At 40.8% G+C, this 287741-nt stretch overlaps 2 protein-coding genes, 2 long non-coding RNA genes and 2 pseudogenes across 5 annotated transcripts; 2 read left to right on the top strand and 4 right to left on the bottom strand.

Moving 5' to 3' along the window:
• Positions 1 to 10470: 10470 nt before the first annotated feature.
• Positions 10471 to 24688, bottom strand: LOC112621784. Its single transcript, XR_003118768.1, has 3 exons — positions 24532 to 24688; positions 11464 to 11574; positions 10471 to 10903 (listed from the first exon to the last, which is right to left on the bottom strand). It is a non-coding gene; the product is annotated as an uncharacterized LOC112621784 (long non-coding RNA).
• A 17606-nt stretch (positions 24689 to 42294) lies between these two features.
• On the bottom strand, positions 42295 to 135581 carry ZNRF2 (zinc and ring finger 2). The gene is made up of 5 exons (XM_025380190.1): positions 134068 to 135581; positions 91119 to 91214; positions 58874 to 58979; positions 52629 to 52708; positions 42295 to 49042 (listed from the first exon to the last, which is right to left on the bottom strand). Exons 1-4 carry the CDS (start codon positions 134528 to 134530, stop codon positions 52651 to 52653), a joined length of 723 nt encoding a protein of 240 aa, XP_025235975.1. The 5' UTR covers positions 134531 to 135581; the 3' UTR covers positions 42295 to 49042; positions 52629 to 52650.
• On the bottom strand, positions 42343 to 43587 carry LOC112621034 (annotated as a pseudogene).
• LOC112621036 lies at positions 133838 to 172328 on the top strand. The gene is made up of 4 exons (XR_003118643.1): positions 133838 to 133863; positions 156203 to 156272; positions 165644 to 165812; positions 171359 to 172328. It is a non-coding gene; the product is annotated as an uncharacterized LOC112621036 (long non-coding RNA).
• On the top strand, positions 136899 to 137036 carry LOC112622020 (annotated as a pseudogene).
• An 81832-nt stretch (positions 172329 to 254160) lies between the features above and the next one.
• Positions 254161 to 283469, bottom strand: MTURN (maturin, neural progenitor differentiation regulator homolog). Of its 2 annotated transcripts, XM_025379354.1 has the most exons (4): positions 282953 to 283385; positions 271678 to 271800; positions 259337 to 259494; positions 254161 to 257942 (listed from the first exon to the last, which is right to left on the bottom strand). In XM_025379354.1, the coding sequence occupies exons 1-3, from the start codon at positions 283112 to 283114 to the stop codon at positions 259384 to 259386; spliced, it is 396 nt and encodes a 131-aa protein (XP_025235139.1). In that variant the 5' UTR covers positions 283115 to 283385; the 3' UTR covers positions 254161 to 257942; positions 259337 to 259383. The 2 variants fall into 2 exon arrangements, with proteins under 2 accessions (XP_025235139.1, XP_025235138.1); XM_025379353.1 differs by having other exon boundaries at positions 254161 to 259494; positions 282953 to 283469.
• Between the last annotated feature and the right edge of the window lie 4272 nt (positions 283470 to 287741).

Consider the following 287741-nt stretch of genomic DNA (forward strand, 5'->3'; position numbering starts at 1 on the left):
TGGTTCCTGAGTGCTTGTCCCATTCCCAAGAAGAATGAGGATATGCTGACAATTGGAGAGTGAGCAAGGCGAGGAGTTTGAGTGATGAAACAGTTTTCAGTGGAGAGGGGATACAGAGGTGGTCCCCCTACCTGAAGGTGGGAAAGCCCCCCAACTGTGACTGAGTCTGGGGCTTTTATGGCTTCAGAATGGGAAAGGGGCAGGTCATAGGTAATATTGGAAAAGGCAACATTCGATTGGTTAAAAGGCATTATTCAGAAAGAATCAATCAGGAGGCTGGGCGCGGTGGCTCACACCTGTAATCCCAGCACTTTGGGAGGCCGAGGCGGGCGGATCACGAGGTCAGGAGATCGAGACCATCCTGGCTAACACGGTGAAACCCCGTCTCTACTAAAAATACAAAAAATTAGCCGGGCATGGTGGAGGGCGCCTGTAGTCCCAGCTACTGGGAGGCTGAGGCAGGAGAATGGCGTGAACCCAGGAGGCGGAGCTTGCAGTGAGCTGAGATCGTGCCACTGCACTCCAGCCTGGGAGACAAAGTGAGAACTCCTTCTCAAAAAAAAAAAAAAAAAATCAATCAGGAAAGGGTGGGCAAACAGGAACAGAAGTTCTCACTCTGGGTTGTGGGTTTCATCAGGGACCAGCAATCCAGTCTTTCACCCCTCAGGCCGTTTTTTGGCTTTAAGGTGGGGTTTCACCTGGGACCTGCTTCATTTGCCTAGGCATTTGGCTGCCTCCTGTCACTATCACTGGTTCCAGTCTGCTAGGGCAAGTTAAGCAAGATGGAGCTCTTTCCCCAAGGACACAGATGGGGAATGTTCCTTCAGGAAGCCTGATCTTTTCTCCTATATCCAGGTGCTAAAATTTGCAGGACTCTGGGGTCATGTCTCATGGCTGGAGTCACAGGCCGGGAGTACCCTGCAGAATGGCAGGTGACATCTTGGCTCTACAGAGCCAAGAGCCCAGGATCACCCTGCAGAATGGCAGGTGACATCTTGGCTCTACAGAGCCAACAGCTTCATCACTGGCTACAGATCCTCCATCCCCCAACCATGAGACTGGAACAAAGGAAGTAAGTGGGTGCATTCCAGAGAAGTAGAGAAGGTTGCAATTGAGTGACTTTCATCACAAGAGGGCAGCATGTGTCCAGTAATTAATCCATTATGTAAGTGGCCAAAGGATTCAACTGTGCATCGGGTCTGGTGACTGGCACATTTTTCTATTTACATAAGACTCAAACCAAAGTACATTGTGTTAAAAACAATTTTAAGCCCCTTCATTCATGAGTTCAAAGATATCAATAAGTGCAAGAGTCGGCTGAGGGCACATTAAAAGAACACTATTGTGGCAAGTTCTCTGGAGACTGAGGATCTGGGTTCAAATTCTGGTGCTACCAGAAGCTGTGTGACCTTGGACGAATGACTTAGCTTTTCTGTATCTGAGCTCCCCATCCATAAGAGTTTATAAAACAGTGCTCTTCTTGCAGAATTGTCTGGTTGTGAGTAAATGAATTAATAGGTGTAAAGCACTTTAAACAGTCCCCGGTAGCAACTCCTATTACCTAATGAGAACTTTTTCCTCCAGCACTGCCTTAATGAGCATCAGGGATAGGGCAAGATAAAACAGGAGACTCTGCCAGGCCACCCTTCCTAACATTAAGAGCCCCTCCACGACACTGCCATTTTCAAACTGATAGCAAAGTCCGGTCTTTTAAGCCCAGAGACCAGAAGTCATTTCCAAGGCTGAACACCTGTAGGACTGGAACTAACTATTGTCTCTACTTGAAATTGTCTTCAGTCTTATTCTGTTAAGGAGCCACGTGTCCCAGTGAACACATATCCAGAAACATAGATTAGGAAAATCATAAACCGATTTGCATTTTGATTTGATTTCATAGATGTTAGAGTGTATCATCTGGCTTTCCACACTAAAATCATATGATTGAAGCTTCTTTCTTTGATGTCAGAATGTGGTTCTCTGTCCAGCACTCCTTTCATTCACTGATGAACATTGCTCCTGATTCCCCTGCCTGTAGTAAAAATGAATGAGCAAGCTGGAGAGAAGACTAGGAAGGAGGGAGATGAGAACAGAACAGAAAGGGAGGAAGGAAGTGGGTGGGCTAATTCCTGGAATCTTAGCTTCCACCCTCTATTGCCACCATCCTACTGGTGTGTCCGGGGACTGGCCTGGTGCCTGAGGCCATCAGCTGCATCCCGAGCACACTGACATTTCCTGGAGCCAGTAAGCTCATCGCCTGCCGAACAGCTGTGGGGACAGCTCAGCTGCCCACTGCTGCCTTCAGATTCCCAACTGGATATTCATTAGGTGACGTGTAAGATCTTCTTCCTTCTGCTGAGAAAATGCACTTAGCTTGTTTCCAATTCACTTTCCCAGGAGGACTCACTGGTGGTCAAAACTCTTTCACTTGAATCCTCTAGTCCATTGCTTCTCATTATCACCCCTATAAGGAGATATTTTAGATATTTTCCCCAATCTCTCTCCCATCCTGAAATTTTAATACCACTGATACACTGTGTTTCTGTTTATGTACAACTGCAGCCCTCTGAAGGCCACAAACCATCGAATATCTAAGTTCCTTTTTGTCTCCCAAGAATCAATTTTGCCCCTGTGGGGATGATAAAGCTCTTGCTGAAAATCTCATCAAACCCTAGATAAGTCTTCTCACACTTGCTGTCTTCAAGAACCTTTCTATCACCCTCTCTTTCTGTGAACAGCGATTTGCTTTCTGCACATTATTCAACTTTAAGTACATCTTAATAGTTACAAATTTAACATTCTTATTCTCTTTTCACTCTATCCTAAAGACAGTTTTATCTGTGTGCAAGAACAGTGCTTATGTTAGGAGAAGCGGTGCTGTTTGTGAAAGGGGAACAGGCCCTCCTAGCGGGGACAGTTGTTGTCTGAAGTTTTCTGGTCCCAGCTGCTTCAGGGATCATTTCTGCAACATGTCCTGAATTACTGCCACCTGGCCTTTGGGGAGAACTTGAGGCTAACTTTGGCATTGCTGCTGTGCCAACTTCCCTTTCTCACTTTCCAGTTCCCCCTCCTGAACTCCCCCTCTAAGAGACCCAGGGATACCCAGAATTCCCTTTTAAAATAGCACCCAGGCCTCTGCCACTCCGGCTGCCTACTTCCCACATCAGCCCACCTTGCTGAGCTTTGCTAGGTGTTGGGGACATCAGACTCATTCAGGTAATTCAGAATAAAATGCAACTGTTTCACAGGACTATCCATGTCAGATAGCTTAATAGCAGAAGAGGAGCTGGCTGATCCAAAAACTTTACTTAGAAACACAAAGGATGAGAAATTTCAGGTCAAGATAATCTTCAGTTCTCCTCAATTGTCTTCCCCAGAGTTCCAGAATCATTCCAGAGTATGGTTGGCATTTCTGAAAGGGTTTGATCCCTGCAACACCTTAAGCAGAGCTCAAAGTCCATCCACTTCCTATCTATCCAACCATCCATTTGTTTCACAAATAAATACTGAACATCTGCTTTAGGCCAGGTACTGTGCTGGCTGATAGGAAATCGTTAGTGTCATGTCTGAACTTTTCACCCTACTTGCAAGTTAGCAAGTTAGACTGTTACTGTTTTGTGGATGCTGGCACAGGGCGCGAGCCTCCTGGGTCAGAAGCGCAAGACTTTATGATCCACAGAGCGGTAGACAACATGAGCACGAGCATGTCTGCATCAGCCGCTGTGCCCCGTAGCCCATGAACACCGTGTGCTGGGGCACAGGTGGATGCTACGCATACAGTAGCTTTGCATGGCAGCTGAAAAACACTGAGCTTGAGGAACCTGCCATTTTATAGCAAGCAGCAGCAAGTCTGCTCTCTGAACTGGAGGGAGCTACTACTTTATCCTCAAGGTTGTCTGCTGCAAACATAATGTCTGCTGAGAAGCAGCCTGAGTAGAGTGGTCAGGACTTCGCCTTGTGTGCATACCCAGCAAGAATGTGCTGGATGCTCAGGACTCAGGGCAGATCACCTCTCTCAACAGTGAACTAAAAACACGCAGAGACCCTACCCTCGCAGCATGTACAGTCTAGCGGGGAAGATGGATATATTTATTCAAACCACCAAGCGGATAACTGCCAAACTGCAACCATGATGAGTGCCCGAGGAGAGGTGCAAGGGCTTTCAGGGCCTATCATAGGTGTACTGATCTCCCTTGGAATCAAGGACACGATCTGCAAGGAGGACAGTGAGGTTCAGTAAATGAACAGCATGGGCCAAGGCCCCATGGCTCTGAGGAGCCTGGCCATGAAAACTGGAGCACAGAACTCAAGGAGGAGCACGGCATAGGTAGAGCTGGGAAATACAAGGTAGGGGCCCACCCCAAGAGACACCAGTGTTTTTTAAACTGTATACTGTGACCTGCTAGGAGGTTGTGAAAGCAATGTGTTATACGCCCAATCTCTGTTTTTAAAAAATGAAACAGAATAGAACATCAGAGTCCACCACAGAGTAGCACCAAGAAGCAGTGACAAGCCCGGGTCTGGACCCAGACTGCCACTCATTAACTGTACAACCTCAGACAAGCAACTGAACTTCTCTGTGCCCGAGTGGTCTTAGCTTTAAAGTGGTCATAAGAACATGTGCATCGCATGGGTTCTTATGGGGACTAGAGACGAGTTACTACTCGCAGCACACCAAGAACAGTGTCTGGCAATCAGTAACTGCCATGCAAGTATTTGTTAATCAAATAAAGGGTAAGCATTGTCTTGTGACACTTTTATAAAATATACATCAAGTGTACTGAGTTTCAATATAAACTGTATTTCTTATTGTGAGTAAAGGTCAGAAAATTTTAAGGATTTTGGTCTTTCACAGAAATGCAAAGCCCCTGAACAATTTCATCAGACAGGAGTGGCACCATCAGGTTTACATTCTGAGAAGATGGCTTTGGCTGCAGTATGAAGAATGCATTGAGGACCTCATGAGACAACCAGGTGGAAGGCTCTCGCAGAAGTTGAGGCAGAGATGATGGTGGCTTATGGGCAGGACTGAGAAACGGCCACAGGGACCCATGGGCACTGATATTGCATGCGGATCTTTGATTAGTGGACCCATGGGCACAGGGACCCATGGGCACTGATATTGCATGCTGGGTCTTCGATTAGTGGAGAAAATTTTGTGATGGCATCTGAATCCACCCGGAACATCAGTGCTTGTATTGGTCACAGCTTTTCTGGTGGCAAATAACAAAACCCTTCTCTGGGTATCTTAAACAAATGGGGGTATTTGTAGGATAAATCTACTGGGGGCTAGCACACCAGCATGGAAAGTGTGGTGGGGCAGGAACCAAGATAGTTCTGGAAGGCTAAGAAATACATGAAGCAGGATCAACACAGCCAGAACTCCACTGATACATTCATGAATGACTTCTAATGGTACCTTCTTGGTTTTACTCTCACTATGCAAAGTTCTTGGCAGACACAGCCAATCAACCAAGGTCCGGTCACAGGCAATGCTTCAGCTGCTAGGAGACAGAGAGAGGGAGGACGTTAGCCCCTTTGTCTTTCACAGTGGGAGCTGGGGCACTGTCAACCACCCAGATGACTCACAGTGGGAGATTTTCCCAGAAAAGAAAGGGGCACAACGGGAATGGGAGAAGGATGGCACAGGGGGCAGAGATGGTACAGGGAGTCAAGGATGATTCACAGGCTTTTGGATTGTGGGGTCATTCTGAAACTACTAGAAAAGAACTGGATTTTGTTTGGAGGGAAGGTTGAGTGAGGAGGAAGCACAGGGTCGGTGTGGACATAAATTGAGTTTGAGGTGCCCGTGAGATAAACAGCTGGAGATACACAGGGCTGGGGCTTCATGGAGAGGCCCAAGGTAGAGAAACAAGTTTGGGACTCAACAGGATATAGATGGTATTGAAGACATGGTCAATGATGAGGCCAACCTAGGGCAAGAGTAGAGTGAGAAAAGACCAAGCATGGAGTCTTGAGGAATTCTGTCACTTAAAGACAAGGTAAAGGAGGATAACTCTTCAAAGGAAACTAAGACAAGGCCAGAAAGGTTGAAGGAAAAGCAGAGGGATGGTGGTGTGGTATTGAGAAGAAGTCAACCACCAGTAAGAAAGTTTCATGCCCATGGATTTAGTGACAGGAAGGTCATGGGTCACCCTCATAAGAGCTGTTTTCATGAATTAATGCAAGGAAGCCAGACTGAAAAGGATTGAGAAATAACTGGAAGATGAGGATATCCTTCAAGAAATACAATGTGGGCTGGGGCGTAGTGGCTCATGTCTGTAATCCCGGCACTTTGGGGGCTGAGGCGGGTGGATCACCTGAGGTCAGGAGTTCAACCCCAGCAAGACTAACATGGTGAAATCCCGTCTCTACTAAAAATATAAAAATTGGCCGGGCGTGGTTGTGGGTGCCTGTAATCCCAGCTACTCAGGAGGCTGAGGAAGGAGAATCTCTTGAACCTGAGAGGCAGAGGTTGCAGTGACCAAGATCGTGCCATTGCACTCCAGCCTGGGTGGTGACAGAGCAAGACTCTGTCTCAAAAAAAAAAAAAAAAAAGGAAAGAAAGAAATATGATGTGAAGGGGACAGGACATGACAGTAGCTCAGAGGGGATATGGAGTCTAGGGAGGGTTAGTGCATCTGACTTAAAACAAAGGGAGCTCAATGTTAATGGCAAAGATGAAACTGGGTTCATTTCTTTAAATCCCAATTCTACTAACCTAAATGTATGATGTATTGGTAAAATATTTTATTCTCATATATAGACCTGAAAAGTAAAAAATAAATGATTATCAGATATTATTAAATAGAACTTGATTCAGGGGTTATGAAAACAGTCTCGGAGTGGGACTCTGGTATTAAATATGTGACTAAGATGTCGTATATATGTAAATGATTTGCCTAACTCTTGTACCTATGGCAGATTGCTGCAGTAAATAGTCCCCAAAAAATCATACTCCCCTCTACACAGGTGACTCACACTGGATAATGGCACGTCGGCAAACACGATGCAAGTAGGAGCTTGAGACGTACTTGCAGATTGGGGTTTGCCCTCTCTTGCTGCTGGGAACACTTCCACCAACATGTGAAAAATCTCAGGCAGGCCTGCTGGAGACACATGGTCCAGTCGGCACCTATTTCCAGACATGTGAGTGAGGCAATGCTGGAGCAACTAGCCCCCAGCTGCCCACCTGCTCACTGTAGCCACATGAACAAGCAGGGGCAAGAGCCCAAATTTCTGACCCACAGAATCATGAGTTAATTTAAGACTGTGGTTTTAAGTCGCTAAATGTTGGGGGTAGTTTGTTACCCAGTAAAAGATAATTGAAACAGTACATAAAAGTTAAGGAAGGCTAACTGCTATAATAATAAATAGAATGCTAAATACACAATGGCTTAAACACAATAGAAGTTCATCTCTTGCTCATGTGAACAGTCCAAAGAGGTTTCAGATTGGTGGCAGCGGGGCTCTGTCCCATACAGTCACTCAGAGACTCAGGATGTCAGTCTTTCCCATCACCAATGAGTGGTTCCCAAGGTCACCTTGGGCATCATCAGCCCGACAGCAAAAGCAGAGAGAGCAAAGAGGACAGCCAATGGGAAGTTTTATTGGGCCCAGCCAAGAAATATGCCATGTCTTCTACTCACACTCCATAGGCCAGAACCCAATCACGTGACCAAGCCTAAGTGCCATGAAGGAGTAGTTGCGTGCCTAGGAAGATGAGGAAACAATATGATGAACAGCAGGTACTACAGAATTGTACTGGCTTTTTTAGAAAATAAAAATCACGTTTGTTAGATGCAGCATGGCATAGTGGGAACAGGCTGAGGGCCAGAAAGATCTGGGTGAGATTTTGGTTCCACACTTGTTAACTGTTTAACCTGGGAATAATACCTAATCCAGGTAGACCTTCATTTCTTTATCTACAAGATATGGAAATACTTTTTTATTGGGTTATTGTGAAATTAGTGTAGTTTAATCTCTACACTTGGTAGAGTGCCAAGTACATGATCAGTGTTCAATAAACAGTAGTCACTGGCATTAACTAAATTGAATGGTATGATAAACAAATAAACAAATATGGAGAGAAGAGTAACACTAAGCTGTCCAGATAGCAGTAATATTAGTCATGATGCTTCCAAATTAAAATTACTGAAGTTCAACTCAGTGTAATCAAAAAAGAGGGGATTTATTAGAATGATACAAAGAGATGAGGTGACTGTCAACATCAAAGGGAGACCTGTGGACTGGAACCCCTTTCAGGACTTCAGAGACTCAGTCTTTTTTGTTTGTTTGTTTCTCCTGTTCTATGTCCACTTATATTCTTTGCTTCATTCTCCCCATTTATAGACACACCTTTTGCCTCCAAAACTGGTAATTTTAAGATGTGTGATAATGGTATTGTAGTTATGTTTTTTTTTTTTTTTTTTTTTGAGACAGAGTCTCGCTCTGTCGCCCAGGCTGGAGTGTAGTGGCCAGATCTCAGCTCACTGCAAGCTCCGCCTCCCGGGTTCACGCCATTCTCCTGCCTCAGCCTCCCAAGTAGCTGGGACTACAGGCGCCCGCCACCTCGCCCGGCTAGTTTTTTGTATTTTTTAGTAGAGACGGGGTTTCACCGTGTTAGCCAGGCTGGTCTCAAACTCCTGACCTGGTGATCCACCCGTCTCGGCCTCCCAAAGTGCTGGGATTACAGGCTTGAGCCACCGCGCCCGGCCTGTAGTTATGTTTTTAAAGAGTCCCTTTCTTGTAGAGATACACATTGAAGCAGTTATGGATGAAATAATATCAAGCTTTTGCTTTAAAGTAATACATTTTAATATATTTGGGGATGGAGAGTGCAGACGACAAGATTGGCCATGGGTTGGTAATTGCCAAAGTTAGGGGACAGGTGTGGCATTTCACTACATAGCCCTCTGTAGGGTTCTGCATCTGCGATTCAAATCAGATCAAAAGTGTAGTTAGGTCTATGATGGTTGTGTCTATATTGAGCATGTACAGATTTTTTTTTCTTGTCATTATTCCTTAAACAATACAATATGACAATTATTTACATAGCATTTACTTGGTTTTAGGTACTACAAGTAATCTAGAGATGATTTAAAGTACATGAGAGGATGTGCATGGGTTATATGCAAATACTCTGCCATTTTATAGCAGGGACTTAAGTGTCAGCAGGCTTTGGTATTCACAGGGGGTCCTCAGACCAATCCCTCACAGATATTGAGGGATGACTGAACCATCCTCTCTACTTTCGTATATATTTCAAATTACCCATTAAAAAATAAAAACAAAGGCCCAACACTCATCTCGTCTTGGCTTAGCAGTTCAAGAAAAGAAACAAATCAGGTTGGTCCATCTTATGTCAATATTTTAGCTGTGATTTTCTGCCTTGGTGAAAGTTTTATGTAGTTAAAAGGTAAAAGTGATCAGCATTTTCACCCATTTGGGTATGACCTTTCTGGATTTTAAGAGAAATAAGCAAAATGATATACAGAAATCAGGACTTGACAGAGTTGAACTCACTACAATCTTTTCATGACCACTTTGCTAGAATGCTTTTCCCATTTTTCTTACATAACCTTATGAAAGGCAGAGCTATTTTGGCAGTGTTTTCCTCAAGCACCATTGTATTTAATAGAGTCTCAGGAGAGACAAGTTCAGAGAAAAAGGCACAAGGACTGCAAAAGTTATGGATCTATTTTCTAGTGATAGAGATAATAAGCTTTCAGAATAGTCATGTGTATACTGAAGGTATCTAGTCACAATGTCCAATACATCAGAGATCTTCTGGCCAGCAGCGCAAAAGAAAAAGAGAAGGAGGTTGAGAACTAGTTACTATTGCTTTCTTATATGATATATTTTCTAAAGGGAAAAAAGCTCTCTGTTTCTCTTTATTACACTCAAGGTGTGCATAGGTTTTGTAATCATGTTGTTTGAACTGGTTAATCTCAAGTATTATGTTGATCACATAAAAAATAAGGATCAAGGGGAAGAAGGTATTGATAACCTTAGAAATAAAGCCTAGGGGCTGGGTGCGGTGGCTCACGCCTATAATCCCAACACTTTGGGAGGCCGAGGTGGGCAGATCATGAGGTCGGGAGTTCGAGACCAGTCTGGGCAACATAGTGAAACCTCATCTCTACTAAAAATACAAAAAATTAGCTGGGTGTGGTGGTGTGCACTTGTAATCCCAGCTACTCAGGAGGCTGAGACAGGAGAATCGCATGAACCCGGGAGGCGGAGGTTGCAGTGAGCCGAGATCGTGCCACTGTACTCTAGCCTAGGTGACAGAGTGAGAGTCCATCTCAAAAAAGAAAAAAAAAAGAAAAAGAAAAAGAAAAAGAAAGCTTAGGGATATAGGAAGCCAGAATTCCTTGGCTATAACCTAGTCTTTGTTCTTTGACCAAAAATACAAAAAGTATATTTGGAATTTAATTTTTATAATTAGACATCTTTGCTAATCAGTCTCAATTGTTACATCCAAATCAGACTTTTAATTTTCACAGACGTGCCAAATTGTCTGTTCCAAAGATGGGCATCACAATACATCCCATTCCATGTGTTTCTCTTGCTATGCAACACTGACACTCCTTCCATCAGGTGGTAGAGTCTAGGAAGACCTTCACGTCCTCCTTGACCAGCAGGGGATGGTGGAAGTGACTCTGTGTGACTTGTGAGACAAGATCCTAAAAGTGATGCACTTCTGCCTTGTTCTCTTGGGATAACTGCTCTTGGAACCCAGCCATTGCAGTGAGGAAGTCAAGTAGCTCCATGGACATGGCATGTGTAGGTGTTCCAGCAAACAGCCCCAGCTGAGGTTCCAACTGATGGTCAACGTCAATCACCTGACGAGAATGAGTCTTCCAGCCCTGACCTGCTGAGTCATCGCCAACTCCAGCTGATACTATAAGGAGCAAAGATGAGCTGTTCTGCCAATTAAGCCCAAATTGCAGATTTTTGAATAAAATAAATAACTGTTATCATTTTAAGCCACTAAGTTAGGAGTGCTTTGTTATGCAGCAAAAAATAATTAGAAGAACAAATATGACATTATTAAATTAGTAATGCTTTTGACTTTTAGTACACGGGGGGATAAGTAAAATGTTGAATAAATATGAAAAAAGTGGAATTTTTCTGAAGCAGAGGGATGAATTAGCCATACATGCAGCAACATAAGTCGATTTTAATATATAGTGAAGAACTAATCATCGGAATGCTATACAGGCCGTTTTTCCACTGCTATAAAAAAAAATACCTAAGACTGAGAAAACAAAAACAACCCTGAGAAGAGGTTTAATTGGCTCACAGTTCTGCAGGTTGTACAGGAAGCATGGTGCTGGCCTGTGCTTGGCTTCCGGAGAGGCGTCAGGGAACTTTTACTCACGGCAGAAGGCAAAGCAGGAGCAGGCATGTCACATGGTGAAAACAGGAGCAACAGAGGGCGAGAGGAAAGATGCCTCGCACCTTTAAACAGCCAGATCTTGCTAGAACTACCGCAAAGACAGCACCAAGGGGATAGTGCTAAACCATTCATGAGAACTCTGCTCCCATGATCCAGTCACCTCCCACCAGGCTCTACCTCCAACACTGGGAATTACAATTCAACATGAGGTTTAGAGGGTACGACATCCAAACTATATCAGACAATAACCATTTATAAACATGTATAAAATTTCTCAAAGAAATCTTAGGTATTTTTGAAAGATTCATAAAAACCTAATTCAATGTATAGAAGGTAGATCAGAAGGACATATGTTAAATACACTAGGGTATGTAGTTAAATAACTATAGGATTGGGAATGGGAATAAAGGGAGAAAATTTTTAAAAATCAAAAACAAGAGAGTGTTATGTAATTTCCGGACTTGATTGCCATTTCCTTCTAAGTCACACAGCTAAAATTTATTTCCCAGCCTTCTGTGCAGTTAGGTGCGGCCATATGATTTAGTTCTAACTTTTGGAATGTGGGCAGAGGAGATGTGTGTTATCTCTAAGCCAAGCCCCTCAGCAAGGAAAAATGGCCTTGGCAACTAATAAATACATACCAAGATGGACCACATCCCATCCTGGGTCATATAAAACAAACCTTCACAAATTTAAAAGGACTGAAATCATAAAAAATATATTATCTGTTCATAATGAATCTAACTAGAAATCAATAATAGAAAGATATCAGGAAAATCACAAAACAATTAGAAATTAACCCACTTTTAAATACTTCAATGGTCAAAAAGAAAGTCTCAAAGGAAATGTAAAAATACACTGAAGGGAATGAAAATACAACCTATAAAAATCTTTGGGATGCAGTTAACGCAGTTCACTTTTAGAGGAATTTATAAATTTAACACTAAATGCTTATATTGGAAGATGGTCTCAGATCCATAACAAAGCTTCCACCTCAAGAAACTACAAGAGGAAGAGCAAAATAAACCCAAAGCAAGGAGGAGGAAGGAACAAACATAAGAGTAAAAAGTCAATGAAATTGAAAACAGAAAAACAATGGAGAAAATAAAAACAAAAGCTTATTATTTGAAAAGATCAGTAACATTGATCAACCTTAAGCAAGGCTGACAAAACATGGGGAGAAGAAGAGAAGGGGGAAGGGAAGAGGAGAGGAGAGGAGGGGAGACAGGAGGTTAAGAAGGGGGAAAGTACAAAAAAGACATAAATGATCAATATTGGTAATGAAAGAAGGAACACTATTACAGACCCAGCAGACATTATAGGATAATAAAGGAATACGACAAACAACTCTATGCACATAAATTTGACAATTTAGATGATGTGGACCAATTCTAAACTATAAAAACACCCAGGATAACAGATAACTTGAATTGTCTCATAACTACTAAAAAAATTGAATTAATAGTTTAAAACCTTTTGATAAAGAAATCTCCAGGCCCAGATGGTATCATTGCTGAACTGTAACAAACACTAAAAGAATAACAGTAACTTTATACCATCTCTTCTGGGAAACAGGGAAGGGAACAACTAGTAAGTGAGTTAACAGGGTTGCAGGATACCAAGTTCACACACACACAAACAAATGGATCTTATTTCTATACACTAGCAACAAATGTGTTGAAATTGAAATTAGAAACACAAAACCCTTTATACAGTTGCTCCAGAAAAATGAGATAACTTCAATCTAAATCGAACAAACTATGCATAGGATTTGTATGGAGAAAATTATACAACTCTAATGAAGAAAATCTTAAAAGACCTGAGTAAATACAGAAACAAACTGTGTTTATGGATTGAAAGACGATTCAACATATTGAAGATGTCAATTCCCCCCAAATTGATCCAGAGGCTTAATACTGTTTTTATCAAAACCTCAGAAGGACTTTTTGTAGATATGAGAAATTTTTAAAATTTACATGGAAGCATAAAAAACACAAAAGAAAGAAATAAATGCTGGTGTAATCACACTATCTAGTCTTCTAATACTATACAGTGACAGCAATTAAGGCAATGAAGTCCTGGTAGAGGGACAGATATGCAGATCAAAGGAACAGAATAGTGTGTCCAGAAATAGAGCCACACAAGTGTGGCCAACTGATTTTAACAAAAGGGCAAAACCAATTCAAAGGAGAAAAGATTTTTTCAACAAATGGTGTTAGAGTAACTGTACATTCTTGGTCATAAAAACAAACCTAAACCTAAACCACACAGCTAATACAAACATTAACTCAAAATGGATCACAGATCCAAATGTGAAGAGTGAAACCATAAATCTTTTAAATATTAATAGGCTAGGATTAGGTGGAGTTCTTAGACACGATGCTAAAATCATGACCATAAAAGAAAAGCATCAATAAAGTAGACTTTAACAAAACCAAATCCTTTTGCTCCTGAGAAGGGCCATGTTAAGAGGATGAAAATACAAGGTACAGACTGGGAGAAAACATTTCCAATTTGCAGTTCTGACAAGGGGCCTATAGCCAGAATATATAAATAACTGTATAAATGCAACAGTAAGAAAACAAAAAATCCAATTAGAAAACGTACAAAACCAGACACTTTACTAAAGAGGATATTCAAATGGTATGTGGTATTCAATGTTAAACACAGAGTCGTTTAACACTGTAGCTACTAAAAAATGCAAATTAAAGTCATGATGATATAACCACTATACACCTATTAGAATAATATGTAGAAAAAACCCACAAAACTCCACAACACTGTTAGTGAGGATGGAGAACAACTAGAACTCTCATATCCTGATGGTAGGAATATAAAATGGTACTCTGAAAAAGAGTTCAGCAGTTTCTTACAACGCTAAACATGGACTTGCCATAAGCCTTCTGGGTATTTATCTTACAGAAATAAAAACACATTTCCACACGAAAATCTACACAAATGGTTATAGCAACTGTATTTATAATAGCTGAAAGCTAGAAATAACCACAATGTCCTACAATAAGTGAATGGATAAGCAGTGGTTCGTTCATACAATGGTATACTACTCAGCCATAAAAAAGAAACTACTGATGCATGCGACAAGCCGAAAGACTCTCAAGGATACTTGCTGAGTACAAAAAAAAAAACAAACAAAAACCAATTTTAAAAGGCTATGTATTGTATGATGCCATTTACCTAACACTATTGAAATGGCCAAATGATAGTGATGGAGAACACATCAGTGGTTGCTGGGGGGTCACATCTGTGAAGGTATGATTATTAAACTGCAGCATAAGAGACTTTGTGGTGATAGAATATTTTGTATGCTGATTATGACAGTAGTTACCATGCATCTGTAACATAATTAAATTTCATATAAATATACACTGGAAAAATACATGTAACAAAATTCAAATAAAGTCTGTGGTGTAGTTAACAGCATTAATCAATGCCCATTACTTAGTACTGATAATGTATCAGGGTTACCTAAGATCTTGTCATTGGGGCATCTGGGGAATCCTGGGTAAAGGCACACAGGAATTGGTGGTATTGGCTTTTACAATTCTTTATGAGTATAGTTTATTTTAAAATACAGCTTGAATATAATCCAGACTTTTACTCTTTCCTAGAAGACTGTATTTAGGCCAATAAAATAAGAAAAACTTAAAATCTGCCTCGCTTGCTGATCCACCCCAATACTGTTCCACATTTTTCTGTTTGTATCTCTCATCTTCCCTCCTTCTCCTTCTCCACCCTCTGAAATATACAGTCTAACTCAAAGTCCCTTAAAATGGCAGTCTCCATATGAAGAAGAACCCAAGTATTTCCCAATACGTCCATGTCTAATGCAGGCTGTATTTAGAACTTTGTGCCACAGCTAAGGATTCCTGAATCCTGTCCCAGCCCACCCACTCCACAACCTTCCTGACCTCTGTCAAGCAGCTCATCTTTTTGTGGGTCCGGGATACAAAAACTTCGTACTGTGAATTTAAAGTCACTGGAAAATGGTTCCATTCTAGTCAAGACGAGAAAGAACCAGAAGCCTCTGAGTGATTATAAAAGGGGTCACCAAAGGGGTACTGCAGCATCTAAATTCCAACGATCCACTTAGCCCAAGAAGATAAGTATCTTTAATAATAGGACAGAAACAAACTCTTCAAATTGACATGGGTAATACTGTGAATCCCACAATTGTATTTATAAGATTCAATTTTTCAGAACTGTAGCATTTTCAGGTGGTAGGTTAACTTTTGCCTGGTCTGACCTGCCCATAGCTGGCTATCATTTTCCCCCTTCTACTTCTCTGTCTTCTGCTCTTAGAAAAACATGTGAATTGATAAACAAATTATTATGACGTTATTTACATACTCATACAGTCCAGATAAAATTCAAATGATTTTTTAAAAATTGTCAAGTTTTACTGGCATTGGTTCTGTAAATTTTTCTTCCTAAAACTAATACAGGAGAAAAAAGTTAACTGTTAGTTTGAATAATGGTCTTGGTTACTAGGTTATAAGACACAAAAAGCAGGAAACTTAAAAACTTTTGACATGATTTAAAATTTTGGTTTATGAATACATAGTTTCATCATGTATCAAAATTGGAATGAGTTCTATTACAACAGTTCATGTAACATTTCTGATCATATCCCTTTGGACAAATTGAAATGATTTTAGTTTCAAAACAGCTCTATATTGTCTCACTGAATTTACCATCATGTAAAAACATTAGTACAAAGTGCTAGTTTGTACAAGTATTGGATTTAATGTTTTTAGGATTTAAAATCTCTAAAATTCTTGCACTGGTTTATGGGTCAAATAGATTTAATCATGTGAAATTCTTAATAATGCTGCAAACCATAAAGACTTAATATGAGTTTTAGTTTCCAGATCCATAGTTAACTTTACAAATTTAGATTAATATTAAAGAGTTAATAAACAATATTTAGATACTTTGACAATTTCTAAGTAAGAAAAATATACAAAACTGGTCATGAAACCTGGTTTTATACTTGTCCCCTATTTTTATACATTATAATTATAGGATGAATAAAGAGAAACTAAGTGCAAATGCCTTTGGATAATATTATTTTTACTGTCTTAAGATTTATAAAAGATATAAAATATATACTAATGGAGAAAAAAATTAGACAGTTTTTGGTGTATGTATTCCAGTTCTCTGTGTTTAGAGGAAATGAGTTATTTTCATTGAGGTAGTAACTGACAAAACAGTTAAGATAGTAACATTATTATTATTATAAGATAGTTATAAAATAATACACTTCATACATATGGGATAACAAATGTGGCTTATCTGTTTATTAGAGAAACTTAATTTGATTAAGATGGTAAATTCAGTAATATATATTATTTTACTTAATATGTTCATAAAGGTAATTGTATTTTAAAGTTGAATTACAACTTCAAATGTATTACATTATTTACATATTACATTAAACAAATATTTAGGAAGGTACATTAATGGAAGAAAAATCCTTCAGAGCAAATCATTATTTGGATGATAGAAAAAAAGAGTCAAATTCAAATTAGGATTCTCTTCCTGTAAAATGACCAATCTCATTCTATCCCCAGAGAGTTTCTTTTCAAAAATAAAAGTATGAAATCTCTAGCACACTCTTCAATCATTTTAACATAAAGTTCTTTTTTGAAAAAAATTAAATTTCTTATCACCATCATTCTTACTGTTGCTATGTGTTCATGATATTATAAAATTTTTTTACAGTTAGTACTTCTTACTTACGTTCATATTTTGTCTGCTTGTTAACTCTTATTCTGCCTTTTCTAACTTGAGAATAATAAAATTGCCAATGTGTGGTTTGCAACTAAATGTTCTTCAGGTATCCTAGAATGGCCACAAGGCAACCCTGAGATTTGCCTCTTGATAGCCTTGGGTGTGATGGCATGTATGAAAATGGTTCCTCAACTATTACTGCTCTATTCAGTTAACCTCAACTTTTCTAAGACTTTTTTTTTTTTGGAAAATAATCATAACACACTTCTCAGACTTTTCTGTGAAAATAAATGAACATACCAGAAGCCATTTTTTACACACAGGGCGGGGGGTGGGATGAGGAGGAAGCTAAGAAATAATTAATTTTTTTGGTATTTCCAAATTTTAACTGCCTTAAAACTTATGAAAAAGCTCTTTTTAGTTGTCTAAACATAGAATAATAAAATCTGAGAAATCACATGAGAAATTTTAAAGTCATTTAATATCAGAAAATAAAAACCCCTTTGAGTCTTGATGAAATGGACCTTTTCAGGAGATCTTAAGCTCTTGAGTCTTAATCCTCTGGGAGGAGATGAGCAGATGAAGGCTGCTATAACCCAAGACCCTCAGATTGACGAGATGGTGACACAAAGTAGACAGTGTCTACCCGACACAGAAGAACAAGAATAATTTTCTGATAGCTCTGTTTTTATTTTTCCCACCTTACTGCTAATCCTTTTTTTTATACTTTTAAACCTTTCCTTACTTTAAATAAATATATATATTTTTATTATTACTATACTTTAAGTTCTAGGGTACATGTGCACAACGTGCAGGTTACATATGTATACTTGTGCCATGTTGGTGTGCTGCACCCATCAACTCATCAGCACCCATCAATTCGTCATTTGCATCATGTATAACTCTCAATGCCATCCCTCCCCTCTTCCCCCTCCCCATAATAGGCCCCGGTGTGTGATGTTCCCCTTCCAGAGTCCAAGTGATCTCATTGTTCAAGTCCCACCTATGAGTGAGAACATGCAGTGTTTGGTTTTCTGTTCTTGTGATAAATTTGCTGAGAATGATGGTTTCCAGCTGCATCCATGTCCCTACAAAGGACACAAACTCATCCTTTTTTATGGCTGCGTAGTATTCTATGGTGTATATGTGCCACATTTTCTTAATCCAGTCTGTCACTGATGGACATTTGGGTTGATTCCAAGTCTTTGCTATTGTGAATAGTGCTGCAATAAACATACGTGTGCATGTGTCTTTATAGCAGCATGATTTATAATCCTTTGGGTATATACCCAGTAATGGGATGGCTGGGTCATATGGTATTTCTAGTTCTAGATCCTTGAGGAATCGCCATACTGTTTTCCACAATGGTTGAACCAGTTTACAATCCCACCAACAGTGTAAAAGTATTCCTATTTCTCCACATCCTCTCCAGCACCTGTTGTTTCCTAACTTTTTAATGATTGCCATTCTAACTGGTGTGAGATGGTATCTCATTGTGGTTTTGATTTGCATTTCTCTGATGGCCAGTGACGACGAGCATTTTTTCATGTGCCTGTTGGCTGTATGCATATCTTCTTTTGAGAAATGTCTGTTCATATCCCTTGCCCACTTTTTGATGGGGTTGTTTTTTTCTCGTAAATTTGTTTGAGTTCTTTGTAGGTTCTGGATATTAGCCCTTTGTCAGATGAGTAGATTGCAAAGATTTTCTCCCATTCTGTAGGTTGCCTGTTCACTCTGATGGTAGTTTCTTTTGCTGTGCAGAAACTCTTTAATTAGATCCCATTTGTCAATTATGGCTTTTGTTGCCATTGCTTTTGTTGTTTTAGACATGAAGTCCTTGCCCAGGCCTATGTCCTGAATGGTATTACCTAGGTTTTCTTCTAGGATTTTTATGGTTTTAGGTCTAACATTTAAGTCTCTAATCCATCTTGAACTAATTTTCATATAAGGAGTAAGGAAAGGATCCAGTTTCAGCTTTCTACTTAAGGCTAGCCAATTTTCCCAGCACCATTTATTAAATAGGGAATCCTTTCCCCATTTCTTGTTTTTGTCAGGTCTGTCAAAGATCAGATGGCTGTAGATGTGTGGTATTATTTCTGAGGGCTCTGTTCTGTTCCATTGGTCTATATCTCTGTTTTGGTACAAGTACCATGCTGTTTTGGTTACTGTAGCCTTGCAGTATAAAGTCAGGTAGCGTGATGCCTCCAGCTTTGTTCTTTTGACTTAGGATTGTCTTGGCAATGCGGGGTCTTTTTTAGTTCCATATGAACTTTAAAGCAGTTTTTTCCAATTCTGTGAAGAAAGTCATTGGTAGCTTAATGGGGATGGCATTGAATCTATAGATTACCTTATGTTATTGTACTGTGGTGCCCCTAGCAAGCACCCAAAGGCTTCGCAGATTATGTTTACATGTTCACACTGTTATAATTTCATTCTCCCATGATCCTTCTACGCCATGTAAAAAAGGCAAATTCCCGTTTGTTCTTCTCGGTCTGTAGCTCCTGCTCTATAAATCTAAATCAATTATGGCAGGATTTTTTTTTTTTTTTTTTTTTGAGACAGAGTCTTGCTCTGTTACCCAGGCTGGAGTGCACTAGCATGATCTCGGCTCACTGCAACCTTCGCCTCCAGGTTCAAGTGATTCTCCTGCCTCAGCCTCCCGAGTAGCTGGGATTACAGGTGCGTGCCACCACGCCCAGCTGATTTTTATATTTTTGGTAGAGATGGGGTTTCTCCATGTTGCCCAGGCTGGTCTCGAACTCTGACCTAAGGTTATCTGCCTGCCTCGGCCTCCCGAAGTGTTGGGATTACAGGCATTGGACTGCTTTTATCTACGACCTGACCTCACTGATAAAAATTAACAGCTGTTACTTTAAATAACTTAGACGGTTGATTTTCTTGTACAGGTCCCTTCTCACATTCCAAGCTTCCTCATGTTTGTTAGCCCCAACCTTCAGACTTTTAAAACTTGGAACCGAACCCAAAGTCAACAAAATACTTCCTGCTGAAAACATTTTAGCACAGCTTACTAGGAGTGGAAACAAATACTGGGGCTAGCCTTCTGGTCATGGTCAGATGGTTCTTTTCAGATTCTTCAGTCTGATTTGCAAGAACTGTTTACATTCACTCAGGAAATCTGCCCACCTCAAGGCACAAGTAGTTGGCTCATATCTATTGTGATGTATGTTACTGTATTAATCTGTTCTCACACTGCTAATAAAGACATACCCAAGACTGGGTAATTTATAAAGGAAAGAGGCTTAATGGATTCACAGTTCCAAATGGTTGGGGAGGCCTCACAATCAATGGCAGAAGGCAAGGAGAAGCAAAGTCACATTTTACATGGCAGCAGGCAAGAGGGCATGTACAGGAGAACTCCACTTTATAAAACCATCAGATCTCATGAGACTTATTCACTAACACGAGAATAGCACGGGAAAGACTCGCCCCCATGAATGAATTACCTCCCACCGGGTCCCTCTCATGACATGTGGGGATTATTACAATTCAAGGTGAGATTTGGGTGGGGTCACAGACCGAAACCATACCATTTACACTCCCAATACAGATGACCCCACATTCCTACATGTCTTCTTTTCAACTAACAAATCTAAATTTGAGAGATGCAGCTAAAGCAGTACAACAGATTATAGAGGAAACTTTATAGCATTCTACACAAACTCTTTCAGAAAATGAAAGAGGAGAGAACACTTCCCAACTTTCTTAATGAGCCCTCCATTACCCTGACACCAAAACCAAAGATACTGCAAGAAAACAACAGACCATGTCCTTCACAGACATAAATGTAAAAAATCTTCAACAAAATGTTAGCAAATTGAATCCATAAATACATAAAAAGTTGGGTCAACATTCAAAAATTAATCAAGGAAGTCATCCTATCAGCTGATTAGAAAAAGAAAAATCATATGATCATTTCATCTGATGGGGAAAAAAAAAATTAGCCAAAATTCAATATCCAGTCATAACAAATCCTCTTAGCAAAAGACTGAATGCTTTCCCTTTAAGTTCAAGAACAACCAAGGTTCTCGGCTGTTAGTAGTGAGATCTATTCATATTTGCTAATGTAATAAGGGAGAAGTGAGAAAGGGAAGGGGAGAAAAGGGACAGATGTGGAAAGTGACACATGAAGGGAAGGAGGAGCAAACAATAAAAAGAGAAAATAAGAAAATAAAAGGTAAAGAGATTAGAAAGGAATAAACAGTTTCTATCTGTGGATAACATAATTGTCTATGCAGAAAATTTCAGAGAATCTACTTTAAAAAAAGCTACTAGAACAAGTGAGTTTAGGAAGATCACAGGATACAAAAGGAAATATAGAAAAATCAATTGTTTTCATATAATAGCAGTGAACTGAATATTAAAAACTTTAAAACAGTATTATTTACAATAGCACTAAAAATTACGAATACTCAAGTATAAACCTATCGAATTATGTAAAAGATCCGTATATTGAAAACCATAAAACACTGATGAAAGAAACTTTAAAATACTGAAATAGGCTGGGCGTGGTGGCTCACACCTGTAATCTCAGCACTTTGGGAAGCTGAGGTGGGTGGATCACGAGGTCAGGAGTTCGAGACCAGCCTGACCAACATGGTGAAACCCTGTCTCGACTAAAAATACAAAAATTATCTGGGTGTGGTGGCACGTGTCTGTAATCCCAGCTACTCAGGAGGCTGAGGCAGGAGAATCACTTGAACCCAGGAGGTGGATGTTGCAGTGAGCCAAGGTCGTACCATCGCACTCCAGCCTGGGCGACAGAGCGAGACTCTGTCTCAAAACAACAACAACAGCAAACCCCCAAAAAACAACTGAAATAAATGGTGAGATATACTGTATTCACTGGCAACAGGACTCAATATTGTTAAGATGTCAAAATTGATCTATAGGTTAAATGCAATCCCAATCAAAATCCCAGTAGGAAGTCTGGTAGTAATTAACAGGCTGATTCCAAAATTTATATGGAGGGGCAAAGGAGCTATAAAAACTAAAACATTTGAGGAAAAAAAAATAAAGCTGGAGTACTCACACTACCCAATTTCGAAACTTACTACAAAGCCACAATAATCAAGACAGTATAGTCATAAAGAAGGGGCAGACACAGATGCAGAAAATTCAGAAATAAATCCACACACATGAATAACTGATTTAAAACAAGCTGTAAAGATAATACAGTGAAGAGTAGTTTTTTAAACAAGTAATTCTAGAATAAGTATATATACATACCCAAAACAAAACTCGCCACCCATTGCTTGCACCACATTAAAAAATTAACTAGAAATGGATCATACCCTAACTGTAATACCTAAATCTTCTAGAACAGGAGTTAGCAAACTAAGGCTCATGGGCCAAATCTTTATCTGTTTTTGTAAATAAAGTTTTACTGAACAACTATTCATTTATGTATTTTATGGCTGCTTTCATTCTACAACAGAGACTATGACCTGTAAAGCCTAAAATATTTTCTGTTTGGCCCTTTACAAAAAAAGTTTGCTCACCTCTCTTCCAGAAAACAGATCTTTGTAACTTTGGGTTTGCCAAAGATTTCTTAGATTTGACACCAAAGCACAATTCTAAAAATAAAAAAACCCAATAAATTGAACTTCCATCAAAATTTTAAATGTCTGCTCTTCAAAAGACATTGCTAAGAAAACAAAACAAGCCACAGACTGGGAGAAAATAGAAAATAGAAAATATTTGCAAGTCATATATATATGTATGTCATATATAGGTTTACATTTATATATATAAATATACATATATAAATAAATATATATATATATATAAAAAGACAGGGTGTCTCACTCTATCTCCCAGGCTGAAGTACAGCAGCACAATCATGGCTCACTACAGTCTCAACCTCCCAGGTAGCTGGGACTAAAAGGCGTGTGCCACCACGCCTGGCTAATTTTTTGTATTTTTTGTAGAGATGGCGTTTCGCCATGCTGGCCAGGCTTGTCTTGAACTCCTGGGCTCAAGTGATTTGCCCACCTCGGCCTCCCAAAGTGCTGGGATTACAAGCATGAGCCACCACACCTGGCCAAAACCATATTTTTGATAAAGGATTTGTATCAAGAATATATAAAGAATTCTCGAGTTTCAGTAAGAAAACAAAATCCAGTTTTTGAAAAATGTGCCAAAGGGTTGAACAGACACTTCCTAAAGAAAATATATCTATAGCAAAGGAGAATATGAAAAAATACACAACATCATTTGCACTGGGAGAATAAACATGAAAAACACAATGAAATGCACCGTATAGCCATGTCAAAACAACAAAATAGCAAAAACATCAAAACCACAGACAATACCAAATTCTGGTGAGGATATCAATCACCTGGAATTTTCATACATTGTTGGTGGGAATGCAAAATGGCACCACCACTTTGAAAACCTGTTTGGCAATTTCCTACTAAGTAAATATACATATTTATCATATAACTAGCAATCCCATTCCTAGGAACTCAAAAGAAACAAAATCTTTGATTCACATAAAAACTTCTAGGTGAGGCCGGACGTAGTGGCTCACGCCTATTGTAATCCCAGCACTTTGGGAGGCTGAGGCAGGCAGCTCACGAGGTCACGAGATTGAGACCATCCTGGCCTTCACCAACATGGTGAAACCTAGTCTCTATTAAAAATACAAAAATTAGCTGGGCGTGGTGGCACACACCTGTAATCCCAGCTACTTGGGAGGCTGAGGCAGAAGAATCACTTGAACCTGGGAGGCGGAGGTTGCAGTGAGCCGAGATCGGGCCACTGCACTCCAGCCTGGCGACAGAGCGAGACTCCGTCTCAAAAACAAAACAAAAACTACTTCTAGGTGAATGTTAACAGCAGCTTAACCACTGTCACTAAAAACTGGAACCAACACAAATCTTCCACTAGTAAATGGATGAGTAAACTATGGATTGCCACTCAGCAATTAAAAGGACCAAGCTGCTGATACACATGACAACATGGACAACTCAAATGATTATGCTAAGTGGAAGAAGCTGGGCTTCTGTGATTTTCTACTCTCATTTATATTCAAGTTGCTTGCATAACTTGTAATCTTTATTGCTTGCCACACATTATTCTTGAATAAGTATTTAACAGGAGTCTCCTGACGTTTGAGATGAGCCCTCTTCCAGAGAGATCTTGCTGTGCTTCTGCCAAATTCAGATTTTGAGAATCCTTGGCCCAATCAGCTATGTATAGTTGAGAAGCTAATCTTCAGGAAAGCAGATATGCACAGGCCTTCCAGGGAAATTGTATTTTCTATTTCTTTTCCTCCCTGCTCCAAGAGCACCAAGGTAGCCACAGTTCATTATAACTGCTGGGAAGAGGGCACTGGTTCAGCTCTGACTCCTCCTTACCTTTAGCTCCTTGTTATCCGATTCCTGTTGGTAGGGTCTCCTGCAAACACCCTGTCTTGGGTGGGCTCTGTGCTTTTACATGTTTTTTTTTTTTTGGCTCAGCAAGGCCACAGAAACAGCAGACAAGTGTTTGTGGTATCAGCAACTGCTGTCTCAGCACAGGCAGCTTTTTGTTCCAATATTCCATTTCCCTCCCTGGTTATAGACTTTTATCCAAAAACTGGCCTGGCAGTTCCTCAATGTTTTTTTAGTTCTTCACTTTAAAAAATCCATTATTTTGTTTCTGCAAGTTTTCATAACCAGCCATCACCAGAAACTGGAAGTCCAAACATGCTCTTATTATTTAAGTAATTGGTGTACATGATCTAAATTCAAATCTTACAGAAAGACACAAAATGAAAAAAAGCAGCCTCTCCATGCCCCCTCCTCCCAATTCCAGTCCCACTCACTCCAAGTAGGCAAAAAGTGCTTTACTTGTATTTCTACAAGTTCCTACCACAGATACCTATTATTTTGCAATCGGAAAAATTTTACTTTAAAACATCCCCGGAACTTCTAATCTTCTGAAACTTATAACCTCCGTATCTCCAAATAACATCCTTCTATCTCTGTCTCTTGGTTCACAAACTCCTATGTCCAATATCTCCCACCTAAAAATGATATCCTTTATACTCCCCTTGAAAAAGTGGAGTATACTTACCTCCCTGTGACAATCCCAATATATTAAGTCTCATTATTTCTTAGCTTACTGAGTGCCAACTATGTGCCAGGCAGTGTTTTAGAACCCACGGATACAACAGTGATCAAAACTAACAAAGTCCTTGACTTCACAGTGCTTACATTCTGGAAGAAGAGTGATAATAAACAAACCTAAGATTTGTCAGATAAATGTTATAGAAAAATAGAACAAGGTAAAGGAAACAGGGAATACGGGGGTGAGGGCAGATTCATGAACTTATTTTGTATTGTATAGTTAAGGAAGGGTGCTCAGATAAGGCGATATCTGAGCCAAAGCAACAAAGGAAGTGAAAGACGAAGCCTGTGGATACTTGGAGGAATTGTTATAGGCAGAAGGAAGAACAAGTACCAAGGCCCTGACACAGGGGCTTGCTTCCTGGTGTGTTCTAGGATAGCTTCAGGGGAACAAGTCAGGGGTGAGCAGGAGAAGATGAGCTAGAGAAGCAGGAGTGAGTGGCATATACATGTCTGTGTGAATGTATACATGCATACTCCAGACGGCTGAGGATATTTTAGATCATGGTAAAGACCTTAGCTTTGGCTGAGTAAGATGGGAGCCATGGGGGATTTTCAGCAGAGTAGTACCATGATCTGACACTGTATTTGTTAACTTATAACGACCCCTATATTCCTTGATCCATCAACTTTAGACCAAAATATTCATCGAAACATTTTTTATAACAGTAAAATATTGGGGGAAATTATTTGACCACAAGCATTGTCTAAAGATATTATGGTACAACTACGAAATGGAATACTATGCAAATACAAAACATGATAAATGGAATGTTAGCAATGTGGTTCTAAAATACCACATATGTTATCCTGTGAATATATATGCATTGAAGAGTATGGAAAGACATATGCCAACAAATAAGGAGAAAAAAGTCTCTGGGGAGATGGGAAAAGGAGAAATATGAAGGTATTTTTTCCTTTGTGCCTTACTTGTGTTTCCAAAAGTTCCTACAACACATATCCATTATCTTGCAGTGGGAAAAATTTTACTTTAAAACATCCAAGGCCAGGCGTGGTGGCTCACACCTATAATCCCAGCACTTTGGGAGGCCAAAGTGGATGGATCACCTGAGGTCAGGAGTTCAAAACCAGCCTGGCCAACACAGTGAAACCCTCTCTCTACTAAAAATACAAAAATTAGCTGGGTGTGGTGGCAGGAGCCTGTAATCCCAGCTACTTGGGAGGTTGAGGATGGAGAATCGCTTGAACCCGGGAGTGGAAGTTGCAGTGAGCCGAGATCGTGCCACTGCACTCCAGCCTGGGCGACAAAAGTGAAACACCATCTCAAAAAAAAAAAAAAAAAAAAAAAAAAATCCAAAAGATTAGAACCATAAACTAATCATTTTCTTTGTTTTAAGCTCAAAACAATTACATACAACTCCTATAAGAATAATCAATACTGAATATCAGCAAAGTGACATGCATGTGGCTAACAAGTCTCTTGAATGACCCACTGACATTCTGTAAAAGCTTAAAGAGCACAGGGTTAAGTGCCATGCTGCACTATTTCCCTTCTTACTTGACAAAGTAACACTTGCTGATGTAACTGTGCTTACCAAGTTTTTGATAGTAATTCCATCATGTCTCATAACTTCGAAGAGTCTCAAAAGTGTCAAGATCCTAACACAGGAAAACTTCTGGTAGCTAAGAACCTCTGGTTAATAGGGGGTTTGGAGAAAGCACATGCAATGGGCACAGCAGAGAAGCAAACAGCAAACATGGAGATGTCCAGGACTATCCTGGCACATGTTCTTCAGTGTTTCTAGGAAAGGTCTCTGGTCTAGTTATCAACTGCTATGTAACAAACCATCCCAAACTTAGTGAGATAAAATAACAATCATATATTATCTTCTCTCACAATTCTGGGGGTTGACTGGACTCAGCTAGGCAGCTCTCCCTCAGGTCTCTCATCCAGTTCTAGCCAGATGGTGGTTAGGCTGGAATCATCTAGAAGGCTTCCTCACTCACATGTTTGGTGGTTGCCATGGCCAGGGCTTTCTCACACAGCACAGAAGCTTGGTTCCACAGAGAACCTACCTGAGAGAAAGCCAGTTAGAAGCTGTATTACCTATTCTAACTAAGTCCTAGAAGTCATATAGCATCACTTCTGTTGCATTCTATTAGTTGGAAACAAGTTACTAGGGCCAGTTCATACTCAAGATGAGTGAAATTCAGATTTTGCTTCTTCTTTTTTTTTTTTTCAGATGGAGTCTTGCTCTGTCCCAGGCTGCAGTACAGTGGCATGATCTCTGCTCACTGCAACCTCTGCCTCCCAGATTCAAGCGATTCTGCTGCCTCAGTCTCCAGAGTAGCTGGGATTACAGGTGTGCACCACCACACACAGCTAATTTTTGTATTTTTAGTAGAGACAGGGTTTTGCCATGCTGGCCAGGCTGGTCTTGAACTCCTGACCTCAGGTGAGTGCTCCAAAGTGAGAGCCATCACTATTATCAGCATAATCTCATTTACACAAATGAGATTGCATTGATAAAAGCATAGTATCAAAAGGCTGATGTTGACTGCTTCATTAATAATCTTATTTTTATCATCATTAGGTGTGGTCCACCTATGTCCCTGGCATTAGATGACTCCACAAAGTTTTATTTTATATTGAATTATATTCTCCTACTGCCTTTTTTTTTTGAGACAAGATCTTGCTCTGCTGCCCACGCTGGAGTGCAGTGGCACAATCATGGCTCACTGCAGCCTCAACCTCCTGTGTTCAAGTGGTCCTCCCATCTCAGCCTCCTGAATAGCTGGGACTACAGGCATGCCCCACCCATGCCTGGCTAGTTTTTAAAACTTTTATAGGGATAGGGTCTCACTATGTTGCTCAGGCTGGTTTTGGACTCAAGTGATCTTCCTACGTCCCAAAATACCGGTATTACAGGCATGAGCCACTGCGCCCAGCCTATTGCTTTCTTTTTAATTCATAATTTCAGAGCTACTAATGGATGTAAGTCTTTCACACAACACTTTAACAGAAGTTAACACTCTGAAAAAATGCCACAATAATTTTCTAAATATTCAGCCATTGACTTAAATATTTATAGATGACTATTATGTGTCAGAATCTGTTCTGGGTTCTGGGATACTGCAATGAGCAAGAAAGAAGAATCCCGCTTTCATCGACTCTGCATTCTAGTGGGAGAAGGGAGATAAGATAAACAAGAAAACAAACATGATGAGGTAGGCAGTGCTAAGTTTAACAGGGAAGAGGATGCAGAACAATGGGGTTGGCCGCCTTCTTCAGACAGAATGATCAGAGAGAGGCTATTTTATAAAGATGGGGTGGCCACAGGTGGCCTTTCTGAGGTGTGACACTTATGCAGAGGTCTGAACAAAGAAAAAGCCAGCCAAATGAAAATTTGGAGGAAGAGCATAAATATCATAATATAAAAAACTGTATCTCACATAGACGGATTAAATGTTTTTAAATATGAACCACATATAAAAGTTCCAGGTGAAAATACAAGTGAAAGTTTATGTAAACCTCAGATAGGTAAAATCCTTCTAAGCATGACCACAAAGTTCAAAAACATAGAGCAAGGATTGAAAAGTGTGATTATTTTTATAAGAAGGCAAAAATATTAGACAGCAACAAAATACACAAAAACACCTTAAGAAAATACACTACCATGAAGATTCCAAGATAAATGGCAAACTGAGAAGCACATTTGCAACATATATTAAAGATTAACAGTCTAACATTTAAAAATATATAAAAATAAATCACTAAGGATAAAAAGAACAGGCAATAGTCATAAGCAAGTAATTCACAATGAAATACAAATGGCCAGGACACTAATGAAAAGACATTCAATTACAGTCATCAAAAATGAAGTGCAATGGAAACTTATTTTTTGCTTACAGTATAGCAAAGATGGTAAAAGGGTGACAAAACTCTGTTTTGCCTCAAGTATGAGGAAACTTTAATTCACATGTTCTGTTGGTGGGAGTATAAACTAGAAACAACTTAAAATTTCAATAGTAAAAACTACTAATGAAATTATATGAAATAGTATAGTTCAATAGTGGTTTAATGCTATCATCAAAATAATGAAGTAGACCCACATTTAATGACAAATATATTTGTGACATACTGTTGAGGAAGCAGGTTGAAAGACAGAATGTATGGTATGACAGCATTTATGTAAAATTGTGATTGCACAGATTACTAAGTGAAAGTACATTCATCAAGTATTAACAGTGGTTATCCATATACAGTAGGATTTCAGGTAGTATTATTTTTCTTTGCATTTGTAGGTACTTATATTTTTGCTTTTGTAGTTTTCCCAAAGAAAGGTTTTTCAAAGAGCTACTGGCTTGACTGTCAACTAACAATTCAAATACTTACCAGCAAAAATCAACATGGTTTGAGTTCTCAGTTGGCCAGTCAAGGGAAAACACAGCATAGTTAATGAAAATTCTTTAAAGCCAAGATGGTGATCAACTCCTATTAAAGAATGCCCAACTGAGGTCTTTCCTGTCATTAATATTATCACCATCATTTGCTATATGTAAAAATATAAAACTGCATTGCTACGGTTTGGGTTGTCTCCCCAAACCTGATATTAAAATATGATCCCCCAATATTGTAGGTGGGGGCCGAATAGGAGGTGGGTTTGGGTCATGAAGGTGGATCCCTCATAAATAGATCAATACCTTCCTTCAGGGGTGAGTTCTTCCTATATTATTAGGTCCTGTAAGAGGTGGCTGTTAAAAAGAGTCTGACACACACACTCTCCTTGCTTCCTCTCTCACCCTGTGACACCTGCACACATAGGCTACCTTTCACCTTCCACCATGAGTGGAAGCAGCCTGAGACCCTCACTAGTTGCAGCAGCCAGTGCCATGCTTCTTGTACAGCCTGCAGAAACATGAGCCAAATAAACCTTGCTCTTTTTTTAATTTTTTTGAGATGGAGTCTTGCTTTGTCGCCAGGCTGGAGTGCAGTGGCGCGATCTCGGCTCACTGCAACCTCCACCTCCTGGGTTCAAGTGATTCTCCTGCCTCAGCCTCCCAAGTAGCTGGGACTACAGGTGTGTGCCAGCACACCCGGCTAAGTTTTTGTATTTTTAGTAGAGATGGGGTTTCACCGTGTTAGCCAGGATGGTCTTGATCTCCTGACCTCGTGATCCGCCCACCTCAGCCTCCCAAAATGCTGGGATTACAGGCGTGAGCCACTGTGCCTGGCCTTTTTTTTTCTTTAAATAAACTACCCCACCTCAGGTATTCCTTTATTGCAATACAAAACTGACTAGGACATATACAAATACTTATGAATTGGAATGATCTAATCTCTAGGTCAAACACCATGGAAAATTCTTACATTTCTCAGCCCAAGAACACTTTCCAGTCTCAAAACGTATTACTAAGATGTAGTCATCAAGACTGTATGCTACTGGCATAATAGATAGAGCTCAATGGAATAAAATGAACAGTTCTGAAGTAAATCCATACATTTACAGTCAATTGATTGTCAACAACAGAGGCAAGATGACAGTTCGTGAGGAAAGAATAGTTTTTTCAACAAATGATGCTGGAACAACTGGACATCCATATGCAAAATATTAAAGTTGGACCCCCCCCACCACACTTCATACCATACATAAAAATTCACTCCAGATGTATCAGAGACCTAAATAAGAGCCAACATTATAAAATCCTTAGAAGAAAAGAAAGGTGCAAATCCTAATGACCTTTGATTAGGCAATGGTTCCTAGATGACACTGAAAGCATAAGCAGCCAAATAAAAATTAGATAAATATGACTTCATCAAAATGAGAACTTCTGCGCTGCAAAGATCGCTATTAAAAAAGTAAAAAGACAACCCACACAAGGAAAATATTTGCAAATCACATATATGATAAGCGTCTAGATATAAGTTTGTCTAGTCCACCTTATTTTGTTGTTATTGGTCTATTTTGTTTTGTTTTTAGAGTTTAGCAGCCTGAAGTCATGGTTTTTAGTTTCCGTCTCTAGTGATAAGCGGGAAAGAGGGATAAGAAAGGGGCTTTACTGGCCCAACCAGAAACAGAAACTAAGAACACATGACTGTATTCTCTCCCTTGGACACCCCTGGTGACTCTAGAACATATAAAGAACTCTTAAAATGCTACAGCAGAATTTTTAAATGAGCAAAGAATTTGAATAGACATTTCCTCAAAGAGATATATAAATGGCCAATAAGCATGAAAATATGCTCAACATAGTCACTAGGATATGTAAATTAAAGCCATGAGATGCAACCTGATAGCTGTTTTATTATAGGATGGCTGTAATAAAAAAGATGGACAATAACAGGTGTTGGCAAAGATGTGCAGAAACTGGAACCCTCATAATGACATTGCTGTTGGGAATGTAAAATGGTGGAGTCAAAAGTTTGGCAGTTTTCAGTTAAACACAGAGTTACCATATGACCCAGCAAATCTACTCCTAGGTATATGCCCAAGGGAAGTGAAAATACATTCACACCAAGACCTATACACTAATGCTCATGGTAGCATTATTCATAACAGCCAAGGAGTGAAAACAGCCCCAATTTCCATAAACAAAATGTGGTACATACAATGGAATATGATTTGACCATGAAAAAAAATAAAGTATGAACATGGGTTACAACATGAAGGAACCTTGAAAACATTAGGCTGAATGAAAGAAATCAACACAAAAGGCCACCTGTTGTATGATTCCATTTAATAAAATGTCCAGAATAGACAGATACTTAGAGACAGAAAGTAGGTTATTTTGGGGCAAAGAGGGAAGGGGGAAATGGAGAGCGACCATTAATGAGCATAGGATTTCTTTTTAAAGTGATGTAAATGTTCTGGAATTCATGGCGATGGCTGTACAATCTTCTGAATATGCTAAAAAACAAAACAAAACAAAACAAAACTCTGAATTGTACACTTCAAAATGGTGAATTTTATGGCATATAAATATCTCAATTAAAAATGACAAAAAAAGGATAATGGCAAACTTCTTGTCTGAAGCTATGTAAGACAAAAGAGTAGAACAACAACTTTAAAGTGCTGAAAGAAAACACAACAAAAACAAAAGACAATCTAGGATTCTAGGCCTAGCAAAAATTTATTTCAAAACTGAAGGTGATTATTTCAAGATTTACTGTGATTCTACAGTAATCAAGGTAGTGTGATATTAACATAGACATATAAATTAATGGAATAGAATAGAGCCCAGAAACAGGTCTACACATAGAAGGTTATCTGATTTGAAACAAAGATGGAAAGTTAATTCAACAGGGAAAAGTTATTCATTTTACCAAATGACATGGAACAAACTGGAGGGTGATATGGTTAAGCATGAACCTCAGCCCTTATCCTCACAATAGACAATAATTAACTCAAATTCTATCACAGATCTGAATCTAAGAGCCATAGAGAAAATATTTTTTGACTTAAAGGCAACAATTCCTTAGGACAAAAAAAGGCAGGAAAACAGGAAAGAATAAACTAATACATTTGACATTGAAATTTAAAACTTTTGCTCTTTCAAAGGCACTATTAAGAAAATGGAAAGGCAAGCACAGATTGAGAATGCATTCACAAATTACATTCCTAAGACCTGTATAAAAAAACAAAGAACTCTTACAACTCATTAATAAGATATACAACTGCAACTTCAGCAAAGTCTCAGGATACAAAATCAATGTGCAAAATTCACAAGCATTCTTATACACCAGTAATAGCCACATCATGAGTGAACTCCCCTTCACAACTGCTACAAAGAGAATAAAACACCTAGGAATACAACTCACAAGGGATATAAAGGACCTCTTCAAAATAAGAGGACACAAACAAATAGAAAAACATTCTATGCTCAATGGTAGGAAGAATCAATATTGTGAAAATGGCCATACTGCCCAAAATAATTTATATAGATTCAATGCTAATCTCAACAAGTTACCACTGACTTTCTTCACAGAATTAGAAAAAACTACTTTAAATTTCACATGGAACCGAAAAAGAGCCTGTATAGCCAAGACAATCCTAAGCAAAAAGAACAAAGCTGGAGGTATCACGCTACCTGACTTCAAACTAGACTACAAGGCTACAGTAACCAAAACAGCATGGTACTGGTACCAAACAGATATACAGACCAATGGAACAGAACAAAGGCCTCAGAAATAACGCCACCCATCTACAACCATCTGATCTTTGACAAACCTGACACAACCAACCAATGGGGAAAGGATTCTCAATTTAATAAATGATGTTGGGAAAACTGGCTAGCCACATGCAGAAAACTGAAATTGGACCCCTTCCTTAAACCTTATACAAAAATCAACTCAAGATGGATTAAAGACTTAAACGTAAGACCTAAAACCATAAAACCCTAGAAGAAAACCTAGGAAATACCATTCAGGACATAGGCATGGGCAAAGATTTCATGACTAAAACACCAAAAGCAATGGCAACAAAAGCCAAAATTGACAAATGGGATCTAATTAAACTAAAGAGCTTCTGCATAGCAAAAGAAACTATCATCAGAGTGAACAGGCAATCTACAGAATGGGAGAAAATTTTTGCAATCTATCCATCTGACAAAGGGCTAATATCCAGAATCTACAAGGAATCTAAACAAATTTACAAGAAAAAAACAAGCAGTCCCATCAAAAAGTGGGCAAAGAATATGAACAGATACTTCTCAAAAGAAGACATTTATATGGCCAACAAACTTAACGGAAATAAAACCTCATCATCACTGGTCATTAGATAAATGCAAATCAAAACCACAATGTTATACCATTCTGACGCCAGTTGGAATGACGATCATTAAAAAGTCAGGAAACAACAGATGCTGGAGAGGATGTGGAGAAATAGGAACACTTTTACACTGTTGGTGAGAGTGTAAATTAGTTCAACCATTGTGGAAGACAGTGTGGCGATTCCTCAAGGATCCAGAACTAGAAATACCATTTGACCCAGCAATCCCATTACTGGGTATATACCCAAAGGATTATAAATCATTCTGCTGCAAAGGCACATACACACGTGCAGCACCATCCACAATAGCAAAGACTTGGAACCAACCCAAACGTCCATCAATGATAGACTGGATGAAGAAAATGTGGCACATACACACCATGGAATACTATGCAGCCATAAAAAAGGATGAGTTCATGTCCTTTGTAGGGACATGGATGAAGCTGGAAACCATCATTCTCAGCAAACTAATACAGAAGCAGAAAACCAAACACTGCATGTTCTCACTCATAAGTGGGAGTTGAACAATGAGAACACATGGACAGAGGGAGGGGAACATCACACACTGGGGCCTGTCGTGGGGTGGGGGGCTAGGGGAGGCATAGCATTAGGAGAAATACCTAATGTAGATGATGGGTTGATGGGTACAGCAAACCATCATGGCCCATGTATACCTATGTAACAAACCTGCATGTTCTGCACATGTATCCCAGAACTTAAAGTATATATAAAAATAAAAACAAAACCAAAAAGCATCCCAATGAGATTTCAGGAATGTCTGAGTAATGAGTTTGGCAAATTTTCTCCCCAAAAAGCAATGATAAAACTTGACAAAACTGTGAAAATACTCATTTCAGAATTCTGAGAACTGACTAACGCATGCAACAAGCTGAGAAACATTTATTCAAGAAAACCTACTGAACCTTGGTTAGAACAGTGGCAGTCTGTGGCATTGTAGTCTGAGGCTGCCCCCATCTCACTCTCTCCCAGTCCTTCAAGTTCTGTGGCACTATAGTTCTACCAGGGTGGGCAGGCCATCAAGGCCTGCAGCCTCCCTGCTGCAGGGGGCTGAACTGATATGGAGAAGAATGTGGGAAAAATACACATGCAGGAGTGTTGTCAAAAACAATATCGATCTGAACAGCAAACAGGTAAGGCCAACATTGTACCTAGATTGAGATACTGGTTGGGGCAAGCCACAGATGGGCAAAACAGGAATTTAACAGACCTAGGGAATAAGATAACAGTGAGCATTGCGTATAAAGCTGCACACATATGACCCAGCAACTGTACTTCTAAATACTTACCCAAAACACATGAAAACATACGTCCACACAAAGAACTGAAGGCAAACGTTCATACAAGCATTATTCATAAAAGCCCCAAAAGTGGAGATGATCCAATCCATCAACTGGCAAGTGGATAAACAAATGTGGTATATCCATACAATAGAATGGATTTTTAAAATTATTTTTGCTATTCAGCAAAATATAAGGGAAGAATTACTAATGCATGCTAAACATGGGTGATCTTCAGATACAATTATGTTAGGTGAAGCCAAATGCAAATGACTCTATTTTGTATCATACCACTTATACATAATATCTAGTCAAGGAAAATCTATGGAAACAGAAAGCTGGTGGTTGCCTAGGGCTAGAGGAGGGGAAAATTGAGAGTGATTGCTAATGAGTATAAGGTTTCTCTAGAGTGATATAAATATTCCAAAACTGATTATGCTAAGGACTACAACTCCAAAAATATATGAAAAACCATTTAATTGTATACTTTTAGTGGGTGGATTTTTATGGTATGTAAATTAAACCTCAATAAACCTGTTAAAAATAATGGTATAAAGAACTGACCTTTCACCAAAGAAGCTACAGGAATGGCAAATGAGCATATAAAAAGATGATTAATGTCATTAGTGGTTAAGTAGATTCCAACTAAAACCACAAGATACCACTACAGACCCACTAGAATGTCCAAAATTAAAAAGCCCGACACCAGCATGTATTGGCAATAATGTGGTAAAATTGCAACCCTCATACATTGCTGGTGGAAATGTAACATGGCACAGCTACTTTGGAAAACAGTTTGGCAGTATCTTACAAAGTTAAACAAATACTTACCACATGACTCGGCAATTTCATCCCTAGGTATTTATTGAAGAGAAATGAAATCACATGTTCACACAAAGATTTATATTCAAACTTTCATAGTCATTTTATTCATAATAGCCACAAACTAGAAACAGCCCAGGTGCCCACCAATAGGAGAATAACAAACTGTAGCATATTCATTGAATGGAACACTACTACTGATTCAAGCAATGTCTTGCGATGATTCAGGCAACATCATTGCATCTGCGATATTTCTCAGACACTATGCTTAGCAAAACAAATTTACACAAATAAAGTACATACTGAATGATTTCATCTAAACTACAGTGACACAGAGCAGATCAATGGCTGCCTAGGACTGTGGGGTGATGGGTAGGAACCAACTATTAAGAGTCCTGAAGTAATTTTTGAGGGGTGATGAAAATATTATCTATTTTGATTGTGGTGATAGTCACACAGGTATGCATGTCTTGCACAAATTCATCAGACTGTACATGCATAATGTTTTTGTTGCATGTAAATTGTAACTTTATTTAAAGTTGCCTTTACAGAGGTAGCAGTGAGCTAAGATCTCGCCACTGCACTCCAACCTGGGCAACAGAGCAAGACTCTGTCTCAAAAAAATATATATTAATTAATTAAAAAAAAACAAAGTTGCCTTTACAAAGCAATGAAGAAAAAGCTGATTAGAAATATAATACTGTTTTTACTGAAGAAATAGCCCTCTAAAAATGGAAACAAGTTAGGAAATCTGTGTCTGGCTGGCTCTACCTCAATCCTAGTGTTTGAAGTACTTTTACCTACTTTCTTCTTTGTTTTAGTAGCACTGACACACAGGAAGGTCTGGCACAAAGTATAAAAGTCCTACCGGATGTAGAGTCAAATAAAGGGTTTTCCAATGACCTTAATAACCTCATTCCTTGTAAGAACTGACACAAATACTTATTTAAGAACCAGGTTTCAGACAGCCTGCTATTTATAGATTTGTGATACTATAAATGATTAAGCCCATTAGGGCAGGCACTATCCTTTTCCCCATCAATGTATATGTGGTGTCTCACCCAGTGTTTTCCATCTATCAAATGTTCAAGAAATACGTGCTAAATGAATGAACCAACACAACCAACCATATGTGCTAAATGAATAAATGATAGTGCCTGCATTCTAGTGCAAGTAACTCCTATACACATTCTTCTTCAGGGAGAGACTTCTGAAGATCACCACATAACTCTAAGAATGAAAATCAGACTAGAGTTATGTATTTAGGTTTCAATAGCTTTCTATCGATTGATGTGAGTGCAGCAGAATACTATTTTTGAACATTTTTCATTCCTAGTTCGTGTTCCTAGTTGCTCATGGCATTTTATTCAATGACTCATTGATGGTCACTGCTTCAGGAGGGAGAGAAAATGAGGACAAATCAAAGGTATTATTTTGAATGTCAAAGTCAAGTTCTTTAAATCCAAAGGAAGAGAAGTGTCTGGAAGCCAAAGGCTTTTGATTTGTCAGAGCCATTCTGGAAGTAAAAAGAGCTTTTGGGAATCTACAAATTCTTTGTGAAAATTAAGGATCGGAGCCTGGCTGAATTAGACATTGTCCTATCAACTAGATTTGGGTAGAATGCATAATGATGCCAGAGCAGTTTTCTCATCCGAAAAGAGTTAAGAGTTTGATCAAGTAGGAAAGAAAATTGAAAGGACTATAGCTACAGCTTAGTTGCAGAGGTCTGAGATATTCTTGGCACCCTTTCCTCTTCATAGGTCCACGCCTATTTTTGAGGTGTATGAGAAAACCTTTGATAGGTTGTACACTGACTATACAACAGAATCACACTAGATTAACTCAGAATCTCTGGGGTGAGGTCAAGACCTTAATATATTTAAACAGATGCCTCTATATGTCTTTCCTCCCTGAGTTGACCTATTGTTTAGGCAAGTATTGAGAACCAGTGGCTTATGGGGATCCCAAAGAAGACATATGTAATGTCTGTCTTCCCACTGTGTATGCCAACCTCATAGACAACCTCCCTGCCAACACCTGCCTGCTGACTCCATTCAACATGGCATCTGAGCACAGAATCTCTAGGCAAACTAGGGAATATCTTACTGAAGACAGTTTAGACTTGACTACTGGTGCCTCTTATGCTGGATTTTGAAGAGTCAGCTTTATGAATTGAGGGTTTGGTGGACAAGTTTGACAGTTTAAGCACTGACGTAGGCAGGAAGCCAACTATTAGCTGTAAGGTCTGAACCCCATGAAAATGTCCCCCATAGAACTCAACACAAGGGACAAATCTGACTAGAACTATTCACCAGCATCACTCACAATTCCTGGATGATTATTTGGCCACAGCCTCACAAACTGCAATTCCTAACTAAAACACTGACTAGGTGTTCAAAGCTCATGTGCCCTCACCAAAAACCATAATCACAATGAAAGCCAATGCTATCTATGAATGTACATGAAGACGATTCATTAGACCCTCAACCTTTTAAAGATATTGCCAGCTCTTTCATTTAAAAATGAGGAAACTGCCTCAATTTAGTAATAATTTAGGACAAGTTCTGCTCATGTGCAGCAGTTAAATAAACTTTGAAAAAGACCCAAGAGTCTTCATGAAGTTGGAATTAGAAGGCCTTCAGAAATATTCAGGTAAGGACAGATAGGAGTAGAAAAGCCTCCCAGAGTCATCTGGACCTGTGCTGCCAGCACAGTAGCTACTGGTCACATACAACTCTTGACAACTTAAAAAGTGGCTATAGTCCTGAATAGAGATGTGCTGTAAGCGTAAAACACAACCAGATTTCAAAGACTGAAAAAAAAAAATGCAATATATCACTTTAAAGTTTTTATATTATTAAATATATGCTAAAACAATAGTTTGGATATTAAATACTTTTGGCCTTTGCAACATTTGATTTCCAACAACAGATGAACTTTATATATCGTTTGATGGATATCATCTATTTAGATAATATCCTTAGTATTTACAGATTTAATAATATTCCAAGTGTTAACGTGTTACCTTGAAAGGTGCATACAGGCTTTGATGATATACAGTTATTCGATATTTTTCTGAAATATAAATTTGTATTTGCTAACACTGTATAGTCTATGTTCAGTTACCCAACTAGTTATCTTGCCACCAAATGATCAAGCCAATTGGAAAGCATTAAATCTCACGGTGACTCTGTTGGAAAGATATTTTTTAGTTACATACTCTTTAAATCTCTTAATACACATTAAATTCAAAGGTTCATAGAAAACATTACTATAAAAATAAGGCACTACATGGCAGAATTTTAAAACCCTGCTTTATAATTACAGCATCATTAAGGTATTGCAGAAAAATTATTGTTATTTTTACTCATTTTATGTGGGAAGGCAAATCTTAAACCATGTGGAAATATTTATAAAAACAGGGGCTTTGACATCTTTGAATATCTCCCTGTCAGGTACTAAGTTTACAACATTTTCACAGGCCTTGCATTGTAGGACTTCTTGGTCTAGGAAATCGTAAGTGAACTTTAAGAGAAACTTGTGAAAACTTGAATTGGCGTTTCCATGAGTATGCTGTATCAAATTAGGGAATCCATGAGGAGAGTTGTCTCCTTGACCCACACGGATATCCCAAGGTTTCTGCTGCTCTTCCAAGGAATGTAAGTGTACCAGTATTCATTTCCCAACTTTTGCTAAACAAAGATTATGATGGGGCCAGCAGCAACTCATAGCCTTCCAAGAAATCATAAATCTCTTCTGGTCCTCCTCTTACCTAGGCCAACCCAACCTATTTTAACAGCAGCATTCATCAGGACAGCAGGCTCTATTTTTCCTATATGTCTACTTCTACAAGATCTTGCTTCCAACAGATTTACTTGTGTTGTGAAGATCTGAGAAGACTGGCATAATGGAAAGAGTATGGGACAAATGAACCAAAGGGAAAACCTCAAGAATGCTTCAGAGTGCATCTCAGCATTTCACTAAGCAAACCCAGGAAAAGCATGGCTACATTCCAATAGGCAGCTAGAGCTAAGCAGGGAGGGGACATCAGGAAAAGTCCAACCCAACCAACCTAGACGTCGTTAAACTAGCTCAACAATCCCACTTATCACATACTTACTGACACCCTAAACATTTGGGTAGAGATACCTCCTACACCCTAATAGACACTGCTATGATCTGAATGTTTGCCCCCACTGAAATTTGTGTTAAAACTTAATTCCTAATGTATCAATATTAAGAGGTAGGGCCTTTAAGTGGTGATTGGATTATGAGGGCTATCTATGTCTCCAAAAATGGATTAATCTATGCATGGATTAATGGTTATTATCAAGGGACTAGGTCAGTTCTCACAAATGGGTCTGTTAAAAAAGCTAGTTTTTCTCTTGTGAACTCCCTCACCAAATGAAGCACTGTGCTGCCTCTGGACTCTGCAGCACTGGCAACAGAATGGACAACTAGAACTTGTCCCAGATGGGTCAATTCTGCTCTCTAAATCTGTTCTGTTCTTCTGCACTTGCTTTCCCTATTTTCATTGCTTTAGTTCTGCCCCTCATCATCTTGCCTGAATTAGTATCAATGTTCTAACACGTCTCTCTGCCTCCAGTCTCGTACCTCTCGTAAGTATAAATGTGATTATCTTTTTCCTGTTTCAAATCCTTCAATTATAGTTTAAGACATAAATCTCTTCATGATTTATCACCTGTTTACCTCTCCAGACATAGCAACTTTCTTCTTTATTTTTGGAGACAGAGTCTCACTCTATTGCCCAGGCTAGAGTGCAGTGGGACGATCCCAGCTTACTGCAACCTCTGCCTCCTGGGCTCATGCCTCAGCCTTCCAAGTAGCTGGGACTACAGGCGCACACTGCCGCACTGGCTAATTTTTGTATTTTTAGTAGAGCTGGGGTTTCGTCATGTTGGCCAGGCTGGTCTCAAACTCCTGGCCTCAGGTAGTGATCCACCCCGCCTTGGCCTCCCAAAGTGCTAGGATTACAGGTGTGAGCCATCGTGCCTGGCCAACATAACATTGTTTTTTTTTTGAGACAGAGTCTCACTCTGTTGCTAGGATAGAGTGCAGTGGCGCAATCTCAGCTCACTGCAACCTCCACCTCTCCACCAGGAGAATTGTTCAAGCAATTCTCCTGCCTCAGCCTCCCGAGTAGATGGACTACAGGCGCGCACCACCACGCCCAGCTACTTTTTGTATTTTTAGTAGACAGGGTTTCACTGTGTTGGCCGGAATGGTCTCAGTCTCTTGATCTTGTGATCCGTTCGCTTCCCAAAGCACAGCAACTCTTTAAGAGTGTCTCACTTTCCTCCTATGTTTGTACGTGCTAAGTTTTTTGCCTTGGGAATACTCTTCCCAAACTTTCCACTTTGCATGTTCCACGTCCCCTAGAACTATGATCTATTTGTTCTTAAGTACTTAAGTTTAATCACTCTCGTCTAATTTTCCTTTGTACCTCTACAACACCTTGTACATATGTCTATCAGAGCTTTTATTGTTCTCTATTACATGCTTGCTTGCTTTACCCACTAAAAATTCAGTTCCTAGAGATCGGCTATCTCATTTCTACGTTCTTGGTCCGTATAATCTACAGAATCAAGTAGTGCTTTATGGTAGCTGATATAGTAAAATCACTGGGTTTTAGTGAGAGTGGAAATTAGCACCCATGATGTTCTCTATTATACCTAGGTTTCTTTAAACACTTCAGTTAAGGTCTTAGATATTACTACTACACCTCATGACTGGAGAGAATACTAAAATTATTCATAAGTGGACACAAATATGTTTGTTTACACTAGCCACTAACATTAAGTGCTTACTATGTGTCTGGTGCTTACATACATGTACTTTTCTAATTAATCTTCACACCAACCCTGATGTAGGCAGTATTATCTCTTTTTACAAAGTTGGTTGGCGGTGAGGGGGGAGGGGTGCTCTATCTTGCCCAGCGTCCCTAAGACTGTTTCCAGAACTCATGTTCTTACACTAGGAAACTCAGTATCTTTTACATCATGAAAATTGTGCTTCAAAAGATTCTTTACTCTTTTTTTCAAAACATAAATGTTACTAAATACAAGCTAAATTTTAAAAGTTATTGATTATACACTAGCAGATCATCCCTTCCCAAAACTTTTTCTTTTCTTTTTTTTTTTCTTGTTCCACTGAGTTTTATTGTAGGGATACACACAAAAGATGTCCACTCAATTCCATAGTTTCTTGATGGACATGTTTTTCCTCACTGTCCTTTGGCATGAGGCAGGACTTTGTACTATCTCAAAGTCCTTCTGAGTGACATGGACTCACTGTTAACTCAGAGCATACAGGCCGGTTTCTGTGCACATGCCCTTCACTCCAGCCCGATGCTCCTGACATAAGCTCAGCAATTTTTCTCAGGTTGATCCCCTGGGTCAGGTTGATTTCTGAGAATGAATCTTGAAAGAGTTGAAAGTGTCCAGTCAGGCCTCCTCATTGCGGGGTGGGAACTCAATTTTTCTGTCAATGTGCCCTGGGCAAAGCAGTGCCGAGTACAGGATATCAATCGTATTAGTAGCCGTGATAAACCGTGATACTCTTGGTACCCTCAAAGCCATCCTCGAAGCCTTGTCTGCTGCACTTCACTGGTCCCTCCAGCAACCCCCTCCAGCTATGAGGTGCCAATCAAGTCGATTTCATCCGTGAAGATGACAGATGAGGATTTTCTCTGCCATCACAGAAATTCCCCAATTAATTTCTGTACCAATTCAGAGCCAGAGATATGAATAAAGGTACAGTCCCTATGATAAGCCAGGGCCCAGGCCAACAGTGTCTTCCAAGCAGCACTCCCTTGGGCTGTGCAATGCCCAGTACTTTGAAGAGCTGGGGATGCTTAGCAGGCAGGTCGATCACTTCTTTGATCTCCTTGATCTGCCCATCCAGTCTACCAATCAATTTATAAGTCGAATCTGGTGCTTTCTTCACCATCATCAGTGACACCAATGAGTCCACCTTGTTGGGTAGGATCTTGTACAAAGTGTAGCTGTCATTTCTTAGAACCACCAGGGAACTGGGTGTCACGTCACTGATGCTGATATTTTTGTCCACATCTACGACAAACTTGTTCTTGGGATGCACCTTGACCAACACTTTCTTCTTATCCATGGCCTGGACTACTTCCCCGACATAGGAGTCCTGTTCCTGCAGCAGCTGTAGCTCCTCCTGAAATCGGCACACTTTAGTATTTAGTTCATTCCTGTGCACCTGCTGCCTCCAAAGGTTTAGGGTCTTATCATTCAAAAACAGCTGCATATGCACCTGGAGTTCAGAACTGTTCCTTGTGGCTTTCCCCCATCCAATTTATATTGCAGTTGACCCTGGAGTTCTTCAATCTTGAACAGATAATACTGGCAGAGTCCACTGCCTGCCTTTTCCTCTTCCGGCTCCATCTGCTGTGGTCTGTCAAGTGCCATCTTGTCTTTTCAGCAGAGAACGCCGGCATCTGCTTCCCTCCCCAAAACTTGACAGCTGTCCAATCATATTTCAATTACAACATTTACATATAGGTTTTACATCAGAAATGTCAAAGTACATCTTTTACTAATGGTTAATGTAACAAAGAAAGACTTCTTTGCCCAGTACTAATACACGCATTATTACTTATTATAGAATTTTCATTAATAATTTTAAATTCAATTTGTGGGAATGGATATACAAAAATAAAGAAGCCATAACATTAATTCATGGTATTTTTCAGCATTCAGCTATTTCTTAGTTTTATTGCAATTTATTGTCAACTTCTAGATAGAAGGGAGAATATGACAAATTTCCATGAAAGCACTCTTATTTTCTACTTCTAAATAATGGGATAATTTAGCAAGATCATTTGGGAGTTTTATTTATTAAAATAGGAATAATGAGCTTTTTCATTTCAGTTTAGAATATACTAATACAAGTTGTTCCTAATACATTTTCTCTGTCTTGTGATTGATGCTTTTGATATCTTATTTAACAGGAAAATACCTAAGAGAGAAAATTAAGGTGTTACAGAAAGAGTTGTGGAAACCATGAATAAAGCAATAGAGCCATGATTTTCAATGAAACTCACATAAACAGTTATTATAAAGAAAGAAAATGTAATAGGCTAGTGTTATAAAGACCAGTATCACCAAATTCCAAAATCTCTTTTGACTTCTATAAGGGTCTGCTAACTGTATTATATGAACACAGGTACTCAAAATGCTACTAATAATCAAACCTTTTGAGATTTTGGTACCAGAATTACCAGTAACAGGATACAAGCAGAACTTTATCAAACATAAATCATCAGTGCCCACCAATTTCAACCTACTACGTCAGAAAAGGAAGGCATGAGAATTTAGTAACAGGAGAACTCTGTCATTTCTAGTGCCAAGTCTAGGGGTCCTGAGGTACCTCACTGTTCAGGTCAGAGCTAAGAAACACAATGTTGGTTCATATACAATGCTGGTTCATAGAAAACACAGTTTTATCACTTAAATTTTTTCATTTATTTCTGTGATGTAAGTTTATACCGTGCTGTTCTTTGTCTCTCCATAAATGAGCAACCAAAAATCGCTCTTATTATTAGCCATTGGTCTAAAATTAATGATAGCTTAAATATCTAAAAATAAACCAACCCCCGCTCTAAGTACAGTAATGTTGCATTTTCAACTAAAACTAAGTATTAACATATCTGGTTTCCTTCAGTGCCTTTCATTTTCCACAGAGAATCAGGTGACTTTGGAGACTGTGTGCTTCACATTTAATACAGGAATTCTATGATTTAAAAAGAATATTCAGTTTCCTAGCTTAAGCAAGGCATTCACAAAATATGATACTCAAAGTATTGTTTGGATAAGTTATTACCTAGAAAGGTTTATCAGCTATTCTTGAATATGAATCACTATGAGTACACCACGTAGCAATTTCCTCTAAAGAAAACCAAGCAATTTAGCTTTAGAATGAAAAGATCTGGGGAGAAAAGAAAAGTAGATAGTAAAACAGAGAATTTAACTACTGTTATTCACAACACAGCAAAGAAAAAATCAGAAGTTACACACTTCAGAAAAAAGGGAATAGGCCAAAGACAAATGTTCGCATGCTAGAATTTTTTTTTTTTTTTAAACTAAGAAAATACCTGTACAAGAACAAGGGACACTGAACAAGGGCACTTCACATTTAACCACTCATTGCCAATAGATACTGAGCTCACCTCAGGATCAATCAAAATTGTTAGAAAATGGTCCAAATGAACTAGAAGACTTCCAGCAAGTAACAAACTATACTCATATTTAATAAGCACCATTTACCTCTATGTAGTTTTATATAGTTCTCAGCAATTTGATTTATATGAGAACTTCCTCAGTGAAAGAATAAGATGATTTGGATATTACTATCAATGCACAGTACAGATGTCAATTAGATGGTAAATTCAATTATTCTTAAATTTTAAAACAAGAGTTTCATGCTTTGTTCAAATATAGCTTATTTTTTAAAAAATTCCCCTCTTCCACTCTTATGTTAGGTAATATTTACAATGAATTTACAGTCTTTTTCATTTAAAACAATGTCAGTATATCTTGCTATAAGATACTAATTTAAGTGACTGTTTTTAACTTCACTATACCCAAACTTAGCAATATGGCTGTGAGTCAAACAAACTTTGAAAAGGAACCTGCCATTTTCATTAACTCATTCAGACTGTAATCTTTGAAATACATATGGCAGATACGCTGAGGCTATTTGGGGGCTACATTTTAGTAAAGTAGCTAGAGTGAAAACTGAAATAACTACGTAACATTTAAAAGAAATATAAGAGTTGCACTAAGAAACCAAAACTTACATATTATGTAACATAACCTTTTTAATGTTGTTTTTGCTAACACGAAAAAAGTTATGCCGTTATTTATATTTCAATTACAACACTGCTCTTAAAACACAATCTATAATCCGTCTTGTAACCAGATCTGAAAAACACATATTAAGACTATGCTTAGTCTGTATCTCTGGCAAAAAGCCAAAGTAAAACAGAATAATTTTACTTTCTCCTAAACATTCTGGTAAGGGGGAAAAAAAAAAAGCCAGATCAAAGTAAGGTGAGGATTCAAAATTGGCAATAAATCCATTATGGACAAACAGTGGCACTAAAGTGAACTTTCAGAACATACTGCTTTCTACATATGCATGTGTGATCTTATTTGAACATGAGTATTTACAAAGATTCTAGAAAGCTAAAACCAACTTGATAACCTAGGCTTTCAATCTTTATTGTATCCCTCATAATAATTAGTTGTCAGTAGTTTCAGCTTAGTATTTAAATATCTACTGTGATTTTATATCTTACTTATACTATTCAGTGTTTGCATAATAAATTTACAAATATTTTAAGTGACATTATATAGAATATTACTTGTATTTTCCAGAATAACGACTTTGACTTTGAATAAAAACTGGAACATTTGGGCTTTAAAAACATTTTTTTCCCTCAATTTCTAAGTTGTTCTTTTTAGGAAGTCACTGACAGAGATTGAATTTAAAGTAAAAATGTCAACTTTGTAAATTTTGTCAAAAAAGGGATTGCTATAAACAGATTTAAGTGAATACTGTTCCAGACAAATATAATAATCAAGTAGCACTTGACACTGACAAACACTGAACTTTCTTTAAAACCATAGGAGCTTCTATTGTAGCAAATGCAGCACAGAACCTTATGACAAAGAGGGGCTAAAAAGTGAATTTAAGCCAATATAGGTTAGAAAGTAAACCACGGAACTATTAAATTGGTGCAAAAGTAATGGCAGTTTTTGCAATGACTTTTGCATTAACCTATCACAAAATCAACTTCCAGGAGAATATAGTTAATCCTCACAGCCGTAATAAATCTCTTCCTTTAAGAATGGAAGACAACAAAACAATTCTCATCACAACAGTATACCAGTAATAGAAAATGAATCAATTATTCACATTCTAAGAAGTTTTACTTGAGGAGGCTGGGCAGGAGGGTATGAAAGCTTACAAAATTGAAAACATGAAATAAAATGAATTCAAATTAAGACTTCATGGTAACAGAAAAAAATCAGAAAAAGAATTGTTTCGTTAAGGGACGAATATTTTCCATAACTAGTTAAAAAGCACCTATTAAACTGTGCCTTCAGCTGTCAAAATGGAGGTTTTGGATTCCTTTAGCAATTGCAGCATAACAAAAGGCATTTCACAGCATAACTTCAGGGAAAATGTTATCTGATCTGGAATCATACAAAAAGCAATTAAAAACTCTTAATTATTTATAATACACAAATTTTTCTGGGTAGCAGCAGTTGCTCCTGTACTTGCCCTTTTAAAAAATGTGAAACAGAAGCCAGAAAAAGTAGGGGAAAAAATTTAGAGAAGATTAAGAGTAGCAGCGTTAAATAAAACAGCAAATTCTTAAATACATTAGGAGTAAAGAAAGATTAAAACAAGGAAACAGTACTTACTGTGCAACTTTCAATTATACCAAGTAAAGTGCACCACCTAGTCACTGATAACATTTTCCCTGTGTTGAAAACACAAAACCTACTTATCGATATTTTTGATATTAAAAAAAAAAAGACATTCACTATTGTAGCCCTGACAACTCTTCCAGTATTTTTAACCATTCAGATGTATTATGTGGGAATATTTATTAACATAATTTTGTTTAACACATTTCTTTCTATACAAACTGAATTTAAAAGTGTCTATAACATTTTCAATTACAGTAATAACACATGAATAAATTATAAATTAACAAAATCTTCATATCTACTTTAAAAAAATCATTTATCAAATGCTAACCTCCAGATTATCTGGAAAATTAAAGATGCAAATTGTTATAAATCTGGCATCCCAATTAAATTACAATTTTTTAAGGTGTATAAAATCTCCCTCAAATTATTCCAAGTTTCACTCCAGAAAATTTTATTTTACCCTTTTCTTAAGTTTACAGCCTGCTGAACATTTTACCCAAATTTGAGAGAACTGCCTGGAGATGCAAAGCACAATAAAATAATTACATGAAAAGAATAAACAAAAGATACCCGTTAAAACAGTTATTTTAGCTGGCAGCACTTAAAATTGGTAATCTGTATTTTTTTTAAGTTGCATAGCTGCAAGATGATTCACTGCTGATTAACTGCTGGGCAGTTTTATTTAAGAGGATAAGAATATTTAATAAATTGCAATTCAGTAGAATATTCTATATTTAATTAAAATGTAATTATGTAATGTGATTTGCTCTTTGGACTGCATTCTGATATTAAACCTTTAATTTAAAAATATTAACATATTTTAGCTTTCCTATGTAGAAGTCTATTTTCCACTCTTGGGGGAAAAGATGGAAGAACTTGAGATCATGGTCTACATTCAGAGAATGTTTTTACTGCTTGATTACATTTCTTGGTTTCACATTTAACACTTTAATTTATAAGAAGTAAATTATATGTTTTTCAATTTAAGAACAGATGAATGCAGAAACATCATGTTGGGGAAAACAAAGAGACCCCAAACTGAAAAACAAAACAAATCAAAACATAACTAGTTGTGCAGCTCTGGAGAACTTAATAAAAAGTAAATCAACTTTGAAATCAGTTAACTTTGGCATCTGAATACAAAATGTTTATCAGTATTACCTATGTAGATGACTATTAAGGGATATGCAGCATTTTCAAAATCCCTGTGTGTCCTTTGTATGCATGTTTGGTACACTGAGTTCTGTGGTCACTGTCCTCTCTTCAGCAGGGTTTTTACCCCAGTATGATTGTCCATCTCTGTATTACCAAGTCTCACAAAACGCAGATTTCTGGCTGAGTATGCCTGCATTTTTGTTTCTCCAGAGACAGATCTTCATATCCTCTTGGTTTTTCAAGCATCTTGTAAAGATGAGAAAACCTGTGTAAAAATAGATTTCTCCATGAACACTGCTTTAGTTACTGTAAGTTTTCATACCCTTACTTACTGTTCTGAAAATTCATAAAGCCAGTGATCTGGAGAAGAACAGATTAAGACACAGAAGGACCAATTAAAGTTTAGTCACAAAAAATACATAACGAAGTCATCCCCCTTTCACAATAAGGACTACACCCAAGTAAAGAATGCACACACACGGAGTTTTAAAATATTTCTCCTAAGTAACTAAAAATCCCAAAAAAAGTACAGCAATTTTCTAACTAATTAAGACCACAAATATTCATGTCTCTCTATTTTGGGTTGATTGTTAAATTCTTATGCTGAAGGATATCGAAAACGTTGAGCTTTATGGCTACATAGTGCCTTACAAAATGTTTTAACAACACTGAATCCTCCTCAAACCCATATACCTTTAATCTAGGACTATTAAAATGTATACAAAAATGTATCACTTGATAAATAAGGTCAGGACAGAAGCAAAAATGTACAAGAGTCAAGATATTCCATGTCTATAAATTCTTAAAAATGACTCTTCAAGACCCACAGAAGCAGACTCCATTGGTTCAGATTTCTGTAGACACCTGATGAACAGAGCATGTAGTAGGCTAGTTTCAAATTCAGGTTCTATATATGAAAACAAACAAATAAGCAAATATAACACTCATATGTAACATAAGAAAATGGAAATGTTGTTGAAGACCAACAGACATATGCATTTCAGCTATGAGATGAGATGTATGCTCCACATATCCCATAAGCTCACTGTGACACTAAAGGAAAAATTCAGCCGATGAAAGAAAAAAATTGTATACGACATAATTCCACCTCACAAAAAACAGCTTATCAGCTCTATGGTCTAAATATTTGTGTACTCCCAAAATTCCTATGTTGACACCTAATCTGCAGTGCTATAGTATTAAGAGATGGGACCTTTGGGACATGATTAGGTGATGAGGGCTCTGACCACATGAATGCAGTCAGTATCATTACAGAAGCTTGAGGGAGTCTGTTGTCCCACCACATGAGGACACACAGAAGGTGCCATAAATGAGGCATGAGCCCTCATCAGACACCAAATCTACTGGCTGGAACCTTGATCTTAGACTTTCCAGCTTCCAGAACTGTAAGCACTATATTTCTATCATGTATAAATTACTCAACTAAGGTATTTTGTTACAGCAGCCCAAAATGCACTAAGAAAGAATAAAAAGACAAATTTTACCTATAGATGAAGGATTTAGATGTATTACTTTGACATGTAAAATACTAAGACAAAAATTTCATTTTGTTAGCAACAGTTTTCAGTACTTCCCTTACAATGCTTCTATAATTTTAGCCACAGTTTCATTTTGTCTCAAATGTAAGGTAACAGTGAAGGCATTCCAAACCTTTTCTATGGTGAAATAAAAACATATGTGCACATATATTCAAAATACCACTCCACCACTATACTTCTCTTACCCAGTATTCTTACTTCCATTCACATTTTATTTATTTATCTATTTAGACAGGGACCTGCTCGGTCACCCAGGCAGGAGTGCACTGGTGTGTTCATAGCTCACTGCAGCTTCAAACTCCTTATCTGAAGCAATCCTCTGGCCTCAGCTGCCCAAACCTGGGATTACACTGTGAGCCACAGTGCTCAGCCTCAATTCATATTTTAAATGTGTCAAGGCATATTCTGAGTAAGTTCACAGGAAAGGTTAAAATCTGACCGTCTTTTAGTACTCTACAGTTTACCAAGGCTTTCACATTTCACATGCACATGCGTAGTCTTATGAGACTCAACTGCAGTTCTCATTTCAGGTGCTATTGCTGCTATTATCCCAAATCTTCTCTGTCAATATTCTAATCTGCTACTCTTAAATCATCTTCCACCAATACAGCAACAGAATTCCTTGACTGTGTTTATTACCTCAACACTTTTATTCTCAAATTTAAGAGGTTATTGAAATAAAAGGAAATGGGGGGACCAGCACAGGACTAGACCTCAGGATGTCATCTGGTCTAGTTCCTTGCCATCAGTCTCAGCCTCCCAGAAAAGTCCGCTGTTACTGTCTTGAGTCCCTGAACAAAGAGACTCTAACTCATGAAATTTAGCTAATTCTAGGATTAGCCAAAATGCTCTGCCTTGGTATAACAATCCAATGCTTTATATCATCTCTGCAAGTCTTTTCATAAAAGCTTTTCATATATTTGAAGATAGCAATTAACCTTTATTTTTTCAAAGCTAAATGATGTAAATTTGATGTACTTATGAAATGTGAAAAAAAAGGCCTATGAAAATACCCAATTGAGGTCAGCATTCAATTCACGAAACATTTTCAGATAATGCAGAACCACGAAAAACTTAAATCAATAGAACAAAACTAGTTTTTTTTTTTTTTCGGTTGTAAAATGCAACTTTATTTTTTGCCTACTATATAGACAGGCACTTTATTACATGCTAAAAATATAAAAGTGAATGATTAAATTGAATGAATAAATTTATGATGCGACTTTTGGAAGAAAATGTTCCTACCTAAAAAGAGTGAAATTGCTAAGAGCAGTCTTTGGAACCAGAATGCCTGGGTTCAAATTTCATCCCCATCAACAAACTAGTTATCTGACCTTGAAAAGTCAAGTTTCTTAACCTCTCTATACTTAACTTCTTCATCTGTGTAATAGGAATAGTAATGGTACTGAGCTCAAAAGGGTTATTGTAACAATTAGATGAGTTACTAACAAATGTAAAATGCTTACAACAACATCTGGCACATAATACTACTAAATGATTAGAACTATTGTTTTTTGGTTTGGTTGTTTTTGAGAGAGTCTCGCTCTGTCGCTCAGGTTGAAGTACAGTGGCATGATCTCGGCTCACTGCAACCTCCACTTCCTGGGTTCAAGTGACTTTTTTTTTTTTTTTTTTGAGACAGTCTCGCTCTGTCGCCCAGGCTAGCGTGCAGTGGCGCAATCTCGGCTCACTGCCAGCTCCACCTCCCAGGTTCACGCCATTCTCCTGCCTCAGTCTCCTGAGCAGCTGGGATTACAGGCGCCTGCCACCAGGATCGGCTAATTTTTTTTGTATTTTTAGTAGAGATGGGGTTTCACTGTGTTAGCCAGGATGGTCTCGATCTCCTGACCTCATGATCCGCCAACCTCGGCCTCCCAAAGTGTTGGGATTACAGGGGTGAGCCACCACGCCCGGCCTCAAGTGATTCTTGTACCTCAGCCTCCCGAGTAGCTCGGATTACAGGTGTGCACCACCATGCCTGGCTAATTTTTGTATTTTTAGTAGAGACGGAGTTTCACCACACTGGCCAGGCTCATCTTGAACTTTTGGCCTCAAGTGACCCACCTGCCTGAGTCCTCCCAAAGTGCTGGGATTACAGGCATGAGCCAGCATACCCAGCCAACAATTAGAATTATGTAATATTTTTAATGTAAGTTTTCTATGCAGTAACCTAAGTGTCTGAAACATACACACACACACACTCATACACCTCAATGAGTAAATGAATTAAAATTATAGTTTAGAATGTATAATTTGGGCTAATGCTTCAAAAAGTAATTACAAAAAAATTACCTATAAAACAGGAAGCTGATGCTTAATCTGAAGGGTGCTCAGGGCAAGATCTATTTACTTCAAACCATTCATCTATGCAGCTAGAAAGGAACAAAACCAGAAAAATTGAGATACTTATACTAATTATGTATATCATGACAGTCACAGTAAAAATACTTACTTCTTGACTTTAATATATTTTTTGCAGAAAAAAATCAGCATTTTAAATTATATTTGGCATACATAAGTAACAGATAAGAATGTTTATTATATTTTGATTCTAAGCAATTAAGAAAAAAAACTTTGCAAAACTATGCTATAAAGTCCTTTAAAGTTCAAATGGAACTACTTCCAAAAGATAATCTGAAGAACTAGCACTTTACTAATATTCAAAACTGAATGACAAATTCAGATAATTTCTCTTTTCAAAACAGTTATTCATTTATGCACATTATCAAGCTGTTCATGTCACCTATAAATGTAATAAAAAACAGCTTTTAAATTTTAATCCTTGCCAATATTTCATCATTTTTAAAGCTATATTTATACACAATTATTGAATATTTAAATACTAGCTCACCATGTAATACATATACACACAAATAAATATACCATAAACCATTTGCATTTATGAAGTATTTCATGATCTTATTTTATTAGAAGCTAAATATTAGGGTGCATATGATCATCGTCATTGTAGATCTGCACTGTCCAACAGAGTAGACAAGAGCCACATACTGGTAATTTAAGATTTATTTAAATAAAATTTAAAAATCCAGTTCCTTAGTCACACTAGCCACATTTCAAGCGCTCAACAGCAACATGGCTCATGACTACTCTAGGGGACAGCATAGATATAGAACATTTCCATTATGGTAGAAAGTTCTATTTCACAGTACCATGACAGATGACAAAATCAAAGTCTAGTAACTAGCTATTACTTTCCTAACAGCTAGCAAGTTATCCAAGCAAGATTCAACCTGTTCAACATTTTCACTGGTGACATACTTCAAATCTGGATATGCCGCAAAGCAACAAGGCTTGGTTAATATACTGAAGGGCAAAATTAACATTTATCATCCTCATGTCCAGAGAGGTTGGTTTGGTAGGAAAAGTGATAGATGAAATTAAAAAGAAAAAAGGTAGAGTACCACATCAACAGGTTCTTTCAAATATCTGAATTTCAGTTGCCATTAAAACTTTTGTTCTCTAAATATATACCAGTTTGGCTTAAGACGTTGTTTTCAGCCTGCTCTCTACCACTTGGCCCTGGAAGTTCCATTGTGTCTACCAGAAAATCTCTTAAAACGAAATTCTGAGAATCAAACAAAATACTCCAGATGTGTTAATTCATAATATATCTGAATATTATCTATTTGCAATCTAACATGAGTACTCCTTATTTTACAACCAGGTAATTCTGGCTCATCATGAGAAAGTAATCATTTAAAACTCCAGGTCCTCTTCACATGAATGTCTATCAATCTACTTATGTTCCATTCTAAGCTATATTTATTTGTTATTTACATGATTATATTACCTTCTCTCAGACCCAGCAGGAAAGCACTATCCTCAATTTGGTACTTTTCATTCCTAGGCATCTTATTACTCTATATAACTATATATGCGTATATTCTAAAACAACATATAGTACTGTTTCCATGTTTAAAACAGTTTGAGATTTGCAATTGTTAGTAAGTCTCTTGTTTTCACATTTTCACTTTTTGTTTTTTGAGACAATCTTGCTCTGTCGCCCAGGCTGGAGTGCAGTGGCAACATCTCAGATCACTGCAAACTCCGCCTCCCGGGTTCAAGCAATTCTCCTGCCTCAGCCTCCCTAATAGCTGGGATTACAGGCACCACCTGACATACACCCAGCTAATTTTTTTTTTTTTTTTCCAGTAGAGACAAGGGTTCACCATGTTAGTCAGGCTAGCCTTGAACTCCGGACCTCAGGTGATCCACCAACCTCAGCCTCCCAAAGTATTGGGATTATAGGCATGAGCCACCGCACATGGCCTGTTTTTACATTTTCATTGTGCACAGCATTCCATTATATAAATATACACAATTTACATATACATTCTTTTACTGATGGATATTTTCAATGATGCTATGAATATTCTTTGAGATAAGGAGTTTGTGCCCAAATACAAGTTAATTTCCTCATTAAGCACACTGTTTCAAATCACTTAAAAAAATCACAGCAAAGCTTTCTCAATGAAAGAAGCATAGTGTTGACTTAACTGGCAGAAACTCCTTATTGCCTTCTGGACTTGCACTTTGAATAGTAGCACTGTCTTACAGCAAAAGATCAAGAGTTTCTCTAGGGCATACATGCAGAGGTGGAATTACTGAGTTGTAGAATATGTACTCCACACAGCTATTACAGAGTTATCTACAAAATATGCCCATTTATATTATTTATTGGCCAATTGAGGGTCCTTTTTTCTGAACTGACTGATAGTTTTCTAGGAAACTATTATCCAGGTATTTCAGTTATAATATACAGGTTTTTGACAAACACTGCTTTCCACAAAACTGTAAGCTAAAAGTAACCGGGCTTGGGGGCAAAGTCAGGTTTAAGGCAGACTACTCAAATAACACAATTTTATCACCAGAACAAAGACATGCTCATTCCCAATAAATAGAACACTACTGTAAATATGTTTTTTTTTAAATGGTGAAGTTAGCTTTACAGAAAGAGGATTAAGGTAGGATTGAGACTGCTGAGTTACAAAGAAAAAAGCTAATGCACAAATTGTGAGAACTGTGAAATAAGGACTCCACAACAAAGCCCATGGTCTAACTAAACTAAGAGTAAGAACACGGGGAGATGAGTATACTGTAGCTGTTATCTGATGAAGCAGAACATTAATGTGCTGGAAAATCTTAGTTGGAACTAGTAAGATACTGATTATATTGTCTTCACTCTCTCATTTACCAATTGCAATGAGTTCAGTGCATTACAGAAAGTCATAGAGGGAGAATATTGTTTCCAATACCAAACCTCTTTTATTATGTGTGTTGAAAAACAATCCTAGTATAAAGTCTAGTTTTTCACTTTTTTGCTGTGTCATGATACAAATAAGTTTTAAATTTTAATAGAGCCAAATTTATTAATCTTGAAATTATTTCTTGGGGAGAAGTGTATCCCAGACAAAAAAATAATTCCCTACCAAGAGGTCAAAAACATTTCCACTATTTTCTTTCCTCACCACTTTAGATTTTGGTTCTCAGAGGCAGGTGTTTAATCAACCTAGAATCGACTTTTAGTTCAAATGCAAGATAAGGACTCAACTGTTTTTCCATATCAATAACCAATTGATCTCAGCACCATTTATTGAATAGTTCATTCTTTCTCTCCTATACTGTAATTCCATCTCTGGCAAATCAATTTTTTTCATTTATTCAACATTTATATAGCATCTATTATGTATGTGTCAGCACTCGTTTATACCCTTACAGTCTATGAAGTTGTTTCTACTGTCCTCATCTTATGAATTGAGAGAGAAAAAAACTAACTTGACCAAAATCACACAGAGAATTAGTGGAGGAGCTGGGATTCAAATATTGAGTGTCCTGACTTCAAAGTCCATGCTCTTAACTCCCATGCTATGCTTTCTCTCCAGATAGGCACAAGTGTTTATGGACTCCATTCCGTTCCACTGGCTCACCTGTGCCATTTCCATACTGTCTTAATCAATATGGTCTTATGATAAATCTGTACAGGACAAGTTCCACCAACATGGTGTTCTTCTTCATGAGTGTCTTAACTGTTCTTGGCCCTTCACTCGTTGGTCCCCATGTAGTTTTGGCAGCAACTTGTCAAATTACATGAACTAACCAGTTGAGATTTGACTTAGGTAGTATTAACTATATAGATCAATCTGAGGTAAAATGACATCATTATGACACTGAGTCTTCCTATCTACATATCTACAGTATGGTATATGTCCAGATTTATTTCAGATTGCCTATATCTTTCAATAAAGTTTTCAAATGTTATCTAAAGTCTTACATCTTTTATAAAATTTAATCCTAATATGCCTTATAGTCCTTTTAGTCTCTGTTGACATTAATGTTATAGTTTAAGATATATTTCCTTTTTTCTTGTTGCAATATGAATGCAACTTATTTCCATAGGTTGATCTCATATCCGGCAACCCTGTTGAACTCTCATGAATTTTAATAATTTATCCAGTATTTATTGTTAGCTTTTATTTTTAAATCATTAATATGCAAGGATAGAATTTTACTGAAAGCTTTCTCACATTTATTAAGTTAATGTTTCTTTAATTTGTTAATGTAGTAAATTACATCTACACATTTTCTATCTTACAGTATCTTTGCATTCCTAGCATAAATGCAACTTGGTCATGAGGCATTATTTTAGATATATATTGTTAGATAGTTATTGTTGAGTTGGGTTTGTTGATATGTTTTTGGACTTTTATATATATGTTCATAAATCAGAGTGCTTCCTAATTTTCTTTCCTGTACTGTCACCTGAGTTTGGTATCAAGTTTATACTTTTCTCATAAAATAAATGGGAGAACCATCTTTTTCTACTTTTTTGAAGAATCTAAGGTTGTTAGCGTGGTGTTCTCTGGATATCTGGTAGAATTCATTGTTGCATTGTCTCTACAGGCCTGTTTTGTCTCATTATTTTTAATTTGTACTGCGTCTGAATTCACATTCCTCATTTTTTCCCTCTAGAGGCAATCCTGTTCTGAACCAACTGGTGGTTTGTGGGTCTCTAGTATGTCATTTTAAAATTTATTTTCTTCTCTGATCTTCATTATATTCTTCTATTTTCTTTGTGTTTATTCTGCTGTTACTTTTCTAATTTCTTAAGTAAGAAACTTGGCTTATTGGATTTTCAGCCTTTCTTTCTACTGTAACATGAACCTTCTGAGGATCACTCTAGGTACTTGTCAAAAATATCACTGTAATTCAGTTCTGAGTATTTCCTGCATTCCATGATGATTTTTTCTTTGATCCACAAGTTACTCAAAAGTATTTATGAGGATTATTTACCTTTTTATTAGTGACATCTAATAGTAGTCAGTGTACAGCATCCTATATGGCACCAATTCTTTGTACTTTGCTGCGATTTACTTTATGGTCTAGGACATGATCAATGTCTATAATACTTCATGTGTGGTTGAAAAATATGTATTCTCTAATTAATTGATGGGCACAGATACAAATATGTATACACATCAATTAGATCAAACTTGTTAACTGCATTGCTCTATTTTTCTAGGTGTTGATTCATTTTTTGTGTATGTGGCTTGACTCAATGAAAGGTATATTGAAATGTCCCATTCTGATGATAAATTTGTCGGTTTTGTCTGAGGGTTTTATAAATATTTTGAGTTATTAGATACATAAAAATAGAATGTCATATACTTTTTGTCATTCTATAGGAATTCTACCCCTAATAATGCTTTTTGCTGTAAAGTTTGCTTTGTCTAATACTACTGGTTTAGCTTTGCAGATTTTCTTTTAGTTAATATTTGCCTGGATATAGTTGTCTATCCTTTTACTTTCAAATGTTATGTATCCTTATGTTTAAATGTGTTATCAACTACCTATCCCAACCTTTCAATCTGTTTTTCAGCTAGTGGGTTTGTTCTATGTATATTTATTATAACTGATATCTTTGGATATATTTTTGTCTCCATATTTTGTTTTATTTACTCTGTTTTCTCTAAGTTTTCCCCCACCCTATCTTTAAGTATTAAGTACCGTATTTTCATCAGGTTGAAAGTTATAGTTTTCTTTTTGTGCTTACCTTAAACTTTTTTTTAACCCCCAATTTTTTCTGTATCACTCTAAAAGCAAGAAGACCATATGAGAAAGCAGACAGGTTTTGGAGTCAAGCAGATTCCAAATCTACTGGAATCTCAGCTCTGCCATTTACTAGCCTTGTAACCTTGAGGAAATTCCATACTGCCCCTTAGCTTATTTCCTCAATTGTAAAATGCAATGGTTACAAGGCTTACATGAGATAATCTATTTAAGAAGCTATGGACAACAGCTGGATCATAGCATATGCTTTAAAAATAGTAGCCTTTTGGATACAAACAGATGTGGGCTCAAGTCTTAGTTCAAGTAGAGAAAAAAGATCATTAAGTTTTAAGAAGTGTGTGTGAGACAGGGAGGGGGTGGTTTCAATGAAGATTCCTTTTCAGCCCTAATTACAATGTTAGAAACTGTGAGAATAATCTTTTACTCTAATACCAACTTGGTGAACTTACCCTTTATGATATATGCATAGACAAGGCAGTCGTGCTATAGTATCTCCCTGCTGCAATTCTTCAAGGCATATTGCACATTCCCCAGCATCTTTACTCAGTACATCCTCTGAAGAAAGATAAAATGAATTCAGGGCAATAAAATTATCCATCAAATTGAAAAAAGAATTATGTGAATGCTAATAAATAAAAAGTTGTGATTCTACCTTACTTGGCATACCTTTTCATCAGAAATACATAAAACTCAGCACGTGTATCTGAAATACTATTCATAAATGACTGAATAATGTTCACCTTTACTCCCAGTGTCTCGCGTTTTCATTTCTATTTTACTGAAGCATTTCAGTAAGTAAAAACAGTACAGAATCACCCAAGTTGTGCAGATTTTGCTCTATAAGTTTATCAATAAGCTAGTTATTTGTACCATGAATTTCTTTTCCTTTAATGTGATCAAGATAGTTCAAAGAATTTTACAGTGTAATGTGGCAAAAAAGACATGAAAACAAAATACTATAATTTTAAAAATTACAAAATAATAAAATTGGGTAAGTACAAGAAATCACCGCGAATGTGGGACTTTTAAAAAGTTGCTTAACTCAAGAAAATGCAAAGGAATATCAAAAGTTTTGTGTAGATTCTGAAAGAGACTTTTGGAAATTTGATGACTTCAGAATTGGATGCAGCAATTCTTCATAATCTTTTTCCATGACAATGCCAAGCCTACTCCAGGCATTAATTAGAGTGGCTTCCAAAAGATCTGCAGGGTATTTAAAAACGAACAAACAAACAGACGAACAAACAAAAAACTCTATGGTATGCTTAAAATCTCCAAGGGTAAATCTCTTCATAATACAAATTTTTCTTTTAAAAATTATATTCTAATGCTAAATTTTAATTTTTAAAAGCAGTTTGCTTAAAATAGAGTATGTAAGCCAGATTTACTTTGTTACTCTTTTTTAAACGCAGAACAAAACATGCCATTACTGAAGAACATGGATAAACTGCTCCAGAGTATATGTTCTTCGTTTAGAGAATGGAAAGCTAAAGCAGGAACATGCAATATGAATTTATACTATAATTAACAAATTACTGCTTTTCAAAATAAAAAATCAAATATGCTAAACGGGAAAGACTGCGTCAATCTTTACCTAAATTCTGAAAGAAACAGAAAGGCAGGGAAGTTTTCTAAAGTTATATATTTGTTTGATATGCCCATTCTTCCTATAAAAACCAATCAACAAATTCGATTGTGTACATTATCTGTAATAGTACCTTGCAGAAAAATTCATTCTGTAAGAAGTGGTTCTTCCCTTTAATTATTCATTTGAGACTGCACATTAAGAGGGAACACAGACTCTATTTGGTCTACATAAGAGAAGTTACCAGGAGATGATTTACTCAGAAGGCTGGAGGAGATAACAGGGCACCTTCTGCAGAATAAGCAAAGGCCTCAGCAAGAAGGGTTTATATCAGCTGAACGGACTGAATACCTTAGGAGTGATGTCAGCTAACTACTGGGCAGCTCACAGGCTAATGTATTACAATCAGAAACTTAAGCAGGTAAAGATTTCTGGACAAGCAAAGCTGGATAAATGGAAAATGTTATTACCACTTCCCTGAAGTGCCCTCCCTTTCCCCAGTTTTTTTTTCTCTTGGCCCTAGAGATCCTACCCACTACTCCCACTCCATCCTGCACCCCATGCCTTTTCTCATCCTCTTGATCTCCATTTTTCTCTTATTGTTCTGGTATCTTTCAATAGGAGATTCAGATAGGGAACAAGTTTAATGTAAAGCATCTTAGTGATAGCAGTGAGAACAAAAAGAAAAAGGATCTAAAGGAAACACTAAAAAAACTTGGTAAAGGTCTATAATTCCAAGTAATATGGTATATTCTCACCACTTACATATTTTTTCATCACAAAGATATACCATTCTTATAAAAGAATTATGTGAGAATAAGTTTCACAACCAATTTTAAAAAGTCAACCACCACTTTTTATCAAACCTAAAACATCAATGGTCATAATACGCACCATTAGCTTTATATACCACCAAATAAAAAAAAAAAAACGCTTCCATTAAACTATGATGCAACATCGATTTTAGACGTATCTCATTTTCAGAGCTCTTCAAAGTCTGAGATGAGAATATTTTAAAAGGTCTAAATTTTATCCTATTTATAAGAAAATTTATAGTACAACAAAGACAAATCCAGCCTACCTATAACTAACAGAATGATACATATTTTAAGAACACAATGCTTAAAATTGACAGGGACGAGACTTATCCCTCAGATGCTTTGCAGGTACTAATTTTAAACATCTTTTTAGTGTAATTCAGAATGCTGGGTTAAAGTCATTTAAAAGATAAGCTCCCTTAAACCCTAGCAATAAAAAATAATCAGAACTGTACTTCAGAATTGTATTTTCTGTTCAAGAAAAGTATACCTGTACACAAAAACATCCCGAACACACTGATTTCAGTGTAGAAACAGCCTAGTGTCTACTAAAAATAGCTTCTAGTGAAATAATCTCTGCTCAGAAAATTAAATGCTAATGTTAACATATTGTAGCCACTGATCAGCTGCGTTTTGATGAGCAACTCTGAGTTAGAAGATAGTTCACTCTGACTTCAAAACCTCATGATTACAGCTTCAAATAGCAAATGCTTAATTTTCACATTTTAAAGTCTTGTTTCCACTAGAATGTGTCTTTGTAGGTTTAAAAACACTTTCAGTTTTGAAAATTCACTGTGGAATGTGATTAATTTTTGCCTACCTGAGGGTTTGCTAGAGTAGTCCCCTCTCTCACCCCTATAATGACACTTTCATTCAAAGGAAAGTTTTGAGCTTTTGCCTTCCCATAGGTAACTAGGTTTCACAATTTTGAAAGACTTGTTAGTAATGTAATACATTCATACTTAAAAATAGGACCTGGAAATACCACTAAACCCAGGATACTAAAGCATCTTCAAGACAGTTGGGAAAAGACAAAAGATCTAAAGACCAACCAGTTGAAAACATTCATGAAGATATCACCCACAGGGATTAAGAGTCACACTTCGGAACCGGAATATCTTGGGGTAGACTACTAACTAGCCAAAAGTGATATTAAAGAAGCAGAGAAGGGAACACTCACAGATTTAACTACAATAGTTGGCTAGTCTGGATTCCTCCTCCACAAGCAACGATCAATGGAGACACGCGAGATTGTAAATAGGGAACTAAATGTGTTGCTTTATAAGACATCTTAACATCTACCGTACCTCAACATCTATAGTAGTAAATGTTAAATAAGCGCATTGCTTACCAATTTAGTGCCTTGTCTTATTCATGTAATCTATGCATTAATTTAGATGTACTGATTACAGGAAAAGAAAAGTTAAAAGACTGGAAAAGAGCAATGATTTTTAACCAGAAGTGGGCACTAGAATCACTTCAATGGGTGCATTTTCAACATTTAACAAAAAATTGTATGTACCTGAGCCCCATCCCTGGAGATTCTGAAATATATGCCTGCCTCACAAATGCGATTGCTATCAAAGAATAGCTTAAGTAGAAAGAGTCTAAGATTTTAAGTTGAAAACTTAATATGAATTTCCATTCTCACGAACAAAAATGTTCATCAACCTCAAGTTTCCTTTTATTCTTCTGCTAAAGGTACTCAAAATATTAGAGATGAAATTTTAAAGAATTGTATGAAAAAAATTTTTAAGTTATAAAAAACACTAAACAAAATGTTAGTTATTACCAGATAGTACTTCATGCACCTCTCCAAAAACAAAGTCAGTCATCTTCCTATTTCTTTTGCTCTCCATCTTGGTATTCCACTTGTTTCAAAATTAAACACTGTCATCAAATAACTCCATGAAGACCACGAACTTAGGCACCTATTATAACTGCCAGGTTGGGAACAACTCCAAGCAGATGACGCTGCCTAATTAATTTATGTTTTGGCTTCATTCCATATTTTAAAAGGATTAAAAATATGCACTTAACGTGCTTTTGACATATTTAAGTCACATGTTAATCCTATGAAGTAATAACTATTGTCACCTTCATTTTACACATAAGGAAACTGAGGCTCAAAGAAGTAAAGTAACTTACCAGAAGTTACTAAACTAGTAAGTCCTGGTGTCAGGATTCAAATTTAGACTAAGTCCTTGGCATTTTTCCTACTTCATGAATTCTGCTACAAGAAACAATTTCACTTTAAAGTAACACAAATATCAAAGCAACTGGACTGTTTTAAACAACTCAGTTTTAAATAAGCTACATATTTAGAGGAAGTGCTGTCAAGACTGGTCACACGCTTTATCTTCTGGATAAAATAACTGAAATGACCTTACAATTAACTGCTTACACAATTTAAAACAGCTCTGTACAACAGAACTACGGAGGGTGATGAAAAAACATTTTTTATCTGTGCTGTCCACAATGGTAACCACTAGCCACATATGGCCTGGAAACAGCACTTGAAATGTGGCCTGTGAAACTGAGAAACTGAATTTTTAATTTAATTTTGGTAAAATATGAAACTTTAAAATATATAATGGGTAATGAATACACATTTATAAACTAGTTACAAACTTCTGTTACTTGATATTTCACTTACAGCTTCTCAAGCTCTTAAAATATGCATTGTCCAAAGAAATTACTTAAAATTCAAGCAGCCAAATATGCAAAATTAAAATACTTAGCAGGTCCAAGCACATATCCATATAGTTATTGCAGATCAAGACAACATGAAAAAAAAAGAAAGCAAACAGCCAAAATTCTTAAAAAAAAAACAAAAAACAAAAAACCAAATCAACAAATAACACTGAATTTGTTAGGCAGCCAAGGAAACTTCATGCGAAAATTTCATAATCATCACAACTTTATTTTCAGATCAAGCATCCAAACAGGTATATGATCTTTTCAGCAAAATACAATGCCAAGCACTATTATGGATCAGGCATTTTACCTGAAGACTTATTTTTTGTTCTTGAACCCTCAATGATAGCAGTAGAAAACAAAAGCAGCTGAAATGTGAAATAATCCCTAGAAAAATCAAGAATTAAAAAAATTTACAACATTAGTAAAAAGCAATTATTCAAAGAACAAAAAGTTGGGGCTCACAAGTTTTAATAAATACTTTCATATATTAAGTTATCTCTTATAGGTATAAAAGAATGTAACAATTCTTTCAATTACAGATCCATGAGCTATTACTGTACTCAAACATAAATAGGCTTAGAAATGATATTTAACAAAGGGAAGCTGCTATTTTCACTGTAAGATAAATATATCAATAAAAATATGGGAATAACGTTTATCAATCTGGGCTTCTCTGCCTAGATGCCACCGAAAATTACTTTTTCAATGCTTCTCTAGTTTAAATGTAACTAAGAATTGATCGTTAAACATGTAGCTACCCTTCATCTGCACTGTTAGAAACTTAATGCAAAATTAAGACTAATTCTTTAGGAGGAAATAAAATTTGTTTTGATGACTTTTTTTAAAAAGTTTATACTCTTGGGGATATTCTGGAAATTGAAATTTGGTGAATTCGCCAAGAAAATGTAACTAAAATAAAATGGAACACAAATCAGAAACTCTAAAAGCTACAATATACAAAAGGAGCACTAACTCCACACTTTGACATAGCTTTCTTGGGCCTTTTTGCTCCTAATTTACCTTAAAAAGCTAACTCAGGATTAAGTATTTTATAAAGTTAAATACCTCACAAGTCACAAGTAGTCACACAAGTTGTCTAGGAAATTATTAGATTACCAAGTTATTTCCCAACCATCAAATCAAACTAAAATAATTTTCCCATGCCCTCTAATTGTCACAAATCAACAATAAAGTAAAACTGAAAAACAATTACACTGATTTGTTAAAGCCTAAACAAATATTTTCCTAAATGAGTTGTCCACATGAACAAGAAAAAAAAAAATGGAACTGCTGAATACAAACCAAAATAGAATAAAGTATACTTTAAAGTAAAATTTCAGGTTCATTTCTCTTCAATCGCTATGGAGAGAAAAGCATCAGTCCTGAAAAAACAACAAAGCTAATATCCTTATCTGATTTTCAAGCTTATTACTGTATACTTTTAAAATTAGACAAATGTTTACATTTTAATGTATGTAGGCTCATAGTGGCAATAAGAGTCCAGCAATCTGGGTAATACGTAGCAATTTTTAAAAAAAAATTTACAGTTTAGTTTCAAACTCCAACTTGTCCAATTTATTCTGGAATATAATGGGATAATAGTACCTACCTCACAGGGCAGTGGTAGAAATAAATACCTCTCAAATGCCTAGCGAGATACCTGGAACAGAGCAGGTATGTTCTGAACACTAGGTACGTGATTATTGGCAAGAAGGGAGTCTGAGCTTGTTTTGTGCAATCTGAAATGGTAATAATGATAAAACCTGCTTGACCTGTCTCTTAGGATCCTTATGAAGATCTAAGGAGATAATGCAAATGAAGGTAGTCTCATGGAAGAAGAACAGGCTTGAGCTTTGGACAAGTCACAAACCTCTTTGAGCCTCATTTTCACACAATAAATTGCAAGTCATAATACCTACATCTCACATGGTCTTTAATACTGATGATTAAAAAAAATCTAATGAACGTAAAAATATGTAAAAGGCACTAAATGTTAGCTGAATGTAAACAAAATTTTACTACAGCAATATTGAAATAAGCTGGAAAATGCCAATTCACACAGCTATTACAACATGCAACAATAAATATCAAATGTTACATCAGAACTATCATTAGATTTATAAATCAGGATTTGATATCATTTTGTCAGAATGAATTTAAGGAGTAGTATTACAATGTACATATCTACTACTGCTTTTGTTGAAAGTGAAGTATGTAAGTAAGGCTTTTTCTCTTCCGCTTCTTCTAGAGGATGTGAGATAATTAGCAGGCCATAATCAGTATGCACGGGTCACAAACTCAGATGCCGAAAGATGCAGCTCATCTTAACTGTTTTATAAGAAAAAAGAATAACACAATTGTAACAATAAATGCCTGTTGAATTTGGTCTTGGTTTCAGGGATTTTTAGAGAATGGAAGCAAACTGGTACATGCAGTCCTAGAAAAAAGGGGCGGCTGCTGTTAAGAGTAGAATGCCATGGGAAAATAAAGGCCCAGGATGGCCAGATGTACATTTAAAGCAGGTGGAAATGTATATTCATCTGAATACCTACATTCAGATGAATATTCTCATTTGCAAACGCTCAAAAAACATTTCTGATACTGTGTAAGCAAAATAAAACACGGTTGTGAGTCAGATGTGGCCAATTCTTTGCCACCTCTGTATTAAAGAAATAGGGTAAATTCTATGAGGGCAGGGGACCTTGTAGATTTTGCTTATCCCAGCATGCAGCATAGTGTTTTGCACATAGTAAGTGCTTAATAAATATTTTTTGAACAACTAATGAAGCAACAGATCTCAGAAGACTAAGGAAAACACCAAGCAACAAGTGAAGAGCCAATGAACAGAGAAAATGCTCCAAAGCAATGGGTTGTTGTTGCCACTGACTTAAGCACTTTGACTGCTTGTGGTTTTGGTGACTCAGCTGAAGTCAGACCTTTTTTTTTTTTTTTTTTTTTAATTTTTAAGTGTATTAACTTCTTTACCCAGGAAGTTCGTATCAGCCACTCAAGCAAAAAGTACTGAATATATACATATGCCAAGTTTATCAATAAATGCTTGCATGTTTATTAGTATATATGGGAGAAGTATTAAAAGTATGTATGAACCGGAAAAATATTTAAAATGTCCATTCCTGAGATATTAAGGCAAAACATAAAATTCTAACATATTTAGAAAAATCAAGTATCTAAGAACCAGCAGCTCTGGCTAAATCAGAACTTATGCAACATGAACTGAGAATTCTTTCTTGATCCCCTTTACCTTGCTCCTAAACTACTAAAATAACTGTGACTAATCGCTGGATCCTGAAGAATATAAATCTAGATTCATCTGAAACCTCAGGTAATGTAACCATGTGAAAATCAAGAAACATTAAGTGTGATTTTTTGTGTGTGTGTGTGAGACAGTGTCTTGCTCTGTCACTTGGGCTGGAGTGCAGTGGTACCATCTCGGCTTACTGCAGCCTCTGCCTCCTGGGGTCAAGCTATCTCCTGCCTCAGCCTCCAGAGTAGCTGAGACTACAAGCATGCACTGCCACGGATTTTTTTTCTTTTCTTTTCTTTTTAATTGTTCCAAGGAAAGGGTGAAAAACACATTGATTTGGAAAAAGGTTTATTTTTTTTCACCGGACTTGGTCAATGTCCTCTAATCCTTAAACTGCCCAAGCAGTCTGCAGTACCTGAGTGAATCTAACAGAACAGGAAGGAAGGCTGCTCTCACTGACACTGAAAGCACTGGAAAGAAGCCAGGGTTGGGCTGAAAATGAAAACTCTCCCTGCTCCAAGGAACAATTTCAAAATTCAAACAAAAAGTCTTCGTGTGACAAGCTACTGATCAACAGGCTCACAAAAGAGAAATAACTTTCATTCTATCTTTTTCTATTTGAGAAAAAAGATAACAGTATGACCGACATAGGTAATGGCAGATTCTATAACTTGTAACATTACGTAACTGAGAAAGATCATTAACTATGTAAGCATATGCAGGGATGGATGAGGGGGAATCACACCAAAAAATTTAAATAGGCACCTACTACAGGGGCAGAATAAATGAGGGAAGACAGGAAGGAAGGAGACAACAATGATGACAACTTTAGCAGTAAAAGTTCCTAGCACTAAAAAACCTGTAATTTTTCAATTTAATATTTCAGAGGCAGTGAAAAAATCACTGCAAATAATGAATTAGTGGTCTAGAATAAATATCATGTAAGTAACTCCAAAGAAACCAAAAATCATTAATAAAACCGTAAGAGGACAAATCTAGAAACTCTAAAAGTAAAATTATAGAAGTCACAGGAAGAATAAAAGGAACAAACAAAAAATAATCAAATAAATACTAGAAGTAATCCCTAGGCTGAATAAGACTTGATTTTAGACTGAAAGGGCTCATGAAGTCTCAAGCAGGATGAATTACGAGATAGGAAAAGGGTGAAAAAACACTTAAATAGATGCAGGATTAATTAGAGATGGGAGTACAGTGAAAAACGAAAAAATTCTGGCTTTCAAAAATAGAAATTATGCTGTAAGCTTCCAAATGGAAAGACCAGGTTACTAAAATTAAAAAAAAAAAAATGAGACAAAGCCAGACTTCTTATCTACAGTACTGCGAGTTAAAAAGTAGACTAACCTTGGCCAGGTGCAGTGGCTCATGCCTGTAATCCTAGCACTTTGGGAGACCGAGGCAGGCGGATCACCTGAGGAATTGCACAACAGCCTGGCCAACATGGTGAAACACCGTCTCTACTAAAAATACAAAAATTAGCCAGGCGTGGTGGCAGGCACCTGTAATCCCAGCTACTCAGGAGGCTGAGGCAGGAGAATTGCTTGAACCCAGGAGGCAGATGCTGCAGTGAGCCAAGATCGTGCCACTGCATTCCAGCCTGGGCAACAAGAGCAAAACTCCATTACACACACACACACACACACACACGCACACACACACACTGCACACACACACACACACACACAGAGTTTTAGACTTAATGGAAAAAAAAAACACTGAAATTAAAAATCCTATATTCACTCAAGATAGTATTCATATATAAAGGCAAATGAAATAATATTTTGGGCACCTTTCTCCATGGAAAATTACTCATGAAAGAGCTCCTAACAAACAAAAATTGTAATAAGAATGAAGATCTCAGTAAGAGAAAAATAAAGAGTGTAAACAACAGCAGAGAGCAAGAAAACATGTATAAGCGAAATTAAATCTAAATAGATAATGCTGTATCTAGAACTGTAATGTAACTATGGGTTTTTGAAACAAAAGCAATATTCTGCAAGTAAAAACTTAAAGTCTAAATTATCTCCTAATACTAGGACTTGAAGAGAGGCAGTGGAGGGTGGGGGAAGTAAACAAGCATATCAGGGGAAGAACTCAGAGACAATCCCTCATTCTGACAGAATAAAATAACCATATGTTTAATGATACATACTAAAGTAAGGTAACCACTAAAAGAACAAAAAGGTGCATAGTAGAAGTTCTAAATTAATCTGGAGGAAAGGGAAAGCAACTTGATCTAGAAAAGGCTAAGAAGAACAAAGTAAATAATAAATAATAAAAAAATAAGAGAAGAACACCACCAAATTTACTAGTTAAAATACAATTGCGTATGTTCTGTATGGTATATCCAACCTCAATAAATCAACATATTTGCCATGAATACTAAAGAAAATAAGCAAGCAATCATCCAAAAGCATGTACAAAGATGAGATCACAAACGAGGATGAAACCTGAAGGGAAGAGAAAAAAAAGCTATTACAAAAATGAAGGTAAAACTAGAAGGAGCACTAGAAGAAATCACAGGAACATGAAAGGGTGGAAATGAGAAAAATAAATAGGAAATGAAGAGTTAAGAATTAGAGGGAAAAAATGTTCTCTACAGAAGACAAGAAAAGGAAATGCAATAATGCCTATCTACAGTCAAAAATAATAATCAAGAAAACATTACAGAAATAAAAGCAGATCTAGATCTACATACTGAAAGGGCACACCGAGTCCTGAAAACTGACCCAGAAAAAATCAACACAATTTCAACCCTAGTAGATACTGGTCATAAAGCCCATCTGAAAGGATTTCTATGAGGATGAACTTCAGCTAGCCAAGAGATGTCTGAAAAAACTAAAGCAAAAGGATTAGCAGTGGGAGCTGAATCTTTATAATGGTAAGATTAAAACAAAAGTGGGAACATTGATTAGATAATGTATAAAGTATATACCTAGCAAAAATTAAAAGAGGTGAGGGTGGATGGGGGGAAGAGGATATAAATAACTAGGTGTCAAAAAGTATTATTTAAAGCTAACAAAGCAAGGAGAAGTACAAAAAAACTTAATAGTATAAAAGCAAACATTAGGTAATATAACAACTAAAATTAGAACACGGGAAGGAAGGAGAAAAATAGGAAATACACTAATTTCATTATTGTTCATAGAAAAAACCAGTATCTAAAAATATGAGGTATTATATAAAATTATAGAAGCAATCACTAAGCATAGAAATAGTTATTAGAAATGTAATTAGAAACACAATTAGAAATAACAGCTATTTCTAATTTAAAAAACAACACAGTTATTTCTAATTTTTAAAAAAATGAAACAAAGAAGAGCAGGCGCCGGGCGCGGTGGTTCACGCCTGTAATTCCAGCACTTTGGGAGGCAGAGGCAGGCAGATCACCTGAGGTCAGGAGTTCGAGGCCAGCCTGGCCAACATGGTGAAACTCCGTCTCTACTAAAAATATGAAATAGCTGGGCATGTGATGGCGGGTGCCTGTAATCCCAGCTATTCGGGAGGCAGGGGAATTGCCTGAACCTGGGAGGCAGAGATTGCAGTGAGCCGAGATCATGCCACTGCACTCCAGCCTAGGTGACAGAGCAAGACTCGGTCTTAAAAAAAAAAAAAAAGAAAAGCTGGCCACTTAGTGAAACATTTTTAAAAAGTTATGAAACCAGAAAGTATAATGACAGAATTAGCACTGACTATATTAAGAAATATAAATGGGCTAAACCAACAAAGAACAAACAAACAAAAAACAAAGATTAGATTGGATTGCAAACAAAATCTAACCCTGTATTGTATACAAAAAGCATATATAAAACAAAAAATATTTAGGAAATGAAAATGAAAAAAAAACTTATCAGGCAAATACAAACTGAAAGGAAGAATGAATTACAATCTTACTATTGACAAGGTTGAACATAAGGCATAAACATTAAAAGAGACAAAGGGACTTTTATAATATTAAAAAATGCAATTTGCACCCAAGTTATAATAGTTATGTTTATACCCATATAACAGCAGCAACATTTGTAAGGGAAAAAATACATATGCAATATAGAGAAAAACAGAAACACAAGTAGTAAGTACACTTTAATTCACCTTAGCCCACAAGGATCAAGTGAATTAAAAAAAGATGAATATTAAAGACCTTTTTTTGAGACAGTGTCTCACTCTGTCATCTAGGATGGAGTGCAGTGGCATTAAATTTTATCTATGTCTTTTTGCTTATTCAGAGACAGAGTCTCGCTCTGTCATCCAGGCTGAGGTGCAGCGGTGCGATTATGGCTCACTGCAGCCTCCAACTCCTGGGTTCAAGTGATTCTCCCACCTCAGCCTCCCAAGTATCTGGGACTATTGGCATGCACCACCACACCTGGCTGACTTTTCTTTTCTTTTTTTTTTTTTTTATAGAGATAGGGTCTCACTATATTGCCCAGGCTGGTTGGGTCTTGAACTCCTGGTCTCAAGTGATACTCCTGTTTTGTCCTCCCAAAGGACCTTTTAAATTACATATGAATAAGAAACATTCGCCAAAAGTGACCTTAAACCACAAAGAAAATAATAAATTTTGATAATATAGAGCTAGTACAGACAACATCCTCTGATCACAATGCAGCAAAACTAGGAAACAAATAGCAAAATCAGGGAAAAAAGTCCTCTACACTTGGCTAAAGATACTCTCAAATAACTTTTGAGTTAAAGACACCCACAAAATACAAAGTGCCTCATCTAAAAAAAAAAAAGTAAAAACCATAAAAACACTACTTATCAGGACCTTTGAAACAGAGCTAAAACATCGTTAGAGAAAAATTCATAGGCTTGCATACTTATGCTGAAAAACAAGAAAGAAAAATTAATACCCCCAACACAATAAATTCAGAAAACACATACCTAAGGAAAGCACAATAAATAATATAAACAAAAGTCTAAATTAATGAATTAGAAAACAGAAAAATGATAGACTAATAATGGATCTCTCTGCAGAAACCCTATAAGCCAGAAGAGAGTGGGCACCAATATTCAACATTCTTAAAAAATTTTCACCCCAGAATTTCATATCCAGCCAAACTAAGCTTCTCAAATGAAGGAGAAATAAAATCCTTTACAGACAAGCAAATGCTAAGAGATTCTGTCACCACCAGGCCTGTCTTATAAGAGCTCCTGAAGGAAGCACTAAACATGGAAAGGAAAAACCGGTACCAGCCACTTCAAAGACACAACAAATTGTAAACACCATCGACACTATGAAGAAACTGCATCAACTAACAGGGAAAATAACCAGCTAGCATCATAATGATAGGATCAAATTCACGTAAAACAATATTAAATTTAAATGTAAATGGGCTAAATGCCCCAATTAAAAGACACAGACTGGCAAATTGGATAAAGAGTCAAGACCTATCAGTGTGCTGTGTTCAGGAGACCTATCTCACATGCAAAGACACACATAGGCTCAAAATAAAGAAATGGAGGAATATTTACCAAGCAAATGGAAAGCAATCCAAGTCTCTGACAAAACAGACTTTAAACCAACAAAGATCAAAAAAGACAAAGACGGGCATTACATAATGGTAAAGGGATCGAGGCAACAAGAAGAGTTAAGTATCCTAAATATATATGCAGCCAATACAGGAGAGCACCCAGATTCATAAAGTAAGTTCTTAGAGACCTACAAAGAGACTTAGACTCCCACACAATAATGGTAGGAGATTTTAACACCCCACTGTCAATATTACACAGATCAACAAGACAGAAAATTAACAAGGATATTCAGGACTTGAACTCAGCTCTGGACCAAGCAGACCTAATAGACATCCACAGAATCCTCCACTGCAAATCAACAGAATATACATTCTTCTTAGCACCACATCGCATCTGTTCTAAAACTGACCACATAATTGGAAGTAAAACACTCCTCAGCAAATGCAAAAGAAAGGAAATCATAACAAACAGTCTCTCAGACCACAGTGCAATCAAATTAGAATTCACGATTAAGCACCACTACATGGAAACTGAACAACCTGCTCCTGAATGACTACTGGGTAAATAACAAAATCAAGGCGGAAATAAATAAGTTCTTTGAAACAAATGAGAACAAAGACATAATATACCAGAATCTCTGGGACTCAGCTAAAGCAGTGTTTAGAGGGAAATTTATAGCACTAAATGCCCACAGGAGAAAACGGGAAAGATCTAAAATCAACACTCTAACATCAAAATTAAAAGAACTAGAGAAGCAAGAGCAAACAAATTCAAAAGCTAGTAGAAGGCAAGAAATAAACTCAGAGCAGAACTGAAGGCGACAAGAGACACAACAAACCCTTCCAAAAAAATCAATGAATCCAGGAGCTAGTTTTTTGAAAAGATTAACAAAATAGGCAGACCCCTACCCAGACAAAGAAAAAAAGAGAGAATAATCAAATTGACACAATAAAAAATGATAAACGGGATATCACCACTGATCCCACAGAAATACAAACAACCATCAGAGAATACTATAAACATCTCTATGCAAATAAACTAGAAAATCTAGAAGAAATGGATAAATTCCTGGACGCAGATACCCTCCCAAGACTAATCCAGGAAGAAGTCGAATCCCTGAACAGACCATAACAAGTTCTGAAATTCAGGCAGTAATTAATAGCCTACAAACCAAAAAAAAAAAAAAAAGCCCAGGACCAGACATTCACAGCTAAACTCTACCAGAGGTACAACGAGGAGCCGGTACCATTCCTTCTGAAACTATTCCAAATAATAGAAAAAGAGGGACTCCTCCCTAACTCAATTTATGAGGCCAGCATCATCCTAATACCAAAACCTGGCAGAGACACAATAAAAAAAGAAAATGTCAGGCCAATATCCCTGATGAACATCGATGCGAAAATCCTCTATTAAAATACTAGCAAACTGAATCCAGCAGCACATCAAAAAGCTTAACCACTACCATCAAGTCAGCTTCATCCGTGGCATGCAAGGCAGGTTCAACATACACAAATCAATAAACATAAACCATCACATAAACAGAACCAATGACAAAAACCACGTGATTATCTCAATAGATGCAGAAAGGCCTTTGATAAAATTCAACAACACTTCATGCTAAAAACTCAATATTAACTAGGCATTGATGAAATGTATCTCAAAATAATAAGAACTATTTATGACAAATCCACAGCCAATATCATAATGAATTGGCAAAAGCTGGAAGCATTCCCTTTGAAAACCGGCACAAGACAAGGATGCCCTCTCTCACCACTCCTAGCCAACATAGTATTGGAAGTTCTGGCCAAGGCAGTCAGGCAAGAGAAAGAAATAAAGGGTATTCAAACAGGGAGAGAGGAAGTCAAATTGTCTCTGTTTGCAGATGACATGATTGTATATTTAGAAACCCCGTCTCAGCCCAAAATCTCCTTAAGCTGATAAGCAACTTCAGCAAAGTCTTCAGGATATGAAATCAGTGTGCAAAAATCACAATCTTTCCTATACACCAATAACAGAGAGCCAAATCATGAGTTAACTCCCATTCAGAATTGCTAGAAACAGAAAAAAATACCTAGGAATACAACTTACAAGGGATATGAAGGACCTCTTCAAGGAGAACTACAAACACTGCTCAAGGACATAAGAGAGGACACAAACGGAAAAACATTCCATGCTCAATGGTAGGAAGAATCAATATCGTGAAAATGGCCATACTGCCCAAAGTAATTTATAGATTCAATGCTATCCCCATCAAGCTACCAATGACTTTCTTTCCAGAATTAGAAAAAACTACTTTAAATTTCATATGGAACCAAAAAAGAGCCTGTATAGCCAAGACAATCCTAAGTAAAAAGAACAAAGCTGGAGGCATCACACTACCTGACTTCAAACTGTACTACAAGGCTACAGTCACCAAAGCAGCATGGTACCAGTACCAAAACAGATATATAGATCAATGGCAGAACAAGCCTCAGAAATAAAACCACACATCCACAACCATCTGATCTTTGACAAACCTGACACAACCAACCAATGGGGAAAGGATTCCCTATGTAATAAATGGTGTTGGGAAAACTGGCTAGCCATATGCAGAAAACTGAAACTGGACCCCTTCCTTAAACCTTACACAAAAATTAACTCAAGATGGATTGAAGACTTAAACATAAGACCTAAAACCATAAAAGCCCTAGAAGAAAATCTAGGCAATAACATTCAGGACATAGGCATGGGCGAAGACTTGATGACTAAAACACCAAAAGCAATGGCAACAAAAGCCAACATTGACAAATGGGATCTAATTAAACTAAAGAGCTTCTGCACAGCAAAAGAAACTATCATCAGAGTGAACAGGCAACCTACAGAATGGGAGAAAATTTTTGCAATCTATCCATCTGACAAAGGGCCAATATCCAGAATCTATAAACAACTTAAATTTACAAGAAAAAAACAAGCAACCCCATCAAAAACAGGGCAAAGGATATGAACAGACACTTCTCAAAAGACGACATTTATGTGGCCAAGAAACATGAAAAAAAGCTCATCATCACTAGTCATTAGAGAAACGCAAATCAAAACCACAATGAGATACCATCTCATGCCAGTTAGAATGGCGATCATTAAAATGTCAGGAAACAAGGCTGGAGAGGATGTGGAGAAACAGGAACACTTTTACACTGTTGGTGGGAGTATAAATTAGCTTAACCACTGTGGAAGACAGTGTGGTGATTCCTCAAGGATCTAGAACCAGAAATACTATTTGACCCAGCAATCCCATTACTGGGTATATACCCAAAGGAGTATAAATCATTCTACTATAAAGACACATTCACAGGTATGTTTATTGCAGCACTGTTCACAATAGCAAAGACTTGGAACTAACTCAAATGCCCATCAATGATAGACTGGATAAAAAAAAATGTGGCACATATACACCATGGAATACCATGGAGCCATTAGAAAAGATGAGGTTATGTCCTTTGCAGGGACATGGATGAAGCTGGAAACCATCATTCTCAGCAAACTAACACAGGAACAGAAAACCAAACCCCACATGTGCTCACTCATAAGTGGGAGTTGAACAATGAGAACACATGGACACAGGAAGGGGAATATCACACACTGGGGCCTGTTGGGGGGGTGGGTGTTAGGGGAGGGATAGCATTAGGAGAAATATGTACTGTAGATGAAGGGCTGATGGGTGCAGCAAACCACCATGGCACATGTATACCTATGTAACAAACCTGCGTGTTCTGCACATGTATCCCAGAACTTAAATTTAAAAAAAAAAAAAAAAATGGGCACAGCATCTTTGGACAGGAATCTGGCAAATAATTACCAAAAATAAAATGTACATAATCCCTGATTAATAAGGAAGGCTTCAAGGACTACAACCCATAGACATACTCATACACACACAAAATACCAGGAACAGTTTAAATATCCATCTATGGACACAAGACTGGTTAATATATTGCAGTTTATCCACCTATGAAATATAAGACAATTGTAAACAATGATGAAGGTCATCTGGAATAACTGCTAGCATATATTACAAAGGTTCAGAATTGTGTACAGCAAGGTATAATAGTGTAAAAAGTAGTGTGGGAAGAATATATGTATCTTTGCATATACATTAAATATCTCTGGAAGGATCACAGCATATACATTAAATATCTCTGGAAGGATCACAAGAAACTGGTAGTACTGGCTATCTCTGTTAAGGTAATTCAGGTAAGAGGGAGAGTTTTCACTGGACATACTTTGTATCTCTTTGTATAGGAACCATGCAAACATATTATCTATTCAAAAATAAAATTTAAATTAATTTAAAATGGAGAAAATTAATTATTTTATTAATTTATTTATTTATAATAAAGCAGCAAAGATAGCAAGCAAATGCAAAAAAAAAAAAAGCTGAGGAAGACAATTCTCCATGGGTGTCTCATGTTTCTGCAGGTTTTAGACCAATTTTCAAACATGTTTGTAAGAGCAAATAGCCCTAGAAAATAGAGACAGTGTCACCTCCAAAGAACAGACATGTCTACTTCCCAAGATAAAAGATCTAGTTTGCCAAAGCTCAGGGGTTCCCTCTTCCGCAATGCAACTCACTGAGTGAGGAGATGTCACCTGGCCCTCTTGGGGCTTAAGGAACTGATATAAGAAAATGCTGATATTCTGGCTATTGCTATTGCTATGAGTAATGAAGTTCCTTGATTTTGATTAAGGAGTCTCATATATTCTGTGGGAATCCATAAAAATGTAGCCAGGCTAACTTGCTGGCTTGCAAGTAGGCTATTATCTCAGACCCTTGGCAGTTTCTAACAAGCGTAAGAAAAAAAAATAGATGAAGTGAATACAAGGCTAAAAGCCTTACATGGGATAGAGATGAATACTTTATAACATAAAAAGATTCAATCCAAAAAGAATATAAGTCATAAATATTTGTGCAAACAACATAGTTATGAAATATATAAAACCAGAAAACATTGCTGCAAGGCAAATATTACCAAAGCAACCAAGAGACTTTAAAAATGAAAAAAAAATTGATAAAACCACAGTCACAGTAGGGATGCTTTAATAAACTTTTCAAATTTGTCAGACTATGTAGACCAAACAGAATAAAGGATACAAAATGTTTCAATAATACAACCAAATTCAATTTATGGGAAGTACACCCACATACACACGTTTTCTAATACATACATATATACACACATACATGTCCATGTATGTGTCAGAAAAATGCAGATTTTACACTCTACAGAAGAAAATATATATGCTTCTCTTATATTCACAATTTCCAGAACTCAATGATGTACTTGGCCACACAGAAAACATCAAAACAGTTAAAAAATATAGAGAAGTATGGAGAGCTTTCTCTAATACCAAGATCAAAATGATTTCCCATTACACATCTCCCTGCTCCCCTAAATTTTCTTTGCAATTATAATGTATCTTTTCTAATCTCTGAATCAAAGAAAAAGTTAATAATTAAATGAGAAACTAGCTAGAAATTAACACAAAATTAAAATTTCAGATAACTAAAGCTATAAGAAAAACACCTCTATGCCTAAAATACTTTCATTATTTTCCTTTATTATTTTTGTTACCTTAAAACACTTAAAATATTAAGAATTAAATACAGTTCCCCTCAAAACAGAGCCATTGTGTTAATATTGCCCTCCCTGAAACCAAACTACTCAGTGGCTGAGAAGATACATCTTATGGCCACCTCTGAGGCAAGTCCAAGGCAGTGCTATGGATATCAGGGCAATGCTGACTTAAGGTGGGAGGAGGAGCACTTTTAAAAGTTTTATACAAGTAATATGTAGTCATCGGAAAAATATTCACAAGCCATTTCTTTACCAATCTTCTCTAAAATGTTTCCTGAACTCAACAAAATATACAAGCATCCTTTGTAATATCTTTACTCCTTCCTTTAGAAAAATCATTAAGAATCACATTTTATAATTTTCACATTTGCAAAGATTAGCACCTCTGGCATACAGTTTACAGCAGCTAGGTACTCTCATAATTTCTTTAACCCTGAATTGAGTCACTCCACTGCTAACCTTCAAGTCGCTTCCAGCACTCAGCAAACACAGCTCACTCTTTCTTTATAATGCCTCTGACATTTGCCTCTTTCCCCTTCCAACACATCACCTACACCCCGAACGTGTAAAGTAATGAACTTATCTCCAAACTTGTCTTCAAAGAAATTCTTTTCCTTACAAATACTTTTGCATACTAATATAAGATAAATATTCCAAGTTCCAAATAGTTTATAAAAGAACTTCATTATACAGCTATAATTCATCTTTCTGCCTTCAATTTTCCTTTAGCATTCTCTCTTGCCCTAAACTACACCTTTCTAGTTATCTCTAAACGTGGCCTCCCTTTCTTTCAAATCTTCTTCATCCTTTCAAGAATGAAGAACTAACTTAAGAACTAATTTATTTTTACTATACGTATACATATATGTATATATATGTGTATATAGTAATTTTGTAAAAGGGTAAAACTGCAGACAGATGTGGGCTGAGTCATAGCTATGCTCCTTAATAAAGGAAACACAAAAATGAGATAAATTTGGAAAAATTTTTCACCCTTTAAAATCAGATTTCACCAATACCGCATCTTAACGAAAATAAAAACTATGACCAGGAGAATAAAAGCTTTTAAAGTTTGAGGACAGTTATGCTGTTTCACTTGGTCTCTTGTACTGTTTTCTCTCGTCTTTCCTTTTAAACTCAAGAAAGCTTTCTTGGAATGTTGGAATGATACAAAAGTCAACCTTATGAAAGTGACAGAAGGAAAACGAGAACCCTCCCAAAAGGCAGGGTTAATATAAAGGTTTATGAAATGATGAGGTAAATTAAGAATCAGTAAACAAAGAATACAAATGTCATAGTCCTCAAACGTTAACGAAATCAGAAATAGAACCTCAATCCTACTTCAGGCCTTCTAGATCCATCAGGACTTCCTTCCTTCTCATCAAACTAAGTATTTTTATTTTAATTTCTCTTCTATGCATCTTCTTTTAAAATAACCCATAAAGAAAAAAAAGTACCTCAACATAAATACATTTATCCATGTACTTTTATAGTATTTCTATTTCTATATAGACTATAGAAGGTTCTATGCTTCTTACAAAGACTAATTTCTGCTAGAATCCTAGCAAGCAATCTGTCTGTCATCAAATCTAAATTTCCTATGTCAGCTGTGTAGGCCACCACATTGCTTATAAAAAGTAGAAATATTACATATTTTATATAATATATATTTTATAAAATATATTATATATAATATATATTTTATATTATATATAAAATAGTATAAATATCTATAATATATTATAAATATATATTTACATAATATACTATATATTATATATAATATTTTATTTAATATATTATTTAATATATTTTATATAATATATAAAATATTATATATTTCTCCACAAAAATATATAAAAGCCTTACATGGGATAGAGATGAATACTTTATAACATAAAACGAAACTGTAGCTTTAAGTTGTCACATATGATAGCAGTAGTCTTCTAATTAACCTCCCACTCCCTACACCCTTATATATTATAGGACTAATGCTGTCATGCAAGACTTACAGACTTCTAACTTGGAATTAAATAACTATGAGATTTTTAAATAACATATTGAAAGAAAAATTTTAGATTTGTTAGCATGTTAGATAATAGAGTCCTCCCCTAAAGCAATCTATACATTCAATGCAATTCTATCAAATTACTAACGTCATTTTTCACAGAATCCAAAAAATCTGTTCTCAAATTCATACGGAACCAGAAAAGAGCCAAAGTAGTCAAAGCAAACCTAAGCAAAGAGAACAAAGCCAGAGGCATCACATTACATGACTTCAAACTACACTACAAGCCTATAGTAACCAAAACATCACGGTGCTGGTACAACAACAGACACAAAGACCAACGGAAAAGAAGAGAGACCTCTGAAATAAAGCCACATACCTACAACCAATTGATCTTCTACAAAGTCAACCAAAATAAACAATGGGGAAAAGACACCCTGTTCTGGAAAAACTGCCTAGTCACATGCAGAAGAATGAAACTGAACCCCTACTTTTTACTATATATCAAAATTCACTCAAGATGAACTAAAGACTTAAATGTCAGACTTCAAACATTTTAAAAATCCTAGAATAAAAACCAGGAAAAACTCTTCTGGACATTGGCCTAGACAAAAAAATTTATAGTAAGACCTCAAAGGCAAACGCAACAAAAATAAAATTGACATTTGGGACTTAATTAAACTAAAGAGCTGCTTCACAGCAAAAGGAATTCCCACAGAGTAAAAAGACAACCTACAGAATGGGAGAAAGTATTTGCAAGCGGTGCATCAACAAAGGACTAATATCCTGAATCTATAAGGAACTTGAATCAACAAGCAAAACCAACCCCATTAAAAAGTGGGCAAAGGACATGAACAGACACTTCTCAAAAGATGACATACAAGCAGCCAACAAACATATGAAAAAATGTTTATCACCACTAATCATCAGAGAAATGCAAATCAAAACCACAATGAGATACCACCTCACACAAGTCAGAATGACTACTATTAAAAAGGCAAAATATGGGCCGGGTGCAGTGGCTCATGCCTGTAATTCCAGCACTTTGGGAGGCTGAGATGGAAGGATCACGAGGTCAGGAGTTGAAGACCAGCCTGGCCAACATGGTGAAACCCTGCCTCTACTAAAAATACAAAAATTAGCCAGGCATGGTGGTGGGTGCCTGTAATCTCAGCTACTTGGAAGGCTGGGGCAGGAGAATTGCTTGAACCTGGGAGACGGAGGTTGTAGTGAAGCGAGATGGCGCCACTGCACTCCAGCCTGGGCAATAAGAGCGAAACTCTGCCTTAGGGGAAAAAAAGAAAAAAGAAAAAGTTAAAATATGGCCAGGCGCAGAGGCTCAAGCCTGTAATCCCAGCCCTTTCGGAGGCCACAGTGGGTGGATCACCTGAGGTCAGGAGTTCAAGACCAGCCTGGCCAACATGGCGAAACCCCATCTCTACTAAAACTACAAAAATTAGGCAGGTATAGTGGTAGGTGCCTGTAATCCCATCTACTCAGGAGGCTGAGGCAGGAGAACTGCTTGAACCCGGGAGGCAGAGGTTGTAGTGAGCCAAGATCAAGCCACTGCACTCGAGCCTGGGCAACAGGGTGAGACTCCATCTCAAAAAAAAAAAAAAAAAGTCAAAATATAACAGAGGTTGGTGAGGATATGGAGCAAAGGCAAAACTTACACACTGTTGGTGGGAATGTAAATTAGTTCAGCCCCTGTTGAAAGCAGTATGAAGATCTCTCAAAGAACTAAAATCAGTACTCAGTACCTACCATTCAACCCAGCAATCAATCCTACTACTGGGTATCCACCCAAAGGAAAAGAAAGCATTCAACCAAAAAGACACCTGCACTCGTATGTTTATTGCAGCACTATTCACAACAGCTAAGTCATGGAATCAACCTAGGTGCCTATCAATGGTGGACTGAATAAAGAAAAAGTGGTACACATATACCATGGAATACTACACAGCCATAAAAAAAGAATGAAACAATATCATTTGCAGCAATATGGATGCAGCTAGAGGCCATTATTCTAAGTAAATTAACGCAGAAACAGAAAATCAAATACGGCCATGTTTTCACTTGTAAGTGTGAGCTAAACAATGGGTACACACAGACATAAAGATGGAAACAGGTGCAGGGAACTCCAAAAGTGGGGAGACAGGGAGGGGGACAAGGGTTGAAAAACTACCTATTAGGTCCTATGCTTGCTACTTGGGGAATGGGTTTACTAGAAGCCCAAATGCCAGCATTACACAATAGATCAATGTAATAAATCTGCACATGTACCCCACCTCCTCAACCGAAATTTTTTTTTTAAAGGTAACAGGGTATCTACAGCATGTTTACCTCTCAAAGTCAAGAGTAATATTTCTTAGTAATAGCAACAGGTCTTGTTAACTTTAGCACTCATTACCTGTGAAGAACTATGCATGATTTCTCATTTGATTTTCACAGTAACTCTATGAAGACAGGTACTATTTCTAGTCTCCTTTTTTACAAGAGAGAAAACCAAGACTAAGATTACACTCCTATTAAGTGACAGAATTAGAATCTGGACTCAACAAGCTGAATTTAAAGTTTGAACAAAATACTGCTATACTTTGTAACAATTTAAACACAAATTGGTGCTACTTTTGGGCAGCTATCTGTATTTATAGAAGGGAAGTAAAACTGAATTTAGTGCCATACAAAATGGGCTTACAATTTTGGTAACTGGATGAGACTGTAACTATTGTCAGGTTTCTTATATGACCATTTCTGATCCATTATCTTTATAAAGTAAACATCTGCTAAATTTCTAATTACTCCATAAAACAAGAAGCATTTTAGAAATGTTAACACTAATGGAACAAGGTAAAATATTATTTTTTGGGTTACAATAACATTTTTCTCTTTTTGTTTGGTATTTGTGGTTTATGGTGTCTCTAGGTACAGATTTATTTTTATTTATGCCAGTTAGGATCACTGTGCTCTTTCAATCTGAGAATTTGTAGCTTTCAGCAATTCTATAAGGTTTTCCGGCATTTCCCTTCAAATAATGCCTCTCCATAATTCCATCTCTTTTTCTGCGATTTTTATATGTATGGTGGATGCTTTCATTCCAGGCTCCATGCCAAGTACTCTCTCATATTTTCCATGCTTCTCTCTCTGTTACACTCTGTGTAATTTCCTCAGAACTACCTTATACTTGACTAATTCTCCTTGCAGCTCTATCTAATCTGCCACTTAACCTATTTATTCAGCAAGACACTAATTTCAATGATTAATGTCTAGTTAAATCTGAATCTTTTTCAAAACTTCCTGTTCTTTATTTACAGTGTCTTATTTTTTCCCATATTGCCCATTCATGTTTATAATTTTAACGATTAGAAAATAAAGCTGTTCATTTTAAACATTCTTGGGGGTAATAATTCTTGTATTTGCTTACTCTCCTTATTTGTCATTTTTCATCACAAGTTCACCATTAATAGAGACTGTATGTTAGTATAAGAATCCCATATGGGTTGACGAACAGTTTTGGATTTGTTTCTGCCAGGCTATTCTGGGATATCACCTACTTTGAGGTTTCTGTAAGGCAGTAAAAGGGATTTGACATTTTCTATTGCCTTTAACATTACTCCATGGAGAACAGTTAGTTTGTAATATAAAAAACAGCTCTTCAATTCTGCCTCATAATGTAAGCTTTATCAAGTTACTTAAGACTACAATTAGGGATCCACATTTAAGTTAAAACACAACCGCAGAAACCATCAATGTACATAAATGAACAGAGACATCAAATCAGAGAACAGAAACCTGCCACAGAAGGCAAAGTTCACACATGCTCAGGCAGCGATAACTTAGACTTTCTTATTTAAAATTCTGCTTAGTAGCTGGCAAGTTTTCTTTTCTTTTCTTTTTTAACTTCAGTTAAAAAAATGCCGATTTCAGAAAGCATCCTGAATTCAGAAAGATTAAAATGTGTTTTGAGGGGAGAATCTTAAAACCAAGAAAATGTAACATATAAGGCAGAAGGCAGGCTTATAACTTATAATAGTACCTCAACTCCCTGGAAGACCAGATTATATCTACAGTGGGAAAAAATATGCTCTTTCCTGCAAACATGTTAGACAGGAACCCAGATGATTAGCAGGCTGCATGTGCACACTGGAATCAAAGGGCTGGAATCACCTGCAATATTTGTGTGAGTTTGACAAAATAGATTCTCCCATAGACAGTGTAGAAATTGGCAGTTGTTTTCATCACTTTTACTTCAGAACAAATTGCCTTCCAACTGGCTCAATCTTTCTTCAAACATGTTTACTTTAACAGGGTAATAGTCACATCTTGCTCCGTCCATAGAGTTGGTCTTCTTTCTGATGATTCTGAATAGCTGTTTCAATTCACAAGTTTCTAATTTAACTCCCAGAAGACAACTTTACTTCAAGTTGTACCTCTTCTAAGTACATATGCATAAACATAGTACCAACTACAAGTAAAACAAAGATTCCTTAAATATAAATAAACCTTACTGCCTTGAATCACAGAAGTCTAAAGTAAAAACCGAACTTTATATGATATAAAGTATACCATGATCAGGTATGGTTTAAAGACCAATACAATCAAGACTAAGAATTTGCTACAACAAAGCTACAATAAGGTATGATCTCACCCCAGTTAAAATGGCATTTATCAAAAAGACTGGCAATAACAGATGCTGGCAAGGCTGTGGAGAAAGGGGAACCCTTGTACACTGTTGGTGGGAATGTAAATTAGCACAGCCACTATGCAGAACAATACAGAGGTTCCTCAAAAAATGAAAAAGAGAACTACCATATGATCCAGCAATCCTGTTACTGGATATATATCCAAAAGAAAGGAAATCAGTATATCGAAGAAATACCTGCACTCCCATGTTTACTGCAGCACTATTCACAATAATCAAGATATGGAATCAACCTAAGTATCCATTAACAGATGAATGGATACAGAAAACGTGGTAACTATAAACAATGGAATATTATTCAGCCATGAAAATGAATGAAAACCTGTCATTTGCAACAACATGGATGGAACTGGAGGACATTATGTTAAGTGAAATAAGCCAGGCACAGAAAGAAAAGTATAGCATATTTTCACTCATTATGTGGGAGCTTAAAAAACAAAACAAAACAAAACTGATCTCATGGAGACAGAGAGAAGAATGATGGTTACCAGAGGCTGGGAAGGGTACTGGGGAAGGGGGGATATAAAGAGGGTTTGATAAATGGGTACAAAAATACAGTCAGATAGAAGGAATAAGACCTAGTGTTTGGAAGCACAATAGGACAACTACAGTTAATAATTTATTGTGTATTTCAAAATAACTAGAAGAGCAGAACTGGTATGTTCCTAATACAAAGAAATTATAAATGTTTGAGGTGATGGATGTCCCAATTATCCTGATTTGATCATTACACATTGTACATTTGTATTTGAATATCACATGTACCCCCGTAAATGTACTATTATGTACACATAACAAAACTTCTTTAAAAACTAAGAATTTGCTAACAATATTTAATTCATTTTTTGGCTTGTCTGAAATATCCTAGAAGATAAGGAGCAAGGAAATGAAGAGAGTCTCTATACTCATAAAATTTGTATTAGGTTCATAGACTATACAAGGAATTACTACGTCCATAAACTCAACAATGAAGCACATGAAAGAGAGAAAAGTATATGAAACAGGCAGTCCTTGACATGAAGGCAATCTATGTTGATGAAGACTCACTGTGGCATTCTTAATTTTTTTCAAGCTGCCAAAATACCATCTGCAATAGATAATGCCACTCACATCATTCAAAATCCTTCCCTGCCCTGACAGCCTTGGGCGTCCCACTGGGACCTCTGCGAGGCAGCTGCCCAACCCCTGAGAGCTTCTACCTAGTCAGCCAATTTCTTCTTCAGGTACTAGGATGTGGGTGTTCCGATACATTGTGCATTTAAAAAAATAAGAAGGTTTTGGTGAGCTAGTCTGAAAAACCAGTATTTCAAATATCATCTCTGTGAGAAAGAGTCTGAAACTCTAAACTATCAACTTATATTTGAATTTCTGGAACTCATCCAATTCAGGAGCTTATCTATATAAATATATCCAGTCTGAAGAAAATAAGCCCCACTATTCTTGTGTTATAACTATGAATGTTTACAGACAGTTAACAATCACTTAACAAATAAACTTCAAAATTTCAGATCTAGCTACTTTGGAAAAGGCTGCAAAAAGTGTAAAGTTAAATGAGCACTATGCTGAAAAAAAAGTTCTTTGTTTGAGCACTAACACAATTTAGAGGCCCAATATATCTGATGCATCTCTCTATACAATCAACATGTAGGAATTCAAATATAAAATTGTGAGGAATCCAGTTGACTAAACAGATTCAGTTTTAGAGATTCTCTGGTTTTACCTTGTTCTACTTTATAATAATCCTAGATGGTTTGCTTAGGTATTAAAGAGGCCAATTTCCATTTGGACTCATCACCTGTGACAGACTTTTTTTTCTGGGGGTGGGGGGGTCTGCTTTAAAACAAGGCGGTATTAGAATTCCCCTTGCCTATGATAGGAAAGTACATTATTAATCTGCCACCTCTCTGTAACCCTCCAAATCAGTCCAGGCAAAGCTCCTTTCTCTTTCACTTACTCATAACTGGCCACTGTCCAAGAGCTAGTTTTAAAACCTCAAAAACTATACACGGTTTTTATTAAGAGGCGGTATTTGCTTCTTGCTGTGAATGTTTACACAGTTAATACATACCTTGAATTTTTTACCTCTACAAAATAAAAAATAAAAGAAGCCAGGCATGGTGGTATGTACCTGTAGTCCCAGCTACTTAGGAGGCTGAGGTAGGAGGATCACTTGTGCCCAGGAGTTTGAGGCTGTAGTGTGCCATGACGGTGCCTATAAATAGCTACTGAGCTCCAGCCCGGGCAACAAAGCAATATCCTGACTCTAAAAACAAATGTAATTTTTAAAAATTTTTTAAAGGTTTCAGTCAGCAACTTTAAGAATGTCTATAACTATTTACTTTACTTATTGCAAAAAATTTATTAATTTTTAGATTGAAATACTGTCAAATATTTAAAACTCAAAATATTTGGTTGTTACAGTATCCCCAAGCAGAAAGTTACATATTAGTTCTTAAGACACCAAACAAGTGATCTAGCAGAAAAGTTTAATGACTTAGGCATAGTTAAATCAGGAAATTAAAAACTGTCAAATATCCAAACCTGACCAAAAACAAGCAATGGGGAAAGGATTCCCTATTTAATAAATGGTGCTGGGATAACTGGCTAGCCATATGCAGAAGACTGAAAATGGACCCCCCCACCCCCCACGCCAACTTCCTTAAACCACATACAAAAATTAAGTCAAGATGAATTAAAGACTTAAATGTAAAATCCAAAACTATAAAAACCCTGGAAGACAACTTATGCAATACCATTATAGACATAAGAACAGGCAAAGATCTCATGACAAAGGCATCAAAAGCAACTGCAACAAAACCAAAAATTGACAAATGGCATCTAATTAGACTAAAGAGCTTCTGCACAGCAAAGGAAACTATCAACAAAGTGAACAGACGACCTACAGATTGGGAGAAAATTTTTGCAAACTAAGCATCTGACAAAGGTTTAATATCCAGCATATATAAGGAACTTAAACAAATTTACAAGAAAAAAGCAAATAACCCCATGAAAAAGTGTGCAAAGGAGATGAACACTTTTCAAAAGAAGACATAAATGTGGCCAAGAATCACATGAAAAAAAGCTCAACATCACTGATCATTAGAGAAATGCAAATCAAAACCACAAGGAGATACCATTTCAAGCATCAGAATGCCTACTGTTAAAAAGTCAAAAAAATAATACATGTTGGAGAGGCGGCGGAGAAAAAGGAACACTTAACACACTGTTGGTGGGAGTGTAAATTAGTTCAACCACTGTGGAAGACAGTGTGGCAATTCCTCAAAGACCTAAAAACAGAAATACCATTTGACCCATCAATCCCACTACTGGGTATATACCCAAAGGAATATAAATTGTTGTGTCATCAGACACACGCATGCATATGTTCACTGTAGCACTGTTCACAGGAGCAAAGACATGGAATCAACCTAAATGCCCATCAAATGATAGACTGCATAAAGAAATTGTGGGTCCATATACACCATGTGAATGCTACACAGCCATAAAAAAGAAGAAGATCATGTCCTTTGTGGAAACATGGATGGAGCTGGAGGCCATTATCCCCAGCAAACTCACGCACAAACAGAAAAGCAAATTCCACGTGTTCTCACTTATAAGTGGAAGCTAAATGATGAGAGCACATGGACACATAGAGGGGAACAATACACACTGGGGCCTACCAGAGAGTGGAGAGTAGGAGGGAGAGGATCAGAAAAAAATAACTAATGAGTACTAGGCTTAATACCTGAGTGACAGAATACCTGTAGAACAAACCCCCGTCACACAAGTTTACCTATATAACAAACCTGCACATGTACCCCTGAACTTAAAAGTTAAAAAAATTGTTAAATATCACAATACCCAAGAAGACTGTATTCTAGGTATATTACACAAAAAGGAAATGTACAGAATACTAAGACTGTTTGTAAATATATCATTATATGGTCAAACATATTTGTGATTTTCAAATTGAAAGAGGCTTAAGATTTATGTATATTTAAAGGCACTCGTATTAAACATAAACAATTATAGAGTATAAGAAGATAGTGGAGCAAGTATGAAAAACAAACCCAAATACTTTTAGTCTCAAATTTTGAATGAGAACACTTTCTATTTCTTAAATAACCAAACTTGAAGTAGATAATGCAAAGTAGCCAATTCAATTTCATAATGCAGAAAGGTTAGGATATAATCAACAGATACATTTACTATGCCAAGTAATTGCTAAAAACCACTTTCACATTCCATCAGCAAATGAATGGGAAAAAGTGCCCTACTGTCAACCCTATAATAGGGTGGCTGAAGCACCACCATACTAGAAAAAGTGAAGGAGAGGGAAGAATTGAGAGACTGATTCCTAAATCAACTTACAAAACACTATCCAAAGTAATATGCTCATTTCAATGTTAAATTCTATCCCTCCCAACGTTTTGGTTACCTGAGGAGAAATCTCAGATAAGTGTTGCTATGTTTACTAAATTTTTCATAGACTACTTTTATTTGACCAATTAATTCTTAGCTCAAAGAAATCAGTGACTATTACTATTAGTAGGCTGTAAGCTCCACTTCTTTTCATTCACTGCTATATCTGTAATTCCTAACATAGTACCTCGCAAATAATCAATGCTTAAAATATTTGTTGAATTTAGCCAATCTTTCAATTGGCTATAGTGTTTATTGGTACCCTTTCTACACATTTCAGGCCAAAATTTACATTTTAAAAAAATGAAATTTCTCTTAAGCTTTTGAAGTCTGTTTCTTCATAAAATTTTGAAAAAAACTTTCATTTTTCCTTTATCTTATTCTATTCATTAGTTAGGACAGAACTCCTTGATTTTTTTCCCCCAAGTCTATTCCAAAGTATGCCAAGGCTACATTTAAAATATTCCCTAGGTTTTGGAATATCTAGAGATTTTGGTCAGGAAAGAACGGAGCAGTCTGAAACACCAGACCTAACAAAAACACCAGTTAGCTCCAGAGCTCACAGATTGAATTTGTCTACGGGAGGAAAGACAGAGACACATATGCACAGCATAGGTAGAGTTTTGGGTTTCTCTTACTGACTTTTTCTCCCATTAGGCATCTATTTACTATTGAATAAACTTTTATCCTCCCTACTCCTAAATATGTTCCCTTCGTTTACTCTTTACTCTTAAACAAAAAGAAAAAAGTTGCAATTTCAACCATGCTTACTTACTTTTTTTTGAAAATGGCCATTATGAACATTACATTTTACTTAGGCTTAACCCAAAAGATTTTATTTCAATGCAGCAGTTCTCAAGGTGTGGTCCAAAGAATCTTGTAGAGTAGGAGAAGTGGAAGAGCCTTTGAAATCTTTAGATCAACAAAGTAAAAACGATTTTCATGGTAACACTAAGACAGCATCTGGCTTTTTTTTTTTTTTTTGAGACAGAGTCTCACTCTGTCTCCAAGGCTGGAGTGCAGTGGCGCAATCTCGGCTCACTACAACCTCCACCTCCTGGGTTCAAGTGATTCTCCTGCCTTAGCCTCCAGAGCAGCTGGGATTTCAGGCATGCACCACCACACCCAGCTAATTTTTGTATTTTTTTTTTTTTTTTTAGTAGAGATGGGGTTTCACCATGTTGGCCAGGTTGGTCTGAACTCTGGACCTCAGGTGATCTGCCTGCCTCTGCCTCCCAAAGTGCTGGAATTACAGGTGTGAGCCACCGTGCCTGGCCGTATCTGCCTTTTTCATTCCCATTCTCTCCAGCATAGCGGTAGAGTTTTCCAGAGGACACAAGATGTGCCATATCACAATAAACTGAATGAAAAAGCAGGCCGGGCGCGGTGGCTCACGCCTGTAATCCCAGCACTTTGGGAGGCCGAGGCGGGCGGATCACAAGGTCAGGAGATCGAGACCACGGTGAAACCCCGTCTCTACTAAAAATACAAAAAATTAGCCGGGCGCGGTTGTGGGCGCCTGTAGTCCCAGCTACTCGGGAGGCTGAGGCAGGAGAATGGCGTGAACCTGGGAGGCGGAGCTTGCAGTGAGCCGAGATCGCGCCACTGCACTCCAGCCTGGGGGACAGAGCGAGACTCTGTCTCAAAAAAAAAAAAAAAAAAAAAAGAAAAAGCAAATATGAGAATTCCTTGTCATCAAGCCAGATATTAAAGAGTTTGTTAAAAATACAGAAAATGCCACTCTTGTCACTATTTTGTCTTAGAAAATTTACTTTTCATTTAAACGCTGTCAACATAATTATATTTACGTTTAACAAAATAAATTTAAAATTCTAAATTGTTTTAATTTCTAATATGATAAATATTGATATAACCTACGTAAAGAAAAACTCTTTGAAGTCCTCAACAATTTTTTGAAGTGTAAAGAAGTCTTCAGATCACAGAATTTGAGAACCACTGCATTAATGTACTAGTAAAAACAGAGAGAAAACAAGGTCGTTTCCTCCTTTTAAATTAAACTTGAAACATGAAATTCATAAAATGCAAGGTAATTCTAACTAAAAATATTATTTTAAAGCATTGGACTTACCATTATAGGTTATTCTTGGCTTTGTTAAACACATTACAAGATGCAAATCCATTTCATCTGAGGGTACAAATTTTGAGCATACAGGGCACTTAAATCCTAAAAAACAAAAGAAACTCAAGTTACTTAACTATTCTGAATATCCAAGTATGGCTTTTAAAAAGCATGGAAGATCAAAAAGCATTTGAAACTTCAATATTACACTTACTGCATTACACTATTTACGTGCAACTCAAATGGGGAAAATTTTGTGATTATAATATCTGACTTTTGTATCAGTTTATGAAGATGATCTCCTAATCAAATAAAACAAGTTCAAATGAGAGGGACGCAGTCCACTACAAACTCCTGTATCTCTCTCTAATGTACTGGCCCAGTTTTTCTCATTAATTTTTTTTTTTTTTTTTGAGACGGAGTCTCGCTCGGTCTCCCAGGCTTGAGTGCAGTGGCGCGATCTCAGCTCACTGCAACCTCTGCCTCCCAGGCTCACGCCATTCTCCTGCCTCAGCCTCCTGAGCAGCTGGGACTACAGGCGCCCGCCACCATGCCTAGCTAGTATTTTTGTATTTTTAGTAGAGACGGGGTTTCACCGTGTTTGCCAGGATGGTCTCGATCTCCTGACCTCATGATCCGTCCACCTCAACCTCCCAAAGTGCTGGGATTACAGGCTTCAGCCACCACGCCTGGCCCATTTTTAATTTTTTATATTAACCTGTACTCATGATTTCATGTTATTAAAGCTTTGTAATCTTACTACTCTTGTGGAAATTACCTTTACCAAGTTGGTATAGTATACTGTGAGTCACAAGTTTTATAGTTAAATAGTACCTTAGACACTATTCTACCTCAATAACTTTAAAAATTTATCTGATGCAGAATGTGAAGCCTTTCAGAACAGCAAAAACAGGTCTAGAATCTAAGACTCCTGACTTCTACTTTAATGGTCTTTCTGCCATACCATGGCACTAATGTCATAATGAAAACAGAAACTAGCGTCAGATCGGGGTGCAGGTTTTTGCAGTCAATTTTTGACACTTAAAAATTAGCTAGTTTCCTACATTATTCATCTGCACTACCAAGTATTTGCCTGAAGCACTCCATTCAAAATAAATTAGCATAATAGAAAAGGGACTATTTGATGTATTTAGCTCTGTTCTGCCCCCTCACTTACCAAGGTAAATGTCCCATCCCTGCCTTCTTCCTGCTAAGACAGTCCTCAGATACACCATGTTCCGCTGCTGTCCTACTGCTCCCTCCCCTGACACCCTTAAGGTGTCTGGAAACCTGAACCCAGAGAGCCAATTAATAGTTTGGCTAGGCACAAATCAGAAGTGGAACAAAAAGATGGCATAGGCCAATCATTTTTTTTTCTTGGAAATATGATTAAAAAACAGTGAGAAACTATATTGGCCAGCAGTGAAGAGCTTAAGCAGAAAGGTCAAAAGTAAGTAAAAGAGAGACAGGGGTGTCCATGACGGCTCAGGTGTAAGCTGAACTTACAAGAGAACAGAAACTATAGGCAAGCACAGGAAAGAAGGCCACATGAAGACGATGGAGCTAGAGTGTAGACAGGAGCGGAAGCACTGAGAGAGACAACTAAGACAGGTGGTGAAAGAGACGTTTTGGCAGCTCTCTAGTTCCAGCACATGTGTTCTCACAGGAACTGTCCTCCCTTCACTCTGATGTGAAACTTACTGCAACCAAATAAGTGAGGCTAGAATTATACCTCATGCCAAACTTTATAAGGATTGGGAAAAAGATTTTAGCATAGCTAATCCTCCAGGTATTCAATTTCCTAAATGAAATATATGATTTTGGACAATGTTTCTCAAACTGTATTACATGCATTTTAAAAGAAAGGAATAAAGGTATGTTTACTTCAACTTCTTGAAAACCACCAAAAAGAGAAAGAAAAAAAACAGGAAAGAGGATTCGATTAAAACAAGCCTGTCCAACGCATGGCCGAATGTGGCCCAACACAAATTTGTAAACTTTCTTAAAACATTGTGAGATTTTTTTGTGAATTTTTTTTTTTAGCTGATCATCTATTGTTAGTGTATTTTATGTGTGGCCCACGGAAGCCAAACGATTAGACACCCCTGAAAATGAAACTATAAAAAATGTGGCCCAAGGAAGCCAAAAGATTAGACACCCCTAAAAATGAAACTACAAAAAAACTATAATGGCCAAACACAGGCTACAACGAATACAGTGAAACTGATCAGCTATGGGGAGAAAACAAAGAGATCCTAAAACTGCAACCAGATTTTAGGCATCAACTAACGAATTCCTGCCTTGAAACTTGAAAAATTTGCTTCCCTGAAGTTAAACTTAGCATAAAAGAGGGCAAGAAGCAACTGATTTGAATCATCAGAATCATCTGAGTACTGGCAAACTTAAACAAAAGTGAATATTGTGAACCTAAAAAGCCTCACTTGAGAGCCATCCAACTGCCTACAAAGTAGAGCCTAAGGAGAAAAATAGTACATACAAAGAACCACCTAGGATTTCTAGTTAAATACAGTGAACTAACCATGTTTCTCTCTTCTCCCCTCCATAAACCTACTAAAATGAATATAAATAAAATTTAATAAAAATGAGTTAAAGAAGAACTTGAAAGAAGTCGGCGGCAAATGAGGAAAAAAAAAAATAGATGAAAGCATCAATGGCACTGAGCAAACACAGATCCTGAGTGTCTGCACAAGTAAGCCAATTCTCATTAAATAATTCCCACAGGACTCAGGCATCTAGAGCTCCATGACTTCCCAAGACAGTAGTGATACATGAGGCCAAAATCTAGACTGACTGAAAGACTGAATAAAAAAACAGATCCCCAAGTCCCCAGTCCATTACAGCCAAGCAAATACCACACCCCTACTAGAGCATGAGAATGGAGATTTACTGTGGGGAAAACAACAACAACAACAACAAAGAATATTCAGAATTGAGAATACCAGGCATGGCAATGGGCAGGGAAGAAAACAGAAGAATAAAGAACTACAAACTGAAAAAGGCCCCACTCCATAGCCTCCATCTCTACTGAGAAATTGGTAGATTTTTCTCTTAAATCAAAAGGTCCCACAGAATGATACATCAAAATCCTTGCCTATTAATAAGCCCTATCTTTGCACATAAAGCTTCCAATCAGTTTTTTAGGGCATCTCTAAGGCATTATGCAACAAAAGAAAGAAATGTATCATGGTTAAACACATCAGAAGCAAATTCAAAAGACAAATAATAAATCTAACATATTTGCAATGTATATCAAAAACAAAAGGACAATATCCTCAATATACAAATGCTCCTTGACTTAGGATGGTAAATTGAAAATATCTTAAGTTGAAAATGCATACACCTCAACTACCAAACATTGTAGCTTAGGCTAGCCTACCTTAAATGTGCTCAGAACACTTTCAATACAGTATTCAATAAATTACGTGAGATATTCGGCTCAGCACCACCGAGTTCCATTATGTATATTGCTAGCCCTGAAAAAGATTGAAATTCACAGTATAGTTTCTACAGAATGCGTATCACCTCCACACCATTATAAAGTCAAAAATCCTAAGTTAAACATCTATGTAAAGTACTCTTAAAACTGTATAGATATACATAGTATGCATGTGTGTACTACAAGTATGTTATTTACATATTTATTTAACCACAGTCTGTCCATTTCTAAATTCTTTGATTCATCCTTGATTCATCTCTCTCTATAGTTATCTTTCTACATATCTGAGTAGATTTATTTATAAATTTATGTATCTATAAATTATCATATATAGAGAGAAATTTCTCTATGTATATATAGAAAGATCTTATAGAGATCTACATATATAACATACATAGATAATTATTTGGGACACATGGCAGAGGGGTCTTCAGAATTCTTAGAAGGAAAAAAAATGGGACTCAAGAAATGTATTATCTTTAAATATTCAGACTCAGGACTCAACCAACAGATGAATCAAAACAAAGAATTCCGGAATAGATAATCCGTGGTTAAATAAATATATAAACTCACGGACACACAAGTAGTACACACACACATGATTCTATTTAATAATAGAAATATGTGTAAATAACCATAGGAATTATCTCTACAAAACAGTAGTAAATATTACAAATGTAAACAGTGTGAAAATGATCAAACTAACAAAAAATGGGATGGGAACAGCAGGATCATCTTGGATTGTATAAAAGGTCAAGAGACTGTGATGAAGAGAGTCAACAGCAGAGATGAACCAGATCATTCTGCTCTTTTTAAACAGAGAAGAAAACATATAGAGACAATGAATCACCAGTGCCATTAATCCTTCTCTTCTACCCTAAAGAACTTCTAGATGGTTACCAATATCCTGCGCTAAGGTATCATCTTGCTCCAGGAATCTTTCTCTAAGTGCTCCACCCCAAGGTCTACTCGATCATTCCCTCCCTTTGTATCTCTTCCATACCTGGACAATACTTCCGATACTTCAATGCAACACATGGCCCTGTGTTTATTTACATGTCAATCTCCTTATTGTCCTTAATAGTCTGGTGAAAATACAGAAATTTGAGGCCCAACAGACCTGGTAAAAATCCTGTTTCTATTACATACAGACTAGGTGACCCAGGGAAGGCACTTCAGCCCTCCAGACCTGACTTCTTCCCTGTAAACACGGATACTACTACTTACACATCAGAAATTTGGTGAGAATTAAAGATTATAACGTATATATAATGCCTGCAACATAGTAGGTACTCAGTAAACAGTGGCTATCATTTATTGAAATTTTCCCCTCTTCACTTTACAGACAACTCTTATTCTTTGTAAATTCTTAAAACAGTACAGTTCTTGACCAGGAGTTTGAGGCTGCAGTGAACTATGATCCCACCACTGCACTACAGCCCGGGCAACAGGGTAAGACTCTGTCTCTAAAAATAAAAAGTACAGTTCTAAAACAACATTCTTTTTTTTTTTTTTTTTCTCCTGAGATGGAGTTTCACTCTTTTACCAGGTTGGAGTGAAGTAGTGCAATCTTGGCTCACTGCAACCTCCACCCCCTGGGTTCAAGTGATTCTCTTGCCTCAGCCTCCTGAGTAGCTTGGATTACAGGTGCACACCACAACACCCAGCTAATTTTTGTATTTTTAGTAGAGATGGAGTTTTGCCACATTGGCCAGGTTTGTCTTGAACTCCTGACCTCAGGTGATCTGCCCGCCTCAGTCTCCCAAAGTGCTGGGATTACAGGCGTGAGCCAACCCATTTAGCCTCTGTGACATTCTTTAATAATAAAATCCAGACTCCTAAGAAAAACTTTCTGTAACTACTCAATGACACATACTGCTGCATCAAAGTTACTTTACCAAATGCTTTTCCATTGTTGATGACTAAGGCAAAAAGATTTTTCTTTGTATCTCCAGTGGCCCAATCCTACTTTTAACTCAGTATTTGTACACTGTTTCCTCCTAGAAATCAACCACAAACAAAAAGGGGGCTGATCCTAAACCTGAGACTGGTGAATATACCAATTGGCAGGAAAAATACAGGTGAGATTTTTGGTTTTTTTGGTGGTAGAAAAATTACTCCAACCATCAAGTCAGATCTGTTAGGCATGACAGAAGATGAAGGCCCTATTATGAGATTTACATATCAAATCATTATTCTAAAACTGCAAACAAGTCATCTAAATGCAACTTGATTAGTTATGAGAGTTCCCAATAATCATAAACAAAATAAAGACACCAGTAAAAATCACACAGAAGAACCTATCCTCTCAATCACTATATCCAAAAAGAAAGAAAGGTAACCAGGGACTACACTAGAGACAGAAGAGATACCAGATGTTTGGATGACTCTATTTTAACCTTTATAATAATACAAATATTCTGCCCCTCCCCTAGTTGTCATCAACCTCCCTCCTATGTCATCAACCTCATTGGCTATAAATGTTCTCTACCCAAAGCCAGCACTCCTAGTTTCCCCAAAATCAAAACCATTCCTTCATACTGTCCCTAAAACAAAGCTCCACTCTCCATCTGATCTCAATTAGGTAATTTGACTAATTTAAATAATTTCTAGAAGGAAATAATCAATAGGCTTAACACTTTCCTAGGTAGAAATGCAATGAATATGACAAACAATGGAATGAATCAGTGACAGAGGAATGTGTTCAGGAGATTTTTACAGCAAGCAACCTCCATCTGCTACACCAGGCCATACAAAGCTCTTCAGGTAATACAAAACAGAAGCTGTCATTCGCTGTCTTTGATAATGGAACTAAAGAATATTAAGTATAAGGAACCTACATTCTCTCTCAGTTTAAACTGCTCACTTAAAGAGAATATAGATCTAAGTGGAAAGACATCAAAAGTGCCAGAACTCAGCTCTTCTGAATCCTAAGCTTTGAGCTTTCTGCCACAGCATCCTGGCTGTTGGCCCTCTTTTGCATTACTGAATGCATGCAAGCACTCCCATGCCACCACTCCCCCTACAAGGCTTTCCCACTATTTTCCACTACAAGTCTAACACAAATTTGGTGTTGCCATTTAATTCTTTTCCCCCAATAGAACATACCCATCACATCTCCATGCCTTTGCTCTTGATTAAGCCAGTATTTTCATCCTACTTTACTAAAAATTTACTCCCATTCCTTCAAGCCCAGATCAAGTCTCATCATCTCAATGAAATCTTTCCAGAGAACTCAAAAGCAAAACGTCCTTCATTGTCCTACTGAATTCCTTTTACTTATAATACTCATTTGACGCATCACATATAGTACTTCTGTGTAGATCTTACCTCCCAAATTTGATACCTATATGGCAGAAATTGCACATTATTCTGTATATTACATTTGATCACTCTGTCCAAGCACCCAGCTAGACCTACAGTCAACACTTAATAAATATCCAAATAAATACAGAAATGAACTATAGAGTTGGCCTCAGTTCTAGAGGCCAGAATGGCACAATTAAAGGCAGATTAGGAAATTCTAATTACTGGTGATCATAACCACAATTATAAGCACTGCTTGCAGGAATGCACTGCATTTTTTTTTTTTCAAATTCAGTTTAAAGGTAAAATTGTTTTAAACATGTCAGTAAAAAACAAACAAACAAACAAACAAAAAAACAGGCAAATAAATCAACTTCCATAAGCAAAGAACTTTTCAGTATATAAAACATAAGCGCAGGAAAAGGCCTGGAGTCTAAACTGAAAAGATGAACTTATCTCATTTACTGGTAGGATTTGTTCTGAGTCTGGCAAATAAAGAATTATCTGTTATGAAAAATTTCCCAGAAAATGCAAATCAACTAACTTCTATAACCACAGGCAGGATCAGTTGCAGATGACCTAACTTCTCTCTAAATTATCACAGTTTTCTAATAGGTAAACTTTCTGCTATAAAGGAAAAGTTGCTCAAGAGGCCTACGAGGAAACACCTAAGTAAAAATCTATACACTTAAAAATGACAGCGACTGAATAAGGGACAAAAATATCTGAAATAAAATTAAAATAGGAGGACAGCAAATGTTCCAGTAACACAATACAGCAGAATGCATTCTGAAACAAGGTAGCAGGAAATGTTTTAACCTTGTTCAACAAGCACTTTACCAGGCTAAATACCTAAATGTCTAATTCTCTAATAAATCCTCCAAAGCAATCCTTGATGAACCTATAAAACATCAGTATACAACAATTTGTATAACAGACATTCTTGAATAGCTTAGTTCACATCAGGACCATATATTCAGTCCACTGGGGAAAATCATTACTTCCTACTATCTACCTGTTTATGACAAATCTTTTTTTTTTTTTTGAGACGGAGTTTTGCTCTTGTTGCCCAGGCTGGAGTGCAGCAGTGCAATCTTGACTCACTACAACCTGCCTCCCGGGTTCAAGCAATTCTCCTGCCTCCGCCTCCCAAGTGGCTGGGATTACAGGCACGTGCCACCATGCCCAGCTAATTTTGTATTTTTAGTAGAGATAGGGTTTCTCCATGTTGGTCAGGCTGGTCTCCAACTCCCGACCTTAGGTGATGTGCCCGCCTCGGCCTCCCAAAGTGCTGAGATTACAGGTGTAAGCCACAGCGCCTAGCCTGACAATTCTTTTATTTTTTTCATATATTCTCTTTTTAAAACTACTACTTTTGATGTGAATGGAAAGAGAACATGAATGAAGCAATTTTAAGTGAAAATTATGATCTATTTTTTGTAGCCCCAAAGTCATTAGTGTGCCTCTTATGACACACACTATCACTCAAATATTTGAATGAATGAAAAGCTATTCAAAGCAGTTTTTTATGTTAGATATCAGTGTGCTGTAATGATTCATTAAATGTCTTACGAGGTTTCTTTAAGTATGCCCTGTAGGTGTCTTTATTACCATCTCCCCACCTACCCCGGCCCACCTTTTTCTTTGGTTAGGGACAAAAAACAAACTTACTTATGGGATCAGACATTTTTAAGTTTTACACTATGTACCTAACAAATGCCCTCTGTGTTGTCCAAAAAGAGTTACACACTTCTCCATGTTCACTGTAATTACTCCCACGCCAGGTAGACTCAACTTTGTGAGAATGCAAATGCACTCTAAGGGAACATCCACTCTAATCTCCTTTTACAAATAAGAAAACTCTGTGCGGTAAAAATTCTTGCCAAAACTCATAAAACTAGTCAGGACTAGGGCCAGAACTAGTACTCTTTCCACTACACTCTGCAGTCCACTCATCTCTCTATCAGACCTCTCTCATAGCATTTATAACCAATTAAACGACTTACAGTATCTTGTACATAAAAATGTTACAACCATGCAACAATCATAAGGGGTCTATTTTGAGATTTCCAAGGGATTATTTCTTGTTAATAGTGGCAAAAACCAAGCAAACGAACACCAAAACAAAATACCAACAGAATGAATGGCTAAGATAAGAACAGACACTTAGGTACCATGAGCAAATCAAAATCCATAATGGGACCAAGTCTTGGATATCTTAACAAATACACTTCCCATAGGCTGGGCGCGGTGGCTCACGCCTGTAATCCCAGCACTTTGGGAGGCCAAGGTGGGCAGATTACGATGTCAGGAGATCGAGACCAGCCTAGCTAACATGGTGAAACCCCATCTCTACTAAAAATACAAAAAATTAGCCAGGCATGGGAGTGGGCACCTGTAGTCCCAGCTACTCAGGAGGCTGAGGCAGGAGAATGGCGTGAACCCAGGAGGCAGAGCTTGCAGTGAGCCGAGTTTGTGCCACTGCACTCCAGCCTGCGTGACAGAACGAGACTCTGTCTCCAAAAAAAAAAAACAAAAAAAACCCAAAAAACCCCCCCACATACATATATACATACATACATACACACACACACACACACACACACACACACACACACACACACACACACTCTTCCCATATTTGGAAATCTATGGAGAAACTCAGAGTGATAAAGTATTTGAGATTCAACAATTCCCCCACAACAAGTGAAAACATCTGACAGCTATTGTTGAAGTCATAAAATGCAAGAAAAGCAGGCACACATTTTTATCTCTTTGGCATATTCACAGTCTTAAAATAACATTGCAGATGCCCCCCTTTTTGCTTTTATTACTGATACCCTTTTATTACCTTCTAGCCTATCAAACAACTTTCTGTCCATCTTCTGTCTCCTCCACCTCACTCCCAAATATATCCCATTAGCTTTACTCTTCATGCTTTACTGTCTAGATCATTTTAAATATATATAACCTACAAATCTGATATATTAAAATAAATATAAAATATCTTAACAGTGAGCCACCACTGACAGGGTATTTTCCTGTCACGGTGATGCTATGCTGTATAATGTTATGTAATGTAATGTTACGTGTGTCCCATAAAATGTACAGAAAATAATTCGGACACAGAAAATTACAGCTTTATTAGAAAATAAAGGTCATCTTGAGCAACATGGATATTTCCTTGGGAAAACAACCAAATAATATAATAAAAATTTCTCTTTTAAATGTGTTTGAATGAATTAGGAAATTAATCCATTTTACCGAATGATATCAAATAGAGTACAATGTGATTGCTCTTATCAAACAGCTGATGAAGGGGAAGAACTAAACCACTATTCACAATGGTAGAAAAGTCAACTTAAACTATGGTAGTACAGGACAGGTCAGCTCTCATGGAAAACCAAATAAAATCCATGTAGCAATACAAACAAGGCATCCTTAATTTACAGTATGAGTATGCCAATAACACAACAAGGACCTAGGGATCAGAGGTTTAACTAATACAAATAGACCTTGTAAAATCAAATATACTGAACATATTCTGCCACCAGGGAACCTCGAATGGCCACACATCACCACTGGGGGAGGAAGGTAGTGAATGAGGGTAACATAATGATCAAAAGACAGACACAGGGAAGTTAAGTAGTTTTTTATTCTTCACTGATGTGAAAGAAGCTCACTACAGAATAGGAGGATGCCTCAGTGCCAAGGATGCTTAGTCCACATTCTTGGGGGCAATTTTAGAAATATGACTAAGTAAGAAAGGCACTTTTGGAACTGAGCATGAGCTTTAACAGTAGTTAGAGTCTATTTGTTTGTTTTCAAAAATATGACAACAGCCTCTACTCTGGGAATTTTCTCTCAGTAGAAAGGCAAGGAGTAATGGCATTTGCTCCAGGAATTCACAAACTAGAGGGAGAAATGCATGTCTGAGCCACAGCTTCTCACCCAACACTAACTTCTCACATGTATAATGTCCACTAGCCTATGAGGCCATATGTAACAAGAGCAATATGTTAGTTTTACCTGGGTCTTAGATTATATTGTAGAAGTCAAATGAAGAGAAAAAAGATTTAAACAACTATGGGTTTCAGAATAATTACAACAATGAACTCTAACTTCTGTGGCTACTGTTTACACTCATTGGCTTAAGGCAAAACAGTAGGAAAAATCTGTACCAGCCACAGCTAAAATTCTCAATTAAGCTCGATGTCCCAGAATAATGTTTCTAAACAAATACATTTCCAATTCCCTTCAGTTGCAGAAATAAGACCAAAGAATGACAGTGAACTCCAGAACCAAAGTATCCACTTGGGTACAGCTCACATGGCTTATACTTATCAACTGTTTCGTTTTAGGTTCTGTCTGTAAGGTATACATATAATCCCTAAAATGTTATAAGATATACAAATTATTCCTCTCTTACATTTGTTGTCTTATCATGTTTTAGCTATTCCAAAAGCTATTTACTAAATTTCAGTTTAATTTTACTGAAACTCTTACCTCTTTAAAATATAAACAAAAGTGAAATTACTGCTTTTAACGTATAGCAACCAGATAACAAATTCATTAGACTTAAAATTAATCCAAGAGCTACAGGCACAGTTACAGTCTTAATGAAACTACCACTTAAATGTCTTTAGGATTTTCAAATAAAAATATAAAATGTTTTAAATAATTATACTGAACTAAAAAACATAAGGAAAAATTTTAAAACATACCTTCCTCATGTTTCACATCACAGTATCTGTTTACTTCATAGAACTATGTCAACGCAGAGTGACATAAGTATTTATTGGGTGAATGAACAAATATATCCTTCCTCTAATATATGCTGCTTCTTGCCCAGATATGAAGATGAAGTGGTTTTTTTTCTGTCTTCACAATTTTCTCCTTGGTACTCAATCGAACAAAGACAGCTCTGAACAGCTAAAAGACATTTTTAAAGCATGGCTCACTATGTTTATCTGTCTCACTTTCCACACACACATACATATGCACATGAACTCACGAACACAACAGGAGGATTTTACTATGCTGTCAACTATCAGGATGTAACCAGTATCAAAGGCAACAAATTATCTATTTAAAAATCCTCAGAGGCCTGGCATAGTAGCTCCCGTCTGTAATCCCAACACTTTGAAAGGCCAACGAGGGAGGACTGCTTGAGTACAGGAATTCCAGACCACCCAGAGCAACGTAATGAGACCCTGACTCTACGAGAAAAAAGTTTTTAAATTAGCCAGGCATGGTGGTGTGTGCCTGTAGTCCCAGCTACTCAAGAGGCTAAGGTGGGAGGATCGCTTGAGCAAATATAAAATGTACCTAACAAAATTTGATAGAATTATTTTAAATGCCCTTTTAGCAACTGGGGCCTTAAAATCTTAAATACACTTGGCTAAAAGTATTTTTTGTTATTGTCAATAATCTAATTTTTTTTACAGCTACCATGGCAAATCAACAGGTAACAAGGCTAAATATACATTAACAGATTACTATCACAATTAATATCTAAAGTATAGCAGTTGGGCACCTGACTGTAATCAGTATTGTTTACGTAGATAAAATGCTGCCGACTACTGTTTGCACTCAAATAATTGGACTCAGTGCTACCAGTATTTTCTAAAACAATGCATGCATAATATAATCCTTAAGAGTTATGTCAAAAATTAATTCAGAACTGAAGGGCTGGTTCTACAAGGATTTTCAAGCTTAGCAGGTAGCATGCCAGTTCCTAAGTATTTAAGCCAAGTTTCCTACAACTACACTAGAACCCAGCTCAACTTTCTTAACACATCTGTAGTTAGTCTGACAAAAGTTACTTTCTTTCCCATCGGGGCTCACCTATGGAAACCACTTTTCATTGGTATGTGTTCATTACCTTCTTAAATATGCTGCTCTTCATGAAATTCACTCTGCATTATATACTTCCTTAGCTATATTGGGTTTGCTGGTAGTTCCGTTTCTACATCCCCCAAATTCACAAATGGAAGAATTAAATATAGCATTATAGACTTAAGCATTTATGACTCTTCAGGAATGAAAGGAATTAACATCCTATAGCCTATTTACTATCTATCTTAAAAGTTTCTCATAAAGAATTACACTTGGGGTAAAATTCTGGGGTTGGTAAAGTGTGGGTCCCTTGTGCCAAACCCCTACTGACTCCAAGGGGAATGGCATCAGGTTCAAGAGGCCAAAGAAAAGACCCAGAGCCAGCAAACAAGACATGGGGTTTTACTGGAGGCTTACACACAGGGCAAAGAGTACAGCGGTAGTAGACGGGACAGACGAATCACCTTATATACAGTCAAGGGGAGGCAGGTTGGACAGAAGAACCACAACAGCTTGGAAAAGGCATGTAAGTTTATATAGCATTTTCAGTTAGCATCCTCCCACTAACAATCTCCACCTGTCAACCTTCTTTCAACCCCGAACTTGGGAGCTTGATCCCCTGTACAGCTCATGTTCCACAGGACAAGACAGGACAGGGGCTCGAATGTTTCTCCTTAGACAAGGAACGAATCTCCTAATTAGCCACTCCCGGATTCCCTAGCTTGGAACTCCCATTCAGTCCTGTATGCCACACAAGGTCATCCTCAAGGTATGCTTAAGATATGGCTATCAGGTGCATTTACCCTACATAGGTCTGTAGGCCAACTGCGGCCTACCGCCAATTTTTGTACAGCCCTTCAGTCAAGAACTTTTTACATTTTTTAATGGCTGAAAAAAAAAATTTTTAAAGAAGAAAATGCTATGGCATGTGAAAATTATAGGAAACTCAAATTTCAGTGCCCACTAACCAATTTTTATTGAACACAGCTACACACATTCATTTATATATTGTCTCTATGGCTTACCCAAACTACAAAAAAAGGGAACAGAGACCAAAAGGTCTGCCAACGCCTAAAATATTTACTATCTGGCCCTTTACTAGACATTTGCCAACCCCAGGATTAAGTCATTAAGACCTGTTTAAAATATCCAAATATTTGTTTCAAGAGGAAAGAAAACCATTTTGAAAAAGTTTGGTTATGACAAAAACTCTTATCTGTAAGCTGCCAGTAAGTTTGATTAAAAAGTTTAGTCTAACCAAAGGGCTAAGAAACAATGAGGATGTTCCAGTCAGGCCAGTGTTACCACTGCTTTCCTGCTGCCACACCTGTTTATTCTCAAGCCATCACCCACTTGGTAGATTTTACCTCCTAAGTATCTGTCAGATTCAACCAGCTCTTTAGACATCTACACCACCCTCACAATGCAGCTACTGTTATTTTTTCCTGGACTACGGCAGTAACCTCTCTATGCATCTGCTCTTGACCTCGCCCTTCCCCAAACTGTTGTCACAGGTTATCTTCAAAACACAAACCAGACCTGATCACTCCCTGGTTGAAAATATACATAAACAAATACCAACTTTTTATTCATATACAAAGCCATGTATCTTCTGTTTCCTTCCAACTCCAGCCTCATTTATCTTCCATGCCCTAAAACATTTTACAAATTTTTAATAAATTACATAACATTTTTAAATATATTACATACTACATATTATACTTTCCTGATCAGCAAAATTTAGCATTTAACTGAATCACTACAATGCAAAACAACCAAAAATTACCAGGTACCTTTCTGTACTGCTTAATAACAGGATAGTTTCCTGTATTTTCATTCTTATCCAACAAGGACCAAACATAGGACACACATTCAAAAAATACTCACTGCTTAATTCACTATAAAACACTGACTTCCAATGCTCTTAATTCTACTGGAAGTTTAGATGGAGATGTGCTGATTTAGGATGGTGAACTCTGCACAGTACCACAACAAATGGCTGGCAGATGTGAAAGTTTGTATGTCTGGGTTTTCAAAGAGTTGCTTCTAGGAGTAAAGAGTCAGGGTATCCTTTAGCTGTCTACTCCAGTCTCTAACTAGGACATCAACACTATACATGCCAAGTTTTATTAGAGAAGTGATAAATTTCTGAGCACTCTAAACACATTCTTATCCTAAATAAGGGTTAAATAATCCCTTTAAGAAATCTAAATTTGACTGATTGTTGAAACAGAAAATATTCAGTATAACTATTTGACTAAATACATTAGAAGAGTTCAGAGAATGTTCAAAGACTATAAATCAAAACCTCCCACTCATGATATCCAAATAACAGCTTATATACTCTGCTTTGCCATTATTTTAGAATTTTTACATGTTTTAATATGATGCCTATTCTAACTTTTTAAAATAAAAAGGCCCTCGGTAATAAACACATTGCCATCATGTAAAGAAAATGGTGCATATTCTAGATATGCATTTATTTATACATGAGTGAAGACATCATATTTAGGACCTGTCTTTAAAATAATTCAGAGAAAAGAGATAAATGAAGCAAACATTGCAAAATATAATGAACACTGAATGTGGATGCTGGAGATATGAGGTTTTTAGTTCACTGTACTATTTGCCTCTACTTCTATGATTTATAATAATATTTTTAGAAAGTCTGTAGAGTAAATCTAAATCAATTTTTTCAGTAAATCTGAAAAGCCAAAATTCAAATCTAGTTAAAAGTGAACTGAGAAAATATTCAAATTCTAATTTAAAAAAATAAAATATTGACAATACTGTTACAGAGGATGTAAAGAAATACAAACCCTCAAACACCAGTGTAACCAAAAAGCAATATAACCACAGTGGAAAACACTATTAAGTTGAAGGTATACATAATCTATGACTCAGCAATTCTACTTCTAGGTATATATCCCAGAGCAGTGGTTCTCAAATTTTAATGTGCTTAAGATTCATTCATGTGGAGAGCTTGTTTCAGTTTCCCAGACCCCATCCCCAGAGATTCTGATTAAGGGTGGAGCCCACAAATTTGCATTTCTCACAAACTCCCACAGATGACACTACCAATGGTGCTGGTTTAAGGACCATATTTTAAGTAATACTGTCCTAAAGAAATCTGTGCACATATGCACCAGAATACATGTTAACAAAAAATTCACAGCAGCAATATTCATAATAGCAAACTGGAAACAAACACCCAACAATGAAATGGTTTAATAAATTCTGGTGTATTTACAGAATGAAAAATGATAAACTTTAAACTATAGAATGATGAACTACACACAATATAAATGAATCTTACAAACATAAAAGAAGCAAGACCCAAAAAAGAGTATGATTCCATTTTTATCAAGTGGGCAAAATTAAACATATTCTTTACAAATGCATATATAAATGATAAAACAAAGAACAGCAAAGAAATAATTACAAATGTACAGATTATGATTATTCTAAGAGGAAAAAAGGGCTTTATAATCAGGAAAACAAAGGGGAGGATTTTGGAGTGCTGGCACTGTCCTACTGTACATGCATGACACGCGCATTGGTATTCATTTTCTAACTCTATTCTTCCATTTTCTGCATTTTTCTTATTTATATTTCACACACAAAAACTTTAAAGACATTTTATTTGATGATAAAATTTTATGAAAGTGGCTTTCCAAAGTCTACCATTTAAGTTTTAACACACCAAATCTGGCCTCATTAATCAGTTAAATTATATTTCACAATCTAAGTTTAAAGAGTGCAACATTATGCTCAATGGTAAATAAAAATTTCTTAAATCAAAATACAAAGTGTTGAGGCAACAGTGTAACAGGTATTGCTATGAGAAATCCTAACATATTTATACCTTTAAAAAACACTTGAAAGGCTCAAATATCTTGAAATGTGAAACAAGAAATAACAACACAGAATTTGATAGCAAATTTAGCAGAATTAAGGGTCAATAAAAACAGTATCATTTAATGGACTTGGACTCAGTCTATAATTCTTCCCAAAGATACTAGTTTGGGAAGATTCCAAATGCCATAGGGAACATAAAAGTAGTACAGATGTGAGAAAGAATTCTCTCCTTCCCACTCCAATCCCCGCTCCACCCCCAGACAAAAAAAAAAAAAAAGCAGAAGAGAAAAAAGAGACTGCAAGCTCCAAGAAAAACATCACTATGAAACACACAAACAATGGATGCCATTTGACACAGCATGCAAGGACAGGAGAACCTCAGAACTAAAGTTTTATCAGTCTACACACAAACAAGGCAACAATGAAAACCTGGGAAACCACAGAGACCAGCTGGAGTCTACAAAGTTTTCACCAAGATAGGTGAGGGTAAAAAAATCCTCACTAGGTCAAAACTTTGTAAATCTTATTTAAATACTTACCATTAAACTACTGGTTCCAGAAGGGACAGAGGTAGCAGAGTAGAAAAAAGAGGGAAAACCCAATCAATACTAAGGATAAAAAGTGTCAACATAATATTAAATCTATGCACCCAGAATAAAATATCAAATAAATACAAAATAATGAGAGATGAGGCAGCCAACTTTCTAGCAGTATTGAGAGGTGGGTTATCAATGCTCCCTTCTGCCTCTTACTCCTGTTTTATTTATCATTTGAACACCGAGCTACTTAACAACTATTTCAAAAAGTGGACTTGGGAAGGCAAAGAAAGTCTGTAATTTTAAATATGGTCAACAGGCAAGCCAATGTGCATCTTAAACTACTAACGAAACCAGGAATCCCTTTATTACCTAAATTCTATTTCACAGCAATTGGATTATCCACTGTTTTAGGAAAATTATCTATGTTTATTCATAATGTATATATACAACTAAAGCAGCAGTTTAGTATTTCAGTGACTAGAATAGGTGGTTTTATCATTTGCTGTTATGGTTGATACCTAACCATTATCCTAAACAAATGAACAGTGACACTGCTTATTCTAGTTTGCTCACATGCCATAAAAGATTGAATTTTATTCTTCCTGACTTTGTTTCAATAGCTTTTATTATTTTAAGTATTTTATGTAATGCTTTACTTACTACTAGCTTTCATACCCACCATTTAAGGCAACTTGCAGATAGGGGAATTTATTATTTTGATAATAAGCCATAAAAGACTGAATTGTATTCTTCCTTTGTTTCAATAGCTTTCATTATTTTAAGTATTTTATGTAATGCTTTACTTACTACTAGCTTCATACCCACCATTTAAGGCAACTTGCAGATAGGAGAATTTATTATTTTGATAATAAGAGTGTTAGCTCACATTTGCAGAGCACTTTAAGTCAAACACTTTGCTAAATGCTACATTATCTCATCTAATCTTTAAAATCACTACATGAGGTAGCTACTATTATTATTATTACTTTAATATTGAGGGAAGACTGGCTTAGAGAGTTAAGATGACTGGGCCAAAGCCCCAAAGGCCCAGCTACAGATCCAAAAATCAAAACCACTACACTATACAAACAGTAATAAATAAGATGCCTAGAATAACGTTTTCATGTTTCAATCTTATTTTCATTGCCATAAGTGCCAGAAACACGTATGACAGATGAATGTAACAAGAATCACAAGTCTTATGAAAAATTTCCCAATTCACTGATTTACTAAAGTACCCGAGCATAAACTTAAATACACAAGTAGGAAATATAACACTTTAATCTTACAAGAAATCAAATGTTAGCCCTAACTGAAAATACTAGGGAAACAATATTTCTTGCTGGTAACTGGTCAACCTCATCTACAACACTGCTGTAAGAATTGAATCATACACACAAACACATGTCCACATTAAAAATTGAAAAAGTCTGCTCCTTGCTAAAATGAGTTCAAGAAATGAAACTAATGACTTACAAGAAAGATAAATTGTGGGTGGTTATTTGTTATAAAGGTTTTTCAAGTATACTTTTTAAATGACAATGTTTTAAAAAAACAAGGAGAACAAACTTACAAAAATACTATCTACATGCAAATAAAAGCTAAACAAAATAAGCCATATCTTTCTTGAAGCTTAAGATATCTTTTAAAACATGAGTAAAACTAGTATAGTTACCTATTTTCCTAAGAACAATTAAACTTTATGCAAGATTAGAATGCTCGAAGCTTCAGAAAATAAGTACATTTACAATGATGAAAGACAATCAGTATCTAAAACAGCAAAACGTTATTCCCAGTGGTATTCGGGTAGATATTTAACAACTGTTCTCCAGCGGAAAAAAATCCTGATTTGTAGCAGTTGCTGATTTCCATGGTATAGTCTGTCCTATTTCAAGCTACCAAAGTGAGATCACTGAACACAGAATAGGAAAGAGATGTGCAATTGCACACTGATAGACTATCTCCACCACACAGATATAACAGGTATCAACAACCTCAAGAACACAGAAAACAGTAAAATATAATAAACCTAGCACATAAGTTTTGAGTATTTCCTTCGTTTTAAATATAATTTAAATGTAATTTATATAATTTAATTTTAATGATGGTTATATTTAACCTCTGGCTAGCCGAAGTCCTAATAATTTATCAACTCCAGCAAGAGCTAGTTCCAGCACACCGGAGGCACAGAGCTCCCTTTTTAACTCACCCCAGTCCTTTATTTCCCTCATTTTCCTATAACTTTTTGCTGGGTTAACGAGGAAGCAAGTCATGCTATTTTCATCCATCACCTCTCTCAATGATTTACCCTAAGCCTATATGATGAATGTCCCTTAAGTCCACCTATCCTTGCTGTTCAAACAAGACCCAACCTATGGCCCTAAACATAACAGACTGGTAACACCCATTCACCCTTTTCCCCAGTTTTATCACAGAAAAAATGAAGCAATGGCTAGTTGCACCTGCTGCAAATATACTTTCCTCCACCTATTCCCTCAACACCACTATGGTTTTTGCCTGACAAACATTTTTAAGTTTCCTAAAAGACCAAAATAATTTGCATTTACACCAATATCATTTACAAGCCATATCACTTGCAACAGTATGTTATTACTTTATTTTCTGCCAATCTGACAGGCATAAAGTGCTATCACATTACTACTTCAGTCTGCATTTCCCTAGAAAGCAATCTGGCAAAATCTATTAAATGTAATAACAGGAATGCTAGTCCTGGAATATAGTGGAGTAAGTACTTGGACCTGCCATCCTAATTAAAACAACTCAAAATCCAGAATTTTTTTTTTAAATCTTAAAATACATGAATGAGGTGGCAAGAAGCTGTAACTGCTTAGGCCAGAAAAGGAGAGGAGACTGGAAACCCAAAGAGATAAAGTGAACAGAAGCAGTTGGCTTTTGCCTTCAGCTAGGATGCCCTCAAAGGGTTATGACTTCACTGTGAAGGTAAACTACAAAATAATATTACTCTCCTTACCACCACTACCTAGGCAACTTTAAGGAAATTCTATTCAATAATGACACTGGGTGGGGAAGGGATAGAAAAATCACCAATGAGAATTTGGAACCACAAATAGAGTTCCTGCTGCTTCTACAGTCTGAATTTATAATTCCTAGGTGGTTTAAATCCATTAAGCTGATATTTCCCCCCATTTGGCTGGCATCAGAATCACCCGGAAGGCTTATTAGAACACAGATTGCTGGTACTCTTTCTGCCTCCAAGTTTTAAGTAGGTCTGGGGTAGGCCCCAAAATGTGTGTAACAAGTTCCCAGGAGATGCTGATGCTGCTGGTCTGGGACCAACCGTAACGCTACACTGGGTAATTCAGTTAATAAAGCACCCAGACCATACTCTTTGTCATCAATGCAATCCCTACTCTTAAGATACCTTTTTCCAGCAGAAAAACACTAACATCACAGTTTATCATAGTCTATGAGCTTATGCCTCAAGGCAAAATGGAACCTGCGAGGCACAAAACAAAGGGTGAGTAGGCATCAGCAACACCTGCAAACTTGTTAGAAATGCAAATTCCCATTCCTCATCCCAAAACTACTGAATCAGAAACTTGGGAGTGGAGCCCAGCCCTCTGGGTGATTCTCAGGCCCACCAAAAGTTTGTTTGAGAATCATAAAACATCTAAAAGATTCATGATTTTAAAAAAGGGTCAAGTTACTATAAAATTAATTTGGGAGATACTGAACTAAAATGAGTTAACTAGTTTTCTTTTTCTAATTTTTTTTTTGAGATAGGATCTCACTTCCATCGCCCAAGCTGGAGTGCAGTGGTGTGAACTGAGGCCAAGTTGAGTGATCCTCCCACCTCAGCCTCCTGATTAGCTGGGACAACAGGTGCGTACTACCACACCTGGATAATTGTTTTCTATTTTTGGTAGAGATAGGGTTTTTCTATGTTGACCAGGCTGGTTTCGAACTCCTGGGCTCAAGCCATCTACTCGCCTCAGCTTCCCAAAGTGTTAGGATTACAGGCATGAGCCACCACGCCCAGCCTTAGACTTCTTTATTACAGAACTTTAGTAGGTTACCAACTTGCTCGGTTAATGAAGTCTTCCTTCCAGGAGAATCTTATGAGACCAGTATTCTCCAGGATAAACTTTCAGTGATGCTGTGCAGAGTGGATTTTGCTCTATGGGCGCTGATAGTTAATGGCACACACCTGGAGTCAGACTGGAGTATGAATTTGAGCTCTGAAAGCATTAGTAGTAGTAGTATGGGAGAAGGTGCAGTTAAAGAGTAGCAGTGATAATACGCCACCAGTTCCTTTCTGTTTAAAAAATACATGTGTTACCATAGAAAATAAATGGCAATATACAAGAATAAAAGAACAGCAGTATTTCTACTAGTCAGAGATAATCAATTTTTAGTGTATGGACATTACCTTGTCTTTGTCTTTTTTATGTACATATATACACTAATTTGGTAACAAAATTACCAAAAAGAAAAAAAAAAAACCCCATAGTACTTTATAGCATAATCATTTGTTTCCAAGGCCCTGATGGATGGACACTAGAGACTATACATTTCTTAAATGTATAGACAGAAGTTTTTCTTCATCCTTGCATTCCCATGACCAGAAAGCCTCCCTAACCTATTGCAACATGCGCTAAAGTATTTTTTGACTAAATGAATAAGTAAACAAAGAAAATAAGATACAGAGACTATGCATGATATTAAAGAACATTTCCAGTTTCCTCTATGCTCAATTTTAAGTCAGCTAAAATACAAAAGAACATTTAAGCCATGTGCAGCTTGGGTTTATAAAAGTCCACTATCACATATTCACATATAGAATGAAGTGCGTTTTTCTCTAGTCCTTGCTACATATAGTAATTCTTAAAAAGTAAAAGTTCTTTAAAATATTAAGTACATGGACATAGAGCAAAAGCAGGAATGTCAATGGCATGGCAGACAATTTGGTCCTCAACAGACTTCAGTTTTCTATGAAGTAAGTGTGTCTGCGTTCTCAAATTCCTCTACAGTTTCTGACTCCAAAAACTGCCTTGCGAACACCAAGGAGTGAAGCCGACAGAACTGGTTCACCACCCCTGTGGAAAGAGTGAAGCAGCCTCCTTCCCTGAACAAGCAGCAGCATGCTCCTGTCCACATCTCATCACGGCTCTTTTCAGTGCACTAGCCTATAAAAGGACCCTGCTCCAGGCTGCTGACATAATCGTCTGTTCTTATATTATACATTTAATTACCTTTTTGGAGGTATAATGGGATTACAATGGGAATTTTGCCCGCTCTAGTATATTCAAATCTAAGACAAAGATAAGTTGTTTTTTTAAAAAAAAAGCCTCATTATCCTGTGGTCCATTTTGGAAAGTGAAGCCCAAGAAAGTGAAAGATGAAGGTTCTAAAGCTAGATTGATTGACCTCAGAGGACCATGTCCAGTGTCTCTTCCAAAAATATTTAATATATCAAAAGTGAATGCAGCGAACCATGCCCCAGATTGCTTTTAGTAATTTAAGTCCCTTTTCTAGCTTTTACTTATTTATTTTGAGACCCAGTCTCACTCTGTTGCCCAGACTGGAGTGCAGTGGCGTGATCTTGGCTCACCGCAACCTCCACCACCCGCGTTCAAGCGATTCTCCTGTGTCAGCCTCCCAAGTAGCTGGGATTACAGGTGTGCGCCACCACACCCCGCTGATTTTTGTTAATTTTAGTAAAGACAGGGTTTCACCATGTTGGCCAGGCTGGTCTCAAGCTCCTGACCTCAAGTGATCCGCCCACCTCTGCCTCCCAAAGTGCTAGAATTACAGGCTTGAGCCACGGCACCTAGCCCCTTTCCTAGCTTTTAAAACACTCTCTTCCCATAGATACTAAAGGAATCCAGGATGAGGTTCTGTCATCCCAGTTGTTTTTCTCAATCCAGGCAACTTGATAAGAAAGGCTGTAAGAGCAGGGCAGCAGACTCTGCTCTCATCTTTGATAAATGCAGAGTCCGTATTTAAGACAGTATAGTCTGATTGTTGTAACAACCATAAGAACTCCCCAGGCTCCTCTTGCACAAGGCTGAAATTATTTTAGCCCCAGCTGTAATTTTGGATTACAGTTAAATTGTTTGATTCATTTATACTTTCTGGGCTTAAATATGGAAACAAAAAAGAAACATATAAGCAGAAAGAAAACTACATGTATGTAGTCATTGTCTACCTAATATTGAAAGATTCAGACTATAACAAAACATAATAAATTCCCAACTCACAATCTTCATTCAACCATTTCTCTGTATTCCTTGAACAGTGAAATTTCTCCCAAATTTGGAAACACTTATCCTAAAAATAAAGTTCTCTGAACTTTGTCCTTTTCCTGGAGATTTGGAATTTGCAAATGAATCAACCACTATATCCCACTTTGCTGTAGTGAATCCTATTTAAAACACTTAATATCATCCAAAAACTTTGCTAATCAGATAATGCAAAATTAAAGAATAGATAAAACAGGAAGTGTTAGATTCTAATTAAGTTTATCTTTTATTAGAGATATCTACACACTCAAGCCTCACTTATCTATCATTAATTAAACATCTGGGGTATTCTGGCCAGGTGCGTTGGCTCACGCCTGCAATCCCAGCACTTTGGGAGGCCGAGGCGGGCAGATCACGAAGTCAGGAGATCAGGATCATCCTGGCCAAAATGGTGAAACTCTGTCTCTATCAAAAATACAAAAATTAGGTGGGCATGGTGGTATGTGCCTGTAATCCCAGCTACTCACGAGGCTGAGGCAGGACAATCACTTGAACTCGGGAGGCAGAGCTTGCAGTGAGCTGAGATTGTGCCACTGCACTCCAGCCTGGGCGATAGAGTGAGACTCTGTCTCAAAGAAAAAAAGAAAGAAAAAAAAAAAAAACTTGGGGTATTTTTAGTTTTAGTGCCCACAAATTAGACTGCAGTGTTACTACACAGTAACTGACAGGGTGGAGGCTAGGGAAGGTAGAGTGAAGGGGAAAGGGCAATAGCAAGAATTTTCTTAACATTTCTAATGACTACCCTTTTTAAACCTCATTTTACAGTTGTCCAAACTCCTGACATGAAACAGTACACGCTGTATGACTCCATTTATATGAAGTTCAACAACCAGGAAAACTAGTCAAAGGCAAGAGAAATACATAACAATAAACAGCCTCTTAGCAGTGGGGCAGGAATGACTGGGAAGGAACATGAGAGAATTCTTTGAGGTAATGAAAGTAATCTCTATTTTGACAGTATGTTGGTACACCATTTACGTATCTGTCAAAACTCTTCACATCAGGCAATTAAGATCTGCGCATTATGTTATCACTCATAAATGGGAGTTGAATAATGAGAACACATGGACACAGGGAGGGGAACATCACACACGGGGGCCTGTCGGCGGGTGGGGGGTAAAGGGTAGGGATAGCATTAGGACAAATATCTAATACATGCGGGGCTTAAAACCTAGATGACGGGTTGATAGGTGCAGCAAAACACCATGGCACATGTATACCTATGCAACAAACCTGCATGTTCTGCACATATATCCCAGAACTTACAGTAAAATAAAGATCTGTGCATTCCACTGTATGCAAATTAATCCCCAATTTAAAAAAGGAAAAAAACAGCTGCTTCCTTCCCACTAAGAGGTCAGCAACTGGTGATGATAAAATTAAAGCTCAAGAAAAAAAAATTATCAAAACAGTCAAAAAAGGATCGCAAGAAGAATGTGACAATCACCAAGCTCCACGAAGCCAGGGTCCATGAATATGACACCCACTATTATTATCACCCAGTACATAGCAAAAGCTTAATATTATATTATACAAATTTTCAAGAATTAAAAAACCGTACAAAAACATCAGAGAGCTGTACTCCCAAAAATAAGAACTTCAATTAGACATGAAAAAAAAATCTCTGATCAACGGTTTGTAATTAATTTGGGGGTGACAGAATCCCCCTTGAAATTCTAATGAAAACTATAAATTATTCCTCTAGAAAAATGATCATAAAACACAAAATTTTATATACAATTACAAAAGCTTCATGGATCACCTGAAGTTTTTGTAACTGACTCCTCGCTGTAACCTAAAAAATTCTTTCTATAACTAGACACAATTTTAACATTGTGCTTAATATAAATAAAAATAAAAGACAACTCTGCTTTGTGTTATTCAAGTTAGGAACTAAACCAGATGATCACTGCAGTTTTTTCTTTTCTTTTCCTTTTTTTTCCCAATTCTGCAAGTCCATTGATTTATACTGTGTTTCATAGAAAGTCATATAACATTCCTTTAGAGAAACAACTCATAACTTTCTTTCAGGTGTAACAGCTAATGGCTCACTAAAGTTTACTCAAATTATCTTTTTTTTTTACAGTTTAATCTCAACCATTTTTCTTTCTCTTCTGATAACTCACTATGTAATAAAAAACACTGCAATTTTTCTTATACAATAAGGATACACAAGAGTTATCACAGTGTGGTAGACAGAATGGCCTCCCAAAGGTGTCTATATTCTAATCCCTGGAACCATGTTAGGGTACATGGCAAAGGGGAATTAAGGATGCAGGTAGAATTAAAGTTGCTAAATCTACTGATCTTAAAATAGGGAGATCATCTTAGATTATCTGAGTAGGCCCAATGTAATCACAAGGGTCCTTAAAACATGGAAGAGTCTGGCAAAAGAGTCAAAACCAGAGATGGCAGTGTGCTAAGTGTTGCCTCAATGTTGCTAGCTCTGAAGATGGAGAAAGGGGCCAGAAGCCAAGAAATGTGGGTGGCCTCTAGAAGCTGGAAAATGCAAGAAAACAGGCTCTCCCCTAGAGTCTCCAGAAGCAGCCTACCAACACCTTGATTTTTGTCCTGTGAGACTCATTTCAGACTTTTGACCTCAAGAACTGAAAGGTAACAAGTTTGTGTGGTTTTAAACCACTGTGTTTACAGTAATTTGTTACAGCATCAGTCGGAAACTACACTCATTGTGAAACGAAAAAAAAAGCACTGGACTGATTCAGAGTTATTATGAGTTATACTACTTAAAAGTCAAATTTCTACATAGCTCAGAGACTCAGTTTTCTCATTTATAAAGTGAGGAAATTATGTTCTTTGCCTTTTGCAAAGTGTTACTTGAAGAATTTAATTAGAGGATATCAATATGCTTTTGTAAGCTATAAAGTATCTACAGATGTGAACAAGTAATATTATTATACAAGATCCATATGAGCAAAATAACATTCACACTGGCATATTAAAATACATTCAAATACCATATACAATGAAGAGTTCTAGAAACAAAGCTTCATTAATATTTACTGAAGCTATTTCTAATATGTATTTTTGAGGGTTTTATAAATTGGGGTAATAAAATTTTGAATGTAAGAATTAAGTCTTCTATTACATAGAATATGGAATATTCCATATTCCATACAGAACAAAGTACAGAATTTATCACACAGTAATTTGTAAAAACTTCTAAAAGTAAAAGGTATGAAAATATTATATACAACAAATTATAATAGAGAATTTGATATTTATAGAATTATGTAACTTGGAGTATGGCCAATTCTTAATCACCTTTAATAAAACAAAGGGGGGTGATCTGGATAAATAACATCCACAGAAATTTTAAGTTAGTTATCACCTTTAGACTTCTCCCATTCTACTGCCACAATAAATATTCTTTCTCTTCTTCCTTCCAACTCTTAAGGAGTTCAAATGTTCCAAAAAATAAGGAGGCAGACAGGAACCGATGTAGTTTAAATTTCTATGGAATTCAATCCAACATATCTAAGCTAGCTAAAATCACAAAATGCCTTGGCAATAAAGGCCCTTTCTTCATTCATGGGAAGCAACAAACTTATAAATACCATTTTAATTTAAATTCATAACCTTCTACCATTAGAATTAACACAATAAATCTAATTTGTAAAAACTTAATTTTAGAAACCAATGGCATGGGAGGAAATACTTAAAACATATAAACACAAAAGACTAACATGTATAATATAGTGCTATGGTTTGGATATGGTTCTTCTGGTGCCCCTTGGCCCACTCCCAGTCTCATGTTGAAACCTAATCCCCAGTGTTGGAGGTGGGGCCTAACGGTAGGTGTCTGGGTGTGGGGACAGATCCCTCATGAATGTCATGGTGCCATTCTCTCAGGAGTGAGTTCTTACTCTTAGTTCCTGCAAAAACTAATTGTTGAAAAGAGTCTAGCATTCCTTCCCCTTTCTCTCTTGCTCCCTCTCTCACCATCTGATCTGCACATGCCAGCTCCTCCTCACCTTCCACCATGAATGAAAGCAACCTGATGCCCTCTCCAGAAACAGATGCTGGTGCCATGCTTCTTGCACAGCCTGCAGAACCATGAGCCAACTAAAGCTCTTTTCTTCATAAATTACCCAGTCGCAGGTATTTCTTTACAGCAACAAAAAAGGGGCTAATACATATATAACAAACTACAAATCAATATAAAATAGATGAATAACCCAATAGAGAAACGGGCAAACCCAATGAATCAGCAATTGAAAAAAGAAACATGTAGCTAATAATAAACACATGGGAAAATGCCCATTTTCACTAGCAATTGGAAAATGTATCTAATAAATCAAATTTTTCATCAAGCAAAATAGAGGAAAAGAGAATAGAATACCATCTAATAACAGAAAAGTTATAGGAAATTATACTGCTGGTACAGAATAAATTAGTATGCATTTGTAAAGGGGAGTTTTCAATATTTATTAAAAATTGAAGTGTGCCTACCGCTCAAGCAGAAAATTCTACTTCTAGGTGTCTGTTGTATAATAAAGAATTTGTCTGGTTCCTGGCACAGAACTTCAAAAACTCTTGAAATTTTCCAAGTGATGGGGTGTCTTTGTTATTCATGAAGTTCTTGGATCACACCTGACTTTAAATAGACAATTCAGAATGCGAGCTAGTCACCAAAAAGACCAACCACGTGATTAGAGGGCTGGGACAGCCCGATCTCTGGGGAGAGGTGAGCTAGAGATTGAGTTCCATCAACTGACCGGCCAATTTTCAGTCAATCATGCCTTCATAATGAAATCCAAGTAAGTCTGGACACCTAGAGTTGGAGGAGTTTCCTGGTTCATGAACACACAGATATGCCAAGAGGGATCCACAGCCTGATTCCACAGGAGAACAAAGGAAAGCTCCGCATTCAGGATCCTCCTGCACTTGGCATTGTGTGTCTCTTACTTGGCTGATCCTGATCTATATCCTTTATAATAAAACTAAATGACAAGAATCATAAGTATCATGTATTCCTAAGTTCTGTGAGTCATACTAGTCAACTATCAAACTTGAGGCGTCATGGAATTCCCCAAATTTTAGCCTGGTGGGCAGAAATGCAGGTGCCCTGGAGACCTCTGAGATGTGGCCGGCACTTGAAGTGCCACTTGAAGAAAGCAGCCTTCTTGGGATAGTGTCCTTCCCAAAAGCACCTGCAGCATCTGACACTAACTTCAGGTAATTCGTGCTAGAATTATACTGCAATATATTTGTTGGTATCAGAATAGTGATCATCCTAGAAAAAAAAAACATACATATGTACAAAAACGTATTCATAAAGATGTTTACAGTAACACTGGAAAAGTAGAAAATTATAAACATTCTAAACATTTACTAATAGAACAGTTAAGTAAACTATGGTGCATATGTACTATGGAACAGCAAGTACAGGACACTTAAAAAGAAGAGTTGTGCCGGGCATGGTGGCTCACGCCTGTAATCCCAGCACTTTGGGAGGCCGAGGCAGAAGGATCACGAAGTCAAGAGATCGATACCATCCTGCCCAACATAGTGAAACCCTGTCTCTACTAAAAATACAAAAATTAGCCAGGCGTGGTGTCGTGTGCCTGTTATCCCAGCTACTCAGGAGGCTGAGGCAGAAGAATTGTTTGAACCCAGGAGGCAGAGGTTTCAGTGAGCCGAGATCGTGCCACTGCACTCCAGCCTGGCGACAGAGCAAGACTGCATCTCAAAAAAAAAAAAAAAGATGTGTTGCATTCATATGTTCTCTCATGAAAAACTCCTCTAAATACATATTATGGAGAAAAAGTAGGTTTTAGAGGAACACAGTATGACCACATTCTTGCCAGTAACAGCCTCCATCACAAAATCACATACAAAATGAAACTACTTTTTTCTATGTACTTAAAAGTATGTAAATGAGTTAAAACGGAAGTATACATATAAAAAAAATAACAGTTACATCTGGGAAGACAATGGGATCAGCAAAGGAAGACTGGAAGTGACTGTCATTTTATCTTAATTATCTGACTTTTATAGAGGTTGATTCCTATTTCTTTTGCAATTAAAAAAAGAGAACTTCCAGATAAAGAGGACTAGTTGAACATGTTCATACCAGAGGACTGAAAGTGACTTCCACTTTTATTGCATCATCTGAATTTTTTTTTTTTTTGAGACACAGTTTCACTCTTGTTGCCTAGGATGGAGTGTAATGGCGCGATCTCAGCTCACTGTAACCTCCGCCTCCCGGGTTCAAGCAATTTTCCTGCCTCAGCCTCCCGAGTCACTGGGATTACAGGCATGCACCACTATGCCCGGCTAATTTTTGTAGAGACAGGGTTTCACCATGTTAGTCCAGCTGGTCTCAAATTCCTGACCTCAGGTGATCCACCCGCGTCGGCCTCCCAAAGTTCTGGGATTACAGGCGTGAGCCACCACGCCCAGCTGCATCATCTAAATTTTTATAGGAGTGAATTCTTATTTCTTCTGCAATTAAAAAAAGAAAACCTCTAAGTAAAGATAACTAGTTGTACACATTCATTAGTTTCTGCTCAGTCCAAACATCCTACTAAAATGATAAAAATGTAATTTTTAAAGGGAATACGCCTAGAAAAAAATCAAGAAAATGAAATAAAAAGCAGTACCTTTAGACTCTGGAAAGAAAATTAATGAGTAATAATTTTCACTGCAGAACTAGGAAAGCAGAGAAGCAAACTGATTGACAGCAGGCACCAGAATTGGCAAGCACAAGATATCCCTGGAAGCAGGGGTGAAGGCAGGCCTCAAAAAGAAAGATTCATTGCCAGTCTCTGTAAGAAGCTGTGAGATCTCCCAGTTGTCCTCCCTGACTTCCAGCAGCTAAGCAACCCCAACCCTGGCACTACACTAGAAGTTTGTTATTTGGAGAGGGAAAAGTTTCTAGACTTGCAGACAACAGGAATAGCTGAAGGCAGAGGTCCTGTATTGATACTAAATATGGAGATTAAATGAAAGCATCATTTTGAGAATTAGGACTCTCAATCTTCTTCTCACTCTGCTCTTAGATCACTAGCATAAACGATTGCGTCTTCCAGGCAAGAAAAGCCATTTCTGGAAAATATGACCAGCCCAAGAAAAAAGACAGTAATACTCCCGAGAAAATGGCCCAGATAGAGGACACTACATGCACAGAGAGCTTCCAATTTGCTTTTTAGTGATCTCTCACTTTAACAGTATCAGGAGTTAGCCAAAGATCACCAAACATTTAAGGAAAATATCTAACAAAAGAATGAAGCTAAACAAACAGAAAAAGCAAGTGGAAAGAAACTGAGTAATCAGGAAACGGAACAAAGCATACACACACATATACAAACCTGCACATAAATATATACACAAACAGATGTACATGTAAATACATATCAGTAATATTCTTAGAAAAAGATACTGTACCCACAAAACAAAACTGGAATATATGAAAACACACTTTTTTAAAGACCTCAGAAATTTTAAAAACATTAAAAATTAAGTTAAAAATTAAAATTACAGAAACAAATAAAAATTGACAGAAGAGTTATAAGATCACATTTTTAAAAGTCCCTATCTGGGCATAGTGGCATGTACCTGTAGTCCCAACTACTCAAGAGGCTGAGGCAGGAGGATCACTTAAGCCCAGGAGTTCAAGGCTGTTGTGAGCTAGGATCACACGACTACATTCCAACCAAGGTGACAGAGTCTCGAGACCTTGTCTTTAAATAAATAAATAAATCCCCCAAAAGAAAAAAAGAACAAAAAGCAAGGACATAAAAAAAAGAAGAGAAAAAAGAAAAAGCAAAGGATTACTCTAGGTGTACAACATCTAAATCATGAAAGAAAAAAATGGCAAAAAAAAAAAAAAATCACAGAAAGCAGCCAACTCAAAGAGCCTACCAAATATGCTGCACAATGAATGAAAACAGTTCCCTCCCAAGGCATGTAATAATGAAATTTTCATACAAAGGATCAAAAACCATAATGACGTCTATGTGCTCGACAGCAACACTAGAAGCCAGCAGGCAACAAAGCAACACATTTAAAATTCTCAGGGAAAATAACTTCAACCTAGAATTCTATATCAAGTCAAAGTACTAATCAAAAATGAGGGCAGAAATAAAATATTTTCAGAAATGGAAGTCTCAAAACATTTTTACCTTACACATATTCTTTCTCAGTAGGAACTACAAGATTATATCAACTAAAAACAATGGAGAACGTCAAGAAAGAAGACACACAAATTCAAGGAACCAGGAAACTGAACATAAGAGAGAGGCAGGTAAATGCAATTTCCAAAATGATGATGAACAAAAAGCGATCTCAGGATAATCAGTTCAGAACACGGTAGGTCAGAGGGTCCCAGAAGAGACTTTAACAAGAAAATGACGTTCAGGAAATATTATATGAATAATCTGAGAGGAGATTTATACAAATGAGGGAGGGTTGTAAAACTAAACAATGTTTTTAACTAACAATTTTTTAAAAGACAAAAGAGAAAACAAAATTGTACAGGAAAAGAAAAGCAGCCAAGTATGAAAAGGACTCTGAATTATTAAAAGTTAATTAGATTCTGTACATTTCACAACTAAAATATAGAATAACTCACACTTAAAATACTACAAGTGGTTGATCTAACTTCTGAGTCTCATCTCCAGATAACAGCTAAAGAAATTATCTACTCTACCACCGACTTCTTATGACATAGACTCAAAAGTCTTATGAAGTAACTATCCTAACACATAAATTACTATATGAAAGTAACTGTATTAGTTCAATGTTTATAAAGACACTTAAAGTGGCCAATAATATTAAATATCCTTAATTCTTAATTTTATTTTGTTTTAAAGAAAGTAATGGCAATCCTCCAAAGAACTCTGTGTACGGTAAAGTGGTAGGAAGAGTGGACAAAAGGAGTTATTAAGGAACTGAGAATTCAAGGTGACCAGATACACCGTTTGTGAAGAAGTGCTATGATAGACAGGAAATCTGGAGAATTACAAATCAAGACTTCAGGACTCTCGGACTGAAGGGTGCTGAAGCACCAGCAAGCAGCGAATTGCTTTAGTAAATGCCATGTCATCCAGGTTGCCTGAGATGCAGTAAATCATGGAACTAAAAAAAAAATCTAAGTTTTTCAGCCTCTGCCCTGAAGCAGCAGCACGCACTTAATGAAAACACTGACCTACCTTATCAACCATCCTTCCAACCATCTTTGACCGCCCACAAAACACACTCACATTGATAACACTTTGTAACACCTTCAAATGGTTATAAAAGAGCTATAAGCACAGTATAATTTTACTTCTAAGGCTATTTTATAACTGCCTCCATTTATATGATCTACATTATACCTATTTGGTTCAAAAATTAATTTATCTATATTTACATTACACAAATAAAAACAAAGCATACCACTTCTTTCTAGAGCAATAGATTTTTATATATAATTTAAACACAGCAATAATTCTGATAATAATCTTATCTTAAAACAATAAAGTAGTTATCAAATACATTTTGGGAAACATTCAATATTTACAAAGTTTTTACCATGTGTTTAGCAGGGTAAATGTGCTGAAAAACTCAATTTAAATGTCCAGAGGAGAATTCTGTAAATACAAGGAAGATACATATTATAAAAATAATGACAACTGGATTGCTTCTGCAGTCTGAGCAGTTGGCAAGTGAAACGAATATGGTATCAGAGTAAAGCACACGGTCTTCTGAGGAGGGTAAGACTGGAAGTGGGGCATAAATCTTGGATGTTTTAACTTTTTCATTCATTGAAGAGGTTCGTTCAATAGTTAGAAGCATAAAGGCATGAAGTATGTGGACTACTTTAACCCTCACAATACTACAAAAGCAGGTTTTTGTTTTGTTTTGAGACAGAGTCTCGTTCCGTCACACAGGCTGGAGTGCAGTGGTGTAATCCTGGCTCACCGCAACCTCAGCCTCCTGGGTTTAAGCGATCCTCCTGCTTCAGCCTCTGGAGTAGCTGGGACTACAGGCACGCACCACCACACCTGGCTAATTTTTATATTTTTGGTAGAACCGGGGTTTCCCCATGTTGCCCAGGCTGGCCTTGAACTCCTGAGCTCAAGCAATCGCCCCCCTCGGCCTCCTAGAGTACTGGGGTTACAGGAGCAAGCCACTGCACCTGGCCTGATTCTAGAGATGAGAAAACAGAGGTACAGAGGAACTAAGAAATTTGCTTAAGGTCAGCCCAAGAAACATGACTTGAAGACTTAAACTCTTCCCCACAATAACAGAATACAGCCTGGACATAAAGTGCATCCCATCTCTGCTTTTGTAATTTATGGACACACACAGAACTCAAACTGAGTTAATCTGAGTCCTTTCTGCTGGAGGTAGAGAAAGATACTCCCTTCAGGCCTGAAAGATCGCATGTAGTTGAAAGTACAGAGTCTCAAGGCCCCAGCTTAAAGGCCCATACTGCCTGGGGGCAGTGGCTGACACCTATAATCCCAGACACACACAGACACAAAGACATAAACACACACGTGCGCGCACACACACTTTCTCTCTCTCTCTCGCCCCCTCCACCCCCCCCCCCCTCTAAATTTCAGCTCCAGGGGCCTTGGTTCCTGCATTAGTTCCTTCAATTCTCTAAGTTAACCTAGGATTCTTTTCAGTAATTTGAAACAATATACAGTTTTTCCACCTAATGTTATTTTGAGTTATGCTTCTATCCTTTACAACTGACAGACTTAAGATTCTCTGACCATGGTGCAATACTTTTTTTATTTTTTGAACAGGAGTCTGGCTCTGTCATCCAGGCTGGAGTACAGTGGCACGATCTCGGCTCACTGCAACCTCTGCCTCCTGGGTTCGAGCAATTCTCCTGCCTCAGCAGCCCCTAGTAAACTGAGATTACAGGCACCTGCCACCATGCCTGGCTGATTTTTGTATTTTTAGTAGAGATGGGCTTTCACCATGTTGGCCAGGCTTGACTCGAACTCCTGACCTCAGATGATCCACCCACCTCAGCCTCCCAAAGTGCTGGGATTTCAGGTGTAAGCCACCATGCCCAGTCACGGTTCAATATTTCTAAATTAACACTAGAAGTAACGAAAGGGTAGTAGTAAGGACAAACAAAATAAAGCCACACTTTAAAATAACTTCCAAGTAAAAGAAAATATCAAAATGCAGTTAACATGATTATTCCTCGATAGAACTGACTTTTCAAAGAAAAAGAAAATGTGTACTCAATGATAATGAAAATGGTAAGTATCCAAAGCTATGGGAAGTGACTATATGTAACAAGAAGTAAACACAGCCTTAAACACTTTTATCATTAAAAAATATTCAATAAAAAATAAAAGAACTAAGAAGCTAGGAGAAAGAACAAAATTAACTTTACAAAATGAGAAAGAACAGAATAGAGGTAACAGTAGGAAAAAATTAAAAACCAACAAAAATAGCAAAATTTATTGTCCAAACTGAGCACTGGCTCTCTGAAACATATTACACAAAAGAAATAACCCATTATGTATATCTGGCTTCTTTGTTCTTTTTTTTTCCTCAGTTCACATATAAATAGGTAAATTAAAGAACTATTACAGACTAACCACAATCAAGCAAAAATTAGGATATTGCACATGGTCAGAACTTATGAAACTGAAATGGCTGAATATACCTATAATTTTCTGACACACTAAATATTTTCATTGCTAAAAAAAAGAGCTCTAAAATGAAATAATGACTCTGATAGGTGATATTACTCAAAATATATCTACCAATCTGCACTTATAAATATCAAAAACCACACAAGTTTTTATGGGTTAAAAAATTTTACATAGTCCTAAAGATTATACCTTGCTAGAAGCTGTTTCCATTTCTAATGAGCAAATTGGCAATAAAGATCAAATGCCTTGAACAAAGCATATCTTTGTTTCTGGCAATCCCATGTCGCTGATAAATTTTTAAGAACTGGCCGGGCGCTCACGCCTGTAATCCTAGCACTTTGGGAGGCTGAGGTGGGCGAGTCACTTGAGGCCAAGCATTTGAGACTAGCATGGCCAACATGGCAAAACCCAGTCTCTACTAAAAATACAAAAATTAGTCAGGCATGGTGTGCACACCTGTAATCCCAACTACTTGGGAGGCTGGGGCCCAAGAATCACTTGAACCTGGGAGGCAGAGGTTGCAGTCAGCCAAGATTGTACTACTGTACTCTAGCCTGGGCAACAGAGCGAGACTCCATCCAAAGGAAAAAAAAAAAAAAAACAACTGTAAAAATTTGCTTACCAGGATGTTCACGGCAACAGTATTTTATTACAACTGTACCAAATTGCAAACAAACTAAATGCTCAACCATAAGGAACAACCAAATAAATCCTTGACTCTTCATTTTCTCTCATACCTCCACATCTAATCCAGGCAGCTCTATCTTCAAAACATGGATATCCAGAATCTGGCCACGGCTTAGCACCTCCAGCACTGCCACCCTACTCCAAGCCACTGTTATCTTTCATCTGGATTTCTGCCTCCTTGCTGACTCTTGCCACCTCACACAATAGCCAGAGTAATCCTTTAAAACCCAAGTCAGATTATGTCAATCCCCTGCACAAAAATACTCCAGTGTGTCTCCCCATCCCATTTTAAAACCAAAGCCAGAAACTACAGGTCAGTGGTTACGAGGCAGTTTATGATTCTGTCCCAACCTCACGCCACCCCACTATGTTCTCATCTTCTACAGCCCTCTGCACTCCAGCTGCAGTAAATCTACATATCAGGTACACTCATGCCTCAGGGCCTTTACAGTTGCTGTTCCCTGTGCCTGAAAATGTTTTTCCCCCAGAGATCCTCATGGCTTGCTCCTTCACTTTCTGCTTGAATTGTCACCTTGTCAGTGAGGTCATCCTTAAAACCCTATTTAAAATAGCAACTGCAGACAGGGCTCCATCCCAGAATCTCTATCAGCCTTTGCACTCCATTTTTTTCCATTACACTGAATGCCCTAACACGCTATGTATTTTACTTGTTTGTTTACTCTCTCTCCCAAATAGAATAATAAGGCCCCTAAAAGCAGGGATTTTTATCTTATTTCTTCACTGCTGTATCCCCAGAACAGTGTCCAGAAGAGCGGGTCCTCGTTAAATATTTGAGTGATTTTTGGAATACTGGGTAATAATTAAAAATGCTGTTATAAAAAATTTTAATGGGATGTTAGAAACTGGTGGAAATGGAAAGAGCACATTATCAAAGGATATGTAACCCATGGATCAAGAAGAAATCATACGGGAAATTAAAATACATTTTTCACTGAATGTTAACAAGAACACTTCAAAATCAGTGGGATTCAGGTAAAGCAATTCTTAGAGGAAAAATTGTAGCTTTAAAACTTTGTATTAGAACATCAGAAAGGTTAAAATCAAAACAATATAAAAATGAATATTCCTAATTTTGTGTCTAAAACAAATACATATATAAAAGACATTAACACTTTTTTCTGGTTATTTCTGGCGATAAGATTACAAGTGCTTTGTGATTTTTATACATGCTTTTCTGTCTGTTAATTTTTCTTTAGTGAACAGATATTATTTTTATAATTTAAAAAAAAAGGTTTTAAAAAACTTCCTTTCCCTGTGGTTGAATTCTAATTGCTGGCCTCTTCCTTTGCCTGTCTCTTAAAATACTTGCTTCTCTGGATTCCATCCTTGTCCTTCGTCGATTTATATTCATCCCTTAGTAATCTTAACCACTTTCTGGATTCATTTATAACCTGAATATTGATTTCTCAATTTTTTGTAATATCCTGAATTAGAGACTCATGTTTCCAACCACTTAAAGGATACTTCTATCCAGATGGAAATCCTACAGCCACTCAAATTTAACAGGCCTAAAAGGAACTCATTATCATTTCCTAAAACTTGTTCTTTTCATCTTTAATACTGGTTAAAGACATCAGTATGTACCCTGGTTCTCAATTCTATCAGTTCTACCGTAGAAATCTCAATCAAATCTAACTTTTCTTCTCCCTCACCAATGCCATGTTTTCAACATAGGCATCTTCTATCAGTTATATTCTAAAATTCGAATCCTAACTTACCCTCCTGCTATCACACTCTCCTTAAGAACTGAATCCTGATAAGGGTTGCTGCATATGGCCTGAAGTCTGCACCACTAGAGAAGGTTGCCATCCATGTAAACTACAATTGTTAATTGTGCCCAATGGCCTAATCATGATACTCCCCCTGCTTTCAAACTTCATGAGATAAAACAAACCTATAGCACTACAAAATCCTTCAACTGGCTCCACTTTCTATTTTTCTAGCTTCAGGTTCTCATCATTCCTCTATGCACCCTGCAGTCCAGACATATTTAACTTTTCAGTATGCCCTATCAAAACCCACGCTTCTGTGGATTTATCTTTATTCTATAGTGCCCTCTCTCCGTAAAACTTCTAAATCCTTCAAACTACAGTTCAAATGTACCCTCCTCTGGGAAGCATTTTTTGACTAGCCTAGACAAAGATACTTCACTAAGCATTTTGCTAACAGTTCTATTACAGAATTTGTTGCACCGTATAATAATCACATATACCCATCTCCCAAATTCAGTGGAGAGTTGAGCAGTGCATAAAGAAGCCCCATATTTGAACCCTCAGTAACTACAATGCGCAGCCCCTAAAAGGGGCTCGATTCATGTTTATTAATACTATACTTACCATATGCATTAGGACAACTTTTTAAAAGTAAACAGAAAATGAGTTTAACAAAAAAGTTACATGTTCAACTGTCAATCTAAGTCTATAATCCATGTGGCAGACAGAACTGATGTGACTATTCTTGATTCCTACACTTCCTGGTGTTTAAACCTTTGTATAATTCCCTCCCCTTGCACGTGAACTGGACCTATGGCTTGCTTCTAATCAATGAAATACAGCAAAGGCAATGGGTTGTATGTGATTACGTGTACATGATTATGTAAGAACATAGCACCAGTTCACCTTTGCTAGACTCTCTTCCTGTGCTGACCTTGAAGAAGCAAGCTGCTCTGAACCTCACAGACACAAAGAAATAAATTCAGCCAATAACCCAAGGAAGTCTGGGGGCAGACCTTTCCCCAGTTGAGTCTCTAGATAACAACCCAGCCCTGGCCAACACTTTGACTGCAGTCTTACAGAGGCCACAGCTAAGTTGTGCCCAGCCTCTTGACCCATAGAAATTGCGAGGTAGTAAATGTGTTGCTTAGAACCGCTAAATTTGTAGTCATTTGTTAATAAGCAGCTTAGAAAACGAATAAAATCAGAAAGAACCTAAGGCATTTCTGAACTCTTTTTTTACAAAAAAGGCCTAAGCTTTCTCCAATTTCTAAACAAGTAAATGTCATGTACATGCAAAATTAAAACACAGACTAACATTTCAAATAAACAATAGTTCTTAAGAATATTTACATAACGTAAAACTTAGGAAGTAATTTGTTACATAAAGCAGTTCCTACACTCTCTTTTAACACATTTGCCAATATACCCAATTTTACATAATACTTAGTAGATGTAATAAGTGTAACATTAGGGCAATTCTCCTTACAAGCCCAAACAATAATAAATAGTTTAAAAGTTGATATCTAATTAACGATATTTGGTAGTCAGAAGAACTTACTTACTAGTCATCAGGCAAAGCAATCAAATTGGAGGACAGCAACGGACTTGCTGGAGATGTGCCTGAGGGAGTAGGACACTATCTTACAACAACAGGGCTCTTACTCCCTCAGGCACTGCACCAGCCAGCAAAGCATCAAAATACCAGGTTCTCAGGTCATGCTGCTCTCAGATCAGGTGATGCCCTGTGCAACTCACCAATCCTCCCCACCTTGCAGTCAAGAATAGTTCCAAAAAATCCCCAAAGCAGAAACTTCCACGACACAGGCCACACTTACACACAGCAAAGCATATAATACGAAGGCATGAAATTACAAGTGAGAAACAATAACCACCAAAATTCTTGTTACTTCAGGAGTGGCAGGAGTTGTGGTTAGAAGGCTCATTTTTCTTAGAAAGAGGCAAACATTCCTCTTCTGCCACTCCCCGTAAAAGCCTTCAATGGCACAAAATAACATTCAAGAATAGGAAATAAATTACAATATCCCAAATTCAAACATTTTGGCACTTGATATTGGTAAGAAGTGATAACTGAGACCAATTCAATAATGGTTAATTGATGAAGATAACCTAACACCATAAAACTTCACATCTGCCTTAAAAATTAAGAGAAATCTTCCTAGAAATATAGGTCTTCTTCAACATATTCAGTTTTAAGAGGTAACCCCCACTCCTTCAATATAAGAAAACATGTTTCACAAGTAACAAGGCACCTGAATGACAATCAGACTACTGAAATACTCAAGAGCAAGCCACACCCAAGAAAGCTCAAGAAAATCAGAAGGCCAAAAGCAACCCCACACCACTGGTTGAGATTAAGTCATTTTACATTTTCACTTCCGGACTCAAGGACACATTTAGAAGTCCACACGATTTCTCTGGAAATAATCTCCATTTATTGGTATATTTCTATAGCCCAATTCATCTACCCCATCCTTGCCGCATCAATAAAGGCTATTTTACCACTCATGTTATGCTCTTATGCACAAAGCTACTTGACAGTGGAAAAAAAAGTAGACATAAATTAAAGGCAAACAAACCCTCTCTAAGATACTATCAAGATTTTTAAATATTAGGAAATACCCTTAAGACCCGTTTTAAAACAAAGGTGATGGACAATACTAGCAGTAGTCAAGAAAGTGTCTGTTCACTTTAACACTCCCCAGTCTGAAAAGAATAACAAAGACAAGATTTACTTCACCTAAAAACTCCCATATAAATATAATCATATTCTGATGTCCAACAACTCAATTCTAGGAAATTTCTACAAACTGAAATATCTGGATTAGGCATTTTTCTTCCAGTCTCTAGAGAGAATAAGAGTGTATATAGCCAAAATAGATGTCCAAAAGACAGCAAAACATAAAACCAACACAGAAAACTTCCTCGTTCAATGTGGCAATTCATTGTGCGGGAACTACTAACAATTCCACTTGCTAGAATCTTTAAGTGTTAAAAATAAAAGCGGGGGGACTGTTTTTCATTCTCTATAAATTACATGACAGCTCACAAGAGAATAATTTTGACTCTTATTGGTATCATATTTTCTTATTAGGAGATGTGAATAATCTAAACAACAATTAAAACAACAGTTTTACAAAAAACAATATGAACTTTCCATTAATACTGAAATAATCCTTTTATCAATTTTCAGATGGAGTTATTTGCATATAACCATTTATACAATTTGTAACTGAATAAATACAATAATGCTATAATAGATACTAAAAAAATTAAGTAAATGTGAAGTATAGTCAAGTCTAATTTTTTTAATTATGATTCTTCATCTAGCTCCCTAAATCTCAAGATGATGAGAAACATGCTTCTATTATTTTCCTAATAACCTGTCCACTAAAATATAGGTAAAAATCTCAGTAAAGCACGCCACTGAGATGGGTTTTTACATAAGTGTATTCCATCTGCCTGTCTCAACAAAAATTTCAGGATGTGGCACTTTCATCTGATCCTGTCATATAAGAATAGGTAGTTTCTCCAATCCCTTTCCAGCAATTCTCAACTGAGGTTCCTCATCTGAATCACCAAACACAGGAAATTATTTCAGTGACTGTTTTCTCAACTGTTCCAAGAATGATACATAACTAAAACCGTCCTAAATGCACTGGAGCTAAAAGTTAAAATGCATTGCACACTACAGCACAATTCTCTCCACAAAGCCGGTTGAGACACGCTGCTGTAAGTTCCTCAGAAACTGTCACTGTACTACTAGGTCCCAGTCACCCAACCCCAACAGCACTAAAAGAACTATAGTGAGTGCACAAACCTAGAACTTAGATAAGAAAAAAGATAAATGCTTTATCTCCAACTTTAAGCAACTAGGTATTTTGATTTACTCATTTACCAGGAAGCATGGAGCTCAACTGTTTGTCCCTTGCTCTGAACGGAATGCATTTACTTAACAAAATAAACCCACAGAAATATAATTTTTCTCAAAGGGAATTATCAGCTCTTAGAAAATGAATTTTTAAAAATCAGCAATATTAAATAAATATTAACTATTAACTTGACAAGGCTTTTCCTATTCACCCTTCTTTAGCAAACTTAAATATTCACCTTTTGATAACTGCTAAATGCAAATTTTCACTTTAAAAATATAAATATTAAAAACCAGTTTGCCCTTCAATCTCACACTAATCACCAATTCTCAGAAACTGCCTTTTATATTCTTCAATGTGGACTACAGCAACTTCAACTCGTAGGTTAGTTGTGATCAAATCACTTTAAGGACACCAGTAGAGTTCCTTTACTCAAAAGCAAATGACTTTTTAAAATGGCCTAATTTTAAGAGGGATGCATATTTTTAAGCAGCAAAAATTACTTTAAAACAAGGTAGCTAATTAAAAGTCAAGCATCATTCCATATTGAATGTGCAAAGCGTTACTAAAAGATGGGAAAAATTAAACATGACATTCTTATTTTTAATTTATGCTGGCGTGTATGCTGATAGTACAGAACATTAGAACAGATAAATTACTACGTATTCCACTTTACTAAGTCTCCACTCAAAGTTCCTACGTTTACAAATACATGAGTAAAAGAGGCACAAAAATGTAGGGGATGCTGTTTTCGCTGCTAATCTGTGCTCAGCTGCGAATTCTTCTAATATCGGATGCATAAAGCGATGAAATGGGAATGCTTATCTTCTATACTTCTATTTATTTTCACAAATCGGGGAGGGGAGGTGGTCTTGATTCATTTACTATTAGCGTTTTGCAATAAAGTAGATCAGCATAAAACACAACTGAAGAAGAATTCATTTTCCCAGGACAATGCACCCTTCCTCCTGTTTCTATAGTAAAGCCATCTTTTGCTATTAAAAATGCCCATTTTTCACAACTGACTTTTCCTTAACTCTAGTCAACACTGCTCTTCAAAAGAACCTAGCCAATGACTGTACCTTGTAGGCTGATTTGCAAAATTTTTACTTCCTTAGGAAATTTTTCCATTTTCTAAATGTTTTCCAAATTAAGCAGGACTCACATTAACTGTGACCTTAAGTAGCGGTTTAGTGAGGTTTAAAAACAAACTTTTCATTAACGCATTCATACAATTAAAGTGACATAGTAAGTGGGACTGACACAGATTTAAGGATTACAGCTTTATATTAAAAGTCGGTCCAAAGATGGTAACTCAGCGTTCATTCGAGACCCTTTGACTTTTGGCCTTTAAAAACTGTTCCCCACTGAGTCCCCAGATAGAACTACATTTAGCAACGGGTCTCCTCCTGACTTCCTGGTACTAAAAGCCACAACCACAAGGGCTGTTTCGTCTGTTTGTTGTAAAACAACATTTGCTCCAGTCATCTCTATGGAAAACAGACTTTCTCTACCGGGGAGCCGCTGAGGTGAGGGTGCTCACGATGTTTAAAAACCAAACCACGCGTCTACGCGATAGCGGCACCGCAGGAGTTAAGTGCCGGGGGTTTCTTCCCAGGATGGAGGCTTGCCCGGCCGAAGGAGAAAAGGAGAAGGGTAAAAATAGCCGGCGGCCACGACCCACGTGCAGCCGCGGGAGGACCGAGCGCGGGCGCGCGGAGAGGGGTCCGTACCTCCAAACATGTGCGGCGAGAGGTGAGCTGGTAAGGAGCCGATCACCAGGCGCGGCCCGCCGGGGCTCCCGCCCACCGGCCGGTCCCGGCCGCCGCCGCCGCCGTCTTCAGGGCTGCTGTGCACCGAGTCCTGCGAGCCGTAAGGGCCGCTGCTGCTGTTCGGGATGCTGAAGGAGGACTGCGCCGCGCGGGCCCCCGACGCCACGCTCCCCACGGCCCCGCCGAGGGAGCGGCTGCGCGGGGCTGCTGGGGCCGCCGCGGCCGCCGCGGCGCCGCCTGAGGCGCTGGGTTGGTGAGCGCTGGGCACCTGAGCCGGGAACCTCCCAGCCGCGGCAGCCCGAGCGCCCCCGCCGCCGCCCGCGGTCCCATTGGCCCCTCCACTGCTACTGGAAGGTAGATCCGAGCCCGAGTAAGCGCGCGTGCGGCCGTTAGCGGCGGCCGGGCCGCTCTGCTTGGCGCCCATGTCCGCCCTGCCCTGGGCCGGGCCCGCGCGCTGCGCCCCGAGAGCCGGGAGGGCGGGAGCGAGCGCAGGAGCTAGAGGGCAGGGCCGAGGCGCCGCGGCCGGCCCAGAGAGGCCCCCGCACGTCCAGGGCCGCCGCCCGGCGCCCCGAGGGGCAGTCGGCGCCCGGCGCGCTCTTCTCGGGGCAGTGGGCGAGGCCGGCGGCCTGACGCGGGCGCAGGAGACGAAGAGACGCGGAGAGGAAGAGGTCCCGGCGGCTGGCACCCCTCGCTGGCTCCAGCAGGAACGGGCGGCTCAGGTGGCCGTGCGGCTGCCGCTGGTTTCGGTTCTGGTGCGCCACGACGGGCTGCTGCCGCTCTCTGCCGCCGCGCTCGGCGCCGCGGGCCTCGGCACCGCCTCCTCTCGGGCGGCCGCTGCTACCGCCGCCATCCTCCGGCTCCCACGGCGGCTGGCGGCTGAGTGGGAGGCGCCGGCCCAGACTCCGCCGGGGCCACTTTCCCTCCTCCCCCAGCCACCCAGCTGTTATTAACGGAGAAAGAGGAAAAACGGGTAGCGCGCGAGGGGAGGACGAAGAATGGGAGGGAGGGGTGGCGCGCGCTTCCCGGCAACCGTCGCCTCGCTCCCCATGCGAAGGAGGGGCCGGGCTGGCGGGAGGATCTGGGCCGCGAAGGTGGGGGTGCCCGGGAGGGGAGGAGGTTCCCTGGCCCTCGCGCCGGAAGACCGCGGAGCGGCGCGGCTGCAGGGTGCGCCCAGCCCGTGTGTTTGGGTCGCGCGCGGTGACCCCGCCCCCGCCCCCTCGCGCCGCCGGGCCGATTGGCTCCTGCCGGCCTTGCTCCGCCTCCCCTGGCCGCGACCTGCCCGCCCCTGCTCCGCCTCTCCAAGGTACTGCGGTGTGGTAGGTGCTGCCTCCCGTGGACTCGGTGATGGACAGGTGTCTGGCCCCGCCCCGCCAGCCAGGGCGAGCCCGTGTCTTCCTCGCGGGGCCTAGGCTGATAGGAGGGACGGACACCGGGCGCCAACCAGAAGGCGGCCCCTCCTCCCGCACGTGGCCCGCCGAAGCTGGAGGAGCCTGTGTCAGCTGCAGCTTTTCCTGGCAGGGGGCGTGAATGGCTGTGTCCTGTGCCCAGAGCCATTTGGTTTCGGTGGGTGTTGGTGTTACACACTGATTTAAAAAAAACAGAATCTCAAAAGCCAGCTTGATCTGAATTAGACTCACTCATGAAACACCAACCTGGGAGGAAGCGCAGAGTTGGAAGAACTCGGGATAATCCAACTTGACCTTCCGTGGTAGGGCAAAAACCGTCGTGCCAGGAATGCTGCACCTGACTCACAAAACCTAAGATCTAGGCCCAACACCAAACTAAATTATGTGTAGTGAGCAAATTATTTTACTTTTTTGGACTTCAGGTTTGTTTTTGTTTTTGAGACCGAGTCTCGCTCAGTCACCCAGGCTGGAGTGCAGTGGTGCGATCTCGGCTCACTGCAACCTCCTCCCGGGTTCGAGCGATTCTCCTGCCTCCTCCTCCAGAATAGCTGGGATTACAGGCGCGTGCCACCACACCTGGCTAATGTTGTATTTTTAGTAGAGACAGGGTTTCACCATGTTGGCCAGACTGGTCTCGAATTCCTGTCCTCAAGTGATCCACCCGCCTCGGTCTCCCAAAGTGCTGGGATTACAGGTGTGAGCTACCGCACCTGGCCGACTTTTTGTGTTAAATCCTAGGGCACTTGCATCTTTAAGATCCTATAACTTCTCTAAAATTGAATGTAATAAAATTCTTTTCAGTGCATTCCTCGGTGTTGGTGTGGTCTCTTCACGGCAGAGTGGGGTCTGGATACCCAGGGAATAGCCTGCTCTGAGACTCCCATTTTGAAAATGTCTAGTCTCTACTTGAAAATAATAGCAAGTGGTGTTTTATGAAACTACAGAAATAAATACTTTGTCATTTTTCACTATTTGCAATAAGTCGTTTATGTAATGATTTTCATCACTCTTAGGGTATGGGAATCAAGTTTTTAAACAAACGGAGAATATATGTATACATATAAAGACATGCATCGTGTATCTATGTACACAAACACACATATTTAATAGAAAAACAAAGGTACTCAGTGCTTTATATGCAATATCATGTTAAGATATGGTCATTATTCGGGCGGATCACAAAGTCAGGAGATCAAGACCATCCTGGCTAACACGGTGAAACCCCGTCTCTACTAAAAAATACAAAAACCTAGCTGGGCGAGGTGGCGGGCGTCTGTAGTCCCAGCTACTCGGGAGGCTGAGGCAAGAGAATGGCGTGAACCCGGGAGGCGGAGCTTGCAGTGAGCTGAGATCTGGCCACTGCACTCCAGTCTGGGCGACAAAGTGAGACTCTGTCTCAACAAAAACAAACAAAAAAAAGATATGGTCATTATTAAATCTTTCGCCTTTTACTAAAGATTTCCGTGGAGAGGAACAATTGTGAGTTCACCACCAAATTTTTTGACGTCCTGCTTAGGGGGGGCTAAAAAAAAAAAAAAAAAAAAAAGATATGGTCATTATTTTGGTTAAGTGCCCTCTGCAGATGTTTCCTGCCACCTCCTTCCCCATCCCAGCATGACAGACTGACTTCAGTGTTCCCACTCAGTGCTGTACAGTAACTCCTTCATAGCTCTGATCATGTTATTGTTATTACACATCTTGCTTGTCACAATTGGCTCCATGATAAACTTCATGTCTGGACCTCCAGTGTTTAACATAGTGTCTGGTCTTGCAATGGTACAAAAAATGTTTTGTGAATGAATGAATGAATGAGTGAGTGAGTGAATACATATATCTTCACCAGTTGTACTAAAACGATTATTTCTTGAATGTCACTCATTAACTTATGTTCTTATTCTCCTTGACATTTCCCTTGCGGTGGATGCCCCTTCCACCTCCTCTCTGGTGGGCCTTTTTGTTTCTTTCCCCACAAGGATTCTGGAGATAAAATGCTGGCCTTCTATGTTCTTTCCTTGGCCCTCTTTCCTCTCTCCTCACCTTTCTCATCTCTCTCCAGTCACCAGCATGAAGCTTTCGATGTATGTTATTGTCAACCAAATAGTTCTGCCTTCATTGAAAATGTGTCGCTTCTTTATTTATTTATTTATTTTGAGATGGAGTCTTGCTCTGTCGCCAGGCTGGAGTGCAGTGGTGGGATCTGGGCTCACTACAACCTCCGCCTCCCAGGTTCAAGCGATTCTCCTGCCTCAGCCTCTGGAGTAGCTGGGATACAGGCACATGCCATCATGCCCAGCTCATTTTTTTGTATTTTTAGTAGAGACAGGGCTTCACCATGTTGGCCAGGATGGTCTTGAACTCCAGAAATTGTGATCCACCCACCTCGGCTTCCCAAAGTGCTGGGATTACAGGCGTGAGCCACCGCGCCCAGCCGTCACTTCTTTATTATACCTACCAGTTCTTCAAAAATTAAAAGTGCTGCTTCATCCAAATGAGTACACACAGGTATACACATATGTAGAACTGCAACGGATTTTTGAGATAATACCCATGCTATCAGAAATGCACTCTGCTTTCTATTTGACTTCACTTTTGTAAAATGCTGGTCACCGCTTATTGGATTGATTTTATAACCCCCTAAGGGGTTGTAATCTGCACTTGGATAAACAGTAGTCTAAATCAGTGCTTTGCAAACTTTAGCACACACAAGGATTACAGGAAAACCTTGTTAAAACAGGCTGTTGAGCCCCACCCTCAATGATTCTCATTCCATAGCTCAGGGTTGGGCCTGGAGAATTTGCATCCTAACAAACTGCGCAGTGATGTTGCTGCCGTCAGACTTCAGACTCTTGTTTGGAGAAGCACTGGTCTAAATGGCGCTTTCCTCTACAATCAGAACTGTTGTTTTAATGCCTTCATGGCCTTATTAAGAGACGAGAGCCCAGCTCTTTAAAATATTTCAAATTTGAAGGTTTCAAAATACACTATATTCCTCCTGATGCTGTTCAATGATAGGTTGACCAAAGGCTTTGGGAGTGCAAAATTAGGTATTGTTAAAGCACTTTGCATTGACAAAATTATTGGCCACAAACCCACACTGGAACAGGTAAGCTACTTCTGGGCTTTCAATAAAAATGCCCGACCAATCAGTTTGTTGTTGTCTAGTTTGAAGTTTAGTTGGGGCAAGCCTCTTCCCTTTGTATTCCCTTACTCTCCTTTGCGTTCCTCTTTCCTCTCTTGGTTTCTCTTTTAAAACTCTGCTGGATCAGACCTTTGATGTGTGGGCCAGCAAATTTGCATAGTGACACCCATTAGTCCTCTCAGTCAGGGACCACAGCCTCTGTGCAGGGCTGTCCTGCAGCCAGCACTAGCCCTACACATTTTGCTAAGGTTTTGCCATCCCACTTTTCACCTTGTTATAGGATTTAAGAGATGGTTATGGCTTTGGTTTTTTTTTTTTCTTTTTTTCAAGTAAGTGTTCGTACACTACCTCATCTCTACCAAAATAGGACTATATGTATAATTACCTATTTTTAAATAGGCCTATTTTCCTATTATTTTACTTTTTAAAGAAACAAATGGACCATCTAAACATTAAAATGAATCTTAATACATCTTACATATGTGTTAATACATCCTACATACACTGTCTAAGATCTTAGTGGTGATTAGAAACTTACATCTTAAATTCAAAAGCTTAGTTTGTAGTATTTACGAATCACATTGTTGGGTAATTGTTCAGAAAACATCAAAAGTTTATGTAATATCTTTAACAAAATTTTGTCTTCCCTCCCCTGTACTTGCATTGGTTTTTTAATGAGAAGCAAAAGACAAGAGCCAATCATGACAGGATTAAAAGTACATGCCATGAAGTGGTTGAGCTCAAGCTGGGGTTAGGCCCTGGCTTTGTCTAACACTGGCTGTGGGATTTAGGGCAAGCCACTTAACCTGGCTAAACCTGTTTCTTCTGTAAAACACAGATGATCATATAGTAATACCAGTCTCACCAAGTGGTTATGATTCTCAAAAGATTTAGTCTCTATTTGAGAGTACTTTGAAATGTGTTAATAGAGAAACAAATTTTAATCTCAATGTTATTATTCCTAGCAGATTGTAATAATTTCCATATTATCTCCAGTAGGTTGTGACATTTTACAGTTCAATATATACTAACACTCACTGGAATTGATTTTAGCATTTTGTGAAATTTTAATACATTATTGATGCATAAGGATGTATTGGTAATAATTAGCAGTAGTTTACTAATAAGTATTTACATCACTGCTATAATGATGATAGTATGATATGTCATGATGACAAATCTATATCTTTCCACCATGGGATGGATGGATGTGTGTGGGGGGGGTGTGTGTGTGTACACATACTCATAGATAGATGAAATTTGAAAGGAAATTATCATTAAGATATCAGAGACTACCTATTTGAAATCTCCAATATTTAAACCCTTAAACATTTTTTTTTCTTTTGATTCCACAGGGCAGTTAACACTTTGGCTAAAGAGTCTTTGGGTCCTAAATAGGCTTAAATGTGTCACAAAAGCATTTCATGTTGATTAATCGATGACCGAAGCCCTATGGCTATGTTTAACATAGATTCCGGAATCATTTTTCTTTCTAAAAACAGCTTGAGATACAATGTCAGCACCTGCTAATAAAAATAACTTAATTTTTGCTTACCAAAATGGTATGTAGTATTATTAAGAGCTTAAATATTTATATCGTGTTCTATTCTCAATTAATTCACTTGGGCTTTCAAACATTTTTTTTTTTTATTTTTAAGAGCCCTTATTTAAAAACTGTTAATACCAACCAACCACAACCCATGATGCTTTTACTCCATTATAAAGGAAACTCTCAGATTCCATACATAGTGTTTTGAAAGGAATCCAAGATCTTTACTGGGGACATACTGTTAAAAAGACATAAAATTTAGTGGAAAAATGTATCATGGGGTCGGTACCGAGGGGATTTTCCCAGCCTACAGAAGTGAAGACTAGCTTGGAGAAAAAATAGCTCTCTGCTACATAATGCATGCGGTCCCTCCTCCAATGCAGATGCACCCTCCAAACTGCCTCCTGTCACTTGCTTAAATCATGAATACTGTACGTGAATGATTGTTGCACATGTATGATTAAAATGTATTATGAGACATTTTCTCTTACCACTTCCTCCCTCAAAGGTAGCCAAAAGCCCCCATAAAGGCAAGCCCTACATTTTAGGACTAGATTGTTTAAGCCTCCCAAGTACAGGAACTCTATTTCTGCTTTATTTTTAACTCCCCACAGTGCCTGCTTCTAGAGAGCCTGAAGACAATCTATATGCAAGAGTAACAGCTATGGCTCGCTAAGGGCAGGCAGCAGTGATTAATGCATGTCCGGAATTACTACTGACTTAACAGACTGTCATCACCACCTTAAGTTTGTGTGTGAAGTTGGCTGTCTTCCCCACTGTTCAGCCAGAGCAACTTTGTGCCTTAGGGGGCCAATTCCCTTTGAGTTTGCTATTGAATGATCTACGCCCCCAAGTTAGGCCAGGTTGGAAAGGGTAAGGCATAGTTGCGGGACTGCCTTTCCTCTACCATGAGAAGATGGAGCAACAAGAGCTCCTGGTCAATTTACCCCACCCTCTGTTTCCCAGAAGCTAGCTGGGCTCTGGCTGAACTCTAGGGATACAAGTCTAAACTGGGTAGGTTTTGGAACATAGCCCTGAGCTGGGTCATTCCTAGTGCAGGGAAACATCAGAATACCTTAGGACCCACACTGGAGATATTTTCATTCTTTAAATAGAGTGGCTGAGCATCTGGGCATGTAAAGTTAAATCAAACACCATATAGCTTCAAAAACCTTATAGCTTCTAGTCAAGGGACTTAGATAGAAATGAAGAGATGATCAGAGTACCATCTGGTAAAGGCATACTGGAGCTGACTGAAGGGATGGGGACTGGTGAAGGACAAAGATGTAGTTCGAGAAGGGACGCTGGGCTGAGTCTTGAGAGACTTCTGGCTTCAGCACCCATAGGCATTCCAGGCTGAGGGATTGTGAAGCAAGAGAGGGCTTTGAGTAGCTGAAGAACTTCAAGCAGTTAATTATAGCTGGAATGAAGAGTAACAGGTGAGAGGGTGAGAGAATAGGCTGGAAAGCTGCATGTAACTGGCCTGGCGTACTGAGCTAAGAAGTTGAAATTCATCCAGAAAGGGAGCTGAATTCAGCTTTACATAGGCAGAACAAAACCAGCCTTGTAGTTATGGCAAGGCATGGGGTTAGGTTCTCTTGGCTTTAGGCCTCCAGCTGTATGTTGAATTTGCACAGGGATATGCACAAGTTACCCTAGTCTGGTCCCTCAGTGCACTGGATTTCACTTTGTTCAGTGCTTCTTGGTGTGGGAATCATGTCTCCAGCTCTCTCTGTATGTGTTCACCCTGTTCTGCTCAGTGCTGTTCTGGGAATGGACACCCTGAGCATAGGGGTCAACAAAGGAGTGGAGTTAGTGCTCAGTTCAGTTGGAAGGTGACCAAATACGAATGCTGGGTGTGGCAAATTAATTTTCATTGTTATCACTCCATAAGCGAAGGAAATGTAGCCCTTGTTATTTTCCAATATAGTCTCCAATAGAAACAGTTGTTTGTGACACTGAATTAGTCTGTTAAAAAATTCATCACCTGAAAAATTGCATCATGTATTACTTTAAAAGTAATGACTGTAGTAGGCAGAAAAGTGCCGACTCCACCCACCCAGAAATGTCCACGTCCTCATCCCTCGAACCTCTGAATATGTTACCTTACGGAGCAAGAGAGACATTGCAGTTGTCAATAAATTCAGGATCTTGAGATAGGGAGCTAGTCCTGGGTGGTCTGTGTGGTCCCAGGGTGCTTACAAGGTTCCTTAAAAGTAAAAGAGGGAGGCAGGGTCAGAGTGGTTCAAAGAAATGCTCAAGGCTATTGTTGGTTTTGAAGCCTGAAGAGGGCCACCAGCCAAGGGATGGAGGTGGCCTCTAGAAGCTGGAAAAGACAAGGAGATGGATTCTCCCCAAGACTCCAAGAAGAACACAGCCCTCCTGACACCTCGATTTTAGATGAGTCCACTTGAGTCCCATTTTAGATGTCTGACCTCCAGAACAGTAAGATAAATTTGTGTTGTTTTAAGTCACTGAATTTATGGTAATTTGTTACATCAGCAATGGGAAAATTAATACAAAGACTATTCTTTAAGGTTTCAGAAGGCAGCTGATTACAAACTACTTGGAAAAAAAAATCTGATAAATATGACCACTAAATCCCTATATGGCTAATCAGATATACTTTTCTCTTTTTTTTTTTTCTTTTCTTTCTTTTTTTTTTTTTTTTTTTTTTTTGAGACAGAGTCATGCTCTGTCACCCAGGCTGGAGTGCAGTGGCCCAATCTCGGCTCACTGCAACCTCCGCCTCCCAGGTTTAAGAAATTCTCCTGCCTCAGCCTCCCAAGTAGCTGGGATTACAGGTGTGCGCCACCATGCCCAGCTAATTTTTGTGTTTTTAATACAAAATTTGCCATGTGGGCCAGACTGGTCTCAAACTCCTGACCTCTGGTGATCCACCCGCCTCAGCCTCCTGTAGTGCTGGGATTACAGGCCTGAGCCACCACATCTGGCCCTAATATACTTCTTCTTGACTTCCTACCCCTCCTCCTGAGCCCTGGTAGTATAAGGAGCCACACTTTCTTGAAGCTAGGCCTGCAGGTATCTGGCCATGCTGCTGTTAAAAGACCCTACATGGAACTTTCCATTGCTGGCCTTGGAACATCCTTGTAAGCAGGCTTTCAAATGTAAGCATTGAGATTAGAAGGGCACAGCATTAAAAAGAACAACCTTTGGTTCAGAGTTTCTGTTTGTGTTTTCTAGAACTCTTAAAAGTCAATATATGTAGGTGGACAAAATATTTGGTGAAATTACAGTTCTGAAAATAGCCTTATGTTTGCCAGGACTTGAGGAAGGCCCCCAAGTGATGTCTAGTCCACCTCCTGCAAAGGCAAGAAGGTGGAGGTTGGGAAAGTCCACACTGACATCTAGTGATACAAAACTGCACTGCCAAAGGCTCCAGCCACAGCTATTTACAGCAGTGGGCTCCTTGATTCTGATGTACCTACTCTACTGCCCCTCAAGAGGACTGAAGACTCAGTGCACACCAGCCAATTTCAGCTGCCCTGGTGGGGGCCAAAGCAGTTCAGGCTTCTTTATTTTCACTTACCAACTTAGTTTGGCCATCTAAGAGTTTTGCCTTTTAATTTTTGAAATGATCATTTCAGCACATTTTAAAGCTATAGAATTTACTTCTGAAAGCTTCTTTGTGCTTCCAGTGGCCAGACCCTTTAATGCCAAATAAATTTTTTTATTTTCTATGTGTTCTCAGAACAAATGCATGGGCCGAAATGTCCTGAGCAAGGAATGATCTGCAGCAGGGGATGGAACCAGTACAGCAGGTACTTGTCCTTTTTTTGCCCTGAGAACATTGTCTGCATTTCATTTTCAGCAACTCAGAAGTCTAAGGTACAGAAGAAATGACAAAGAATGCTGCTTCTGTCTTTCCATTTTTCTTCTATACACCAATGAAAATAAGTCAGCAGAGATACAATTTCTAGTTCCTTCCTTAATGGCGGCACAATTAGAAGCAAGACTGCATTTTTAAGGTTGTTTCAGTAACCCAGGTAAAAAAGAATGAGGGGGCTGCACAACAATGTGAATGTACTTAATGCCACTAAACCATTTAAAATTGGTTAAAATGATAAATTTTGTGTTACGTCTATTTTACTTCAATTAAAAAAATAGTGAAGGCTGGACAGCATCAGTAACAGTAGGAATGGAAGAAGCTTCTGCAGGACTGATCAAATGATTGGATGCAGGTACATTTTCACATCATTCTCATAGGCAAAACGTACACACGAAGAAACACTAAACTCTTTAGAATACTAATGCCAAAAAACTTCTACAACCTCCACATCGAAACAAACAGACCTAAACATTAGGAAATAATGAGATTTTACAAGGAATGTGTTTTTTATACACTTTGGACATTTTCTTTTATAACATGTAAATATCAAAACCTTCAAGCAAATCATACAGATGAGAAAACAAAATGTGCTGCACTAGAAACATACAGATTTAGCAAAGAAAGGACAAAAACAAAAAACAAAAAACCTCGTAAGGCAGTTTTGACTCTCAGAAATATATGAGAGAGATAAAAACACTGACAGAATTCAGTTGCTTTTGTGAAGCAAGCAAAAAAGGGGAAGATAAATAACTTTTAGGAAGGCACTCCTAAAAGTACAGACCTGATCTGTACAAACAGCAAATTCAAAGGGTTTGAAAATAATGAGTTTTTACTTTTTAGAGTTTGTAATCAATTGCAATAGTAATTCATTGACATTCCGAAGAGGCATTAGAAATGACCTAGAATTTCTTTGGTAAAACGTAGCATTTCAGTACGTTTAGAGGTACACGTGTCTGGTTTCTCCAGTACAGTTTTTAACAGATGGCATACTAACAATAAATCTTGCTCTGTTGCTTAACACTCCCCCCCACAACTACTAATGATGGGGTGAAAAATTGAAAAATACTGTCTAGACCAATATTAATAAGGAGAATGACAGCTACAATTAGGTTTTCATTTTAATACAGCAGGATTTTTATACTGAATTAAATGTTCATATATATTTATTTTATAATAACTCATGAATTTCAGTAGTAAAAAAAATTTTTTCTGGAGCTCACAAACAGGATGAACAATTAAAAATAAATATATAAGTCCCACCACGCAGAAAATTTACTTAGCTTGACACATATGAACTTGAGAGGAACAAGAGTTTTAGAAAGTGAGGCCAGCTTCTCTAGGACTTTGGGAAACTCAGTCATCACGCAGAGGAAAGAAGGAAGCAAGTGCCTGTTACCTTCAGTGCTCAATACTAGAATGATAGCCATCCATGGCCAAATTTGAAATGGTGATGGCTTGAGAAACTAAATGATAAGAACTGTCTTGTTTTTTAGATTTAATGTAATCTAGCTAATGGCTTGTGTATAATTTTCCAGATGACTTAATGGATATTTTTATGATTTAAAATAATTGTCTTCCATGTCAGTCAAGATATAAAGAATACAAATTTCCACACTGGAAGAATGAATAGCCTCAGGAAGAAGTTTATATCTGTTGGAGCAGTAGTTCCAGGCACTGGTCTACAGACCACCACTGGTCTGTAATAAAGTGTTCACAGTGAAATAAGAAAAATTAGGACAGTGCAGTAGCTTTGTTATCTATAAAAAGTTAAATATATTTCATGCACAAGACTATCTTTAGTCTAAGATTAGATTCTTTTTCCCTTATGATAGTTGTAGATGGCCATAGATTTGGGGAGTATTTGGTTTTTTGTTTCTTCCTTTTTAAATGTACATTTCCTTTTTTGGGACAAATAAATATTGGCACCCTGATATTGATTCCTAAACTGTTTTCGAATTTCCACTGACCTGTGAAATCTAAAATGTTGGAAAGTGTTGCTCAAGAGATCAGCAGTTCTCACCTTTGTTTTCCCTGCCTGCCCCAACATACTGGAGAGATAGGATATACCCCCATCAGCTCGAACCTCGAGAAGGCTTGTTATCAGCAGAAACTTAGGCTCTTGAAGAGGAAGGGTGCACATCAGAATGACTGGAAGTCCTATATATACTAGACAAAGGCCCCAGGTGGTTCCAATAGGGCCCAAACCCTAGCTAAACTGACAATTCTCATTCAGTAATACTGATATATCCAGGGGGCCTAGAAATTACCCAGATGCCTCATTTATTAATTTGCCATCTTGCCCTCTCTACAGGACTGTATCTTCACTTCCCAGAAAAATGAGTAGGATTTCTCCGGAAGGCAAGTCCCTCTGAAGTATCCACCAACCAGTGCCATACAGGTTTTTTCCGTCTCTAACACCAGTCCTTTACACTGGAACTTGGACACACTTTTCTTTACTCGCTCAGGCCATGCCATGTAGTTATTATGGGTCATCATTTCCTCAATGAAACATTGAAGGGATAAGGTCCAGGTCTTTCAAACTGCCCACTGTGACCTGTTAGTGTAGCGGAAAATGAATCCAGCTAAACATGACCAGTATTTTTTTCTTTCTAATGGAAGAGAATAGTATTGAAATACTAGAAAATATTAAAGTAGGCTGGATGCAGTGACTCATGCTTGTAATTCCAGTGTTTTGGGAGGCTGAGGTGGGAGAATGGCTCAAGGTCAAAAGTTGGAGACCAACCTGGCCAACATAGTAAGGCCTCATCTATACAAAATAAATAAATCAAAATATCAAAGTACATGGAATTTAGTGAAGCTAAACATTGTTTTATAAAACTTTATATATATTCTGAGCTGAGACATAGAATATTTCTCCTAATGTAGGTTATAGTTTTTTAAAAAGTTGGCTGGGTGTGGTGGCTCATGTCTGTAATCCCAGCACTTTGGGAGGCCGAGGCAGGCAGATCACCTGAGGTCAAGAGTTCGAGGCCAGCCTGGCCAACATAGTGAAATCCCGTCTCTACTAAAAATACAAAAATTAGCTGATCGTGGTGGTACACACCTCTAACCTCAGCTACTTGGGAGGCTGAGACAGGAGAATTGCTTGAACCCAGGATACAGGTTGCAGTGAGCCGAGATGGTGCCACTGCACTCCAGCCTGGGCCACAGAGTGAGACTCCGTCTCAAAAAAAAAAAAAAGAAAAAAGAAAAAAAAAGGTTTGAAAACTGTTAGATTCATTAGACAATCTCTATAATCTATGACAGCTTAAAATTCTATGAATTTCACTTTGGTAATGAGCGTAGAACTCTCCCTTCTCCCACCCTGCTCAACATAGCACTCAACAAATCCAAGAGCTCCTCTTTGTCCTTGAGCCTGAGGTCTCATCTGGTATCTCCAGGCAATCTGACTTGGCATCAGGCCTTCCTCCGGGCGCCCCTGGCCTTTGGGATGGTGCTGACCTACTACTTATCATACTATATTGTAATCGTCCATCTCCCCAGCAAATTGTGCCAGGGTGCACTTGAATGAGTGAAGGAAGGAGGCAAACAACAGTGTATCTGCTTAAGGGAGTGGTTCACAACCTGACTTCGCATCAGAATCCCCTGGGAAGCTTTTAGAAAGCCCAATACCCAAACCGTACCTGAACAATTAAAGCAGAAGGACTGTCAGTGGTGTCCAGGCATCAGATTCTTTTGTTTTGGCAGGGGACAGGGGGAAGGAGTCTCACTCTGTCCCCCAGACTGGGGTGCAGTGGTACAATCTCAACGCGCTGCAACCTCTGCCTCCTGGGTTCAAGCGATTCTCCTGCCTCAGCCTCCCGAGTAGCTGGGACTTCAGGTGTGTGCCACCACGCCCAGCTAATTTTTGTATTTTTAGTAGAGACAAGGTTTTGCCATATTGAACAGACTGGTCTGAAACTCCTGGTCTCAAGTGATTCCCTGGCCTTGGCCTCCTAAAGTGCTGGGATTACAGGCATGAACTGCCGTGCCCAGCCAGCATCAGATTCTTTAAAGCTCCCCAAGGGGAGTCCAATATGCAGATGAGATTGAAAATGACTGATTTAGACCAGGTCCTTGGGATCTTGTGGAAATGCAGATACTGTCTCCCTAGGCCTGGAGTAGGGGCACAAGATTCTTTCTAATGTGCTTCCAGGCGATGTTGATGCTGACAGTCTGCTGGCCACATCTTGAGAAAGGAGGGAAAAGCCATCTGATGGATTCTCTGGCAACATAAAAAGAGCTGAGATAGCAAAGTCAGACAGACCTGAAGGAGAGCGAGGGTAGTGACCAGGCATAAGATTACTGGAGTAAATTGCCTGGCACCCTTTCTTCCTAGTATGTGACCTTGGGCTAGTTATTTAACATTGCCTCCATCTGATGATGGAGATACAACACAATATAATACATAGGGTGGGTGTGAGAACTGAGCAGCACACCACAGACACCCTGGTATGCACATGTGTGTTATTAGCATTATTATTACGTATCCCAATTCCACCACTTACTAGCTTTGTGCTGTTGGTAAGTGTATTAGTCCGTTCTCACACTGCTGTAAAGAACTACCTGAGACTGAGTAATTTATAAAAAGGAGGGTTAATTGACTCACAGTTCTGCGGGCTGTACAAGAGGCATGGACAGGAAGGCCTTAGGAAACTTACAATCATGGCAGAAGTTGAAGTGGAAGCTGGCATGTCTTATGTCGTAGGAGCAGGAGGAAGAGAGAGCAAAGGGGGAGGTGCTACACACTTTCAAACAACCAGATCTTGTGAGAACTCACTCGCTATCACGAGAAAAGCAAGGGGGAAATCCACCCCCATGATCCAATCACCTCCCACCAGGTCTCTCCCCCAACATTGGGGATCACAATTCAACATGAGATTTGGGTGGAAACACAGAGCCAAACTATATCAACAAGTTACTTAACCTCTCTGAGCTCCAGTCTCCTCCACTGTAAAATGGGGAATCATAATATCCATCAATCTCTTTACAAAATTGGAAAGATAAACTATATGTAAAATTCTTAGCACAATATTTGATCCATGTGCATGCTCAATAAGTGGTTATTTCTCAAATTAGTTTCGTTTGTATTGGGATAAATCATTGTTCCCTCCCCTAGGTACATTTTCTATTTAACCATCTGCCAGTTCTCGGAATCTTCTCTTGCCCCCACACCACACAGGCTGCAGATTGTAGGGATAGATGACAGAGGATGGGAGGCTCATCTCATTCTCTATTTCAATACATTCTACTTCAACAGCAGGGCTTGTTTTTATTACCTTATTGAGTTCACATGGGTAGCTTTTGGCAGCAGCAATTATTCTCCTTATTACTCTACAGATGAAGAAATAGACTTGGCTCTGACATGTTGGATTTTCTCAAGCAAGTCCCATATGGAAAATAAAAGCTTTTAATTCTAATCAGAGACAACCGGAGGGGAAAAAAAAAAAAACCTCCTGGCTTCATGCTTCTTGAAAGCCTCTCCTTCAGAATATTTTGAGGACCTGCAATGTGCCAGGTGTTGTACCAGATTCAAAGTAGAATACGTGACAAAGAGTTGAACAAATCGCTACAGGATCACTGGGGAGCAGGGGATGGAGAGAAGGCTCTTGACAGGATATGCTGTTTCACATACGAGGTGCTACCTTGGCTGGGTGGTGAAGGTTAAGGAGGAGTTGAGAAGTGGCAAATGGGGGAACGGTGTTTAGGAAGAGAGAACAGCATGGATAATGACAGTGAGCTGGGAAACAGCCTGGCGTGTTTGGGGAATGGCAGTTAAACAGGATGGAAGAAAGATGGCAATAGAAAGTTAGCTTGGGGACAGATTGTACGCCAGGTTAAAGAGTTTGGATTTTAACCCTGTTGCTCTGTGATAGGATGATCACATAATTCATCATCCAAATGGGCCACTTTTGAGAGTTAATGGGCATGCTACCCAGATAGAATAACTGAACAGTCAGCAGAAAACAGCACTGTTCTAGGCCAACAGAGGCATACAATCACCCTAGCTTTGGGAAACCTCTAAGGACTAACACTCATCAAATTTGTTTATTGTAGAGAGAATTCTGGCAGTAATGTGGATTGGAAAAAAAGAGGAAGCTCCTGCAGTCAAGGAGACAGCGAGGAAGGCAGTGGGAATGAAGAGGAGAGAGATAGAGGAATGGTTTTGTAAGAAATAGACTGAACATGGAGACAGAGAGAGAGGGAGAATAGCTAATGATGACTCCGCACTTCCAGCCTGGGTGCCATGTGGCTGGGAAGACAAGAAGAGGAACAGGTTTTAGGGAAACAGTTTGTATAATTTGAGGCATGTTGAGCTGGAGATATTTGCTAACTATCTATGTCAGCATCCAGTAGGCAATTGGAACAGGAGGCGTAGAGCTCACAGGTGTGGATTAAACATGTAGATTAGGTCGTTAGGTGGAAGTTGCTCAAATTACTGAGGGATAGATGATACAGAGGGAGACAATATGAAACTTAGGATGGACTTAGAGGAAATGGCAAGGAGCTGCTGGAGGAAGAGGAGCCAGGGAAGGAAGAGGTGGAGTCAGAGTTGTAAGAGGAAAAATAGAGAGAGGTATCCCAGAGGGTGAAAGAAGGGGAAAGTTTTGGGGATGAAGGTCAGTCATTTGACGCTGTCTAAAGTAGCAAACAGGTAGGGAATGATGAAGATTGGCATCATTCTTGAGCACAGCATCCATCAGTGTTGATCTTTTCTGAGTGGTGGAGATGGAAGCCAGGCCACTGCATGTTGCAGACTGCATGGGAATGAGTACTGGATGGCAATTACAGGCCTCTCTTTCCAGAGGTTAATAGCGACAGGCAGGAGAGGGAGTTACAGCAATTCGATGGGGAGGCAAAGTTTCCCTGCTTGATTTTCCTCATGCTGTTTACTGCTAGGTCTTGTGTGAACATGTGGTTGGAAAATTAGAGAAAAGGCAGCTGAATCCACGCTGGGTCCCCTGGGTTCTGCTTCCATAGTCTTGAGAGCTGAACTTGAAGTGCTTTTCACAGTCGTGAGAGTTGAATCCAAGTGATGGTGGCTTTAAGCAATTACATTGAGAGTGTGTTTTCCAGCCCCAAATCTTGATGTCTTGGTTTGTATTCAGACATAACTTGGCGACGGCCCAGTTAGGACATTTCAGTGTATAGTGTTTTTTACACATTACTGTTGTAGGCTGCTATAGCTTAGAATTTTATGATCACAGCTATTATACATTGTGAAAAGATTGATTAAAAGAATTTTACATAATGAATACTCATGATTCTGTGTGTAAGACCAAAGATGACTAAATCAGTACCCTCGGAGCCTGCAGAAAACATGGCTTTCCAAAAATAAAGGCAGTGTGTGGCTCTTTGGGATTCTCTAGTCCTTCACTAACCTTGGCCTAAATGCAGGTCACGAATCTGATCCTCATGGCAGGTCATCTCCAGCAACAGGGACTTGTGGTCCCTAACGTCATGTAAACTCAGAGATAAAACAGGTAATATAAGCTCAGAGAAAGGAGACTCCCTTAAAGAATGAAGAGAGACTGCGTGTGGTGGCTCACACCTGTAACCTCAGCATTTTGGAAGGCCAAGATGGGAGGATCACTTGAGCCCAGAGTTCAAGACCAGTCTGGCAATGTAGTGAGACCCTGTCTCTACAAAATGTAAAAAAAAAAAAAAAATTTAATCAGGCATGGTGGTAAGCACCGGTAGTCCTACCTACTCAGGAGGCTGAGGTGGGAGGATCACTTGAGCTGTGGAGGTCAAGGCTGCAGTGAGCCGAGATCATGCCACTGCACTCCAGCTTGGGCAACAGAACGAGACCCTGTCTCAAAAGAAAAAAAAGATGAACAAGAATGAAGACAGAGGGTGAACCACAAGAAGATGCATCTATCAAAGGCTGCAGTTCTTGCCTTCACCTCCTGATTTATGGAGCGATGAGTGAAAATAGTTTGTTGGCACTAAGAAGTTTTTCTACTGGTAGGCCATATTAATTAAATTGACAACAATCCTCCCTACTGGTAGACCACATTAGTTAAATTGACAAAAATTCTCCCTTCTTGGTGTAAGATATCTAGTTACATATCATAATTATCTTTTGAAATTTCTTGTTCCTCTTCAGTCTTCAGAATATCTCTGCCACTGTTTTCCATACTGGCTATGCATGTGACAACTTTCATTTCCCAGCACTGACACTGCCACCATCCATCAATCTCAGGTCACTCCTGCAGTCAGGGAGGACTTAGGCACCTGGTTCAGTCTCCTTCTCCCCTCAAGTAGTATCCTTGTCCTGGAGGATTTCAGCCTCCATGTGGACACCCTCCCATCAGTCTGGTCTGAGCATCCATTGCCTGCCCCTTCCCGCAGCAGTGATCTTTGCTTGCACTCCATTTTGGGTGTCCATTCCCCGGCCTTACCCTGGGCCCTGTCATCACTTGAAATGACTCCACCTCTGACAGTAACTCCAGCACTGCTTTTTCACACAACTCACTCTCTCTCCCCATTAACACTTCATTAGGATATTGTTGGCAAAAATGTAAGTATCTCCAAAACTTCTCTCCTCCAGGAAAGCAGTGAGAAAACCAGCAAAAATAGTGAGAATCAACTTTTTCAGAACTCTGTAAATGAACCCAAGGCTTGCAGCAATCCAGGGAGTGTTTATTCCAGAAAAATGGTTGAATCTCAGTAAGAGCAGCAAGCTTAACTTGCCCTGCTCCCATCACCCATCTCCTCCAGTTCTGTGGTAGCCTTGAAAATCAACAGTCCACAATTACAGTAAAAGCCAACAGCCTGGCAGCCACTGGAGGAGGCACAGTAGTATTAGATAGAGTTCCTTCAAAACCTCATTCCCACACATCTGTCAGGATTTGCCCTCTCTGGGAGTTCCCAGGAAGACACTGATTGCAAGCCAGTCCTTATTTGACTTGACCTGAAGATCACCTGCTGCAAAAACCCTTCTTCCTGGGGACATTTATTGAAAACATTTGGAGGCAACTATTTAATTTCAAGGCGCTTGAAGTAGTGGATACTAGTTGGCAAACAATAGGCTAACCAAAAACTTTCAAGGAAAAGCCAGGGAATGAGATGTCTGTAGGAACTCGACATATTCCTAAGGAGCTAGAAGGCCACATGCCTGCAGAGGGCTGTGCATGAGCCCAGGGTTGTGTGGATGCTTAGCAAAGACCTGGGAAGGCCCTAAGTTTCACCTCTGTGCAACATATCCTTGAAGCTATGTGCAGGCAGGCAGTGAAGGCTCAAACAGAATTGTCAAGGCCCTGGCTGAGTGTCGAAGGCTAGCCCCAATTTACTCACAGAGCCCCTTTGCAAAAACTGGGAAACTCATTGGTCCCTGGTGTTTAAGGAAATCTGTATCCAATCGCTACCTGACCGCTAAACTAACTATACAGAGACTTCACCAACCAAACATGACAAAGAATACAGACTTTACAGACTATGTCAGAAAACTCACTAAACAAACAATAACTGACAGCAACTATGACAAGCCCTGGGGAAGGGTGAGAATCTAATTTCCACAGTTGCCACATTATAGCATTTTAAATGTGCAATTTTCAACAAAAAATTATAAGACATTCAAAGAAACAGGAGTATAGGCAATATACAGGAAAAAAGCAATTAATAGAAACTGGCTCTGTAGAAGCCCAGGACTTAAGATGTTCCCTCACGTATACCCACAATAGTGTTTGACCAAACAGCTAGCCACCCCATGGCTCAGTCAAAGTGGCACAATTAACCATCACACCTTTTACAAAAAATATGAGGCCAGGCACGGTGGGTCATGCCTATAATCCCAACACTTTGGGAGGCCGAGGCAAGCGGATCACGAGGTCAGAGATTGAGAGCATTCTGGGCAACATGGTGAAACCCCATCTCTACTAAAATATAAAAAATTAGCCAGGCGTGGTGGTGTGTGCCTGTAGTCCCAGCTACTCAGAAGCCTGAGGCAGGGGAATCACTTGAACCTGGGAGGCGGAGATTGCAGTGAGCCGAGATCATGCCATTACACTCCAGCCTGGCGACAGAGTGAGACTCCGTCTCAGAAAAAAAAAAAAAAAAAGAAACTCACATGGCCATAATAAAAAAAAATAAAAAAATAATAGATGTTGGCATGGATGTGTTAACAAGGGAACACTTTAACATTGTTGGTGGGAACGTAAACTAGTACAACCACTATGGAAAACAGTGTGGAGTTTCCTTTAAAAACTAAAAATAGATCTACCATTTGATCCAGCGATCCTACTACTGGCTATCTACCCAGCGGAAAAGAAGTCATTATATAAAAAAGATACTTGCACACACAAGTTTATAGCAGCACAATTCACAATTGCAAAAATATGGAACCAGCCCAAATGCCCATCAATCGACGAGTGAATAAAGAAAATGTGATACATACACACACACACACATATATATATACACATACACACACCATGGAATACTACTCAGCCATAAAAAGGAATTAAATAATGGCATTTGCAGCAAACTGGATCCTGGATGGAATTGGAGACCATTATTTTTTATTTATTTGTTTTTTAGATGGAGTCTTGCTCTGTCGCCAGGCTGGAGTGCAGTGGTGCAATCTCAGCTCACTGCAACCTCCGCCTCCCGGGTTCAAGCGATTCCCTTGCCTCAGCCTCCCAAGTAGCTGGGATTACAAGTACACGCCACCACACCTGGCTAATTTTTTGCATTTTAGTAGAGATGGGGTTTCACCATGTTGGCCAGGATGGTCTTGATCTCCTGACCTCTTGATCCACCCACCTCAACCTCCCAACCTCTCCAGGCCTGAGCCACCGTACCCAGCCTGGAGAACATTATTCTAAGTGAAGTAACTCAAAAATGGAAAACCAAATACCGTATGTTCTCACTTATAAGTGGGAGCTAAGCTATGATGATGCACAGGCAAAAGGATGATACAATGGACTTTGGGGACTCAGGGGAAAAGGGGGGTGAGGGATAAAAAATGAGATTCACACCCATTAGGATAACTATTTTTTTTAAAAAAGGATTGATGATGATGAGTAGAAATTAGGACCCCGGTCCATTGCTGGTAGGAAAGTAAAATGGTGCAGCTGCTGTGGAAAACAGTATGGTGTTTCCTCAAAAAGTTAAACATAGATAAACCATAGAATCTAGCAATTTCTCTTCTGGTGTATGCCCAAAAGAATTGAAAGCAGGGATTCAAACAGATACTCCTACACCCATTTCATAGCAGCACTATTCTCAATAGCTAAAGGGTGGTAACAATCCAGCCAACAAATGAATGGATTTTTAAAATGTAGTGTATACATAAAATTGGATATCATTCAGCCTTTAAAAGGAACAAAAATTCTTTTGCATACAAAAGGATTTTAATATATATCACAACATTGGTGAACATTGAAGACACTGTGCTTGGTGAAATAAACCAGACACTGAAGAGCAAATATTGCATGATGCTGCTTGTAGAACAGACAAATCCATAGAGACAGAAAGTAGAATCAAGGTTGTAAGGCACTTGGGGAGGGAGGAATGGGGAGTTATTATTTCATGGGTACAGAGTTCTATTTGGGATGATGAAAATTTCTGGAAATGGATAGTGGTGACTATTGCACAACGTTGTGAATATACTTAATGTCACTGAATCGTAGACTTAAAAATAGTTGAGGCTGGGTGCAGTGGCTCATGCCTGTAATCTCAACACTTTGGGAGGCCAAAGTGGGAGGATTGCTTGGGTCCAGGAGGTTGAGACCAGCCTGGGCAACATAGTGAGACCCCATCTCTATTAAAAACAAACAACTAACTAAAAATAGTTAAAATGGTAAAGCGTATGTTATTTTACCACAATAAAAAGGGGAGAAAAGATCTGAGATCTGAAAATCATATATATATATATATAAAATATATGTGTATATATATGTAAATGAAATTCATGCTTCTTATTAAAAGTTAAAATAGTTGGTAAGTAACATATTCACTGTTAACAGTTTAATCTGCTAGTCAATGTGTGCATGCTTAGTTTGTTGTTGCTATTATTTTGGGGTTTTACAAATGAGATCAATAGCATGTCCTGATATCTCCCTGTTCCTGTACATATGTAGCTACAAGGTTTAGTACTAGAATACTTAGAGAAAGAAAATCCTATTTTTTTTTCTTTCTGTGTTTAGGAATATTACAGCGAATGAGTCTTCTTTGGTGGTCCAGCCACACCAGCCCTTATACTTCACAGCGTGAGTGGTATGTTAATTGGTGATAAACCCAGAATGATAGTCCTGGTAGCAAAGGAGTTGTGGAAGTTAAAGCAGATGTCCCCAACCTTCTCCTGAGGATACCTTTAGTGTAGTGTAACATGGTGATAGTTTGAGTTGGGAAAGAAAGACCCAGGAGTGGTAGGGGAGGGGAGACGTAAAGAGAGGGGAAGGAAGGTGAGGCTGGCACTGGAGAGAAACTACTTCTGTTTCTCTGCTTTATTGGGAATTCTGTCTCCAGCCAGAAAGTCAGAGCAGAGACAGGAGGTGGGGCATGGAAGCAGTGTTTGTCTTGGATGATAAAGAGGTAAGGTTTGGGTTAACAATTTGCTCAAAGTTGATCCATTAGCTAACATTTGCTATCTCCGGGCAAGGGAACTAGATGGCTGGATGATGAACTAAGAAAAGACTTTATACCGTGTGCCTTTTACTTTTGAATTTTGTACCATTTGACTTCACTAAGCCAAATGTTATGAGAGTTTCCCAAGATAAGGACTTAGAACTGTGTTTTTCATTGTCTGATATAGAGTATAACAGTAGATCTAAACTCAGGGACATTCCCAAGGATCCGAGACGTAGAGGGATCCCAACAGATTACTGGGTCTACACATTGCCTCCCGCCATGGCCCTAACTGTGTAGACCAAAAAAAGCAACATATCATGGTAGTTCAACATGTCAGCTCTGGAACAGGCTGCCTGGATTCAAGCCCTGGCCTTGCTGGTCATTAGCCTTGTTACTTTGGGCAAGTTATTTAATCTTTCTGTGACTCAATTTCCTCAGTTATAAGTAAGGGATGATTATAATAGCAATAATACTTACCTCATAGGGCAGTTGTAAATTAATTCATGGTAAGAGCTTAGTAATAAGAGTGTTGCTACTATTGTTGTTGTTGTTATTGTTGTTGTCAACGTACCTCAGTAATTGGGGAGAGGACTCTGGCTTCCTAGTGCTGTATCTTTCCCACCATGCTGCTGCTAAGAATAATAATAATAATAGCTGACATCTAATGAGCACTTACCATGTTCCAGACACAGTCCTGAATTACTTGCATACATTCACATTGAATCTTTTTTTTTCTTTTTTTTTCTGAGGCAGGGTCCGGCTCTATCACCCAGGCTGGAGTGCAGTGACATGAACATGGCTCACTGCAGCATCGACCTCGGAAGCTCCAGTGATCCTCCTGCCTCAGCCTCCCAAAGTGCAGGGATTACAGGCGAGAGCCACCACTCCCAGCTCCTCATTGAATCTTCTCCTCATTGAGTCTCATGGAGTAGGAACTACTATTACTTTCATTTTAGAAATGACAAAGCTGAGACTTAGAGAGATTCAGTAACTTGCCCAGAGTCACGGTGCTACTCAGTGGAGGAGTCAGGAATTGAAATCAGATACAGCACTTGAATTTCAACATTGTATTAACAACTCAACAAGCAGAATTGTCAGTTCACTTTAACAAAAAGCAGTTCAAAACGGTCCTCCTCCCCAACCCACTGCAGTTTCCTCTGTATTTCCCCACGCAGTTCCACCATGACGTTTTCTACAATTAGCAATAGGAATCGAACCACTTACTGTTCTTTTTAAAACTGAAAACGTCATTATTTTGCCAAATGTTAATAATTCTTAAAGCTCTCTATTCTCTCAACCCAGTAGCACAAGCACACCAACCCCACTAAAACCCAAAGCACAAAATGTTCAGGTCAAACTCTTTTTTTTTTTTTTTTTTTAAGGCGGCGTCTTGCTCTGTCACCCAGGCTGGAGTACAGCGGTGCGATCTTGGCTCACTGCAACCTCCACCTCCCGAGTTTACGCCATTCTCCTGCCTCAGCCTCCTGAGTAGCTGGGACTACAGGCGCCCGCCACCATGCCCGGCTAATTTTTTGTATTTTTAGTGGAGACGGGGTTTCACCATGTTAGCCAGGATGGTCTCGATCTCCTGACCTTGTGATCCATCCACCTTGGCCTCCCAAAGTGCTGGAATTACAGGCATGAGCGCCCAGCCAAACTCTTTAGTGTTAAAAAAAATTTGGTTATATTATTAAGGTATTGGTGTTTTCTAATGAAAACACACCTTGCAGAGAGGAGGGTGTTACAGACTAAGTGTTTGTGACCCCCTCACATTTCTAGGTGGAAGCCCTCACCCCCAATGTGATGGTGTTGGGAGGTGGGCCTCTGGAAGATTATGAGGTTTAGATGAGGTCTTGAGGGAGGCCCCCATGATGGGATCAGTGTTCTTGAGACAGCAGCTTGCTGTCTTCCCACCAAGTGAGAACACAGCAAGAAGGCAGCTGTCTATGTCTAGAGGCTGTGATGTTGGCCCTCACCAGGAACTGAATCAGTCAGCATCTTGATCTCAGACTTCTCAGCCTCCAGAACTATAAAGATACACATTTCTGTTGTTTCATCCACCCAGTCTATGATATTTTGGCATAGCAGCCCAAGCAGACTAAAACACAGGGGCTCCCTGAAAATAAAATTTTTTTTTGTTTGTTTGTTTGTTTGTTTGAGATGGAGTCTTGCTCTGTCACTTAGGCTGGAGCGCAGTGGCACAATCTTGGCTCACTGCAACCTGTGCCTCCCGTGTTCAAGCAATTCTCTCGCCTCAGACTCCCAAGTAGCTGGGAGTACAGGTGTGCGCCCAGCTAATTTTTGTATTTTTCGTAGAGACGGGGTTTCACCATGTTAGCCAGGCTGGTCTCAAACTCCTGACCTCAAGTGATCCACCCGCCTCAGTCTCCCAAAGTGCTGGGATTATGGGTGTGAGCCACCATGCCCGGCCAAAATTCTTTGATATTTAAGGAAAACTTGATTTTTTATAAAAATAGCAAAGAGCCAGGCAGTGTAGCAATAAGGGAGCGAGGCAAATGGCCTGCCTCTAGCATTTGACATCATGCAGCAGGATATAGCTTGGGACACCAACTCCCTCAAGTAGTGCAGAGATTTCCAGAGAGCTAGTTATACCTAAAAGTGCTGGTGACGGCACAGTCACAGTTCCTATCACTCTGTCATGTCTTCTGTGAGAAGCCCAGAATGAATGTCACAGATCCTGCCACAGTCATGATCCACTCCAGAGGATTTGAGGGTGACAGTTGTTTCCAAGGCATGGCAGAACCTGTGTATTGGACATCTGTTGCAAAGAGAAAAAGTGACTACACAGGGGTGACCAACTTGTAGAGACTTCCCTGCTCATAGTTTCTAGAGACATATGCTGAGTGGTATTTACTGGTCATTAGCTCAGATACCTCTGAGAGATTCTGCCTAAACTACTATAAATCTCTTATTTGAGCAGCAAGTAGATAGCCATGAATATGCATGAGAAAAGAAATGCTGGTGTGTGTTTCTGAAAATAAAGATCAGCAAAAGGCCAAAAAGTTCAAAATGTAGCTACATGTCCACCAGAGCATGGCTGACAAATACGCCACACACACCCTTCCTGGGCCCCTGGCAGACATCAGTAATCAGTCATTGCGGATATCACTGCTGAGGCTGTGTGTGACTGCAGAAATTCTTCCAGATCAAGACTCGAGGGAGCCACTAATCCATCCTTCAGACTTGACTCTCCTACAAAAGTTTTGCCAACCTTGGCCTAGTTTCACCAATTAGTTAGGGACACCGTACTAACTATTTTTAGCTGTGTTCTCTCCTCTTCCTCCTGCCACCTTGCCTCAAGTTCCAGCCCTCTTTTCTCAGGGAATCCTTTATACACTTCACTCTTTGTGACCTTCCATGGTCCAAAATAACCTCAAAGATAAACTTGCCCAAGAGGCACTGTCACAGTTAGGGATGACATTAAGTACAGGCATACCTCAGAGACAGTGCAGGTTTGATTCAAGACCATCACAACAAAGTGAATAAAATAATAAAGCAGGTCACACACTTTTTTTGGTTTTCCAGTGCATATACAAATTATGTTTACACTATACTGTAGTCTTTTAAGTGTGCAATAGCATTATGTCTAAAATAGATATGCTTTAGTTTAAAAGTACTCTACTGCTAAAAAATGCTAACAATCTGAGCCTTCAGCGCATCTTAATCTTTTTGCTGGTGGAAGGTCTTGCCTCTTTTGACAGCTGTTGACTGATCAGAGTGGTGGTGCTGAAGGTTGAGGTGACTGTGGCAATTTCTTAAAATAAGACAATAATGGACTTGTTGATGAACTCTTCTACAAAATATTTCTCTGTAGCATGCAATGCTATTTGATAGCATTTTACTTACCCACATTAGAACTTCATTCAAAATTGGGAGTCAATCCTCTCCAACCCTGCCACTGCTTTATCAACTAAGTTGATGTAGCATTCTAAATTTTTTGTTGTAATTCCAACAATGTTTACAGCATGTTCACCAGGAGTAGATTCCATCTCAAGAAACCACTTTCTTTGCTCATGTATAAGAAGCAACTCCTCATTCATTTAAGTTTGGTCATGAAACTGCAGCAATCCAGTCACATCTCCAGGCTCCACTTATTATTCTAGTTATCTTGCTATTTCCACTATATCCGAGGTGACTTCTTCCACTAAAGTCTTGAACTCCTCAAAGTCATCCATGAGGGTTGGAATCAACTTCTTCCAAACTCCTCTTAATGTTGATATTTTGGCCTCCTCCCATGAATCAAAAATGTTCTTAATGGCATCTAGAATGGTGAATCCTTTCTAGAAGATTTTCAATTTATCCAAACCCATCAAAGGAATCACTACCTATGGTAGCTATAATTGTATAACATGTATTTCTTATATAATAATATTTAAAAACCAAAATTACTCCTTGATCCATAGATTGCAGAATGGATGCTGTGTGAGCAGGCAGGAAAATAACATTAATCTCCCTGTACATCTCCATCAGAGCTTTTGGGTGACTAGGTACATCATCAATGAACGGTCATGTTTTGCAAGGAATCTTTTTTTTTTTTCTGAGCTGTAAGTCTCAACAGGGGGCATAAACTATTCACTAATCCATGCTGTAAACGGATGTGCTGTCATCCAGACTTTGTCATTCCATTTCTAGAGCACAGACAGAGTAGATTTAGGATAATTCTTAAGGGTCTTGGGATTTTTGTAATGGTGAGTGAACATTGGCTTTAATTTAAAGTCACCAGCTGCATTAATCCGTAACAAAAGAGTCAGCCTGTCCTTTGAAGGCTGACTTGAAGCCAGGCCTTGAGTTCTCTTTTCCAGCTATAAAAGTTCTAGATGGCATCTTCTTTCAATAGAAGGCTGTTTTATCTACACTGACAATCTGTTGTTTAGTGTAGCCACCTTCATCAGTTATCTTGGGCTAGGTCTTCTGGATAATTTGCTGCAATTTCTACATCAGCATTTGCTACTTTACCTTGCACTTCTATGTCATGGAGGCAACTTCTTTCCTTAAACCTCATGAACCAACCTCTGCTAGCTTCCACCTTTTCTTCTGCAACTTTCTCACTTCTCTCTGTCTTCAAAGAATTGAAGAGAGATAGGGCCTTACTCTGGACAAGGCATTGGCTTAGGGGAATATTGTGACTGGCTTGATTTTCTATCCAGATCACTCAAACTTTCTCTATATCAACAATAAGACTCTTTTGCTTTCTTATCATTCATGTGTTCACTGGAGTAGCACTTTTAATTTCCTTCAAGAACTTTTTCTTTGCATTCACGACTTGGCCAACTGTTTTGTGCAAGAAGCCTTGCTTTCAGCCCATCTTGGCCTCCCACATGCCTCCCACTAAGTTTAATAATTTCTCCCTTTTGATTGATAGTGAGAGATGTGGTGGGGCATGGTGGCTTATGCCTGTAATCCCAACATTTGGGGAGGCCAAGGTGGGTAGATCACTTGAGGTCAGGAGTTCGAGACCAGCCTGGCCAACATGGTGAAACCCCGTCTCTACTAAAAATACAAAAATTAGCTGGGTGTGGTGGCACATGCCTATAGTCCCAGCTACTTGGGAGGCTGAGGCAGGAGAATTGCTTGAACCTGAGAGGTGGAGGTTGCAGTGAGCCGAGATTGCACCACTGCACTACATATCGCCTGGGCCTCAGAACAAGACTCCATCTCAAAAAAAAAAAAAAAAGAAAAAGAAAAAAGAAAATTAGATGTGTTCCTCTTCCTTTACTTGAATATTTAAAGGCCATTGTACGATTATTAATTGTCCTAATTTCAATATTGTTGTGTCTCAAGAAATAGGGAGGGCCAAGGTAAGGGAGAGACAGGGGAACAGCCAGTCGGGGGAGCAGTTAGAACACATACATTTATTAAGTTCTCCATCTTATATGACTCCCCAAAACAATAAAACAGTAACATCAAAAATCACTAATTGGCCGAGCGCAGTGGCTCATGCCTGTAATCCCAGCACTTTGGAAGGCTGAGGTGGGTGGATCACTGGAGGTCGGGAGTTTGAGATCAGCCTGACCAACATGGAGAAACCCCCTCTCTACTAAAAATACAAAACTAGCCGGGCGTGGTGGCGCATGCCTGTAATCTCAGCAACTTGGGAGGCTAAGGCAGGAGAATCGCTTGAGCCCAGGAGGCAGAGGTTGCAGCAAGCTGGGATCACGCCATTGCACTCCAGCCTGGGCAACAAGAGCGAAATTCCTTCTCAAAAAAAAAAAAAAAAGAAAGAAAGAAAAAGAAAAAATCACTGATCATAGTTCACCATAACAAATATAATAATGAAAAAGTTTGAATTATTGTAAGAATTACCAAAATGAACACATGCTGTTGGAAAAATGGCACCAATAGACTTGCCCAATGCCAGGTTGCCACAAACCTTCAATTTGTTTAAAAAAAAAAAAAAAGCAGTAGACAGTATCTAGGATGTGCAATAAAGGGAAATGCAATAAAACAAGGTATGCCTGTATATCGAACAACTGGTTCAGCCCAGGTGTTGATCAACGAGAATTGTTGTCTGCCTATAAACAGCCATGAAGACAGCCATGCACACAGAGCGCGTTACCTTGGAGAAGCATGGCAGCCAGCCAGAGAGTTGGCATTTGCAGGCAGCATTCGGAAGATATGCTGGCTTGTATACTCGATAAAACCAGAACTGTCTGTAAATGCTAAAGGACTTTTGAGTCAGTGCAACTGCTTCGTGTGGATTTATGGACTTCACACTGACAGTGCCCAGCACATGCTTTGTCCTTAAGAAAGGCATGGGTCAGGGTGTCCTCTCTTGGCCCATGAGGACACCTTGGTTCTCACCTCTCCCCGACTTCAACCCTCTGGACTCTACAACTAAGGCTTCTTCAGTTTGGACCATTTTTTTGTACTAAAACATACCCTCCAAAAAGTGATTATTTGGAGGCTTGTGCAATTTGTTCTCAGCATGTAGGGTCAACAAGGTCTATTCTTAATCCCTGTCAGTTGGAAAGAAAAACAATAAAGGAAAAGTGTCCAGCCAGCCAGTGATGATTATATATGCCTCTTGAATGAAATGTGGGTATCTTAGAACTGTTCCCAATGTGTGTTCCTGGATCTTCTGCCTACTTTCAATCCCCAGGTTTGATTCCAGGACACCCCCATGAGACCTACAGAATGGGAACCTTTAGCGAAAAAGACCAATACTCTACTTTTTAAAATAAGCTTTGCAAACTTGAGGCTTAGGAGCATTTGGTCATTCTGCCCAAAGACTTGGCCTTTCCTTGAACAGATTTCTTAACGATGAAATCTTGAAAATTCAAAACATTAGCTTTCTTAGTCACCTTCATAGTGGAATTTAATCACAGACAAAACAGATATGAGATAAAGAAGTAAATACTGGCCCAAATATCACTGAATACAAGGCTGATTGCTGGTTACCGTCCTGGAGGACAAACGATTCCTCTGCTTCTGTGTCATTCAGTCCAGTCAACATTGATTATTCCTATGATAGAAAATCAAGGATAGATGATATCGCAGAAGAGATAATCGAGGATGTTTCAGGCTGATCTCTGGAATGCACTCAAGGTCACAGTGTGACTCAGGCACTTGGTCTCACTGTGTCCCTGGCTTTGGCTGCTCTTCAGACTCTCACAAACTCAGCAGATAGGAAGGCGTCATGGATGAAAGAGTCCTGTTCAACCCAGATCTATTTACGGTAAGTCCCTGTATCCAAAGTCTTTTAATGTTTTCTCTGTAGGTCTCAGAATTAAAATGCCAGTCTCCAAATGGCCTTCAGTTGATACAAGTATATTCCAGATTGAAATATGAGTTTTGAGGTTTTATTTTGGGAATTAGGCTAGTGAGGTTAAAAACTATGGACTTTGGGCTCAGAAAAACTGAGTTCAAATTCAGAATTTGATGGTTAACAACTGAGGACCTTGACCAAGTGGTTTGTCTTCTTTGAGCTTCAGATTTCCCTTATTTTAAATGGCTATAACACTTCCAACCTCATGAATTTCCTAAGAGGACTGAATAAAATAACGTACATGGAAGCACCAAACACAGTTCCTAGCACGCAGTGTACCCTTAGTAAATGTTAGTGCACTTCTAGTTAAGAAGCTGAGTAAACTTCCAACACTTAGCATTATCTCTTCTAGCCAAAGTAAGTTAATCATTGACTGTCAAAACCAGGTCACAGAAGATCTAGGAAACAATAACAGGGTTGTCCTTCAGCTCAGTGTTTTAAAGCAGACTTTGAAATTTTATGACAAGTATGTGTTATGGACATTAAAAAAACACCAATTCCACACCAAAAAATGGGAAGCACATTATCTCAGAAGAAAGAACAATTGACAATGTGAATATTCACACACTCACACACTCACACACAGACACACAAACATGTGCACCACATTATTTTAATTTTTCTCATTGGCTACAGATCAGACCAGATTGGACTTGGTCCTGTGTGGAGGCACTGTTCTAGAAGTAGCATCGAATCTGTCTTCTCTGGCTATAGAACACCAGGAGTCAGGGCATCTAGCAACCTTCCATGGGACCCAGCAAGAGAGGCATCATAAACTGCTGGCAAGCCTGCGCCTCCATACTGCCCAGAGGCCAGACATCTCCATGGAACTGGCCTGGCAGCAGTCACAAATTCTAACCACCCTGTGCTAGATTTCTCTGGGCATACGGAGAGCCAGGTACTCTTTCCATTTCACATGTGAAAAAACTGAGACATAAAGAGGTTAAAGGATTTTTCTAATTAACATTGATTCAGTGGTGAAAATAGGACAAGAAAGCATATTTTAAAGCTGGGGCCATTGTTCAAAGAGTTGAGGGCAATCTACCCAACCACCTATCCACTCTGCAGGCAAGACAAACAGAACAAGTAGGGCAACTATAAATCTGCTGGCATCAATCGGCACAACAAAAATAGCACTACTAGTGCCTTTTTTATTCCCAAGAAAATGTGTCATCTATAGCCAATTATTTAAAGAAAAGTTCACATGTGAGTGACTTTTTTTTTTTTTTAGATATAAACATCAAGGCCAGGTGCGGTGGCTCACACCTGTAATCCCAGCACTTTGGGAGGAGTGAAGTGGAGGAAGAGGTATGTTCAACTACAGAGGAGGAAACTGAGGCCCAGAGGGGAAAAGTGACTTGATTGATAAAAATTGGATTCTGGTCCTTGTTCTGCCAAAGGTTTTTTGTGAGATGGGAACAAGTTTCAGCCTTACTGTCTCAATTTAATGTTTAAACCATTGTGCTTCACATTCTAAGGACTGCTGTCACCAACATCCTTGCTCAAATGCAAAGTGAAATGCTTTTAATTCATGTAAAGAAAGATTTGTAGTGAGTCAAAGCCTTATTGTTGACAAATAGTTATAGGCCAAGCTACATTTGGGAGTGATGATATTTTCTGCTGCTGGTGCCCGTCCTTCAGGAGTCAGGTGAGCACTGCAGGTGGAGATGAGAGGCAAGTTTCACCTGCTCAAAAATGTATCTTTCCCCCATCGATACGTGCCAGGACCTGCAATTCCCACCATCTGTCTCATCTTTGGGTTAAGACAGTGCTTTCATTCATTTGTTCATCCATGTATTTAGCCAACAGTTATTAACTCGAGCCCCTGCTGTGTACCAGGCAGGTACCAGGTGTATAGTGGCACAGTGCCTTCATGAAATCTATCATCCACTGAGGGAGATGTTTGTCTTTTCTGGTAAGATCTATGACGGAAAAGAGAATAGCAGAGGGCTCAACTGGGGGAAGAGACTTGGAAGCTGTTGCTGAAGGGTGGAAAGGAGTTAATAGAGTGCTGAGTGGAGAAGCTTTCTGGGCAGTGGCAGCAGCATTGGCTAGAAGCCAAGGCTGAGGGCAGTGAAGAGCTTGGTGAATTCCAGGAACTGCCCTTTAGGCTGAAACAAAAAACGTGAGAAGGTAAGTTGTTGTAAGAAATAAATTGGAGACTTTACCGAGGTTGGTATCTGCAGAAAGTAAGTTTTTACCTTTACCGTAAGAATGTTGCCTTGAGTGTGATACATGCAGCCACCGGCTAACTTGGCAGGAATGATTGCCTCAGGTTGACTGGTCTCAGCAGGCAAGTGACAAAGGGTAGATCTGAGGTGAGCAGAAGGAGAAGGGAGGGGACACTGGGAAGAAGCTCCACCCCACCCAGAGGGCCTACGTGTGGAGTGAAGACTGGTGCAGCAAGGAGTGGGAAGCCTGATGGGGTGTGAGCCCCCCACTGACATGGCTGTGTCACTTCCTAGACGGGACTTACTGAGGCTGTCTAAGCAACCACACACTCCATGGGCCTGGTTCTGAAACGGAAGTATAGTCGTGGCATCTTGAAGCTGACCAGGGAGACAGTCTAGTCCAAGTGGCTCATTTTACAGGTTATGACTCTATGACCTAATTCAGGTAAAGTGAAAGCCACAGCTGGTTGTGGTGAGCTTTGAAGGCTGTTCCCCGACTCTCACGCACCACACCATCTCATCATTGATTGTGAGCATCTCCATGTAGTTGGAATCAGCTCTCAGGGGCAAGTGGGTCATATATGGAGATAGTGGGTGCCCAAGAAACACTTGTCAAAATAATGTGTTTCTCCATATCAGCTTCCTTTAGTTTCTTTTAAAGTGTATGCAGATTGAAGTCTAAACCAGACCACTATAGTCCCACACTCATACGAACTTGTGATTCATCAACATTCTTCCCAGAAATTGCCATTTTACCAGTGTGAAAACAGTATTTTAGATTGAGAATATTTAAGAATATGAAGTACACAAAATGCATCATTACACCCATCAAAGAAATTGACCAGGATCTGAAATAGGTTTCTAAAAAATTAATAAACTATAGGCATTGAGATCTACAGTATGTTTATTTAGGGGGTGGGAGAAAAATTGGAGGTAGGTGAAGGGGCAAATAATGAATTATTTCACTTCTAGGAGAGACTATATTGAAGAAAAATCTAAAATCAGTATTTTTAACGTCATAACAACAGAGATAATAGATAACAAGTGGATAATAGGAATTAGTAAAATTCTGGCTCTGAACATGTCTTTTTAGAAGTATAAAGATCACCAGAATGTATTAACATACAGTGTGTGTGTGCATGCGTGTGTGTGTGTGTGTGTATGCGCTCCTGACACATGAGAACGGTGCTGTTTCCATGGCAACGGGGGAAAGTATGTCTTGCTATGAAGCAATCTTCTTCGATTCAGACACACTTATAAAGATCATGTGCTGGAAGCTGTGAGGGATATATTTGATTCTACTATTCTTTGAGATGAGTCAGGCTGTTGTCCCTGCCTCCCCCAGCCATTCTCCTATGCTGGACCTCCAAACTGAGCTTTGGGTACATTTTTTCAATTGTTTTCCCCCATCCAGCCTAATGACAACCTCCATCACTGTACCATCTACTGTATCCCTTGGGGTTTCTCAAACCTGGCAGTAGGTTATGACAAAGAGCCCCTGTTGTCATTGCTCCTGAAGCACTGACTCTGTGTGTGTGTGTGTGTGTGTGTGTGTGTGTGTGTGTGTTGTAGTAGCAGTAGTAGCAGGAGGAGGAGGAGGAGGAGGAGGAGGAGGAGGAGGAGGAGGGAAAGGAAGCATCAGCATAGAGTTCTACAATGTGAGAAATTTGACTTTATATCCAAGGCTTTTATAGTAGTGGTCCTTGGTCTGTAATGTCTGGCTTCCTTTTGAGACAGTTAAAAAATAAGAGTTTTCGTTTTTAGCCCTTTGTTTTTATTTTTGGACTTGAGGTTCACAAACCTTTCCCTTTCTTCTAATCCCATTTTTGGGTGTAGACAAAGTTCGATATAATAGTAAATGTTCCTTTGCCTTAAGTGAGCAAGTTGATTTCTAAGGCTCTGCCCAGACAGGGGTGATTGTGCCTGGGCTTTTTCTCAAAGACATGTAATGTGATTTCTAGCAGTGGCTTCTGATTGAACTTTTGTTATTTTTAATAATTCTCACAAATAATTATAATGTGGTTTACTTATTTCATTCTCTTGCCTCTTAGTGGCTAGAACTTCCAGAAATAGTGATGCTGATTAATAAGAATGCCTCAACTATTAGGCAAAAACCACAATTACTTTTGTACCAACCTAATATTTAATCATATTTTGAAGAGGCTAAGCTTAGGCCTTTATCCATAGTAGTTTTCTCATAGGAAACTTTCATCATATGCTTTCTTAATCAGGAATCTGGTAATGGTTGCACAACTAGCCACCAGGCAAGCAGGAAGGTATGGACCTTCTATGTGATCTCCTAATATTCAGAACTTAATCCAATGCCAGAGTCCACTTTTAAGAGTGAGCTCCATTGAGGAGAATGCTCCCTTAATATAAAACCATCAATTCTGTAGCTGTTTAGAAAGCAAGATCTTCATTCAGCTGTGAACATTAATGATGGTGTGCACCTCAATAAAGAACACTGTCGGGCTGAGTTAAATGACTATAAACTGGGTATACAAAGGAGAATTAGACAGTAGCAGAGTGTCGGCACATAGGAGTCAAGCAGTAAATATTGTTGATGCTCATCTTCTGCCCACACCCACCCATGATAAAAGAACAAGTGATGATCCACTGAGTCTTAGCAGCAAAACATTTCCTGTGCTATATAGAGAAGGTAAAAAAAAAACACCAAGCCAACGACAACTGCCTATGTACAACTCATCTTCCTTTAGAGAGATGTTAATCAAGTTCATCTAGCCACTTTGTTCTCCACATTAGCATTTAATAGATGAAACCTAGAAGAAAATCCATTTTTCTTAGGATTCTCATAATCACAAAGTGTTTATAGTCATAGGAATCAGGAATGATCCCCATTATTTTACTTCCGTTTCTCCCATTATTTGTATTTCCCAATGGAGTAAAACAGGGTTCAGCTTGGAAAACAAAGAAGCAATGGTTCTTAAAATACTGTTAACTCTGTCTGGACTGTACTCACAGCACAATCACAAGGGCAAAGTCATAAATGATGTGGCTTTGTTAGTGAGGCTTGCTTTATTTTTGTGAATACATTGAATTTAATGAAATAAGGAACAACAACAGGAATGTATGTTTTCTAGTTTTCTTATTGTCATGGTTTCTATTGGGTCTAAGTATAGTTCTTTCCTAGCTAGCACTAATTTTCAGTATTCTAAGTCACTATTCATAAAATCCTATGTTCTGTTCCTCTATTATGAAAACAGTTTTATTAACTCTAGGTTTTTTGAAACTCCAGGTTTCAGTTGATTTAATGACTTGGTAGTCTTGTGGCTCTACATTCAAAACACCCACAGAATCTGACCACTTCTTACTACCTTCACCACTGCCCGGCCTGAGCCAGCATTATCTCTTCCCTAGATCACTGAAGTGGCTCTGACCTAGTCTCCCTGCCTCCACCCTTGCTACATTAAAGTTCATCTCAAAATAGCATTCAGAGTGGTTCTTTAAACACAAAAACCAGAACAGGCCATTCCTCTGCTCAGAGCCCTGCCAGGGCGCTCCATTTCACTCAGAGTCTTCACAGTGACATGGGGGCACGCCATGACTAGGTCCTCACCATGCTGTGACCACATCTCTATTGCTGTCTCTTCCTCACTCACAGTTCTGGCCATGTTACCCTCTTGCTGTTCTTTCAACATGCTGGGCACTGCCTCTTCTCTCTGTCTGTAATGCTCTTCCCTATATGTGGACATAGTTACTTCCCTCATTTCCTTCCATTTTTGTGTTTGAATGCCACCTTCTTAATGAGACCTCTCTTGGCCACTTTATTTAAAAGTGTACCCTGTCTACCCCCACTCCAGCATTCCTGGTCCCCTTTACTATGCTGTAAGTTTTCTTTCTTCCATAGAGTATATCACTTGCTAATATACCATGTGATTTTCTTAAATATATCCTGTTTCTTGTCTGCCTGCTCCAGTAGAACGTAAGTTCCAGGAAAACAGAGAACTTTGTTCACTGATGTACCCCAAACACAAAACAGAACCTGGCATGTAGTGAGCACTCAGGAAATACTGAAATATTTGTTGAATGAACGAATGCATCACCAGTGTCTAGAGCTATTCCTGGCACACAGTAGGTTCTTAATACTGGTCGAATGTCTCTCCCTGGGGGACGAACAGGACTAAGTGTCAGAGAGACCCAGGCCACATAGCATAGTGATTCAGAAGACCACTCTGCCTCAGCTGGAGTGGCTGTGTCTACTGGTATGACCTAGGCTGTTTACTTAACCTCTCTGAACCTCAGTTTTCTCATCTGCAAATTGGGAGTAATGCGTCCCTCCCTTACAAGGTGGTTATGAGAATTAAATGTGGTCATTTGGATAGTAAGTCTGGTAAATGCTCAATAAATTTGAGCTATTATTATTATTATTATTATTATTATGACATCTTATTCTTTTACCTCTTTTTTTTCAGGGAAATAATTTCCATGTCTGTTCTTACCCATCAGGATTATTGGGAGGAAAAATATACAACACCGTAAATGAAAACCATTTTGAAAACCTTATACCACTCTCCGGATGCTGGGGATCAGCTGCACATGTAAGAGGTGCCCCGTGGACACTAATGACTCATTGCTCTGGGAAGTCTACAGGTTGTGGGAAACAGTCTTAAGTTCTGAAAAAGAAAATTACACTGGCCCTAATCAATAGCTAGGATCCCTTCTGAGACGCCCCTTCCCCGTGGCATCATGGAGGCGGGAGGAGGGCCAGGCTATATTTCAAAGCCCCCCTCCTTCTCTTCCCTCTTTTTCCCTAGGCTGCCAGAATCTTAGATTGTAGTGCAAGAACAACCATATTGCTGGAAGTGAAATTTGCAGTCTGCTCTATCAGATGGTTTCTGCGCATGGTCTGTTACTATGTTCAAAGCATTAAACTGCCTGAGAGTGGATTATTTACAGAGCTTCTCTCTTCCCAGAGCTGCTGATAGGTGGCAATTCAGCCTCTTCACCCTAATGCACACTTCCTCACTTTCCACCGAGACTCTTTGTTTGCTGACAGCATCTGGCTATCCTGGGTACTTGCCGCAGCTGGCACAGTTCTCTCCAACCCCTAGAAGAAACAGCCTTCACCTACACACCAGGGATGAAATAAGATTTCAGCTCAAAGCTAGCAACCTTTCTCTGAAATGGTGTCACACCCAGACAGAATAATAAATGTGCGTTTCTTCTTAGATGATGAGAAGTCAGTCTTTCAGGCAGACTTTTGACCCAGGGAGGATCAAGGTTTGACTGCCTTTGAGTAATCCTTGCAGAAAAAACAGCACCTAATTGGACAAAGGAAGAAAGGAACCAGCTGCTACTGTCATGATTATTTAAACACCCATCCACAGTCAAAAACACTGCATTGTTTCATTACAAGTGAAATTTGATTTCCACTACATTTCCTGCTGGCCTCCCCTCTATGCAAATTGGGGAGAAGAAAGACATTCATAAGGCATCAGAACCCATTTGGCTTCTAAATGTACTGTTTGCATATAGACATCAGCAGCCTGAATAAATCCTAGCAAGGAATGTCAAACAAACAACACTGGCTATTTTTCTATTGTTCTCCCTGAAAACATCGTTTTTAACACGTTCACAAAGGCAAGCTGGATTCTGTTTTATCAGTGTTTTAGTAAAAGACAAGTGGCATGGTGGTTCAGTTGTGGGTATTGGACATTAACGAAAACCATTCTGGGAGAGTTCAGTTTATAAAAGATTAAAATAATTCATCGACTTGCAAAAAAATTGTTCTAACCCTCTCTGTTGACAGTCAATTTTGTGCTGAGGGCTGAGTATTATATAATAATTTGTACAGCAGTTTATAGTGCCTAAAACATTTCTGCCTTGGGTCTGTCAGAGGACATGCCCAAGAATGCCATGAGTGAGGCAAGGGCAGTTTCCTTATCCTCATTCTGCAGATGAGAAAGCCAGATCTTAGAAAGATGGGGACTTTTTATTGTCACAGAACATGTCCCACCCCTGTGCATTCACCTTGCAATGCAGATTCCTCCTCATCCTTCGAAACCCAAATACATCTCCCCTTTTCTGTAGTATTTCCTGTTCCCTCCACCCCCGCTGCCACCACCACCACTGCAGAGGAAATTATTAATTCATTTATCCAGAATCGGTGAAAAACCACTGTGTCATGGGAGGAGACGCAGCAATGTCAAGGTCATTGTGGGTCCCGTGACAAGGTGAAATCTCTCCTCAGGGGAAGCAAAGATGGAGACAGTGCCCTTGTGTAACACAAACCCAACTGGGCTCTCTCTGTGAGCTCAAACTGGGAACCTTACGATGGAGAAGAGCCAGCTGGGGTTCTTCTGCATGGGATCCTGCCTCTGCCACAGACCCTGTATCTGCTGACAGCATCTCTTCTGCTGCTTCTCCACAATGTGAGACCCTCGAGAACAGGGACCATTTCTCTACCAGGGACCAGTGAAAGCCTAGCACAGGACGGTGACCCGTCATTGCTTCCTGAATGCACCTCTAGCGTAGTGATCCTGCCAGGTCACCAGAAAACAAGGCCAGAGCTCACAGGTCTAACTCCTGACTTGGCACAACTTCTTCCCTAGGCTGCCTTATGGTAATAGCAGAAACAGCCCATCTAGAGTGGCTGCTGCCAAGACACTGGCTGTAGTGGGAAGGTGTGGCTGGGTCTCCCACTCCAGGGAGCAGGCAGGAGCCCCACTCCCCCGAGTGCTGCTGCAACTGCTCCAGGGCGTCTCTGTGCCTTGGGGGCCCAGGAAGGCCCCCCTGCCCCCAACAGGCTTGGAAGTGCCTGCTCCCATTGCCTGACCTCTCCCTGCTCCCAGTGCCTGCTCTGATCATAGAGCAAGGTTGGGGCCGAGCCTGGGTACTGTCGCATCCCGGCCAGGTGGACGCATGCTCAGGACAGTGCTGACACACCAGCCTCCTGCTCCCTCAGCCCCCTCTGGACTTTGGGTGCCAATGAGCATGGGAGGGAAGCTGAAGCAGGGGATGAGGGCAGTTCAGCACTGGCCTGCAGGCACCCCTTGGGACAAACAGGCTGGACACCAGGAACAGCAGGGGGAGGCAGACAGGTTCCTGGGCAGAAGGGATTGGGTCCCTGGTGAAGGCCCACCTTCAGCCTGGGAAAGTCCTAAAGCCTGGGGGCCAGGCTGCCAGTCCTGCTGACCAGAGGAGGAAGGCAGGGTGCTTTACCCTGGGCCCACCTATGGCTGCCCATTGACCAGTCAGCATGCACTCCCCCACCTCTGAAGACCATAAAAACCCCGGACTCAGCCAGAGCAGAGCAGACTTCTGGATGACCAGCTGCAAAGAGGAGCTAGCCTCTCCAGGGCATCCTCTCCGCTGAGAGCAGCAGACATCCACACAACCAGCTGCAGAGAGGAGCTAGGGCCTGTTCTCAGCAGACAGAAACTACCCTCTCTGCTGAAAGCTGAACACTCATTGGGACAACTTGCCTGCAGAGAGGAGCCACTCACTCCAAGCCTTTGCTGAGAGCTGCAGAGGTGATGGGATGACCTGCTTGCAGAGAGGAGCTACCCATTACTGGTTTCCTCTCAGCTGTTCTACCACTCAATAAAGCTCCTCTTCAACTTGCTCACTCTCCACTTGTCTGCATATCTCATTCTTCCTGGATGCAGGACAATAACTCGGGCAAAGGCACCACTGGCCACAGAGGTTTCTGGCCAGAAAAGCAACACCCCTAACGATAGTAGCTACACTGTGACACATTCTGCAATACCCTCCTCCCACCACATTAAAAAAAAAAGAGCTGGGGGCAATAAAATTAATAACAGCTAATACACAAAAGGTCTTATTACATGTCAACCCCCACCCTTGGTTACACACACATATCGCCTTAAAAGCCCGCCTGAGCTAGGCACTAATGTTCCCTTGTTCTGTGGATGAGAAAACTCACATAAAGATGTTTAGACCACACAGTTAGTATACTGATGGTAATTCAAACCTGTGCCCTTAACCTCACAGAAATTTAACAAATCAGAACAACCCAAAAGCTAAAATTTTCTTATCTAACTATCCAGAGATGCTTTCCTGGCCATAAGTCCCTGCTATGGACTCTATATGAGATGATACAGAGCTACTCAAAGCTGGCCAGGAAACCGTCACCACTCTATGATGGGATAAGAACAGAAATTGAGAGTAAACGGTTAAAAACCTTTATGGCAACTTGATATTGCTGCTGTATCCAAGTGCGTGATCAGTGGACTTACCTTGTTCAACAGGATAGTGACTGTTTGGATGGTATGAACTTGAATGATGAACTGCCAGTAGTCTGGGCTGTGTACTAGTATTAGTCTGCAATAGATTGAAAAATTTCAGAACTTGATTCTCTATCACAGTTTGAGAAACACTAACACTATAGTTCTATTTCAGTTACCTTGGGAGTAGAAGATGGAAAAAGTAGTCGAAAAGAGCTAGGGGAGTTTTGTCTAGTCTCCTTGCTATTGCCTACCTGGGTGACCTCAGACAACTTCCCTTCTGATAATTGTAGAGTGAGGGGCTTACACCAGATTCTAAGTCCCCTCTGTGCTGTGGCACACTGATTTGTTACCAGAGTAAATAACTTCTTAATCTCTGCTTCCTCTGATACTGTTTGGCTTTGTGTCTCTACCCAAATCTCATCTTGAATTGTAATAATCCCCACATGTCAAGGGCAGGATCAGGTGGAGATACTTGAATCATGAGAGGCGGGTTTTCCCATGCCGTTCTCGTGATAGTGATTTATCACAAGATCTGGTGGTTTTATAAGGGGCTTCCCCTGCACTCGGCATTCATTCTCTCTCCTGCTGCCCTTTGAAGAGACACCTTCCGTCATGACTACAAGTTTCCTGAGGCCTCCCCAACCAACCATGCAGAACTGTGAATCAATTAATCCCCTTTCTTTCTTTATGGCAGCATGAGAATGAACTAATACATCCTCTATATAACAAAATTATTTTCAGCAGTAATCATGTAATAATCAGAAATGAGCACAATCTTCTTGATCTTTACTCTGAAAACAAATAATTTTAAAAGAACAATTTCCTTTTAAAAGATCACTCAAACGTGCTCAAATAAATACCATACCTCACAGTTCATGCTCTGTTAGCCAATTTAAATTTAAATATAATAGAAATAAAATTTCCCAAAGTCACACAGAATTGAAGTAACTCAAATTCCATGTTTTTGTGTTTACAGTCACTAAGTCTGTGTTGTTATGAGTCTGCTGTTTGCATGCAGGAATGTGAAGAACTGCTCAAGTTGGAGACACAAATTGAAGCCAGCCCCAGTTCAAAACTGTTACAAACAGAGGCCGCAGGCATGAGGGGCTGACTATATAACTCGAAGTTCTCCAGTACCTTACTTTAATAGAGAACACAATCTTTATTAAAGGATAAGTAATAAAAATGTGCTGATGTGCAACTTATGGATCTATTATTAAAACTCAACAGTCACTGCAGCAATGTTTAGAACTTAAGCAAACAAAAGTTTTGTGAGGGGGCAATTTTACCAATGACATTGTTTAGAAATGTTGGGAGATGGTGATCATAAAAAGCAGATCCGTGTTTTATTTCACTTGGGTTTTTACAAATTATTTTTTAAAAATTCTATACAGACAATGAACCCTCTTAATTCCTGAATATAGAGAAGGCCCCCCCATGCCCAAACCCACTCTTGGTATGCTGCTGCTTCCAGTTATAATTAGTTGGAATACTTTAGGGATTGAAAAGGACTTGGTTTTAAAGAGTTTCAACAGCAATGCACTTGCTCCTTTGGTTCAATAGGTTTACTTCTGGGCCAAGGGAAAAAAAATCCAATCAATATTAATAATAGCTAACACTTACTGTGTGCATACTTTGTGCTGGGCTCAGTGCTCAGTGCTTTGTGTATATTACTTCTTTCTTTCTTCCAAATGTACCTCTAGGAGATAAGTCCTATTCTTATCTCCAGTTTACAGAGAGGGGAACTGAAGCTTAGAGAGACCAGGTAACATCTCCAAGGTCATACAACTAGTAAGTGGTAGAGGGGAAATCTGGACCAAGTGGCCTGATTTAGGGCCTATGCTCTTCACCTCAAAGTTCTGCTGCCTTCCACTCTGTGTCTACTTGCCACATACTCGTCAAACAGAACAGAGCACACCACAATAGAATAGTGACTCTTTGGGGGCATCTCTTCAGGGCCAAGAACTGTAACTACGCTATCATATTCAATCCTCACAACAGCCCTGCTAGGCAGGCATTTAGTACCTCCCTTTTCTAGTAAGAAAATAACATTCAGCAAGGTTAATTACTTTTAGAATACAGAGTCAGTTAATGATGGAGCCCATGTTCAAACCTCTGCTTTTTTCTTTGCTTTTTCTGTTATCTTGCACTTCTTGCCTAAGCCACCCAACGCTTCATTGAACCACAACATGAAAAAATCCTTATGCATAAGAAACAAGATGCTTTCAATCTAGTTGGAGAGCCAGGTGCCCGATTTCCCAGCCTGCCTTGCAGGTAGGGAGCCATAAATCCAGTCAATGAGGTGGTAAGAGGAATTGGCTGGTGGAGATAGGTGGGTTATTGGAAAACCTTTGCCTTCCTGATAAAAGGGACAGCCTATGCTGTCAAGGACCTTCTCCGGCCCTCCATTTTTTGAACACAGATGGCAATGCTGGATCTGCAGTAGCAATCTTGTAACCACAAGGCACAAGCAAAAGGAATCTCAGAGATGGCTGCCGTAATATCACAGAGCTGCTGAGCCAATACCAATAACCACCTACCTCTGTACTTGTAAAAAAAAAAAAAAAAAAAAATCCATATTTATTTAAGAACGCTTAATTGGGTATTCTGTTACTTGCAGCCAAATACAATTCTGATTTATACAGAAAGAAGACCCAGTTTGAGTAGCCTCACTTTCCATAGAACTAAGTTAAGCCTTTGATTCCGATGCCTCTTTTAACTAACTTTTCCCTGCCTTCTTAAAGAGACTACCCTGAATGTAATTTTAGACATCTTGGTGCCATAGACATGACACCAAGTATCTGCTATGCTCACAGCCCCTTCTGAGGATAACCATAAGTGGTTCTTTATGAATGGGCCCCCATGCTTTGTGCCTGGTTACTGTGATTCTCTGGCCATCGCTAAGCTGACTTAGATATTCAGCACTTGGCCCAAAGCAGCCATGTACAGGTCAGCTGGTAGCCATGAGAGCTCTGTCCAGCAAAGGCACTATACATAGATGTTAACTGGTCCAGCTATGAGACAGAAGTTGAGTAATACAAGGAGAATGCAGGCCATAAGGCAAGACAAATCAAGAATAAGCAGAAACCAAGAGGTAAAGAGAAGGAAAGTGAAAATGTTATATGAGGCTGGGCGCAGTGGAGCCACTGTAATCCTAGCGCTTTGGGACACCGAGGTGGGAGGATTGCTTGAGGCCAGGAGTTTGAGATCAGCCTGGTCAACAGAGCAACACCCCATTTCTACAAAAACTAAAATCTATCTATCGATCAATTGATATAAATATATCTGGGCACAAATACTCAGGAGGCTGAGGTGGGAGGATAGCTTGAGACCAGGAGTTTGAGGTTTCAGTGAGCTTGATCTTGCCACTGTACTCCAGTCTGGGCTACAGAGCAAGACCCCATCTAAAAAAAAAAAAAAGTTATATGGTAACAGAAGTAGAATCTTAACTATGGCACAGCCTCTAGAGTAGAACCCACCAATGTTACTGAGGAAACAATAAGATGAGCCCCTTATTCTAGATCTTCTGGAGGTGATCTAAAGTCCTTTAGGGCCACTAACCATGCTGTAGCTGGTAGCTGGTGAAGCCATGTCATCAAGCTTACCTCCCAAAATACACTTACAGTAGCCCCATTAGATCACATTAGTCCTGGAATTCTGAAAGAGCATAACCAACATGTTGGCAACCCAAGTTCATCCTTCTCATCACCAGTTGTCATAATGTGCTGCACATATGCCTGTGAAGCCCCAAGATTATAGGCAGGGTGCCTGTGGGCCATATTTGGCCCAAATATATGTCTTGTCTAGCCTATATGGTATCTTAAGAAAATGTGAGGCACAGTTGGGCACCTTTCGATGGAGTGTGTGCTCTTCAATTTGTCATGGTTCCCACCTCTCTCCATTCCTAATACCTGCCCTACTTTGCACATTTACATTATCCATTTGGTACCTGTAGGTACTTGAGCTGCTGCCCCCGGCAGATAATTGCAGAGGTGGTTACACATGATACCGAGGTGTTCCACATGGCAGGAGAGAAAGCTGCTGCTTCCCCAGCCTTCTTCATTCCTAAGGGCTATACCATTGAGAGAAAGAGAAAGAGAGAGACAAGAGAGAGACAGAGAGCGAGCTTATTGCCACCTCTACAGACCATAGAGCTGGTATCTTCTCTCACTTCATCATCAACTCGCTTCTCTCCTGCAGAGTGTCTGCTGCTCATAACTCCTGTCCCCACCTCTAATTACATCCAGTACCACTTACCACCACAGCTTTTTTCTCTCCAGGCCTTCTATTGCTTTTTATCATGCCTGTCTTGCTGGGTGTTCATGTGGTTGATCTTTGTGGTCACAGCCAATTACCGGGTGCTTTTCCTTCTACCCAACAAACCATGAATCTCAGCACAATGTGGTCTCTGGGATAGTGGCTCTGGTTAACAGCATTTGTGAGCTGGGTCGTCAGGGGCTGTGCTTTACCATCTATCAGTTCTATTTTTGTTTTCCCAAAGACTTTTGAGTCCAGAGGGATTGTAGAAGGCTGAGGGATACAGAAAATGAGGCTAGTGCAGAGGTGTGGTTTGGCCAGTGGTGAAAATAATAGCCTGTGGAAATAGTCAAAGGAGAGATGACTGTGGGCTGCAGGAGGCAAGCAAGTTTTCCTTAAGAATGAGTTAAGACAGACAAAGAAAGGATTAAAAGGAACATCCTCACTTTGGGAGGCCAAGGTGGGTGGATCTCTTGAGGTCAAGAGTTCAAGACCAGCCTGGCCAACATGGTGAAACGCTGTCTCTACTAAAAATATGCAAATTAGCTGGACTTGGCCGCTCACGCCTGTAGTCGCAGCTACTCAAGAGACTGAGGCAGGAGAATCGCTTGAACCCAGGAGGTGGAGGCTGCAGTGAGTTGAGATTGTGCTACTGCACTCCAGTCTGGTCTACAGAGCAAGAATCTGTCTCAAAAAAAAAAAAAAAAAAAAAAAAAGAATAAAAGGAACATCCAAAACTGCAGAGAAGGCAGCCCAAATAAAAGGTGAGTGATGGTGCAGGGCATGGTGTATACACACAGCAGTGTTTGTGTCTGTGTGTGTATGTACACATGAGCACATGTGTATGCAGGGGGATTAGCACTGGGACACGAGCATAATAAAGTTAAGAAGGAATAAACTATGCAGGGTCTTGAAAGCTAGATGCATAAATTTGTAATCATTGCAGTAGGCAGCTTAGAGCTACTAATGGGGAAAGACATTTGGGCAAGGGTACCTATCTGGTGATGACATAAAAGCAAAGTAAAAATGGAGGAGAAATAATTCTAGGATATTTTGAAGGCGTAATCGACAAGCCTGGATGACTGGCTCGATTTGAAAGGCTGAATGGAGGGAACAGTCAATGTTAATGCCAAAGTTTTGAGCTCAGGGGCATGTTGGCACCAACATAGAAAGGGAAGTTTGAAAGAGCTGAAAGAAGATCATGAATTCTGTTTTAGAAGTGACATTTCATTTTTCAGCAAGAGACTTTCCATCCTCATTTGTTTATTTGGCTGTCTATGTGGTTACCAGAACAGATTTGCATCTGGAGTGCAATGGGGGAAGCCTGGAGAACAAGAACAGACTTCTCTCTCACCCACATTTCTGGCTTTCTTAGCCAACAATACAAGACCAGAAACTTCCACTAGATATTAAAAGGCTTCTTGGTCTTACAGTGAAGCCTCTGGCTAGAATGAGACATATGGAAACCTGTGAGTTCAAGAGAAGATCTCAGAAGCTCATTATTTGCTGTGACTTCAGAGCAGTGCTCATATTCTTTTGCTGACAAGTATGTACCAACCAAATTTGGCACTGTCAGCACACTGGCAGGGAGCCAAGATGGTAAATGGAAACTGACCCATCACAGGAAAAAAAAAGAAGAGGGCAAATGATCATTCCACCCCATATTTCTTGGGCAAATAAGGAGGCAAATGATCATTCCACTCCATAAAGCTCATGCCCACCTCTGAGATAACAGACCATATCCCTGTTCTGTGTAACTCAGGCAACTTTGAATACAGCATCCCCAAATGACATCAGGTTGTGAGGCCCTGGTAAAGGCAATTGTTTGAGGCTGCACAGACTCTGCTGGAACTCTGGGAAACTTTCGGCATTCCAAGCACCTAAATGGGGGTCCCTGGGTTAACCTCACTTTGATTTTTGCAACACAATCATGCACTTGAGTTTCAATCTGGCTGCGAAATTTAGAGCATAGATTAACAGATGCCTATAGGGTCTATATAATTTTGAATGCTGGCATGTAACCCTCACGATCGCCCTCACTAGAATCAATTCATTTAGGGACATTTGGCTCTTCTCTTCCAGGTATTCTGGAAATCCTAATTGGGACCACATGCCATGCAGCATAGTGAGCCGTTGTTCAGCATATAGGTTTTGTGCAAGAAGAGCAATGCTAAAGTAACAGCTTTCCTTCTACCAGCTTCTCTGACCCGGGGAGAATTAACTAACCTCTCTAAGCCTCAGTTTCTTTATCAGTAAAATGAGGAAATAATACCTAGTTTCGAGTGGTATTGTGATGAATAAATTATATAAAGAGGCTGTATTCATTGTGTTTTGCTGCCTAACAAATTACCCCAAAATGTAGTGGCCTAAAGAACAATAAAAATTAATTATTTCACAGTTTCTGAGGGTCAGGAAACGAGGAATGGTTTAGCCGGGTGGTACTGGTTCAGGGTCTTGTAAGGTTCATGGATGTCAGCCAGGGCTGCAGTCATCCAAAGGCTAGATTGGGGCAGGAGGATCTTCTTGTAAGGCTGCTCACTCACATGGCTGATTTGTGGTGCTGGTTCTTGGCAGGAGACCTCAGTTCCTCTCCACAGGATTGATGGAGTGCCCTCAAAGTGACAACTCGCTTCTCCCAGAGTGACCAACCCAAAAGACCAAAGCAGAAATTGCAATGCATTTTAGGACTTGGCCTCAGAAGTCACAAAAACCACTTCCATTGTATTCTATTCATCAGAGAGGTCAGCCCTGATTCAATGTGGGAGGGGACTATGCAAAGGTATGAATATCAGGAAACAAGTATCACTGGGGGTTTTCTTGGATGCTGGCAACCATAGGGCTTGCACAGTTCCTAGCTAAATGGTAGCTGCTAATACAATTAATATTATTCTCTGCTTTTTTATCAAATAAAACCATTTATTTTCCTTTGTTCTAAAATAACCCAATCATTGCTTTTCTGCTCTCAGATCTACTGGCTTGTCAGTCCCATAGTGATGTCAGAAAGGGCAGCACCCCATGAGCTCACAAGTGTGAGTCAAATAACTTGTATTCTGAAACTTTGGCCTCTTCTATTTCTGTCTTTATATATGTAATGAGAATCCCTAACTCCAACTTCCTGATTTCTCTGATGATTTGAATGCTGCAGTCAGCCAGGGTATGCGGGACATAAGCAATCACTGCTGCAGGAAAGATGCTGACTTGCAGTTCATGGCCTGGCTCTGCTAGGCAGAGAGTAGTGACCCGGGTCACCCCTGTGACACCATGGAGACCATGTCAGAAACAGAAATGTGCCATTACGAGGCAACTAAAGAAGTCTGTTCATCTCTCAGGCAGTGTTTGTTGGCACTGGTCCCAAACACCTGGTTAATTGTAAGTCACTGTCATGGTAACCTTCCCTACATCATCACAGTAGATGCTACATGCTTAATGAAACTCATATTGGCTAGCGACAGGAGGGCTGAAGACAGGTCAGTGGCAGAGGCTGCCAGTTGTTTCCCAATGTCAGTTCTATCCTTCTTCCATAGGGAGAGAATCCTAAACATTAGCTGGGAACCAGGCACCCCATAGTAAAATCTATGTCTATCAGGCTTTTTTGACAAAGTTCTGGCCAATGGGACATAAGAGGAGGTGGTACATGAAACTTCTGAAGAGGGAGGCATGCCTCCATTCTCCTCTTCCTCCTTGATACTGGAATGTTGATGTAATGACTAGTGCTCAGAGCTCCAGGTGCCATTTTGAACCATGAGGTGACCTTGGGAATGGAAGCCACTTGTGGCAGAGCAAAAAGAAGAAACCTGGGTCACTGACACCATGGAGCTCCATTCCAGTCATGGGTTGCCTGCCTCTAGATTTCCTGAACATTAGAAAGAAATAGCTTTTCAATTCTTTTAAGCCATTCTTACTTGTTTTCTTTCTGTTGCTTTATAACAAACATAATCCCAACTATATAACGTCCTATGACATCGGCTATTATTCCAGTTCTAGTACATGATCTGTCATGTACTAGATCTGTCACCAGATCATGCATGTATCAAAGGCAGGAACGTCTGTAGAAATGATTCCAGGAGAAAAAGAGAAACCATCACTTATAGTTTTATGCAACATTTATTGAGCTCTCACTACTATGGGCAAGGCACTGTGAGGGATTCAAAAGTGAATCAGTCTCATTCCATGAAGCTTAACTATCAAATTGACATGAAGGAGGTTAGACAGTTGTGTACGGAGTTTGTTGTGAGTTTCTCCTCCATTTGGACTTCCAGTTACTACCACTTTGTTCTTTGTGAAGAACTTCTACATGTCAGGCACTGTGCTAGGTGCTGGAATCACAATGATATACTAAAGCAGATGTAGTATCAAATACATCTCCTTGTGCAGTTAACAGTATAGGATGATGTCATATGCTATAGGTATACTTTGAGTTCTTGTGTCTTTAAAAAAGTAAAATTTTAATAACATTTCTTATTTCAAAAGTGACATATATTCAATAAGGAGAAGAAAATAATCATATATAATTCAGGAACAAATATTTTTAACATTTTGATATTTTTATACTTTAATAAAACATTGGGATTATTTATTTGGGTACCTGCTTTTTCAGTCAATATCATATTACAAAAATTTTGCCATGACAATATGTATATTCCCACAATAATATTTTTAGGGGATATCATGTATTCCATTGAATGGAGCTAATGTAATTTATCCAATCTCTTTTTACTGGCCATGCAGGCAGATCTTAACTTTCACTCTTATAAACAGTTGCTATGATGAATCTTTATGTAGTTAAATGTTTTGTGTATTTATGATTGCTTCCTTGGAATAAATTCTTCAAAGCGGAATTGCTACATTAAAATTTTTGTAAAATTCTAAGAGTTTTGGTACAAATCTAAATTAACTTTCAATAGTTAGACAAATTTAGTCTCCCTCCAGCAGGCCAGGAGTTTCCCTAAATGGTTCTTTTTTAATGTAACTACTTTGACAGGGCTCCCATAACTCGACGAATCACTTGCGCATTTGTATGAATCGTCTTTCAGGCTGTTTCCCTTCCCAGAGGAAAGAACAGAGCTCCCAGAGAGGCAGGAACCTGGCAAAGGGCACAGAAAGATGGGCCAGGCCTGTGAACAGCAGTCCTAGCCAAAGGCCTTCTCCAGGAGTAGACCTGCCTAACTCCTGCAGGGTGTTCCTCGAGCTGATGACAATGCACATTACATTCACTCTAAGTGCAGAATTCTCTCTTCCCATGAGTGACAAAAAAAGATAAATAAATTCAGAATTCTCAGATTGCAGCTCCAAGTCCTGCCAGCAACAATTAGTTGTAGAGAAGAAAATGGTGTTTCCCCTTCTCCAGCTTCACCTTCTCACCCTTTTCTTCCTCTCTCATTCTTTGTCATCTATTATTTTCCAAAATAAAAATAGCTATTTATATCCTTTCCAAGCAAGAAATAGGGATCTCTATCACCATTTGAATGAATGTTCATTATCCTGTTGTGGGGATGCAGTATGATTTATTTAACATATATTAAATAATGTCTTGTCTTGACAGACGTTATGTTGTCTCCAATCTTTCATTTTTCACTAGTGTGCATCCCATCACTTCTGTCTTTCTATGCTTGTCCAATTGCCTCTTTAGGATAAATTCCTAGAAGAGGAATTGGGTCAAAGTAGATGCCTATCACCAATCTGCCCTGCAGAAGGGTTTCACCAATTTACTTCAAGAGGGAGGTTCCTAACACTGCAGGCAGGGCATGGACACAGAAAAGCTTCTGCTTGGTTTCCATTTCTTCCTTTCCTGTTAGCTGACAGAGGGAAGTTGCTTTCTAGGGACCCTAACCACTCAATTAACTCTGTTAAAACTCTTCCTTCCTTTCTCAGATTAAAAAGAACTGTTTCGGCCGGGCGCGGTGGCTCAACCCTGTAATCCCAGCACTTTGGGAGGCCGAGGCGGGTGGATCACGAGGTCAGGAGATCGAGACCATCCTGGCTAACATGGTGAAACCCCGTCTCTACTAAAAATACAAAAAACTAGCCGGGCGTGGTGGCGGTCGCCTGTAGTCCCAGCTACTCGGAGGCTGAGGCAGGAGAATGGCATAAACCCGGGAGGCGGAGCTTGCAGTGAGCCGAGATCGCGCCACAGCACTCCAGCCTGGGTGACACAGCGAGACTCCGTCTCAAAAAAAAAAAAAAAAAAAAAAAAAAGAACTGTTTAGTGTGCTAGCCAGGAGCCCCACAAATTCTGTTACAAATGAGTAAAATTGAAGGTGCCAGTCATTCAGTTGAAAACAAAAATTGACGAAACTCAGTTCCACTGAGTCATCATCCATTAAAAACCTTGTAAGCCTTGTGTGTGTTTAATCCATCTGGTATATTCACACAGAGGCCCACACACATTTGATTATTTATACGGGGAAGGCTGTGTGTATAGGGGATAAATGTATATATGTGTGTATAGATTACATATATGACCAAAAACTTAAAACAGAAAAATATAACCCCCGCTTTTCAAGGCATAAATTGATACTTTCTACAGAAGTAATCAATAAACCTATTTTTTTTTCATGTTTACAAATAGAAAAGAATATTAAATATTTATTTTCCTGATTTTCACAGACATTGCTGATCTATACCTGACATTTTTGGTAACATGCTTGTACCATAAAGTGAGAATGGCAAAGGCTGCAGTCAGGGCCTGGGGAAGCCAGCAGAGCACTTCACAATTTCTCAGAAAAGTGAATATTGGCAGCTGACTTCCATGTTACATCCAACCCCGAACTCCACCTTTTGCCCTCACCACCCCCCAAAAAACTCTCTGAATACAGAGACTTGGCTGCTCCTTCTTTTGACTACATAGCTACAGGAGAGATATAAAGAAATTTTGATTTTTTTTTACAATACAGTTTCACTCTACATTTCTTAAGGAAAGGAGCCACGCAAGTCTCGAGTTGGGATGACGTAGCCGTAATCGGAGCATCTGGTCTCTCTGCCTCCAGCAAGGCTGGGCATTTCCAAGCAATATGTTCCCCAGGGTTTTCTGGTTTGGAGTCAAGCCCCTGAGATACTGTCTCACAGTTAAGTAGATCATGCAATTAGACAGATTAGACAGAGGAGCTCTCTCTCTCTCTCTCTCTCTTTTCAGTGTAGTTGCTTCCTCGGTTTGTGTTAATTCTAATAAGGCTAGTTAGAAGTCAAGCCATTCCACCTTCCAGCAACATGTTAACCAGGAGATATGGTGCAAAGTTCACATTATTTTAATTTTTTAAAACATAGAAAGTTTTCAGAAATGCAATTGAAGCTGTAGTGGAATCCCTACCATCCCTAATATTTCACCAGATTCAGAGTTTCAAGCATCAGTGGAAAGAGCAATTGATCAGGATCCCTGTGCAGCCCCAGCTGTGATGCTAACCAGCTGTGTGGACTGCTCCCTTTACTCTAGTCTCCTCTGCCAAAGTAACAGGAAAGTATTTTGGAAATATACAATGCAAGGTAGTCATTACTGCTGCCATGGCTTATTTTAGTTGCTTGAGACCATATAGAAGGGAGGGGAAAGACTGATTTTATTCTGCTAGCTACTCCCATGATTCTTTTAAGCAAGACACAGCTAATGGTTCCCTCTCCATGCAAGCCATTCTGCACTTACATACTCCCTGGATCTCGCTCCTGCCTCTAAAGACCTCAAGGGAAGGAGATTCTGTTCCAACCAGGCAACTCATTCCGGAGTTCAAAAACCTCATTATCTGAAAGTTCTTTCAATGTCTATCCATAGCCCCTTGTACTGCCAAGAAACTAATTACCTCCGATTCTGATTTCAGAGGAGATGAGGATTATCTCTTTCACCCTACCATGACCTTCAAGAGACTTTGCTGTTGAGACTTTGCTGCTACGTTTTCTTCTTCCCCTTTCCAGTGGAAGAAACATAAGATTTTCATGTCCAGTTCAGAGGAATGTCAAAAATTTATTTTACATGCAGTTGAAAAGATGATGCTGCAAGAACCCAGGACTCAGAATGAGGCTGGGGACAGGCTCTTAGACAAGGGAAAAGTCGCCCACCACAAAGGCATCTCCTGAAGTTGATCAAAGTGTTCCCATCTGTTGCCCAGGAAAGAATGAGCAGGCAGGGCAGATCAAAGAAAACCAATGTTTTATGATGACAGTTATAGCACCCTAGGGCTGCAGCTCTCAAAGTTCTGCTCTTCAGTGGCCCAGCCAGTGGAAGGGTCTGGCAGTGTTCCATTTTTCGGAAGCTTCCTTTGTAAGACTTGAGAATGCTCTTGTATTAGTCCATTCTTGCACTGATATAAAGAAATACCTGAACTGGGTAATTTATAAAGAAAAGAAGTTTAGTTGGGTCACAGTTCTGCAGGTTGTACAGGAAGCATAGTGGCTTCTGCTTCTGGGAAGCCTCAAGAAGCTTCCAATGAGGGTGGAAGAAAAAGGGAGAACACACACTTCACAAGTCCAGAGCAGGAGGAAGAGAGAGCGAGGAGGTGCCACAATCTTTTGAACAACCAGGTCTCCCAAAAACTCACTATAACGAGAATAGCACCAAGGGGATGGTGCTAAACCATTCATGAGAAACTGCCTCCATGATCCAGTCACCTCCCACCAGGCCCCACCTCCAACATTAGGGATTACAATTTGACATGAGGTTTGGATGGGAACACAGATCCAAACCACATTAGCTCTGAATTTCCTCAACAAACAAGAGTCAGGGGCATATTTACCACCATCTGTGTTTTACAGAAAGAGAAATTCAGATATATTGTTCATCCTTTTTTGCAACTTTCTGCACCTACATAGTGGACTCTTTAACAAAGATAGGGTATTTTTCAGGGGTGCTAAAGTATTGAAATAAGTTCCAGCACTGTGATTTATTTCTACAGAGAGGCTTCCTTTTTTTTTTTTTTTTGCATCCTACTGCAAAGGAACTACTTTCCATAAGGCAGATCATTTTGAGTTTGAGTGTAACATGGTCAACCAGGAGGCAGGGATGGGAAAGCTCCACCATTACATTGACCTGCACCCTAAGGCAGAGAAGGGCCTTCTGCAGATCAGAATCCCATTGGACTTTGTCACTGAAGTAGTAATGCTTCTCCTGTTGTATGCAATGGGGAGTCTCCGAGCCAGAGTGACCTGCAGAGTCTCAGAACACAGTCCACCTTCAGCTCTGTCAGTCCTTTGGTACATGGGCATTGGCATCAAATCCTGGCACTAGGCCTGCCTCTAACAGTGGGGGCCAGGGCAACAGTACAGCTGGAAGCCCCCTGCACTCCACCTGCCCTACCTCTCTTCCCATCCCTAGCTCCATCTTGTACTGAAAAGGATTTGGGGACCCAAGCTCCATCTGCTGCACTCCCCAAAACATCTGCCTTCAGCCACCACTCAGACCAATCAAGTAGCATGTTCTAGAATAGAAATGGGGCATGACCTCCAGGTAGTTACATCCTCTTGGCCCCAGTCTCTTTCCTCCATGGAGGTAGGTGGAATGGTTTGAATTGATGGTGTCCTCTCTAAAATTCATGTTGAAACATAATGCCCAATGTAACATTATTAAGACATATGGCCTTTGAGAGGTAAATCATAAGGGCTCTGCCCTCACGAATGGGATTAACGTCCTTATAAAAGGGCTTGAGGTTGAAGGGAGTGTCTCCAGCCCTTCCATCCCTTCTGCCATGTGAAGACACAGCATTCCTCCCCTCCAGAGGATGCAGCAACAAGGAACCATTCTGGAAGCAGAGAGCAGCCCCCACCAGACACCAGTCCTGCTGGCGCCTTGATCTGGGACTTCCAGCTTTCAGAACCATGAGAAATAAATTTGTATAGTTTATAAATTACCCAGTCTGTGGTATTTTGTTATAGCAGCACAAATGGACTGAAACAGAGGGCAGAGGCAGAAGGAGACCAGAGGGAGAGGAAGCCTTCTAAAGCTCAAGCCTAAACCCTTTCACTTGCTAGCTGAGGCAAATTGCTGACGCTGTCTCTGCCTTAAATTCCCCATCTGTGAAATGGGAATAATAGGGATACTTACCTCGTGGGCTATTGTGAGCCCTAAATGAGATAATTCATGTAAAGCGCTTAGAACAGTGATAGCTCGTAGAAGCGCTCATAAATGATCGCCATGATTGTTCTTAACTTATACCTGTAGAGTCTGAATTCCAGGCCGGTAACCACTCCCCCAGCCACTGCATTCACCTCCAGTCCCATTTAAACACCCTTGCCACTGTGCAGTTGTCACTAAGCAGTGAACAGTTTCCTATGCCAGCGCTGCCCAATAGAAAGTCAATGCAAGTCAATAAGTAATTTTTAATTTTCTTTTTAAAAATAATTTCAACTTTTATTCTAGATTTGGGTTACATATGCAGGTGTGTTACATGGGTATATTGTATGATGCTGAGGTTTGGGGTACAACAGATGCCATCACCCAAATAGTGAGCATAGTACCCAATAGTTAGTTTCTCAAACCTTGCCCTACTTCCTTCCTCCCACCTCTAGTAGTCTCTATTGTCTATTGTTGCCATCTTTATGTCCATGAGTAGCCAATGTTTAGCTCCCACTTACAGGTGAAAACATATGGTATTTGCTTTTCTGTTCCTGCATTAATTTGCTTAGGATAACATCAAATTTTCTAGTAGTTACATTGAAACAAGAAAAGAAGGAACAGGTGAGATTAATTTCATAGTGTATTTTATTTAACTCAATACATCTAAGATATTATCATTTTGACATGTAACCAATATAAAAATTATTATTGAGATATCTATGTTTTGGTACGAAAGCTTCCAAATCTGGTGTTTATTTTACACTTATAGCACATTGCAACTGGACTAGCCATGTTTCACACACCCAATAGCCACCATATTGGCTGGTGCAACTCTGGATCCTTGCTGCCCATGGTGGCCTGCTAACCAGTTGCACCTGCACCATCAGGCCAGCTCTACCAAGTCAGAAGCTACAGTTCAGCAAGATCCCCAGGTGATACGTGTACACATTAAGGTTTGAACAACACTGGGCTAACATTACTGGCTAAAAGCAAACTTGGAGCTTGTAGAAAGCAAGAAGGAGCTCTCCCCTCTCACCATTCATTCTTTGTGCCTCTTTTGAGACTCCCTCCAGAAAGCTTCAAAAATATAATGCCTAGACCCCACTCCTGAGGTTCTGATTTAATTGGTTTAAGGAGGGACCTGGGAAATAGGAATTGCTTAAGATGTTCCACAGGTGATTCTGACATGTAGCCTGGGTGGAGAATCATGGGCTAACCCAATACTAAACACTATGGCGTCATTCAGCCCTGCCAAACACACCCGAACTACATTCTTGCGGGCTTTGGAGTAAGTCAGGTTGAGCAACACAGCTCAGTATAAGCAGCTAAATCTCTGTAAAATTGTACAAATAGTCCCAATTGTCTCACAAAGTCCCAGGAATTAATGCCATATGTGAAAATAGTATACCTTTGGGAAAATAAGGCTTTTTTTTTTTTTTTTTTTTTTGAGACGGAGTCTCGCTCTGTCGCCCAGGCTGGAGTGCAGTGACGCGATCTCGGCTCACTGCAACCTCCGCCTCCCGGGTTCACGCCATTCTTCTGCCTCAGCCTCCTAAGTAGCTGGGACTACAGGCGCCCACCACCACGCCCAGCTAATTTTTTGTATGTTTAGTAGAGACGGGGTTTCACCGTGTTAGCCAGGATGGTCTCCATCTCCTGACCTCGTGATCCGCCTGCCTCCACCTCCCAAAGTGCTGGGATTACAGGCGTGAGCCACCACGCCCAGAAAATAAGGCATTCTTAATATGGCTGCTGCTGTCTGTTACTGGCTGCAGGTTGCTAGCTCAAGTAATTCCCTTTAGGTTACCAGGATATAAGGAAAATATAGAATGTATATATTTATTAAATTATTAATCATCCTACTAAAAGTCCTCATGTTCAACATATTAATATTGTTCGTCATTTTCAGGAAATAGTTAAATTCCACAGACATTTATTGAGTCCCTACTGTTTTCCAGACCTAAAGGGGCTGCAAAGATGTTTCAATATAACAGATCCTACCTTCAAGGACCTCACCACCTTGTGGGGACCCAGCAAGGGTCTGGGATTCAGGAGAGTCGAGTCCTATCTGTCCTTCAGTTTCTCAATCTGTAAAAGCTCAAATAAAATAGAACATCTTTATTACCAGTACTTAGAGCATCTAAATGATTTCAAGGATCATCACTTTTCAACATTATTGTTAGCATTTTTTAACCTTAAAAAGTAATCTCAATGTATACATTTTCTAAAGTCACCCAGTTTCCTCTTGAAAAGAAAGCTTTCTGGATAAGGCATAAATATAATTTTAAGTCATTGTGGGTCCAAATTGATCATTTTCCCCCACTGTTTTGAAACACTATATATTTAACATAATAATGAAATGGTTAGGGATATGCAAAGTTTTAAATTATGCAAATCACAAATGCTGGAAAGGAAGACTTTTGGGTACTCTATTTCTTTCCAGAATTCTTGTGTGTGGGTTGGGTGGGTGTGCACATGGGCACATGCTTGCATTTTTTCTTGCCTGAAATGGAACACGAAAAGACAGAAGAGGAAAGAGAAGGGACAGTTAAAAAGACAGTGACCCTGTCTCAAAACAAACAAAAAGTACAGTGAGAGAGGCAGCGGGAGGTGTAAGCAGAGAAGTAGGAGAAAAGATGGCTTTGAAAGGCTGCCTTGAGGGAGAACACAGGACTGCTGAGAGGAGAAAAACCGCTGTTAGAGGCCACCTGCCCCACCCGCTGGCAGGAACCTAAGTTTTCCCCAGAAGCGGACTGTGCTGCCCCTGCTGGAAATTGACAGGCCTTCTACCCAAAGGAAAAAAACAAAAAACAAAACTCCCATTTTAAGAGCAAATCAAGTTGACAACACATTGCCATTCTGTCTTATCGGATTGAGTCTTAGTGTAGCCACCTTGAGGAGCCATTTAACAGGTATCAGGCTGCCTGCTCATAGCTGAAAAGCCTCCCCAACAGAACATATGGCTCAGAGCTGGCCCCTGCACCCTTCACACAATCCCTCTCCACCTTGTCCCTCCCTCACCGTGTGTGCAGCCAGGTGACGGGCCTTGGCAGGTGCCTCTCTGGCTCTCACTTGCAATCCTCCATCATGGTACCCTCACATCCTTCTGGGCATGCAGGCAGCAGTTTGGCTCATGAGATTGTAAATGTCAGCCTGCCATCACCTGTTTTTCCTTGCTCATCACCCAGAGGGGCAGAGCTGATCTGAAGCAGACAGCAAGCACCATCATGGCAAGTAAAATGGATACACCAAGGCAAAGGAGTGTGATTAAAAGGCCTAACTCCCTTCTCTCCCCATTGCTGGCATTGGCCCTGCTGAGCCCATCTCCCAGGAAGATTGCCTTTGTGATTGTGTGACACCCAGAAAAGGATAATAGCATGTTTCCCCAAGTCCCTTCTTGTGAAAATATAACATGTCAGGAAAGAGGGGGAGAGATGGAGGGGCAGGAGAGAAACCTTGCAGCTGACACCAGCTGTAGCTGTTTCCCCATTTTTTGATGCCTGCATGGTTCTGCTAAATGGTGGGGGAGCAGCTGGGGCAGCGAGGGAGGGAGCTGAGGCCTGGCAGTGATTCAGACGCACAGAGCTTGCTGAACCAGTGTGTTTTATAAGAAGGTGGCAGAAAAGGGAAGTGGAAAGGGAATGACTAATAAGGAAGTAATTTTGAAACAGAAACCTGTCTGGGTTTGGAAGCCAGAGTGACAGCCCCAGGTGGGAGAAGGAGCAAGCCTGTTATTAGAATTGATGAACACGTAAGTGCTGTATCACTCCCCAAGAGCCCTGCCTGTCTCCATCTCAACTCTCGCGCAAGTGGCCCTATATCAGGAGTGAACCACATAGGAACAAAGTGCTTTAGACAGACGCAGGACTGACACTGCCAGAGCCTCAGCTGAAGAGGCTGACCCATGTGGAGGGCCTGCAGATAAGAGAATGAGTGCAAAAATAGAAGGATCAAGAGATTAATTATAAAGCAAATATAGCAACAGAGCAGAAAATGCAGACAATTGAAGGGGAAAATCCATGCTATTCCACCTGCCTAATGGTGGTATTTTCATTCTGTGAATGCTTTCCTAGCCTTGCCCACATATACACATTTTTACAAAATGTTCAGTGTACCCCCAGAATTTCATACTTGCTTTTTTCATTTGTCTTTACATCAGAAACATTTCTCATGCTATTTCACACTCTTCTTATCACTGATAATTGCTATAAAATATTTTACCTAATGGATATACCATAATTTACTGAAATATTTACTCTGTAAGTAGATTGCTTTTTTAAAAAATATAGGTGTATTTGAGGTATAATTGATATACAGTACACTGTACAAATTTAAAGTGTATAATTTGATAAGCTTGACATGAGTTGGCCTGTGAAACTATCACTACGATTAGAATAAAAACATATCCAAACCCTTCCACCAAATTCCCTCCAACCCCTTTGCAACCTCTCTCTCTTCTCTGGGTCATTTCTACTTGTTAGGTTTTTATTTTGGTGGTCTTCCATGCCTCCTTGTATTCATACACTTGTGTAGTCTCCTCTCGCTTGAATCTGGGCTGCCTTGTGATCTATTTTAAACAATGGAATGTGGTGAAAGTGATGCTATGCTAGTTTCAGGCTTAAGCCTTAGAAAAGACTAGCAGTCTATGTGTGTGCACTCTTGAAAGGTTTCATCTTGGAATTTAGCTGTCATGCTGTGAGGAACCTCAAGCAACTACACAGAAAGGACCCCCGGAAGAAAACCAAGACCCCTGGCTGAGAGCCCTACCTGAGCTCCCAGGTAGCAGCCAGCAGCCACAGCCAGCCATTTGGACCTTTCAAGCATGCTAGTGCTCCAGCCCACACCACACGAAGAGAACTGCCCAGTCAACCCACAGAGTCCTGAGAAATTATAAATCATCATAGTCTAAGCCACTAAGTTTTTTGAAGTGGTTTGTTACACAATTATGAGTAAGTAAAATAGGCTGAGAACATAAGCAATTTTTGTTAGGATGGAGTCCCATTCTTGGAGAGTTCCATGAAACAGAAACAGAGAAGTGAAGCAGGATTTTTTTCAACTCCATGTCACCCTCCAGCTGTTGCCTCCCTTACCGCTAAATTTCTTAACAAAGTGCTGATCCTTGCTGTCCATCCTTCCTTGCCTTGAGCCCACTCTTAAAATTGGTCTTCCAATGATCCTATCACCTTTAAAAATGCTCTTCCTGGAGTCATCAGTGAATTTTTTATTGCTCAACCAAGAGGAAGCTTCAGTCCTCATCTTATCTGACGTGTCAGTCACATTTCTCTTCTTTCTTTAAATCATCTTCTTCCTATGTGCATTGGGTAAGATAGATATTGGTCCAGTCACATCTCAGAGACCTAAAGAAATAGTGGCTTAAAAGCACAGGATTTTATTGCACTGTCGTGCAAACATTGGAATTCGTGTGTTGGATCTGCTCTGCAACATTGTCCTAAGCCCAGGTTCTTTCTATCTTGTTGCTCCAACATCCTTAGGTATCTCACCTGTCTGTGTGGTTCAGGATGGTTCTTTCCACAGCCACAGTCCACCATCGAAAAAGGGAAAATATGTAAGAGAGAGCATATCCTTTCCCTTAAAGAGAATAATCTGTAGTTGCACATGTCGTGTTCAGATCCTGTAGCCGGAACAGTCACATGGTCACATCTAGCTGCAACAGAGGTTGGTAAATGCAGTCTTTAGCTAAGTAAACATGCACGCAGCCAACAATTCTATCACTGTGGAAGAAAGGGAGGATGGATATTGGGGCAACTGGCAGTCTCTGTCATACTCACCTTTGTGACTCCTTCTCATTCTCCTTTGTAAGCTTCTCTTTTCCTACCCAATCTTGAAATGCTGATATTCCATAGGCCTTAAACCACCTCCCTGTCCTTCTCATTCTACACATACTGTACTCCATGTAATTTAAACAGCTACAGAATGTTCTCATTTGGTAACCTCCTATGGCTGTCCTGCCAATCCTCCCCTCCTTTACCCACTACCCTGTGTCATCATCGTGTTTCTAAGGGAAAATAGATTTGTTTTAACATTAGCCACAGCTCATCTATAGAGCTAAGGTGTATGTGTGGGAGGAGAGAGAGGTTAGAAAGGACTTTAATGTGTTTTTTCAAACTTGGTAGAAATATTTTATAATATATTTGTTCTTTTTTGGATCATAGACCACCTTTGTTTTTTAACCCTGGAAAAGTGTAAGAAGATTCTGTAGAGAAAAGTCATATGAAGTCTGAATTCCCTAGGCATGGTTAGTAATAGTCAACTTTCATAGACCATACGGCACTTTATAAATCGCTTAATCTCCTGCGATCTACACACCTAATCTGTAAGGAAGCTATTATCCATATGTTACTAATGAGGATGATGGTAATCAGATTGGTGGTCACCTGCCAGAATCACACAGCTAGTGAAGCACAGTCAGGACTTGAGCATGTGTGTCCCACGGGTGTGCACTGTGTTCCCACGTGGAGGCTTCCAGATGTGGCTGATAGCGTTTCCTGAAGGAGTAGTTGGGGCTAGATAGGTCCTAAAGGGGTCTGGCTGCCTGAGAGTAGGGGATGCTTATATGTAGACAGAGGACATGTTCAGCTGCAGATCTGTGTGGGAGCAGAGAGCGGAGAAGTTTGGTAGAGGTTATAATTAAAACCCAAGTGCTCGTTCTTGGAGGGATGCATACACAGACCCTGCACAGGAACCCCGGGGAGCAGGGCAGCTTCCTTATGACTGTTGCATGCTGGTCTTCCTGCCTGAGGCTGGGTTTTGGGCTTTCCTTCCCTTTGCTGGGTGCTGTTAAAACAGACAGGTTCTTGCAGGCCTCTCTGTCAGCCTGGCACTGGCTTTACAGTCTCCCAGTGGCGTGACTAACATCTGGGCTTAGGAGGAAATTTCCTCTGCAGGTTTGAGTTTATGCAGGTGAAGGGAAGGTGCAGCTGATCTAGAGCATCTGTAGGCCTCCTGGGGTTCTGGGCATCCCTGGGCCTTTCTCCACCTCCCATTGGTTAGAGGATGCAGGAGCCGACTGAACGGAGGTCTGCGGCATGCTGGCCCAGAGGTAGACCAGAGCATTGCTCATGATGTGTTCTGAAATGATATCACCCATGCTCCTGAGAGTGGGAATGAGGTAGGCAAGGCTCAAAACCATGCTCAAGCGCCCCCATTCACCCTCTCCAAGCAGAGCCGTCAAACAACAATCATACCAGAGATTTTTCTCCTTAAAATAGCTGAGGAACTCAGTTTTTTTCCAGCAAAAATTGAAAAGTGAAAAACCTTAATTCAGGTGAAAGCCTACTATTGATATTAATTTAATTGATGAGATTTTTTTGCCTTTATTGATGTGTAATTACATACAATCGACTGCTTCCTTTTAAAGTGTACGTTTTGATGACTTTTCCCTGGCATGCCCACTTGTGAAATCACCAGCGCCATCAAGATACAGAACATTTCCATCGCCCCCAAAAGCTTCCTTCCTCATTCCCCTTTGCAGTACTTGACACCCTCTGCCCCTGGGCCCAGCACTGCTGATCTGCATTTTGTCACTACAGATTAATGTACTTCTTCCAGAATTTATATAAATGGCATCAGAGAGTGTGGATGCCTTTGCTTCTGGCTTCCTTCACTTAGCATAATGATTTTTTGGCTATCACTAGTTTATTCCTCTTTATTGCTAGTAATATTCCATTTCATGGATAACCTCATTTTGTTTATCCAATCACCCACTGATGGACATTTGAGTTGTTTCCAGTTTTCAGTTCATGTGCATAAAGCGCCTCTGAACATTTGCGCACAAGTCTTTATGTGGGTGTGTTTTCATTTCTCTTGGGTAAATACCTAGGAATGAAATGACTAGGTCATATGGTAATATGCTGAAAGTTTTTTGAATATGTATTAACTTACTTTCTTTCTAAAACAACTTTATTTTTTAGTGCGGCTTTAGGTTCACAGCAGAATTGAGCAAAAAGTACAGAGAGTTCCCATTACCCTCTACCCCCACCATGCACAGCCTCCCCATTGTCAACATCCCACACCAGAGTGGTACATTCGTTACAGCTGATGAACCCGCACTAACACATTATTACTATCTACAGTCCATAGTTAACATTAGGGTTCACTCTAGGTTTTGTGCACTTCATGGGTTTGAATAAATGTATAATGACATATATTCACCGTTATAGTATCATATAGAATAGTTTTATATTCTATATGATATTATAGAATAGTTTTACTTACAGTATCATATAGAATGGTTTTATATTCTATATGATATTATAGCATAGTTTTACTAATTATAGTATCATATAGAATAGTTTTACTGCTCTAAATATCCTCTGTGCCTTGCCTATACATCCCTCCATCTTTCCAGGCCCTGACAACCATTCATCGTTTTACTCTATCATTTTGCCTTTTCCAAAATGTCATATGGTGGGAATTATACAGTATGTAGCCCTTTAAAATTTGCATCTTTCACTTAGTAATATGCATTAAATTTCATCTAAGTCTTTTTTTTAAGAGACAGAGTCTCACTCTGTCACCCAGGTTGGAGTGTGTTGGTGTAATCATAGCTCACTGCAGTTTTGACCTCCTGGGCTTGAGTGATCCTCCTGCCTCAGCCTCCTGAGTACTAGGACTGCAAGTGTGAGCCACCATGCCTGGATAATTTTTTAATGTTTTTGTAGATATGGGGTCTAGCTATGTTGTCCAGGCTAGCATCTGTTTCTTTTCTGGCTTGATAGTTCATTTCTTTTTAGCTCTGAGTAATATTCCATTATCTGGATGTGACATAGTTTATTTATCTCCTTACCTACTGAAGGATATCTTGGTTGTTTCCAAGTTTTGGCAAATTATGAATAAAGCTTCTACAAATATCCATGTGCAGGTTTTTGTGTGGATGAAGGTTTTCAACTCCTTTGGGTAAATACCAAGGAGCATAACTGCTTGATCATCTAATAAGAATGTATCTGTTTTTGTAATTAAATCATCTTCCAAAGTGTCTACCATTTTGCATTCCTAGCAGCAATTAATGAGAGTTCTTGTTGCTCTAACTTCTTGCCAGGATTTGGTGTTATCAGTGTTCTGTATTTTGGCCATTCTAACAGGTGGGTGGTGTTATCTTATGTTGATTTGTGTTTCCCTGATGGCATGTGACGTGGAACATCTTTTCATATACTTATTTGCTAACTGTATGTCTTATTTGGTGAAGTGCCCATTAAAGTCTTTGACCCATTTTTAAATCAGGATGTTTGTTTTCTTATTGTTGAGTTTTAAGAGGTTTTTTTTTTTTTGTATATTTTGAATAAAGCCCTTTATCAGATATGACTTTTGCAAATATTTTCTTCCAGTCTATGGCTTATCTTTTTATTCTCTTGGCACTGTCTTTCACAGAGCAGAAAATCTGAATTTTAATGAAGTGCATTTTGTCAATTTCTTCTTTTATGAATTGTGCCTTTAGTGTTATATCTAAAAAGCCATCACCAAACCCAAGGTCATCTAGACTTTCTCCCATGTTATCTTCTAGGAGTTTTATAGTTTGCGTTTTACATTTAGGTCTGTGATCTATTTTGAGTTAATTGTTGTGATGGGTTTAAGGGACGTGTCTAGATTTATATTTTTGCATGTGGATATCCAGTTGTTCCAGCACCATTTGTTGAAAAGACTATCTTTTCTTCATTGTATTGCCTTTGCTTCTTTGTTAGAGATCAGTCAACCACATTTATGTGGGTCTTTTTCTGGGCTGTCTATTCTGTTCCATTGAGCTATCTGTCTATTCTTTCACTAGCACCACACTCTTGTGATTAGTGTAGCTTTATAATAAATCTTCCTTGCTCTGAAGCCTACTTAGTCTGAAACTGATGTAGTTACCCCAGCTGTCTTTTGATTACTGTTAACATGGTATGTCTTTCTCCATCATTTTACTGTTTTTTTTGTTTTTGTTTTTGTTTTTGAGACGGAGTTTCGCTCTGTTGCCCAGGCTGGAGTGCAGTGGCACGATCTCAGCTCAGTGTTTGCAACATCCACCTCCTGGGTTCAAGCAATTCTCTGCCTCAGCCTCCCAAGTAGCTGGGATTACAGGCACCCACCACCACGCCCAGCTAATTTTTTGTATTTTTAGTAGAGATGGGGTTTCGCCATTTTGGCCAGGCTGATCTTGAACTCCTGACCTCGTGATCCACCTACCTGGGCCTCCCAAAGGGCTGGGATTACAGGCGTGAGCCATCGCGCCTGGCCTACTTTTTTGTTTTTTTAGACAGGGTCTTGCTCTGTCACTCAGGCTGGAGTGCAGTGGCACAATCATGGCTCACTGCAGCCTGGACCTCCTGGACTCCCACCTCAGCCCCTCAAGTAGCTGGAACTACAGATGCATGCCACCATACCTGGCTAATTTGTTTTTAATTCTTTGTAGAAACAGGATCTCGTTATGTTGCCCAGGCTGGTCTTGAACTCCTGGGCTCAAGAAATTCTCCTGTCTCGGCCTCCCAAAATGTTGGGATTACAGGTGTGAGCCACCATGTCCAACCATCACTTTACTTTTGACCTGTATGTGTCTTTATATTTAAAGTGTTTCTTACAGACAACATAGAGTTGAAACTTGCTTTTTGATCTGCTCTGACAATCTCTGTATTTTAATTTATGTATTTAGACCATTGCCATTGAAAGAGATTATTGGTATATTGGATTAATAGCTATCCTACTTGTCACTATTTTTTATTCACTGCCCTCATTCTTCATTTTTATTTTTGTCTTTATCTCTTTTTCTGTCATATTGGTTTTTTTTGGCAGAATTCATTTTATGTGATTCAATTTTCTCTCCTTTCTTAGCATACCAATTATATCTTTTTTTAAAAAAAGTTTTTAGTGGTTATCCTGGAGTTATGAATATACACTTACAACTAATCCAAGTCCACATCCAAATTATACTATACTGTCACGAGTGGTACAAGTACCTTATAATAATATATTTTTAATTATTTTCTTTTGACCCTGTATTAATGTTGCCATTAACTTTACTTATACATAAGCACATGCACGCACACACACACACATACATAAGCACACAAAATTGAAGACATTGTTGATATTACTATTTTGAACAAACTGTTAGATCAGTTAAAAATAAGAAAAATAATTTTTTTAATTTACCTTCACTTATTGTTTCTCTAATGCTCTTTCATTCTTTATGTAGATTCAAGTTTCTGACCTATATTGATTTTCTTCTCTCTGAAGAATTTCTTTTAACTTTCTTGCAAAGGCAGATTTACTGGCAACTAATTTCCTCAATGTTTGTTTGTCTGAGAAAGTCGTCATTTTTCCTCTCCCTTTTGAGGGATAATTTTGCAGGATATAGAACTCTAGATTGGTGGGTCTTTTTCTTTCAACACTTTAAATATTTTACTCCACTCTCTTCTTGTTTGCATGGTTTCTGAGGAGAAGTTAGATGTAATTCTTATCTTTGCTTCTCTGTAGGTTGAATCCTTTTTTCCTCTGTCTTCTTGAAAGATTTTTTCTTTATTTTTGATTTTCTGCCATTTGAACATGCTATGTGTAAGTGTAGTTGATTTTTGGCATTTATTCTTCCTGGTATTCTGACATTAACTTGGGAAGATTCTCAGTCATCATTTCTCCTGTTCCTTCCTTCTTTTCTTTCCTCTCCTTCTGGTATTCCTGTTACATGGGTTTACACTTTTTGTAGCTGTCTCATAGATCTTGTTCCTTTTTTAATTTTTTAATTTTTAATCTCTTTTTTCTCTTTGCTTTTTAGTTTTAGATGTTTCTACTGACAGATCCTCAAGCTCAGAGATTCTCTCCTCAGCCAGGTACAGTCTGTCTATTAATAAGCTCATCGAAGGCATTCTTTATTTATGTTACAGTTTTTTAAAATTCCTGGCATTTCTTTTTGATTTTTCTTAGAGTTTTCATCTCTCTGCTTACATTATCCATCTGTTCTTGCATGCTGCCTTTTTTTCCCCATTAGATCCCTTAGCATATTAATCACAACTGTGATTTTTGAATTCACAATCTGATAATTTCTATATTCCTGCATATCTGAATCTGGTTCCAATGCTTGCTCTGTCCCTTCAAATTGCGCTTTTGTGGTTTTTTTGGTTAGTTCATTTTTTGTTTTTGTTTTTTGTTGTTGTTGTTTTGCCTTTCAGTATGCCTTGTAATTTTTTTTTGTAGCAAGCCAGACATGAAGTAATGGGTGAAAGGAGCTACAGTAAATAAACCTTTAGTAATAAGGTAGTACACAGTGGGGAAAGAGGACCTACTCTACAGTCCTATGTTTAAGTCTCAGTCCTCCAGTGAACCTGTGTCCCTTGGCTAGAAACTTCACAAATTCCTCTCAGTTTCTTTTACCCACCTTAGGTGAGAAAGGATGGCTGAAGGGGCTGGAGTTGGATAATTACTTTCCCTTAGTTTGGTTAGGCTCTGGCAAAATGCAATAGCTTAGGCTCTAGTGAAACAGTTTCTCATTAGGACAGTACTTCTTAAGAAGGCTGGTATATTTCAAAATGGGCACTTTTCTCTCCCTGGTGAAAACACAAGGGGATTTTTCTCTGATCCTTGCCATGAGAACCTGGTAGAGCTCCAGGGCATAAGCTTAGCAAATGGATTAGGTTCCCCTACAGTTGTGTTGTGTGTGTGGGGTTTGTTTGTTTGTTTGTTTGAGACAGGGTTTCCCTCTGTCATCTAACCTGGAGTGCAGTGGCATGATCTTGGCTCACTGCAACCTCCGCCTTCTGGGTTCAAGTGATTCTCCCACCTCAGCCTCCTGAGTAGCTAGGATTACAGGTGTGCACCACCACTGCCCAGCTAATTTTTGTATTTTTTAGTAGAGAAAGGGTTTCATCATATTGGTCAAACTGGTCTTGAACTCTCGACCTCAGGTGATCTGCCCCATTGGCCTCCCAAAGTGCATGAGCCACGGCACCCAGCCAGGTCCCGCTAGAGTTTTTAACTCATAGACTTATTCACACTAAGCCTCCAGCGATTCATCAGTTATACTTCAAGTTTTCTTATCTCAGTATTGGTTCCCATGGAGGTTTCTGTTTGTGGGTTTCTGCTCTGGTAACCTGTGATTCTCTATATCCACCTGTCTGTCTCTTCCATTTTTAAAATAGTAATTTGCTTCGTGACCTCGCTTCGATGACAGATCACAGTTGTTGATTTTTCAGTTTGTTCAGCTTTTTACTTGTTGTTAGGTGAAGTGGCTCCTAAGCTCCTTACATATTGGACTGGAAATCTGTATGCTTTAATTTTTAAATAAATTGCCGGAATGTCCATGCCATTTCACATTTCTACCAGCAATGTATGAGAGTTCCAATTGCATCACATCCTTGTCAATACTTTGTATTGTTAGTCTTTTAAATTTCAACTATTTGTAGTTATAAAATGAATAAGTTCTGAGGATATTATGTACAGCATGGTGACTATAGTTAATGATACTGTATTATATACTTGAAATTGCTAAAAATAGATCTTAAGTGTCCTCACCACACACACATAAATGTACACACACACACACACAAAATGGTAACTATGTGGGGTGAGTGTGTTAATTAATTTAATTGTGGTAATCATTTCATGACGTATACATGTATGAAATCATCATGTTGTACACCTTGAACATATATCATTTTAATTTTTCAATTATACCTCAATAAAGCTAGAAAATGAATTTTAGTCATATTTAATTTTGATTTTAGTTAACGACTAATTATATGAAACATTTTTATGACCTAATTGGTCATTTATGTATCCTCTTTTATCAAATGTCTTTTCAAGTCTGTATCGTTTTTAAAAATTTGTTGTCTTCTCTTTGTTGAGTTGTAATACTTGTTTATATTTTCTGTATACAAATCTTTTGTCAGACAAATGTATTGTCACTGTTTTCTCCATTCTGTTGCATAGTATGTTTCAAAGTGCAAAGTTTAATTCAATTTTTTTTCTTTTATGGGTTTGTGTGTGTGTGTGAGTATCCTAAGAAACCTTTGCCTACCCTAAGATTGCAAAATTGTTTTCTGTGTTTTCTTCCAGACATCTTAGTTTAGCTTTCACATTTGTTTAGATCTGTGCTGAGGTCCATTCTGAGTTAGTTTTTGTGTCTGGTGTGAGATAAGGGTAATTGATTAACTTTTATAAATGTATTATCAGTATGACTTTGCCCACATAATTTTAGAAGAAATAAAGGATTTAAATTCATAGAGATGAAAAGTAGAATGGTGGTTGCCAGAGCCTAGGGTATTGGGAGAAATGGAGGGTTATTTTTGCATGGGTACACAGTTCCTGTGTGGGATGATGAAGAAGTTCTGGAAATGGAAAAAGGCAATGGTTGGGCAGCAATGTGAATGCACTTATTGTCACTGAATAGTGAGCTTTAACATGGTTACAATGGTACATTTTCTGTATGTTTTAACATCAGTAAATAAATAAATATGAAATGAAGGAAGAAACAGAAAGAGGAAGGAAGGAAAAAAGAAAAGAAGGCAGAAAACATCTGGGGATGTTCTTGTTTTCTGACACAGCAGCAAAACTTGGAGTTATAAAAATCTGTTTAAAAATAAATCAGCCAGTCTTCAGGCTTAGAACTGTGAATTCTCAACTGAATTAAGAAGCGTTTCATTTTGTTTAATTTGCATATTAATGCAATGCAAATATCAAAATGGTAGGAAGTAAATGGGGAGAAAATGGCACCAGCAGTAAACACGTGGTTAAAAAGGTGAACACTGCATGTCAGTGTGAAGGGCATGAAGATGACAGATGAAGAGACATAAGGTCTGATCACATTTAAAGTCAGTTTATCCCGAAGATCTAAGGACAGACAGAAATGTGACAACAGACAGATTGCAGCAAGTTAAGTGGGTGTAATGACAAGACAGGCCTTTGTTTAAAGTTCATTTGAGATTGGTGTCAGTAGAACAGTAGTGAGATGAAAGGCAGAGAAATGTTGGCCAGCAAAGCACTGATGCCGCTGTCTACAGGTGGCACAGCAGGGAGAACTGGAGTACATACAGGTTTCCATACCATGCCAGGGACGAGGCTGCGGCAAGGCAATGCACATTCTTCAAAACTCAGACTGCACAAACTCTTTGTTTCTGCAGACAGCTTTGTTGAAGATTGGAGTATTATTTAGGTTTCTTTTCTGCCTTAAAAGAAAACAGTTTTGTTTTTAATTGGCCAAGCAAGAACAAAGACTTCACACTTAGATACTTGCAGCATTGTCTTTTTGAATTCCGTCTATCATGGCTGCTGGCTCAAATTTTGGGGCAGAATGGGTATAAAACCCACATGTTTCCTGGTGACACTGGGCTTCCTCTCTCTTGGTAACCATATCCCACCCCTGGGCTGGACCCTACATCCCATCCTGTTGCTCAGCCATGAAATTTTTCTGGTATTTCAATTTACCCAGTGCTCACTAAAAACTTAGAAAAAGAGTCGATGGTAGATTAAGGAAGTGCAAGGGAGCTAAAGTATAACTTGAAGCCGTGTAAATAGAAAAGGGCAAGAATCTCCGAACTTAGGGGCAGTCCTCCAAGGCCTTAGCCTGGCCCTGTGGGAGAGGACCCTAATCCTTCAGTCATGTCTACCAGGGGCAAGCAACGGGGACTCGTGACATTTGGACTCCCTATTTGCCATTTTGGGACTGGGGCTAATCCTCTTACTAGTCTCTTACCTTTCAGTTATGGTCATGTCCAGTTCATTTTTTTTCTGGGTTCCAATTCTATGCAAGGTGACTGTATTAGTATCCTAAGGCTCTCCTGACAAATTACTGCCAACTGGGTAGCTGAAGACATCAGAAATTTATTCCGTTATGGTTCTGGAGCTGGAGGTCTGAAATCACAGTGTCAGCAGGATTGCTTTCTCCTAGGGGCTGTGAGGTTACATCTGCTCCAGGCCTTGTCTGGCTTCTGGTGTTGCAGCAGCTCTGGGTGTTTCTTGGCTTGCAGCTGTGTCAGCCTAAGCTCTGCCTCCATCATCCCATGGCCTTCTTCCCTTGTATCTTCATATCATTTTTAAAATAAGGACACCAGCCATATTAAATTAAGGGCTCACCCGCTTCAGTGTGACCTCATCCTAACTAATTACATCTCAATGACCTATTTTCAAAGGTCACATTCTGAGGTTCTGGAGGTTAAGACCTCATCACATCTTCATGGGGACACGATTCAGCCCATGACAATGACTAAAGCTGAGGTTTTTACTGAAGCATTAAGCCACTGTGGTGCTTTGGAATTCACTTCTCCTGTGGTGTGAAGAAAACCAGGATAATAAAGGGAAATGCTTGGCTTTAATCTGAGGAACTATACTCTAGGTTTAAATGTCCTCTCTAGCTTACAGGACTTTTCATTCCTCCAGGCTCACTGATTGTTATGAGATCTGAGGGCAGAATTTTCTCCAGAATCCTGGGCCCTGGAATTCAGCAGCGCCGGTCAGAAGGTGCTTTGAAGGTCTTTTCTTGCTTCTTGTTCCCTCTGTTTCTTGTGCCACAGCTGGCCCCATGACAGAAATACACCATAGAGAATCCTCAGCATTGTTCTTAGCACATGAGTTAATGTGAGGAAACACAAATGAAACTAAATATTTCTGCAAATTCAGACAGACCTGGTCCAGAGTTTAAATTCACAAGAAGAGGCCCAGAAGTTCCTGCAAATGCTTACCACATATAAAATATTACTTTTCTTGGCGGTGGAGGGTGGATCCCTGGTTTAGTCCAAGCCTTTTCTGAGTCTCAGTTTATTCATCTGCAAAATGGGAGGTGTTTGTTTCTAAAGGAAACTTAGGGATCCTTTCTCCTCTCCACTGTCCCCTCAGGCTGCTGTCCTGGGCAATCATGTAAAGGCATCCTTCCATCACTGCGGGCAGGTGGAGATTTCACTGGGTCTGGTTAAATGGACAAGAGTGGCAGGTCGTTACTTCTATCTGCAAAGATGGCGGTCAGCGTCTTCCAGTACTCTGGGCCCTCAGGACCACTGCACTACTCTGTGTTGCTTCTCAAGCTTCACCCCAGGATGCAGACTGTTTGCTTCTCCTTCCCTTCCTCCCTATGCAAACTCATCCCTCTTGTGTCTGTGTCATCCCTCCTCTGTCACTCACCCTTGCTAAAACCACCTAGGTCAATGGAATAAAGCAATTCTCAGGCAAGTGTTAGCGGCTGAGAACATGCTCCCGTGTGACCTTCCTAAGTAATACATGTATGCTTTAACAAAGGCCTTCAAGGACAATGTCCTGACTTCATCAAACATTTGTTTGTCACCACATAGAGGACACAGTGTGATTCTTCCTATGGGAATGTCAATCTGGCCACTGGGACAGACTGTAAGGATGACAAGTGTATTTGTGACACCTGAATTGATAACATACGACAGTCCCTAACTTGGTTCTCGGCAGCACCAGCCACTGGAGAGAAGGCTTCTTCCCCACAGTTGGTGAGCCTGTTTACTGACATAGTGGAGGAGGACTAGGCATGATTGTGCCCACGGTGGCATGTGCTGTTGGTTTTCACATTGAGGAATTGATGGGCTTCTGTGAGTGAAACCTGTGTACTGTCCTGTCCTTGAGCAGCCTCTCTCTGTCCCTGGCCAACTCTCAGAAAAGTACTTGAAGGGCTCTCGTCCCTCTCTCCCCTTCCTCCACTCTGTGTAGTTTCCTCCCGGCCTCCTCCAGAAGCTCCTGCGAGACTCAGGCACCACTTCTTCCCCATGTTTCCCTCCTTGAGTCTTCATTCTCATTACTCTCCATTCCTCCTAAGCTAGCAAACAAACTTCAAAGGATGCACACTCAGATGTGGCTCTCCAAAGTTTGCCTGCCCTGGAGACTCGATTTGATCTACAAAGCCAAATGAACTTCTATGTCTTATAGTTTTGGGTTTTTCTTTTTTCATTTACTTCTCAGCAGTGTTCAGGCCATGGGCTCACCCTTTGCTAGTGATCAACCTGATCCTGATCATTACTGGGCACTTCGGATTTAGAAATTTGTCCCCACTCTAGACAATGCCCAGTGACATCCTGTCATTCTGGTGAGTGATCACCAGGCCTATACTCCTGCCTTTCTCTGGTATTGGTGATTTCTCTAAGACTGTTCAAATCAAATAAGCACAATATCTCACCTCACTCTCCCACCCCCTTTTGTAAAGTGGTGTGAAACAAATCAGCAAATGCCTTGCCCAGTTGATTTCCAGGAGGCCCTGACTCCATTTGTGTATCCAAATGTCCACGAGGTAGAGATTAAGAGCTGAACACAGTGACTCCAAGAAGCTAAAGGTGTGTAGTGTCTTTTCCGAAGGAGGAAGGGAGGAGCCCCCTTCTGCTACCTTGGTCCCTGTAATGAAGTCCAGGAAGATGAAATCATAAGGATAGAGTTCTCAGAGTGGATGGACCATCCCAAAGAAGGGGCTCTGCAAACCATGGTGAATCACAAGTTGAACATCAGTGAACATAACCCAGTAGCTCAAGAGTCAGGTGGACAGCCCATAGGACCACTTGGCCACTCTCCCGTTGTTCAGGTTTTGCTATCCAGATCCTCACCCTGCCTTTTTATTAGGTCTTTTCTCTATTCCAGGCACTGGTCTAAGTCCTTGACACCCTTATCTCAGTGGTTCTCAAACTGGGGTTCAAGGATCCCGGAGGGACTAAGAATTCCCTAAGAGACTTTAAACATTTTGTATTTCTATTTCAATAATAATTTCAAAATGCTCTTACAGAAGCGTATTGGCCAGGTCTTCTGGATGGACACCTTACAGCTATGGACTGCTCATTTCAGCAACTGTTGGCACTTGGGTTTCTCACCTTTTGTTGGTGTCTGGAAGTACTGTTTTAATTGTCACTGGCTGGTGAAGAAAGGACAGATGCTTTTCACCAACCCACATAGAGAAAGGATCACACACCCAAATGCCTGTAGGAGTTGGCAGGGTCCATGAATGAATGCAGCTGGTGGTGTGGAGTCAGGGGCAGACTAGAAGCCCAGGTTCAGGCTTCTAGGGGCTATTGTTCAGCTTTGACCTTATGGCCTCTTGGAAATATGGACCCTGTGGGGTTCAGTTTTCCAGCTTTTTAAGAGAAGCTGGAAAGGCAAATTTTATGTAAAAATTTTAAATTCTTCTATAATAGCAATAGATTGAAAAAATTAATACTGTGAGAATTAAATAAAACGTGTTCATGGACTACATACAGCCTACGGTCCTCCAGTTTACAACCTCTAGACTAAGGAAAGGTTTGGGTGAGTAAAATCATCATTGAGTATATGGTGATCTAGGGATGCCAAGCTCTGAAGAACCGTGTCCTGGCATCACTAGAAACCAACATTTCGAGAAGTTCAATTAATTTCAACAAAATAACATGATCCATCACACTCTTCAGTTTTAACTCCGTTGACTTGTTTTTGGTTTTTATTTATTTGTAAACTTGCCTTTGGCTTTATAGTTGTATGAGTCTATTTATCAGTATGGAAGAATTGGGTTTTTTTTAAATTGACAAATAAAAATTTTGTATATTTATGGTGCACAACATGTTTTGAAATATGTACACATTGTGAAATGGCTAAATCAAGCTAATTAACATACGTATTAACTCACATATTTATCAGTTATTTGTGATCTAACATAAATAGTTCACATCAGCAGTGGGCATCTGTAAGATGTCATTCTCAAGTCTGACAAATGATGCCTTATCTCCTCTAATCTTCGCAAACATCTTTAGAAAGATGTATTATTTAACCTTTTTTTTTTTTGAGACGGAGTCTTGCTGTGTCACCCAGGCTGGAGTGTAGTGGCGTGATCTTGGCTCACTGCAACCTCCGCCTCCCAGGTTCAAGGAATTCTCCTGCCTCAGCCTCCTGAGTAGCTGGAATTACAGGTGTGCACCACCACACCCTGCTAATTTTTGTATTTTTAGCAGAGCCAGGGTTTCACCACGTTGGCCAGGCTGCTCTTGAATTCCTGACCTCAGGTGATCGGCCCACCTCCATCTCCCAACGTGCTGGGATTACAGGCGTGAGCCACCATGCCCGGCCTATTTCATATTTTACAGACGAGAAAACCAAGACTCAGAAAGGTTAAGTGATGTGCCCAAAACCTACACAGTTAATGAAAGGCAGAGCTGGAATTTGAACCTGGCGCAGGACTGACTCCAAAGCCTGTGGTTTCAACTCCGACTCCCAAATGAGAAGCAGTGTACTCTAGATGATGCCATGCCGCTCCCAACCGAGTTCTCTCACCTTGCTTTTTACCTTTCATTGCCATCTGCCTAGCCAAACCTACACACCATGGATATTTAGAGGGGCCTCAAATAAGGGGGAGGGATTCCAGACATGGCGTTTGAGTCTCAGAAAGACCAGAATTTAGAAGGGGTTAGAATCTGTGTTCAGAACTGTTATCAATGATTTCTAAGTTACCTTGTCAGTCACCTCAGTTTTTGTGAGCTGGCCTGTGAACCTAACCACCCTTACAATCTTGTTTTTAAAAATACATGTTGTGTAAGTTCCGATAAACTTTTGAAACCAGCTCAATGGCAACTAAACTGCCTGGATCGAGATTAGGTGTGGTTGGTGAGGAATCAGCTGAGACACTGGTAAGTTGATGTCCCCCGTAAGCAGGTAAGTTTTTTCTCTGTTCTGTGTCACATGCCACCTTCCTAATTCAGTGTGCTACTGTGGGAACCCATGCCTGGGGAATGTGGAAGGTTGACTACAGGTCCATTAGCTCACTCAGGGCAGCGGGACCTGAAGAGGAACTGTGGCTAAGGACAGATTAAACAATGTGGGAGGAACCCTGGGAAGGAAATACACGAAAATGGTAGCAGTGATTATCTGAGTCACTGAAGCATTATGGAAGACTTTCGTTTTCTCCTCATACTTTTCTACAATAGCACAACAATGTATTGCTTCTGCTATAAAGAAAAATCATTTTTTTTTTTTACGAAAGAAAAAGGAATGTATAAAAATGCACACTGCCTGTAGGGATGGAGCACACACACAGCCATCTGTCACATCTCCTTAAGTGTCCTACAGTGTGAGAAGACAATAGAAGCCACAGATGGGATGCAGAGTAAAACATGTGCCACTGTGAGAGCCGGGAGCGTTCCAAGGCATTTATTAAAGGTGTGGGCAGTGACACGCTTCTTTGTTTCTTCCCAGCTGACTCATGCCCAGCTCCGAGTGCTTACTCCTCCGCTGCCCCCTAAGCCCAGGCTCCCTCTGCTCCCTTCAGTGACTGGCACAAGGACAGGAAGCTTAGTTGGTCCTGAAAAATAAAGATGCAGCCTGTTCCTTAACTCATGGTGGTTGTCCTGGGTGCGCCTTTTGTCACGTTGCTGCCACTGCCAGTGTTGGTTGGGTACTCTAGGAGGGTACTTCTCCCCGCCACTTGCCATAGTGTGCACGCATGGAGCACCTCCCTGCTGACTACAGACCTTGCCTTGAGAACCTTTGCTACAACCAGGCGCTCCCCTTTCTCCCAGCTATTAACATAATATCTCACTGGGGTCCCACAAAATCCACCAACCCCCAAAACCCTTCCTAGCATTAAGGCTGCAACCTCTTCCAGCCCTTCAAAGGCCTCCTCTCAAGTTCCTAGGATGCACCTCCCCGCTCCAACCCCTCTCCATTTTGTGCAACCCCTGACATTCCCTCGATGGGTCCTGAAGAACCAGATAAAGACCTGGGAAGATGGTGGTCTTTTCAGCAGCCTGTAAGACACAGAAAAGCTGATCATTCCCCATGGGGCAAGGGAGCACAGAAATTAAAGGTGCAAAAGCCCAGCTCTTTTCTGTGAAGAAAAAATGGGAAATTACCATTTTAGTCCTTTGCTCAGAAGCCCAGTGCAGCAAAATAAATTATGAAATGCGCTCTTCTGTGCAAAGAAAATATAAAACCAAATACATTACTCCCAGTGCAGAGTTGTATCTGGGGGTGACAAGGGTGCGAGGGAATATTTGCCTCCAGCCCAACACGTTCTACCAATGTTATGACTCTTCAACAACTTTCTTAAATTGTGATAAAATACACATGACATAAAATTAACCATTTTAACCACTTTGGAGTATAAGTCCAGTGGTCTTAAGTATATTCACAATATTCACATTGTCGTACTACCAACACCATCATCCATCTCAAGAACTTTTTTCATCTTCTGAAACTCAGTCCCATTAAGCAATAACTCCCATTCCTCCCTGCCCCAGTCCCTGCAACCACCATTCATTCTACTTTCCTCTTCTGTGAGTTTAATTTCTCTAGGTACCTCACAGAAGTGGAATCAAACAATATCTGTCTTTTTGAGACTGAATCATTTTACTTAATATGATGTCCTCAAGGTTCATCCATGTTGTAGCATGTGTCAGAGTTTCCTGCCCTTTTAAGGCTGAATAATAATATCCCATCGTATGAATATGACACATTTTGTTCATTCATTCATCCGTCGATGGACACTTGGGCTTCTTCCACCTTTTGACTGTTCTGAATAATGCTGTATGAATATGGGAATACCAATATATCTTCAGGTCACTGCTTTCAATTATTTTAGGTTCCAACAGCTTTTCTCAAGGTGTTATATTAACATAATGGTTGTTAAATCTATAGTAAAGACTGTATGATAAAATTAAGACAAGACGTGGAGAAGTGGGTCTAAGGGCCACTCCTTTGTCACACTCACCCTTTGGCTGATGGCAGCAGCTCAGCAAGCTCGTGCTGCCGAGGACAGTGAATTTCTCAGAGATTCATACAGCTAAATCATTAAGGAGCTGCAAAGAAAAACACTGTGAAAACACAAAGGGGCCAGGCATGGTGGCTCACGCCTGTAATCCCAGCACTTTGAGAAGCTGAGGCAGACGGATCACTTGAGGTCAGGAGTTCAAGACCAGCCTGGCCAACATGACAGGGTGAAACCCCAACTCTACTAAAAATACAAAAATTAGCCAGGGGTGGTGGCAGGTGCCTGTAATCCCAGCCATTAGGGAGGCCGAGGCACAAGAATTGCTTGAACCTGAGAGGCAAAGGCTGCAGTGAGCCAAGATCATGCCCCTTCACTCCAGCCTGGGTGACAGAGCGAGACCCCATCTCAAAAAAAAAAAAAAAAGAAAGAAAAAAAGAGAGAGAGAGAGAAAAAAAACATAAAGGGAACGGGGAGTTTCCAGTTTGGCGAAGAGTTGGCTCAGGTGTCTCCTCCCTGATCTAAGGTAGTCTTGAGGGATTCCTGTTTGAAGATCAAGTGTTGGCTTAGAGGACTCTCCAGGGTCCAGGTTGTGATTCTGGCCTAAAGTCTCACCCTCGCAGGCAGTCTGACCCAAGTTAGATCACAAGGAAAATTCACTGAGCTGTAAGTACAGGGCAGGAAAAAGGCATTCACCATCTCATACCTTGGCTGCGCCACCCCAAAGAAGGACATAGCTTCAATAAAAAGTCCAGACTTCATGTATTTCATGTTATTTTTGATTGACATATAATAATTATACATATTTATAAGGTACATAGTGATGTTTCAATACATATAAGGTATAGTAATCAGATCAAAGTAATTAGCATATCCATCATCTCAAACATTTCTCATTTCTTTGTGTTGGGAACATTCATTATCCTCTTTCGAGCTATTTAAAATTATGTGATATATTATTGTTAACTTTGTCCTCCTACAGTGCTATAGAACACTAGCACTCATGCCTCCTATCTAGCTGTAATTTCGTTTTTTGTTTGTTTGTTTGTTTTTTGTTTTTTTGAGGCAGAGTTTCGCTCTTGTTGCCCAGGCTGGAGTGTAATGGCACAGTCTCGGCTCGCTGCAACCTCCGCCTCCCAGGTTCAAGCAATTTTCCTGCCTCAGCCTCCCAAGTAGCTGGGACTACAGGCGCCTGCCACCACACCCAGATAATTTTTGTATTTTTAGTAGAGATGAGGTTTCACCACGTTGGCCAGGCTGGTCTTGAACTCCTGACTTCAGGTGATCTGCCCACCTCAGCCTCCCAAAATGCTGGGATTACAGGCGTAAGCCACTGCACAAGGGCTTGTAATTTTGTATTGTTTAACAAATCTTGAAACTTTTTAAAAAATATGTTGTTTTTTTGGTCAAACCAAGTTATTAAACATTTTAATATTATAACATAAGTATTAAAAAATGGATAAAAGTTGTTTTTATTTTTGTTTTCAAAGAACTAAAGCAAGCATCTGAAATCTAAAGAGTGCTAACTTACTGAACCCCTACATAGGTGGTTTCACGAAGTCACTTTGCTTTTTACCAAATGACCAGGGAAGAGGGAGGGAAGTGATCTTTGGAGCCAAACTTCAGTGTGACTATTACTTGGGGATGCCAAGGCACAGGCTAAAAGTCCATTTAACTTGAGGGCTAAATCTTTATAAATAGTATTTTCATATTAAAGCAAACATGAATATATTACAGAGAGGGAGACAAATATTTCCATTCAGGGCATTAAGAAGAAATTTAAACTCAAAACAAGCCAGTTAGGTTGCCAGCTCCACTACCCGGGGGTATGTCTTTACTCTCATTAGTACTTCTGGAAAGTTCAGGGAAAAGCTTTCGGGAAGGAAATAGATAATCTTGGCCCCTCTCTCTACATCATGGCTTTTCAACTTCAGTTCTGTATTAGTCAGTATGATAACGACTATGGAAGGGAGAAAACATAATTTATTTCTTTGCGTTTTTATGTTCTTAGTTGAGACACTCTCCTAAAAACAAAAGTCACATTAATAAAAGAAAAAACAAGCAGAAGTGTATCAACATGGTGCTGTACCTGTCATGTGGGAGAGGCCTCAAAAGTATTTCTCTCTTGAGGCAGTGGCTTAGAGGCTTTGCTTAAATAATGTTTTAACAAAGAGCCGTAAATACTACATAGTGACAAGACAAAGGAGAGAGATGTTCCCATCTTTGAAAAGGCGGGAAACAGTGGAAAAATAGTAGAATCTGTTTCCAGGTTCCTCTGGTGCCTCCTGGTGCCTTCTCTAGGCCAATAAGCAAGGGTCATCTCCAATAAGGAAGGATTTATGTCCTGCTGTCAAGCAAATAGAGGCTGAGGCAGAGTGCTCCCCTGCATTTTCAGTGTTTTTAACTTAGCAATCCTCAATATTTTGAGGAGAAATGTTTTGGTTTCCATCAACTGTAACAAGCAAGCTCCAAATCTCAGTGGTTTCACATAATAAAGTTTTGATTTTTCCTCTATATCATAATCCAGTAAAGATGGGGATGTAGTATGGTATGAGAGACTTGTCCACACAGTCACTCAGGGATCCAGGTTCCTCCCATCTTATGGCTTAGCTATCCTCTAGGACTTCAGAGGTCTCTCCTAGATCCTCTTCCTCTAGCCAGCAGATGAATAGAGAATATGTATGACTTCACAGAAGATTTAAGAAGGCAGGCCTGGAAATGGTGTCCAACACTTCTAGCCACATTTCACTGGCCAGGACTAATTGCATGGTCCCATCTAGATGCAAGGGGGTGCGGAAGTGCTGTCTAGCTATGCCCACAGAAAGAACAGAGCACCCAGATATTGGTGGGCCCTAGCAGTCTCTGTCTCAAATTCCCAGTTGGCTCATTCTTTTCAATGTTTTGAGTTCATTCTCCCTCATACACTCCCAGATAGAGTATATGATTATCCACTCATTAATCTATACCAGGTTCCTGGCTAACCTGTAGTTGCTTCATCACAGGCTCCTGTTCTCAAAGCTGCCATGCCACATGTGACCAGACAGATGCTGAGTTTTCTGTAGTAGTAGGAAAGCGGCTCCTCCCCACATCTGCAAGACACTGTCACTGGGGGGCAGGGAGGGGAGGACCAAGCAGCATTCTCTGGGCATCTCACCTCCACCTTCCATCGTATAGTCATACCCCAGTATCATGGGTCATTTTATAAAAGCAACTTCCCCAGCTTCTGTTGTTAACTCTTCTTTCTTAGAAGAGCTCAGAAACTGTCCTTGGAACCAGAGAAGGGCACAGCCCCCCATATCCCTTCCAATGACCTAGAACTCCCCAACTCTAGGCACCACCTCTCCATCAGAGCAAAAGATTCCAGGCCTTTCAAAGAAATCAGACATCTGTGGACCTGTGGGCCTCAGCAGGTCACCAAACAATCCAGGACCAGTCTTAGTTTCCTTGTTTAGGCTTGGCAATGGTCATCTCATAAATGATCTGTAATGTCCTTCATTACAGATGGAGAAAAAAATGCATGAGTGCATGAGCGTGGATTATAACAGTGGCAGCAAACAGAGCAACCTGGCAGCTTCATGGCCACACAATGATGGCTACAGTATGAGGAGGGGAGAACAGGATGGCTTTGGCATAAGAACCAAGGGGAAAGGGCAGATGCCAGGGGCGTTCCTTAGGAAATGGCAGCAAGCCTGCTGATAGATGGAATGCATCGGAGTCCTTGGCAAAGTGGCTTCTATTGAATCTGAAATTGTTTGGGCTTTTTTGAAAATACTGGTGTTAATCCAAGTCTGTTGTTGTCACTGCATTTTCATTTCCTCTTCTCTCTTATATTTCTTGCTGCTCACATTAGTCCTGAATGGTTTACCTGCCATTTTATACATAAGAAAATATTTTTAACCTCAGTGAGGTCACATCCTAACAGTATTAATAGGCCTTTTGTTCATTTTGAGTAAGGGAGAAAACTCCATTTTTCACATAGATCTTCATTAGACTTGAATAGAAAAAAATGATTTGGTTTTCTCCTTTAAGATTTATTAAGCATCATATAATGCTACCATTCATCGGGTGTTCAAGTGATTTTGATACAGCAGGGGATGAAGGAAACATCCACTCCAACTGCTTTTTATCCTTTGCCTTTTATTGTCCTCCTTCAGCACTACCGCCCCCGAAGAAAGTCACCCCATGAGTCAGTGAAAATCTGCAGTGGAACCTTCCTGAAATGGCACACAGCGTCTATTCTCTTGCTCCACGGCAAATCTGTCATCTAGTAGTTGGTCATTTTTCTTCACCTATATAATGAAGCTTAAGATTTATTACAAACTTGGTCCAGAGCCTAATTTCTGTTCATAAAACCCTGTCATTCTTGGATGAACTATGCTGTTTTAGGGCCAAGATTGTAATGAAACACTGGCTTGGCAGTTCCCAACGGTGGGATTTAGGAAATCTAAGAGATGCTGTCTTCAACAGTGAACAAAGAGGTTTAGATCACCCGGCACCACTGGCTCTGAGCTGTCGGTGGAGTTAGCCTCCTTTTGTCCACGATGCTCACATTTCCAAGCCTGGATCGTCACATCTATTGAACAACTCATCTTGAGATTGGTCCCATGCCCTTATTTCAGATCTTTTGAAATCAAGTGGAGAGGAAGTAATCATCTTCCTTCCTTATCCTGCTGCCTTGGAACAGTTTTTCACCTCACAGCAGCAAATGTGTCGTAGCCACTTACTTCATTCATCTCCAGATGTGTCCCTTTATCTATAAATGTGTTACTGTAACATTTTCTAGACCATAAATGCCTGAAGACATCAGACAGAGCTGGCATAGAATGTAACAAAGAGTAGGGATTTTGCTTTATTCAACTTTATATGTTCTGTAGGTGTCAGTACATAGAGGGTACTAAATAACAGGTGGATGAAGTAATGCAATAATGAATTTGCTACTGATTTTTCACCTGGAAAGACATTAGGTGCTTTACACAGTCTCCACCATCTTTTAGGGTTTTGAAGGTTGTGCTTGTATTTCAAAAAAGAAATCATAAATAAAAGAAACAACTTGGTCCTTAGACAAAGCCAGAAAAACTCAGCTCTGAAATGAGTAGTGGCAACAACCCAGCCATTGATTTCTTTATCTGGAAATTTACAGGAATGATGAGTTGCTGCTTCCATAATGATTGCAAATTGCTGTTTCTCAGTCACTTAGCTTAGACAAGCTAGTATTTTCTCTAACCCCAAACCATGGTGGTCAGAGCCACAAAACAATATATTGCAACAAGAAGGGTATGCCACACAATATTCCTTAAAGTGTGTTCCACCTAGCAGCATCTCTGGGACCTATCAGGGTCAGAGTGTTCAGTGGTCAAGTGAATTTAGTTCACATCACATATTATAAATACCCCCATCTTGAACATGTACGATGATGCACTGTTGCATATTACGGAGTCTGAGAAGTTGACCTACTAAAGAGATTTGATCACAGAATCCTATTTTCAAATAATGTCTATTATCTTTGGACAGAAGCTACTTTAAGAAAACACTGTCATCAATACCATCAATACCATTTTCATAAAGGTGAAGCAGGGATTTGCAACCTGCAATGTGTTTATGCCAGAAATGGCATGCAGGCCCCTGGCTACCAATACATCTTCCCTTCTCATGAAAGGTGACCCTGACCATCTGCCGTAGGAGTGTAGACCAGAAGGACCAGAAAGTAGGAAGCGTGACAAAGGCTGGCAACCATGAGGTAGAGCCAATAAGCCCCGACTCAGGCTGAGTGTGCACTCAATCCTAGAGTTACAGTGATGTTATTGGTCAGGCTGGACCCTTGACCAGGCACAGGGATGGGCCACAGCCCTGGAAGCACATCTGACACTTACATCAGGGGCAGATCAGAGACTGGTGCATTTCCTGTAAATATTGGATTTGAGAAAATATTCGTGGTATTTGCTGTTACTTTGAAATAAGTCTACAACTTACTAGACTAGATGGGGAAATACACATAGTTTTCACCACAAATTTCAAATAGTCTTATGGAGTCCTGATAAGATAAGTAAGCAACAACGATGAAGGAGCCCCAGGTTGGGGAGAACAATGACCAATTTTTCTGAGAGATGGCTAATCACAAACAACCGGTGGGCACAATGACATTGTTCCACGTGTAGCCACCTCCAGCATGACCCTATAAAACTTCCTTCCAGCCTCTGCCTATTTTCAGACAGTCACTTCTCTGCAGTGCTGCTCATTGCAACCTTGCAACGTATTTTCACACCTTCTCTAATAAATCTGCCTTTCTTTATCTACAACTGTCTTGGTAGATTCCTTTATGGCCCATGACACCAGCCCCAGCTAGTCACACCTGCAACATTTCGTTGACTCTTACAGGGACCTCTCTCCCCTTTCCCTTTCTCTCTTCCAACTGGGGACCCTTCGTGGACAGCACCCAAAAACAGAAACAACTGACAGTCTCTGGAAGGGCTATACCCTGATGAAGCTAGAAGGTGTCCATGTGGAAGCATCTTACCACCATCACCTGATCAGATGAGGGATCTTAGTTCAGTTTCTCCTTTTCAGTCTTCCAGCAGCCAACCTCTAGTATCCCTTTGTCAACTTACGGTAACTGGTCAGGGCTGCTCTCTGGTGTTGCCTGAAGGCCACGCGGTAAACAGCATTGGCTGTCTTGCCTAGAAGGGAAAAAGGCTCTCTCCTATCCTTTCTGGTCAAAAGCCCCCAATCCTTACTTATAGCATGATTGGTGGTGAGAGCTCAACCAAGACAAACCTGTACATGTTTTGGGGGAACTCAGACCACCTCTTTCTCAGTCTAAATTCTCCCATGAAGACAGCTAGACTTCCTGCTCCAGGTGTTCCCAAATCAGGTGATCTCAAGTGGCCACAGAGCAGTGAGTCTCCCCATTCCTGTCCCCTCTTCTAGTCTGCTTTCCAGCTGAGTCCTCCCTTCACCTTCATTCCTCATGCCTGGACTGGCCATACAATGTAAGGCCCTAGAGCTGTTGACCCCAATGCCAGGAGATCCTTCCTAATAGGGGGGACACCCCTCTAGGAATGCATCTGAGAAGTCCCCCAGTGGACTTGAGTAGAACCCCTTTCTTCAGTGGAATGCCTGCCCCAAGAGAAGGTGCGACTTGCGTCCCACTCTAGTAGACATCATCCCCAGTGGCTTGTCGTTTTCTAGTCCCACCATGGGAGAAACCCCATCTCTTCATTCAGAGCCACCTCTGGGTTACATCCTAAAACATTAAGATAAATTTAACCTTCAGATTCTCAAAAAGGAAGCATCTAGTTTTCTTGTGTAACACAGCATGGCCCCATTGCAGGAAGTCCTCAAATTAACCTCCTCAGTTTTTTATAACTGAGAGCAGAATAAGGAGGACAGGGCTAAGAAGAAAGAAATACACAGGGACAAGAGGCAGGCTCAACTACTGGCTACTTTATAAGCCCCCAGCCCCTTCCAGATTGCCCTAAGAAAATCCCTCCAGGTAACTGCCACCAGTGCAGAAGGCCAGGCCACTGGAAAGCAAACTGACCCAATGGAATAAATGGAAAAAGCCCTGTGTGGCTTGCCCCCTCTGTCACTAGCGTGGCCACTGGAAACAAGACTGCCCTGAGAGCCTAAGGGTCCCTGGGACAGAATCCCAACCCCTGATGGCCCTGAGTGAAAGGGGCTCTCTGCTCCAGCTGGCTTCCAAATCAAACATTATCATCAACAAGACAAAGCCAAGGGCAACTCTAGAGATGGAAAGTAAAATGATAAATTTCCCTTTTGAGTTCAAGAGCTGCCTACTCTGTACTAATCTTCTCTGAGCAACTCTCCTCCAAATCCTGTCAGGTAATGGGGGCAAATGACACCCCCTCCCTCCAAAAGAAAAGATTCACATTTCTTTATATTACTGAAGGATCCAATTACCATTCTCCCACAAGTCCCCAGTAATGTCTAAATACCTCATACCCCTTTGGGACAGAAATATACTTTCCAAGATGGGTGCCTGCTTAATATTTGCCCAACCTCTGCATTCATCTTTCCCTCTAATAGTCCTATTTCTCCCAGGAAAGCTACCTAAATCTTTAACCAGTAACTTCAACCTAAATAGTCCTACCTAACTCAGGGGTTTAAAAATAGCTCACACTTATTCAGACAAGCCCTAGCAAGAAATCTAACCCAGCAATCTCTTGAGGGGGCATAACTTACAGTATGTAGATCACCTCCTCATTTGCTCCCCCTTCATGAACAATATGTACTCACATAGCAATATGCAGTACAAACCTTAACTTCCTAACAAAGTAAAAATAATTTTTGTCTAATTCAAAGGTTAAAGATTTTATATTAAACAAGATGAAAGGAATCAGGAAATAAGAGAGACATAAAAGAAGGTTATAAAAGACGTATTTTTGGTAAGAAAGGTTGTAGAAAAGAGACTTTATATGAGAAAGGATCTTGTATGGTAAAGTCTTGGCCTAAAGTAAAATGACTGATTGTTTTAAAAAGAGGGATGTTTAGGACAAGCCAGAAAGTCCAGGTGTGTCATAGATGTTCTGTGTAAGTCATGAGAAAATTCATGAAAGGAAATTTATGAAAGAAATATTGTATGTAATTAGGGTATAGTAGTCTCTCTAAAATTGGTTCCCTATGCTGTATCTAATTAAATTTAAACACTTTTTCATTGAGTTCAACTTCCAGGTTATCTAAATGGGCTTCCAATAAGGACAAGCAGTCACACTGCGAAAGGTTTTTCTTTACCTTTTTGGTAACTGGCTTAAGAAACAAAATTTCCCCTGCTGGAATTGAGCAGTTTCACCTTCAAATGATGCTGTGAATGGAATATCTGTCTCACCCCAGGGATGCCTGCTACCTTTATGAATCTCCCCTGGATTCCATGAGACACCAGTTTCACCTTGACATGTTTCCCCTCTGTGATGAGTCCCCTCCTCCAGCAAGATGCAATATCCTAAGTCCCACAATCTGGGACAATGACCTACAGGGCCTCCTCCCAGACCAACAACCATAGGTAGGGTCAATTCTACACCCCAGGTCAGCAGGAAGTAGTTGGAAGATGAGTTCTCTGCCCCAATGCCAAAGATTTGTCGTTGTTTTCTCTTGGGGTGGAATGTGGGGTCCTGAAAAGTAAGCAACAATGAGGAAGGGGCCCCAGGTGGGGAGAACAATGAATAATTTTTCTGAGAGATGGCTAATTACAAACAACCCAAGGGCACAATGACCTTATTCTACACGTAGCCCCAGCAGCACAACCTTCTTTCACTTGTAGCCCCCTCCAGTATGACCCTATAAACTCCCCTACAGCCCCTGCCTCTTTGCAAACAGCCCCTTCTCTGCTGTGCTGCCTATTGCAACCTTGCAACATATTTTCATACCTTCTCTAATAATTCTGCCTTTCTATACCTACAACTGTCTTGGTAAATTCCTTTATTGCCCATGACACCAGCCCCAGCTAGTCACACTAATGACAAGTCTCAGGGGTTATGCAGGCTTCTAGGGCAAAAACATGTGCCAGGCACTTGTGTGTGAAACAGGGTCCCCAGTTCTGATTGCAGGAAGCTATTTTATTCTATTCGGTAGCAGCATGTGGTTCTCCTGGCATGGTCATATGCTTCATGATGTATTTTCTGATGTGTTTCTCTCCTCTCCTCTGTCTTTCCACCGTGTGTCCTTTCCCCATCAGTCAGCTTGGCACAGAATCATTGCCTCTGGGATAAGGAGGCATGACAGAAAGTTGAGAAAACATTTAAAGAGTCAGTTCTTGGCTTTTAATTTCCAAAAGCCTAAGCCTTGGGAGCAATAGGAAAAACACAGGGCACAGGCAATAGATTTGCAAGAGTATCTGATGGGAGGACATAAAGTTTACCCCATCCGCCCTGCTCCCTGCCTCACCCAGACTGAAGTTCTCCCGGTTACGGAAAGGACAGCAGAGAAGCAGCAGTGGTTGACACTGGTGGGTTGTGGGGAGGTACACTATGCCTGCTCCAGACTGAGACTCAGAGAGGGGCAGGTAGGAAGCCAAGGTCTGAGGGAGCAGAGTGAGTGGGAGATCTGTGGAAGTGGCAAGATGGCAGACCTGTCTGTGGAACTTACCAAGTTCTCCATGAGGGCAGTTGGCTCACATGTGCCCAAGGGTGGCACTGAACTAGCACAAAGAGCAGGGACAGAAGGGGTCACTCACCAGTGAATCAACAACCAAAACAGCAAATGACCACAATCCACAACCCAAGTCCCAAGCAGGGCATCTGATAGGTGCTTGGCCACCACTGTATGATACACAGCATAGCTGGGCCCAGATCCCCTTCCAGACCTCTGGCCCTGGAAATTGGGACAAATTTCCCTGCCTCCTGCTGTCCCCCAGTCCTGGTCCTAGGTCTCACATGCTGGTGCTACATGAGTCCTCTGGAACTCAGACAATCTCAAAGGGAAGAGGTGATGGGAGTTATGATGGAAATTAACTTCTGCTGAAGAAAATATTTTATTTCATGCACACGTGCATTTGTGGAATGAGATTTATACTTAATATGATTGACTAGAAAATAATTTAATCCTAAAAGTATGGTTTATTCCAATGAATGGTGACAGAAAAAACGGTCTAGCTTCACAGAGTTCAGGGATAGACACACATGCACACAACACATATAAACATACACATTGGTACACACATAACCCCTACACACATGTACAAACACATGCAGTAGAGACAGAGACACAAAGACATGTACACCATCTCACAGACACGTACACCACACATACATACCCACGCACATCATACACACACCACACAGTGACATACCACACACATATACACCATATATATGTGTGTATACACACATATGTTTACTACTTTACACCTACTTATCTTGTCTACACCACCCAAGACCTGATGGTTTCCTCACTATTCAAAGTGCTGTGGGCTTAATTACCATCTACTATGGGTGCTGAATTTGTGTCACATGTCTTTGATTATCCAAATCTGATTTCAACTCCACTGGAGCAGAGGCGTTGCAATCTCTGCAGAGTCTGGTCTTGTTATTTCTCCCATATCCTTGTTCTCAATCCTTCAATGACTTTCAGCTTGACTCATGAACATAGGCATAGCTAAGAACCCTTTCGGGCCATGTCAGCACCTTGGGGATGATAAGGTGATGATATGGAAGGAACCTGAACCTCTGACTACTTCACAGTGCCAGCATGGACTTTCATATGAAAAAGAGCTAAACTTTCCCATCTAAGCTACGGCTATTTGGGGTCTCTATTGAAGCTGCTAATAATATATCCCAATTAATACAGTACTTGAATTTTAATGTCTTTTGTGAATTAGAGAGAAAGCCTTGGTCCCACATAAGATGAAGAGTGAGAATTGAAACCCTCTTATGAAACTGTCGCTCTGCAGGGCTATATGCTTAACGAAACGGTTAGCTAGGGTAAAATCCATTCATCAGTAAACTAAGACAACAAGGAAACTTGTCTGTTTTCGTCCTACTTTGCATGGGGAAAATGTATTCCATGATCGTTCCTAACCACATGCCTGTTTCCATTTTAGGACTTGAAATTTACATTGCTTGCATGATATGGTAAAAGAAAAGAACATAAAACTTGGTTCTAAGCCTGTAATACCCATGAGACATTTTGCAGAATCAAAAGCAGAACCACCGTGGAGGGCTACATCTTCAACCCAGACCATGTAGATAAAGCCTGACTAAAGTGAGATTACAAAACACATAAGAAAACCCACCAAGAACAAGAGTGAGCATATGGAGCAAAACACACAGGAAAGGGCTCGCTGGTCTTCAGCCGACACCAGTCTCTGATGTTATGCTCTTGCCCAAGCCCATGGCTCTCATGCCAATCTCAGGAAAAGGGCTCTTTCTCAAATTGGGACCCTGGTGTCTGGGCTCTATTCTCTAAGTGCACCAGACACACGCCCCTCTGAAGTCCTGCTGTCAACCCCAGGAACTCAAATGGAGCATGGCACATCTCTTCTTGGGACTACATTCTGCAGGTCCTTTTCCTGTCTTGGGAGAAAATGTCACACACACACACATGCACACGCATACACACCTCTCATTTGGGTGATTTAACTCTTACAGGACTCAAAGTCCTTTTTGCCACTTCTACTCTAATTCTTCTGCAGTGGATACAAAACAAAAAGTGGTATCAAAAGTTATCTTGTATCCAAAAAAGGTATTTTCGGATGCTTTCAAAAAGATATAATCTCCTAGAATTATTAGCTTAGACAGAGAAGCGAGTTCCAAAGTGGAGCCCTTCATTCCCTCTGCTCGAGGTGGCCCTCTCCTTCGTTTTCATCCCAGCTCCTGCTGGTCCTTCATGATTCAGCTAAAGTGTCACCTCTTCCAAGATTTCCCAGACCCTTGGGTCATGCTTAGACAACACTCAATAACAATAAGAAGAAGAATAAAAAGAACAATAACCAGTGTTTACGCAGCACTTACATTGTTGGGAGCTCTTTGTAGGTGGTACCTCATTTTAACCTCACAACAATTTTATAAGATGGTGAAATTACTATCTTCTTTTTATAGATGAGGAAACTGAGACATACAATTAAATACATTGTCCAAAGTCAAACAGGAAGCATCATCATTGGGATCCAAACCTATATGGTCTGTCTGCAGAGGTCTTCTGTCTGAGTTTGTGTTCTCCAAAAGTAGACCCTTGAGATTAGGGTTTGGATGCAAATGCTCTACTTGGGAGGTGATCCCAGGATGCCCAGGTGAGGAGTAGGGCAGTGAGACTGAGAAAGGAGGAAAGCCAGCAAAAAGGTCCATCTATGGACAATTCAGCACAACCTGCCAGGGACCTTATGAAGGGTTAAGAAAAGAACACCTCTGAACTATTCCACCCAGAAGTAGGGGGGCTGGGGTGCTGAAACTCTAAATGGAATCCTTCACGGGTTAAAGGTTGGTCCTTGAGTCCTAACTACTCAGGACTTCCAACCTGTCCTGTGGCTGGGTTGAGCACACACCTACACAGGACCTTGAGCTAGAAAGCCAATAATATTCATGAAAACTGTCTTCTGACGCCACAGGGCACGTCCAGGGTGGGGCAGACAGAGATGAGCTGGGCCAGCAGCGTGAGCTGCACCAGTCCCTCCCACATTATGCTGTCCCGCCTCCTTGCCTTTCCTTTATTATAACGGCATTTATCAGATTATTGTGAAGTTGGTGGCCCATGTACCTGCTGTATTAATCAGAATTCTTGCTTGTAAGTCAAAAAAACCTCAACTTTCATTAACTTAAACACAAAAGTGAGTTTGTTGGTTCCTGTAACTACAAAGTCTGACACCCATCCATGTAGGAGGAGGGACAGCTGGACCCAGGAACTCAAGCATCTGTCTACCCACCTTTTAGATCGCCTTTCCTCTGCGTTGGCTCTAATTTCAGGCAAACTTTTTCCATGAGGTGGTAAAGGTAGCTCCTGACATCTCCAGGCTTACCCTGTTCTTATGTGCTGTCTCAGATGGTGAGTGCCTTCCTCATTAGCTCCATCAAAAGTCCTGAGGAAGGATTTAAATGGCTGAACTCAGGTCATGTGTCCATTTCTGAACCAATCACAATAGCCAAAAGGATTATGATACTCTGATTAGCCAGGCCTGGTCACACGCCCCTCCTTGGAGCTAACAGAGGTGACATTAGTGCCAATGAAACCACACTGACTGCAAGCAGAGCTATCCCATAAAGAGGTGATGGGCAGAAGCAAGCCTGCATCTATGATTCTTCTCCTCAGGGCCAGCCTGTTGTTTCCTCCATTGTACAGATGACGTCTGATTTCACTGAGTAGTCCCAGCTCCTCACCAGCACATGCACATGAAACGTGCTTCCTCGACACTTGTTGAATGAATGAATGAGGCTCAGGAGCATTCTGAAGGAGAAATATCCACAGGTGTCTGAAAGGCTTTGTGAAGTTGGTATCATCCTGAGGTTAGGATTATTCCAGTGTTTGTCTTACCTGGCATAGGTGTCCTTTAAATGCAGGCCCACTCTACTTCCAGCCTTGTCTTCAGCCAGCCCTCCCACAGGCCCACGCTCCTCCCTCTCCCTGGAGCTCTTTCCTTGCCCTCTTTGCCAGCCTCAACCTCCTGGGCTCAGGTGATCCTCCCACCTCAGCCTCTCAGGTAAATGGGATTACAGGTGCGTGCCCCCAAGCCCAGCTAACCTTTTTTTTTTTTTTTTTTTTTTTTTGTAGAGATGAGGTTTCGCCATGTTGCCCAGGTTGATCTCAAACTCCTAGGCTCAAGTGATCCTCCTGAAGTGCTGGGATTACAGGCGCAAGCCACTGCGCCCAACTTCAGGGACATTTTCTATCTGTCCTCAGTTAGGGCAAATCCCCCCGCTGTGAGCCCTCTGGGCACCTCATTCTTCCCCCTCTTCAAACTCATTATCTTATCATAATGACTTGTTTCACTGTCTCTCTTCCCTGCCACACGTGGTAAGCTCATTGCGGTAGGGAACTCTGGGATGTTTTCTGACACCAACAAATTTTCCAAGACCAGTGGGGTGTCCTACAGTTCAATTCTGACATCAGAGTTAGTAACCCAGAGTTAGTAACCCAGAGTTTGTGCAAACCCCACAAGTCAAGAACTCAGTCTCACAAAACTATCCCTATTTCAGATGCCAGTTGCAGGGCACAGGCCACCCATATTTCTGACTGATCAGCTGTAAATCAGGGGTTCCCACGACCCCTTCCCCATTTCATATTGTTACAGTGGCTCACAGGACTCAGAAAAATACTTTACTTACATTTGCTGGTGTCTGGGCCAAGGGAAAACTTACCCTTTACCCTCTGAAGCTTCGCTGAAAATCACTGACAAGGCAGATGAATAGGAGAAAAGGCACACAGGTTTATTTGATCATCATTTTATGTGACCCTGTAGCCTTCAAGATGAAGACCCAAAGATACAGGGAGAATGGTCCATTTTTATGCCTAGGTTCAACAAAGTATGGAGAGTTATGTAAAAAATATGATTGGACAAAAAGGGAGATCCGATGCTAATAGACTGAGTGAGGAAACCCAGCAAGGCCTGTCTGTCTAGGTTCTATCGGCCTCTCTGAGTATCCTTCCTTCTGCGTGTGGGACAGGACCCTCTCTGGAATGGGAGTCTGATGACCTACAGTAAAACAAAGTAGGTCAGATCATTTCTTTATGGCCAGGTTTTACACAGAAAGAGAGGGGGAGTTAGAGTCATATTTTGTTATGGCTGGCTTTGGGGAAATGGGGTTCTGGTTTCTATAACCCATCTTGGGGAAGAGGAATTTTAGTTTCTGGTATGGCTTGCCTCTGGGGAGAATGTGACTGAGAGACAGCAGGGCAGAAAGTCAGAGAAAAACTTTTTGCTTCTGAGGTGGCTTTGGAGGCCTTCATTTTGGGGAATTGTTTTCTGCGTCCCAACACTAGTTAATTTATAAAGGATACAAATGAACAGCCAGATGAAGAAGTGCACAGTGCAAAGTCCAAAAGAGTCCCATGCGCAAGGGCGTCTATCTCATGGAGCTGGGGAGTGCCAACCTCTCGGCAGGTGGCTGCATTCACCAACATGGAAGCTCTCCAAATCTCATTGTCCAAGAGTTTTTATAGCGCTCAACCTCCAGCTCCCACCTCCTCCCATCCCAGGAGGTGGGCAGGTGGGCTGAGACTTCCAACCCTCTAACCACTCAGTCTTTCTGGTGACCAGCCACAAATACTCCTTCCTGGAAATCCCAAGGGTTTCAAGAGTGCTGTGCCAGGAACCACGGACAAAGACCAAATCTATTTAATGTAGCACAGGAAAACATTGACCACATTCACAGTTGTGCTCCTATGCCTAGCACAGTGCCTGGCACACAATAGGTGTGCAGTCTATATTTGTTAAATGAATGAATGAGCTAAAAAATGAATGCATTATTTCCTTGAAGTGTGGAAGAAGTTCCCCCAGGCCCAGGGTGGCAGAGCTGAGTGCTTGCCTTGGAACCCACTTGAGTAATGAAATACACCTGGTGCCAGTTTTCCAGGAGTGCCTTGGGTGGATTTGGAAGAGTGTCTCTCTTCACAAGAGAAATGCCTTTCTTTGTTAGCTCCCTGAATGACTGCCCTAATGGCACCCCAGGGGAAGAAGCTGTCTTCGGGATAAATGGGACAAAGGCTGCCTTGTTTACAGACCAGCCCAGCAGCCCTCCCTCCTCCTCCTAAGAAATGCAACCTCAGGTGGGGCTTCAAGGAACTCTGTGCTGGCGTCGGAGGAAGCCCCCTGAGAAGCAGCCTCCTAGCAAATGAGTCACTGGAAAAAGAAACCTAAACCCACTGGAAAGCAAAGTTAAATGGGATTGTGCAGTCCCAAAATGGAACAGAACTTTTTCCCCCACTTCCTTTCTTTTCCTGAGGAACAGATTCCCAGAAATATTGAATAATATGGTCTGGCTCTCTGTTCCCACCCAAACTGTATCTTCTGTTATAATCCGAATTGTAATTTTCATGTGTTGGGGGAGGGACCTCGTGGGAGGTGACTAGATCATGGGGGTGGTTCCCCCATGCTGTTCTTATGATAGTGACTGAGTTCTCATGAGATCTGATGGTTTTATAAGGGACTTTTCCCTGCTTTGCTCTGCACTTCTCCTTCCTGCCACCATGTGAAGAAGGATGTGTTTGCTTCCCCTTCTGCCATGATTTTTAAGTTCCTGAGGCTTCCGCAGCCATGATGAACTGTGAGTCAATGAAACCTCTTTCCTTTATAAATTACCCAGTCTCTGGTATGTCTTTATTAGCAGTGTGAGAAAGGACTAATAAAGTAACTTGGTACTGGTAGTAGTGGGTGCTGCTGTAAAGATACCCATAAATGTGGAAGTGACTTTGAAACTGAGTAACAGGCAGAAGATGGAACAGTTTGGAAGGCTCAGAAGACAGGAAGTTGTGGGAAAGTTTGGAACTTCCTGGAGATTTGTTGAATGACTTTGACCAAAATGCTGATAGTGATATGGACAATGAAGTTCAGGATGAGGTGGGCTCAGATGGAGATGAGGAATTTTTTGGGAACTGGAGCAAAGGTGATTCTTGCTATGCTTTAGCAAAGAGACTGGCAGCATTTTGCCCCTGCCCGAGAGATCTATGGAACTTTGAACTTGAGAGAGATGATTTAGGGTGTCTGGTAGAAGAAATTTCTGAGCAGCAAAGTGTTCAAGAGGTGACAATGCATAAAAGTTTGGAAAATTCGCAGCCTGACAATGCAATAGAAAAGAAAAACCCATTTTCTGGGGATATATTCAAGCCAGCTGCAGAAATTTGCATAAGTAACAAGGAGCCAAATGTTAATCACCAAGACAATGGGGTAAAATATCTCCAGGGCATGTCAGAGGCCTTCAAGACAGCCCCTCTCATTAGAGGCCTTGAATCCTAGGAAGAAAAAATGGTTTCATGGGCAGGGCCCATGGCCTTGGGGCTTTGTGCAGTCTTGGGACTTGGGACCCTGCATCCCAGCTGTGGCTAAAAGGGACCAAGGCACAGCTCAGGCTGTTGCTTCAGAGGTTGCAAGCCTCAAGCCTTGGCAGCTTACATGTAGTGTTGGGCCTGCAGGTACACAAAAGTCAAGAATTGAAGTTTGGGAATCTCCACCTAGATTTCAGAGGAGTATGGAAATGCCTGGATGTCTAGTCAGAAGTTTGTTGCAGGGGCAGAGCCCTCATTGAGAACCTCTGCTAGGGCAGTGCAGAAGGGAAATGTGGGGTTGGAGCTCCAACAGAGTCCCCATTGGGGCACTGCTTAGAGGAGCTGTGAGAAGAGGGCCACTGTCCTCCAGACCCCAGAATGGTAGATCCACCAATAGCTTGTCCTGTGCACCTGGAAAAGCCACAGACACTCAACATTAGCCCACGAAAGCAGCAGGGAGGGGTGTTGTACCCTGCAAAGTCACAGGGACGGAGCTGCCCAAGGCCATGGGAGCCTATCTCTTGCATCAGTGTGACCTGGATGTGAGACATGGAGTCAAAGAAGATCATTGTGGAACTTTAAGATTTAATGACTACCCTGTTGGATTTCAGACTTGCATGGGGCCTGTAGCCCCTTTATTGTGGCCAATTTCTCCCATTTGGAATGAATGTATTTACCCAATGCCTGTACCCCCATTGTATCCAGGAAGTAACTAACTGGCTTTTGATTTTACAGGCTCCTAGGTAGAAGGGGCTTGCCTTGTCTCAGATAAGACTTTGGACTTGGGCTTTGGGTTAATGTTGGAATGAGTTAAGACTTTGGGGGACTGTTGGGAAGACAAAATTGTGCTTTGAAATGTGAGAAAGATGAGATTTTGTAGGGGCAAGGGGCAGAATGATATGGTCAGGCTGTATGTCCCCACCCAAATCTCATCTTTATTGTAATCCAAATTGTAATTTTCATGTGCTGCGGGAGGAACCTTGTGGGAGGTGATTAGATCATGGGGTTGGTTCCTCCATGCTGTTCTCATGATAGAGAGTGAGTTCTCATGAGAGCTGATGATTTAATAAGAGGCTTTTCTCCACTTTGCTCTGCACTTCTCCTTCCTGCCACCATGTGAAGAAGGACAGGTTTATTTCCCCTTCTACCATGATTGTAAGTTTCCTGAGGCCTCCCCAGCCATACTGACTTGTGAACCAATTAAACCTTTTTCTTTTATAAATTACCCAATCTCGGGTATATCTTTTTTTTTTTTTTTTTTGAGACGGAGTCTTGCTCTGTTGCCCAGGCTGGAGTGCAGTGGCCGGATCTCAGCTCACTGCAAGCTCCGCCTCCCGGGTTCACGCCATTCTCCTGCCTCAGCCTCCCGAGTAGCTGGGACTACAGGCGCCCGCCACCTCGCCCGGCTAGTTTTTTTTTTTGTATTTTTTAGTAGAGATGGGGTTTCACCGTGTTAGCCAGGATGGTCTCGATCTCCTGACCTCGTGATCCGCCCGTCTCGGCCTCCCAAAGTGCTGGGATTACAGGCTTGAGCTCGGGTATATCTTTATTAGCAGCATGAGAACAGATTAACACATTGGAGTAAAATGGAATCAACCCAATTCCAACTAAAGTCCCTATTAGGACCATATTAATGATTCTCTTCAGTCACTTTCTCATCTGTTCTCTAATTTTTTTAAAAAAAATTAAAGATAGGCATATTGTTTTTGTTATTGCCAAAACTGAAAAAGCATGACTACCAATAAAAATGAGAAGCCTAGATTTTATTTCATTGACAGTAATGCTCAAAGGATTATAAAAATAAGACATATTGGTATTCAAAGCATACACAATTTGAATGTTTTCATCAAATAATTTAAATAAAAATAAATATTTAAAAGTCCCCCAATTTAAAACTTTTGTGCTTTCAAATGTGTATTTTTCTTCTAAAAATTCAAAATTTATTTATAATACATGAATATCTGCTATGATCTGAATGTTTGTATCCCACCAAAATTTATGTGTTGAAATCTAATCACCAAACTCATATTATTAGAAGGTAGGGACTTTGGGAGGTGATTAGGTCATAAGGGCTCTCACAATGGGATTTGTGACCTTATAAAAGAGGTGTGAAAAGCTTGTGAGCCCCTTTTGCCCTTCCACCACGTTAGGACCCATAGAAGGCACCATCTGTGAAGAAACAGGCCTTCAGCAGACACTGAGTCACCTGGTGTCTTGGCCTTGGACTTCCCAGTCTCCAGAACTATGAGCAATAAACTTCTATTGTTTATAAATTAAACATTCTAAGGTATTCTGTTACAGCAGCCTGAATGGACAATGTCAAATATTTAAATAAAAATTATTTAAATGAAATCATTTTAGGAAAATAACACCATTCACAATTCTACTGTTCAACGTCCATCTAGCTACCAATATAGAAAAAAAGCATCACAATTCATGCATATTATATGATGACCTACCTAAAAAAATTTTTCAAGTAACATTATTACTTAATATTGCAAAATGGTCCCCAGTTGCCACATGCATCTGTGTACTTTGCCAATCTGTGAACACCCCCAGATCCAAAACCAGGAATTGAAACTCAAAGAGAGCAAGGACGCCCGCCTCCACTGGGAAATGATACTTCATATGCAAGAATCTACTGTAGTTTATGCTGTTTTGGGGGAGGGTTTGACAAATTACTTGATTTTTCATTTCTGTTTTCTAAGTACTTATGCTGCTCGAATTCTCCTCCAGACCCAAGGCCTTGCTGGCCCAAGTGAACAATGGCAGAAATCTCAAACCTTCCTGGCATCCGGAGGTAGTCTCTTTGGTCTCAAGGACACAGGCAGATGTGATCTGGGGCCTGAGGCCTGAGGAGTACTGGTCACAACAGTGGCTATTCAAGGACATGAGTCACAATCTTCTAGTGCCAATCACCAAATAGAACAGCCATGTGTTCTTTAACACATTTATTTTTGTGTGGTTTGTGATACCGGGGCCTTCTAAAGCAGGAGTTGGCAAACTTTTTCCGTAAAGGGCCAGATTGTACATATTTTTAGCATTGTGGTCCATAGGGTTTCTATTGCAACCATTCAGCTCTGCTGTTGTAGTGCAAAAGCGGCCAAAGACAGCTTGTAAATGAATGAGGGTGACTGTGTTCTAATAAAACTTTATTAACCAAAGCAGGCCATATTTGGTCCAGTTGGTTGGCCCTTGTTGTTAACTAACACACAAGACCCTTGGCAGGGGTCTGTGTTGCTTGTATCTAAACACAGTCCTGACTTTTTCATTTTTATAATTCTATGATTTAAAGGATGAGATCCAAAATAGAAAACCTTTATGTTCCTCAGCTAAATTTCACCCAGTTTTTCATAGCTGTGATGGGAATGCTAGTCTTCCTAGTTGTGTGACCTTGGGAAGTCACTTAAATCCTCTCACCTTCAGTCTCATTTGTGAATGGTCTACTTGCTCTATCTTGCTCCCTCAGGGGACTGTTGAGAAAGTAAAAATAACATGATGATGATGAAGATAATGATGATGGTGATGATAATGCTTCTCATTTGCAAAGTGCTTTTTAGTTTTCCATTCAACCTTTATAAGAATCTTATGAGATAGTATCAACCCCATTTTCAAATGTGTGGAAACTGAGGCACACAGAGTGTTAATAGCTTGTTGAGAACTACCAACTGTAAACCAGCAAAGCAGGTCTCAAAACCAGGACTCTTGAATCCCAGTGTCAGGCCACTTTTATTTCAACTATGCAGAGTCTTTATGTAAAATATGAAGTACTATGTAAACCCAGTCCTTTTTGAAACACTATTTTATTCATCTTGGACCAGGGACACAATGGACTATAATTGTCCTAATATTTAAACTTTACCATAGACATTCTCTCAAAATGCCTGTGACACATTTGAGTCATTACTGAACAAACATTATTTATCTCTATATCTTGGGTTATGCTGATAGGAACAGAAAACATGCCAGCTTTATTAATTTCTTCCCATATGGGCTTTTTCATTTGGCTGCCAATGAGTGAGCTCATTGCCAACTCAGCAGTGAGTTACATTAACATGGATTCCTCTATTATCTTGTCCAAAAAATGGCTCTCACCTGTACAGGTACAACATGTACCTTAAGGATGACACTCAGGAAGCTCTCCTGTGCTTGACAGGGCTCAGTGATTAGACGTGATGCTGCCTCATGTGTCATGGCTGTTTACCAAATGGCGAAAATTTTGCTATTGTAGATTCTAAATCAAAGTTGAATCTCTTTCATTTTTGTGGGATTACAATTTGTCAAACAGCTCTTGTGTTATGGTTTGGATCTGTGTCCCCACCCAAATCTCATGCTGAATTGTAATCCCCAATGTTGGAGGAGGGGCATGATGGGAGGTGATTGGATCATGGGGGTGGTTTCTCATGATTTAACACTATCCCCCCTTGGTACTGTCCTCCCGTCAGTCAGTTCTCATGGGATCTGGTTGTTTAGAAGTGTGTAGCACCTCCCCCCTCTGTCTCTCTTGCTCCTGCTCCACTATGTAAGACGTGCTTGCTTCCCCTTCATCTTCCACTATGATTGTAAGTTTCCTGAGGCCTCCCCAGAAGCAGAAGCAGCTATGCTTCCTATACAGCTTACAGAACCACAACCCAATTAAACCTTTTTCTTTATAAACTACCCAAGCTCAGGAATCTCTTTATAGCAGTGTGAGAACAAACTAATACATCTTGAAACTGGACAGTTTGACATTTAAAGTTTGGAAATGTTTTCTATTTTTTTGTTTGTACAATAAAGGACATAATAAGAGTAGTGTCCATGACTCAATAAAAATGCAATTCTGACTGGCTCAAACCCATGAGCTCTATGCTTCCTTATATTTTCATGTAACTGTTCTCTCACAATGTTGTTCTTTCTCACATGATTCTACAATTTTAATCTCATAAAGTTGTGCTGCCTAACATGGTAGTCACAGATCACACATGGCTATTGAAATTTAAATCAGTTAAATGTGAAAAGTCACTTCCTCTAGACAAATCTGAAGAGCTCAATAGCTATATGTAGCAAGATACTAAACTGTATTGGGTAGCACAGATACAGAAATTTCGATTATTGAAGAATGTTCTATTGGACAGCACTGTACAATGGATTTAGAAACTAAGACTGACCCACTTACTTTCTTCTTTTAAACCACCCATACTAAGATCAAGACTCCCAGCAACAACAGGTACCATTACATGCCATGTACTGAACTAAGCCCTTAGTGTATAAAATCTCATCAAATCTTTGTAATAAGCTCATGTTATTATTAAGATTTATTTAGAACTTGAAGCTTACATAGTAAGAGGCAAATTTGAACTTTGAACCCAGGTCCTTCTGGCTCCAAATCCTACGCTTTTCAATAGTCATCTATACCAACTCCTCCTTCTTCTCCTCCTCCTCCCCCGTTAACTCTGATGTAGGCCTGGCCAGGCAATCAGGGATAACGCCAAGGCTAAGTGCCATGCTGTACCCTGCCAAAAGCAAGGGCAGAGCTGGGCACGAGTAGGCAGCTTGAATCATCTTGGTGGGGGTAATTCAGTCTCATCTAATTTTGGGACAAAATGAAAGCTGTGTCCTTCATAACAAATGACTGAGACTTTTCACAAACTGGATAATTTTCCACTGGAAATACCCAAATAAGAGTAATCACTAGTAGATCTGTTAAGATTGGTGAGTAAAATTTGACATTAACCAAAAGAACTGAATGTGTTGGCTTATTATTATTATTCTCTTCATTCTTTTCTTTTTGAAAGCGCTGATTTCATCCCCCACATCCCATGTGCCAGTTATTATTACATTTCTGTGTTTCAAAAATTTTCTCTGGGCCAACTCGGAGAAGGCTGGCTCCTGCCCCTCATTCAAAGCAAACAGCCCATATGTCTCCCTAAATGTTGAGCTTTTACTTTGAAGCTTAAATTTAGTTTTGTTTTTTAATATAAACAAAGCTGCAGATTAGATGGCAGAAATGTGTGTCTCTAGGAGACAGCCTATAGCGTTTCTTTAGCTGGTTGCGAAAACTCCATGTTTCGCATCGATCATGGATTTCTTACTACGGTCTTTCTACTCTTTCTTCTTTTTTTTTTTTCCCTTCACATGTGCTATGGTTTGGATATAGTTTGTCCTCACCAAAAGTGATGTTGACATTTGATTCCCAATGGGGTAGTGTTCGGAGGTAAGGCCTAGCAGGAGGCATATGGGTCATAGGGGCAGATGCTTTATAAATACCTCGGTGCCGTTACTGCAGTGGACAGTGAGATCTCACTCTGGGAAGGCTGGATCAGGGAAGGGATTTGTTCCTACAAGAGTGGGTTGATATCAAGCCAGGACGCCCCTTGGATTTTGCCCCGTGGCGCATTTCCGCTTCCCCTTTGACCTTCCGCCATGTTGTGACGCAGCATGAAAGCCCTCACCAGCAGCTGAGCAGATGCCGGCTCTCTGTGTAAATCACCCAGTCTCAAGTATTCTCTTACAGTAACACAAAGCAGACTAAGACAACACGGTGAAACTTGGCTTCTCAGTTGTCAAAATTTACCCTCTCCCCTTTTTTAATAGGTCATAACTTCGCCAGAGTAAGTAAATCCAACTTGGAACAAGTAAGACTGAGGATTTTCCCCAAAATAAGTTCTCATAGAAATCATGGTAAGCCCATGAAAGAAAATTTCCTTGGAATTAAAAAAAAAAAAAAAAAAAGAGCCATACAATTGTCAGGATCTAATTCAGCCTCATCAAACTTCATCTAAAAGCAATGGTGCTGCATGGCGGAATGGAGAACTGTGTGACCTCCCTCCCAGGACCATGGTTCTCTTGAATCTGAATATGTTATTTCAGATCCAATCATTAGACCATTTATTAAATATCCATCTGGCATATCAGACACACTGGGTAATTGGCAGTGATGAGTAAGAACACAAGAGCAGACCAATTATAAAACCTCCTCCTGTTAGTCGTATAGTTACTAATTATCACACACAAGCCAAATCTTGTCCGTAGTCAACATTAAAAAAAAAATCTATTGACAAGACAGGCTTTTGAGTTCATGATGTCAGGATTGTGCTGAACTGGACACATCAGAATGGAAATGTATTAGGTCAACAGATAGAGTGAATAATACAAGATAATAAGATTCAGAAGAGTCAGAACCAAAAGAGCTGGGACCTGAGAGAACCATGTGGCCAAAGCTGAATGTCAAGATTTCATGACTTGGGCAAAATTGTTACTAAGCTTAGTATTGTTGCTTTGAGGGGTCTGTAAGCTTTGAGGGTCATGAACCATGGCTACTTTTACTCTCCCTCATATTTTCAGCACCAAACAGCCCCCAGCTTATAGTATGTATTCAATAAACATTTTATAAACTAGTGACTAAATGAATAATAAAGTGAAATTTGTCTTTTTGACCAAATTTTCTATCTTTTGTCACAAGTACTGTCTCTCTTGGTCAAATTCTTGAAATACCTTGCAGACTATGATAAGCAATGGCCTGTTACTCAAACCTTCCTGATTTGTTTGTTTGTTTGTTTTTGTTCTTCATCAAACCTCAACTACCTTAGAACCCTTTCTTTCAAAGCAGTTCATTACATGAACTTATTTATACTGGTTAATGAATGCAAATAAGTGGACCTATTCCTTATAATAGGTTTCTATTTTAACATTTTAACATCATGGTTAGGAGTGAGGACTTTGGAGTCAGACCTGGATTGGAATCTGCCACTTAGTAAGTAAGACCTGGAGCAAGTTACTTAGACGGTTAGTTTCCTCATCTGTAAATAAGGGATATAAATAGTACAATACCTATTTCATCGTGTGGTTGTGAGCATTAAAAACAGTCTCCACACAGAATGCTTAGCACTTAGCTCACAGTAAATCATCAGTTCTCAGAGTGTCTTCGCACACTCCAGCATCACCATCACTAGTCAGTTACGTGTTAGACATGCAGATTCTCGGCTCCACCTTAGACCTTTTGAATCAGAAACTCTGGGGGTAAGGTCCATTAATCTGTGTTTTAATGAGGTTTCCAGGTGATTCTGATGTAAGCTAAAGTTTGAGAACAACTGTAGTAAATGTTAGCTGTAATAATAATAATAATAAATTATAGCTAGCATTTAAATTATAATAATGTGTTGATATTGTTATTAATTTGACAGAAACCATCTAGAATACTACTTTAGTTTAGTTGTGTTCCATCCAAGTTCTGGGAAGTCTGGGGGGCTCATGGAGATGTATGGGAGGCTACTGCAAAATGAGGAGGGGCAAATCACAAAGAGAGATCTAGGTTGTTCCCAGCTCTGCTTTGACAAGTGAGCTCAGCTTTATCAGTTTTATATACTTCCATTCCATTCCATATTAAGTTTGCTTGACAAAAGAGTTCTGCTCTGAGATAAATCTTGAAAATCACTGCCTTGCCCAAAGTGCCAATGGGAATTGGACTGGACTATGAGAGGGGAAACAGGAGACCAGAAGATTTTCCTGGGCTGCTCCGCACAAAGGATGATTAACACCAGCCCTGCGTTCAGATCCACACTTCACAAACAGTCTCTGGGAACTAGGCTGGGCATGGTGCCTTTTGTCAGACATCATATTATTCAGTCCTTACAAGGTGTTACTTTCCCTTCTGTTCACATAAGAAAATGAAAGTGAAAAGAAGTTAAGTAACTTGTCCAAGGTCAAGTGGAGCTAGTGAAGCTGGGACTAGAGGCAGATCATGTTATTCTGAGATTTGTTCTCATTCTCCAGGAATGGCTACTGGTCATCCTGAGTGGCTAACACCACCCCCCAGGGAAATCAACCCTAGGGTGCTGGATGGACTCTGCAGGCATGTCAGATCCTACTTTTGGACTAATGGACAGCAGGCAGCTGGCTTTTGCTCCACCATTGGCTCAGCACCAAGGCCTGGGACAACTTATTGGTTCCTTACAAAGTGAGTCATGGTCACAGAGAATTAGAAAGTCCTCAAATTGTGGAGTTCAGAGGGGCTTTTCTCTATTGGCAAGTCAGTCAGGCTAGGAAGATGGTCTCAATACACTAGATGTGTAGGAGTAGGGAGCTATGAGTACAAGAATCTGAATGCCAACCCTGTAGCCATGCCAACCTATAACCAGATTCATTGCATGGTTTTAGGCAAGTCAAGTTGAGTCCTTTACACCTTGGTCAAAGGCCTAAGTAAATGGTCAAACCTTTTACTTGCCATCCTAGGTGAACTTTGTTTTTTTGTGGGTTTTTTTTGTTTGTTTGTTTGTTTGTTTTTTTTTTTTTTTAGAGTTAGAGTCCTGCTCTGTTGCCCAGGCTGGAGCAGTCATGTGATCATAGTTCACTACATCCTTGAACTCCTGGGTTCAAGCAATTTTCCCCCACTTCAGCCTCCTGACTAGCTAGGACTACAGGTACAACTGCCATGCCTGGATAATTTTTCATATTTTTTTGGTAGAGACGGAGCCTTGCTTTGTTGCCCAGTCTGATCTTGAACTCCTGGACTCAAGAGATCCTCCCACCTCTGCCTCCCAAAGTGCTGGGATTAGAGGCATGAGTCACTATGCCTGACCCCAAGGTGAACTTTAAAACCTAATTAAATAATATTGAGAGATCTTTAAGCTCCTTGGAAAGTTGCACCAGACAAATATTTTTGTCATTAACTGCAGTATTACTTATTCACTTATTAACTCATTGCAGAAATGTTTATTAAGCACTTACCATGTGCCAGGCATTGTGTCAGGTGTTAGGGATATAAGGATGAACAAGCCAGTTGTGGTTTTAGCCTTCTAAGAGCCTATGATTTGGTGGGAGTGGAAATCTTTGGGAATGGTCTGTCCTGTGCTGATTACACAGAAGTGCTGTTAAGTATTTATTGTGTTTTAGGCACAGTGCTAAGTGCCGCACACAAATTATTATTTCACTTTCTTCTCACACTGATCCTGTGAGGTAGGAATAATGATGTCCACATTACAGAAAAGGAAACTGGGACTCAGAAAGTTTGAGTAACCTGCCAAAGTAAAGCTCACTGTTACTAAATGACGAGATCTAATTTTAAAACCATGCTCTTAGCCTCTATATTACAGGTATTTATGTACATATATGCCCATGTATAAGGAATATCTTTTTCAGTGCTTTAGAAGGATATATATGACCTTTAGCAAGTTTCAATAAATATTTATTAAATCAATATACAATTTGGGGTCGAACTACAGATAGAAAGTCCCAGTTGAGGAGATGAATCGGGGTGGTCCTGGGAACTGGAGTAACTCTTCTGAGGAGCACTGAAAAGAGAGTCCACTCAGTGGCAGCCCGAGAAACAGGCTTGGGAGGAGAGGGGTGCCCGAGACTGAAGCTGGGTTGCCGAGAAGCCACAGCACTGGAATCATCCCTGCCAGAAGTTTTCAGGGAGCAGTGGTGGCAGAGATGGGGCGAGAAGGCTGACACCTGCCATCTTTCCCAGCTGTCACTGCAGGGCACTCTTTGATCAGGGACTGGGCTGTTTCCACTCAAAGGGCCTGGGAGAAGGCGACCCACAGAGAAGGCCGGTGAGGTGGTGGCTGGCTCTCTCCTGCTCCTCTGGCCCGCCTCTTTCCTGGAGTGGCAGTGTTACACACATGGCCAGTTTGTGGGTCTGGGTAGAGAGAGATGATTTACCTGTGGTCTGTGGGGTGCAGGACTGGTTTGAAAGGTGACAGCATTTTTATCAGCTGCTTTTATAGACAGAACACCATTTGTTCCTCCGTTTATCACTTCAGCTTCTCAGCTTTAAATTGCATTCTGTTTTGGAAACCCATGCTAATTTGCAAGTCCCATGTTTCTATTGTTAAAACCAGATTACTCAACATCCCTGGCTAAAAGAGTACTTACTAGAGTCACATGAAGAAAGAACTATCATTGTTCCCTTTATGTTCAGGCCACAGCAGAGCACAATCATGGAGGATCCAGGGTTGCATAGAAGGAAGCAGCCAAGCATTGGAGGTCGACAGGCCTATGCCCAAATCCCAGGTGTTCTGTCCTATGTGGGCTAACACTAGGATGACCTGTGACCTGCTCCTTGTATTCACACCCTGTGTAGTGGGGGTGCCTCCTCTTAAGTGTGGGCTGGTCTAGCAACTTGCTTCTAACCAAAGGTGATGGGGTGTTACTTCTGAGATTAGGTTTCAAGAGATTGTAGCCTCCCTTACCAGCAGATTCTCTTTTGCCTTCTCGGGTCACACACATTGATAAAGTAAGCAGGCCCATGTGGCAAGGAACTGACGGTGACCTCCAGCCAACAGCTGGCAGGAACTAAGGCCCTTGATCTAACTGCTCAGGTGGAACTGAATTCTGTCAACAACTGTGGAATGCCTTAGAGGCAGATCCTTGCCCGGCTGAGCTTCCAGATGAGCCCCCAGTCCTAGCTGACCCCTGGATTGCAGTCTCATGAGAGATCCCAAAGCAGGGGATTCTGTGGAGACACACCCAGATTCCTAAGGCACAGAAACTGTGAGATAATAAATGTGTTTTTGTTGTTGTTGTATTTTCTTTTTCTTACCCTGTTGCCCAGGCTAGAGTGCAGTGGCAATCATAGCTCACTGCAGCCTCAAGCTCCTAGGCTCAAGCCTCAGCCTCCAGAGTAGCTGGGACTATAGGTGCATGCCACCATGCCCGGCTAATTTAAAAAAATTTTTTTATAGAGATGGGGTGTTGCTATATCGTTCAGGCTGGTCTAGCTTCAAGTGATCCTCCTGTCCTGGCCTCCCAAACTGCCAGGATTACAGGTATGAGCCATGTTACTTGGCCCCAATATGGGCTGTTTTAAGTTGTTAAGTTTATGGTAGTTTTCTAGACTCTAGTAGAAGATAAGACACTTCCCACCACACAACGCTCAGTTTTTTCATCTGTCAAGAGGGCAGGATAATAGTAAAAGTGAGGTTAATAATATATCTGCCTCTTGGGAATTAAATGAGCAGCTGTGTGAAAAACTGTACACATGTTGGAGTTGTCCTGGGTTGGAGCTTGAAGAATAGAGTGAGGGATGGGTGGAGTTACTCAGGAGTTGGCGGGACTTCTCTGCAGCCAGGAAGCTTGCAGAAGGGGGATTCAAAGACAGGATGTCAAGGGAAGGGGAAGTTGGGAAACCCAGAGACCATCAATGGAGTTCAGTCAGACCAAGTTGGACATTCAAAGGAAAAGCAGGGAGCAGTGCTAAGAATAAGACAGAAGGAGTTTTTGATAGGTGCCAGTGATACCAGTGTGTGGGAAGAATCTGTTAGGACCCTATAGTTGTTTAGATTCATAGCAGAAATTGATTTGTGTTAAAGACATTGGAATCCAGGGCTTGGGTGCCCACACACTTGGCTCTGGACCCCACCCTGTCTTATTAATGGGACTCTCCTCCTCATGCCCATACATCCTAGGGGCCTTGTCTTCAAATGTGATTCTCCAAACTCTTCCATCCATCTGCCTGCTCAGCATCTCCACTTAAGATTCTAATGGGTGCCTGACATTTAACACGTCCAAATCTGAAGGCCTGGTATTTCCTGTGCACTCTGCTCCAGCTTCAGCCTTCCCCAATTCAGTCTAGCTCTGACGGCTTTACAAGAAACTGGGATGATAGAGGACAACAATAACCTTACAGTGTATATTGTAAAAAACGCAAAAATACAGATGTAAGTATATAGAGTACAGATGGTCTTACAAAAGTTCAACTTTTGATTTTTTGACTTTAAAATGATGCAAAAGCAATGCACATCTCTGAATTCTGAATTTTGATCTTTTCCTGGGCTAGCACTATGTGGTAAGATTTCAGCTGCCAAGAGTCAGTCACACAAGCATGAGGGTAAACAAGTGACACCCTACAGTGTGCTGTATTCAATAAAATTACATGAGCTATTCAGCACTTTATTATCAAATAGCCTTTGTGTGAGATGATGTTGCCCAGCAGTAGGTTAATGTAAGTGTTCTGAGCATGTTTAAGGTAGGCTGGGCTAAGCTATGATGTTTGGCAGGTTGGTTACATGCATTGTGACTTATGAAATTTTTGCTTATGAAGTTGAGGGGCATCTGTATACGGAGCAAAAAACGAAAGTCTCCTTCCCTCCCTCCGACTGTCCTCACCCAGAAGTAACCACTGTGCACAGTGGAAAGTGCAGCCTCCTGGACCTTTTCCATGGCCTTACTTAGAAAAAATGAAAATGTACATTTTTTAATATAATGTGATTGGCCTACATGTATTGTTCCCCTGACATATTCTTTCTAGATAACCAAGTATATTGGAATTGTTCCCATCTCAGAACCTGTAGCTCTACCTGCAATTACATGCTCATGACTTGGGTTTTCTGCTATTCTTTTTTCTTTCTGTCCTTTTATTTAAGATTACAAGCAATGCTACACTGACCACTATATCCATAACATGCAATTACTTCTCCAGGATAGATTTTGAGAAGTGGGATTGTGAAGTCAAAGGGTTTGCACAGAAAGTCTTTATAGAGACTGAGAAACGATCTTTTAATGTGGCCGAGCCAATTTACGTTCCCGCCAATAGTGTGTGCCAGTGCTTCCGTGCCAGTGCTAGGCATTATCAATCTTGTAACATTTGCCAGGAATGAGGCCTTATTTTAATTTGCAGTTCTCTAACAGCTAGAGGGCTTGAACACTTTTTCATATATTTATTGGCCATTTGTATTTTTTATTCTATGAATTGCCTCTCTGTGTCCTTGGTTCATTTTCCTATCGGGTTATTTAATCCCAAATTACTAGTGGAAAATCTGAGGACTGGAGAAATTGAATGAACTAGCTCAGAGTCCCACAGCTAGCAAGTGGCGGAGCTGGGACTAAGGCTGGTTCTGTTTCTCTACAGCGTACACTCAACCACCAGGCTGGTTATTCTGTCTTCTCAGGTATAGCCAGAGTTAACTAACGAATGGAAACCTAAAGGCTGCCTAAGGAAGCTAGCTAGTATCACTCACCTACAGAGGGGTAGCCCTTCCTGCATTTACCTGAGACAGCCCAGCTCTATGTTGCAGCTCTCTCGTGGGTTTTGGGTGCCACCAGCTAGGCTGCGGGAAATGGGAGGAGTCCAGGGGAGGCTGGGTCTGCAGGAAGGAAAGGCCTCCCCATCAGACCTCCTGGCCAGCCTCTGTGACTGTGCCCTGCAATGGCCCTGGCTGCCCATTCTACTGCTTTTTGTGGTTACATTGCCCTAAAGACTCAGGCAGCCACTGCTAAATTACCACCTATGGCTTGTGGCCATTTCCTTGCTAAGCCAACTGGACCAAAATGGTCCTGGCCTCTTGGTGCAATTCATTTTCCAAAATCCAAACCTAAAACTCCGGACTGCTCCCTGAGTTTGGCAGAGTTCAGCTGTAAATGAGGAGAGGGAACGTACAGGCAGCTGCTACTGTCAACTCATCTGACATCACGCCAGGGCCGGCCTACCATTGTGTGTGACAGAACAATGCCTTCTCTGGCAGAGGACGCTTGCAGTCTTGCCCCTTGGTGTCTGTCAGGGACTTGGCCGACTTCTCAGCAGACCAAGAGTGCTGCGTGTGGCCAAGGAATGCCTTCTCTATAAATAGAAGTCATTTGCTGTGCTTCCAATGGGCTGGCAGCCTGAACAGCATCAGCACCATGTTGTACATTCTGCACAGGCCCAGCTGTGGGCGCAATGGTGCAAGATAAATCTGGGAGAGGAGGTGGTGCTGTTGGCAGCCAGCTCTTCAAATCCCGTAGTCTGGGGCCACCACAGACCAGCACTGGCAGCTGCGGCTAGTTTCATAGGGAGTCCAGGACTCACTGACCCATCTTGGGCACAGATTCTGGTTGTCTGTGTACACGAGTTACAATGACTTGGGCTCCCTGAGTTAACACACACCTTGCCAGGAGGAAGGACAGATGGAATCTGGTCCCAGTCAGAACCCAGTCTGCCACCCAGACTCTAGGAAGGTGTCAGAGCTCTATTACAGTTCTCTCAAATCCAAATTCCCATTCCCATCTTTCAGAATAGCAAGGAAATGCCAATTTTTCTATGGGGTTTGAAGCAGAAGGGTCAAGTCTATGGTTGGGGTGAACATACGTGGTCACCAAGGCCTGCCTGAACAGTCAGGAGGGAGAAGGGCAGGCTGCCAGTCAGTAGAGGGAGAATGTGTCACAGCAGTAATGAGAAGGGAGGTAAGAACCCAGAAGTAGGAAAGGAACAGCAATTAGAATGATGTAACTGGAAAAGGAAGGCAGATTGACGCGAGAAACAAATAGAGTTTTATATTAGTCAGTTCTCACTGCTATGAAGAAATACCCGAGACTGGGTAATGTATGAAGAGGTTTAATTGACTCACAGCTCCACATTACTGGGGAGGCCTCAGCAAACTTACAATCATGGCAGAAGGCAAAGGAAAGGTAGACATCTTCTTCTCAGGGCAGCAGGACGGAGTGAGCGCCAGCAGGGGAAATGCCAGATACTAAAAAAAACCATCGGATCTCATGAGACTCACTATCATGAGAACTGCACAGGGGAAGCCGCCCCCATGATCCAGTTACCTCCCCCTGGTTTCTCCCTTGGCACTTAAAGATTATGGGGGTTATGGGAATTACAATTCAAGATGAAATTTTGGGTGGGGACACAGCCAGACTACATCAGGTTCTGAAGGCACAGAGTCTCAAAGGCCAGCTGTGCCAACTGCTTCCATGGAGTCAGTGGCCCAGCACTGGTGGACCGGCCCCAGGAGGTCTTCAGGAACCTGCCCTACTCCTTTGGGGATCATGAAATCGTGGTGCCTGATGGCAGATGATGAGGATTCATCAAAGATTCTTAAACAGTGTTTGAAAAGAAGCCTCATCATTCCAGGCTTGTGGTGACTCTGAGAGCAGTGAGCAGGAGCCTGGATGTCCACAGTTCTAAATGTGAAAACCTAGGTGACTTCATTAGAGAAATGCCACCCCAAGCTCCCACCTCTGCCTGCGAGGCACATGGAGCATTTTTCTGCCCCCAGGCCATCCCGCTGGAATGGGGCAGTTTCTGAATCTTCCCAGAGATGGTGCAGAGGCAGGCAGCTTTGGGAAAGCTACACCAGTGATCTGAAAGTGCTCTTGTGCCCGGGGCAGCCTCTACCTTAGGTTGGAAAGCAGGAGGGGACACAGAACGCGTTCTTGCCTTCCCACTAGAATATGTCTAGGGCTATGTCTGCTTCATGACTTTCCAGTTGGCTGATGACACTTTCTGGATGGTCATCTAGGGATCATGGGGTGGGGGCACAGAGACCTGTACCATCCACCCCCTCCAGTTCCTATTCCCCGATATATCTGAAAATCTCAGAGACTTACCAACCACATGCCCAACTGTTGGAGACCTTAGGTCCAGGGCAGGGGCACAGGAGCTTGCATCTTGGGTGCTCTGACTTCCAGCACCTGCCACTCAACACATGAATGAGTGAGAATGCGCTGCTTTGAGAGTGAAGCAGCCTTCCCATGTCCCCCCCACAGAAAGAGTAACACTGCCTTTCATCTCCCCATGACCCATTCATTCATTCATTCATTCATTCCACAAAGGTTTCCAGAAGGCCAGGACTGTGCTAAACACGGGGATTTTGTGAAGAACAGGACAAAAAGAGCTTTGCCTTCATAAGGTTTATGATCCAGTGGATGACTGGCAAGAAACAAGTAAACAAAGAAATGAGTACAGAATGACCTATTTAGATAATGACGTCTGCCTTCTGACTTCTTCTGAAGTGTAATCTTTAACTGGCCAACCTAATGGCGTAATTACATCATGGAGAGTGCAGTGAATTTCTGGGAGTCCTCTGATTCGGTCTAGGCTCACTGTTCCTTTTGCAATACTTTCATCTCCTTCCTGTTGGGGCCAATAGATGTACCAAGGGTACTGTTGTCATTTTTCTATGCAATCAAGCACTGCTGCCAAATACAACTTGGCCTCTGCTCATTTGTGTCCCCTAAATGTCACAGAAGCAATGTGACATTCTAAGATGAGAGACCATGCCTTGGAGTTAGGCACAACCAGCTGCCCCCAGCTCTGTCACCATGTGAGCTTAGAAGGGAGACTTTTTTTCCCCCCCAAGATTTGAGATGTTAATGGAGATCACTGTGGCATCTGTACAAGGATTTTATCTTTATAGAATGAGATGCGTTAGGATCATGAAGGAATTTTGCCCAGCTCCTGGCACCCAGTCACATTGTGATGAATCTTGGCTCCCTGTAGACATGGTGAATGACATGGTAAGCCTGGAGGCAGGCTCAACCCAGGGTTTCTTAAAGTGTGGTTCATGAACCACCTACATCAGGACCTCCGGACGTATTTGTAAACTGTAAGCCTGGAGTATTTGTAAATTCGCAGCTTCCTGTGTCCAGCAGACCCCTGGAGTGCAGCCCAAGAATCTGCATGTTTCACAGGCACTGCCTCTGCTCCAGCCCCACCACCAGGTGATTCTTAGGAGCCTTAAAGTTTGAGAGACTTGCTGGCCTTGATTGGTGAGCCAGGCTTTTGTTACCCTGAGGTTGCCAATAAATCACTTTTTAATGGTCAACTTTAAGCAAAAGAGCTTTCACAGGTGTAAAGAGTCACCTGACCCACAGCCTCCTCACCAAAGTACTTCCTGTGGGGGAAGGGAGACTTTGGGGACCTTAGCCTTCCTCTGCCCTGGCTAAATCCCCTCCACTCAGCACCTTAGGGCCACCCAAAGGAATTATTCACCCTGTTTCAGCTGGATGGCAAGACCCAGCTAATGTTGTTTCTGGACATACTGGTATGTCAGGAGGGTGGATCTGCTAGGAGCTTGCTTATAGGAGGACCCAAGGAGCCTCAGTGGGCAGAGCTCATCCTAAGGAAAACATGTCGAGCTCATAAACTGGGTTCATGGGTGACAATGGCAAGGCTGGATGAAAAGGAGATTCTGGCTCTGTTACTCAGAGCAATGTCCAACTGTCTGGACTCATGCCCCTTCAGTGAGTGGCTGGAATAAAAGACGAATAAAAATGGAGCGAGCTGTCACTGGGGCATCACTCATTGCTCATTGGTGTGGCACTCTCTGTAGTCACTGGCAGCAACACCCTGGACCACACACCCAGGTCCTCACTGCCTTGTGCTGGCAGCTTCAGGGTAAACACTGGTGGGCAGTGGCAGGAAAGTGGGCTCCTCTGGTGGGTGACCTTGTGCCCCTCTGTGGGCTCTGGCAAACCCATTGCCATTATGGGGTTCTGTAGCATCAGAAGAGAGGCTGTGCATTAAAGCCAGGGAGAACACCGGGTGCCATAGAAGATGAACTTGGGAAGCACATGAGTCAGCCCCCGAGGACCACCTCCTGGAACACTAGGGAGGAATATGAGAAGGGTTGGGAATCCCCACAGTATGCGATAGAGTCATAGAAATGTGAATTTGTGAGTTGATGTGACTATCTTCTTACCCCCAGGCTGGTGTGGTTTTGGGAAGATAGATGACATCAGCAAATGTTCTGAGGTTGGGAAACAGGATTAGTCACCCGGCCCAAGAGGATGAATTCCCTAGTTTCTGTCTCCTTGGTGACATCACTGCTCCAAAGCATAGCATAAGATGGTGCCAGATAAAAAGTTCTATTTCTAGAGGTCTCATAAAAGTGCCATTATTTTGTTGATGGAGTAAGAGGTCAAGGTCACTGTATTTCCCAGTAGCTGCCCTGCTCCACTCCACATATGGAATGCTCTTCCACAGCAGCGGGCAGGCAGGACTGTCCTCCAGGGAGAAGAACTCCTAGCGGCAAGCAGCATACACGGCTCAGTGTTTTACTTTTATCAAAATCCTATCTTTAGTAACCAACACTAGCTTTCAGATTGAATTTTTCAAGAGAATGTGGCCAACTGTGTTTGTGTTCTTCCACAGTTTAGGGTATGGGGTCAGAATAGGGTTTGAAAAGCACCCCAGGGAATATTCTTTCGTGTACTAAGCAAAGGCTTGGCCAGCGTTCTGAAGAGCCGAAACCCTGCGAATGGATTTGATGAGTTCATTAGCATCGAGTGAGATGACAGTTTTGGCTTGCTTCTGAATGACAGGTTTTTTCAAAAGCTTGCGAGGTGAACATGGAGAAGATGCTTCTCCAGTGCCATGGGGGCACCAGTTTGTGCTTCCAGAATCAAATCACTATCTCACTTAGCCTTGCTTGTAACCAATTACAGGAGCTATTTGGGAGCTGGCCAGGGTCAGAAATGGAGTCTTTGAAGGAAGGGGAAATCAAGAGAGATCAGGATAACTTTAGCTCTACCATGAAGCATAACCCACTCCTCAGCCAAACCACCAGTTTTAGCCTGGGGATACGAGATAGGCAGGAGGGTGGGAGATGATGGCAGAAAGCAGATCGGATAACAGTCCTTGTGAGGGTTTTGGTCAACTTTACATATACAGGACGAAAAGTAAGCATGGCAAAGAATGGCTAAGCCCCCTGCCATCCTCCACTGAGAAACCTTGGCCAGGTGAGCAAAGTATGCTTCCACCCAAGTAAATTGGCTGGCCCAAGCCCCCTGGAGTGAAATCTCCACAAAACACCAAAGAAACAATCCACGTGCGCTGAGATGACTTCATTCATCCCTTTCCCTTTTTCGACTCCCTCTTCCTCACTCTCCCCACACATCATCCCAACAGGAGGAAGGAAAAGGACTGCTTAAGTATCCAGGGTTCTCTCCAGCCAGAGCTGCCACGGAAAGCCAGCTGGCAAACAATGTGGGCTAAACAAGAGTCATTTTTTCATACAGGGAGTTTTCTCTGAGTACGGTTTGAAAACTAAGGCCACTTGGAAATATGAAGGGCATGTTTTGTATTTCCCAGAATGTGTGTATGGGGACGGTGTCTCATTCTTCTTCACTTAGGGTGCTTTCTGCTGCTTCCTCCTACAGGAATGTCCTTCGTGAGTCTTGCTTTTCCTCCTGTGTGCTGGCAGAGAGGATGGTGGCGCGGCCAACACACGTTTGTGACTGAAGACCACGGTGATTTTGTAGCATCCTGAGTATTTCACATCCAGGCGGAGGCTCCGCCCTGGGCGCTGCTCCTTGGGTCTCCTTTTCTAGAGAGAGATGAAGACCTCGGCGAGGGGCATGTTCTTGTGGGGAGGTCATCGCTGCTGGGAAGGAGAGGATATGCTTGTTGTCTAGTAAAGGCCTTGATGACACCCCATATTAAATTCAGGGAATGAACCTCTTTATTACAAAGTGCTCCATGTCAGGCAAGGTGGGAGAGAAGTGAGGAAGCATGGGGTCTAGTGGGACAGACAGACCCGGGCCAGCTCCCCCGGTTGCATCTGATGAGGTGAAAGCATCCACCCAGAGTGAGACTTGAGGGGGGACTGTACATTTCACATCCTTTCCCATTATTGGATTTACATTTCTGACTTTAGGGAATACTGAAGTCAGAAATTTTTAAATTATGACTTTCCAGATCCATTCCAAAGTTGATTCTGCATAACAGTTTGTATTTTTTTTTTTTCCCCTTGTAGCCCCGGGCTCAAAATGCCCCCTTAACATTCCTAAGTAGAAGAAACTAAACATCTAAATGACCAAAGTAATGCGGGAAGGCACGCATCAGATCCAGAAACCCAACGTGCATTCATCACGACACAGCCTCCTCCTCTTTCCAAACCTGTGCAGCCCTATGCTCCTTATTTTTGTATTTCCAAAGGTTTTTGACTCACCTTTCCTGCATTCCTTTCTCTCACCCGTGCATCATTTGGAAAACACAAAAGTGCTGCTCCTGAGGTTTTGCACCCTCTCCCTGTAGCCACTCACCAGCAAGCCCACTCTGCCGCGGCAGGGCCTGAAGCCTGTCATTCGGGAACTATGTGATGGCACTCAGAATCTTAGAAGCAAGAACAGCAGATTTGGGGTGCCTGCATTTTTTATGGGATACTGATCTGGCCAGCCTTTCTTTCCCATAGGAATGGAGAAAATGGTGGCAGAGATAGTCCAAATGAGCTAATGAGCTCAAAAGTGAATTGTGTTTGCCTTTGAAAGGGGGTCTCAGATTTGCACTCATTCCTTCTGCACAGTAGCACGACAGTCATCCAGCAGTGGCAGTGGTATCGAGGGTGTGTGTGTGCGCTGCCTCTGCGTGGAGCAGGAAGGCAGGCTAGAAATGTATCTGGATGGCTGAGGGGTGCAGCCACAGACAGACTGCTGGAATCCTTGGTGTGGGACGGTGACTCAATGGCATGTTATCACATATCAGCAGACGAAGAGAGCTTTCTTCTTGCTCCCAGGCCTCCTCTTGACTACAGAATGCATTTCCGCTGCTGGTTGCTTCAAGGTAAGTCTGAGCAAAAGCCCCTTCGCTATGACGAGGGAGACACAGGAGTCTGTAACACCCTTGTAAAGGGCTCCTCAGGGACCAAGATCTAGAAAGAAGGGTACAGAAAGGAAAGCCAATGGTTGTTTCCCCAGTTCTGCCCCCATCTGAGGATCCTCTTATTTTATAAACTGTTGCCCCGGTTCTTCCAGTCACTTTCATAAATCTTTGCAAGTACATGGATACCAGAAAAAAATGTGTCTGCTATTATCCTAAACCACCCTGCACGGCCAACCTGACCACAGGCAAGGCAAACAGCGAGGGAAATGCTCTCTTCACTCCATCTGTTCTCAGGCAACCACGGATATTAGCAGCATGCACTGCATGAGGTGTACGGGCAGGCAGGGCCTCTGTGCTGAGGTGTGAAAAAAGTCAGAGATTTCAGTAAACGTAAGACCAACCCCCATGACATTTGTTATTCAGCAGAGTAGTTAAGAGTTCTGAAACCAAACTGCCTGGGTCCAAATCCCAGCTCTGGCACTTTTTAGCTGTGTAGTCTTCGAGAGTTACTTAGATTCTCTGTGCCTCAGTTTCCTCATCTGTAAAAAGAGAATATCAACCATAATATCTACCTTGTAGGACTGTTGGAAGGATTAAACGAGTTAAAAGAAACTTAGTACAGTGTGTGGTACTTAGCAAGGACTACATAAAAGTTTGTTACAAAAAAAAATTGTGTATGTAATAGCACACACAGGTGGGGCACATCTACTCAGCACTGTTGGCTTCATTACAAAACAATTGAAAAGTCATCAGACTGCTCCATACTTGCAAGGAATATAGTCCACACTCACGAGGATCCAAACCCAGCATTTTGAAATATAATGGTACTAGTGAAACTGCTGTTAGGCCACTAAGTGCTAAGATGTTAAGACTGGGCTTCCATCGTGCCTGTGACATATTTGTTGTCTTTTCCACCAATCTTCTCAGTGAGTGAAAGAACCTCAGGGTCCAAGGCTCATCTAATCACCCAGCAAAGAATAACTGTCAATACGATTTGTGTTGTGAGTCAAGACTTCCTTGGTAGACAGGAGCAGTAAACCCTGAACAGAAGGGGCAAGCGAAAGAGAAAGGAGGAAAGTCTTTGTATTGTTTTCCCTTCCTGTTCCTTGCTGGGCCAAAATGAAACCTTGGGGCAATGCTGGGAGCCTCTGTGGCCTCCCAAGGCTGCCTCTGGTTTTGGACTTGAACTCAAGTAGTCTGTGAAGCCTGCGGCCATCGCTGCACAGAGCTCGTGGGTCTTGTACTTTGGGGATCCACAGGCATGTCTACAAGTTTTTAGGGGATCCCAACTATCTCAGTTCTGGCCAGACCTCCTGAAGATGCTCAAATCCTCCCCCAGCCCACCCCTGATCTGTGCAGGCTTCAGGGAGCCAGATATGGATTCTAGGGAGAAACCTGTGTTTCCTGACGTTCCACTGGAATTTGCAGAGTTTAACAGGCTGTGGGCTAACAAATATTTTGAAAGGCCTTGGCACACCCAGCATCCTCCCACCTTGCTCCAAGCAAAATGCAATGTGCCTTCCATCTCATCTTCGGCATTTCCCCAGCCCTTCTCAGCATGAGCTGAAAGGAACACTTCATTGACCGGTCAATAAGTCATGTTTATCGAACTGACAGTGTGTGACGTAGGGGTGTGCGAGCTGCAGAGAAAGATGGGTGAGCAGGGAAAAAAACAACCCAGTCAAATGTTAGGATTTATGTATAAAGAAAAAGGCTCTCCACTTCTCCTTCCCCAGCCTGGACATTTGCCAGCCCTCCTTTCCCAAAAGCTCCACAAGGAAATGGGCATCATACCCTGAACTCAGAAGCCCTTTCTTTATGTGGTGCTGACCTCTAGAGGCTTCTAATTAAAAAGCATCCCAAAGGGCCAACTTAATTTTACTGCTGGTTTTTACACTGTACATTTATTGCCGTATTTCCCTACAAAATAAGGATAAAATATTTCTGTTACTTTAAATGATCCCTTAAAAAATGCCTACCTTGTTCCTTGACTGCCTAATTAAAACTTGCCCAGATCATTACAAGTGTCATTGTTTACTCCAAAAAGGAAAAAAGGAGGGTCAGAGACAGGGAAAGTACTTCGAAGATTTTTGCGTATGGTGGCCCTAAAAGGGAAGCACAGTGCCAGCTTTTTCAGGATGCATTTCTTGCGTTTCCAAAGGGCCAAGTCTGCTAAATAGACAGGAATGTTCATTCACTCGGATTTGGCAGGGCACCAGGCAACGCCATCCCGACAGACACTCGGGTACATGGACACCAAGTCCTCCTAGTCCAGCCCCGGTGTGGGGTCTAAATGCTGGGTGGTGGGTCTGGTTTTATTTTGTTGTCCTTCAACCCACACCTGTACACAATGAACTCTAGGACAATGGAGGATCCCACTTGGCCCAACTTCACTATGGAAACAAGGCTAATTTCTAAAGGGAGTGAGACTGTTGATTACATCCCTAAGCTAAACACCCCAATTTCATTTTGTTGTAGTTCTGACTCCTTATTACTTTCACGAAGAGAAGGAAGGTGTGGGAAGGCAGAAGAAACGTGCAGGGACATAAGCATTCGGGCTAACACACAGCCACAGTATCAGCTGGCGTCTTCAATTCCAAAAGGGATCCTAGGGAAAAGGGCTTCAGAATCCCAGGACAGTTTTGCCAATCCTGGCCGCCCCACCCTGGTTTTGTGAGTGTTTCCATAACTGTGTTTCTTGTCCTCCCTACTGACTCCTGACTCCCCTAGACAAGTCAGGGCTAGTGCCCAAAGGGAACTCAGGGACAAGTCCCCCACTCTTTATTTTTATAGATGAGGAAACAAAGCCGGAAATGGGGTGGGGCGGGGAAGGGTCATGCCTAGGGCCACAGTCAGCCCAGGAGGAGTCTGGGCTAGAACCTCTTGCCCTCAGCCACTGATTTCAGAATGATTACGAGGGGGAAACGTGGGTATTTTTAACCCCAGTCCCTGCATTTAAAGGAGCCAACCTGCATTTTATGAACTCTATCTCTGAGACGGATAGAATAACTGTAACAAAGGCAGTCCATCAGTAAGGCTTCGCCTGCCCCGCTGCTGCACCACTACCTTAGCCGAGCGGGGTTGGAAATGCTGACACACAGCTCACCACTTGAGTACAATCTCTAACAGCGGCATCGAAAACAAAGGACCACACACTATCTAACATACACACAAGCCTTTATGCTGTGCCTGTGAAGCCAATCTCAAATCTAATCGAATCTAATGGGTCTCTCTATGGAGACCCATTCATTTGGAGAAAGAAACTTGCTCTTAATCAAATAACAGAACTTACCATCAACTTCCAGATAAGTTATTTAAATGCCATGTTTAGTGAATAAATAACCAGGAGGAAGGTGGTGGAGACATGGTGTCATGTCATAGAATGACCACAGAATACAGATTTCTAATTGATGCCACAAAGAATTCCTAAGTAGGCTAGAAAAAAATAGGATTCTCAAACACAAAACTAAAGTATTGGTTCAAAGAAGAAAATTACTAACTACCAGTTATAGCATCAGAATAGACATATGAATGCATCACACAGAAATGATTAATCTTTGAACAATGGCAGTGTTTCATGTCACCAGCTCCTCCCTCTCTTCCCCCAGCCTCCTCACACACAGCAACCACACAGCGAGCTGCCAGTCCTTTACTCCTTGTTCTTCATTTATAAGCCACATTAGGTGTCCTTTAGGACCAAACATTGTGGAGGCAGAAAAAAAAGAGGCAAACACCACCAGAGTTTGAAAGGCTCTTTAATAGCAAGCGAATGGTAATTACATGGTCGGATGAGGTCCTCAATCTCAGGGGAGGGAGGAGGGAGCAGAGGTGGACAGGGTGCAGTACAGGATTTACACTGTTTGAAGCATCTAACGAAGGGCAACAGTTTTTGGCAACCCATTTCACAGTTTTGTAATTTACAAGAGATTTCTTTGAAAGGAAATAGGAAGGCAAAGAAAGCACACATACCCTACCGGCAACACTTCTTGCCTTAAAAAAAAAAAAAAAAGAAAGAAAGAAACAACCAAAAAACAAAAGCTCAACAACTATTCCTTGCTTTTGCTTCTTGTGTAGATGACTAAATTTTGCTCTCATGCTCAAATTAAGACTGGACCATGGATAGTGAAGATCTGCCCTAGCATTGAAGATTGACTTCCTCCTCTTCAGAGCTGACATTTGTACCGAGCACTGCTCTTATCTTTATCTGCCTAGGTATCAGAAGGGGCTTAGTAAAAAATGAAACTCGAGAAACAAAACAAAACAGAAAAACAGGAAAAGGCAGTTTACAAAGAACAGACTGTCAGCTTTCTCTCTGGTGCCGAACAACTTGAATACAGCTCTAAGCAAATTAAAACATTTCTTTTTATGTGGCCTGGCATATACTTTTAATCGCTTGTGCCTATTCAGCCTTACAGTGCTTTAAATGGGGTTTCTAACATGAAATGCTCATGGGTACTATATTTTTGTAATCCAGATTTAAATAAAAATATAAAAGGCAACATATTATTTAACAATTTGCCCGGTAAGCAGGAGCTATAGATATTTTACCATGGACACCCATCGCCATGGACACCACAGGCTACCAGCATTCTGGCAGGTTTCAGAACTACTCTCCATAAAATCTAAAAGACTTCAGCTTCTTGTGTCATACCTGTTATCACTAAACTGGGAGAAGTGACTGGGTCTTTATGAAAGAGGATCAGTTTTTAATTCAAAGAAATTTTAGGCTTCTCCGAAGACTGGGTGATCGGCAATGGCATCTCTTTGGAGCTAACACCCACTGCAGGGGAGAGGGGTCTGTGATCGCTTGAGCATTAATTGTGCTCTTTCTACAACCCTGAAGCACGGTGAGGAGGTGGGCCCTGCCCTCTGGCCTGAGGGGGCACTCCTGCTTCCTCCCTGCTGCCAAGGAGACCCAAGTTTGCTTTGTGATTTACCCGCCAGATGCCTGGAGCCCCTCTCAGATCTGCCTGCGCTTGGGAAAGACAGGTTTCTCAGGCTGGCAGCTGGTTTTACTGAAGGAAAGATATCCACCAGATGAGCAGGGTCCCTGTTGGTCTCCTTGGCTGGGGGGCACCTTTACAGTGGCAAAGCCATGCCAACACAAGGCATTGCCTCTCAACATACAGTCAGTTCCTTTGAGGAAAGCAGGCCCCCAGTGAGACAGCCGTGAAAATGAAAACAGTTTTCCTGGGGCTCAGGTGGTAACTGTCAGACCCCAACTCTCCCATTTTCCTTCATTCATCTCCTCCCACCCCAAGTTAAGTCCCACCTATTCCTTCATGCCTCTCTGTGGGAAATCAGATCTGTTCATACCAGTTTCCCAACTTGTGAATTTTAACATGCAAAGCCTATTCCTAAAATATAAATTCCAGTGACACTTGGGACCACAGCTCCCCTAGGTCCATATACATTGTGCTCTTAAGAAACAGAAACAATATTCAAAAATATATTGTGCTAGAGACGGTTTCTGTTTATACATGAAAAATGACAGCAACTATAAAGGAGAGAAGTTTTCGTGAAGTACACTGGAAACCTAATTCTGGCACCAGGACACAAGGAGGATCCCTACATAAGAGAATTTTCACACTCTGCTTGTTGGAAAACAAATTGCATCATGTGCTGCTTTGGGCTTGGGAGACAGGAATGGACACCTGAGTGCAGGTGAATCCACAGTGGTGACAGGCACTGCACGGGGCCTCACCTCCCTCCCTGGCTCCGTACTTCACTCTGATTCCTTGACGTCTGCTCGACATGGTGATCAGGCTGAGGAAACCAGGCAGCCATAACAACAATGTCTCTAGGATTCACTCCAACCCAGGATCACGGTTTTGTAATGTTATCAAGGCATGATTTCGGATTTCAGAGCTGGCCCAGTGATCAGCAAGCAATCAAGCATTCCTCATTCTCTCTCTCTCTCTCACATACACACACACACTTTCTCTCTTTACTTTCACTGTCACTTTCTCTCTACTGGATAACATGGCAAAAAGTACTGGTACTCATCTTTCTCTTTCTTCCAGCTGTTCTTCCTACACATCTTCCGCTCTCAGGTAAGATAAACACACACCACTTCCAAAGCCCCAGTCTGCCATGACACAAAGAAAAGCCATGTCTCCACAGGCAGAGCATATACAGCTGAGATAAGTCCTCTGGGGCCTCACCTTTTCCTTTCCTTTAAGGAAGAGAATTTCATCAGCCCCATGAGATCGAGCCCTCAGGGGTTTGGGCACTCACAGACCAACATGTTCTAAGGTAGTGCGGGGGTCAGCATCCTAAAGGCAGCACCTGGGCAAGATCCCGCATGTATTTTCTTCTCGAATCCCTAAAAGTTTCCTTGACTGTTGCTCCTTACTCACACACACACATAAGGCAGGCACAGAAGGGCAGTGTTTACAGCTGGAAGGGCGAACGCCCCTTATTCACGATCAGTTAACTGACTTGTCAAGGTCACACAATCCTTTGCCGACTTGGAACTAGAACCCAGGTGTCTCTCCTGCGTCCAAGGTCAACACTCCTCCCACACCGCTGCCACCTCCTGGTGAGTATACGTGTAAGTCTGTGAAGGGTCAGGGGCATGTTTCACCACGGAACCATTTCCATAACAGAAACCACAGGCTGCCAGGCTCACTGACTGCAGCTTTGCACCATGCACAGCCCTGCTTAGAGCAGCCACAGCGCAGGAAGAAGTGAGTGTGTGGGCAAGTGTGTGAGCGCAAGAAGGGATGTGTACACATTCAGAAAAAGGAAGTTTCAGGGGAAACAATCGATCTGCTAATGCTGTTTGGGATTTTGCAATGGAAATTAAGTAACATACGGACATGTTCTCTGTCTCCTACCCCTGGTGCAAAACAAAGCCCAGAATTCTCATCAGCCCACAGAATGGCTGAGTCTATCTCCACTCAATTTTTATAAACAGAGAACATTAACATAATAATACCAACATGTATTTGGTCAAAGTCTAAACACTTTTTTGATAAAATACATTTTATGTTAATGTCCATTCCATTTCCAAACATATGTAAATTTAGATTTTAAGCTTCAATGTATAAAATTTCAGTTTACCTTCCAACGGAGCAAGCTAGTGAAGCTTCCTCATTTCACTTGCAGAAGTCATTCTTCTGGGCTTACTGCATTAAAATGGAGGTTACAAAACCTGGGCGACATCTATGTAATCTACAGCTCACAATCACCTTTGCTCATGAATGGAGCCAATCAGAACACAGGCAGGGCTGCAAAGGGCAGAATATGCTCACCCCAATGGAAGAAACACTAAGTTGTGTTTTACTAATAGGCTACTCAGAAGGAAATTCATTTTACTTGAAATTAACCTTTAGTATGACTTTTCAAGAAAAGAACAGAAAGTGGGTACTGAAGCACAGATGGAAACCACTGTACTATTATTTTACCCGATGACTTAAAACTGGAGTACGCTGTTTCACCACGAGCAGCCGAACTCCTCACAGCACCAATCAATTAAACAGAAAATGTCGAGACAATCAGGTTTACACCGACATGCCTGGAAGATATACAAGACTCCCATAAGTTCTGTGGCCTCTGCTGCTACTGCTTGTTTTTAATTCAAAACTTTGACAACCTAACAGGCACATGTGTGACTGTTGAAATGTACCCACCCCAGATGTTAGGTTTAATCTAGTGTTGTAGAGGAGGCATGCCACATCCTAAGTTGCTAGAACCAGGGATGCAGAAGGGTCCAAGAATAATTCCATGTTAGCATTACAAAGGGTTTCCCCAGTAAGTAATTGTTGGCGAAATGGTAACAGCAGTATTTCCAGTTATTACAGAAGTTGTTTCTGTGAGTTGTCTGAGTATCTTGATTATTAAAACGTCCCCTTTTAACCAAGCTAACCCACGATTAAAAGATTCCTACCTTCATGTCCCTTTACAAATACACCACAATTAAGTCCCTCGAGATATGTGATTAAATTTTTAAATAAATTACACAATGGAATCCTTTTCTTGGCTTTTTTTTTTTTTTTTAAATAAAAGACTTAAAAAGTAAAGAAGGATTCTATTATATTTGTAAAAACTTTTAATCCTGGTTTACTTTTCTATCAAATTTAACTATGGCTTCAAAGTTTAAGTGGCACTTGGATTCTGGATGTTTTCATGATTTAACAAGTGGCCATCTCATTAGAAAGAGAGAAGGTAAAATGTTTCATTTTATACGTGGGACGGCTTATAAACAGCTTTAAAAATCAATAAATTATATCTTTCACCCTATCTATATTTTCCACTATAGACTTTTAAAGTGGCTTTGGAATTAGCATGTTTTGAAGCAATCGAACAAGCAAGTAACATTTACACCTAACCACGAACCAGTCGCTACATACCCAGGTAACTTAGTAATGGCAAAACACTTAAAGGCTTCTGGGCCTCTCTTACCCTCTTACTCCAAAGCTAAGTGATTATCCTTTCCTGCCCTTGTATTTGCACTTGTGCAGTTTAATGACTAGATATTAAAATTCATGCTTTATAAGCAAAACCTTTCACTTACAGACACTTAAAAAGTACATAAAAAGTGCAGACTGCATTTCTTCTCTGCCATGCTTTCCCTCAGTAAGGTCACCTGTGAGGACTCAAAACATATCCTTAATACATTCAGAGTTCTCTACATTCGAGTCAGCGAATGTTAATTCTCCAACATAAACTCAAGAGAATAGTCAGCCACAAAATGGACTCTAAATTCAAAATGGCAAAGGCTACCAAGACAACTCCATAGAAACCCCACTGAAGCGGGAGTGAAATTCAGGTCACTTCTGAGCAAAGCTCATCACAGATATTTTGTGGTCGTTAAAAAGGTATTTCATTTTAATTTGGATGCTGGGAGCCAGACGTCCTATTTCGAAGTGCTAATGCAAAATGCTAACCCAGGAGAGACAGTGGCCCCGCCTAGGTTACCGTGGGGCTCACTCTGCTTCTCAGGGGAGCCCCCAGATTTACTGCTGGCTGACCCCCATCTGGGGGTGGTCTGCCTCTGGCTCCTCTTCTTCCACGTCAGCACTGTACTCTTCAAACGCGTCGTCATCTGCATCCGGAAGCCCCAGTAACTACAGGGAGAGAACGAGAGAAAAGCAGCTGTGAGCACCAAATGGACCACAGGCAGGAAGACAACCAAAGGCATCAGATCCACAGTAAACAGCACTTAACTCAGCAGCTGCAGACTTCCCCGTCAACCACCCCTACAATGATTTTCATAAACTTGTTAGACGGAAATGTCAATCCTTCAACGGATGAGTGCCCAAAGGGCTAGGTTTTACTGGGGAGCCTGGACAGTCTCTATTTTTAAGTATCAAAATGTGGCACCACATATGCACAGAGAGCTAGCTATGTGCCCGCACACACATCTGGGATGTTAGCAGTAGTATGAAATGAACTGTGCTGACTGTCCCACCAAGATGTCAAAAACTGATTCTGTATTTTCTGTCCTAAAACCACATGGTGCTATTATTCATTGGTGCTATTATTTGTAACACATTTCTAAAAATGTAGAGACAACTAAAATGTTCAACAGCAAAATGGTTATGGTGTTACTGAAATGGAATCTTATATATCCACTCAAAATGGCATTTTTGAATGACATGACATAAAAAAGATGCACATAAGTGTAAAAAGAGCATGACAAAACAGCACTTTTATTATGATACAGAGTTTTTCTTGTTTGTTTGTTTTGAGACGGAGTCTCGCTCTGTTGCCAGGTTGGAGTGCAGTGGCGCAATCTCAGCTCACCACCATCTCTAATTCCAGGGTTTAAGCAATTCTCCTGCCTCAGCCTCTTGAGTAGCTGGGACTACACGCGCATACAACCACGCCCAGCTAATTTTTGTATTTTTAGTAGAGATAGGGTTTCACCATGTTGGCCAGGGTGGTCTCGATCTCCTGACCTCGTGATCTGCCTGCCTCAGCCTCCCAAAATGTTGGGATTACAGGCATGAGCCACAACACCTGGCCCAGAGTTTCTTTATATATGTGTGTGTGTATATATATTTACATATTTTTAATAGAGACAGGGTCTCACTATGTTGCCCAAGCTGGTCTCCAACACCTGGACCCAAGCAATCCTCCTGCCTTGGCCTCCCAAAGTGCTGGGATTATAAGCATGAGCCACCACACCTGATCCAGAGTTCTTAAAATTTATACACATATGCATAGAAAAAAGACTTCAGTAAAATACACTCAAATTTTAAGTCTTTTTTTTAAAGATTGTGAGATTATGGGTAATTTTTTCCTTTTTATCTTTTTGCATTTTCCAATTGCTGTATAATTATGTGGGAAGTTCAAAATAAACATTTTTTTTTTAAAGCACTGGCTGGTCTTTGGTTAGAAACCAAGTGCCATTTGCTAGGCCTCATCAATAAGAACACCACCTCCTGGTGCAGGCAGGAAGCCACAGCCCTGGCTGTCAGGCCTGCCTGTGATAACCAGGCTTCTGTCTCCTGGTGCCTTCATTAGATCTACAGTCTGCTTGTGGCCCAACGACTTCTTACACAGGGGTGTCCAGGGCCATCACTTTCAAGCACCTTCACTGAGTGGCCCCAGTGATCTAAACACTAACTGCATCAAGAGAGTAAAAAGAAGACTGACCATTCTGTTCAACTGCATTGCCTCCCTAGTGTCCTGTCACCCCCTTCCTCTCACTCCCTCCCACTGCTGAAATGGGGAAAGCGAAAGGGAGTCCTGATGAAAATAATGCCTTCACTCTGAAGTTCTCCAGCTGCAGCTCTCCCAGGTCTCCCAGCGCCCTATGAACACATTCAGGACAAAATCATCTGCTAGGCATTGTTGGTCACACTGCACGTGGCCTGCCAAGGCATACACAGCCAACTGCAGACACATGCTCGCCCCTTAGAGCTGGACATGCTGCAGCTGCCTCAGAGACTCTGCGGACGTAGAGGGGACGGGCAGGAAGAGCGCTCTCAGCTCCCCGGAGTGGGTGCTCCGATCTTGAGTGTGCTTGGGAGAAGCAAGTCTCTTTTTCCAGCTCCTGTCTCCCTTCCAGATTTTCATAAATGGAATAAAAAACAAAGTTTGCCTCTAAAGAGAGAAAAGATGGCTAGTCGTAAGGCACGTTGATGACTACACTTGGTGGTCAATTTTTTATTTGGAGAGCTGCTCAATGACACAGCAAGGTGAAAGTGTCGAGTAAGTGGTAACATTTAAATAGCTGGTAAAATAGAAATACTACTGCCACCACCGGGAGCTGCAAAATTACCTAAACACCTGAACAATATATATATAACTGTTCATTGTACTGAAGGGATGTCACTAAAACAGAAATGACCAGTTGGTTTCCTCTCACTTAACAGACCTGACAGGGAGAGGCTGCCTGGAGTTTCAGGAGGATCCTAAGGCCCCGTGGAAAACATTGTGGCCAACTAGCAATGGCTGTCCTGGATGAAAAGGGTGCAGCTGAGGTGTGCATCTGCATCTTTGCCGTCTTTATCCGAAAGAGACGTACCATGGGTGATTCTGTTCCATAACACCCCTAGGTGATTCATATTGACCCAAACCATAGGTAGCACTAAATACCCTCCCTCTCTTCAGCTTAGGGTGCCTTATTGAAAAAGACCCAGGAAACCAAGCATGTAGCCATGACCACCTCTCTTCTGCTGTTCCTTTTTCCAGCTCCCTACCTTACCTCAGATGAAACCAACGCACTTACTGACAGGTCCCTGGGCTGGAAGTTTTCTGACTGCTCTTTCAAGAGCTGCTCACTCACTGCCCTTCTGGAAAGGGGAAAGAGGCGAGGCAGTTCTCTGTGGCCTTCTGGACTTTTGAGGCATCTTAGTGTAGGGTCTACAGATTTATTGAGAGGGTGTGTGGAAAAAGACACTGACACTAGAGTCCAGAGGCCAGATCACTAGTTAGCTGGGGACCTCTGCCAAGTCACCACCTTGCTGAGCCTTAGTGTCCTCTGTAAAGCGGGAACCACGATACCCGCTCTATCTCAAACAGTAACTATGGAGATGACATGAGAGATTGAAGGCAGCCATGATCTGCAAACTATGGAGCCCTACATAACTATATGTGATGTGATGTAACGTAACGTAACGTAATGTAATCTAGTTATATTATCTCTAAGGAGCTAGGGAATCCGGGAGTGGCGAAGAGAGTAGAAACACGTGAGCCTATGGCCTATCCCAGGGAACATGGGTCATTATAGAGGATTAAAATTGGCCCTGTGTTCTGGGTTAAATGAATGTTGCCAGGTGGAGGTCATTAGCGGGAGGGTGTTGAGTGAAAATCCTATATACACTGCACACTGATTGCAGGAGGTTGCAGTTTTCCTGCCCAGCCCACCACCACGGGACCACGTGGTTCTTCAGTCCAGCCTGCCGCCACTGGACTGCATGTAAGGCAATTCTCCTGCCCAGCCCCTGCCGCTGTACTCTCTCCCCTGTATGTCAGTACAGTAAAACCCCATGTCTCATTTGCTGGCTCTGGGTCTCTTCTTTGGCCTCTTGAACCTGGTGCCTTCCCTACTGAGGTTAAGGCCAGGCACAGTGGCTCACATCTGTAATCCCAGCACTTTGGGAGGCCGAGGCGGGCAGATCACTTGAGGACAGGAGTTCGAGACCAGCCTGGCCAACATGGTGAAACCCCATCTCTACTAAATATATGAAAATTAGCTGGGGGTGGTGGTGTGTGCCTGTAGTCCCAGCTCCTCGGGAGGCAGAGATGAGAGAATCACTTGAACCAGGAAGATAGAGGTTGCAGTGAGCCAAGATCGTGCCATTGCACTCCAGCCTGGGTGACAGAGCAAGACTCCGTCTAAAAAATAAAATAAAATAAAATAAAATAGATTAGAATAAAATAAAATAAAAAGGGGGTTTGGCACAGCAAACGCACTGTCGTAAGCAGAATTACACACATTAATTCCTTTGCTCCTCATAATAACCTTGTGTTGGACAGTTTTATTGTCCCCCTTTTACAGATAAGACCTGGACAGGTTGAGTAACTTGCCCAGAGTCACCCAGTAAGTGGCAGAGCCAGGATTCAATTCAAACCTGGGTGATCTGATAGCAGACTTCACACCCCTACCCACCAGGCCACCCAGGAGACTCCCATTCAGCTGTTAATGCTATTCCTATTAGCTGGAGGTTTCAATGTTTTCCACTGGGGAATAAATCTTTTTTTAAAAAGCAATATGAAATGCTAATGTCCACATTTATGAGGAGGGACAATTTGGAAGCATGGATAGGAAGCACCAGAAACAGACTGCCTGGAATTCTAAGGGACATATCATACAGATATGTAGTAATCTAGCATCCTCACCTCTATGCCCAATGCCACCTATGGTTGGCAAGTCTAAATTTAACTTCTGGATCCCAATTTTCAACAGTCAAGAAGAAGAGACAGGCATACACACAGACTGGGAAGAATTCTGGAGCCCTGGCTTTTACTGCAACCACACATTCTCATACCGAAAAGGTGTGCCAAAAAATGAAAGTGACTGGTACATTTAAATTATTCCTGACAGTTATAATCATTTATTCCTATTTCAGTGAATTTTTTTTCAGTTGACTGGGAAAAAGAATTTATGCTCCCTCTGGACAAGAGAGTTGGCATTTCCAGGGTCTTGCTGTCCACAAAGCTTCCTTTGAGCTATCGGTGATCACATAAGCACTGCTGGGGCCCATGCATCCAAACAGGTTGCACCCAAAAGGCAGAGCTGCCAGCTCTGGAGAATTCAGCTCCTCAGACCCAGGAGAGTATCTGTTATCTGTAGGGTCAACTTCAGGTCTTTTGGATAATAGTGTAAACTACGCGAGGTCATATTGAGCTGGCATTTAGCAGCTGCTGTCTCTGGGGCGGGGGGGGGGGGGCACTCAGCACAGTGGGCTAGAGGGTCTTCATAAAAGAAGGGCAGGTGGTGTCTATGCCCTGGAGAGCACAGCCAATCAACCGTGGCTTTGGTGCATCGAGCACGTGCCCTGTGGCTTCAGAGATCCTTGTATGCACCTTCCAGGGACTCCCCTTAAGCAGTCTCTCTTCTTAACTATGTGTAGGTGTGGATAATGTGCTCAGCAATCTACCTCAAATGCAGATGCTGATTCAACAGGTCTCAAGTTGGACCCGATTCTGCATCCCTAACAGACTCCCAGGTGATGGGGATACTGTTAGTCCAAGAGCCAAGGGTGGTAGAACTCTAAAGTATTTGGGAAATGTGGCACCATTTATCTTCATGATCATGATGCTGGCAGGATGCAGAAACCCCTGGTGGGGTCCTGACCCTAAGGAAAAAAGGGTGGCAAGATGGACGTGGCACAATGGGCAGGAGGAGGCACTCTCTTACCTTTTGAGGCCATCATACTTTCTCAAAAAGAGAATGGTTTGAATGTTCGTAACGTGAGTGATTAAAAAAAAAAAAAAGGAAAAAAGAAAAAAAAAAGAGAAACTGTCAACATTCAATGTTTATTATGAAACCCACATGTGTGCATAATCTTTTCGCATCAAACTTTCCCTGACCCACCCAGGCAGCTTCTCACAGGTGGATTCTTTCTCTTTTCCAGGCTCTTGACCAGACTCCATGAGCAGAGGCAAGAATTGGACTTTTTCTGGGACACAGGATTTTCCTGTGGGATCTAACCCACAGCAGCTCTCCAGCCACTCGTGGCAAACTGAAAATACCAATCTTGCTCACGCCAGTGAACTAGAATTAGGGGGATTTTTCTGGCAGAAATGTCTGTCCTTCTTGAGAGAAGAAACGCAGAGTCACACAGCAACCCCAGGGAGAGGACTTGGGCCAACTGAGTGAGAATCTACAAGGACCACAGGATCCACCTCCAGGGTGGGCCGTGGAAGCAGCAACAACCAAACAGCACACAAAACTGCAAGGGCAATAGGGGACTCAGGACCCTAACGTCCACAATGTTGGTAAGGAGAAGAATACACTCGAGGAAGCAATCGTTCCTTGTTAAGCCCATAACACTTTGAGAGGATTCGAAAGGGCAAAGATAAAATCTAGTTTTGCTGCTAAATTGGAAATAGTAGGCTATTTCTTCCCTTGTAAACTGTTTTCCACCCAGCAGTAAGTCTGTCAGTTGACACTAAATATAAAACATGAAAAGATGGTGGGGAAAACTGAACGGCATGATCACCATTATTTAGGTCCATAACCATTGTTTCATTCTCTAGCTCAATCGTGTATGACCAGCAACTGTCAACGGAGGGTCACTTAAGAAAAACGCAAGGCTCTGATGATTATCCAACTCACACTTACCAAAGTGATAGATGGGGGTTTCTGAAACCACTACAAGTAGCAGTACCTGCTCGCGGGTGCCAACAACAGCCTGCCTGGCATTGTCATTTGCATACATGTGCCATTTGGATATGACATGCCAGTAGCAAGAAAAATAGGTAAAAATCATACCTCTCTGAGTCATCAACATTAGCAAGTCACCGGAGTGGAGCAGAGTGTGGGTCACTCAAGGGAAGACGGCCAGCAGAATCCACACTCAATTACCCATCCAATAAACATTTCCTAATACCTGTTAGAAGCCAGAAACTGAGACCAAATTTAGCAGAGTGTCTGGGTTTTGACAATCCTTTGGGTTCTCAGTCTGATTTCAAAGTTCCCCATGAATCCACAAGACAGCTAAATCAGTAGTGCCCCCATTTTAAAGCTGGGGGCACTGAGGCCAAGTGTACCTGTTAGAGGCCAAACGGCATGGGAGCAAGACAGGGCAGAGCAGGTCTACCTTCCACCACATGGAGCCATTTCTAAGGAAATGGAGCTGAGGCAGCCAAGAAGGACCCTTCCCGGACTTCCTCCTGGGCCAGCCCTGCCCCTGCTCTGAGCACATCTAGGTCCTGCTATTCTTCAGTCCCACCTCCTCATGAAGCCACTGCCTGGCTTTGTTCCTCAATGAGCCTGCTCACGCTGATACTCCTAGTACTTCGAATACACTGGAAGCCACAGTTTCATTAAAAAATATATTTTCTGATAATGTGATCACAGAAAACTTAGAAAATGTGGAAAAGAAGAAAATAAAAATCATCCGTAACCCTGAGCACTTTGGCCACATGGCCCTCTGGGAGGACAGGAGCATCCATTGGTCCTCCTTGGAGTCCTAGCCCCTAACACAGTGAGTCGTGTGGATCAGGTGCTCAGTGAATGTTTGTAATTTTACCAAAACCAATGTTGATAAACTTTTGACTTGCCCTTCTAATGCCTTTTCATGTTGAAATCACTTAGCAAATTGTTTTCTCTCTTCACCAATAATCTAAGGTTCCCCCAAACGGTAACCTGTTCACTTCTCCACAGTATTTTGTCTAGTATCCTCATCCCATCCACATCACACTAACAATGACTTAGTGCCTACCATGGGTAACACACTGTTCTGAGTATCCAACAAAAACTCCATTAATCTTCACTGCAACCCTAAGGGAACTATCATCATTAATTTTCTAATTTTACAAATGGACTGAAAAACAGAGAGGTTAAGTAACTCGTCTAAGGTCACACAGCCAGCAAGTGGTAGAACTGAGACTTAAATCCAGGTAGCCTGCCAACAGAGCTTGGGTTCTTCATGACTGTTGTATCTGTTCCCTCATAATTGGATTAAGAGATGACAAGCAACCCCCTGCAGAACATGCTCACAGAAATAGTTCCCCCAAGAATCAGTAGAGTGCAGTAGGCAGAGCAGGGAATAGGACTTCCTCACTTGCCATGCACAGCATCTAGAGGAGTATCTGGACCCAAATGCATGCTCTGTCTTGTGATGGGGTTCCCCTGTACATTTACGTGGCCATCTCAACTACCAGAAAGTCCGCTCCTTGAGGGCAAGACCTGGGATTCCTAGGCCCGGCCCCTCGCCTTCGAAGCAGTGTTGTGGCAACAGCAGAACACTGATACATTTTGTTGAAAATATGATGAAGTAGAGGAAAGATAAAAGAGTAAGATGGCTTAAATGAAAAAAGCAGACCTTTTCTTAAATGTTCAAATCCAACAACAGATTTCTTGGGGGGAGGGGAAACTTTGAGACATTGATTATTTCAGTTAGGGGGAAGGCTAGCAAGTGAGAGGGGGATAATGTGTATAGCTATGAAGTCTGTATTTCTTTTTCATTTTTTTAAACAGCTCTCACGTCACCCAGGCTGCAGCACGACGGTACAATCATGGGTCACTGCAACCTCCACTTCCTGGGCTCAAGCTATCCTCTCACCTCAGCCTCCCAAGTAGTTAGGACCACAGGAGTGCCACCACACCTGGTGTGGTGTTTTTATTTTTTGTAGAGATAGGTTCTCACTATGTTGCCCAAGCTGGTCTCAAACTCCTGGACTCAAGAGATCCTGCCACCTCAGCCTCCCAAAGTGTTAGGATCACACACATGTGCCACCATGCCCGGCCCAAAGTTTGTATGTTGAAAGTGTAAAAAGAGTGCTAGATAAAGTGGCATAGCCTTAGCTTTGTGGGCAGGACCGCTGAGGAAGGCCAGAGGTGATACCCCTCTTTTGGCCTATGGATGCAAGAGTGCCCAAGCTTCAGCAAAGTTAACTGAATTTGTCTGACTGATGTTCCAAAGGACAGTAGAAGGCCGTCAACAAATAGCAACTGACCTCTCTGAAGAGCCTGCAGGGGGAAAGGGCTGGCAATGGGGTGGCCAAGGGAAAAGAGGCGTGCAGAGCCCGGGATGGGGCTGCTCTAAGATGAAGGCAAAAACCCACCTCCTGGGGCTGGCCCAGGATAAACACAAAAGCAGCTGCATGGATTGATGAGACTCCTGTGTATTTTCAGGGAAATGATGTGCTGGTTTAACCACTTGATAAGCTATAGCATTTGGGTAAGCGTTTCTTCAACAGATACTTTCAACTGTGATAACAGCAACAAAACCCTTACCTATGTCTTATTTTTAACAAAGCTCCCTTATATAAAACAAACAGATACATGGTGCCATTGGGAAGCAGCGCTCTATTTGGTGGAGGTGGAGTGTATCAAAGTTTCTCCAGGGATCTCTGTGGTCCTTTATTCCGGTTTGTGACGCTCCTTCTCATCCAGTCTGGGGCGCATCCTGACTGGGAGAAACCTGAGGCCTTCAGCACTTCATCTTTACCAGCCCGGGAAGGTGCCTTCCACCAGCCTTGCCCTCGGGCAAACAGGCCCTGCCAGAGGGCGGCCCAGCCCATAAACCTCCTCACCAAAGGGCGTGCTGTGCCAGGTCAAGGCCTCCTCACCTGGGGAGCCACATCCCTGCCCACAAGGTAAAGCTCCACTTCAGAAAGGAAACCTGGAAGCCCAGTTACAGCAAATCAAAGCTGTGGGCCCGCGTGACACATCTCAGCGCCACCTGAAAGAACATCCTCAACCAATCCAACTGCTTCAGCTACGCATCCAGGTTTCTTTTGGACCACGTTTGTTTCCTCGTTTACATGTGGCTAGCCTGGTTACCAAAACACAACCGGAGACTTGGTAAAGAAAAACAGCACAATGACTCCCGGCTGGGGCTCCCCTTCCCAGGTGAGCCAGTCCTGCAGGGAGGGGAGGCTGCCTGCCACCACAGACAACACCCACAAAGAGCAGCCGGCGGCAGGCCAGTGAGTGAGCCCCTGCGAGGAAACCTGCTGCAAAGCGAACCGCATTAGCCAACAGGTATTCTTCTAGTTAAAATTTAGAGGAATCCATCTCTTTTTAATTTTGCCTAATGTGATCTCCCTTCTTCAATGTCTAACAGGCATTTACAACACTGACATGTCCACAACTGAGCTCTGACATTACCAACCCCAAACTCCCCACCAACCACCCCTGCAGCCTTCCCCATCTCAGTAGATGGCTAGGCCATTCCCTTCACTGCTTGGACAAGAAACTCAGGAGTCCCCCTTCTCTCCCTTTTTCCCACATTCCACTTCTGATCCACCAGCAAGTCCAGCTGGGTCTACTCTCAAGGTATCTCCAGAATCCAACCCCTCACCCCACCTCCGCCGTGACTGTTCCAGTCCAGGCCACCACTATTTCTCACCTGGATGACAGCAATGGCCTCCTCAGTGGCCAATCTGTCCCTCCTTACACAGCCTATTCTCAACAGTCATCAGAGAGAGACTTTCAAGACGTGAAGTCAGGTCACATCCCTCTTCTGCCTAACCCCTTGGGGGGCTCCCCATCACCCCAGAGTAAGAGCCCATGTCCTTCTGTGACTGCAAGACTCCTGGAATTCCTCCGGCTCACCTTTCTCTACTTCCTTCAGCCACACTGGCTGCTCCTGCTCCCTGGACACAGGTGTCGTCCAACCCCAAGCCTTCATACCTGCTGCTTTCTCTACCGAAAATGCTATTCCCCCAGATTTCCTCATGGCCCACTTTCTACTCCAAGTTTTTCCTCAAATGTTACCTTCTCAGCAAAGCCTTCCCTGGTTCCCTACTCAAAAATTCCAGGACCCCTGACACTTTTTACCCCGTTCCCTGATTCCTTTCTCTTTGGCACTTAATCACTAGCATCATTTCACAACATTATGTGTGTCCTTGTCTATCCTGTCTCCCCCCACTGGAGCACAGGCTCTGTGAGATCTAAGCTTCTCATGCTTTAGTTCCAGTGCCAGGAACAATGCAGTACACAGTGCCATGTGCCTAGTGGGTACCCAATACATATTTATTGAATGAATGAATGTGGGACAGACTGGTACTTTTAAGTCAAGTATCTATTTTGAATGTGCCAAACTGGCTTAGAAAATTAACAAACAAAAAAGGGATTTCAGTGACTTTTGTCACTCTATTTGATTTCTATCATTTGCTTAAGCAAATCAGAGTGACAAAAGCCAGTGAAATCCCACTTCTTATAATGGTGCACAAAGTGACTGGGCCCAACTCTTTCATTGAGAATGACTAAAAAAGCTGAATTAAATATGAAAAACAGCTTCTTAAATATAAAGTATGAACTAGGAGAGGTAAGCCAAATATAAAAAGCTGCTTTTGTCCTGAGGGCATTTGTTGACCTGGAAGAAGCAGCTAGAAACTTCACTGCTTTCTCGTGCTACTCTAACAGCTAGAGGGACCAAAGTGAAAGTCCAGGGTCTTCCAAAGGAGCAGACTGTACACCATCCCCACTTGAAGCTGAGCCCCCAGAGGCCCACACCCTCAGAACGAGGAGGAGCCACAGGAGGCCAGACCCGCATCCTGCCTTCTCACCCCCGGGAGCCATCGGAGAACCACAAGCCTTACACTGTGCTAAGGTGTCTCAGACTAATAGGCCCCCAAGTCCTGACAGAAGCAAACAAAAATCCTCTCTGGAGGAAGGTACTGTCATCTCAGGCCTCGCTTTATTCCTACATGTAAACTTTCAAATACAGTAACTAGCACCCAGAGATAATCCCACACACAGAGAAACAACATACCAGGTCTGAGAACTAGCAGAAACAAAAGAAGACCAAACAGACTTACAAAATGAAGTATCATCAGACACAGTCTACTATGCAACCAAGCCTACTATGTTCAAAGAAACAGGATAAAAGCTTGGAAAATGCAGCAGAGGAGACAGCATTAAAACAGATTTGAAAAAATAAATAGAAATTCTAGCAAATACCATTGAACATGTGCAGTATTTACAGTGGGCAGGGAATTGAACTTAGGGGAAACATTGAGACACTGGTGATGGGACTTTATCTTCCAATGAAGACAGAAAGAAGTAGATAATCTTCAAAATAGAAGTCAGTATTCATTTTAAAGGTTTATCAGCTAGAATGAAAACAGACTGTCAGCTAGCCACAGAAATACACATTCCTAAATCCCAAAAGGGGAAAACAAAGCAACAGTAAGCTAATATAAGAGACTTTTTAAAAATAGAATAGAGCCAGTATCCAGTTTCATCCCTTTCCATACCCACAAACGTGGAGGTATTAATATAACCTGTATACAGCTTCCCAGCAATCCCCAAATATAGACCCCACTATTATAAAAGAACCTCCATCGGGCTTGCAAGTGCCATGGTTCTAAGTCTCCTGGAGGAGAACAGGAATACTCAGTTGTCTCATAAAGGATCTGTTTGCTTCCCCCCCAATCAGGGATTCTCAACTCAAGTGATGCTAGAAATAACCATCATCCCTGCAGCAAACAGCTGTGTCACATCCCGTCCCTCTCCTCCCACCCCTCCCTATACTGGCTGCTATCTCTAAGCCACAGGGCAGACAAGAGAAAAACAATTAGTCATCCCAGGTTTTGCCCACCTTCCCCACCACCCCTGTTATTCTAAACACAATCACCATAGAAAACAAGCTGTGGTTAGAAGCCAAGCAGGCACCTACAGGTCGGAAAGACTTGAAGACTTTTTCCAGGACTTCGTGGAGCGTCTTCTTGCCGCAGGAGGAGATGTAATCCTGTGCTAGCTGCAAGAAAGGCAGGCAGTCCTCGCTCTCACTCCACACGTGCTGCGTGCCCATGGGTGGTGGAAGGAGAAAACAAAGACACAAAGTCACTACACTCAGTGTGAAGTTCAGAAAAGTCAAGCAGATTTTCTTAATGACACGAATCTGAAGAAGGCCTCCATTCTACGTAAAATTCATACATTCATTCTTGATTTGTGTTGAAAGGTATGAAAAAAATGTCTAATCTATAGACGCCCCCAAGCTTTTGGTCCATACCTCACCTGCTCTGTTCGTCATCAGATGTGCTCCTACACAGTAAAGAGGGCAGGGGGTGGCCATTCCTCACCAATGATTTCCACTGTTCACCTTGTGCAGGCTAAGGGCGGTTTTCAGACATGGGAAGGAGAAACCAGAGCCTTTGCCTTCAAAATCCTTAACTTTGCTTTCAGCTATGGCTGAAAGATTAATTAGGCACAGTTTGTAAGCATTAACTTGGAACAAGACATTCTTTACCCAGATCGGCCTGTGAGTGGGCATGGTGGTAAATTTACCTCCAAATGCAAGTAACTTAAGAGAACCCACCAAGTCACCACTATGTCACTGGAAAACAAAGCCTTTCTGAAAACTTCCCTTCCCTAAAATGCTTTAAGAGGACATCATACCGAAGCATCATTTCACAATCTAACACATACTAAGAGGAGATTGGTTTTGGGTTTTTTGTTTCTTTTCTTTTCTTTTTTTTAAAGACAGGGTTTCACTCTGTTACCCAGGCTGGAATGCAGTGGCATGATCTTAACTCACTGCAACCTCTGCCTCCCAGACTCAAGTGACCCTCCCAGCTTGGCCTCCCAAGTAGGTGGAACTACAGGTGTGCACCACCACAACCGACTGATTTTTTTGTATTTTTGGTAGAGACAGGGGTTCGCCATGTTGCCCAGGCTAGTCTCGATCCACCTGCCTCAGCTTCCCAAAGTGCTGGGATTATAGGCGTGAGCCACCATGCCCAGTCTAGGTTTTATTTTTTCTGAAGACTGGGTAAGGCTTTTTTCCATATGAGGATATCCAGTTTAGCACATCTTTAAGACTAGGCAAGCCTCTCCCATAAATGTTCAAAGATCTGGAACAAGGCCAAGAAACAGGTTTGAGCATTCTTAATGCAGAAGATCCTGCCCTGCATATCTAAGTGAGTCAGGGACACGGGGTTACCAGGGTAACACCAGAGCATCTGTCAGGTACAAGAATCACTCTTTAGTTGGGACGGATCCATGATGGCTAAACACTGGCCAAAAAACAAAACAAACAAACAAAAAAAGTATTGAGGTCTGGGAGAAAGCTATCTGGCAGATAAGAACAAGATGCTGGGGCTAGATAGGAGGATATGGTCTTATGTGGAGACATGGTCCATGCCAAGCACACACTTGCCCCATATCCCTATCACTCAATAAACACATTTCCTCTCCTTTCTTCTCATTGCAGGGTTTCTACACCTACAGACTTTAAATACTCCCCAGATCCAAATGAGAATAACTAGGTGCCAAGGTACCATCTTTATACCCCAATTATCTGTGTTTCATAGTTGTAAAGGTCCATTTCCAACACACGTTGCTCTCATGCCAGCAGACTTCTCTAGAGACTTCCCCAACCCAATAAAGACAACGTCTGGGCTCTCTATTTAGTGAACAGCTCAAATGCTCTTCCCTACTAATGAGAGGCCCTTAAAGCTGTCAAACCACCACAATGTCATTTATGTAATAGTCTCTTCCATTGTACAAAAGTATAATAGCCCAAAGCACTTGTATATCCATTATGCCACTTGATTCTTAATCAGTGGAGAGTCTGCAAGAACAACAAAAGTTCTACTTTAGTAAGTTCGGCTCAGCATCCATTTTCATACTCAAATGTGTAAAAGTTCCAGCTTATTTCAAATTATTACCCAAGTTAAAGAGGGGATTAACATCTAGCACCACATTTCAGAAAACTTGAAGCTGAGTAAGTACCTGGCGCAGTGCCTGGCTGGCATGCAGTGAATATTCAGTAAATGGTGGACGTAAGTACCTTCTTTCCCCCTTTGCATCTGTAGGAGGATGGGGGAGACAGAGGGGAAAGGGTGGGCTTACCATCTGCCACAAGGCTATGGTCATACAATGAGTAAATCAGACACCCAATGTGACTCACTGAGAGCACTGCCCGAGGCAACTTGGGTTGAGGTTAATTCAGAAGCAGGTGCACCTATGAAAAGCTTGTAAACCTACTTTGTTAAAAAGTAAGTACATCTGGGCTTCAAATTACAAAGTAAACTTAGAAAAGTATATCACTCAAACAATAATAGAATCATACATTGCAGTGTAGCCACCACTGCTTGGTAATCAGACAGTTTATTTAGCTAAGTGTTTCTAAGGCATTTCTAACCTCATGAAGAGATTGTTCATGCCACAATTTCCATTACTCTCCCTTTAGAGCGATTTAGGACTGTATGTTGAAGGAAGACTTAACATCCACAAAAGGGCCTTCTGTCTAAACTGCCTTCATTTGGCTATCTCCACCTGTATTACCAGTTCTGTTAGGTTTTGAGGTTTAAAAAATGTTGTAACTGAATCCTTGTCCACATGATAGAGTGGCATGGGGTTTGGACTCAGACAGATCCGGGTGTACAGAGTCACTTAAAAGACATCATTTACTAAATGCTAGTTGTCTCATATCCATTGTATCTCATAACAAGGAAGTGTTCCATTTAAATTCCTTCCTTTCAAAATGAATCAAGGCAGCTGGCAAAGTATCACGGGATACAAGACAAAATGAACTAAAAAAATAAGTCTGTCATTGGGGAAAAAAAAAAAAAAAAAGACAAAGGAAGAGACATGAGATCCAAGAGTGAGACCAGGACAAACAGCAAGGTATGAGGGCCTGGCTACTTGCTACAGATGGGACACAGATTTGCCAACAAAGCTTTCTAAGTAGCCCATGCAAAGAAAGAGGCACTATCAATCTCATGAGGTGGTGTCCACAGATAAAACAGACGTGCTCTTCAGGAAAATTAACAGGCGGGGGGTTGCGGGCAGAGCAGTTATTCTCTTAGGAAGATACAGGGGCCCATTCCAAAACCAAGGGGAGCAGAGAGACCATCTAGGGGCAGGGCTGGTGATCCTGAAAATAGGATCTAGTCCTGTACAAAGACAAATGGACAACTGAAGGCCCGGAGTCCTGTGGTACTGGGCGTGGCCACAGTAACTTCAACTTGGCAAATATTTTAAGCATTTGTAACCAAATACTCATTTTGACCAGGAAAAAAACTATAGCAGGAATCAGAGAACCTCTAGCTCTCAACAATGCTCTGAACAATGCAATGCCCTGGCAAACATGAATCTGGGTATGGAAAATATTGACTCTCCAACAAGGCAGTAGTCAGAGCGTTGGCAGCCTGCAGGCCTCCCTTGGACAAAAGGAGAAATGCCTGGGAAGGCTTCAGGGACTAAAGGGAAGCAGGGGTTCTCCAGCTTCAGTGTGGATCAGAGTGGGGTGGTGGGGGTTTAAATTGCAAAGTTAACTGAGAAAAGTGTATCACTCAAACACAATAACAGAATAGAAATGTATCCACCTTTGCTGGGTAATCAGTTTATTTAGCTAATGAACTATTCAGTGAGCTGAGAATGTGTATTTCCAACAAATTCCCAGGTGATGTTCGTGTGGCTGGTTCTGGGACCACACTTTGAGAACCATGGGCACAGCAGAACTCTGGCTAACGGCCAGGCGCGGTGGCTCAAGCCTGTAATCCCAGCACTGTGGGAGGCCGAGGCAGGTGGATCACGAGGTCAGGAGATCGAGACCATCCTGGCTAACATGGTGAACTACTAACACGGTCTCTACTAAAAATACAAAATGTTAGCCGGGCGTGGTGGTGGGCGCCTGCAGTCCCAGCTACTCGGGAGGCTGAGGCAGGAGAATGGCATGAACCCAGGAGGCGGAGCTTGCAGTGAGCCCAGATCACGCCACTGCACTCCAGCCTGGGTGACAGAGTGAGACTCCGTCTCAAAAAAAAAAAAAAAAAAAGAACTTTGGCTAACTACACATTCGAAGGGGGTTGGGGGTGGTGTGACATTTAAATATCTTTCCGGGAGAACTTCAGCAATTGCCATTACTGACTATAGCCAACTCCAAACCTCAGGTTGGCCTGAGCTGCAGTGAAGTAGCTGTCATCGAACCTGGCCTGAGTGGTCTACTCTTTCCTACAGAAAATCCGATAAGAACTTTGACTTGACTACAGGCCATCTGTGACCCTTCTTCCTGTGAAGTCAGGCCAGAGTTTACCATAAAAGCTCGCCCAGCCTAAGACAACATTAACTATGTCACCTGCAAATAGGAAAATGAGCACCTTCCTGTTTTGTATAATGTAGATTGGAATATCCACCAAAACGTGGTCTCCGGTCATTAAGGTAATTCAATCCTACAGACATTTTTGGGGGAGCACAATGTGTGCGCCCCTACTATCTAAGTCCCGGTGGGTGAGAAGCTGGACTTCCTGGTGCTTAAGCGGGGTGGGGGTGGCAGGGGAGGTAAGAATGCACTCCTGTGTCTCCTCCCTCTGGGACTCACTCTTACCGTAGTACTGAAGTGGGGGTTTTCTGCCACTCGGTACCAAGGGAGTCCGTTTTGAACTGGTGTGTCTTAATCCAAAATGGATCCCTGGCCAGGCGGCTCACACCTGTAATTCCAACATTGTGGGAGGCCAAAACGGAAGGGTTGCTTGAGGCCAGGAGTTCAAGACCACCTGGTCAACAGAGCAAGATTCCAGTCTCCACAAAAAATAAGAAAAACAGCTGGGTATGGTGGCGCACACCTGTAGTCCTGGCTACTTGCCAGGATGAAGCAGCAGGATGCTTCAGCCCAGGAGTTCGAGGTTACGGTGAGCTCTGATCACACCACTGTACTCCAACGTGGGCAAGAGTGAGACCCCGTCTCTAAAGCAAAATAACAAAACAAAACCCTGATTCTTGTCCTGGGAACAGATGGCAGAAAAAGATAAAAGCCACAATTCACCACATGCCTCCCAACATATTTCTTTTTTTCTGTTTTTTTGTTTGTTTGTTTGTTGTTGTAAGATGGAGTCTTGCTCTGTCACCCAGGCTAGAACACAGTGGTGCGATCTCCCCTCACTGCAACCTCTGCCTCCCAGGATCAAGTGATTCTCCTGCCTCAGCCTCCCAAGTAGCTGGGATTACAGGCACGCACCACCACGCCCAGCTAATTTCTGTGTTTTCAGTAGAGACAGGGTTTCACCAGGTTGGCCAGGCTGGTCTTGAATTCCTGACCTCAGGTGATCCGCCCGCCTCGGCCTCCCAAAGTGCTGGGATTACAGGTGTGAGCCACCGCACCCAGCCCTACCTCAAAACATATTTCTGCACATGGTGGGAAGAGCACAGCTGGCCACACCTAGGACTAACCCAATCTGTGTGTCAGCCACTGACCCATTTTACCAGTGAGGAAACTGAGGCTCAAAGAGGTTAAGTAACTTGCCTTTGGTCACACAGGGAACAAGGGCAGAGCCAGAATGTCAACGGAGGAGTGTACACCCTTTCAACTACACTCTGTGCACAATGTTTAACCTGAGCCTCAGTGTGTTCATTTGTAAGTCACGTAAAATAAGGGGGAATCTAAAGATTTCAGGAGACAACCTGTAGACTGACTCTCATTTAGCAGGGGCCCAAAAAGCGCTTATTCCCATCTACTTCAGCTCATATTAACATAACTACTCTCCTCATGACTACCACTCAAAGAATATACAAAGGACCTATCGTTTTCCCAGAAATAACCTCTCTGTATGAACACGCGCCGCCATTGTGGAATGCCTTCTGTCTACTGAGCACGTCACACGCACAGCTCATTTCATCCTCACTCTAATCATGTAATACAGGCATGACTGTCCCTATCTGACAGAGGAGGAAACAGGGTAGAGTTTAAATCAGACAAGAAAGTACTTTCTCTCCACTATACCACCACATAAGCGTGACTCAATCTCATTTAAATAAGTTCTATTTTCTTTCTCCAAAATAAGGCGGCTGTTATTTGATCACATAGTTAATAATAAAGATGTGTTCAGACCACAAATTGGGATATATATACACACACACACACCTCTATAAACACGTGTAAAATTAAATCACAGTTCTTCCATAAATAAAGCCCTTTTCTTTAATAATATCATGATTACTACCTTTGTCTTTGTGCTGAGGAGGGATTAAACTATACAAAATGTTAGAGTCTAACGTGTCTGACTGGGCTGACAGGAAAGGCTGGGCAATCTGGGAAATGAATCCCTCCTCTCCCGCAGTCATCAGCATCCAGGCCCCCAGAGGGGCAGGGCAGTGCTCTTTGTTCTGAGACCTCATTTCTCGTGGCCCAGGACAAGGAAGGAACGCAGCTGGTGCTCCGTGCCTAGGAGTGCCCCTCTGTTTATCTGGCATCCAAGTGGCTGCTGAAACCCCATTCCAAGCCTGCCAGGACCCCAAGGACCTTCCAAGTTGGCAGAAAGGACTCCGCGGACCCCACTGACCAGGGCCAGGAGCCCTCCCTTGTCAAACCTGTAGAGCCAGGCAGGGTGGCCATGCCCTTGAACTCCCTCCACACACAGGGTACTAGCAGCTTTGTTTCACCGCAGGCCCTGATGATGGGGCCCACAGAGAGGGGTCCCTGGCAGAGGGGCAAGGGTCGGCATGAATGGGATGGGCTGTGGAGCAAGATAGAGAAAGTATGTGCAAGGGACCCAGAATGGAGGAAAAATAAACAGGCGTCCTTGATCTCGCGCCCCTGGAACTACTGGCCTGACCCCACCTGTGGGCCATTCTGCATGGTAGAGAGGACAGGCCTCTGGGCTCAAGTCCTTGCTCTGTCACTTCTTAGTGGTACAGTCCTGGATGAGCCCCTTAAACTCCCTGAGTCTCAGTTTCTTTGCCTATAAAGTGGGAATAATAATATCTACCTCAACGAATTTTTGTGAGGCCCAATAAGAAGCGACCCTTGAACCCAGTCTAGATGGGGTCCCCTGTTGTCACTGCTGTGATGCCATGCATTCAATACAGGGCTGTAGTTCAAGGTGCTCTACCACTTATTAACTGTGGAAAAGTTAGTAAAGTTTGCCATGTCTCAGTTTCTTCCTCTGTAAAACAGAGATAATTATAGAGATGGCCTTGTGAGAGTACTAAAGTTAAATGAGTTGGCATATGTAAAGTGCCGAGAGCAGCATCTGCTACATAAAAAACTGAACATAAGTGACGGTTATTATTATTATTCTTTGAAACTGAATTCTTGACATTTGACATGTCTTTTACACTAGACTATAATTTACTCATCCTTACAGGTATGTACTGAGCACCCATCATGTTTGGATGCTGTTCCAAATGCCAGAACACAGTGATAACACAGACAAGGCCTCTGCTCTCATGAAGCTTAGAGTCCAGTTGGGGAGGCAGAAAACCAAAAAGAGAATGCCAAGTCTAACGAGTGCTATGGGAAGAATAAAAGAGGGTGAGGTGAAAGAACATGTCGTCAGAAACGTTTTTCTTGGGCCTCAGGAGTATCGAGGAACCAGCCGTGTAAAGATCTGGGGCAAGAGGGTTCTAGGCAGACAGAATGCAAGAGCCAAGGCCTTGAGGCAGGAATGCACTTGGCACGTCTAAGGACTAGAAGGCTCTGTGTGGCAGGAAGGTAGATCATGTGGGGGCCTGAGGCCAAGGCAAGAGCTTAGGTTTTATTATAAAAGATGGGAAGTCAGTTCAGCTGAGGTGGGGAATAGTGGTGACACGATCTGGCTTATATTTTAAATAGATCCAACATGACTGCTGGGTAGAGAGTGGCTTAGAGTCAGTCTCCCCAAGCAGTCATTTTGGATCTATTTAGTACCCCCACTTCAGTACTTACAGTAAGAGTGAGGTGGGGGTTATAAGCAAGGAGACAAGTTAGGAGATACGATGAAAAATGACAGTGGCTTAGACTATCTAAGCTGCCCCTACTTTAGACACTGTTCTCAAACAACTCTGCTCAGGAGGTACTAATATTATCATCCCAATTTTACAGATGTAGAAAGTATGGCACAGAGGCCAGGCGCAGTGGCTCACGCCTATCATCCCAGCACTTTGGGAGGCCAACGTGGGAGGATCACTTGAGCCCAGAGGTTCGATACCAGCCTGGGCAACATAACAAACCCTGTCTCTACTAAAAATAGAAAAATTAGCTGGGTGTGAGGTGCATGCCTTTAATCCCAGCTACTGGGGAGGCTGAGGCACAAGAATCACTTGAACTTGGGAGGTGGAGGTTGCAGTGAGCTGAGATTGTGCTACTACACTCCAGCCTGGGTGACAGAGCAAGACTGTCTCAAAAAAAGAAAAACAAACAAAAAGAAAAAGTATGGCATAGAGGGGTTAAATACCTTCCCCAAGGCACACAAATGTGGGGAGCTGAGGTGCAAACCCACACAATCTGATCTACAGCCTGTGTGCTTAACCACCGCACCACACTGCTTCCTAGACAAGTAAAAATTGCCCCAGGAACATGAAGGCAGAGATCCTATTTGTATTCAAGATAGCACTCGCCTGGCACAAAGTAAACCCTCAATAAATGTTTGCTGAATGAATGAATGAATGATGTGGAAATACTTTTGTAAATCGAGAAATGCTCACGTAGATATTCTTATTGCTAAGTCCTTCAACTAACAGAAATTCCACTCATCTCACATTTTTGTCTAATGCTTAATACATTTTCCTGGGAAAAAGAAAAGAACTGAGGCAGGACACTTATTAGAGGCAAACAGTAGCTTGACAAACCTGGCCTGGGACAGATTCAAGAGGTCTGGCTAAGAAAACTCCTGAGGTTGGCATCTTGTCCATTAGAGCCTCCAGAACTTGGAGAAAGTTCCATTCCACCCAAGGAATCATCTGCCCACCCCCATCCTCTATCTTTCTATCTATTCTATTTAAATTGTCAGTTTACATGGCACTTTCAAGCATTTTTCTCATGCAGATGGGAAAATATTTAAAATATGGGTGGCCTCAAGAGAAAGGCCTGATACAAATAATATAGTACTTCTTACTTCTGAACGATGGTTGGATACACATACTCATGGCAAGAGAACAGCCTTTTGTCTTCCTGGCCCACTTACTGTCTTTGGAGTCATTTCTTTGGGTATGGCCTGGGCAGTCCCAGCAGGAAGGCTGTGTGGGCTTCTCCCCAGTGAAATCCAGAACCATGAGCCATTCTTGTCCTGTTTCACATGGTCAGGAGGGAGAAAGGACGCTGGCAGATGAAGGAAGCCCAGAGCTGGAAGGGACCCTAGCCAAACCCTAACATTTTACAGTCAGCTGGATTCTGGTGCCCTTTCCACTGTATCCTGGGGGTTTTCTCACACTTTTGCGATGGAGTGAATCCCTTTTTAATGATCTCCCACTCCTTGCAAAAAGAACATTTATTTACTTACTTTACCTACTGTTAAGATGGGCTTACGGGCATTAATATTATTTTTCAGTTGGTTCTTCTGGAGGCATTCTGATTAGCCCCATTTTACAGCGGGAAAACCAACGTTCTTTAAAAAATCAGACAAGCTGTAAATTCTGGGAAATCCCAGGTCTCTAACCCCAAATTTGTGGGGCTCTTGCTGTGTGTCAGGGACTGTTCAGTGAGTCACCTATATGAACACCTCGGTGCTGGCATTATTATACCTATTTTTTTTGGATGTGGAAACTGAGCTCAGGGTGGGTATTTTTGAGCACAGTCACAGAGCCAGAACTCATATCTGGTTGTCACACAAGGCCATCCCTTTTCTGGAGTGCCACTTCTGGAATGTCCAGGTGGATCCCTGCCCTCTTCGGGGGGTGCGTGTGCGCGGAGGGAATGCTTTTTTGGCCAGACATACACAAGCCTTCACCTCTCCAGGACCAAGAAAGGCGGTCGTGCAGTCTCCCCAACTCCTTCGCGAACTTCCCATAGGTGGTCAGGGCGCGCGGCTGCAGGACCACGGCCCAGCTTTGTCTCCCCCACCTGAGGAGCCTGCACCAGGCCGCGCCCCACACCGCCCCACCTCCGCCCACAAGGCCGGCGACCACACGGTCACCCGCGCCCACGGCCGCCTCCATCTTACATTTGGGGATCATTATTTATTCCCCATCCTTACAAACACTTCATGAGCACCGTGCTCGCCCTACTCCGCCCCTCCCACCCCGACTCCCCCGCCCTCTGCATCCCCTCCCTCAACTGCCAGAGCCGGGATCCCAGGTGGGCGCAGGATTCAAAGTGGAAGGTTTGGACACCGCAGTTCCAGTTCCCGGTCCCCCTGAGCCGGGGCTGAGGGGATTCCCCCTCATCTGGAAACGCCGACAGGCTTCAGCTAGGCTGGGGCCACCGCCTCAGCTGGAGAGAACCTGCTCGGGCCAACACACACCTCTCGGGCAGCTCAGAGAGGCGGCGAGGGCAGCGCGGGGGCAGGGGGAGAGGCGTGCCCGCGTGTGTGCGTGAGTGTGCGCGTGTGAGGGTGAGTGTGTGAGCATAAGTGTGTGTGTGTTGGGGGTGTATGCGCAGGCGCGCGTGCGTATTAAGATCCGGGGTGTAATTCCGCAACGAAGGTCCAGGAGATCGGGCATCGCTAGTATGGACAGAGCTTTGTGTCCAAACAGGCAGTGCAGGGACTAACCCGCGAGGGCGGGGAGCGGGGTTCTCCCGGGAGGGGCAAGGCGAGGAGCCGAGGCTGGGCACGGGAGGGGTGCGGGATTCCTAACCTGGACGGGACGCCTGGATGTGGGAAGCTCTGGACCTGGCCTTCTGCCGGAGGATCCGTGCGCCCCAGCCCAGGCTGCTCGGGCGCAGGTGACTCCCACACCCCAGGGATGCTCCACGCCAGGCAACGCGCACTGGCCGTCAGGTCGGGTTCCCGAAACGGCGCCCGCAACAGCGGGGAGAGGGGTGGCCTTTAGGGGGACGCCACACCTCCTGCCCCGACCCGGCTCCCCGGATCCTCCGGGCGTCTTGCCCGCCGCCCACCGGGCCCCACCCGGGGCGCGGAGGCCGCACCACCCGGCCCGGGGCTTCCCCGGAGGAGCATGCGGGGAGTAGGACGCGGGTTACGCCCCTCCACTAGGCGCCCACCGCCGCCCACCGCGCGGTAGCCCGGGCGCAGGGATGCACCGCCGCGTCCACACTCCCGCCGGCTCCGACGGTCCCTCCCCCAGGCACTCACAAAATTGTCGCCGCAGCCGTTGTCCGGACACAGCACATAGAAGGAGACGCCGGGGTCGGCGTAGAAATCCATCCTGCGCTCGGTCTCCTCGGTGGCGATGAGCTCGAAGGGCGTGTTGGAGCACCATTTCTCCGCAACGTCGGCCAGCTGCTGGAAATCCATTGCGGCCCCGCGCCCGCCTCCCGCCGCCGCCCGCCCTCCCGCTCCTCGGCGCCCTCCTCCCGGGCGGGCAGCGCGGCGCTCGGCTCGGCCTGCGCGGGCTCCTCCGGGGCCGGGCTGGGCCGGCGGGGACTGTTTACATGCGGTGCGGAGTGGGGCGGGCGGCGGCCGGGGACAGCGCGGCGCCGCGCCCGCGGCTCCTCCTCCGCCCCGCCTCCCCCCGCCCCCTTGCGGGCCGCCGAGGGGGTTGGCGCGGCCGGGCCGGGACGCGGGGCGGCGGGAGGGGCAGCCGGCACCCCCGTGGGCGCCCGGATTTTCCTGGGCGCTCCCGCCCCCCTTTATTTTTAAACAAACCCGGAGCATCCCGGGGCCCTGGCCATCGCGGGGCCGCCCCGGGCCGTGACGTCATGGACCCCAGCCAATCACCGGAGCCTGAGACCGCGCCGCGGCCTGCGAGCCCGGTGACGTCACAGCGCGGGCCTGGAATCCGCAGCTTCGCTGGTTACCTGGAAGCGGTGCGAGCGCCCAATACCTGGTTAGCGTTTCTGTGGAGTTAGAAAGCCCACGAAGCGTTTACCCAAATGCGATTTAAATGCAAGGGAGGCCAAAGAACTGCAGATAACTTGGACCTTGTCTGGGGCTAGCACTGGAGGAGCTGAGAAAATCTAGGGAAAAGGGAGTTTTTCTTTTTGCAGAAACCAAAGTTCTGTTCTCCGATTGATTTAAGGAATGTGTCGTCTTAATGCATTTATCAGACACTAATATGAATGTTCACTTGCAAAGGAAGGGCGTGTGATCATTTTTATTTGCGTTAATAAAGCTGAATATTTCTTAGAAATAAGCCTCGTAAGACTGGCTTCAGTATTATTCAGCTTGAATTCACATTGCATAACCTAAAAAGGTCAAGAGGATAAATCACATTTTAAAACAAGAGTGTGTGGCCCAACGATTGCACCTGTTGAGTGCTCACTGGCTGCCATGTACCGGACAGGCATTACTGGATTGCAGAAAATGCACTAGGGTCCTCGCCCGCAGGACTTGAACACTACAAACACAGATACGTTATAAACATTCAGCCAGCTTTTTTCTTTAAAGTGTGTCTTCTGAACCAGGCACTGTGCACGAATTTACATTCCCACCAACACGTGTATGTGTTTCCTTTTCTCTGCACCCTCGTCAACATCGGTTGTTTTTTGACTTTTTAATCATAGCCATTTTGACTGGTGTGAGATTGTATCTCATTGTGGTTTTAACGTGCATTTCTCTGATGATTAGTGGATGTTGAGCATTTTTTCATATGTTCGTTGGCCGCTTGTTTGTCTTTTTTGAGAAATACCTATTCATGTCCTTTGCCCACTTTTCAATGGGGTTGTTTTTTTCTTGTTGAGTTGTTTGAGTTCCTTGTAGATTCTGGATATTAGTCCTTTGTCAGATGCGTAGTTTGCAAATATTTTCTCTCATTCTGTAGGTTGTCTGTTTACTCTGTTGATTATTTATTTTACTGTGCAGAAGCTTTTTAGTTTAATTAAGGACCATTTGTCTATTCTTGTTTTTGTTGCACTTCCTTTGGGGTTTTAGTCATAAATTATTTGCCTAGGCCAATGTTGCAAGGAACTGAATTCTGCCAACAACCCGAATGAGCTTCAAAGGCAGATTTTTTTCTCAAACTTGTCTTTTCCAGACAAGAACTGAGCCTATTACTATGATTTCAGCCTTGGCAGAACCTGAGCAAGAACCCAGTGATGCCATGGCTGTGCTGGGACTTCTGACTTTCAGAACTGTGGACTAATAAATAGGTGTTGTTTTAAGCTGTTAGGTCTGTTTAAATTCTTCATGCAAAGCAGTAGAAAACTAATACACAGGACAATGAAGGAGATAGGTACATGAATATAAAAATGCAATATGCTGTTGTAAAGTTACAAAATGTTCCTTAAAAAAAAAAGTATGGGTGTCTCCAGATAGCACAAGCTTCCTTGCAGTTTTACCTGGCACCACCATTTAAAGTGGATTTTTTAAAAATCCATGTGTTTTAAAATAGTCAAATTTGCTCCAAGTGATGAATGATCACAATTATAAAGTTATGTTTATTTAACAAATAGTTTTTGTCAGAAAATGAAAAGTTCTTATGAAAAATAGAATTTTGGGTACAAAGCAATTGGTCAGTGAAATGGATACTGTTGGGTTTCCTTAGAAATGCATTGAGAGCAACAGCAAAAGCTTCAGAACTCCATGTCTGCATTGATTCCTCCCTCTGCCATTTTAAGTTTTATGTCCAGTTGCAACTTCCTTCATTGCTCGGAGCTCAGTTTTCTTTTCTGAAAACAGGGACAACAGTGACATAAAGTATATAAAGTCCTTATTCCAGAACCTAGCACATAGTAAGAACTCAGTACATGCCATTATTACTCTTAATCTACTTCTTAGGGATGATGTGTAAGAAGATCAGCTAATGAATTTTTAAAGCAAAATTCAGGAGTGACATGAGGATGATATGATTGGTAATATTGGTCACAGATGAACCTAAATCTCATTTTTTTCCCACGTCTTTAGAGCAGGGTTTCTCAACAGCAGCACTATTGATATTTGAAGCCAAAAATTCTTTGTTATTGGAGGCTGTCCTGCACATTGCAGGATTTTTAGCCACATTCCCTGGCCTCCAGCCACTAGATGCCTGTAGCATCTCTCTCTACCCTCCCCTCTCTCCACTGTGACAAGCAAAAATTTCTCCAGACATTGCCAAATGTCCCCAGAGTGCAAAATTGCCCCTACTTGAGAACCACAGATTTAGAGAGAAAGGTCTTGCAACAGTCGTGTTTTGGTCATTTTTACTAACTAATGGAAAGGGTGTGCACATAAAGCAGCTGAAATTCATCCTGGAAAGTCCATCTGCAGAAGCTGCTTGAAACTTTGTTTCCTTAGAACAATTGGAAAAGCCAACAGTTGCTTAGCTAAGAAGATCATAAACCTTTGCCCTGCCTCCCTCCTGCTTGGGGAGAGTTCTGTGAGGCATCCCAGGTTGTAGGGATGTATTTAGGCCTCATGCACAGGGCAGTGGTCATTTCAGAACTCCAGCCAGGTGTTTTGTGCAGCCAGTAGGTGAAGAAACACCAGGGGCTCCCATACCCCCTTTCTTGTGTTCCTATATCCTTTGGCTGTGGTTTGGAAGTAGAAGGAAAATTAAAACTTCTCTCTAGCCAGGTGTGGTGGCTCACACCTATAATCATCCCATCACTTTGGGAGGCTAAGGTGGGTGGATGACTGAGCCCAGGAGTTCGAGACCTGCCTGGGCAACATGGTGAAAACCTGGCTCTACTAAAAATACAAGAATTAGCTGGGCATGGTGGCATGTGCCTGTAGTCCCAGCTACTTGGGAGGCTGAGGTGGGAGAATCCCTTGAGTCCTGGAGGTCGAGGCTGCAGTGAGCCATGATCACACCACTGCCCTCCAGCCTAGGTGACAGAGGGAAGCCCTATCTCAAAAAACAAAACAAACAAACAAAAAAACCTATCCCCACCAGCAGGCAGAGTTGTACAGTCTTCATCGTATTTAAGGAATGGTTCTGTTCATTTATAGAAATCTGGACTTTGCTGTCTCTGAAAATCACCATTTGCCTTTGGGAGATGTGTGTTGGCAAGAAGAGGAGACATATTCAAACCCCACTGGCTAGGACATCAGGAGCTCAGTATGGAATCTACAGGCCACCCTAGACTGTCCTGCTAATGCTGACTCTTCTGCCCATCTCTGTTCTCAAGTTCTCCATGGCTTTTATTCTAGTGTAAGTTTGATGTTAACATAATTTGACCTTTGATTCACTCACTCCTATGTTGTAAGTCTGTTTAATTAGCCCTACTTTTTTGATAAATCTGCTCTATCCACATAGGAGTTATACAGTAGGAGGAGGTAGGTAGAGAGGGAAGCGTAGGTGGTTCCACATTCACCCTTCACCTGAGCCCAGGGTTGTCTCATTGTATCAAGAGGGACTGTAGACCCCAGGTTCCATGAGACGGTGGTCAGGAGAGAGGTGTTTGATGGGAGAGATGAAAAGACCATAGGATCTGGAGAAGTAACTCCCAGGAGAGCAACACAGGAAGGATGAGAGCTGTCTTCTCCCTGCACTGTGCTCCAAAACAATGAGCCCGGCAGTGGGGCGGGGAGGATAAGTAGAGGACAGATATGAGTTAAGCCTGTGCCAAAGGTTATGTGTCACTGCAACTAGAGTCTGAAAGAAAATCAAGTTGGAAGATCAGCAAAAGTTGAAGATCTATATAAATGAGTCATTGTGATTTATCCCAAATGCCCAGTAAAGCTCTGGAAAAGGATTTCCTTCAGCCTGCTACTCTGGGGCTAGGAAAATTCATTCTGAATTTTCTTTCTGAATCTTCCAACCTTAGTTTTTACAAAATTATTTCCTTTTTGGGCATTCCTCTGAAAGGTTGGGATGTAGAATTTGAGCAAGTTAGGGGTTACATGATTTGGTTACATTTGCCTTCAAAACATGCCTAGCTGATCACATTCACCTGGTAAACATTTTCCTTTTATATATGTCAAAGAAACAGAAATACTTACGATTTGGTTTTTAGCTTCTTTATTCATTTGAACACTTCAATATTCTGTCTTCTTCAATGATTCC

This window comes from Theropithecus gelada, chromosome 3 (genome assembly GCF_003255815.1).
Source record: "Theropithecus gelada isolate Dixy chromosome 3, Tgel_1.0, whole genome shotgun sequence".
Lineage (NCBI taxonomy): Eukaryota > Metazoa > Chordata > Mammalia > Primates > Cercopithecidae > Theropithecus > Theropithecus gelada.

Coding starts and splice junctions, on each gene's coding strand:
- MTURN (XM_025379353.1), bottom strand. CDS start 283,114: ATGGATTTCCAGCAGCTGGCCGACGTTGCGGAGAAATGGTGCTCCAAC. Junction 271,801..282,952: donor ACGGCTGCGGCGACAATTTT/GTGAGTGCCTGG, acceptor ATGGGCACGCAG/CACGTGTGGAGTGAGAGCGA. Junction 259,495..271,677: donor TCTTCAAGTCTTTCCGACCT/GTAGGTGCCTGC, acceptor CTCTCCCTGTAG/TTACTGGGGCTTCCGGATGC.
- ZNRF2 (XM_025380190.1), bottom strand. CDS start 134,530: ATGGGCGCCAAGCAGAGCGGCCCGGCCGCCGCTAACGGCCGCACGCGC. Junction 91,215..134,067: donor CTCGCCGCACATGTTTGGAG/GTACGGACCCCT, acceptor TTTGTTTTTTAG/GATTTAAGTGCCCTGTATGC. Junction 52,709..58,873: donor CTATGCATATATCATAAAGG/GTAAGTTCACCA, acceptor GTTCCTTTCTAG/CTGCATAGATGAATGGTTTG.